The sequence below is a fragment of the Pygocentrus nattereri genome, chromosome 12 (genome assembly GCF_015220715.1).
Source record: "Pygocentrus nattereri isolate fPygNat1 chromosome 12, fPygNat1.pri, whole genome shotgun sequence".
Lineage (NCBI taxonomy): Eukaryota > Metazoa > Chordata > Actinopteri > Characiformes > Serrasalmidae > Pygocentrus > Pygocentrus nattereri.
Window position 1 is genome coordinate 36,604,227 of NC_051222.1, and position 288,358 is coordinate 36,892,584.

Sequence of the window (288,358 nt, forward strand, 5' to 3'; positions counted from 1 at the left end):
GAACATATTAAAAGAGCTTTTTCTTCATAGTATATTCAAATCCAATGCTATGTGTTTGCTTATATTTCTAAAGAATGATCATTCTTACTGCAACTTCACCTGAATAAAAGAATTAATGAAAAAGATTTTCTCAAACTCTTACCTCGCTTCTACTTGTCAGCTAACAATGAACAGAGTTTAGAACTGATGTCTGAGGATGTGGTTAGTACTATTAATATAACCCCAGTGCAAGACCTTCTGGGTTTGAAGACCACTCTGACCAACCCCATGATCTTACTATATAAAAAAATAAAAATGTAGGCGACAGATTTTGACCTAGGTTGCTGTTAACACATAAATGAGGCGATATTGTTCTCTGCCCTTTGGACATTCAATGTATGAAGGTCACAAACTTAGCAGTCTTACGGGTTAAAGAGTTAAAGCATCTCACTTGTTTCTGGCAGGAAGTGATCTAAAACCCACTTGGTTTCCTAGCAACTACTCATCGACTAATGTGTGGTCAAGGGGAATTTTATGCTATTTGTTATGATCACAGCCAAAGGCATTTAACAAAGTGTTCAATAGTTGGGAGCATTGAGGAGGAATCTGGAACCAAACTTTGTTAAGCTACCACAACTTCTCAACTACTTTTTCCAAAATAATCAATTCTTGCTTAATACCGAAAGTAATAAGTCAATATTTCATAATAAGTCAGTGATATTCAATGCTTTGGTATTCTGTCATTATTTTGAGAGATTTATATTTTAACCAAAGGAGTCGTGGCATTGAGATACTCAGTCAATACCATTTAAAACACAACTACAAAAAAAACCATTTGAAAAAAAACCATGAACCAACACAGTTCACTTGACCCTCAAGTTCTCTATAACACAATGCTCTTAGCATTTTCACACTAAAATATATGTAAGATTTTCAAAGTGGCTGTTGTATTGAGTGACTCATTGGTACTGGCCTGTTTAGGTTCACACACTGAGCTCAGTTTGTGTTGCAAAGGATGTTCTGGTCACACTGAAGATAAAACCACAAAGACAAATTTCAGAAGGAAACATGTCATCAGAGGACCAAGAGGTAGGCTGAAGAGCTGTGAATGTGTCATCTTTAGCATTTGTCACATCTTAGACTTCAGGTCAGCCTTTTCCTGGACCTTCTGCAATTTGCTTATCAACGTCATGTTGGCATGGCTAATGCTCCCATTTGGACCAGAACTCGTGAGAATAACACAGTGAGAATCACTTTCTTTGTCTTTACTTGCATTCAGTTCCAGTACCTGTTGGGTAAAACGCAGATGGACAAGTCTGTGATTCCATAGGTCTTAGACTACTTGTCTGGAAGAATCCAGCATGTGCAACTGTGAACCTGCCATTCAGATCATCCGGTCAGTAGCGTTGGAACTCCTCAGGAACTGTGCTCTCCCCTTTCGTCTTCACCCTGTACATAACAGACTTCCAATACAGGTCAGACCTCTAACACCATCAGAAATTTTCTCACAGCTCTTTGGTGGTCGAGTGCATTAGGGATGGGCAGGAAGGAGAATACAAAGACCTTGTGTTGTGAGAGCAACCATCTGCCATGTGACCAAGACTAAGGAGATGGTGGTGGAATTCAGGAGGAGTAGGACCATGATCACCACCATGGATCAGAATGTTGAGTTGGTAGACACCTACAAATACCTGGGTGAGCACCAGCTGGACATTACATTACATCTTTCTACTCATATTGCGATACACTCCCACTCCGTTTATACATCTATACATATTGCACAACTATCAGTACATGTTATTGTTCGATTGTTTACAGCATATAGTCACCCAGTTGTGTGTTTCTGTGTGGACATTGTAGATGGTTCACTGGATGTGGAAGTACACCACTTCATTGTCTCCTGCGTAATATTTATGCAACTTTACTTACTTATTTACTGCACATTACACTTTTTAGGGTTATTTTAGGGGTGCTTAAATAGGGGTGTAAAATATAATTGGAGTAAAAAAGCCTCAAGACTCAAAAAATGATAGTCCTTCAAGGGATTTTCAGTTAAGAAAATGGTTCTATATAGATCCATGAACACTCAAAGAACATTCTGCATGATTAAAGTGGTTGGTGTGGTGTAGTGGGTAACACCTCTGCCTTCTATGCTGTAGACTAGGGCTCAATCCCCCACCTGGGTAAGCACCCTACACTACACCAATTAGAGTCCTTGGGCAAGACTCCCAACACCACCTTCGCCTGCCTGTGTAAAATGATCAAATTGTAAGTTGCTCTGGATAAGAGCGTCAGCCAAATGCCATAAATGTAGTTAAAGGGCATGAAAAGATTCTGTACATGTTTCCAGAAAAAAGGTTCACAAAGACTCAACATGCTCTCAGTAACATGTCAAAAACATATGAGGGTTAGGATTAGGTTTGGAATTGAGGTTAAGGTTAGGGTTAGGATTACGGCCAGGGTTAGGGTTAGGTTTGGGTAAGACTAGGTAAAGTGTCAACAGTACATCTACAAGATGTTTACCTCAATGTATTCAGACGCTTCACAACTGCTACTTCACTCTTAATTGTTGATGTGTTACTGATGCTCTGTTAAGAATTTATTCATCATCAAAGGACTCCTCCAAAAGGTGTTACCCCCTTAACACATGAAAGATCTCAGCCATCCAACTCCTGGAAAAGCTTTGTTGCCACCTACAGGCTGAGGTCAGCAATTTTTAGAAATATTGAATTAGGTAATATTCATACACAGTTTTGCACATTTGACAGTAGCATGAATAACAAAACACACAGGCTTTTATTAAGAGTTGCATTGCATTAGAAAATAAAATAAATGGTACAAAGCGCAACACAAGTGGTCAGAAAGGGTGTAGAATTTTCTGAACCTGCCACTTTACATTTCAGCCACGTGACTAAATAAATATTTTTTTTTATTGAGCCACATTTTACTGATTGTAATAAGTAAATAATGTTTATATGGTTTGAAAGCAACAAGCAGATATTTGAATTCATCAATGCATCATACAATGTAAAGTATTAATTTTTTAATGAAAATAATGCCTTTCAAAAAATAAAGATAAAAGAAAGAACACATCTATAAGGAAGTAAAAAATGGCACAACATACAATAGAAGAGTACAGCAATATAACATGATCTGGCTAGGCAGTAGATCAGTAGCTAAATGAGATGGACAGGACTGAGAGTACAGGTGAGTCTATAACTGGGATATGAAGGCTCAGATGGAGGTGATGCTACTGAGGCTCAGCGGGAGTTTTTGTTCCAGAGTTTAAGCACCTCAGCACTGAAAGATCTACCACCCATCGAAGAGAGATGAAACATTGGAACCACAAGTAAACCCTGACTATAGGATCTGGGAGTTCAGTATGTAAGGATGGAGTATAGGGCATCCAGTGCTATCCTGGATAGGCTAGGAATCCTGTGAATTCCTGAAGTACAAAATCCTGAATAGGTGACATCCCTGATGGAGTAGCTCAGACAAAAATTAACAGGCAAGACCATGATGAAACTAGTATCCAGTGTGGGTTGTGGAAATGAGACACCTTGTTTGTTGTGCTAAAGTAATTTAGCCATGCAATTTTGAATATTCTGTAATCTAGCTATGGTTTTGGAGGACATTCCGGTGCAAATGACTTTACAGCAGTCAGGATGAGACAGGTAGTCATGGGCTGGAGGTTAGGGAACTGGCCCTGTGACCGGAAGGTTGCCCAATCAATCCCCAGCACCGACAGTCCATGACTGAGGCGTCCTTGAGCAAGGCACCTAACCCCCAACTGCTCCCTGGTCGCCGTGGATAGGGCTGCCCACCGCTCCGGGCAAGTGTGCTCACTGCCCCCTAGTGTGTGTGTTCACTAGTGTGTATGTGGTGTTTCACTTCACGGATGGATTAAATGCAGAGGTGGAATTTCCCCGTTGTGGGAGTAATAAGGGTCTCTTAATCTTATAAAAAGTATGGACCAATATTTCTGTATCTAGACAGAGTGCAATGTTGAAAAGGTAGAAAAAGGTCTTGAGTAATGCAGCAACAATAACATCAAGCTTCCAAACAACTGGGAAACTTTTAACCACAACACCATCTATGTTAAATGTGCTCCCTATTTTACTGGGAAATGGTGACAAACCAGTCTGATTTCAGTTCGGTCAGAGGCGAGGTTGAGGAAAAGGTCATGGCCGGTGGTTTTACTCCTGCAATCTCAGTCCAACTTTCTGTTCCAGTTGACCTAAACAGGACAAGAGGAGACAGAGAGGGAACCGCATTTACAACCATCTGCACATTTCTGCTCAACTGTGTTAATGTCATGTACTTTGTATCATAATTTTGTCGTTTTAATGTTTAAGCTAATTCTTTTTCATAGGTCAGTACTTTACTGTAGCCACTTTTACTTTTGAATCAAAAGTGTGCCAGACATGACTGATAAATTAAGATAATAGGATGTTTATTATTATTATTATTATTATTGTTGTTGTTGTTATGCATTTTAGTACATAGAAATATACATTTTCATAGTCAGGAGATCCATCCTTGTCATGATTCATGCAGGCAACCTCAGCAGAATCAGTATTAACATTCTGGAAGAAAAAGTCAGAGAGAGAGTGAAAGAGAGAGCAAACTACAGATATAACGACTATATGACAACAGAGCTCAGTACGAACATAAGAGCTAGGGTATACCAGAATTAAAGGGGAATTAAATTGAAATTAAACTGTATGCATAATTAAGTCATTATGCATTAATAGCATAATGACCAAACTCATTAAGAGTAGTTTGATGTGAAATTCTCTCTTTGAGAGAAACTGAGACATATTTTACAAAAGCTATCAAAATCATGTGGGAATGTTACAATTTTTATTTGAGTGGTTCTTGTAGATGATTAATAAACACTTAACAGAGTATCATAAACACATCAACAACATATCAGTAGATAGTAAGTAAACTGGCTATATTTGTGTGATACACTCTCTGGAACACAACGTTTCACATCAAACCACTCCGAATGATTTTGCTTACATCTCAAACATTAAATTGTGCAGCTTTAAAAAATAGAATAGAAAATAAAATAGAATTCCCTTAATATGTTACTTACAGCATACGGGTCATCAAGATCATCAGGAACCACATATGTGTCATTGGCATCTTCATCTATTTCATGAAAGGATGAGCCTTTATCCTTAAGACCTCCATATGCAACTTCACCTGAAGCATATTTGATAAGAGCTGTGTTGTTGACTTTGCAGGGCCTGGATGGAGCTCCCTGTGAAAAAGAATGAGAGGAACCATAATTCTTCTTCAGAGGTCACTATCACCATCTTATAGACCTTTAGCTGATGTGCGAGTGGCTTTAAAAAGAGCAGAGAGGGAACTGAGATAGAGAGAGGGACGATGACTGTAGCACTGCGTGTGCTACCCCGGGCTCAAGGAGGACGCTGGTGATAGGATTCAGAGTTGCAGCAACCATGACTTTCGATGTTCGGGCCACAAGTGTATCTTGCGTTTTCCATCTTAAAACAAATAACTTCAAAACCATATAAACAGATCATTACAGGATACTATTTATCCTTGAATACTATATGTGATATACTGAAAAACAACTAAAATTATATCATTTTGTCTAAATTAGACTAATGTTCCCCTTACATGGTCAGGACCCACCCATGGGCCCAAGTCATATTCACTCCTGACAATCTTTGTACAGGCTTACAGATGTCCCCATCACCCCATCAAGAGAATACTGCTATGGTAACTCCTGGTCACCCCCCTGGTGGCCATTCTAGCTAAATTACTTGCTGTTCTAGAGCACGGTCTTTCCTCCTGGAAGTTTTACATTATTGCCAATCAAAATCTCTCAGAATTCTGAATCTCTTTTGATTTTTTTAACCAATAACCTCCTCCAATCCTTTGGACTTCATTGATATTTGTGGTTGCTTTCCTTGATTTTGTGATTTTTCTTAAATGATGTAAGACTAATCAACTGAGTTTGATCTTAAGCCTGTTTTCTTGAAACTGTCTATTAATAAATCTTGCAAAAATATCCTACCCAAGTAAAACTCTCTGTTGTGACATTTTTTTTTCAGCAGATGTGACGCCCACAAAAGTGTGGTCACATTTTTGTTGGTTAATGTTTGCCTATGTTTTATATACTTTGCTATTTTCTTTATTTTTCTAAAATGTGTTGAGGATTGTGTTTTTATTTGGAAGAAAACGTGATCATATTTTTATTATTTACATAGGGACTTTTACCACTTACGTGCTGCAGATCCTTGCTTAAAAAAAAACTTACGTGTTGTACTTATTCAGCGACAGTAGGGGGCAGTGTTACGTGGCGACTGTGTTTACTTGCGCGGCTGAAGTTCTCTCATAGCTGCAGAGAACTCCGAAGCAGTGAAAGCTGACGCCTTTGTCTGATCCCTTTGTCCTGTTTTCAGGTTAGTAATGTGAAATAACCCTTCAAAAACCCCATAAAACCCACACAAAGGGTAAGGCAACCTGGTTTTATGTGATAAAGTTTGATAAAATAATCGTTACGTTGAGATGTAAGCTCCTGTTTTGAGGTTAGAACACCGAGGGTAACTGGTTGAAGCTAGCAGCAAATGTCTTGGTAAACTAGACCACACGCGTCTCCCATTAAAATTGAACATATTTCTAGTTGTTTTATTAATGGCATCTAAAAATAATCTCTCTCTGATTTGGAATAATATGGTTGTTTGTTAGCAGTTAGTTGTATTTTATACAGCATTTACAGTTTATTCAGAGTGTTCTGTGTATATATTATTCAAACTACTTTTGGATGTATCTGCAGTGTTTGAATTGAGCTTATACATATGTACATACTATGGTTGAGTACGGATGGTACAATTCATAAGAGTAGTTAAAAGAATTGCCCTTTAGCAAGTAAATGCACTGTGTTATAAATAAGTAAAAAAGTATGTAAAAGAGGAAGGAAGAAAGGAAATGTTTAAAACGGAAAATGTCATGTATTTCATGTATTATGTTGAGAACGGCATTATTTTTGTACTTATAAACAGTCTATGGAAAAGATTAAGTGAATTAAAAGGGAAAGTGACATATGCACATGATTAAAAAATGTTTCAATAAACATAGCTGCAGAGAACTCCGAAGCAGTGAAAGCTGACGCCTTTGTCTGATCCCTTTGTCCTGTTTTCAGGAAACATAACTGTTATTGTGGTGCCGTCGCACGGTACCCATAACAGATTTTTGGTGGCCCGTACGGGAATCAGCACCACACTCTCAGGCGAGGAGCTAGACCGCATTTTGCGGAGTGAGGAGACCATTAGTGAATGGGTGCTGCTGTTCAACTTGCAGTGTGGAAGAAGATATGCTGCTTCAACTATGATACCAGAACACCTGTTGACCTGCTACTGGACAAGAGATGTCGGGCTACATGCAGTTTGGCAATGGTGATTTCAACCATAACCAGGAGACTCTGTCTTCGCTGTTCTGAGCACTTGTGAGTAATGGAAGCTTGAACTGTATGCAGAAAGAGAGATCAAGACCCAAGAGTGATAAGGATTCCAGGACTGGTGACCGAGTGTGAAAGAGGGGAAAGCCATGGCGAGTAGTGAGAGGAAAAGCTTGGTGTGGACAATCAAGAAGAGTCTGCTCACGCTCACGTCTGAGGAACTTTTCCAGCTTGCAAAGGGTGTCGGTCCAGTGCCGGGGAAAGACTTGTCAATGCTTGAGGTGGGACAGGAGGAAAGCTGCTTTGAGTACATTGAGGCTTTCATGAACAGTGAAACTTTGCTAGAGTCTGAAGATGCAGGTATGGCACACTTGTTACAGTTTAATGATGTTGTTAACAACATTATTCAGAGTCATTCAAGTGTATGCAAAGTTGGTGTAGGGGGAACGTCTGAGACACGTGATGCACTGCCAGATTTTGAGCTTGATTTGAGCATTACCGGAAGTCAGGATAACAGAGATGCTGATAATATGGTGAGAAGTGCTTCTAACACTAATATCAACCACACAGCTACAACTAGCTTTGCTAATCCTGCATCGTCCACTAATTTGGTCCATCCAACCACAGTTGCTACTGTAAATGCTGCACCAGACACTGATGCTAATCTGCAGAAAATGCTTTCTAGCTATGCTGAGCTTAGTCAGAAGGTTCTACAGTACATGACTACTCCTACCCCAACACACACCTCACCCTCACTTTCCCCACCTCAGCCCACTTCACAATCCAATGTTGCCCATAGTAGTTGTTTGGCTGAACCACAGTCCCACAGGACACATGAGAGAGTAGTTCCCCTTCGTGATCTTTCATTGCTCCAGCGCAGAGAATTTAAGATTCAGGGTGGACAGATCGGTGATCAGGGCTCAGATATAAGCTACAACAACATTTGTAGGCAGATTGAGGAAGGCATTAGGGAACAGTTCAGTGATGTTGAAATAGTGAGAGGTGTACTTAGAGTTATCAGGTCTGGAAATTTCAAGGACATGTTGATGCACAAGGACGATTTAACTGTTGATGAGCTCAAAGGTTTCTTGCAATCCCACTTAGGCGGACAGAGTAATATGGAACTATTCCAAGAGCTCATGTGCACTAAGCAACATGATAGTGAAACACCACAACAGTTCTTGTACCGAGTAATAGGGCTTAAGCAGAAGATTTTGTTCTCTTCCAAATATGCTGACCCAGATGTGAAATACAGTGCGAGCACAGTCCAAGATATCTTTCTGCACACAGTATATCAGGGTCTTGGGCATAAGCATGATGATATACGTCGGGAGCTTAAACCACTGCTCTTGGATTGCAATGTGACAGATGAAGCTATCTTAAAACAAATGATGAGAATAACAAATGATGAAAATGAGAGACAGAGGCGGCTTGGACCAGTTGTGAGGCAGAGACAAGCAAACATGCATAACACACGGGTTGAAGTCGCAGCTGTACAAGAACAAAGCATAAAGAAAGAAAGTTCAGACAGAAAACCCCAAGTAGACATGCTCCAGCAGTTAACAGAAAAGGTTGAAAAGCTGATGAACATAGTGGAACTGATGCAGAAACCTCCACAAACCCAACTAGCAGAATCCTCATGCCAGCATTGCTTAAACAAAGTGGACCAAAGGAAAGGAAGATCATATAGCTGTGCCAGATGTGTTGAGCAGAACCGTTCTGATTGCACTCATTGTTTCTGGTGTGGTGAAGAGGGCCACAGAGCAATGGGATGTCTCAAAAAGCCGAAGCGTCAGGAAAACTGGAGCCGGTCTCTGCCGGGGGACAAGCAGTGACCGGGTTCCACCCTCAGTCCCAGCTGTGTTCATGCCATACTTCTGAGAGTCATATCAGGTGCCTGAGTAGTATGAAGCCTAAGCCAGTAAGTGAAAAGTTCATACCAAAGAAGGACCAGCAAAGTCAGTTATCCCCTCCACCTTCTCTGTCTTTACCCACCCATAGGGGTGAGCGGTTAGCCAAATTTGTAGGGGAAAAGGCTCTCACACAATGTAGTTTAAATGGTGTAGCAGTTAAAGCCCTACTGGATACAGGGGCTCAAGTTAGTATGATTGATAGGGGCTGGATGGAGAAGCATTTACCAGGCACTGTTGTTAGGCCACTCAGTGAAGTATTTGATGACAAGGAAGAACTGGAGGTTCATGCAGTGAATGGAGATGTTTTACCCTTTGATGGCTGGATACTCATCACTGTCAGCTTGGGGGAAGTTAGGGGCTTCTCAGAGTCAATAATTGTGCCCTTTCTCGTTAGTAGTATTCCTCTTGAGCAGCCGCTACTGGGATTTAATGTGCTAGAGGAAGTGATACATAGCCATCCAGTGAAATCAGATCCGATCCTCACTTCTCTCCTTTCTAAGGCAGTCACAATACCGACTGAGAAGGCAGAGCTGCTAGTGAGTTTTATCAAAGCAGGGAAGCAGTCTATGCAGCATGGACATTTGCGGATTGGTACATATGACACTGTTATCCCAGCAGGCCAAGTAACTTGGGTCAAGTGTCAGGTCCCAGTGAGTGTTGATCCATCAGACACCTATATTCTTTTTGAGCCCGATGCAGACAATGCACAACTCATAGAGTTAGATGTTGGTGAGGGCCTGCTGCAAATACACAATTCAAAGAGACCAAATGTTGCTATACCAGTGAAAAATAGTACAAAACATGCCATTACTCTGCCAAGAAAGACAGCCCTCGGTACTGTCCAAACGGTAACAAGAGTCATTGAGATGGATACAGTTGAGAAATCGAAGGTCAAATCACGAGTCAGCAGTGCTGCAGTGTCATCGTCAGCTGAAGCTAGTCTACCCTTGTGGCAGCCTCCTGTTGACCTCGGCCACCTTAGTGATGAACAACAGGTAAAAGCCAAGAAGATGCTGTGGGAGGAATCGGCAGCTTTTGCTAGAGATACTAATGATATCGGATGCATTCCTAGTTTGCAGATGTCGATCACCCTCAAAGACGATATTCCAGTCCAGAGAGCATATTCCTCGGTCCCTAAACCGTTGTTTAAGGAAGTAAAGGAGTATATCCAGGAGCTGTTAATGAAAGGTTGGATTGTAAAATCAAAGTCATCCTTCTCTGCTCCAGTGGTTTGTGTTCGTAAGAAAGACGGGACTCTTCGTTTATGCATTGATTATCGTCTCCTAAACCAAAAGACCATTCCTGACCGACATCCGCTGCCTAGGATACAAGACTTGACTGACACGCTGGGTGGTTATTCCTGGTTCAGTATTCTGGACCAGGGAAAAGCCTACCATCAGGGCTTCATCGCCAAAGGATCCCAACATCTTACTGCCTTCATTACTCCATGGGGACAGTATGAGTGGGTCCGTATCCCTTTTGGACTTTCAAATGCTCCTGCAGCATTCCAGCGGAGTATGGAGGAAATGCTGGGGCAGTTGAGAGATGATTGCTGCATCCCATATCTCGACGATGTTCTTTGCTATGCAAAAACATTTGATGAACATGTAGAAGCTGTCCGGAAAGTTCTGCAAGCCCTACAACGCCACGGGGTGAAGCTAAGACCCGAGAAATGTGAAATGTTTCAGCGTGAAGTCAGGTACGTGGGTCGCCTTGTGTCAGCTGAGGGAGTGAGGGTGGATCCCAAAGATCTGGAGGCAGTGCAGTTGTTAGCTAGCAAAACACCACAGACGGTGGGAGATGTTAGGAAGCTTACTGGGTTCCTAGGCTATTATCGGTCTTATATCCAGGACTTTTCAAGAATAGCAAAGCCTATCTATGAGCTTCTCCAAAACAAGCCAGACCAGGCAGTTCCAGTGCGGTGTAAGAACAAAGGCCCACAGTTGCCTTCCAGAACACTAGTAGACTGGAGAAGTGAGTACCAGCAAGCCCTTGAACAACTTACTGCTCTTTTAATGAATCCCCCTGTATTAGCGTACCCTGATTTCAACACGCCCTTTGTGTTACATACAGATGCCTCAGACCAGGGTCTGGGTGCCATTCTTTATCAGCTACAGGATGGTAAATTGAGAGTCATCGGATATGGGTCTAGGACACTAACAGCAGCCGAGCGTAACTACCATCTGCACAGTGGGAAACTAGAGTTCCTTGCCTTAAAATGGGCTGTGTGCGAAAAGTTTAGGGATTACTTGTACTACGCACCGCACTTTACAGTATACACAGACAACAATCCGTTGACGTATGTCATGAGTACTGGTAAGCTAAATGCGGTGGGTCATCGGTGGGTTGGGGAGCTCTCAGATTTCCGTTTTGAGATAAAATATCGGCCAGGGAAGTCTAACCTCGATGCTGATATGTTGTCACGAGTCCCATTAGACATTGAAAACTATGCCAAGTCCTGCACCAATGAGATTTCCAAGGATGTGGTACATGCTGTTTGGGATGGAAGCAGAGTGGCGAAGCAAAAAGATGTACCCTGGGTTGCAGCCCTCAATATTTCCTCCCAAGACGCCCCTCTCCCATCTTGTGACCATTTGTCTCTGATTAACTATGATGAGCTTGTAGGAGCACAACGAGCAGATGAGGCTATTAGTGAGGTGATAAAGCTAAAAGAAACAGACACACCACTGACTGAGGGGATGCGCAGAGCAGCCAGGGGAACAACAAAGAAGCTATTCCATGAATGGCGCAAACTTTGCCTGGAAAATGGACTTCTCTACCAGCGAGTGAATGAAAGGAAGCAGCTAGTACTCCCAGCCAAATACAGGGACTTCGTTTTAAAACAACTTCATAATGAAATGTCTCATGTTGGCACAGAAAAGGTACTGCATCTAGCAAGGGAAAGGTTCTACTGGCCCTTCATGGCAAGAGAGATCGAGGACTACATCACTAAGAGATGTCCATGTATAAAGTCAAAGAAGCCAGTGGCTCACGTCCGAGCTCCCATGGGCAGCATCACATCAAATTTTCCTCTCGAGCTAGTGTGCATTGACTATTTACATCTAGAGACCAGTAAAGGTGGTTATGAGTACATATTAATGGTGATTGACCATTTCACCAGGTTTGTGCAGACGTATCCTACAAGAAACAAGAGTGGAAAGACAGCTGCAGAGCACCTGTTTAATGATTTTATACCCCGCTTTGGGTATCCATCAAAGATACATCACGACCAAGGGCGTGAGTTTGAGAACGAATTATTTCACACTCTTCAACAGCTGTCTGGTATCCGCCATTCAAGAACATCACCCTACCATCCACAGGGCAATCCAGCCGAAAGGGTTAATCGAACAATACTCCAGATGCTAAGAACTTTAACGGACCGGGAAAAGGAGAGGTGGAAGGATCATCTCCCCCAAGTCGTACATGCCTATAATTGTACTAGGCATGAGTCGACTGGTTTTTCACCTCATTTTCTTCTTTTTGGTCGCCATCCGCGGTTGCCAGTGGACCTGGTGTTTGGGTTGGTGGAAGAAACAGAACCAGATTTACCGAAAGGGTATGCAAGAAAGTGGGCTAGACGGATGCGGGAGGCTTATCAAATTGCCAGTGAGAATAGCAAAAAGTCCAGTGCCAGAGGAAAGTTACTCTATGACACAAAAGTGAGAGGGGTGACATTACAACCTGGGGATAGAGTTCTGGTCAGGAACCTTAGTGAACGTGGAGGGCCGGGAAAACTGAGGTCATACTGGGAGAAGGCCATTTATATTGTAAAAGAACAGTTTGCAAATAACCCAGTGTATGTAGTGTATCCTGAAGCTGGAGATAAACAAAAAACAAGAACGCTCCACCGCAATCTTTTATTGTTGGTTAATGACCTGCCAGTTGAGGCTTCCCCACATCCAAAAGAACATGTCCCTAAGAGAAAAACACAGCAACAGAAAGGTCAAACCAGAACCAAGGAGCCGCCAGAACCAACAGGTTTAGAAGACAGTCTGGATACTGATTCTGATGATGGTTCAAACATTGGAGGTTATTGGCTGAGGATACCAGCGGGAGCAACAGAAAGGAAGCCTGCCGTAGTCTACAACCATCAGTCCACCAGAGCTCGGGAAAGTCCATCTATGATGCCTGTAAGACAGGATGAGATAGAAAGAGAAAAAACAGACGAACACACACCGGTTTTCGATGGGTCTGGGGAGGAGGCTGAATATGAGGATTTAGAATCTGTCCACGAGGAGCAGCAGCTAACCCCACCTTTGGCAGACACCCAACGAGAGATTAGAAGGTCAGCTCGAGATAGGAGACCTAAGCAGGTTTTCACGTACGAGTCTCTCGGTCAGCCATCAGTGCAAACCTATGCTAGGGTTAACTCAGCAAAAGCTAACACCAGCCTGTACTCACCTGCCTACACTCTACCTCATGCCACTCAGTTCCCACACTCACTGACGCATAACCCAGCACCTGCCTATGCACTACACCCATACCCTACTTGTTATCCCCCACTCACATACATGCCTTATGGGTATCCTGCACCTTTAAATCCCCTATCATACATGGCACCTTTTACACTTGCTTGCTAAAGACACTTTCAAAGAACAAGGACAGAATTTAGATTGAGAAACATTGTAATTGGTAAATGGTGGGACCCATTTATTTTTGTCTGGGAGCGTGTGACGCCCACAAAAGTGTGGTCACATTTTTGTTGGTTAATGTTTGCCTATGTTTTATATACTTTGCTATTTTCTTTATTTTTCTAAAATGTGTTGAGGATTGTGTTTTTATTTGGAAGAAAACGTGATCATATTTTTATTATTTACATAGGGACTTTTACCACTTACGTGCTGCAGATCCTTGCTTAAAAAAAAACTTACGTGTTGTACTTATTCAGCGACAGTAGGGGGCAGTGTTACGTGGCGACTGTGTTTACTTGCGCGGCTGAAGTTCTCTCATAGCTGCAGAGAACTCCGAAGCAGTGAAAGCTGACGCCTTTGTCTGATCCCTTTGTCCTGTTTTCAGGTTAGTAATGTGAAATAACCCTTCAAAAACCCCATAAAACCCACGCAAAGGGTAAGGCAACCTGGTTTTATGTGATAAAGTTTGATAAAATAATCGTTACGTTGAGATGTAAGCTCCTGTTTTGAGGTTAGAACACCGAGGGTAACTGGTTGAAGCTAGCAGCAAATGTCTTGGTAAACTAGACCACACGCGTCTCCCATTAAAATTTAACATATTTCTAGTTGTTTTATTAATGGCATCTAAAAACAATCTCTCTCTGATTTGGAATAATATGGTTGTTTCTTAGCAGTTAGTTGTATTTTATACAGCATTTACAGTTTATTCAGAGTGTTCTGTGTATATATTATTCAAACTACTTTTGGATGTATCTGCAGTGTTTGAATTGAGCTTATACATATGTACATACTATGGTTGAGTACGGATGGTACAATTCATAAGAGTAGTTAAAAGAATTGCCCTTTAGCAAGTAAATGCACTGTGTTATAAATAAGTAAAAAAGTATGTAAAAGAGGAAGGAAGAAAGGAAATGTTTAAAACGGAAAATGTCATGTATTTCATGTATTATGTTGAGAACGGCATTATTTTTGTACTTATAAACAGTCTATGGAAAAGATTAAGTGAATTAAAAGGGAAAGTGACATATGCACATGATTAAAAAATGTTTCAATAAACATAGCTGCAGAGAACTCCGAAGCAGTGAAAGCTGACGCCTTTGTCTGATCCCTTTGTCCTGTTTTCAGGAAACATAACTGTTATTGTGGTGCCGTCGCACGGTACCCGTAACACAGACAACTAAATTTATTTTATATCATATTATTTACTATTACCTATCAGAGTGTATCCTTTATTAACATTTTTTTAGTGCCATGTGCTTATGTTGGTCATACCGAGCCAGTGCAGCACACAGTTCAACGTCGGTGCAGCAGCGTAAAAATCTGGGAGCACATATGTCTACTGAAATGATGAACTAGCCCAACTTTGTGTAAATAGACCACAGTATAGAAATATGTCCATATATGCAGTCGTGACTGGCGTGTTCCTTTTTTCTGAATTCATACAAACACTTTCATTTTATAGTAAATTAGCTTCGGTTAGTTTATGTTTATGAACAGAGGCCTACAGATCAACACAGTAAAGGAAAACTTATTTGTGAACTTGTGTTTAAAGCCAGTTTTTATTAAACTTAGTTACAAGTTACAAAGTAATCTTAAACTGAAACTTTGCTTGTTTGTAAAAGTGATTTCAGAGCCACTCAGTTCTCCCTGATTGGAATTGAATTGACAACCATTTGTCACATCCACATACATGCATGCTAGTGAGCACACACACTAGGGGACAGTGAGCAGCCCTATCCACGGTGCCCAGGGAGCAATTGGGGTTTAGGTGCCTTGCTCAAGGGCACTGAAGGGCACTTTTTGCTCATGGACTGTCAGCCAAGGGGATCAAACCAGCAAACTTCTGTTCACAGGGCTGGTTCCCTAACCTCCAGCCCACGACTGTTTACCTTCAGTGTTTTGTGCTTCTGATCATTTTAATAGACGTCAGCGTCACTAATTAATGACGTTCTATTAAAAGACTGGTTTACCAAGAGAGACGCTGGAGGACTTTCACCTGAAATGAGTTCATGAAGCCAGTCTGGTTATAAAAATGATAACAGGACATCAGAGCCAGAATTACTCTTTTAGTACTTTTACTTTATACTTAAGTACATTTGAAGGTAAATACTTTAGTACTTTTACTCAAGTGGAGGTCTAAAGGGAGGAACTGCTACTTTTACTGGAGGAATATTTTACCTTGGGGGTCTCGACTGTAACTCAGGTACATGACTTGTGTACTTATTGCTTAATTAGCATTCAAGATAAAAGAAATGTAATCTGCTTATGACTTTCAGGACTTTATTTGAACTCTGATACATAACACTGATATAATTATCCTAGTATTTCTATTTGAATCATAATTATTATTATTGAAGCTCCAGCCCTGTCCTTGAGTATTGTTTTGGATGGCTTTATCTATGCATTGCTGTTTCTACAGGAACCCTCCCTCTTTTGACCAACACAATATCATTAATCAGCCAATAATGACTTGAATTGGGTGTTTTAGATGCAGGGAAATGGGTCAGAATAGAGAACCCATGCTTTAGACTGAGGGCAGTCAAACCACCTCTGAAAGCTAGTAAAGTGAGTAACAACCATTAATCATTATGCAGTACAGAAGTTATTTCACATGCTTACCTGAACTGTTCGTTTAGCCCGTCTGATCAGCAGATAGACAAAGCACACAATGATCACAGTTCCAATACAGGCTATTCCCACAGTCACAAAGACAGTCGTGTAACTCCGAACTAGAAATCAGAAACACAAACCACAGGAAACATCTCAGTGAATGGTGGCTCCAATAGAAGTAACCAGTATTTTCGCACTGCAGTATTTTTTTGCATTGCCGTGAAAAAATACTGGTTAAGCTTTCTACCACACTTCATCCTTCCTTGATGTATGTGCAAGCCTCTCAACGATGCCGATTTCTGCCAACCACAAAAACAGTTCAGAAGGAATTTGGTCATTATCCATCTCATTTGTAGTCATTTGGTCAGAGTAAAGGGACCACAGAGTGGAGGAAACCGACTCCAGAGGACAAAGCCGGTCTGAAGGTCCTGTGTGATGACTTTAAGTACAGGCTTGACAGACTGCTCAGAGCAGATTGGATCAGGTGTTGGAGGAAAAGCACTCAGATCATCAGGGTATATATACCACACCCACTACCGCCAAACTACCCTGTTAATACATTTCCACCAAAACTGTGTGAAATTGGAGAGATTATCAAAATGGTCAAATCAGCTTTCAGCACCAGGACCAAATGGGGCTCCCTTTCAAGCTGTATAAGAACTGACCCCAAGTGGTAAAGATCATGTGAAAGCTAATGAGGATTGTATGGAAGAACCAGACCATCCCATCATAATGGCAACAGGCAATTCGGGGTTTCATCCCCAAACAGAAATATTCCATCACCATCAGCCAATTTAGAAGCATTGCCTTGTTGAAAGTAAAAGGAAAGATCTCAGTGCTGGCTAGAGGAATTACCAGCTTTCTCAACATTAATGGTTAGTTGCCAAAAGGCTGGCCTACTAGGTTTCCCATGATGCTTTGAACACTCCTCAATTATCTAGAAGTAGATATAGCACGCCAAAATAGAAAGGTTGCATTGGAATTCTTTCACACACCAGCCTGTGTCATCAACATCATAGCCAAGTATTTCTGAAACCTCCATAACAAAAGCTGGAAGTTGGCAATACCATGGGATGCTCTATCTTCCCCATACTCTTTGTGGCCACCTTTGAAATAATCCTCATCAAAGCCAGGCAAATAGCCAGAGGCCTGAAATTGCAGTGACAGACATTCTGAGCTGAGAAGCTACACTCATGTGAAAAAATTAAGGCACCCCATGAATACCTTTGTCTTTTGAAACATTTAAACATATGGACATTTGATCTTCATGTTGAAAATACTGAGATATAGATGAAAAAGCTAGGTCACTAAAGAATGGTGAAAACAACTGCAAGCATTGCCAAGTCAAGTCATTCTAGAGAGTATAGTCCAAGAGCAGAGCACAAAATGCTTGAAGAAGTCTCCAACAATCCTAAAATGTCATCACAGGACCTACAGACAGCTCTTGCCACAGTTCATGTCAAAATACATGAATCTACCATCTGAAAGAGAGTTTCCCACCAAACACCTAGACAAAGATCAGTCAAAGGAATAGCTTAAAAGAAAGAAACGGAAAGTTCTGGATTGGCAAGTCAAAGCCTGTTGAACCTATTGAGATGCTGTGGGGTGATTTGAAATGGGCTGTACATGCAAGAAACCCTTCAGGCATCGCACAGCTGAAAGAATTCTGTATGAAGCTGTGGGAACCATTTTTACCCAGTCAATTTCAGAGACTGGTAGATGGTTATAGGAAATGTCTATTCGAGGTTAGTTCAGCCAAAGTGGGAAATACCCACTATTAGGGCATAGAGTGTCCTAACTTCTTCCTTAGTAGCATATACCATCTGTTTCACTTATTTGTTAAATAAATTATAACACTGTCAAATGTTCATTGTTTTGCTATGAGGTGATGCAATTGTTTCCCCTTCATCTACTTTATTTTTCCACATTTCTTAATAAAGAACTAACAATTTAATGGGGTGTCAATTTTTTTTCTCATGACTCTATAGGTGACATCACTAGCATTCTGCAGACAATTTCATGCTCAGCAAGTCTCCTTGTCAACATGGGCACAGATGAAGATCAAGCCTTCACAGTTATGGAGCCTTTCAACTAGGAAAGGAGTGAGAAATGAGAACATAGTGTTTGTGGCTGGAGGAGAGGCATCCTTCCACTTTGGAAGTGGAAGCCATCAGAAGGTTGCACCTTAGAGAGGTCCTGGGAAGAAGGAAAAGTAGTCAGGCAAAACTGGGCTGGGGAGCAACAGTGCAGTTCTGGTCCAGAGCCACAAGGGAGCAGAAGAAGACTATGGTAATGGAGGAGGCCACACAGGTGAAGAAGGAGCACTACCTTATCAAGTTAGTATCCCAGGGCCGTCAAGGTGCATGGGTATGCTGGAAGGCTGTCACAAATAGGAGCATCAACTGGGCTAACATCTGGTGGACTCACGGCTCAACCGCTTGATATAGGCAACATCTGACACCCTGTGATGTTCCCAAAATGTTTCCCAATGGTCTGGTAGTGAGGACAAGTGCCCCCTGTGCAGCAACACAGGCCTCCAGTATGTCCTTCCAGGGTGCAAGGTTGCACTTGCACAGGGGTGCTTCAGGTGGCAGAATAACCAGATGTTGAGGAAGCTGGCAGAGCTGTTGAAGTGTAGGACGGGGATTATCAACTTCTCAGGTCACTATTAATTTTTTATGCATTTTTTCAAACCATGGGGAAATGGACAGAAGCCAGAATTAGTTAAGACAACATCCCTGTTTGTTCCTGGAAAGGCATGGGACATGCATGTCAACCTAGACAAGCAGTTCCTTGACAAGGAACTTAGTGGGCAAGTCATCAGTATTCTCTGCACTGCTAGTGGGACCGTAGCAAGCCTACAACCTCAAACCTGCAGCTGACTCAGTGTCCACTGTTTGATATGTGGCAGGAAAAGAAGCCAAGCAGGAAGAACACCTTCTGTACAACATTTTGAAGCTGTTACAAATACTAGTTATTCAGCCCATTTAACTGAAATCGCACATGCTGTAATATATTGAAATACAAAAATTGACTGAGACAAAACCTGGATGTAGAAATAAAGCTGCAGATGCATTCTGTCTTCCAAGTTTATTCCAAGCTTCACAGTGATACCACCCTTTGTAATCAGCAGTGACGCTGATGATGCTGTAATTCTGTCCAGATCCTACAGGTGAGGTTCCACCTTCTTTAAACCAGGTGTAATTCTTCACAGGTGGGTTTCCATCACTGCTGCAGGTCAGAGTCACTGAACTGCCCTCCACTATTTCACCAGAGGGACTGATGGACACTGAGATGTTCTTTGTTGGATCTAGAAAACAGAGAATAACAGCAGTGTGATCTAATCATCACTACCAATAGATATAAAGGAGAATTACTACAACATACAGATTAAACAACTGGAGCAAGTAAACCTGCACTTACACCAAACATCCAGAGTTAGAGCTTCAGAGTATCTCTCTCCAAGTTCATTCATGCACTTGCACTTGTATTCTCCACTGTCCTCAGAGCTGGCACTGGGAATTGTGTAGTTCTTTTCTTTAACTACTAATAATGTTCCTATAAACCAGTGACATTCCACAGGTGGGTTTCCATCACTGCTGCAGGTCAGAGTCGCTGAACTGCCCTCCACTATTTCACCAGAGGGACTGATGGACACGGAGACCCTCTTTGGACGGTCTGCCATCACAAATGGGAAAAAAAGTGATTTTAAAAAAGAAATAAAAACAACAAACTAGCAATTAAAACTGCTAGTGGCATCCAGCTTGGGGCTCCTGAGTGGTGCAACCATCTAAGTAGCTTCTAAGCAAACACATCAGGAGTTTGGTGGCCAGCCCATCTTTCCCATCACACACTGCGATGCTAGTCAGCGCAGGTGTCTGTCAGGTGATGTAACAGAAAAGGCAGTTGACGCTTTCCTCTAAGCCCATTCAGCTCAGTTTAAAAAGATGTGGTGGTGTTTCACAGATCTCAGAGGAAGACTAGTGACTGGGGGAACTAGTGGGTGGACTTGGGAAGAAAATAAGAAGAATTGGGGGAAAAATAAATCAAATAAAATGGAAGAAATAGCATCCAACTGACATCATTGCCTAGATCCACAGCACCACTAAGGTTACACGACTTCCCTGTACAGCTAATTGAGGGATCAAGTGTAGATCTTCACAGGTGAGTTTGCACCAATGCTGCAGGTCAGATTCACTGAACTGCCCTCCACTATTTCACCAGAGGGACTGATACACAGTGAATCTTTAATAATATTAATAAAACATGTTAGAGTGAAAATGTGTATAATTTAACCTCTTAACATTCCAGGCCTTAACATACTAAGGCTTATTTTTCATTTACTTTAATGCAAACTAATGGAGCTATTCTTAGCTTATAGAAGTATGTAATAAAACCCACCTCTAGTTGGGCGTTTAAATGCTATTTTCGTGTGTTGGTCCTACTTGATTTATTGCTGTTAGTTTTGTCTCAGCACGGCTGTCTGTCTGGAGAGGTGTGAATAGTTTTTCACAGCAGGGGTTCTCACCCCTCCCCTTTCATCTCACATCGCAAAGTCACAACATTTCGCACACAGAGAGACGACAGTGTCCGAGTTAGTCTGAGAACTAACAGAGTTACGCTGACATATTCATTAAAAATAGACTCATCTATTTCCATTGTGTGCAATGGTCATTAGTGGGTGATTGCAGCTGTTTAGTGGCATGAGAAACATCGGCTCAACCAGATTGACCATCATTCATCGAGCCTGGGAGATGACCAGCAGCTGACTAGCAGCACTGGGGTTATTTGAGATGGGACATACTGCCTGTCATTAAGTGTTATGATAGTGATATAAAGCACTGGTTTATAACACCGGTCATAAAACATACTAAGTAGAGAACACCAGAACTCCACTTGAGCTGGACCTACACTACATGATTTCTTTTTCCTGATTTTAACTCTGGCTTGCCCCTTGCCACCAATTTTTTTAACAATCTGAAATGACTGATGGTGCGGATGATCTGTTAGAGAAATTAGTGAATCTTTAGCCCTCTGGTTGAACTGTGAAGTGATCAGTTTATACTTGTGCTACTAACAGGTTCCGGTCCAGTAAGTTCAGCTCTGTCTGTGTTGTGTGATATTTAAGGAGATGTGAAGGTTTGAGTTCTTATTTGTAGCCCAAACTCATTACATGTGTTATACTACCTCTTTGCCCTGTCATCTAGTGTGAGCACCCTGAAAAAAGACTAGACTGATTTATATATATATATATATATATATATATATATATATATATATATACATAAAATCAGTGCTTCAGTAAATTGATGATATTAACGAGTCTGTGGCGGCTGTGAAGGTCTCAAGAAAACATATGGACCCAAGAAATTCTTGTTCTTTTTTATTGTTTTTCTGTTTATTTGAATTATGAATATGACTTTATTCTAATGTATATTGTGATAAACTCACTGCTGAGGTCAACTGTTTAAACAATTGCTTAGATGCCCAAAACATTCACACAGTGCTGAGATATATATATATATATATATATATATATATATATATATTACTAGTCCTGATCACTAGGTGGCAGTATACACGCCACACGTTGTTTCTCTTTATTGTTGCTGTTTAGTGAAGAAGGCACAGTATTGTGTGCTTCCTTGAAGGTGAGACATGTTGACTCTGCTCTGTGATTAATTCTAACTAATCCTTTAAAAATATCTAACATCCATCAATGTTTTGGACAGATTACCATGTTGTGTTCAGTTAGTGGTAATTAGTACATATTTTCATGCTATTTTTGTGTTTTTTTTTATTGGAATATTGAACCCTAGTAACCTAAGCTCATGTGTTTTATCAGTTTTAGTGTAATGTGACCTGTTTTACATGTAGGCTTGGGAATTTAAACTGTTTAAGAAGTATATGTTTCTTTTTATTCAATGAGAGCAGTGATGCCACTGAGTGCTATGTACATTTTAAATGGAAGAAACTGTGAATGTTAGCTGAGACTTTCATTGACTGCAAGTTAGAAGTGGGAAAATCTGCCAACATTGTCAGTCTTAGTAAGGTTAGGTTTTAAAAAGTTCCCCAGTCCTGTTTGGACTTTTGGCACGTCAAGGTAAGATCGGTTAAACTCTATGATTAGATGAAGAAAGTAAGAAAGTGTCCTCATCGTTAAGGATAAAAAAAAACAAAAACTCACATCTGACTCTGAGGCTGTGAGCAGTAGAGCGGAGGTGCTGAGATCCTCTTACAGCACAGCTATAACTGCCTGCATCCTCACTGCTGACCGTCTGCAGGTGGAGCTGGTTGTTCTTGATGGTCTTTGTGGTTAAAGGACGTCCATTTTTGTACCAGATGAATGTTGGGTCAGTCAGACTGCAGGTGGTGTTACATGTCAGATCTGCTGTTTCTCCCTCGGTCACTTCTTTAGGAGCTTCTACACGGAGGCACATGGGATTGGCTGCAGTTTCTTCTACCATTTCCCCAGAAATATTTACTTGGAGTTCTGGGAACGAGAAAAAGACCTTCTCTTAAAATTTTCTGACCGCTTCAGATTAAAGGCAAATAATATTTCCGAGTAATCTTCCAAAATGTTGCCACTTAACACTGAATCAGTGCTTCAGTGTATTGTAGCAAGACATTTTTTTCTATTTTACTTAATAAATAAATCTTTCAAGCATAAATTCTCTTCATACCCACCATACTCCAAGCTCATAATAAAAATACAAATCTAGTTCCAAAAATGTTAGGACCATATATGAAATGAAATCAGAGAGCAGTGATTAGTAAAATTCTGTTTTACTTGTACTAAATTAATAACAATTGAAAAGAAAACAGTTTATTTTTATCATGGTTGTAAATTGTTGTCCAAAGTGTGGCCAAAGCACGGCCCTGTAGGCCCCCCCTCACGTTACTGTAAACTCGGTCGAGTATGTTACTCTCCCTTGTTGGAAAGCTCAAGTGCTGATGGTACTTGGGGAGGATAGTCCTCAGGTTGCAGTGGTTGAAGTCGCCAGCCATAATGAATGCGTGGCGTGATGTAAGCAGCCAGAATGTGCACAGAGCTGAACTCTCTAGGCAGATAAAAGGCTCTGCACTTCACCATCAGCAGCTCTAAGTCAGCTGAACAATGTTTTTCAACAATGTCTTTACACCACCTGTTGTTCCCATAGATGCAGACACCACCGCCTTTGTCCTTCTCCGACGCTGCCGTGCAGTCCCAGTGGTGGATGGAGTGCGTTTCCAACTGGATCGCCGAGTCTGGTGTGCTGTCCGAGAGCCAGGTTTCCGTGAGGGTAAGAGCACAGCTCTCTCTGATCTCACGCTGAGTTGTTATTCTGGTCCTCAGCTCATCCAGCTTGTTTTCAAGGGAGCGAACATTTGCTAACAGCAGACTAGGTAGCGGTGGTCATGTAGCCCTAGCCTTTAGCCTAGCATGTAGCCCACCTCTCTTGCCCCACTTCCGCTTTGGCCGTTCTGTTCGTCGGCTGCGCCGCTCACCCGAGGCCGGTGCTGCTGGGCCTTGCCGGCTGGTGCCGGTGGAGTGCGAGCGTAAGAGAAAGTTGAAGTCTGAGAGGCTAAAGGTAAGTTCATGATGAACTTTACCGATCTCCAGGAATGCCTCTTTACTGTAACTAACTGTAACATAGATGTTCTGTACATTTAAAATAAACACTAAAGTTAAAATAATTAATAAATAGTGTCGGTTGCAGGAGGAACACACAAAAACATCTGCCATGGTGGGCGACATCTTATAGCATATACAACACATTATCAATCTCAAGGAGCTTTTTACCATGCAACGAACACTTTAGGCATGCAAATGGTTCATGAATATTCATGGTTTTATATATATATATATATATATATATATATATATATATATATATATATGTATGTAAGAACCCTTGAACAACCAACTTTTTTAAGAGTATGATCTTTTCCACCTTGTACATTTTAGCTGCAAAACTGCCAGTTTGTGAAGAGGTAGTAAATTGTGGTTGGCCTTCTACACTGTAGACTAGCGTTCAATCCCCACCTCTGTAAACACTCTACACCAATAAGAGTCCTTGGGCAAGACTCCTAACACTACCTTCGTCTACCTGTGTAAAATGGTCAAAGTCGCTCTGGATAAGAGCGTCAGCCGAAAATGTAGTAAATTGATGCTGTGTGATTAATGGTGTTGAAAAAAAATTAGTTCATAAATCTATACCAGTAAAGTCTAAAAATCAACATATAGTGGCACTCTTATTGCATTGCAGCAGCTCTCTGAAACATGAGATGCTATATGGAACAGAGTGGCTTGATGCACCTGCTACATGGTGGCATTTACACTTACACTTGCACTCACATAATCACCACACAAAAAATAAAGCACTCAGACACTCAGTTCATTGTGGTGGATGATTTTAATCAATGCAATTTAAGGGCAGTTCTACTCAAACTTTACCAATTTATGAAATCAAACACAAGAGAATGTTGTTGCCCTGGTAAGAGTGGCTCAGATGTGTTACTGGAATTTTCCTCGGATATCTTTTGATATACATGTTCTGTATAAGGGGAGGACAGCTGCAGTGATGGACTGGCGTGTTTTCACCACAACGTAAGATAAGACAAGGTAATCCTTTATTAGTCCCACAGTGGGGAAATTCACAGTATTACAGCAGCAGCAGAGTAACAGAAGTAAGGCACTCAGTAATAGAAACGGGAAACAGTATAAACATTATAAATAATAAAAATTAAAGCTAAATCTCTAGACTATTTACAACAAAATAAGAATAATAATAAAATGAGTTGCATAAAGTCTGTATTGCACTTAGGAACATATTGCACAATGAAGAATGTTTGCATTCTGAATATAAGTGTATATTGTATGTTATATGTGTGTATAGTGTGTGTGTGTGTGTATTGTGTGTGTGTGTGTGTATTGCATGTGTGTGTGTGTGTGTGTGTGTGTATTGCATGTGTGTGTGTGTGTGTGGTCTACTGGGAGCCATGCTGGTTGAACAGTCTCACAGCAGCAGGAAGGAAGGACCTGCGATAGCGCTCCTTCACCCACTTGGGGTGAAGGAGCCGGTCACTGAAGGAACTGCCCAGTGCTGCCAGAGTCTCACGCATGGGGTGGGAGTCGTTCTCCCGCATGGATGCTATGTCATCCACCCCGATGCCAGGTTGGTAGGCAAACTGAAGTGGGTCCATAGATGAGCTCACCATAGGGCGAAGTTGCCTAAGGACCAGCCTCTCCACTGTCTTCATCAGGTGTGACGTCAGTGCCACCAGCCTGTAGCTGCTGAGGTCCTTCGGGTTCTGTGTTTTTGGCAATGGCACCACACAAGATGTTTCCCACAGTTGTGGTACTCTCCCCAGCTTCAGGCTTGTGTTAAAAATGTGCTCCACTATCCCGCACAGCTGATCTGCGCAGGACTTGAGGAGCCTGGCACCGATGCCATCCGGCCCTGTAGCCTTCCTCGCCTTGATCTTCCTGAGCTCATTTCTCACCTGGGCCATTGTGAAGGTCAGGCTGGAGCAGAGGGGGTGCTGAGTGTTGAAATGTGTGAACTGAGGGTTACGGCAACCAGCAGAAGAACCCATGGGGGGTGGGAGTGAGCTGAACATTTTGGGGCTGGGGTGGGTGTGAGAGAGGGGGTAGAGCAGCATGCTGGAAGTGCCAGACAGGAGGGTTTCAGCAGAGATGTCTGTGTAGTGGGAGGGGCAGGTGAGTGATCAAACCTGTTGAAAAACAGATTGAGATCGTTCACCCACTTTTGGTCCCGTACTGCTTGAGAGTCGGACTTCTTGTGGCCAGAGATTGCTTTAAGGCCTTTGCAGACTCCGCTGACATTATTCTGCTGTAGCTGTTCCTCCATCTTCCTCCTGTAGCTAGCGTTCCCCTCCCGGATCTTCCTCCTCAGCTCCTTCTGCACAGCTTTCAGCTCCTCCTTATCCCCTAATCTAAAGGCCCTCTTCTTCTCCTTCAGGAGAGCCTTTATGTCAGGGTTAATCCACGGCCTGCTGTTAGAGAAACACCATACAGTCTTGGTGGGTATATACATAGTCCGTTACGCAGTGCGTGAGGCTGTCTATGTCCTCCTCCTCATGATCACACAGCACTTCCCACACCGTTGTATTAAAACAGTCCTTCAGAGCCTCTTCAGTTTCCTCAGACCATTTCTTTACTGTGCGAGTGACTGCTGGTTCCCTCTGTACAAGAGGTGTGTACACAGGCAGGAGATGAACCAGGTTGTGATCAGATCTTCCCAGGGGAGGGAGGGGTGTTGACCTATATGCCTCCTTTGTGTTGGCATAAAACAGGTCCAGGATTTTATTGTCTCTGGTGTGGCAGGGTACATACTGGGTGAAGGTGGGTAGAGTGGAGGACGGAGAAGCGTGGTTGAAGTCACCGGAGATGAGAAGGAGGGCTTGAGGGTGCTGTGTCTGCAGTCTGCTCACAGATGAGTGCAGGATCTCACAGGCAGTCTCAGCGTTGGCGGAGGGGGGGGACATACGTAGTTACCGTGATTACATGCGAATATTCCCTGGGCAAGTACAGGGGCCTCATGCTCACAGCTAACAGCTCGATGTCCTTACAGCAGGTGTGCTCTTTGATAGTGATGTGCTTGGGGTTACACCATCTATCATTCACAAACACTGCCAGCCCACCTCTTTCCTCTTCCCGCTCTCCGTTGTCCTGTCCGTGCATAAGAGCTGAAAGCTGTCCAGTGTGACGACCGTGTCCGGGGTTAGCGCCGTTAGCCACGACTCTAAGAACAGCATAACGCTGCATTCACGATTTTCTCTCTGGTGTCGCTTCAGCGCCGCCAGCTCGTCCATCTCGTTGGGGAGAGATCTCACATTCCCCATAATGACGGAGGGGAGAACAGGGCGGTAGCGTCTCCTCTTAGCCCGACGCAGAGCTCCGGCACGACACCCGCGTCTCTTCCTCCTCAGCTCGCGGGGGATGTTGAGTCTCTCATCCGGCAGCACTGCCGTTTGGCGCAGCGCCAACAGCTGACCCCGGTTGTAAACAATGGAGCCATGGCTCCGCACGCGGTTGTAAACAAAGAAAAAAAGCAGAGAGAGGACCAGAGCAAACTCTGCTCTTGGTGTCCATAGTGCAGATAAGACAAAAAACAACTCACAGTGAACTTACGTACTAACAGAGAAAGAAAAAGTAGGAAAACACGAAAGTAAGCAGGAGCTGCTGTAACAGGCTGCCGCTCTTGCCGGCACCGGAAGTCAAGTGCAGCTGGTCAAGGTGCTGATCATTGTGAACCTGCAGAGGAAGTTCCAGAGGAGCTAGTTTTGGAGGTCGACTCTCCTCAGCCACCTGAAAAAATGAAGCCATTGTTGGGTGTTTTTGATGAGCTGTGATATGTTGACTCACCAGTTGAGATCCTCGGCTGGATGTGCTCTGAGAGATTTAAAGCGGTTTCACTTTTCCCACCGTAATCCCTTCAGTGCTTAGAGGTGTGTGCACTTTGCTGCCCTTCCTGAAATCAGTAATCATCTATTTGGTTTTGCTTACATTGTTGGAGAGACTGTTGTTGGTGCCCCCCTCTGTGAGAAGTTTCACCTCCTCTCTCTACTCCTCCATATTATTATTAATGAGATCCACTACTGTTGTGTTGTCAGCAAATTTCATGGTGTTGAAGTTGTGCTTAGTGATGCAGTCATGGGTGTACAGGGTGTAGACCATGGGTGTTAAGACACAACTTTGTGTACAGCCTCTGCTAATAGTGAGAGTGGGAAGAGTGTGGTCACCCACTGTAACAGACTGAGGCCTGCCGATGAGGAAATCCAGAATATAGCTGCAGCCTGTGTGACTATCTCTTAGGTTCTTGCGAATGGATACCAGTCTACAGTGAATAATTGTGTAAAATGCTAAACTGAAATCACTGAACCTGCATTGTTGTGTATGTTTTCTTGCTCTCACGAGGGATGCAATATGCATTACCAGGGATATTGTATCTTCGGGGGGGTCTGTTCACGTGGTAAGTAAATTGAGTTCTGGGGAAGCAATTCTTAACATGAGTCAGGACTCAGGAAAGACTGTGGTTGACTCCATGTCTCCTGGGTGAACACTGGGTAGCACAGTAGAGTCCTGATGAAGTGTTTGCACTGGTTTCCAATATCCTGTAAAGTCTCTCCTCTAGACCCAGTGCAGGCGGTGGGAGAACGACTCCCACCCCATGCGTGAGACGCTGGCAGCACTGGGCAGTTCCTTTAGTGACCGGCTCCTTCACCCCAAGTGTGTGAAGGAGCGCTATCGCAGGTCCTTCCTTCCTGCTGCTGTGAGACTGTACAACCAGCACTGCTCCCAGTAGACCACACACAATACAATACACACACACACACACACACAATATATACACACATACAATATACACTTACATTCAGAGTGCGAACATTTTTCATTGTGCAATAGGCTAAGTGCAATACAGATTTATATGCAACTCTTATTTTATTTTATTATTATCCTTATTTTGTTGTAAATAGTCTAGAGATTTAGCTTTAATTTTTATTATTTATAATGTTGATAAGGTTTATACTGTTTCCTGTTTCTACTACTGAGTGCATTACTCCTGTTACTCTGCTGCTGCTGTAATACCGTGAATTTCCCCGCTGTGGGACTAATAAAGGATTATCTTATCTTATCTTATCTCATCTCAGTTGTCGACAAGGTGTAGTTTGCTCATGTTGGACTGACAGTCATTGCAAAAATAGAAAAAATACCCAAGTCAATAACACAAAATTGCACATCAGTAGAAGAGGTGGCCCAGCTGCTGATATATCCAGTGCTTCTGGAAATGTAATGAGACTGGAGCACACATGGCAAGGGATCTGAGACCAAACTTTCCATATGGAATCTCTCCAGGTCCTTCAGATTCTGATTCTCTCCTTTTTCAGCTTACCCTACAGGTTTTCTGAGGGTTTATCTCAGGGACAAAGTAGATATTGAAGAAAAAGAAATGCAGAGGCCCACTTCTATGCAGTCAGCAAGGAAAACACATGTTTCCTGTACAACTTCCTCTTTGCCACTTGCAGTATGAAACAAACCATTAGATGGCAATGAAGTTTCAATTACAAACCCATTACACATAGTGGCAGATGACTAAGGCTGCATCCAAAGGCGCATATTACCATACTATGTCAAAAATAGTACACCACCAATAGAAGTACATCTCGTTTTGCTCATGTTTACCGGGTCGCTTCATTATTGTAGTAGAGGACACTAGAGTTATCAATTATTGTAGTGTTGCTATCCCAAACAACTGTTCTGGAAGCAGAGTCAAAATATTTCTCAAGAACCTAAGAGGGAAAAGTGGACAGCATAGTATTTTCTCCTGACCTCTGAAAAGTAATTGGTTAGGGCATTTGATCTGGCCCAACTGGAGCTCAGAGTTGCTCTGTGGTCCATCCAGTAACAATGTTGTCATTACAGTATTCACAACAGTGGTCTGACCAGAAAAAATAGGGCAGAATTAAATCTGAAGTGCCCCTCAGGTTTGATTCATGTAAAATAATCTCTTTGCTCTTGTAAGTTACATTTTTTTATCTGCCTTATTTCATTGAGTTTTCCAGTTGAATAAATATTTTTTTATTAATTTACTATGTAAAAATAGATTACAGAGAATATTCCTCAGTGTGGTATTTATTATGAAAGGCTGCATTTTTCCAATTGTGTATTAAACTGTTTCAGAAATATGAGTATATAAGAGGCGTCATACTCTGGTCCTGTTCCCAGTTTAAAGATAACTAAATGCTGCTTCAGTTAGCATTTAGAAAAACTGGACTGGATTGAGGGGAAGATTTACTAAAAGATTAAAATTGGCCAGAGGGACACAGGGAATAATCAACTAGTGTCAGGAGTCACTGCTAGACCAAGTCCCTGCCACCAGAGGGAGGCAGAAAGCTGCCTCCTAGGCAATCACTGGCATTCTCGCCACATGTGTGACCACTACTTAAAGGGGAACTGCACTTATTTCATAAAATTTCTTCAAAATTAAATGGTTAACATGTAAACAAAGTCATTCAGAGTGGTTTGAAGTATAAAGCTTACAGAGACACCTACAGAGTCAGAATTGTCTATAGTGGTGCTGACAGGAGCCAGACGCCTAAAGAGCTTAACTCCTCTTAAAACAGAAAGTGATTACACAAAATGGTTATGAATATGCTGCCTGATGGCAGAGACATTTCTTTGACAGTTTCGTCATAAAATTTTGGCCTAAAATTGTTAATCTATTTATGTTAATCAATTTATTGTAAAGGGGTACATGAAGGGGAATGTGGAGCAAAATACTTCCCCCACAACTTATTTTTTGGACAGTAAAACAAAACGACTATATTTGTGCTGTAGACATTGTCACCCCTGGTTTCTATGAAGAAACATGAGTCTGTAACTTTCTCTACAACAATTTTAGATCAAACCACTCTAAATGGCTTTGTTTACATCACAAATGGACTTATGCAAACATTCTGGAATTCCTCTTCAAGAAGAGCTCTTCCTGCACTTAGTGCTCAGTTTGTAGTCTACTGTGCTGTAAGCTGGTATCTCTCTGTGGATGGTAACTTTGGTTAAAAAAAAAAGAGAACTTTTCTCCAGTCTCACCTCTGGTATACCATTGGTTTCTTTTCAAAACAAATGTGGCGGCCAACCCATCACACTCTTAAGTCAATATCTATATTTAAATAAGATAACGGATAACTTATTTTCTTGAGATTTTAAATTAAAACCTTTTTAATGAGTTATTACTTGGTGAATTTTAATCCACAAGCCGTAAACACATCAGATGCAGTGTACTCCTGTGTGTTATAAACTTTGCTGTAAACTAAACTTTGTTCTCTGAACTAAAGAGGAAAAGGGCCTTCCTGACTGTTACCAGTGTAAACTGCCCAAAGAAAAAAAATTATCTGTGTTTTTTCAGATTTTTACTTTAATACATTTTTCATAGCCCCTCGACTCGGCGCCTGTATGTTGGGGTTTTCCCCGGTGGACGAGAGGGTAGCTTCCCTACGCCTTCGGGTTGGGGAACGGGTCCTGACTGTTGTCTGTGCTTATGCACCGAACAGCAGTTCAGAGTACCCAGCCTTCCTAGAGTCCTTGGGAGGGGTGCTTGAAAGTGCTCCTCCTGGAGACTCGATTGTCCTACTGGGGGACTTCAACGCTCACGTGGGCAACGACAGTAAGACCTGGAGGGGTGTGATTGGGAAGAATGGCCTCTCTGATCTGAACCTGAGTGGTGTTCAGTGTTTGGACTTCTGTGCAAACCACAGTTTGTCCATCACGAACACCATGTTTGAACACAAGGATGTCCATAAGTGCACATGGCACCAGGACACCCTAGGCCGCAGTTCAATGATTGACTTTGTAGTCGTGTCATCGGACTTGCGGCCATGTGTATTGAACACTTGGTTAAAGAGAGGAGCTGAGCTGTCAACTGATCACCACCTGGTGGTGAGTTGGATCAGTTGGTGGGGGAAGATGCCGGTCAGACCAGGCAAACCCAAACGTATAGTGAGGGTTTGCTGGGAACGTCTGGCAGAAGAACCTGTCAGATTGATCTTCAACTCACACCTCCATCAGAACTTTGACCAGATATTGGGGGAGGTGGGGGACATTGACTCAGAATGGGCCATGTTCCGCTCCTCCATTGTTGAAGCGGCTGACTGTAGCTGTGGTCGCAAGGTAGTTGGTGCCTGTCGGAGCGGTAATCCTCGAACCCGGTGGTGGACACCCCAGGTGAGAGATGCCGTCAAGCTGAAGAAGGAGTCCTACCGGGCATGGTTGGCCTGTGGGACACCAGAGGCAGCTAGCAGGTATCGACAGGCCAAGCGATCTGTGGCTTCAGTCATTGCCAAAGCAAAAACCCAGGTGTGGGAAGAGTTCGGTGAGGCCTTGGAAAGTGACTAAGTCAGCTCCGAAAAGATTCTGGCAAACCATCAGGCGACTCAGAAGGGGAAAGCAGTGTGCCACTAGCACTGTATATAGTGGAGATGGTGTGCTGCTGACTTCGACTGAAGACGTCATTGGGCGGTGGAAGGAATACTTTGAGGACCTTCTCAATCCCACCAACACGTTCTCCAGTGAGGAGGCAGAGTCTGGGGACACGGGAATAGGCTTGTCCATTACTGAGGCCAAAGTCGCTAAGGTAGTTAAAAAGCTCCTTGGTGGCAAGGCTCCAGGGGTGGATGAGATCCGTCCCGAGTTCCTCAAGGCACTGGATGTTGTGGGGCTGTCTTGGCTGACACGCTTCTTCAACATTGCGTGGACATCGGGGGTGGTGCCACTGGATTGGCAGACTGGGGTGGTGGTGCCTCTATTTAAAAAGGGGGACCGGAGGGTGTGTTCCAACTATAGGGGAATCACACTCCTCAGCCTCCCTCGTAAGGTCTATGCAGGGGTACTGGAGAAGAGAGTCCGGCTTATAGTCGAACCTCGGATTCAGGAGGAGCAGTGCGGGTTCCGCCCTGGTCGTGGAACACTGGACCAACTCTTTACCCTCTCCAGGATTCTGGAGGGTTCATGGGAGTTTGCCCAACCAGTCCACATGTGCTTTGTGGATTTGGAGAAGGCATTCGACTGTGTTCCCCGGGGTATTCTGTGGGAGGTACTTCGGGAGTACGGGGTACATGGCTGTTTGCTACGAGCCATTCAGGCCCTGTACAAACAAAGCTGGAGTTTGGTTCGCATAGCCGGCAGTAAGTCAGACTTGTTCCCAGTGAGAGTTGGACTCCGTCAGGGCTGCCCTTTGTCACCGTCATCATAATTTTTATGGATAGAATTTCTAGGCGCAGTCAGGGGATGGAGGGTGTCCGGTTTGGTGACCTCAGGGTAACATCGCTGCTGTTTGCAGATGATGTGGTCCTATTGGGGACATCAGGCCGTGAACTTCAGCTTTCACTGGATCGGTTTGCAGCAGAGTGTGAAGCGGCCGGGATGAGGATCAGTACCTCCAAATCCGAGGCCATGGTTCTCACGCGGGAAAGGGTGGAGAGCCCTCTCTGGGTCGGGGATGAGCTCTTGCCTCAAGTGGAGGAGTTTAAGTATCTCGGGGTCTTGTTCACGAGTGATGATACAAGGGAGCGGGAGATTGACAAGTCCACCAGGGAGGAGACCCCGGGGAAGACCCAGGACACGCTGGCGTGACTATATTGAAATATATATATTGGAATCCCTCCCAGGGAGCTAGTGGAAGTGGCTGGGGAAAGGGAGGTCTGGACCCGAACCCCAGAGAAGTGGAAAATGATGGATGGATGGATGGATGGATGGATGGATGGATGGATGGATGGATGGACATTTGAGTAAGGCAGCTGAATGTGAAAATTTCAGGATGTCTGGACCAGCAGAAATGCTTGGAATAGAACTTCTTGACATTAACTGACACTGAAAGTAAAGAAAACAGGTGTCCTTTTCTGTAAAGTTACTATTTGTTACAACTACATGTTGCCATCTAGATGACATCTTTTTCAGGGATATCCCTGCTTGTTTTAGCAAGAGAATGCCCAACCACTTTGTGGCTTCTTACTAAGAGAGTGCATGTCCTAGACTAGCTGCCTGCAGTCCAGATCTGCCCCCATTGAAACTGTGTGGCACATTATGAAGCAGAATACATGACATTTTGACAACTATGATTATTGTTGTCTTCAGTTGCCAAATGATTACTGAACACTGTTAAAAGAAAAGGTGAGATGGTAAACATGCCCCTGTCTAAATTTTTGGGATATGTTGCATATATCAAATACATAATGTGCTTACATATAGAAAAATAATTATTTTAACTGGTTGAAACATTAAATGTCTTGTCTTGAGACAAGTTGTCAATTGAGTATACAATTTTATAAAAGATTCTTCTTCAAGGGTTCTTTAATAAGAAAATGGCTTTGCATACAACCCCAATTCCAATGAAGTTGGGACGTTGTGTAAAGCATAAATAAAAGCAGAATATGATGATGTGCCAATCCCTTTCAACCGTTATTCAATTGAATACACTACAAAGACAAGATATTTAATGTTCAAACGGATAAACTTTGTTGCAAATATTCACTCATTTTGAATTTGATGCCTGCAACACGTTCAAAAGAAGTTGGGACAGGGGCAACAAAAGACTGGGAAAGTTGAGGAATGCTCAAAAAACACCTGTTTGGAACATTCCACAGGTGAACAGGTTAATTGGAAACAGGTGAGTGTCATGATTGGGTCTAAAGGGAGCATCCCTGAAAGGCTCAGTCGTTCACAAGCCAGGACAGGGCGAGGTTCACCACTTTGTGAACAACTGCATGAGCAAATAGTCCAACAGTTTAAGAACAATGTTTCTCAACGTGTAATTGTAAGGAATTTAGGGATTTCATCATCTACAGTCCATAATATCATCAAAAGATTCAGAGAATCTGGAGAAATCTCTGCGAGTAAGCGGCAAGGCAGAAAACCAACATTGAATGCCCGTGACCTTTGATCCCTCAGGCAGCACTGCATTAAAAACCCACATCATTCTGTAACGGATATTCCCACATGGGTTCAGGAACACTTCGGAAAACCACTGTCAGTGAACTCAGTTCGTCGCTCCATCTACAAGTGCAAGTTAAAACTCTGCCATGCAAAGCGAAGCCACATATCAACACCACCCAGAAACGGCGCCGGCTTCTCTGGGCCCGAGCTCATCTGAGATGGACTGACGCAGAGTGGAAAAGTGTCCTGTGGTCTGACGAGTCCACATTTCAACCTGTTTTTGGAAATCATGGATGTTGTGTCCTCCGGGCCAAAGAGGAAAAGGACTGTCCGGATTGTTTTCAGCACAAAGTTCAAAAGCCAGCATCTCTGATGGTGTGGGGGGGGGTGTTAGTGCCCATGGCAGGGGTAACTGGCACATCTGTGAAGGCCCCATTAATGCTGAAAGGTACATACAGGTTTAGGAGCAACATCTGCTGCCATCCAAGCAACGTCTTTTTCAAGGACGTCCTGCTTATTTCAGCAAGACGATGCCAAGCTACATTCTGCACGTGTTACAACAGCGTGGCTTCATAGTAAAAGAGTGCGGGTACTAGACTGGCCTGCCTGCAGTCCAGACCTGTTTCCCATTGAAAATGTGTGGCGCTCTTTGATGGTTCTATATAGCACCAAAATAGGTTCTGCTATTGTAACAAACTTGACATCATAACAATAGCAGGACCCTTTTTGGTGCTATATAGAACTATTTTCAAAAAGGTTCTACACAGACCCACATACAGTGCCTTCTCCATCAGTCTGAAGAAAAATTTCACCATGCAAAGTACCCTTTAAGCATGTAAATGGTTCGTTGAGTGTTCATGGTTCTATATAGAATCATTCTCTTTATTAAAGAACCCCTGAAGAGCTCTTTTTAAAGAGTGTAGGTCAAAAAGAATTATTTAAAGAAAGTTTTATTTCCTACTTTATTTTCTGGATTTAAGTTTATACCACATCTCAATCATTAAGCAATATTTAGGATGGGATACCATTTGTCTGTTTGAATTCTTGTAATATAATGTGTAGGAGTGTGTTCACAAAGTGGGAGGAGCATTCACTAACCTGGGGCAAGCAGAATGAGGAAAAGGAGGTGGTGAGACAGAATGGACGCCATCTTGATGGACATATCACCAGTTCATATGAAACCTAGAGACACCGCTTCAGTTGACAAAAACGATGTTTTCTGTCAGTTGAATCACAAAATCACAATTTATCATCTGATGCAAATGAAACACAAAAATGCAGCACAGAAACAGTCCAACGTGAAAGCCTCAGGCAGTCCTTAACATAATATGAAGCTTTTTTTCTCAGCAGTGCATTTGCATGGAGGAACTGTATATAATATTAAATAACAAATACACATAAATAGAGCAAAAAAATTGTTTTATTAGTATTAGTATTCTTAGGTTATAAAAGTGGGTAATACAACTTTGGGCACATCGGCGGGCCCTGACCAGTTATTGAATATTGATCCGATAAACTATTTAGGCTCTTTTAAATTCATGCACACCAATTTGGAAATGATTTAAGCCCACAAGTCAACACTTGTTGACACGAACAGTCGACACAAGTCGATAATGTATGATGAAGATAAAAGTCTGAACACTATTAATTCACACGTAACATAAGAAAATCACTTGTTCATTACATTCAGTGATATTTGTTTAGATTTATAAAGAATATCTTAATGTCATTTTAACTGATTAAATTATAAAAATGATATATAATGTGTGTGTGTGTATATTAATGTGTATATCCCAAAGAATTTCCCAGATGCTTACCTCTACTGTACTTGTCCACTGATAGTTTAGAAGTGATGTCTGAGGATATGGTTAAGGGTGGTAGCAGCGAGAAAGTCAGAACAGGCAGGAAGTGGTCAAAAAAACCCACGTGGTTACCGAGCAACTATTAATGTCAGGCCAAAAGACAGATGCTCTGTGGCATCACATTATTAGAGGCAATGCAGAACAATGAATATAAGAACTTTAATCTTGCATGAACTCGAAAGCCAGCTGTGACATGATAACCATACATCCATGTAAGTGTAATAAAAACAAACAAATGTTATGAGATCGTGTAGAAGAGATGTAGACTAAAGAAAAACCCCCGTCACTAGGCCTGCAAGGAACAGTCTATACAAATGAAAAGTCTGTTTTTCCAATGTGACCAATGTGTTTGTAGTACCTGAGCTGGTTTCCGAGGCTGCATCCCTAGGCTAAGCCCAGGCCATTAAGGGATTTCGGCAGCACTTTATTTCACAGTATGTAAAATTCAAAAGGTATATATGTGGTTTACTGGCACATACTTTGCATGTACATAGTCATTTACTTCAAAAAACTATTAGATATTTACTTACACTATGAGGGCTGTTGTGGGCTGGAGGTTAGGAAACCAACCTTGCAACCGGAAGATCTCTGGTTTGATACCCTGAGCTGACAGTACATGATTGAAACAAGCCACTTAACCCCCAACGGCTCTCCTGGTGCTGCAGATAGAGCAAGTGTGCTCACTGCCCCTAGTGTGTGTCTTCACTAGTGTGTATGTGGTGTGTCATTGCATGGATGGGTTTGATTGCAGAGGTGAAATTTCCTCATTGTGGGACTAAAAAGTGTCACTTAATCCAATCTAATATTGCCAAAAGTATTCACTCGCCCATCCAAAACATTCAATTCACGTGGTCCAATCAAGGCCAGTTGTGAAATTTCCTCAATACTAAATATTCTATAGTCAACTGTCAGTGGGATTATAACAAAGTGGAAGTGATTGGGAATGACAGCAACTCAGCCACAAAGGGCTCAGCCACGTAAAATGACAGAGCGGTCAGCGGATGCTGAGGGTCATAGTGCACAGAGGTCACCAACTTTATGCAGAGTCAATCACTACAGACCTCCAAACGTCATGTGGCCTTCAGATCAGCTCAAGAACAGCGTAGAGAGCTTCATGGAATGGGTTTCCATGGCCGAGCAGCTGCATCCAAGCCTTACATCACCAAGAGCAATGCACTTGGTGCCACTGGACTCTAGAGCAGTGGAGACGTGTTCTCAGGAGTGACCAATAATGCTTTTCTGTCTGGGAATCCGATGGACAAGTCTGGGTTTGGCAGTTTCCAAGAGAGTGGTACTTGTCTGAGTGCATTGTGCCGATTGTAAAGTTTGGTGGAGGGGGGATCATGGTGTAGGGGTGTTTTTCAGGAGTTGGGCTCTGCCCCTTAGTTCCAGTGAAAGGAACTCTTAAAGCTTCAGCACCAAGAGATTTTGGACAATTTCATGCTCCCAACTTTGTGGGAACAGTTTGGGGACGGCCCCTTCCTGTTCCAACATGACTGCACACCAGTGCACAAAGCAGGTCCATAAAGACACGGATGAGCCAGTTTCGTGTGGAAGAACTTGACTTTGAACTTGAGTCCTGACCTCAACCCGATAGAACACCTTTGGGATGAATTAGAGCGGAGACTGTGAGCCAGGCCTTCTCGTCCAACATCAGTGTCTGACCTCACAAATGTGCATCTGGAAGAATGGCCAAAAATTCCCATAAACACACTCCTAGCCCTTGTGGAAAGTCTTCCCAGAAAAGTTAAAGGTGTTATAACTTCAAAGGGTGGGCCGACATCATATTAAACCCTATGGATTAAGAATGGGATGTCACTCAAATTCAGATGCGTGTGAAGGCAGACGAGTGAATACTTTTGGTAATATAGTGTATATTTAATTTCCTGGCAAATACTTTGGACAGACTACATAACTATATAAAAGTATGAGGTTTGCACAACAATACATACATAGTAGTTTGATATCAATGTAGCAACTATCCAACTCACAAGTACCCTACTCTTCAAAGGTTTGGAGTCAGTATTTTCAATAATATAAACCAGTTTGGGCAAATAAATGTATAAAATGATATTTTATAAATATTAATCAATTATAACTTTGTGTACAAGTTTGTATAATTACACATAGTAGAAGTAGAAATGTTAGATGTGTCCAGAATGATGAATAGAACTGTACATGACTCTGAAATAACAGCCTGAGGTGAAAATAGTATCCATAATATCTGTTTCACAGACAGGTAACTTGAAACTCGTATTAATAGGTAATAACAGTATACTGTTTATGCTTGAATACAATACTTAAAACATTGAAAAACATCTAAAATGTTTCATCTTTTTAGATGAAGACTGATTACAAGCTTTTTAAAGGTAGTGTAAATAATTATGTAATAAGACAATTCCGCATTGAACTGTATGTATAGTAAAACAATGATTGAAGTATAGTGATATAATAATAACTTTAGCCTTCTAAGGGTTACGAGGTCCTGAGTCATGTTCACTCCAGTTAGTACTTGTACTGGCCACCAGAGGTCCCCATAATCAGAATTCTGCTATGGTCACTTCTGGTCTTCCCCCTGGTGGCCATTCTAGCCTAATTACCTGCCATTTAGCAGCACCCTCTTTCCTCCTGGCGGTTTCTTTGTCTGGTGTCTATCATTATGTTTGATCAATGCCTGCTGCAGTATATTTACAATCTGCAGTATATTTTAACCCTCTGTTTAGCACTGTGTGTCTTGCCTTCTTGGAATAATCAACTGAACTGAATTAATTTTTATGTCATATTTACTGGTACTTGTCAGAGGTGGGTCATTACTACTGACAATGAGTTCAATTCAAAATTCAAAGGAAAATAATCTATAAGTTTTAGGGCAACAATTTACTTGAAAGCTTTACTTTGTGAACAATTTGGGGACGGCACCTTCCTGTTCCAACATGACTGCGCACCAGTGCACAAAGCAGGTCCATAAAGACGTGGATGATACAGTTTGGTGTGGAAGAACTTGACTGGCCTGCACAGAGTCCTGACCTCAACCCCATAGAACACCTTTGGGCTGAATTAGAGCGGAGACTGTGAGCCAGGCCTTATTGTCCAACATCATTGTCTGACCTCACAAATGTGCTTCTGGAAGAACGGCCAAAAATTCCCATAAACACTCCTAACCCTTGTGGAAAGCCTTCCCAGAAGAGCTGAAGCTGTTATAGCTGCAAAGGGTGACTTCATATTAAACCCTATGAATTAAGAATGGGAGGTCACTCAAGTTCATATGCGTGTGAAGCCAGACGAGCGGATACTTTTGGCAATACAGTGTAAGTGTCTCTTCTGCTGTTTTACTCAATAAAGAGCTGTTTTCAGTATGAAAGGCTTAAATGTGACTCACAATAACCTGGTATGAGCAGAATGAGGGAAAAGAGGTAGCAAGGGAGTTGCCATCCTGACTGACATCCTACCTACTCGTGTGCCACCTAAAGATGCCATTTTAACTCAAAAATAATTTTCCAGTTTTTCTTCCACCTGCATGGCAATATCATAATTTATCATCTCATGCAAATATGAAACATAAATGTAAAGCCAAGTTTTGAGGGGAAAAAACAGTACAGAGCTGGACTTAGGCAGTCATAAAACAATGAAGCTGTTTATCTTACCAGTTATTGGAGTAAAAATGTTGTACGTAATGTTTTATTCTATAACCTTAAAACAGAAATAAACATGAATAAAGCCACATTATCGCATTGTCTCCCCCTTCTGGGGAAACATGGACTCTACCACTCTCTTCCACCCACTTACAACTGATCTTAGACTGATTTACTGCCTTTATATAATCACTGGTTTGGTTCAGTTGCTATGACGTTTCTGTGTTGTTTGATTATGTACAAAGCTGTGCTTTCTTTATATTTGTGTTCTGACCTCTCCTCTGTCTTTTTTTCGGCGAGTGGCTTCAAAACCCCTACCACCGTGAAGCCTGTCTCCCTACTACAAGCATGCCCATGCTTCAACTAGGGAGAGCTGGTGCTGTGTTGGGACTTTATGGGTGGGTGTCTCTGCTATTTAGTCCCCTTTCATGAGTTGCTCTAGTCTGAGGAGTCTAAAACGGCCTTGGTAGTAGTGCTGCTGTGAGGGCCTGCCTTAGACTGGGCAGCTCATATAGTGTGGTGGCTCAATCCTTAGAAAAGTTCTGGAGCCTCTTCTAACCTACCCTCACCACAGTGCTGAGAGAGGTGGAATCTTCTCAAACATTTTTGGAGGGTGCGTGAGGGACTACACCAATATGCCCCATCCTGATCTGGTGCCAGCCTCCCAAGCTGTTACTCTTCCAGCTGGCTCCCTGTGCAGGCTCCTTGTCCTGTTCCTGTGCTGGCTCCTTTAGCTGCTACTCTTTGTGAGGCACTGTTGTTCCAACCCCCTGTGCTGATCCAGTCCTGGCTTCCCAAACTGCTCTCTTCCTTCAGTGCTTCCCTGTGCAGCTCATGTGCCTGCTCCACAACTATTTTCTGGTGCTACCTTCCCAAGCTGCTTCACTCTATCTACACTGGCTCCAGCAATTAAAGATGTATGGATAGAAGAACATTATGTAATAGAATACAAAACAGTTGAAATTTAATTTTAATCATTTTTCTAAAATATTACTGATGTCATCTTGTCAGTTGAAAAGTAAGTACAATCCTGGTTTCAGTAACTGGTACCACCCCCTTTGGCAAAAACAACTTCATCTAGGCATTTTCTGTAACTATCTACCAGTTTCTGAGATGTACTAGAAGAAACATCTACTTTTACTACTCCATACAGAGTTCTCTCAGCTGTGCAATGTTTGAAGGTTTTTTGCATGCACAGCCCAGGCCAGACCATCAACAGGACTTCATTGGGATTCAGATCTGGGCTTTGACTAGGCCATTCTATCACCCTTTTGAACCATTCCCTGGTGGATTTACTTGTATATTTGGGATCATTATCCCATTGGAAGGTTCAGATTTTCAGCTTCAACCTTTTAACATATGGTCTCACATTCTCCTCAGATATGATTAAGTCTCTGCTATGAATGAGTTTATAGTTGATTTTGTGATTAAAAGTTGGCCGGGCTCCTGGGGCAGCAAAGCAGTCCCAAACCATATCTTCCATCATGCTTTACAGTTGGCACAAGGTTCTTCTGATCAACCACTGTCTTTGATTTTTTGCATAATATCACTTCCGGTACTGAGGCCAAACACTTTTATCTTTGACTCACCTATCAATGGCATATTATTCCAAGTCTTGGTCCCTGCCTAGATCTTGATTAGCGAACTTTAATTTTGCCCTGCTGTTATTTTTAGGTATCAAAAGCTTCTTCCCATGTAGGTCAAATTTGTCTTTTTCCAGTGGAAGATGCACTTTTGCATCAACATTGGTAAGTGCTAATTGCAATCTTGTGATGAGATTTTGAGGTTCTTTTAATATCTTACTGTCTGCTCTTGGTTAAATTTGCTGGGGTGGCCTGGCCTGGATAAGTGTACAGATTTTAAATCTTCTCTATTGGTAGATGATCTCCAAACAGTGCAGTGATTGATTTCCAATGTTTTGCCTGGGATGTTACGATCTGCCTGGGATGACCAGTCTATATCAATGGTACCCATTTTAAATGTCAACAATATGTTTGGGCTGGTACATGGGCTGTTTTCCTAGACCACTTCCCCATGCCACGCCTAGACTAATAAGGGATTCCAATCACCACATTACATTTTATGATGAGGTATATAATTTGTACATAATTAGGCTTAATCTCTGTCCAGGAACTGGCCCCAGGCTTGTCTGAAAGGTGGGGACCACAGTTCAGTCAGAACAGTAAGAGTTTTAACATGCTGACTTATTAGTTATAACATATGCTCACCGGCCACTTTATTAGGTACTATTAGGTATTATTAGGCTTGCTAGTAAAAGGCTGGACCCCCTTTTCCTTTCAGAACTGTCTTAATTCTTCGTGGCAGACTTTCAACAAGGTGTTGGAAACGTTCCTCAGAGATTTTGGTTGGCTATTTGAGTTCCTGTTGCCTTTCTATCATCTGGAACCAGTCTGCCCATTCTCCTCTGACCTCTCACATCAACAAGGCATTTTCATCCACACAACTGACCGCTCACTGGATGTTTCCTCTTTTTCAGACCGTTCTCTGTAAACCCTAGAGATGGTTGTGCGTGAAAATCCCAGTAGATCAGCAGTTTCTGAAATACTCAGACCAGCCCGTCTGGCACCAACAACCCCGCCACGTTCAAAGTCCCTTAAATTCCCTTTCTCCCCCATTCTGATGCTCATTCTGCACTTCAGCAACTTGTCTTGACCACCTCTACACGCCTAAATGCATTGTGTTGCGGCCATGTGATTGGCTGATTAGTTGTTTGTGTTAACAAGCAGTTGAACCTAACAACAAGCAATTGAATTGTACCTAATAAAGTGGCCAGTGAGTGTATATAAATGAAATAGTGAGAAAATGAGGATTAATACACATTATCTTTGGGCAGTGAGTGTTTATTTGCACAGATAAAAGTTCTAATATTAGATTAAATACAAATAATATTAATTTGGATTCCTTTATTGATCCCAGGGGGAAATTGCACAATTTATTAGTTATTTATTACTTAATACAACAGAATTTATTAGTTAATACAACAAGCAATGGTTTTATGTATGTCAAGAGGTTGGGAAGAGTTTCCAATTGCAGGTATGGGACTCAATAAAGATCTCATGAATTGACCATATTAGTCAGTGATTGACTGTGCTGTTCTTGCAATTTGAGGCCAACCATAAAGTGCTAAACTCATCCTTTTACTGATGTACTGACAAAATATTTACTGCCCTTGATAAAAAACAAAAAAAACACTCATGAACTATAAAGTAATATACAAACTCAGATAGGGTTGCCTATGGTAATAAAAACTACCCTATTTTATCCACACATTTCACTGTATTCCTAAGAGACATTACACAAAAGTAAACTTTAAAAAAACCTTACCATACGTTAGGACCATCACATCACCTCTAGCATAGGAAAAGACAAGAACAGATATTGAGGATGTGACACCTCTTATGTTCACTTCAACTTTTCCTTCCTCTTTCTGGGCACAGATAGACCCAGATCAATCTTTGCTATAAATATGTCTCGGCAGATGTCAAATGCTTTCATGAATTATCATGACAGATTTTGTTTAGCAGTGCTATGCCACCATTACCGGCAATAGTCACATGGTATAATGTTTGAGGTCATGGCAGCTTATGTGCTCTAGCATATATAACATATGTCATACCAATTACTGATAGTTTAAGTGCTACTTTTTAATCCCATAAACAGGGAAATTTCATCACTGCATTTAACCCATCCGTGAAGTGAAAAACCACATACACACTAGTGAAAACACACTAGGTGGCAGTGAGCACACTTGCCTGGAGCGGTGGGCAGCCCTATCCGCAGGGGAGCAGTTGGGGGACACATCAGTCATGTGCTGTCGGCGGATCAAACCAGCAAACTTCTGGTCACAAGGCCAGTTCCCTAACCTCCAGCCCAAGTTATATTCCTGAACGTACTCCGGTGTGACCACTTGTAACATCATATGACATCCACCATGACATGTTTGCGGCATTATTTCAATATTATGTATAAAGGTTTGAATAAGTGTTACCAAACGTTACACAAACACTAAATTGAGTTCCAACATTTGAGGGGAGTAATAGGGTGAAGTAAAAATTTAAAAAGCCTTTAAAATGTACCTGGTGACTTTTGCGGGATGTAATGACACCATAAATACAACAACCTAAACAACTAACCCAGCAACCCAGCTTGTTTAGAAAGATGAATAACACTTGAATATGACATGTCATTTGCATCTCATTAGGTGGTAGAAAATGGGTAGAGTGCAGGACTTCTAGTGTGAATGACCCTCTCCACCGGATCCCATAAACGATCGATTGAGGCAAACAGCAGGCCACATCGTTCATTGGATCTCTCGGGAATGCTCCTCAAACCCATTCTGGACAACTTGGGCCAGATGGCATGGAGCATTATCTTGCTGGAATATCCCATCATTGTCGGGGTTTATGAAGTTCATAAAGGGCTGCAAATGGTCAGAGCAGTGAAATGGTCAATTACGTGTTCAGGCGGACCAGTGGACCCAAACCATGCCATGAGGACACGCCCCACACCAGTATGGAACCACTACCAGCCTGCACAGTGCCTTGTTGATAACCAGGGTCCATGGCTTCATGGAGTCTGGGCCACACATGGTTTGAACCATACCTGAAAGAACTGGTACCATGATTCGTAGGACCACATGACATGTTGTCCATCCGCTGTGGCTGGTAGTGCCTTCCATGACATATTCCCTGTACACACTGTGTCACTGTGGATCGAGGAATACTAAATGCCTGCACAACTTCGGAAGCAGAATTTCCCATCCATCTGGAGCACACTATCATGCCATGTTCTAACTCTTGTTCACGTCACCTTTCCATGAGCTGGCCAGTCTTCAACCTCACTCACAAGATAAAACCCGACCTATCTTTGGTAAACCCATTTCCCAAGCATCAAAACAATTCGTCTGCATGAGTAAAGCTATGATTTCATAAGAGATATTGCGAAATTCCAAATTAATTTTTTTCCAGCTTTAGGGTGGAATAATCCCTACACAGTGTTCCAGGTCAGAAGGGCCTCATTAAAGAGAGAGCTGACATTGTAGCTAACATGTGGGTACCCTGTTGTACACAAGTGCCTTTAAAATATATGCATTTGTCTGAAACATAAAGAATTGCAGTCAGAATAACAAATAATTACCTGAAGAGGGCACTGTGTGCTTGATTTGATGCCTCTCAACTGTTTCATGTGTATATTTGCTGTCACTTGAGTAAAAACGGGAAGCAGCAGCTTAAGTTTTTGTGTTCATGTTCGCATATTCACACAGACGCATCCATTCACAAATCTGGGATTCTTATCTGGGGAGCAATGAGAGGCCACTTCTCTGTCGTTGTGTTGTTAATCTCAGGTATGGTCATTTTTAACAAATACAAATTAGCTGCAGCAGGATTCTTAGCACGTCTTCTTTTTTGTTAACCGAGGCAAAAGCTCACCAATAAATAGTTTACTTATGTTGGCTTTATATTGTGATTAGGGACCTGCTTTGCTGCAGAATACACTGAAGTAACTGGCTATGAAGGAAGAAGTTTAAGGATCAACTGTCATTACCCTCCAGGCAGCGAGGAACCGGGCAAGTATTTCTGCCGACTCCAGGGCTTCCCCTGTCCCGACCTCATTCGCACAACTGTCAAGAATTCCTGGGATGTACAAGGACGCTTTGCTTTGTTCGACAACACCAGCGCCCGATTTTTCACCTTAGAGATCTTCAGTCTCCATGTGAACGACTCGGGGAAGTACTGGTGTGGGGTGGACATCAGCCTGCGTCCAGATGTCATAAGTGGAGTGCAAATTACTGTCAAAGGTGGTGAGTCGCCATCAGCTACTGTGGTTCAACTTAAACAATTAAATGTTCCCAAATGTTTCCTGACTTGGGGGTGAGGTTCTAGGACCGTTCCTTAAACTTTATAAAGGGTTCTTCTCTCTTGCGTATGTCATTGAGTCAAAAGTCCTTAAATGGACTAGACACTGACAATTGTGCTTCATGTACTGCTAAATTTTTCCACAATAATTCTTAGAGTGATATTAAAAACAAAGTAATTTGGAATTCATAAGAGAAGGTAGTTTTAGTGGTGGTATTTTAAGTGCTACCCTTGGCTGTATGTCGTACACAATAAAAAAATTGCATAATCTGTATAATTCATTGCCTATACAGTACACCCTTAAAAAAGGTGCTTCATGGGTCCTTTGGTAAAGAAAATGGTTCTAGATAGAACAATGAACACTCCAAAAACCCTTTGCATGATTAAACAGGGTTTTTGTATCATGGAAGGCTGATGAAAATGTGCTTTTTGGTTCTATATAGCAACCAAAAGGGTTCTTATATTGTTTCAAGTTTGACACTCTAACAATAGAAGAGCCCTTTTGGGTACTGTATAGATCCAATTTCAGAAGTTCACAGCACATTCTCCATCAATCTGAAGAACCTTCCAGATTGCAATGCATGCGTTAATCATGGAAAGGGTTCTGAGTGTACCTGGTTCTATAATACATTTTTTTAACTCTCGAAGCAACATTTTTAATAGTGTACATTAATGTCATTCATTACACTGAATGGTTCTTTATTTGAATCAAATATCCCAATCAGTTTCTAATAACAAAACATCTAACATTTTTTTTTTATTTTGGCAAGAATTTTCTCTTTTCTTTTCGCTTCATTTTCTTTTTATTCTTAAGTTGCTAAGCTCACTTATGCCTGATCGCAGGACTGAGTGCCATTGCTGAGTCTCTCTTTCTTATAATCTTAGTCCACATAGACATACTTCGATATACAGTACTGTGGGAAAGTCTTAGGCACTCGACACATTTTCAAAATCTATTTGTTTGTGTAGTTTGTGTTTGTTTGCTGCGAAGTGTCAATATTTCAATAAACAAAATGTATAGAATATAAATAAATAATGATATTATCGTGTGTGTGTGTGTATATATAAATATGTAAATATATATATATATATATATATATATATATATATATATATATATATATATATATGATACATAGTGATTTTCTGGATGTTTATGTGTTTGTTTACCCATTTCCAAGCCTCTCCTCGAGGAAGCCCAGTATTATATGTAGTTATAAAGCAGCTCCTAGTTCGACCAATCAGTGCTCAGTAAACTGAGCTCATGATGTAATTGATGATATTAACAAGTCTCTGTGGCGGCTGTGAAGGTGTCAAGGAAAAATATGGACCCAAGAAATTCTTATACCCAAGAATTATGAATATGACTTTATTCTATTGTATATTGTGATAAACTCACTGCTGAGGTCAAGTGGATAAAAATTTGCTTAGATGCCTAAAACTCTCACACAGTACTGTACTGACTGACAATTTTGGTGGTCATGGTTGTGTAAAGTCAAAACACCACATTGAGTTGGGTCTTTGTGAAGGGCCACATTAGTGCTCTGAGGGCTCAGCACAGGGTCTGAATGGCTGTAAAGTGCTGAGTAGGTGTCTTTTCAGCTCAAGCAGTGATGGTCCAGGGTCGTCCCCCCTGATTGTCTCAGCCTGAGATTGTAACAATTCCAAAATGGCATTGAGGAGAAATCTGAAACCAATGGTTAAAAACAACATAGCGGCTCCATTGGAGTCCGTCTAGTCAAGGGTTGGCAACCCCGATGTCGAAGAGAAGAGCCATTTGGTCCTTTCAGCAAAAAGTCAAACCCACTTTGGGAGCCACAACATTTTATGTCCATTTTATTGAAGTAATGTTTTACCATCTTGGTTGTCTGGATATGTTAGCTAATATCCAAGTTTAGACTAAAAATATAACACAAAACACAGACTTACTTTGCTCTGCTTTTAGCTTTAGCTCAGCTATAGCTGCTTTTCTCACATCTCCAGCAGGAAACTTTCCTTAAAAGCAGAACAGTCTCTCAATGTTCAGTTTTCTAAGTCAGCTTTTCATTCACCAGCTCTTGTTCTAATTTCCCTTTCCATCTTAAATGGTGCCTGAGGCACCGGAATGCAACTGCTAGATGATTCAAACAAGAAGCTGGCAAACGAGAAGCGACTTCGGCTTCATGGCTTTTTAGTGTTTGACAGTTTCTCGTTGCAGATTAAATGTATCAGAAAACCAGCTTGAGTGATTATAAACACAAATAAATCCAGTTGTCTTCAAACTATTGATCTTTCTCTTTGTCTATTAATTAGGTACTAGCTAGACAATCTTGTTATCCGCTTTGCGGATAACTTTGATCCTAAATTTCCTTCGGGATCAATAAAGTATCTATCTATCTATCTATCTATCTATCTATCTATGGTGTCCAGCAGTCTTTGGGCCCGTGTTTAAGACCATTCATTGTTAAAACTGTGTTGAACAATCAACAGAGCTTTATTTTATTATTACCTAAAAATTGAATTCTGCTGCGGAGCGGAAAAGAGCCGCATGCGGTTCTGCAGCTGCTTGTTGTTGACCCCTGGTCTAGGTATTGATGATACCTTGTGAAACTGTAGTATGGTAGCACTGTGGAAGTAGTGCCAGCAGAAATAGGGGAAGTAGGATTTAACCCATTTCATTGTACAACTAATTGACACAATTGAACCACGTAAATCCAAAACACTATTTATTCTTAGTACACAGTGCTGCTATAAAACATGACGTGGCTAAAGTTCAGACAAAGGTAGCTGTAGCTGTGTGGAATTAGGGCATGAAGTTACAGGAGAAGCTCAGCTTGGAGTTTTGAGATGATGTGTCTCACACATTATCCTGCTCATATTTAACTGAATGTTAATACTTGTGTCACTGTTTTATGTTATAGTGAAAAAAAACAGGACTAGTGAATTCACAATACAGAATACAGTGGAAATCAGCAGTCCTGCCATAACAGTGGACCAGACAGTGGACAATGGACCAGACAACAGACCGCAACGTATGGTTTACAAACATGCACGCACGGACACACACACACACACACACACACACTTCTATTACTATCTGAATTTTTTTTTCACACTGTAGAATGATGTTTAATCCCAAAGCTGGGGTCATACGCTGGATACAGAGGACGCATATAAACACACACACACACACACACACACACATATATATATATATATATATATATATATATATGTATGTGTGTGTGTGTTTATGAAATAATAACAGAGCTGCCTTAAATTTTGATTTAATTGAACTTCATGAATAATGTTAAGACACTTTGTTAGGTTATTTAAAGTTCAGTGAACTCAAAATGTTAAGACAGACTGGTTACTATTTTTAAAATTGTATTTAGAACAATTTTTTTATAGTATGCATGTACAATACTGTACTTAATGCCACTATACTCATACATAAGCATATTCTTTTAATTTTTTTTGCATTTTTTTCAGTCTGTTTAAATGTTTTCTTGTCATTGTAGGGATATTCTAGTAAAATGGATGTGGTCAGTCCCAGCCAAATCTGTTGTTTTCTCAGCAGTAGGTCAGCTGTGCATGTGAAAGTCTCTGTTCTCTGTTCTTTTTTTTTATTTTTTTTTACAGAATCTCACTTCAGGTTCTTGGCGGTGATTATCATGACATGTGTGGGAATGCTATTCTTTGTGTGCGTGTTCAGTTTGGTTCATGTACTCAAACGGATCAACAGCTGCAACCTGTCAGGTGGGCAAATGAAAACCCACACAGTACACAGCACTGAGTTCAGTTAAGTGTAAGAATCGAATTGTGAGCTGACACCAAAGTTATACATCCTGCTCTGGTGAGCAGTAACAAGATTCGAACAGCAGAGGGCAAAATCACTCCTCTTACACATAATTAAGAACTTACTTTATTTTTTTTTTCTACCTTACAGTTTCTGCCTCCTACAATCTCAGAGACAATCAGAAATCAGACCCAGAACATACAGAGGTGAGTCTGATGTGAAATTATAAGCTAAACGATTAAAATAATAATGAACATAACAGAGCAGATTGGACATGGCAATCATGCCAAACAGTGAGAGGTCATATACACCATAAGAAAATTTGTTAACCATTTGTTAAAATTCAATTTATATCATTAAAATGCCCTTGTAAAGCCTTTATTTAAGACCTAGCAAGCCAGTAGTTGGTGGTTCCTCATTATTATACCAGTAAGAAGTGGTGAATTAAGCTTTTTCAGAGGCATTTTACTGATATACATCATAATATTTTTCACAACAGGTGTCTGATTGTAATCTGTCCTGACAATAGCATAGGATATTACCAATGACATGCTTATGGCAGTACCTCTCTTAACAATAGGGTGGGACCCTCAAGGGTCCATCTCAGTAACTTTGGTCAGGGAACATCACTGAACCATGATCCACTGAAATGATCTGTTCTAAGCTGTACTGACTCCACACACCCCGCCTCGCCTCCAGGCTTTTATTCTACTGCTCTGTTTTAAAACATTCGGTTATGAAAAGGAACAAATACCAACTTTTTACCTGGAGGAACTGATTTAAGCTCCACGATCAGACCTGAAAACCACTGTTGTATTTTTGAGGGAACATTTACACTGTTTGTACCTTAATTAATGGTGTACAATTTAGATTACACTCTCCCCATATACTATTATCATTTAGCCTAAAAAATATATTTATATTATATTATATTAAATATAAATATATATTTAACCAGTTGGTCACCGGTTTGTTTGTTTGTTTGTTTTTTTGGATGGTCCCCTATAGATGCTCTACAGATACTTAAAATTTTTTAAACTTTCAGGTGGCACTCAGTTGATTAACAACAACATTTAGGCAAGGCTTAGGTTCAGAGGTAGGTTTAGATTTTGCCTTAAGGTTAGGTTTAAAGTTGGGGAGAGGTTTTGTAGAATCTTTCACCTGTTCAGTTGCATTTAGTAGATATTTATTTGGATGTTACTCATTCAAATGTGGATGTGGACCATTCAAATACCTTAAAGTTACCTTAGCTGACCTTTGGCCTTTTTCATTTTCAAGTGCTGATTGAAAGTGTGAAATTCTCACTTCCTTTTCAGGATGACTATGTGAGAATGAAACCTGGTGTGGGTCGGGTTCACTCACCTGCAGCCGAGGATAAAAATTCACCTTCATCAGAACCTTACTCGAGCCTACCCACGCCTCAAACAGGTGCAACGGTGGCCAACATGAGCCGCCCTGAGATAGACCCATACTATTTAGATCCATTCCCTGTAATAAATACGGATCTAGTTTCAGAATACATAGATCCAAATGCACACAGACTCGGCAGTGTGTATGAAAACCTCAAGGCCGATTCTATCCAAGAGCCAGTCTATCAGACCGTAGACCTCACATAAGGCTAATGTAAAAGCAGTTGCTGGTAATGTTGTTTTGGTGGTATTTTATTTTATGGTACAGTAAGGACCTGATATGTAATAAGTAAAGCTGTAGCAGGGCCATTGGCTCAGTATGTAAAGGTCCAGGGCTCAGTCCAGTTCATTGTAGGGTTGTTTTGGGGTCTCCTGATTCAGGTAAGAATGTGAGGATCTACACATCAACAAACTTGCAGGAATTCAGCATTCGGCATTCGTTATTGTTGTGTTAAAAAGAAAGCCGTAAAAAAGAGGGGAAAAAGGTGAAAGTGTAAAAAGTGTCCTAATGCTATTCTTAAAGTCCTTTGACAATATAAAGACCTCTTTCCCCACATCCACCATCACTTCCCCATGTCTCCTCTCAAAAGTCCTGCTAACAGAGAAACAATGTATCTTTACTTTTGTTACTTTACTGGGAAGTTATAACGCTCCATAAACAATCAGTACAACTGCTCGTAAAACCAAACTAGAATATTTATAGCCATGTTTATGATGCCTTATGAAGGCATTATAGTGTGTTCATGAGTTTTCTAGACATGGTGTTATGTGGCAGCAGGGAGGCGGACCCAAGTGCAGAGAGGAAAACCCGGGCGAAAGGGTCTTAAATGAATTTATTGAGGTGACGGAATGTAAATTTGGCATTGTAAATGTAAATTTGCACATTGGGGTTGAGGTGGCTAGAGCCAAGGTCAAGAGGACTTATCACTGCGCCACCGGGAAGCGCAGACAAAACACCTCAATGAATAATAAAATAATAAAAAATAAAAAAAAGTGGGGAAAAGCAAACAAAGGGGACGCTGAAAGCAGCATGCTCTAACAAAGGCAGAGTATAAATAAAACACTTCCTCTGTGATTATGAGAGGAAGATCAATTTGATCTTTCACCGGTTTGTCTAAATACCTACCTGGGCTAAATACTGTATCGGTCACCCTGTTTGCCACAGTCTTAAGTAGAAGAGTCCATGGGTGTGCCAGGTTGGGCTTAATCAGCCCAAAGGCTTCTCGGAATTGGAGTTCCCTGAAATTATGGCAGCTCACCACCATCGCCCTCTGTTGATAGCCAGTGGTACTGGCTGGGCCCTTATACATGGTATTCATTGAAAGTGTTGCCATCACTGTGTCAAACAAAAACAGCACACTAAATATTGTGAGGGTTTTGATGAGCACTGTTTATCCCATCCAAACCAGACAATGGCCAACAAAATATTTGATTTCAGGTTGATTTATTTATTTACTTATTTCATTTTTTTGGATGTACAACATCAGGAAAAAATGCTTATTTCCAGACATTTCATTCACTCATCATGTTCTCTCTTGCTCTCTGTCTCTCTCTCTCTCTCTCTCTCTCTCTCTTTTTTTTTTCTCTCTTTCTCTGACATTATAGTCTGCGTTTGGAATATCTCTTGTTCATGGAATGGGTGAATGTGAATTTCTGTACTGGAATAAAGTTATTCACTCCATATTAGTCTGTACTTCTCTGTCGTCATACATGTATATGTCTACTGAAATGTTTAATCATGAAAAGCAGAAATATACCTAGAATTTCTCACATTAATTCCTTGTACTTACATATTAGCATTGAAAATTTCCCCATTGTAGGACCAATAAAGGATTATCTTATACTGAACTGGCATAGTCCTTCATATTTACCAGTAAAGTAAATTATGAAAGGCACTGCTGTACATATCTGGTAGTTTCCTAATCCAAATTCCTAGGTAAACTTAAAATAATATTAATAATAATAACATTGACCTGACATGGTTCAAATGTTCATCAGTTTTTACATAGACTCAATTCTTGCAAAAAAACGAGGGAAATGAAGCTGAAAGAAAAAATGTGTTGACGTTATATATTTTATTCCTGTGGAACTGATGTATAAATTTGAATTGAGTAAATTTAGTGCACTTTTACATGTAATGCAAAGTATTTCATACTACCTTTCATACACAGAGGCAATTCAAAGTACTTTATCCAAACAGAAAAATCAAAGCATATAGATAATAATACATCTTAGATCATCCTGAGATCAAACACTTCAGAAAGGCTTTCACAAGGATAGTTCTAAAGACAAGATGTGCATAAGAAGTAAGAGCTTCTTACCACATGAAGCATTTCTTTTTAGGTTGAACTGATGAGCATTTGTTTTTTTTTTTACAGTGTACTAATCTCTACGCTGTTGGTCAAATCTTTGGGTACTCATGCTGGCAAAATCCTCCAAAGATGATAAAGCTTGGGTGAACATTTAGATGAGTTATTTCCAGCACCAAAGGCTACACCTCTCACCTGATGAATAGAAGCCATAACTGAATAAAATATTTTTGTAAAAGCAACCTCTAAGCTGGTGACCAATCCTTGGGATAGCCATGCTAGCCAACTTTTAAAACCTCCAAACACATAATAAGGCTTATGAGAACATTAGGAGAACAAATTTAACCAATACTTAGTCAATTAATGGTTTTTGTGCAAACTTTAACCATCACAATATTACCAGAAAATGACCAGAAAAATACAAATTCAAAATAAAAGACATCTTGAAAACCACAGATGTAGTTTTAAGAAGATTCTGACTTTCACCAATGTTGGGATTTGTTCTTATGTAAGTACAGAATCTGAACTGTTTATGTACTCTGTCCACTCCACACCAGTAAATCCCAGAGTCGGACTTCTTCAGGTAAAAGATGGTCCCCATGAAGACTCCAGAACCTTCATCAAATAACGAATACCTCCCGTCTATATTTGGTTCACTGCGTCTTGCACTTTTAATGAGACTGTCACTCTCAGTCACGCAGGACGCCTTGCAGAAGTACAACCCCAATTCCAATGAAGTTGGGACGTTATATAAAACATAAAAACAGAATACGGGAAACACTGGAACACTCAAGACCACAAAGGTGTGAACAATTCTACACATCAAATCTGATGTAGACTTTTTCCTAGGACTTTTTTCATTTAAGAACAAACTTAGGCAGCAATTTCTATATTCACCAGAATGGAGCCCATTAATACTGTATCAGAAAATGACTTGTAAGCTCTGTATATTTACCCACTAAATATTTATTTATGCTACCTTCAAATAAAGTGCTACTAAATGTCTGGTAACACTTTATTTGAAGGCTACCTACATAAGGGCTTCATGACGCATTCATAAGCACTGAATAATGTGTTTATGAAGCACTATTTGAACGTTTATTAAGTGCTTATGTCGGTTCTCGCAAACTGATATAAGATGTTTTATGAAATAAATGACATTGTACTGACATAATAAGAATAAACATTGAACATATTTACAGCACTAAACACATTTAAAACACTATACATAACTATATATGTCAGCATTCTTAAGACGACATTGTATTAATATCAGGTTAAATATGCCTGGAAACCCCCCCTCTTCCCTCCATGGCATGGATAAGATGATTGATGCAATTATGTATAGGGTTTAAATATGTTTAGTGCTGTAAATATGTTCAATGTTTATTCTTATTATATCAGTACGATGTCATTTATTTCATAAAACATCTTATGTCAGGTTGCGAGAACCGACATAAGCACTTAATAAACGTTCAAATAGTGCTTCATAAACACATTATTCAGTGCTTATGAATGTGTTATGAAGCCCTTATGTAGGTAGCCTTCAAATAAAGTGCTACTAAATGTCTTTTTAAAACATATTGAACTTTCAGCTGTAGTTTCTTTTTGTAAATGGTGTATGTTCACTCATGCATATCTGGCAAAATAAAGTTATGTTATCCTAAGGTTTTGTCTTTTTTCTTGAATGTGAAGAATGCTTGAATACCTGACACCATAACTTAGTCAGAATGAGAATTTCAAGATTAGGCAAAATGAAAGAAAGTCACAGCTTTTGTTGTAAAAGTAGTGAAATTGCAGGCCATGTGATTCTGAGTCATTCTAGAAGCGAAGAGGAAATGAAACTACATAATTGCATAACACGTATGAGAGCGGGAGCCGGCTTTTGTCATTTTGTATTTGTGTGTATATAAACGTCTCTGAAAGGAGTGAGAGGAAGTGTGAGAAAAAGTGAAAGATGAAGCAGGTGTGGGAGAAGACAGCAAACCCAACAAGGCGAGAAACCATCTGAAACCAGCTGAGAAAGCTAGAAAAGCATTTTATAGAGCAGAGCATGGACACAGAGAGGGTGCAGTAACAACCAGCAAGAAACATGACCACTCCTCTAGCTAGCCTCATCTTCAGCCTTGCAGGTATGACTGAACATATTGCATGTGCAGAGTCTTATGCCGGTATTTTTCCCTACTTTTTGCACCACATTCAACTTACTCCGACCTCTTCTGTCAGTTGTAGATAGCATTAGTGCTGACACGTTGACCCTGGAGGGTCATGTTGGAGGAGATGTTCAGATCAGATGTTCCCACATCAGCGCCGATGACAATGTCAAGTACTTCTGCATGGCGTCCTGCATGACTGAGAGTGACATTCTTGTTAAAAGTGCAAGACGTGGTGAACCAAATATAGACGGGAGGTATTCGCTATTTGACGAAGGTTCTGGAGTCTTCATGGTGACCATCTTTAACCTGAAGAAGTCCGACTCTGGGACTTACTGGTGTGGAGTGGACAGAGTACATAAGCAGTCCCTACATGAGGTGATTCTAACCATACTGGAAGGTAAAGACATGCAGGGATTTGGTTTAAAGCAGTGATTCAGGATGTGCTGCACTCCTTATAGACTTTTAGTCTATTTCTTTTGCTGTTCTACGTCTATAAATGGTCAACATCTGTAGTTAAGCTGATTCAGACTGTAAAACAATTGAGAGAAGAAGTTCAAATGTATACAGAAATTTACTGTGCAATTATGTTTAATGTCTCGTTTTTAGGGCATATTAATGGTTCCAAGTTCATATACAGTAAGAGCTACAAAAGCACCGCCAAGATTTCACAATTTCATAATAATAATAATAATAATAATAATAACAATAATAGATGTCTATAACTTTTTTTTACATGCCGTGATAATAGATAAACATCCTGATCCCAGTGTCATAACATCTCATATTAACTCAGTGTGGTCATAAAATGGGGCTTAACTTTATTTTTTATTTTTTTTTGTTGTGGTTAAGGAGAGAAAATTCCAGAAAGTGACTCCGGCATCCTCCACCTAACAAAGTCTCCAGTGGGACCAGACAGTTCATATTCAACTGAAGAGCCAAATGGCATCATGTTTTGTATCAAATGAACACAAAGTAGAGCTCACTGTCAGGTTATGTGACTCACAGCTTACACTGAAAATTTGACTTTTTGCTTGAAAGCGCAAAAATTTGGAAGGGCACTGCAAATGACCGATCCAGCGCGGACAATAAACAAGCCTGACTGCTCTCATTCATGCATACACCTCTTCCAGATGTTGTAGAATTAATGTCACATGTAGGGCATTATTGTTGCATGTCTACAGACAGTGTAAATGCAAAAGTAAATAATACATATTTAATTGAAAAAGCATGCTGTTGCCACCATTGCTCTTTTTAAGGTGAGGTCAAGAATTTAAGTGAGTTAAGAGAAAGCTCAAAAAATATTACCAGAAATGATCAAATTCATTACATTTCAGTTTTATTCATTTATTAATTGAAAGCATCCAAACATGTGCCAGTGGAAACCCTTTTTTGGGGCCGGGGGGGTTTGGGGGGGGGCAACGAGTGTGAAGTTTTGTGTATACAATTCTTAACAAACTTTAACTTTAACTTTTTTCTTTCTGACAAACATTGAGTTTTGGCCCAGGTCACAACTCCATATCCACTTCCACTTAGCAAGCAACTAATGCTGTTGTTTGTCAAGGGTGCCTGCAGGGGGCAGTGTGGGGTGTAAAAAAATGACACCCCATCAAAAACAGAGCAGGCAATATCAGGTGTCCACCACCAGTCCTGTAAAGACCACAGCGCTGCACACTGTGTCTGATATACTGCATAGGAAAAACATGAGTTTGTAGCAGTGGAGCTACACCTCAAACAGTGGTGCGACCAATTCATTCCATTGGTTCTGAAAATAAATTCACGCTCGACTATAACCATGACTGACTGACTGACAACCAGGATGTGGATTGACTTAACTTAAACAACCTTTCAGCACTACACATAGCATGTCATGGTTATTATAACATGTCCCCATAAACTTACTGAGGTCATTTTTTAAGCTGGTGGTGCTTGCACAATGCAGGGGCTCAGTGTTGCTCTAGATTTTGCTGCTTAGTGGTTATTATCCTATATGCTTTAGCCTATTTACTCCAAATTCCCAGGTGAGCATATCGTAGCGCCAACAGGCTTTATTAGACATTGGATTTCACTCTAAAGACAGTTTACTGAGTGACATACAGCTTCGCTGAGAAATCTCCAGGACACCTTGGACTGCTGAGGTGGCTCATCCAGCTGTGTGAAGCTGGCACCAGTATTGAGAAAGGGAACAAACGTGGTGAAAGCAGAGGCGACGTTAGGCTGAGCTCAGGCCCAATTCACATCCACTACCAGATCTCAGCCTTTTTCTCTTGTTAATGTTTGGTTGATGGTGAACAAAATGGGTGAGCTGCAAGTCTGGATAACGGCGTGAAGACAGGTACTATTCAAAATAGGGGCACAGTCTCTCTGTGCCTTTTTATACACTTAGAAGGCTGGCATGGCTGGCAGTTGGTCAGTTCAGAGACGAACAAGACGTCTAAGAATAATACACAGATGAGCTGAAGCGTGAAACAAACCACAGCTGAACAAGACGTGGCTGCCAAGATATGTGCCTGCAGGTCAAGACGTTCTGTCCTGACACACAGACCCATGATGATTGAGCTTGGTGTGCTTGTAGAACAGCTTTGCACAAAAAAGATTCTCCCTTTTGGAAAATCCACGGAATTTCCTTTTACCTGGCAGTGAGGTGCTCACACATGAGTGGACAGGATGGCTGAGGACTTTGGGAAGTGTAAGGTTGGGGGTCTGTCCATTTATGTAAGTATATCATAATATACAAACTCGCTAGCCCGGCCAACCTGGAGCATACATCCGTCTAGATGCCGATGCTGAGTTAGCTGTGGAAGAACTGGATACAGCAATCAGCAAACAAAAAACTGAACATCTGGACTGAGTTTTATTATTGCAGGGCACTTCAATCATACCAATATATGAGATTATACTGGCAAACATTTACCAGAATGTCTCCTGCCCCACCAGAGGAAACATCACCCTGGACCATATTTACATGTAGGTCGCAGAAGCTTATGAAGCTGCCCCCTTCACTTCTCATTGTTCCTGCTCCTCAAGTCCTCATGTGCTACTCATCATAACGGGTGAGAACATCAAGGACAGAGAATATTTGGCCAGAGGAGCCATCTCCTCTCTCCAACTTTAATTTCAGAACACTGATTGGAGTACGTTCACCTCACAGGCCACTCTGGACTCTCACATGGACTTGCATCCCTACACGTATTGACAATGTCACGTCTGCTGAACGTGTCAAAATCTTTTCTAATCGAAAGCCCTGGACGAAGGCACGCGATGCTGGGTTCAGTTCAAAAAGAAAATGAAACCTTGCTCAATCACATCTCTGAAGAACATCAAGTCTTCATTTGATAAGGTAGCAGTAAGGAGTATTCAAAATTACGCTTAGCACTGGACACTGCTTGGGAAATGTCCCTCCCCTAGCTGAACTGTAGATTTTGATTGGTTCTGCTGCTGAATCCCTTAAAACGTATAGGTCAGTGGTCTGTGCTGGTTAGAGACAGCAGGGTTTTCAAAGTGGTGGATCAAGTGTGCGCTCACCCCTGTGCTTCTGGAGGCTGTGGCTTAATGTACAGACCTGTTCATGAGTTTAATGTGAAGGGAAGGACATTAAACTCTGTGGTGGTCCTGATTTGATTTGAATTCTCCTGACAAATAAACAGTAGTGGACGAAGTACACAAATCATGTACTCGAGTTAAAGTAGAGACGCCCAAGGTAAAATATTCCTCCAGTAAAAGTAGAAGTTCCTCCCTTTAGACCTCCACTTGAGTAAAAGTACTAAAGTATTTCCCTTCAAATGTACTTAAGTATAAAGTAAAAGTACTAAAAGAGGAATTCTGGCTCTGATGTCCTGTTATCATTTTTATAACCAGACTGGCTTCATGAACTCATTTCAGGTGAAAGTCCTCCAGCGTCTCTCTTGGTAAACCAGTCTTTTAATAGAACGTCATTAATTAGTGACGCTGACGTCTATTAAAATGATCAGAAGCACAAAACACTGAAGGTAAACAGTTTCCATCAGGGAGAACCGAGTGGCTCTGAAATCACTTTTTACACACAAGCAAAGTTTCAGTTTCAGATTTATTTACAACTTAGTTCCAAGTTTCAGTTGAATAAAAACTGGCTTTAAACTCAGGATCACAGATGAGCTCCTTTACTATGTTGATCTGTAGGCGTCTGTTCATAAACATAAACCAGCCCAAACTCATTTACTATAAAATGAAATGGTGTTTGTAGAAATTCAGAAAAAAGCCGCGTCAGTCTCGACTGCATATGTGGACATATTTCTATATTGAGCTCTATTTACACAAAGTTAGGTTAGTTCATCATTTATGTTGAACAGACTCTCCCAAAGTTTTACGCTGCTGCGCTGACGTTGAACCGTGTGCTGCACTGGGTCGGTATGACCAACAGGTCAAAACCAGCTCTAAACAAAGTGACCGCTGGGCCCTGATTGGTGCTCTGGCTTTGCGCTTCTTTCGTTTTGACATGTGACGTTTTTATACACACAGAAACCAAAAGGAACGACAGATTTCTCAGAATGTAGGAGGAAAAAGTCGGATATTAGACTCTGAAATGTAGTGGAGTGAAAGGAAAAAGTCCAGAATGGAGAAACTTCAGTACAGATACACCAAAAATACTAAAGTAAAGTACAGATACAGAAAAAAACTACTTAAGTACAGTAAGTAATTACATTTACTCAGTTACTGTCCACCACTGCAAATAAACAGAGTCATAAACATCAGTTTGTATAAGTGTCTCTGTAAGAAAGCGAGAGGGGGAAGTGTGAGTCTGTCTGCCTGTGTAAGAGAGAACCAATGAACCGGATATGGAGAAATACAACGAGCACAACTGGGGAAGCAGCAGCCTGAAATAATCTGAAACACGCAAACAATTCATAGAGCACAGACAAACTCAGAGAGGCTGCAGAAATCTGACCAACCGGTAAGAAATATGACCACTCTGCTCACCGGTATCATCTGTAGCCTTACAGGTAGGACTGGACAAATGTCCATCTTCAGCATTTCAGACCATTTCATCTCACATTTACTTTACTCAGATACTCTTAACTTCCTTTACCTATCTCAGACCTCCTATGTCAGTTTTAGGTAGCGTTATGGGAGACGTGTTTACCCTGGACGGTTATGTTGGAGGGCAGATTCAGGTCAGATGTCCTCATCAATTTGCCCACGACAATATCAAGTATTTCTGCAATGCAGAATGTAAGCATAAAAAAGATGTTATCATTAAAAGTGCAACAAACCACAATACAGTCACCAGGGGGAGGTATTCATTATTTGATGAAGGCTCAGGAGTCTTCTTTGTGACCATCTCTAACCTGAAGAAATCAGACTCTGGGACTTACTGGTGTGGAGTGGAAAGAGTAATTAAAGACACATTTCATAAGGTGATCCTAAAGGTCCTGGACGGTAAGATGTTTAATATCTCAGTTCAAGAATGTGTGGAATTTTTTGGACCATTGTAATTTTCTCTCTTCAGTCCATCTTAATATGATTGCAAAGGAAAGACATGTATACATGTACGTTTTAATGTACAAGTCCTATCTGGAATAAATGAATGAATACCTTGCTGAATGCAAAAACATACATTTTTGGTGTAGTTAAAATCTACAGATGCATGGATATAAAAAATAATAATAATAATAATAATTTGCAAAAGTGCCACTGTCTGTTCTTGCGTAAGTCTGTGTTTAGCATGCTTGTTTGGCTTGAGTAATGCAGTATTAAGCCAGTCCCTCTTGGGACATTCTTGTGATGTAACACTGTTGTCTCAACCCGTCAAACCGTTGCCTTTGATTGGCTTGTTCCTTTTATATGATCCACACTGTACAATCTACAGTTTTACACCACTAGAAGTTACAATTATTATTACTTTATTTAGGAACAGATTTCAACCATATCAAGGCACATCAAACCTGAAACAGATACTCTTGCAAGAGCTGATATTGCAGTTGCCTCAAAAATGTTGGAGCCTGGTTGCTAATCGTACAAAATGTATCTTTTTATTATTATTTATCTTCTGACGGAGTCTTTTGTCTTTTACTTCTTGTATGTCTCATCTCCAGCACCCACTTCTCGCACAACACCAAGACTCACAGACTGGAGCACATCTCAGGCAATAGGTGAGTAGAAATCTATATAAACCAGAAAAATCTGAAAAACAAACAATTTCAGGTGTTTGTTGTTGTTGTTAGCAAACTTGCCTTTCTGTGCATGAACATGTACAGTGGTTGGTTAGTGTAGTGGTTAACACCTTTGCCGTCTACGCTGTAGACTGGGGTTCAATCCCCTGCCTAGGTAAGCACCCTACACTATACCAATAAGAGTCCTTGGGCAAGACTCCTAACACTGCCTTCGCCTATCTGTGTAAAATGATCCAATTGTAAGTAGCTCTGGATAACAGCGTCAGCCAAATGCCATAAATGTAAACACAGTTTTATAATTAATTAACGTCCTTGAAGCGCATTCAGCTGTTCAATAAAACAGCAGCATAAAAACATGCCGACTACGTCAGAATATTTGAATGAAAGTTTCTTTTTTAGATGAAACATACACTCACCGGCCACTTTATTAGGTACATCTTGCTAGTAAAGGTTGGACCCCCTTTCACCTTCAGAACTGCTTTAATTCTTCATGGCACACTTTCAACAAGGTGTTGGAAACGTTCCTCAGAGATTCTGGTTGGTTATTTGAGTTCCTGTTGCCTTTCTATCATCTGGAACCAGTCTGCCCATTCTCCTCTGACCTCTCACATCCACAAGGCATTTTCGTCCACACAACTGACCGTTCACTGGATATTTCCTCTTTTTCGGACCGTTCTCTGTAAACCCTAGAGATGGTTGTGTGTGAAAATCCCAGTAGATCAGCAGTTTCTGAAATACTCAGACCAGCCCGTCTGGCACCAACAACCACGCCACGTTCAAAGCCCCTTAAATCCCCTTTCTTCTCCCTTCTGATGCTCGGCCTGCACTTCAGCAAGTTGTCTTGACCACCTCTACATGCCTAAATGCAGTGAGTTGCGGCCGTGTGATTGGCTGATTAGCTATTTGTGTTAACAAGCAACTGAACAATAAAGTGGCTGATGAATGTATTTGGATCCATTTGCTAGTCAGCTTTGTCCATGTAGACTGTGTGCCCAAAAGTTTGTAGAAGTCTTCTCACCTAACATTTCCTCCAAAATCAAGCATGTTTCTAGATAGACTGTGCCCCTATTTTGAGTAGTAACATTTTTTTACCCTTCTGGGAAAACATTACACTGGATGTTGGAACATGGCTTGAGGATTTGAGTAAGCATTACTGAGGTAAGGATGGTCAGTTCCAACTTATCCCTAAGGTACTGGATGGAGCTCCATCACTCCACAGTTCTACTCCACAGCCCAATGCTGGAGAGCTTTATACCTCTATATGTTTATCTTTGGCACTGGGCATAGTGACCTCAGGCTGTATAAGGTTTATTTGCTGTATACCTGTTTCAGAAATGGATGTACCTTAAAGTAGCTCAATTCAGTAATTAGAAGGAGGGTCTTGAAACTTTTGGACATGTGTATTTAGTGAGAAAACAGGCTGTAAATCAATCCAATTCTAGTGATAGATAGATAGATAGATAGATAGATAGATAGATAGATAGATAGATAGATAGATAGATAGATAGATAGATAGATAGATAGATAGATAATCTAGTCATTCTTTATGATGTATCTGATCTTTTGTTTCCATGGTGTGTTTTTTTAGAGCCGAGGGTAATGGCAGATTCAGAAACATCCACCACAACCACAGCCATACCTGTAATAACTACAACCACAGCAAATACATCTGATAAGAGTCAGTAAAAGAAATTTAACTTTTTATGTGTTCTTTTTTCTCTCTGAGTGGGCATCACCTGTATTTACTCTGAACTACAGTATATGTAGACATTCTATTTGCTTGTTCCTTGTAAAACAACAAATGTGACACTATATATTTGATTCCATTGACAATTTTACCAAATTACTGTAACCTTTTAACAAATAATCTTTATCCATCACTGGCTGTGATTCCAGTTGAAAACGTTCTTATTATAGACTAAGTCTGAGGTGTTTATATTCTCACTCTACGCAACAGTCTGATGGAAAATCTCTGTTTACATGCTCACTGCAAGTAAACAGATTCAAAATTACATTCATGCATAGTGAATCTACTTAGTGTAGGCGTTACCATGACAACCAGCATCACATGAGTCCAGTCAGAGTGAGATGAGCAGCAGTGAGCAGTGCTTGTGTTTTTAGCTGCTTTAAAATGACGTCAGACTCAGGAAAACGTCCTTCACACGTCCTCATTAAAGAAGGCCGAGAGGAAGACGTCGTGTTCTGAGACGCATAAGCTGGACGTCCGTCCCACCGCCGTCTTTTAAAGATCAGAGCATGAACTTCGTCTCCTCTGCAGACCAGTTTCTGCTCCGCCGTGTTGAACGGTATAAACTCTCACTGTGACGCGACGCAAATGCAGAACGGGCTTAAACTTTCCGATAGGGAATTTAATCGGATTCAGGCGTTTACACAGATATTATTCTTCTATTTAATAGATTATTTACAGGATTACCCACCTCATTCAATCAGACAGAAACTGTATTCTGAATGGCCTCAATCAGACTAGGCTACTCCGATTGAGGTGTATTAGTCGACTTGTTAAGGGACTGCATGTAAATGTGGCTATTCTTGATATTGTTAATACCTTAATTTTGAAGAACTTTTGACATATTGGGTGAAAAATATCTTAATAACAATCCATCTTTTTTGTTTTTGTTAGAAATACAAAAGAATTCCAATTTTATCTGCTCTTTGTTTTCCAGAAGAGCTTATTCATATAGGTGCTGGTCTGGCCGCTCTGGTGCTGCTTTTAGTCATTTTCCTTTTCATACTGATACAACAAAGTAAACAAAGGAAAGCTACAGTACAACCGACTGAGAAGGTAAGATTTTCAATCTCCTTTTCTGCATGAGCAGATTGGGTTGCAAAGAGGGAAGGAAAAAAGAGACAACGATGACTTCTTACTTTTTTTATGTCTGGCTTGTGATTCAGGCTCAGCACACTGAGAATGTTGTTAAATACTCCTCAGCAAACACGTCCTCCTCAGTCAATCAGAGGACAAGTCAGAGCATTCAGGACACTCCTGTGGCCAGCAGGGGGTCTCACTCAGATCCCAGCTCTACTGTATATGCCAACTTTACACCTTCTCATGACTCTCTTAGTTATGCAACTGTCAGATTTGCCAATCAATCTGATGACCTCAATTACTCCAACGTCATCTTTGTCAAAGAAAGTGATGCCAATACCAGCCACTCAAAGAAGTCTGAAGTGGACACAGCCAGATCTTCATCACCACTCTACGCAACTGTTAAGCCCACAAACACTTCACACTCCGATCAAGATACAAATGCAGTCGTATATTCTACTGTACACAAGGTAGAGTAAAAGTAGAGCTTATCTGCAATACTCATGTAAACCATGGAAAGACTTACTGTCTTCCAGCCATTGAGTAAAACACCAGCATGTACGTACTTGTGTTTGAAAATGCCTGACTTCGAACGCACATTTGAAGTGACTGATTTAGCACAAATGGGCTAAAGTCTTGGTTCCTCTCTTTCACACCTGTTTGAAGAGTCTGCTGTTATTTAAGGATTAATCACAAAAGTCAAGGTTTTGGGCCTCATTCACAAGTATATAAGTTTTTTTCATAAATGTGTTCTTGAGGAAGTCGTCTTGATGACGTCTTCTTAAACTGCAGAGTTGTGAGTGTGTGTAGATTCTGTTCGTACCTAAGAACAAATCCCAAATAAGAAAACATGGATGAATGTCAGAATCTTTGTGAAAACTATGTGTGTGTTTTAAGAGAAAAACGTCTTCTTAAGAACAGTTTTGAATGAGGCCCATTGTCGGGTTTAGGGGAGTTAATAAAACGGACACATTGAGAAATGAAGATGGAGGAGATGACCATATTCTCAGAAGCATTATTAAATGTATGGCAGAGTTCATTTGAGTATGAAATAAGCTTATATTGGTGGGGAAGTTGAGCCTATAATAATGGCGAGATAAGGTCAAATTCAATCTCAACCACAATTCTTTTGGAGCTCTTGTTGTCAGGTGTAATACCTGTCCTCACCACCAGAGGTGAGCCTCACCTGAATACTTATGTTCTCCCTGATCCCTCACCTGCAGCTCACTTCACCTGCCTATTTAAGGACCTTCAGTGCATTGACTCAGTGTGAAGTATTGCCAGTTTACCTGCATACCGAGCCTCATCTCCTCATTGTTTATGGTTTTGGATTGCCTTGACCCTTTTCTGTACTCTTTGACTGCTTCTGGATCTCCCTTTTGCTGGTTTTGAACTTTTCTAGTGTTTTGACTTTCGGACTGTTTTTGACTCCGACTCTGGTTTTTGTGTTTTGGGTTAAACGGGATTATGGGTTCTAATCATGACTCACACAGTCAGAATTACTTGCACTTCTGTTGCTTCTGTACAACAGTACTGAGTGAATGTGTTTTATTCTTGTATAAAATTGATGAAGCTCTGAAAATAAAGCTTGAAAAGTGAGAACTTCTTAGGTTTTTTTAAGATTCATTGCCAGCTTATGGCATTAAATGCCTTTGTGGTCTCAGCCCCGGTAACATTTTTAGGAAAATATGAACAATGAGGTGAAAAACAAAGTGACCTAAATGCAACGTATTGTAAATTTATTTAATTAATGTAATTATTGAAAAAAGCTCTATCCAGTGATGCCCACAAGTGAAACTCAACTTTGTTGAAGTGTTAGTTCTGTACACACACACACTTACACTCATACACACACACACACACACACACATATATATATATATATATATATATATATATATATATATATATATAGCAGTGAGGTGTTTTAAATTCTGGGAACTCCAATTCCCATAATCCCTCAGGCTGATTAGGCCCAACTTGACACACCTGTGGACTCCTCCACTTAAGGCTGGTGGCAAACAGCGCCCTTTGTCACCTCTTTGTAAGGGGTAACTAGTACAGTGTTTAGCCCAGGTGGATATTTAAACAAAAAGGAAAACAAAAGAGGGTTGGGGGAAAAGATACAAAAGACAGAAACTTCCCCAAAACTCCTTAAAACCCAAACACAAGGCTTCAACAAGAAACGCTTCCAACCCACACAAAAGATGTTTGCTCTTCAAAGAGCAAACAGGTGAAACATAAAGTTGACCTTCCTCTTATAATCGCAGAGGAAATAACTTATTTTTGTTTGCTTTCTGATTATCTTTTATTTCACTTTTCTGTCCCAGCCTTTGTCTGAGCACGCTGATTTCAGGGCCCACTTTGTTTGCTTTTTTCCTCCTCTTTTTATTTACCATTTTCACCTGTGCTTCCCAGTGGCATAGCAGTCATTCCTCAGACTGCCAATCATTACATTGCCTGGCTCTGAGCCGCCTCAACCCCGACGTGCACAAATCACAATCCCTCACCTCAACAAATGAATTTAACACCCTTTTCTCACAGGTTTTGCCCCCTGCACTTGGGTCTGCCTCCCTGCTGTCCTGTAACCGGGAGGCCCTGTCTCACAATCTCCGTCCTGTTCTATCCCAAAGGTGTTTGTTTCATGGGGTTGAGGTCAGGATTCTGTGCAGGCCAGTGAAGTTCTTCCACACCAAACTTACCCACAGTCACAGAAAAGGGCCTCCCCCAAACTAAGGGGCATAGACTGACCCCTGAAAATGACCCTATAGAATTATTCCTCCTCCACCAAACTTTACAGTGGGCACAATGCAGTCAGGTAGATAATGTTTTACTGTTATTCACCAAAACCAGTCTCATCCATCAGACTGACAGATGGCATTTACATGTATGGCATTGGGCAGACACTCTTATCCAGAGTGGCTTATTTTGATCATTTTTCAAGGTAGTTTAAAGACATGTTAGGAATCTTGCCCAATGACCTTTATTGGTTATAGTGTTGGGTGTTTACCCACAAAGGAACTGAACCTCAGTCTACAGTGTAGAAAGAAGAGGTGTTACCCACTACACCATACCAATCACTGATCACTCCACAGAATACGTTTCCATGGCAGGACCTTCCACCACTCCCCTCGACACTTGGCATTATGCTTGGTGATGTAAGGCTTGCATGCAGCTGTTCAGCCATGGAAACCCTGCCATGAAGCTCCCGGTGCCAGAGGAGGTTCGAACTCTGTAGTTACATTACATTACATTACATTTACATTTAGCAGACGCTTTTATCCAAAGCGACTTACAAATAATGTGGTACATAGAACAAACATAGTCAGGCCTTAAAGGAGGCCAAGGGGTAATAGCAGGGTAGAGAAGGAAAGGAGGGCAAGAAGGAGATGAGGTTGGTAGTGGCTAGATTTGCAAGAGGCGATTAGAGCAAGTGCTCCCTGAAGATCTCTGTCTTCAGGAGTTTCTTAAACATAGCGAGGGACGCCGCTGCTCTGACAGTGGAAGGTAGCTTGTTCCACCATTGGGGAATCAAGTATGAGAACAGTCTCGAGTGCTTTGTGTGAATGTTTGGCAAAGCTAAGTTATTGATCAGCAGAGTGTTGGAGACTTTAATGCTCTCTGCTCCTCAGAATTCAGCGACGTAGAACTCTAACTTTACATGGTCTGATGCCTTGTGGCTGAGTTACTGTGGTTCCTATAAGCTTTCACTTTTCAATACCACTCACAGTTGATCATGGAACATCTAGGAGGAAAGAAATATTGCAAACTGACTTGTTGCAGCAGTAGCATCCTATTACAGCACCATGTTCAAACTCAGTGAGCTCTTTAGACACGTTCTCTCACTAATGTGTGTAAAGGCAGACTGCATGCCTGGGTGCTTGATTTTATACACTTGTGGCAATTGGGCAGAATGAAACACCTGAATTCAATGATTAAGAGTGTCCCAATAGTTTTGACCATTATATATTTTTTGTGTTGACGTCATCTTCTTTGATGCATCCTGCAAATAACATTTTCTCATCAATGCCGTGTTTAAAACTAGTTCTACATCTCTAACGTAACTTCAAGTGTATTCACAAAATGCTGTATTGCCTCAGCTCTCAACACTGACCTCACTCAGCACATGATTGTGGCTATTTTGTCTCAAGCCTGCAGGTGGCAGTGTGGAGACTTTGTTAGATATACTTTTTCTGCCAAACCGACCCAACCAATCAGCTTTGTCAATCATTTATTTCTGTTTTTCAGTACATGTCATGACATCTAATGCTTGAAAAACATTGACCTGCATTAAATTGAGTTGGACTGAATTATAGAGCCACAGAGGGAGCTAAATGTTGATGCTCACATTGCTGCTATGGCCATTTCATTGTTGTGTGTACTGTCCGTTTTACTTATTAAACATATCAAGAAGCAAAAGACACTCATTGATATTGTCTTCTCTGGTCATTCTAACTGTTAAAAGTTACTAAAAAAGGCTGTTGGGGGCGAGAACAACCCTGAGGTCAAAATGGCTCAAAAACCACATCCTGCCCTCTCTTATGCACTCATACACGTTTGTATTCCAGTCTTTGTGGGGTATTTCCCTGCTTTTCTGTTTGCATGTAACCAAACCTTCACCTTAACCTTAACAAGTGAATTATCAGGTCTAGCTCCTGTTCTTTTATGATCAATGCATCGGGTTGCAGGGCTATTCTTATGTAAAGCAGCCAAATGACCCCACGACCAGCAAATGCTCACATTTCCATCACCCTGGGGGGATCCGGTCCCTGCAGTGAGATAAATACACTCATACACAAACACAGACACATCACACATACACAGATTTTCATGGTCAACGGCAGAGCTGAGCTCTCTCACACACACACACACACACACACACACACACACACACACACACACACACACACACACACATATGCGGAAGAGATGCATCATCTATATGTGAGTTTAAGAGCTTCATAAACACATCATGAGTTCTAAGAGGAAGAAAATATGGGCATTGCAGTCGACGGCGCTGAAAGAAGGAACCGGAGAGAACATCATAAAATAACCACTTTTACGGGATTTTAATTCTGAATATAAACTTGAGGAAGATCTCAAGAGTTTATTTTGGATTTCCAGAAGTTTCCCAAAGATGATGTCCTTCAGCATATCGTTTACTCTACTCGCTGGTAAGTTTTTGGAAAAAAGACTTTAAGACAAATAAATAATCATGTTTATAATGTTTATACAAGTGCAATAAGGTACAGCATAGAGAATTCTTCAGTGAGTGAAGGAAAAAAACATCGTTCTCTCCTTTTGTGGCAGTTGTGAGTGGCATGCTACATGTCGAGATCACAGAGACAGGAACAGAGGGAAACATCGCGGTCATCACATGTCCTTATAGTAAAGGATATGAATCTTACACCAAGTATTTCTGTAAGGGAGGCTATACAGACTGTGAGAATATTTTAAAATCTAATGGGAAGGACTCCTGGACATCTAAAGACAGAATCATTATGAATGACGACACAGAGCAGAAAAAGCTGGTAGTGACCATCCGTGACCTCAGAATGGAGGATGCAGGAGATTACGGCTGTGGAATCGAGACAACAGGACGAGACCCTTTTACTTTAGTCCATCTGAAAGTGATTAAGGGTACGTGCTGTTTGAGTTTCTCAGCTTATGGCTTCTATTCCGTGTTCACTGTGGACGTCATGAAGGGTTGAGCTGTCTGATTTCTCTCCATCAGCTCCTCAGCCACCGAAAAGAACTCAATCAAAGCCCACCCAGTCTTCACCACCACCTCCCACCAAAAACAACGAAAGCCATGCTCCCACCGTCTCCACCAATAAAACAGGTAAGATATTATCCTGCATTTTGAAAGACAGGCTGTTTTAGCTTATAGATGGAACCCTCACACTGAGGGTCATTTGTTTAGCTCCTTGACAAGCATCAGCAACGTAAGCGGCATAATTTACTCCGTAATTTGATCTATCACAGCTAGAATTACAAGCATAAAGTATTTTTGAGACTGATATTACGCTTTTTTACATTTATTTTCAAAAAAATTGACGCTGAAAGGTACTCAGGTATGTCAGTTGACATTTAAATACTAAGATGTTTTTGAATCTCTTATTAATTTGTCAATTCTTAGATCACATTCAGCGCCTCTTATGAAAAATTGAATATGTACAGGCCATCAAAGTTTTCAGCACAGATATTTATTTTAGAAATTCTTAGACTGCACTTTGAGGGAAAATGTACTAAACCGTCATTGGGAAGGAACCTGTGTCTTCAGGATCTTTACTTGGAGGGAACAGAACTGTATTATAATCCACTATCCTAAGGCTTGTCATGTGATTTTTCTGTTGTGGCACCAAATTTTTGGCTTCGCTGCTCCATGCAAACATAACTAGAGGTGAAAGGTGGCTAAAATTACCTTCTTACTTTGGAAGACAAAAATGTTCCTCAACAAACATGAACAAACAGGCTGAGATCCTTATACAGTTTCCACTGAACTCCTGTCCCACTTAAACTGGTAGAAAGATGATTAGTGTTTTCCTGACGCTTATATTTATCTCTCACCCTCTCCCTGTTCTGGAGGGTCTCTCAGAGCATTTAAAAGCACAGCAGCCCACCGGCTCTTCACATCAGGGTGGGTGAAGGATCCCATGGTGTTGCATAAAGAGGAGATAAACTCTGGTCATAGGAGGGAAACGACATCAGCTAATTAACACTGATGCGATCATTGCAGGCCTTCAGATCATTTCAGCTGAGAGATAACCAGTCATCCCCCTCACGGAGCTGCAGACCGCTGGGATTACTTTACTCTGTTTCTGATTTAAATGAGGTTTAAATGGAGAAACGTAAGCGTTAAATTTCAGACTGAACGTCGTGGGGCGGAAAACGACGTCGCGTCTCTACAGATGTGATTCTGTAAGTTTGCTGGTGCACTTAGTTCAGAGTTCAGCTCCAGTCCTGAAACCTTTGCCCTGCATAACTGTGGTTCACTGGTTAAAACACATTATTCGCTGAACGAGGTGTGAACAGCAGAGAGAAACGGAGCGGTGGCTCCAGTCCTGGAGTCTGAAACACTGAATTAAAGGTCTGAGTCTCTCGGCTTCCGTCACATCTTGCAGGTGAATCAGTCACAGAGCACAGCTAACTAAAGGCGTCTTCAGTTGAAGACGTCCTCAACACGTCGGTGCCTAAACGGTGTGATGTCCTGCAAAACACGAAAGTAGATCCTTTTTTAAAATTGTAATGACAATTCTTCTGAAATATGTTTAACAGAGATTTTCCGTTTCTGCATTTCATGATAACTTTTCAGTATTTTCGCGCATGCATTGCATGGTGGGTAATGTACCTGTGAGTCTGCTGCCTACAGCTGCACCAGAGAGTGGTCAAATTTATTTGTAGCGCTTTTTACAACTCATGTGGTCACAAAGCAGCTTCACAGAATTCCAGAAAAGACAACATTTTAACAAGAATGTAAAACCCCGGTGAGAGCTGAGGAAGAAACCTTGGGTGGAACCGAGGCTCACCAGGGGGACCCATCCTCCTCTGGTCAGACTACCTACAGAGTTATTATACTACTCATATTAATAGCAGGAGTATTAGTAGTAGGAATAGCTAGAAGTCCATGAAAACTTCAGTGTAGGGTGGGCAGCTAGTCCAAAGCAGGTGGTGGCAGCTGGGGCGTGGGCAGCTGGTCTGAAGTGGGCAGCAGGAGAGCTGGACCGTCAGTCGTCCATCAGTGTCCGGCTGGACATGTGGGCGGTTGTATACTTGGAAAAAAGGCAGGGAGAGGGAATTAGTTTTATTCTTTCTGTTTCTATGTAAAACAGGGAATGTGAACATTTCCAGAGTGTGGCTAACGACTCCGGCAGATCCGACTATGACAGCTTAACTAACAGGAGAGAATTTATTATTAGAGCAGAATATTCTAGAACAGATGGCAGACTTACAGGTCAAATGCTAAAAAGACATTTTATTGCAGTGATGGTGATTTTACATCATGTAGGCTGATCTGTTTATTATTGCACCACTGAGGGCAGGGTTACCCAGAATTCTTTGAGGTTCAAAGTTCTCTTAATTACCTCTTCTTTTCTCAATTTTCAGCAGTTCTCTTTGTAGATCTTAATATTTCTTTTATTTTGTACATAACCGTTTTATCTTTATCATATATTGTAGGACTGGGTGCATTTAATGTCGTTTTTTTTTTGTTGTTGTTGTTCTTCACCATGACTGTGTTTGGTATTCAGATTTATCAGTACAGCTTGTCTTAGTGTGATAAAAGTAAGTAGATGGTGAGTTTAAGCTTAGCGGTTTCTAGTGGGGTGGCGTGGTGGCGTGGTGGTTGTCGCCGTCGCCGTCGCCGTCGCCGTCGCCGTCGCCGTCGCCATCGCCGTTGCTGTCGCCTCACAGCGAGGAGGGCCTGGGTTTGATTCCCCGGCCGGGTGACCGGGGTCCTCTGTGTGGAGTTTGCATGTTCTCCCCGTGTCTGCGTTGGTTTCCTCCCACAGTCCAAAGACATGCAGTCAGGCCAATTGGACATGCTACTTTGCCCCTGGGTTCGAGTGTCTGTCTGTCTGTCTGCCCTGCGATGGACTGGCGACCTGTCCAGGGTGTATCCTGCCTTCCGCCCGAAGGCTGCTGGGATAGGCTCCAGCACCCCCCTGCGACCCTGACGGAGAAGCGGCTTAGAAAATGGATGGATGGATGGATGGATGGATGGATGGATGGGTTTCTAGTGGGGCTTTGTTCTATAGTCAGGAAATCACACCCAAAAGTCACTGACTTATTGCTATATTATCAAAAGTGCCAATAGCACTCAATTGTGAGTTGTCAATAATGGTATCAGTCAACAGATTTATTGGTGGAGAGATTCTTCCCTTTTGAAGGAAACTTTCTTTTTACAATTAAACACTGTAAAATTATGGATTTCCATAGATGAAGTGAACAAAGTGTCCTGTATTTGCACAGAACATGTACTGTACACATGATTCATTCATCAAGGTAGAAACAATGTAAGTGCACCCTCAAAGGTACAGCAGTGGTTTTAAGGTCCAACTGTGTAGTAGCATGTATGTAGCACCCCTTTCCCTAGCGCTAACCGTGTTTAAAATCTAGAGGAGGGGTTCGAAGTGTTGGCAAGCGTGGTTTTGTACTATGTGAAACAAAAGATTCAACCTACAGTAAAAAAAAAAGAAATAGACCAGACACAAGGAGTGAAATAAGAGTAGTGTTATTGATCACTGAGGTATTGTTTGATCAGAACAAGAAAACAAGTTAAATAAATAAATAAATAAAAACCTTAAAGTTTGAGCTATAGGCAAACCTTGTGTTCTTAGAAAATGACATTTCCATTACCAAAGTGCTTAACCAACCAAAATACAGTACACAGGCCTTCATAAACAAAGAGCCTGCACAGGGAAACTCTCCTCATTTAATACTCCCTCCATACGATGGAGAGAAGGATCAAAAAGCAGTAGCTGCTGTAAGAAACTAACTATTGCTTTCACAAATGTAAGATAATCAACAGCCCAAACAACATTCATACAGAACTATGCAAACCTTCAGCATTTTTAAAGGTGAAAGTGGCCCCACACACACACACACACACACACACACACACACACACACACACACACTCTCACACTCACACATACAAAGCAGGAAACCCGTTGCAGGCCTGAACGATGCTTGGGTGCGGTGTGGCTGGATGGTAAGCCCCTTCTAGTTAGGCAAACCACGGTTCTACTCCCAGTTCGGCAGTTCAAATGAAGGAGTGAGGAAACAGGGGTGGTGGGAGGTAGCAGCTGCAGAGGAATCTTCATCAGAGGACCCACACAGCTCCTCGGCTGCTGCGGAGTCTGTCTGACCTTGTTCTTGGGAGCTTCCCGGTCCTGGCGTGATGCTACGGGGCAGTCCACCTTCTGAGCACCGCCAATTGCAAGCGCACAATGCTAAAGCACTATTAATTAGCACTGACCAGCAGGCTACAGCAGAAACTAAACGCTAAAACATTTACTTTAATTACACACCATTTGCCACTGGGCTACACTTACATGAGTTTTCCTAGTGGAAAAGTTGGTGTTTGTACCTTTTCATGACCGAATGCTTTAAAACAGAGCAGTAGAATAAAAGCCTGGAGGCGAGGCGAGGCGGGGTGTGTGGAGTCAGTCCAGCTTAGAACAGATCATTTCAGTGGAGTATGGTTCAGTTATGTTCCGTGACTGAAGGTACTGGGATGGACCCCTGAAGGTACCACCGCAGTGATAAGAAGGGGTACAGCCCCAGTGATGGTGTCATACCTTTTTTTTTTTTTCTGAGTGTAATTTAACAGAATTTTCCATTAAATTGGGAAATTTTATGGTATTTTTTTTCTTTAACAGAATTCTGTTTTTTTCAAAACGCGAGGTTATGAAATGGTTGGTTAGTGTAGTAGTTAACACCTCTGCCCTCTATGCTGTATGGTTGGTTAGTGTAGTGGGTAACACCTCTGCCCTCTATGCTGTTGACTGGGGTTCAATCCCCACCTGGGCAGCACCCTACACTATACCCATATGAGTCCTTGGGCAAGACTCCTAACACCACCTTTGCCTACCTGTGTAAAATGACCAAACTGTAAGCCTCTCTTGATAAGAGCGCCAGCCAAATGCCGTAAATGAAATGGTACACGTATCTTTACCCTAACGTACACAGTTGGACCTTAAAACTACTGTTATCCTTTTTCTTGTGTTTTGTTCCTGTACCTTTTTTTTGTCTGGGGACTGAAAGTGTGTATATAAAATGTGTAGTTTGTGTAGCAGTTTGGTGTTTGTCAGACTGTGTGTGTGTGTGTGTGTGTGTGTGTGTGTGTGTGTGTGTGTGTGTGTGTGTGTGTGTGTGTGTGTGTTTTATGAGCCGGGAACTCCACTTCAGCAGTGACTAATGGAACAGGAAGACCACAGGACAGAGGAAACACCACTCGGCCTGCCACCAACTATCGAGACTCAGGTCAGCGAAACCACATTTCTCACTGTCCTTTCTCTCTTATCACAAGGGGTGGGGGTGAGAGGTGCTGTTAGCTGTTGGGGTGTTGGCTTTAACAGCTCTCAAACCTAAAACATGTCAGCGTCCCTCTTGTTTGTGCTATTAACCACTTTGAATATCAAATGGACTTCTTGGTCATTAGATTTTTACATTGAACACTGGGTTTGTTAACACTGGTAAACACCACCCCAATATAGTTCTGATCATATAGTTGTTCCAGTGACCCAAAACGATGAATTGAAAAATACAACCTTTCCATATTAAAACTGTATCAGTATAAAATGTCTTTAAATGATAACTGCTGCTCTGAAGGCTTTTTCAATAGAAACTAAAGTGAAACCTCCCAATGGCAGCATGCATATAAAACTGTTCTTGACCTGGTGTGAGTGGAGGGTGACTTAGCTCACCCAAGCAGTTTTCTCAACCACAAGGGGGGGGGGGGGGTGGGGGGGGGGTGTTAAAATAACACATTCTGTCTCTAACCAGACACGTTGATGTGTTCAGTCTGACACAACACGTTTTAGGCTACTTTCAAGACAATGCTGAAATACTTGTGTCTAGAAACAGAACGCATTTGGTTACTTTTTAACATGGAACGTTTAAAAGCTGAAAACAAGTATTGAAACAGGTAAGAAGTCAGTGTGTTGCCATTTAACATCACTTGTTATAGTGCAGTTCCACAATGAAGCGCTGCTCAAGCAGCCAGCACAAAGACCTCTTAACTGTGGTGTAGCATTGCTCAAGTGCCCGGATCAGACGGCCTTGTAGCTGTGGTGTAGTGTTGTTCAAATGCCCAGCGAAGTCACCCACTTAGCTGCAGTGAAGTAAGTGTAGTTGCTAAAGCAGCCAGCCTGAGAAGCCTATAGCTGCAGTGCACGGTCACTCACCGACCAGCCCAGCCGGCCTCATAGTTGGGGTGTAGCATCCCTCAAGCAGCTCAAACACTTAGAGGCCCAATCCCAGTACTCCTACCTCCTGTTCTCTTGTTTTGAATGTCTCCTTGTCAATTGGAACTGAGTTTCAAGGGCTAGTGGTCAAAATCTTCCCTATGAAAAGAGACATTACTACTAGCAGTGCTCTGTAGGCGACCCTACCAGTCTGCAGTGACAGCAGAGATGGGGAGAGTTCATTAACCTCACTGCTGGGCTCACAAATGTCGTAGCAGCTCTGATGCCTGAGGCACCAGAATGTGACGGCCGCACCATTTAAGGTTGAACAGGAAATGTAGCCAGCTAAGTAGAGTGACATCCGCGTACTACTAGTGACTTGTTATGCTTGTTATGAAAAAAGGACCATAATACATTGAAACGGCATTAAACCAACCATCCATCCGTTTTCTAAGCCACTTCTCCATCAGGGTCGTGGGGGGGTGCTGGAGCCTATTCCAGCAGTCATTGGGCAGAAAGCAGGATACACCCTGGACAGGTCGCCAGTCCATCGCAGGGCAGGCAGACAGACACAGACAGTCACTCACACCTTGGGGTAATTTAGCACATCCAATTGGCCTGACTGCATGTCTTTGGACTGTGGGAGAAAACTGCAGAACCCGGAGGAAACCCATGCAGAAACAGGGAGAACTCCACACAGAGAGGGCCCTGGTCACCCGGCTGGTGAATCAAACCCAGACCCTCCTCACTGTGAGGCGACAGTGCTTCCCACCACGCCACCGTGCTTCAGTTCTCATGTTTGTGGGTTTGGTCGTTTGTTCAGCCACCTTGCTGTATTTTTCCTTTTTTCTCATAACACTTATTACAAGCAAATCTATTGTTATTGACCAGACAGATAGTTTCAAATAATGTTCTTAGGCACAATGCTTGCACAGCACTGCATATACAGGGCATCCGGAAAGTATTCACAGCGCTTCACTTTGTCCACATTTTGTTATGGTACAGCCTTATTTCAAAATGGATTAAATTCATTTTTTTACAAATTTATTAAAAATAAAAAAAAAATTAAAATTACATGTATATACGTATTCACAGCCTTTGCCATGATGCTCAAACTTGCAAAATGGTGCCTCCTGTTTCCACTGATCATCCTTCAGCTGTTTTGACAACTTGACAGGAGTCCACCTGTGGTAAATCCAGTTGATTGGACATGATGTAGAAAGGCACACACCTGTCTGTATATGGTTCTGTAGTTGAAAGTACATGTCAGAGCACAAACCAAGCCATGATGTCCAAGGAATTGTCTGTAGACAGGATTGTATCGAGGCACAGATCTGGGGAAGGATACAGAAACATTTCTGCAGCATTGAAGGTCCCAGTGAGCACAGTGGCCTCATCATCAAGAAATGGAAGAAGTTTGGAACCAGGACTCTTCCTAGAGCTAAAACCATCCCTACAGTGAAGCATGGTGGTGGCAGCATCATGCTGCGGGGCTGTTTTTCAGCAGCAGGAAATGGGAGACAATAAGGACAATGACCCTAACCACACAGCCAAGATGACAAAGGACAACTTCTGGACAACTCTGTGAATGTTCTTGAGTGGCCCAGCCAGAGCCCAGACCTGACCCCGATTGAACATCTCTGGAGAGATCTGAAAATGGCTGTGCACCAATGCTCCTCATCCAACCTGATGGAGCTTGAGAGGTTCTGCAATGAAGAATGAGAGAAACTGCCCAGAAATAGCTGCCAAGCTTGTAGCATCATGCTCAAAAAGACCTGAGGCTGTAATTGCTGCCAAAGGTGCTTCAACAAAGTATTGAGCAAAGGCTGTGAAAACTTATGTACATGTGATTTTTATTTTATTTATTTTTTTTTTGAATGTTCTGCAAATATATTTTAAAACAGACATTTATCACTTTGTCATTATGGGGTATTGTGTGTAAAAATAAATTTAATCCATTTTGGAATAAGTAACAAAATGTGGAAAAAGTGAAGCGCTCTGAATTCTTTCTGGATACAGTGTATATGCACAGAATTCTTTCCAGATTGTATTGTACTGTATTACATGCACAGAGTGAGATGAGCAGCAGTGAGCAGTGCTTCTGTTTTTGATGACTTTAAAATTCAGTCTTCACTGGCTTCCCATCTCTGCCAGGATTGAATACAAGGTTTCCCTCCTCACCCACCAGTGCATTTATGGCAAAGCTCCTACATATCTGAAAGAACTCCTCACCCCACTGACCTCATCACGATCCCTTTGTTCTATGAACACAAATCGCCGAGAACCCCCAGAACTCCACACCATGGGGGATCGGGCCTTCTGTTCTGCTGGTCCTCGCTTATGGAATGCTCTCCCTGACCATCTGAGGGCACCACAGTCGAGTGATCGTTTTAAAAAAGGACTTAAAACCTTTCTCTTCAGTAGAACTTACAACCTGTAATCTTCCTGTGGAGTGTAAAGATGTTTTATAGTAGTTCTTTGATTTCATTGAAATGCTTCTACTGTATAGCACTTTGAGATTTGCTTAAAATGTAAAGTGCATTACAAATAAAATGTATTATTATTATTATTATTATTATTATTATTAAAATGACGTCAGACTCAGGAAAACATCCTTCACCTCTCCTTATTAAAGAAGGCTTAGAGGAAGATGTCGTGTTCTGAGACACATAAGCTGGACGTCCGTCCCACCGTCATCTTTTAAAGATCAGAGCATGAACTTGGTCTCCTCTGCAGACCAGTTTCTGCTCCGCCGTGTTGAACAGTATAAACTTTCACTACGACACGACACACATGCAGAACGGACTGAAACTTTCCGATAGGGAATGTAATCGGATACAGACGTTTACATGGATATTATTCTTCTATTTAACGGATTATTTACAGGGTTACTTACCTCGTTCAATCGGACAGAAACCGTATTTATAATGGCCTCAATTGGACTACACTATTCCGACTGAGGCATAAACATGGATGTATTCTATTTTGATTGAGCGATTTAGTTGGATTATTTGCAGATTATCATACTGTAAACATAGCTACTCATTAAAGGTTAACCTTTCAACTATATCAAATATGCAAATGTATAATGGTAACAATTATTTGCATAAATAAACATTATTGGGCTCTAAGCAACTGTCATTGAAGATGATTTGGAAAGATCTTCTGATTTTGTTTGTTTGTTTGTTTGTTTGTTTGTTTGTTTTTAAAAAAATAGACACTCTCCTCAGTGTTGGAGGAGTATTAGGTGGAGTTCTGCTGGCGCTGGCAATTATATGTGGGCTTTTCTTTGCCTTAAGATGCGGTGCAGGGAAGGAAACGGCAGGTATGTAACAAATGTTTACCTTAAAATACCTAATTAATTAATTGATTGATTGATTGACTGACTAGTTATAAAAATCAATCTGTATGACTTCCATTGTGGAGTTTCCCTAAAGCCTGTTTTCTTCTCTTCGTTTCAGCTACAAGTCAACCAAACTCGGAGGTGAACATGGAGGTTTGTACAGATTTTTTTTATTCACTTATTTACTAATTTGAAAAAAAAATACATGGTTTTCAAAATTGTGTGTTGCAATTTTTTGCAACATTTGAACCTTTTCAGGGTGCCCGGGTGTATGAGGAGATACAAACCACTGATACCGCCCAAGCTAATGGCTCTGTCTCAACCCATCAGGGCACAGTGTCGTACTCAGCAAGTGACCAATGTTCTAACCCTCATCCAGCATGTATCACCGTGTACTCTGCAATAACAAATCAGGGCCTCAATTCACACTCTGATCACACCTGTCCCAGCCAACACACACACTATGCTGTGACCCCCGTTAAGGAACTGCACATTGAAACCCCCCAAAGCTCAAAAGAACCAAATTATTGCAAAGTATATTTTGCAAATAACAAAAGTATGGATGAAAGTCCAACATACTCCCTCATCACTGCCCCCAAAATCTCAACGGACAGTGTTTCACATTACTCGGCTATTCAGTTTCCACAAACTCTCAGTTCAGACCATGAACTCCAGAACATGGTCTCAAAACAAGGAATAGACCATGTCTATGATAATACTAATATCTGCTAGGACTTCTAATAGTATATTAGTGTTACCCGATTAAACGTTTGTTTGTTTGGTGTTTGTTTTTTTGTTTTTATGCAGGACGGGGTCCTACATTAAACTCTGACATTTTATGTTTGTAAAATATGGACTCCCTATGGGGACGTGGCTTAAAAAAAAAAAAAAAGCACCAGATACTATTGGGTGAACACTAGTAACTTTCTATTGAGCACCAGATTCTGTGGTGAGCACCTGATATTATCTAGTGAGCACCAGATACTATCAAGTCAGCACTAGATATTTTCAAAAAATATTACCACATCTTTATCTGATGCTCACCACATAATATCTAATGTGCACCTGATAGCTTTGGGTGCCAACCACATAGTATCTAGTGCTGACCTGATAGTACCAGGTGCTCACCACACAGTATCTAGTGTTGTGTGTTGTAGTATTGTGTGCCAACCACATAATATCCAGTGCTCACCTGATCGTATTAGCTGCTCGCCACACAGTATCTGGTGTTCACCTGATAGTACTGTGTGCTCACCACATAGTATCTGGTGCTCACTTGTGACTAGTTGTTTCCTATAGTATTTAAATGAATGTATAAGGCAATCTGTTCAGCTCTTGAAGTCCTGGGAAAGCTTGCTTGGCTATATGTGTGTGTGTATATATATATATATTGTGTAAATGGACGATTTTCCTTTTGGCTGTGTTTGGCTTGCTCTCTGTTTCTGACCAAAACTTAATAGTGACGTAAGAGTATTACTGTAATACTTATTGAGTTTAAATACAAACAAGTGATTCTATTAAATAAAAATTCACTAAAATGACAAACATGTATTTTGTTTTATGATAAAACATCTAGATATCGGTGTTTTGAGTGCAACCATAAAGAGTTATAATGTATTGTAATCTCATCACAATGACTTTAATGTGGTTATGATAAAGAGCCTGATTAAAGGCTCATAAATAATACATCATTTTACACCTATCAGTGAAGTTCTTGGCCACGTTTGGAACAAATACCTTCAAGAAACGCAGCCATAAAAAGTCAGATAAAAAGAGATATACATTGATGATTTTAGTTGCTTATCTTTGCTTGAATGTTTGGTATATTTGGTGGTTAAACATTTATGACTGGTCTTTGTCCTGCCTTTATATGGAATGGATAAACACACAGTATCTACAGCTGCTGCATTATAAACATTTTTTTTATGTGTTCAATGTTTTGTTAGTCATTTTACTCATTTAGATTGAAGTTGGTTCATCATTACCATCATGTGAGCATAACCATCAAAGTAATGTAAATGTGTAGAGTCTAATAATGCAGAGGCTAAAGCTAATATCTGTTAAAGTTGTAAATAGTAGTGTCTGATGCAATAATAGGAACAAGCAAAGCTCTAATGTGGGTTTGCGGCTTGTGTGGGTAAAAATGTAGGTCCTCGTTGGCTGAAATGGAAACTCAGAGCTGTAGGTAACCTGTAAACTTCACAGGGCAGTGGGTTAAGGGAGACTGTATACAGAGACTTCCCCAAATTAGCCCATTACTAACAACTGTGAACACACAGCCTGCACAGCACTCTTAAAAATGATGGTTCTTCAAGGGTTTTTAGTAAAGAAAATGGTTCTATAAAGAACCACAAATGCTCAAAGAACCCTTGAATGATTAAATGACTCTTTGACTCATGAAAGGGTTCTTCAGAATGTACTGTAGATGGTTCTATAAAGAACATCTTTGAAAGGTTTTATGTGGCACCCAAAAACAGTTCTTCTGTTGATATAATGTTAAGCTTGTTACAATAGACACAACTTTTTGGTGCTGTACAGAACCCTTTTTCAAAGGAGGTTTTATATAGAACCATCTACAGCACATTCTCCATCCGTCTGAAGAACACGAGGTAAGGGCTTGAGGTTGTGGTAAGGGCTCTGTGTGGAGTTCTTCCACGCCAAACTCATCAAACCATGTCTTTATGGAGCTTGCTTTGTTCACAGAGGCTCAGTCATGCCTCCTGAACTGGAAAGGGTCTTCCCCAAACTGCTAATTGCCTGAAATGTCTTTGTATGTTGTAGAATTAACATTACACTTAATTGAAATCTTAAAAAAGAGACCCAGCCCATTATTCCTCCTCCACCAAACTGTTAACTATGTTTAGCTTTCTAGTAGTTTAGTTTAGATATTCTCTCTTGGCAGTAAACCTAACATAAACATTCGAATGACATTAAAACAAACAGCACTGATTTGTTTATGTCATTGTATTTTTTAAACAATCTTACTCTTAAAGAAGCACAGTATTATTTGTAGTTACCATTTAAGTTCTGGATACAACCGTTTGGTCAGTTTATAAGCAGTGATTGTTTACTGCTCTCTCTGAGTGGAAGGGTCCAAATTGATTGTGGGTGCCTCTTTGCATATCAACCAGCAAGATAATTAATGGTCACTAAAATATTACAGGCGTCATGCATACTTGAGAGGATGTCGACTATGTTGACTGCATTCCCTCTTTATATTCTTTGACAGAAACCTTTTATTGGTAAGCCTCTCAGCCTTCTGCCATAGTGAGATTTAGGAATGGGCTTCCAGTTTTGGTTAGGATAAAGGTTATACTTCTGTCTTCTTAAGCATGTGTGCCACCCTCGCCCACGCTGTCGCTGACCCAACCACACATTACTGCTTTCCACACACACCATTCCTCACTTCCCATCTGCTTATACTCATGACATCTGTCCGTCACTCTGAACTATATGTTCTTGGTAAAAGACAGTTCTGCTCTTCACTCTATTATTGTTACTTTCATTACGTTTCATCAACACCTTTTTGGAGGAACTACAACAAATACGGCAACCCAGAACTTTGACTTGAAGTTGTCTAGAACGTTCTGTCCAACTTCCAGGAATCAGCATGAACACCACAGTGGTGAGACTGACAGCTCTTGCAGGTGAGTCCTTTTATCTGTTTTCTTCTCGACTGTTTGTTGCCATCGGTCAGTCTTATCCAGAGCGACTTACAATTTGATCAATTTACACAGGTAGGCGAAGGTGGTGTGGGGAGTCTTGCCCGAGGACTCTTATTGGTATAGTATAGGGTGCTCACTCAGGAGGGGACTGAACCCCAGTCTAAGGCAGAGGTGTTACCCACTACACCAGCCACCAACGTTATGAAGTTTATAGTGTAACAATGCATTTTTGAAGGATAATTACCCTCACCAGTATACTGCCTCTCTTGAGGGTACACTGCTAGAAATAAAGGTTCTGTCCAGATACGTCTTACTTTCATCAAGGTACAAACAGTGTAAATGTTCCCTCCAAAGGACAACAGTTTTTTTTTAAAAGGTCCAATTGTGAACCTTTACATTTTTCCAGTTGAAAAGTACATGCTTGTACCTTTTTCATAACTGAATGTTTTAAAAAGGAACAATAAAATTAAAAGCCTGGAATCAAAATGGTGTGTGGAGTCTTGGAAAATATAATTTCAATGGATTATGGTAGAATTATGCTCATTGACTAAAGACACTGAGATGTACCTTTGAGGTACCTCCGCAGTGACAAGAGGGGCACAGACCCAATAATAGTTTTGTACCTTGACCTAAGTAAGTAAGGAAGAAAGTAGTGCTGTTTTGTTGTGCTTGTTATGTACAGGTGTTTATCTTCTAGCTGAAGAACAAGGAGTTCTGCCACCCCACCTGCCCATTTACCCTTCAAAGAACCAGCTAAAATTGCAATATGAAATGATGACTCTATTACTACTATTCTCTCTTCCCCTTTCTTTCAGTTTTACACTGCGCGTCTGCAAGAGTCAGAGTGAAAGCACCACTAGGAGGAAATGCTTCTTTTTTCCGTTGTCCATATGACAGAGGAAGTGAGTGGTACCCAAAATACTTTAGCAAAGGCAGAGAAAACGTTGAGATTATTACATTACATTACATTACATTACATTTAGCAGACGCTTTTATCCAAAGCGACTTACAAATAATGAGGTACATAGAACAAACATAGTCAGGCCTTAAAGGAGGCCAAAGGGTAATAGCAGGGTAGAGAAGGGAAGGAGGGCAAGAAGGAGATAAGGTTGGTAGTGGTTAGATTGCAAGAGGCGATTAGAGCAAGTGCTCCCTGAAGAGCTCTGTCTTCAGGAGTTTCTTGAAAATAGCGAGGGACGCCGCTGCTCTGACAGCGGAAGGTAGCTTGTTCCACCATTGGGGAATCAAGTATGAGAACAGTCTCGATTGCTTTGTGTGAATGTTTGGCAAAGCTAAGCGACGTTCATTGGAGGATCGCAGCGGCCGGGCGGTGCTGTAAGCCTTTAGGAGTGAGTGCAGGTAGGAAGGAGCCTGCTCTGTTAACACCTTGTAGGCAATCATAAGAGTTTTAAATTTGATACGAGCAGCTACGGTAACCAGTGGAGCTCAATGAGCAGCGGGGTGACATGCGCCCGTTTTGGTAGGTTAAAGACCAGACGTGCTGCAGCGTTCTGAACCATCTTCAGTGGTTTTACAACACAGGCCGGGAGGCCCGTTAGTATGGCATGGAGATGGTCAAGGTGAAGTCCACAACATGGTCCATGGAAGGTAGATTCAGTCTAGAGGACGACAGAGAAAAGAGGGAGTTCACCGTGACCATCAGGAACCTCAGTATAGATGATGCTGGTCTGTAGTGGTGTGGAGTGGATGACTGGGGGCCAGACACGCTCACCGAGGTCGACCTGGATGTAGTGCCACATATTCTGTCCAGCATAGAATCCTCAAATACCCGGAATGGTGAGGGACTGGAATATATGACAGTTCCTCACACCAAAGCTGGTGAATGCAGTGTTTTAATACATTACATTCATTGTGGGTTCGGAAGGAATTTAGTTAGCCTCAAATCTTTGACAGCCAAAAGACACTTTTCTGCTTTCTATTAATTTTATTTGATCTTTATTTAATCTTTCCACTGCAATTTCACTGCTGAACTGTACTAGTATATACTGGTGTAGACCCTCAGTCCAAGACCAGCATAGACACCCATGGGCCTGATAGGTAGAGGTCAAGTTGGACCAGAACATTCTAGAAAAGCATGTTCTAAAGGTACTGAGATGTACCCTTGAGGGTACCACCCTAGTGACAAGACTGGCCACTGACAATTTAGTGAGTTTTTATTTTTGAGTGCATGTTTTCAAGGCGGCGGCACGGTGGCGTGGTGGGTAGCGCTGTCGCCTCACAGCAAGGAGGTCCTGGGTTCGATTCCCTGGCCGGGTGACCGGGGTCCTCTCTGTGTGGAGTTTGCATGTTCTGCGTGGGTTTCCTCCGGTTTCCTCCCACAGGCCAATTGGACCTGCTAACTTGCCCCTGGGTGTGAGTGACTGTCTGTCTGACGTGTGATGGACTGGCAACCTGTCCAGGGTGTATCCTGCCTTTGCCCGAAGACTGCTGGGATAGGCTCCAGCACCCCCCAAACCCCCCCACCTGCGACCCTGATGGAGAAGCGGCTTAGAGTATGGAAGGATGGATGTTTTCAAGGCAAAATTTGAGCCATACCCAATTCACTAAGCATATAGTCTATCACTGCGAGTGTTACTTGGAAAAATTAGGGGTCAGTCATTTTCAGGCACTGACAGAGGATGTCGTATGTGGCCTGTAAAGTCTTTGGGGTCTGAATATGTGATTTCCTCTTTCTCCCACAAGCTGCTTCCTATGAAACAACTTTGTCACCATCATGGCAACAGAACTCTGCAATAGGTGACTAGTACAACCACTGTCCCTCTACACATTTTGCTCTGTCTCACAGTTCTTTATAGTCCCAGTTTGGCAGTATCTCTTCAGGTGAACCACTGGGGCCATGAACACAAAAGTCAAGTTTCCCTGCAGTTTGATTTCTGTCATATTCATGTGGTGAATGTGTGCATGAGGACCTTTCTGAGTCATTTGCCCCCGCAGTGCCTGTGTGCACTTTTTGTCTGTGCTACTTTAAACAGCGCTTGCATGTTGTTGTCTGTATGTGTGAATGTGTCAGACGTTGAGTCTGTCTGCACGATAACCAGCAGGAGGATGAAAGGTCACCAAAGGTTCACAGCTGTATGTGTATATGCAATGACCGTTTTTGCTCTCCTTCTGAATCAGATTTAGGGTAAAGTTTTGAGAAACTGTATGACAAAGCAGTAGATCCTCACAATCACAGTAAAGTCCATAACCATTTACCATGCAACTTAGTAGGCTGGCATATCAGCACATAGGAGGGTCCTGAAGCATGAGCATGTGCACCTGGTGCTCACTTCCTCTCCTTACCCAACCTTTTACCGACAGTCTGAACTGTATGTTCTTGGAGACAGAAAGAATAGCACTGCAGCTGACTTGGTTACACCTAAGGTTTGTGCCTACCTTTGCTGCTATTAGTCTGTATTTCTTTTCTTCAAGAACGGATTAAAATAATATGGCAAATCAATAACAGTAATAATAATAAAAATAACAATTGGTTTGTTTCGAAGTTGTACGCATGTTTTATTTATTTATAAGGAACAGGATGAACATCACAGCCGTGGTTTTGCCTCTTCTTGCGGGTGAGTTCTTTCTGTTCTCTTTCATCTTTCAGAATTCAGAACTGCTTGTTTGCCGTCAAATACATTTTAACCCCTTAAATGGCCAGAACCCACCAGTGGGCCCAAAGGTTTATTGTGTTTTACTGCAGACTTATGTTCTTGAAGAATAGCTCAGCCAAATTGCCCTGAAGTCTCTGCAATTATTGGATTATAAGCGTTAGTATGTAATAAGCCTGGGATTTTAGGGGGTGAACTATCTCTTCTATGACATGTTTATTCTAGGGGAACCCCTTACATTGTAACTTCAAGGGTTTTTTACCTTTTGGTTGAAGAAGGATTTTATACCCATTCCCTCCAACCTATCATTCACAAATTACCAGCTATCATTACACTTTTTTTAATCATCATCATCATCTCTCTCTCTGTTTTTCAGTTTTACACTGTGTGTCCGCAGGAGTCAGAGTGAAAGCACCACTAGGAGGAAATGCTTCTATCCACTGTCCGTATGACAGAGGAAGTGAGGGGTACCCAAAATACTTCAGCAAAGGCAAAAAAAAGGTTGAGATGGAGAAGGTGAAGTCCACAACATGGTCCATGGAAGGTAGATTCAGTCTAGAGGACAACAGAGAAAAGAGGGAGTTCATCGTGACCATCAGGAACCTCAGTGTAGACGATGCTGGTCTGTACTGGTGTGGAGTGGACGACTGGGGGCGAGACACGCTCACCGAGGTCAACCTGGATGTAGTGTCACATAGTGAGTCCAGCACAGAATCCTCAGGTGAGGAACCGAAATGTTTGATTTTGACCTTTTGCCTTTTCACATCCAACTCTGTAGCTTTTCTCACCCTCCAGTGACAACAATGTCAACATTGGCATAAAATGTCAGACTAGGATTTTTCTTCTTTTGTCAACTGAAAAAGACAAAATACGTAATTTCAACATAGTGTATATACAAAACACATGACACCTTTACATTCTTGTCTTTTCAGTTTGCTGCTGGCAATAATTATTGATGCAGTTTGTTTAATTCACATACAAATTCAATGCAGTAAGGAGAGCGAAGGAAAATGTAGGGTGGAGATACTGTGTAGTTAAATAGGTTACAGTAGAATATCCTTCGAATTATCTTAAGAAGATGATTCTTAAGATTCACTCTCATCACGTTTTGATTACTGAGCTGTGAGCATGAATTACAATTCCCTCCTGTGTTATTTGTATCTCTTTCTTGGTGGCTGTCATATAGCACCACTTTGACGCATGTAAATAAGGCTACTTTCACATAACGAGGCTGAAGTGTCACAAGCCCAGTTTTTTACCCTAATGTGACTCAGATCTGATATTTTCAGGGCTGCGTGGATACATATGTGATCTTTTCAAATCCAACCTGAACTATTGGTGGCCATAAGACCTTAATGTGACGCTGGAATTCATGTGCTTTTTTTCCATTACGCGTGCATCGTCATTCAGCGCTACCATGGCAGCAGCTCCGAACAGATAGTTAAATCAGGTAAAGCCTGTGAACGGTGGAAAAGCAGCTCATCTCACCTTTTTCTCCTTCGTCTGGCTCTAATAATGAAGCTGAGAGCTGATTTAAGCAGAGTTAATGATCTTCTCAGCGAAGCTCATTCTGCTCATCAGTTTGTGCTGATGATGCAATGATTCAGTAACGTGACGTTACTGAGTAGGAGGAGCTCATGAGGGTCAGTTCAGGCCGGTTCATCACATTAATGACAGATTTGAGTTACTTACCTAAGCGAGTGTGAGCCGCTGTGTCAGAGAGATCGGATTTGAGATAAAAATCGGATTTAAGCAACAAGCTTGTGATGTAAACATAGTTTAAGGGTGTTTTTCTGAGGGTTAACATTGTAACACTGGTCTCCAAACAGGTGCAGGAGTACCAAAGAAATCAGGCATAAAAGTGCGAAAAAGCTCCTCTACCATCCCCACAGTCTGCACCACGGATAATTTACATAGAACTTATCATTACTTTTACAAATGAAATATATTGGTTTATGTGTGCCTTACAAGGTAATTAATACCAGTTCAGTTCACAATAACTGAAGTAGCAGTTGCTAGACGTCTTCTGAACTAATATAAACAAATATTAGTAGTGGTTGGTTAGTGTAGTGGTTAACATCTCTGCCTTCTACACTGTAGACTGGGGTTCAATCCACCACCAGGGCAAACACCCTACACTATACCAATAAGAGTCCTTGGGCAAGACTCCTAACACCACCTTGGCCTCCCTGTATAAAGTTGCTTTAGATAAGAACATCAGATGAATGTAAAATATTAGTATTTCTTTTTTTTAATAAGACCATTCATACAGGAGCGTATAAATCGCATAGCAGTGTGTTTTTGTTACTCTAATAAACCTGATAAGCTCTTACTGATACAAACTGCTCTCTGACTAAATCTTGCACAAACTCAGAAAAACGATCCCAGTGCATCCAACAATAAAGGAAGCCTCGTGCACCTTTTAGATTGGTGAAGGATTGATCTAAATCAACTCAGTGGACACAAGGCTGGTCCCCTGGCTCTGAGAGGGGAGGATTTAACATAGGAAACATGACAGCAAAGTGAGAGCCAAGCTAATATTGCCACTCTGGCTAATGTAAACATTTACACTACTGTGCATTGCATGACTTACAGCAATCTTTGTGTGACTCTCTTTAACTTCTCTCCTCACCACATCTCCATTAGCATCAATGTCAACAGGACAAACCAAGCTACCACAGAACATCGAGGTGTCTCTCACAAGTAAGTTAATCTATATGTCCCCAAACACAACCTGCCTTTTCCCCCAAACCACAGTTTGTCACGTTGTTACACAGTTTGACATTGTAATCATCATCATCATCACTTATTTATATAGAGCCTTTCCCATGCTCAAGGACGCTTTATAATCACTACATAACATAATCACTGCTTAACACAGAACACACACACTCCACGGTTCCCCCAGCCAGCAGAGGGAATCGCACTGACCACAGTATAGAGTCACTTAGCCAGCCTGGAAAGAGTCCTTAGTCGTGGGGGGAAGTTTCACGCAGCAACTTACAGTGCATCACACAGGAGGCTGGCCTGGGAATAGCAATAGCGAAGGGGTAGCATTTTCCTGCAGCTGAACCTCACCAGCCCAGGCAGCGTCATAGCTGCCATGCAGCGCTATCCAAGCGGCCAGCTCGACAGGCCTCGTAGCTGTGGCATATCACAGCACAGCACATCGTAAGCACACTCACTTTCTTGTTGATAAGTCTGCCTTAAGTCTTCTTTTGGCTGTATCATTGACAAAGTTTGGGTGAAATTCATGTAATTATCTCATCAGCCAATGGTGTGTCATCAGTGCAGTACATAAAATCATGCAGATACAGGCCAGTAGTTTTGGGTAATGTTCACATCAACCATCAGAATGGGGAAGAAATGTGATTTCTATAACCGCTGTTCTCCTGAGATTTTCACACGCAACAGTCACTAGAGTTACTCAGAATGGTCCAAAAAAAAAAAAAAAAAACATCAATTGAACCGCAGTTCTGTGATTGGAAATTGAGAGGTCAGCAGAAAATGGCCTAACTGGTTTGAGCTGACAGGAAAGCTACGGTAACTCAGAAAAGCACTTTGTACAGTTTGGTCAGCAGAAAAGCATCTCAGAATGGACATGTGAAACCTTGAGATGAATGGTGAATGGTCTATAACAGCAGAAGACCACATTGGGTTCCACTGCTATCAGCCACGAACAGAAAACTGGTCAGAATTAGGCACCAACAGCATGAATCCATGAACCCAACCTGTCTTGTGTCAATGGTCCAGGCTAATGGAGGTGGTGTAATGGTGTGGAGAATGTTTTCTTGGCACACTTTAGGTCTGTTAATTCCAGTCAATCATCACTTGAATGCCACAGTCCATCCATTCCAGTGCGTCCATTCATGCCCACGATTTGACCATCCTTTCATGGTTGCTTCCAGCATGATGATGCACAATGTCACAAAGTAGACGTCGTCTTCAACTCATTTCATGAACATGACAATGAGTTCAGTGGCCCTCCCAGTGACCAAACCTGAATCCAACAGAACACTTTTGGGATGTGGTAGAACAAGAGGATTGTAGCAGGAAAAATCTGCCGGAATTGCCTGATGAAGCTCTGTCAACATGGACCAGAATCTCAAAGGAATGCTTCCGGCATCTTGTAGTATCCATGCCATGGAAAACTGAGGCTCTTTTGAGAGTAAAGGGAGGCCCTACCCAATATTAGTATAGTTTTCCTAATAAAGTGAATGGTGATGGTACATTAAATACCAAAAACAAAAGTGTTTAAATACTTATTTTCCCACACTTTACATGTAAATGCAATTTAAACCCACACTTATTTTAGACAAATGCTCTAAGGGGCGCATCCACAGGTTGCTGACTGTACAGTGAGCAATGGGATAGAGTGACCCATGTCCACACTGTGTTGACTCATCTGACGTGCAGCACACCAAACACACTCATTTCTAAGTTTAGATCACTCCAGGGGACCCTGTTTTGTTTGCCGTCCCTTCTTATATTTGATTTGTTTGTTAAATTGTTCTTTCAGATCAATCTGCTTATCTCGGAGGATCCCTGGCTGTAGTTGTGTTGTTGTGTGGAATCATAAGTGCCATCTTTGTTATGCTTAAGAGGAAAAATGCAAAAAGAGCAAAAGGTATTTTATAAATACACACACAGTCACACTTACACATTAGCTGTATTGTTGTTTTGCAATTAAAAGCTGAAATACTCATTTCTATAGACCCTACGCTACCAGGGATAAGCAGTGAATCCAACAGGGTGAGTGGACAATGCCTTCTTTAACAGTTCGTGCAATGTATGTGTTTGTGAATCAGGGCTTCTGTTATTCAGTGAATACTGATATAAGGCCAGCTTTTAAATAAATATAATCCTGGGTTGATGCCACTTTCTGCGATTCTGGGGAAGACAGCCCTCCTGTACTACCTTTCTAAATGTTTTATTTTATTGTTTACAAGGTTAAACACACCTGACCTAATATTTAATAGAGACATTAGCTGTTGTGATAAAGCAAAGACAAGTGGATTGCAATTCTCTCAGGTTTATAGTTGGAGCTGCAGTGCTTATCTATTCAAACACTGCACTACTGGTAACCCCGTGTTATCATATGATGTTGTGGTCACATTGTGGTCATATGGTTACTGACATTACCACGTGACTTACTTCCCTATTCACAGTCTGCGCCATCTCCAGGCTAGATTACTAACGGCATCCACCAGATTCATTCTTTCTTTTCTCCAATTTTCGATCAAAGCATTTTCTGATGATGCGGATCAGATACCAATAACCAGCCTCTTCTATGAAATAGCAGCAAGTTTTCGATTCAATACAGTTCAATGCAGTACAGCGATATTGTCATTATACTGGTACGGTATAACAAAAAGCTTTTGCATTGTTTTCTTGGTGGAACATGTATGGTGAACACAACAGTGTAAAGACACACTCAGGACAGACACCATTATTAGGTGATAACAAGGAATTATAAGTAGACACAATGTGCTAAATGGACGTGGTACACATTCACTCGATTCACTCGAAAGAGGCCCCAAATATTCTGTGATAACTCTCCATAAGTATATGGAGCTCTGAAAAGCCAGGATGCCCCGGCGTCAGAGTGATGTGATAGGTGTCGTGATGTTTAACCTCCGTTTGCAACTTCTGGGTGCAGACCCCCCACACCAACCCCCACCCCCCGTAAACCTGCACGGGCCTGGTAGACAAACAGACATCACTTCCATCATCACATGTAATACAATCAATAGCAATAGGAGTTACAACAGAATATTCAGGTTTTATTCAGGTATTATGCAACTCGTAACTTATTAGATGAGTCTATGCCAACCCGTGCATTACAGTCGACACATGCATGAATTGAATATTTCACAGTGTTATAAGAGTCTATGAATTATTGTTATAGCAGACAGTGCAGTCCCAACTGTTTGAATCCCATCTTACCCTGATGGAGTCCAATGACATTAATACTCATAATAGCTACTGATTTCTGGTTGCTTTTCAGGAGAGTTTCTTCTATGAGAACATTTTCCCAACAAATGCCAGCTCTTCAGCCGCCAACCCCAGGCCGCCTTCAGTCCTGTATGATATTCCAGACCCCAGTCAACCCCTTCCCATTCATCAACCTCACTCAATCCGGAGACCCTCTGCAAAAGGCCAAGTTGCACATCGTGAGTCTGGGGTGTATTACCTACTTAGCCCACCGCAAACCCCTCCAGATGATGCAACACTTCTTACTTCAGCAGAAACAGCTTCCCTTCATTACACCCCTGCCAACTTTGTGCCAAGATCACATGCAGTTATTTACAGTTCTGCCTTCAGCGGGACGTCACGTGACATCTACACCACCGTCCTGCAGCGCAAAGACAGTGATAGGATGACATCAGTGAGCAAGAGTGAGACAGCTTCCGATGAAACTAGGCCTCTGTGACTCTGGTTTCGGTGACCTTGTCTTTAAGTTCAAGAAAAGGCGGGTTTGTGAAGAAACTATTCAAACTTGCACCGACGACAGTATTGGTCACAAAATATGCCTGAAACTGAAATCACAAACAGCAAAACCATGGGTTTCTTGGGCTCTAAGTGGAAATGGAGGCTAACCCCAGGAGGAAAAGGGCTGGCTGTTGTATAACCCAGTACGTTTCAGAGGTTATCCACATTTACCAACTGAACCAACCTTTACAGTTTCACACAGGCTTCTGTCACTCCACTCTTAGGGGAACAGAAACTTCAGACAGTAGTTGTAGGCCTGCAGTAGGTCTGAAACGTAGCTTCTCAAAATGGAAACATTTGAAGAAGAAGGCAAAAACCTTCTTTACCTTTAATAAGTCAGTGTAAAGAGATTTAATTAGAAATAGTTTTGTAGCATTTTTATTATTCATTACAATGTGAAGAGAATTGGTGTGGCCTTCACCCGTCCCCTGGGACCGAAAGAACTCTGAGCCCAGATTAAACCCTGCAAAGATAATCAGGGGGGATGAAATAAGCAAGGGTGTAGGGAACGATGCCCAAGTCCTGGGCACTGCCTCCAATCTCTGGTTTGTCCACCAGCACTGGTGCTTTTCAGTGTGGTGTGTTGAGACTCAAATTTTAAGCTGTTGTTTAGTTTTTGGTTTGTATCACAGCTTTAATTATTTATGTCTGTGGTTTCTTTACTATGTTTGAATGTGTACATGCCTACTAGTTTCCTGGGCTCTCAGATTCCTTCATCCTCCCTCACTTCATTAAGTGCCAAAGCCAGCCAGTCCACAGCCCATATGTGGAATCTAAACTGCTAAAACAGCTTGTTTTGAACTCACTGTTTTTGTGATGTTGTGAAAACCCACATTTTTACCTACATCCATCTGTGCAGCCCCAGCAGTTTACCACTGCACATAATTTATGCTGAAATTATAAGGAGCGTTTCAGTCCAGACTCGGTGGCCAGTCAGAGCAGAGGACATTTACATATCGCTGTTGTTGGAAGAAAACCTTGTATCTCCTAAATTGGAACTTTACAGGAGAAAGAAAAAACTTACTGTAGTTTTAATGCAAGTCAATGGAACCAGACATCTTTCAAAGTCATTTTGGACTATTTTCTTTTGCTCCATTCATCATGAAATTTACACACAATGTAAAGGGCAACAGGTCCTTTGAAAATATGTAAAAAACTGAAAAATGAAAATGGAGATACAAGGTTTTCTTCTGACAGCAGTGATATATAAGTTTTAAAGGCAAAGTGACAAAAACAACCTGTTTAAATTCTAAAGCCTAAAAAGAAGTTGGAAAATGTTTTTGTATTACATGAAACCACACAAACCTTATAAATGAACATTAAAACAAAAAAGAAGCTTTCATTTCAGTTTTGCTTGCATTGAAAATTTAAACATAACTAGCATTTTCCCAGAACAATCAATGAGCTTGATATCAATGTTTTATTTTTGCCAAAAAAGAAACTAATTTCAAATTATATTTGGTTAAATTATTTGTAGTGTAAAGCAAACAAATAAAAACAACACAAAATGCAATACCACCATGGCCCATGGGGGGGGGGCACAGACTGAAACTGATCCTTCACAGAATAGCCTTGCAAATCTTATTTGTTTGATGTTCAATGGGTCCAAAGCTCAAACATCCCGAGCGCATATCAATGTGTTTTAGTTTATGTTAATTTGACTTCAGGTGGTGATTCTGAATTTTAGAGAAGCACAGTGAATCTCTTCACCATTGCTTCTTGTCACAATGCAAAGTCTAAGACTATAATACACTGTTCAACTGCTTGTTAACACAAATAGCTAATCAGCCAATCACACGGCCACAGCTCACTGCATTTAGGCATGTAGAGGTGGTCAAGACAACTTGCTGAAGTGCAGACCGAGCATCAGAACGGGGTAGAAAGGGGATTTAAGGGGCTTTGAACGTGGCGTGGTTGTTGGTGCCAGACGGGCTGGTCTGAGTATTTCAGAAACTGCTGATCTGCTGGGATTTTCACACACAACCATCTCTAGGGTTTACAGAGAACGGTCCGAAAAAGAGGAAATATCCAGTGAGCGGTCAGTTGTGTGGACGAAAATGCCTTGTTGATGTGAGAGGTCAGAGGAGAATGGGCAGACTGGTTCCAGATGATAGAAAGACAGCAGGAACTCAAATAACCAACCAGAATCTCTGAGGAACGTTTCCAACACCTTGTTGAAAGTCTGCCACTAGGAATTAAGACAGCTTTGAAGACAAAAGGGTGTCCAACCTTTTACTAGGTGTACCTAATAAAGTGGCTGGTGAGTGTAGTAGTAATTTATTATATAATATTTTAGGCTATATATACAAACCACATTTCTGGAAAACAAGAAGAATCTGTGATTGTAACCTTAATTTAACCTTTGTTTAACTGACAAAAGTGCAAAGAAAAGACACAATGTTGGGACAGAGGCATGTTTACCACTGTGTTATATCACCTTTCCCTTTAATTATACTTTTTAATCATTTGGGAAGTTAGAATAGTAGTTTTTGCAGTTTTGCAATTGGAAATTTTGCCCGTCTTTGCTCAATAAAAGACTTCACAGTCTGTGGCCATTGTTGTCTGATTCTCCTCTACATGATGCCTCATACATTTTCAATAGGAAACCGAACTGGACTCCAGGAAGGCCAGTCATGCACACACTCTGTGTCTACAAAGCCTTACTGTTTTAGCGTATACATGAGGCCTGGCATTGTCTTACTGAAATAACCATGAGGCTATAAACCACTGCTGAACAGATTAAGGGACCCTTAATAGTCCCACAATGGGAAAATAGAGAAGACACTAGGGGGCAGTGAGCACGCTTGCCCGGAGCGGTGGGCAGCTCCTATCCACAGCACCCAGGGAGCAGTTGGAGGTCAGGTATCTTGCTCAAGGGCACCTCAGTCACATACTGTTGCCTCAGGACATCGAACCGGCAACCTTTCGGTTGCAAGGCTGGTTCCCTAACCTCCAGCCCATGACTGCCCGAATATGAATATATGTGACCTTCGAGGACTCAGATGGAATTGCATGACTGCATCATGCAAGTGCTAAATATTATATATAGCCCATGTGTAATGCAACTTGGAACTTTATTATGTGTAAGCCCCAAGACTTACGACTGCTAGAGTCCAATACACCTCTAGCTCAATGCTCTAGACAAGATTAAGTTCAGGTTGTGGCCTACTATGCCATCCCCAGTTAGAAGGATGGGGGAGTCCTAATTACTGACCAAGAAAGTTTCCCCACACCGATACGGTAAACTAATATACAAATCGTTTATTATACATACTAAACAAAAATAAAATACAATACTTATTTAAAACCTCAGTTAAAACTGCCAAGGCTTCTCTTAAAATACAAATAGTGATCAATAATGCTGGAAGATTAACCCAGTAATATTTAAATAGGTTTCAGGATTAAGGCAGGGCCTTTGGGGACATAAAAATAAAAGGGGTTACAGACACTGTGGTCGCCTATTAGTCAGCCCAGGGCAACACCAATTTACACCACAAATCACACCTCGATGAAGCACCACAAACCCCGAAAAATGAATACATGAAACTGCTCCACACTCGTCACTCCAAATAATAATGCCAGGACTCTTATAGCACACCCCAGTAGCATAGCCCAATTATTAATAAACCCCCGAACCCAGGCTCTGGCCCTCTGGTTTCCACTGAATACTGCTAGTGGTTTTCATACACAATAACCATGTCTTCCAGTAATACTAAAACAACAAAAAATAGTACTAAAAGAAAATGAAACCAGTTTAGGAGAATAAGGAAAACAGTGATTATTACTACTGCCAATTAGCATTTGCCCAACAAGTCAGAACATACTAATAAACCCATGTGTTAGGCAAAGCCTATTTATCAGTGCTAGTTATATCATTGTTCTGAAGAGTCTCAGCTGCTCTGGAAACGTATCTTCAAGCCTCAAGTGCTCAAACAACTGACTGCAACATCCACAACTGTCGCCTTGACTTGAATCAACTTGCTGATCACTTTTGCCAGAAAGTCCATTGTTATTTCAGAAAAACAACGCCAGGCCTAATTCTGTACGTCCTACAACAGTGTGTTTGCTTGATTGGCCTCCCTACAATCCAGCTCTGTCTCCTTTTGAAAATGTATGAGGCCTCACGAAGAAGAGAACCAGACGATGACAATGACTGACTAATGAGCAGTACTGACTATTGGCTCAGCCCTTCTTTCTGGGTCTGTGTTTCACTACAGATTGTTTCATGTATTGTACAGCTGCACGCTCAGGTCATTTTGGACATGGAGATAAAAAGACTTCCAATTCTGTCCTCTATTGTGATCATTTCACAGTATTAAATGGTTCAGAAAAATAAAAACACTTCATTTTAAAGTCTGTAGTGTACTCCTTTATGAGCCTACTTAAAACCCTGAGACATTGCAACACATTTCGCTTCAGCTGTAACAGCTTCCGTGCACTATGCCACCGTCAGCTGTGTGCAAATTTCACAAGGTCAGTGACACTTCTGCCTGCAGCAGGAGGCCACGTGACGTCGACGTCACCACCCAGCAGCACAAAGACAGCGATAGGTCGGCGAAAGCTCACCAGGTGGCAACAGTGAGCTGCAGTGAGACAGCTTCCGATGAAACTAGGCCAACATGACACAGTGGTTCCAGTGATCAGTAATAAGATTATCTTTAAGCACAAGATAATGATGGTTTATGGAAACATTTTAAAAGTTGCACTGCCGACAGTAATTTTAACAGAACATACCCAAAACTAAAATCACTATAAACACTATAAATAGGTTTTTGAATCTGATTCATTCTTCTGATGCTCTGATTCATATGTAGAGTGGTTAACCCCAGGCGGAAAGACCTTTCTATCAAATAACCCAGGAGGTTTCAGGGGTTGTCCGCATTTACCAAACAATCTAGTTTTTACAGTCCATGTTTATATCTGCAAGGCTTTTTTGTGTCACCACTGAGTTGGTACAGCAAGAAATACTGAATCTCAGTTTTTGATTTAAAAAAACGAATAGACATCAATAAAGATTAGAATTAAGATTAGAAATGAGCAGATCAGAGGGACAGTGAAGGTGGAGCAGTTTGGAGATAAAGCCAGAGAGGCCAGGTTGAGATGGTTTGGACATGTGTTGAGGAGGAATAGTGGATATATTGGGCAAAGAATGTTGGAGATGGAGCTGCCGGGCAGAAGGAGAAGAGGTAGATCTCCGAGAAGGTTTATGGATGTAGTGAAGGTGGACATGGAGATGGTTGGTGTGAAAGTAGAGGAGGCAGTGGATAGGGCAAGATGGAATGCAGATGATCCGCTGTGGCGACCCCTAAAGGGAGCAGCCGAAAGAAGAAGAAGAATAGACATCAATAAATGTTCAATTGGCCAGATTTAAATAGTGAGATGTGGTGTTCATGGGTGGTTTGTGAGGAGCTTCACTATATGTTAATGAGATCAGCTGATGCCATGTGCCAGTCCGCTCTACAAAAATGATGGACGTGGAGTTTGAGCTTGGCATGCTGAGAGTTGACCCAGCTTAATGGGAAAAGGTTAATGGTGTAATAGCTTTCTAAAGATGAGATAGTGTTGAGATATTATGATAGTATGCTAGTTAAAGAAGGGATCACATGCAATAAGCGTCCTAATTCAATGCACAGGTAAATTAACTAATCACGGCTAGTTAGAATAAAGCATAAATATATACATTATGCAATAAACTCTACAGACTTTGAGAGTTCTTTAGCCATGATCAGGACATTTTCACAGTTCCTCGAAGGATGAAAGTCCTCGTCCAGAGTTGCTCGGAATGTCCAATTTGCTGGAAGTGGATCCAAGAAAAGTTTTGTCTGCAGTTTCAAACGAAGGACTTGATCACTTCACTTTTACCCGGCCTCTGACCGCTTTTTGCCAGCTTGAATGAGAGCATTCTTGACCGTGATCAGCTGCTGAGGCTACTATTACTTGACTGAACTTAGTGGGTGAACTATACTCTTGAAATGATGGTTCTTCAAGGGTTCTTTGGTAAAGAAAATGGCTCTGTATGGAACGACGAACATTCAAAGAACAGCATATAAAAGGGGTTTTTTTGCATTGTGAAATGGTTCTTCAGAATGCTGTAGATGGTTCTGTATGTACCGTTTTTGAAAAGGGTTCTATATAGGGGCAAAAAAGGTTCTTCTATTGTTACGATGTCAAGCTAGTAACAATAGAAGAACCCTTTTCAAAAAGGTTCTATATAGAGCCATCTACAGCACATAATCCATCAATCTGAAGAACACTTTCATGATGCAAAGAACCATTTAATCATGCTAAGGGTTCTTTGAGTGTTCTTGGCACTGTATAGAAGCATTTTCTTTGCTAAAGAACCTTTGAAGAACAATCTATTTCAAGTGTGTAGTTCAAGAGAGGCCTTCCTTTTTCTTTATTTCTCATTGCCCAAGTGCAGCAAACAATAGAGACAGGCCAAACGGAGGAAAGGTTCTCTCTGAGAGGTCCACTCTGAGAGGGACAAGAGGGAAATAAGAACTGTGGGGCGTTCCTTTAACACCTTGGGACACTGAACAGGCCCATTTCACATGGAAGCTTGATTTAACTATTTCCAGAAGCACTAATATCAACTAGTCAGCATGGTGCCTACAAGTCCACTTCATTTATGGTCTTGCAAACTCTTAAATAAAGATAATTCGTTTTGGAATCCATTTCAAGGTCATTTGTAAGCAATTATTAACTGTAATGCATTGATAATTGATAACCACAAAGATGGCTTTAGGTCTTTCTGAGCAATGTAATATGACCATTCTCTAGCATTTGCTACCATGGCTGGTCATTATGAATTTGGATCATTATCACCTGTTCATATCCCTTGATTAGCCTATACTACGTGGCCAAAAGTATGTGGACGCCCCTCCTGATGATTGAGATCAGTGTTTCAGATACACTCTGATGTGTGTAAAATAAAGCACACAGCCATGCAATCTCCTCAGACAAACACTGGCAGTAGAAGGGGTCATAATGAAGAGCTCAGTGACTTTAAACATGGCACTGTCCTAGAATGCCTGTCAACTGTGAGTGCTTTAACTTTGAAATGGAAGCATCTAGAAGCAACACTAGCTCAACCACAAAGTGCTAGACCAAAGTGCTGAAGCAAGCAGCATGTAAAAATGGCCTGTCCTAAGTTGCATCATTCAGTACAGAGTTCCAAACGGCCTCCGGAAGTAACATCTGCACAAAAACTGCGTCAAAAGTTTATGAAATGGGTTTGCAGGGCTGAGCAGCCTGATATCAGTATACGTAATGTCAGGCGTCAGCTGGAGTGGTGTAAAGCATGTTGCAACTGGACACTGGATCAGTAGTGACACGTTCTCTGGAGTGATGAATCACACTTCACTATCTGGACAAATCTGGGCTGGGCCAAAGCCATAGGAACACTACTTACCAGAATGCAGAGTAAAGGTAGAGCTTGGTGGAGGAGAGATAATGGACTGGGGCTGTTTTTCAGATTTTGGGCCCCTTATGTCCAGTGAAGGGTGATGTTAATGCTACAGCATACAAAGTCATTTTGGTAAATTATATGGTTTCAACTTGGCAGCAGTTTGGGGAAGAACCTTTCCTGTTTCATTATGACTGAGCCCATGTGCACAAAGCAAGGTCGATGAAGACATACATGAGCGAGTTTGGTGTGGAGGAACTCCAGTGGCCTGCACAGAGCCCTGACCTCAACCCCACTGAACACAAGATGAACTGGAAGGTCAGGCTCTTTTGCCCAACATCAGTGCCTGACCTCACAAATGCTCTTTTGAGTGAACGGGACACACTCCAAAATCTTGTGGGAAGCTTAAAAAAAAAAGAGTGCAGGCTGTTAGAGCCAAAATAAAGGGTCAACTCCATATTAACGCCCATAGTTTTGGAATGGGACATCCAACACCTCATGTAGTAGGTGTGATCTTCCTATAGGCCATATAGTGTATCACAAAGATATTTCAAGAATGCATGCAACTTAAAGTTTAAGATTAATTAGCATTGAACTTTTTAGTCAACAAACAGTTCATAATAAATTTACAGAGGTTGTTATTAATACATCATATAAACACAGTTATACCACATTTCTAAGCTTGCTTACACATTAAATGGCCTTATTTAAAAGGGTGTTATTAACTGCTTGTGAAAAATTTAGTGATCCTTAAGAAGCAGACCTTAGCAGAAAATAGGTCACTATTGATTTTGGGGAAGTTGTACAGTTTAAGTGACTGCCATAGCAACAGTGTCACTATAGCAACATAATACAGATAATATATTTACACATAATATAAAATAATCAACCTAATACAGCAGGACCCATTCTGTATCACTTCTATCAAGGATTCAACGTTGAGTTGGCTCAGTTTGGGGGTCTGAGAGTCACAACCACCAGCAGGTCACCTGACTTGTTATGGTTAATTCAACTTCTGCATTCATATGATGTACGAATTACGAACATTTGTTCAAACCACTGGAACATACAGCAACCCAAAGAGTAAGATAGCATACTGAAAGAGTGGTGTGCACAGGAAGAGTGGTCTGCTCGGAGAAACATGAAATGTGATAAAAATAAAGGAAGTGGTTAATAGCTAGATACCAGTGGCGATTGCTCTAAGGCTGCAAGGGAAGCTCAGCTTCCCCTAAAATGTCAATAAATAAGTGATCAAATATACTGTTGTGTGTACATGACATTGAGTAAATATGCGCTACAACGCGCTCAACTTTCGTTCAGAACCAGCTTCTTATCACTGGTAACGATGCGGCTTTCCTCTCACTCATTCCCGCAGCTTCACAGTGCTTTAAACAGTGTGGACGCTGAGCGTCTACAGAGTTCAATAGCGAAGCAAAGAGTCCAGCGAAACGAGACGAGCCATTGGATAAATGCTGGGCTTTGTCCCGCCCATCGGACGCTCAGCGTCTCTGGAGGTCTATGGGGCAGTGGGCTGGCCTCAGCTGGCCCGGACGCTCAGCTTCTGCATGATGATTGGATGATCTGTCTGAGGCTGAATCCCTTTTTGATTGACAGCGAAATCAGCGAATCAGCGATCTTTTGGTGTAAACATCCGTGGGAGGATTTCATTTTAATTTTTTTCATTTTCATTCTGTTCTGAGTTGAACCGGAGACTTTACTAATCCTCTTAGCGGCGTTTTCTTTGTTAAAAATGACAAATCGAACTTCTATTTTTGTTTTTTTTGTAGCTGCTTGTGTTTGGAGACTGACTTCTATCACTCTTTCTGACTTTTGTCATTCTTCCTGACTTCTATCACTCTTTCTGACTTCTATCACTCTTTCTGTCCAGTGGGTGCTGCTGAGCCCCTCCACCGTCACAAAGCACTCACAGGCGGGCACACTTCACACTAGCCTCGCGCCAGTCCCAGCTAGCGAGTTAGCGAGGTAGCGAGCTGCACATAATGGCAGACAGTTTGAATGTTGTGGACCGGATTTTGGCGAAGCCGTTTGAAATTCTTCCTTACGAAGAAGAACTTAGGGTTAAACAGCAGGGCAGATCAACTCCTCAGATTAATTTGGTGCAAAAGTTGGTCCTTTCAGCTGTCCTGTTATGACAAAGTGAGCTGGCTGACTGGAAGTGCTGTAACAAATAAAATGTACTGTTGGCCATGCCTCTTGATGAAACCATCTCAGTGATGTGTTGTCTGGTCAAAAGTGGGTTTTGGGGATCTGTCCAACTTTGACAGGGCATACAAAAGGCATGAAAAAAGCAATGAACATGTGAGTGCATGTGCAAGGTTAAGTTGCCTGGGCAGAGTCAGGGTTGAGCATGCAATCAATGAAGGCGCTCGCATTCAAGTGGCAAAACATAATGAAGCAGTTAAACAAAACAGAGCTTTCTTAAACCGCCTTATTGATGTGAATTCCTTGCATGACCGTCAGGAGCTGTCATTTAGGGGGCATGATGAGAGTGTTGATTCATCCAACAAGGGGAATTACAGGGAGTTTAATGAAACATTGGCTAAATATGACTCTGTCCTGGCCACACAATTCCAGTCACTGCTAGATACTACTAGATGTTTTGCCTAAGGTCACGAGTGTATATATACTGACATTCAAAGCAGTGTACCTGCTGTGTAGAGCTGTGGCCTCCAACCCTAGTCCAGAGAGCATCCAATAAGCTGCACCACCCCTTATTTAACTCTAATCAATAAGGTTGATTGGCTGCAGCAAGTGTGGTTGGAACTGGTCTCTGCAGGAAGGTGGATCTCCAGGACTAGATTAGAGACCACTGGGGTACAGCATAATGAATCACTTCATAGTATCATTAACTGTCACCATCATTTCCACAACCATGCCACTGCTTACATTTGTAGGCCTCTTTGCTTCACCAACAGCATTTGGCTTGTTTACTTTCGCTTGATTTTTGCTTGCTTGTGCCTGGATACTCTGTTTGGTCTTTTGACTTTTGCATTCTTTGAACTCTGAGATCAGCCTGACCCATTTGAAACTCCTTAGCCTCTTGTGTATTTGTAACTTAGCTCCACTTCGGGCTATACACTAAATTTCTGCTTCACAAAAACCTAACAAATGGGGTTTAACTCATTTAATGAATATAGTTAATGAATAACTTTGTTAATCCAGGTTTAGGTACATAGGCCAATCTTGTAAAACATAAGGAGTTGAGGAATAAAAGTACTTTATTGTGTAGAAAGTAAAGCATTAATAACCGTAAAAGGCACCACTAATGTGATTTGCCTAGTCTGCTAGAAAGATCCTGTTGGAGGTGAACCCACGGACCTCACAAAACAGTCACCAGATGGGTCCACCTCCATCATCCCTAATGGGTTTAGAAGGCCTGATTGGTCCAAGAGCTGTTTATGATCCAAAATCTTGAACTTTTCCTTCCCAGTTAAAGGAGCAATATGGGAGATGATGCAACATTTACAGTTCATACTCAACAATTTAAACAAACAGGAAGCAACATCTCACCAGAAAGTTGTGGTGTCCAACTCCATCATAAGAAACAAGGAAATGCATAATACCTTATCTTCTCCCTTCACTCCTCCTTAACCTTACCAGTCTAGAATAAATGTTGCAAGTTCAGCATCACACTTTATTCCCCAAGAGCTCCAGCCTCCAGAGGTGGAAAGCAATGCCAATGTTAACTCATGTTTTGCTTCTGTTTATGTCACTTCTTTTCTTTCCCTCCAGCCGTAGTTTCTTGCTGGGAAATGGCAGCAGTTGCATTAAAGGTTACTTGCCAAGAGCTTCAGCTATTGTTGCATTTACTGTTACTGTATTCTTACATGTTAAATGGAAAGTTGTATTTTAAAACTTAACAAGTTTATTAAAACTTTCATACACAACACTTCAATTCAGCTTTTCATTGGCTTCCTAGGCTACAGGGACTTTTAAAGGGAAATTGCCATATATGGATATTAAGGGGCGTATCGTCATGTAAATGAGCCAGCTGAGTAAACAAGCAGAGCTGTGTAGGATTTTGATCTGATCACTGATTTTGATCACTGATCTTTGCGTATAGATGTGCAGATGCATGCGTGATGAATGGCAGTTTTCTATGTTCTACACGTGCTTTGATAAATGTTCCAAGTCATAATAATAAAGTTCTGTCATTCCTTCTGCATTATTCTGAGTTTGTGACACCGGTCAGTCAGCTGGATATCGGCACGCTAGTGATGCTGTCTTCAGTTAATAGATAGAGACACAGTGTGAAAGAGAGAGAAAGAGGAAATGCAAGTGGTTTGAAGCGCCCTGTTCTGAGGAGTGACGAAAGCAGAAATAGGAAGCGATAAGTACAGATCGTGAAACTGTTTTCTCAGAGTTACGTACCCAGAGTTCAGCATGTGGACACTTTTACTTCTCATGTCCAGTTTATTTCCAGGTGAGTTGCACATTTACTGCTCACTAAGACACTTTCAGCCCCTTATCAGCTGATACTGCGGCCGTTTCAGCGCCATATGTTGGTGGGTGAGACTGACTCAAGGCTTGGCTCTTGCAGTGCTGGGCTCACCAGAGTCTGGTGAGGGCTGGGGCTGGGGCTGGGGCTGGGGAGCTGGAGGGGGCTTCTAAAAAGCATTTTGTGAGATTGGATCATGCTTTCACCATGTGGTGGTTAAATGAGTGCTGATTAAAGGAGGTTAGAGAACTCTGAGAACTTGGCCTGGAGTTTTGTGTTCTGTCCGGAGCTGAAAGGCCAGACCGCTCCTGCCTTCTTCTGACTGTGGTAGGACTTACACTGGACCAGGAAAAGGCAGGACGTGTGATGGTGGTTTGGATTGCAGAAACCTCATTAAGGGAAATGGGAAGTAGAGATGAATGTACAGGGCAGAAAATTGGAGAGAGACAGTGGTTCAGTCACGGTACTTCCCCAAAAATTCAGCTATTACATAACTCAATTTTGGGGGGGGGGGGGGGGGGGGGGATTTTCATACAGTCAGATTTCAGATGTTTGTATATGTAAATGCCATTATAGGCGTAGTGTGGTAACACAGGGAACAGTGTGATATTCTTTATGCGGGTCTATCATTAACTATTAACTATACAAGGGGAAATTATATTTGCTTCTCAGAAGAATGTATTATTATTATTATTATTATTATTATTATTATTATTATTATTATTATTATTGGTATTACACATTATCTTCATATTTTCCATCTGTTTTGCATCCAGCTTGTTACAGGAGTTGAAACTTCACTTTAAATTCCAAAACAATCTCAATAGCCCTAAAAATACATGATTTTAACATCATAAACCAAGGATTGAAAAACATCTAAAGGAGCTAAAAGCTGAAAAAACTCCACTTTTCTGTCTGATCAGGTTATAAAGGGGATTTGTTCAACCTATGGCAGCCACAATGAAGCTTCTTCTTTGCCTGCTGTTTACTCTAATTCTTATTCTAAAACTGTAAATGGTGCAGTAATGACATTAACTTGGTGCTTTGTGTAACCACCGTGGCAGAAACACTACAAAGCTTTATCTCTCAACGTGCACCATCCTGACATATTAGAGCCTTCCTGCATTGTTTCTAGACTGTGTTTACATGTAGTTGTGAAATACTGTGTATTTCAGTCTCATGTGCTGTGAAATTCAAGCTAATATTACTTCCTGTTTTGAAGCTGGTTGTTACGCTGTGACAGAAACCCAGACGCTAGCAGACGAGAGGTTAGACAGTTTATTCGTCTAACTAGCAGCCAAGGCAACAAAACACAACAGAGTAGTCCAAGTTCAGTCCAAAAGTCCAAACAACCAGCAAAAGTACCAAAGAGGGAACGGCAACAGACGCAGCCAACAACACGAATCCAGATGGTCAAAATCGAGGTTAAACGAGAGATCAGGGAGAATCCGCTCAGTACGTTTCAGAGAGAAAACAATACGTCACACTGACTGTCTGACCCGGGATTTAGTACTCTGTGCTCTAATGAGACACAGGTGACATCAGTTAAACGTCTGGGGATTGTGAGCGCAGTCCGGAGTCATAGGATCTCCCAGGGTTGGAGTTCAACTGATGAGTTGAATGGTGCTGATGCTGAAATGTAATCTGAATGCGGGAGGTAGAATGGCTGGGGCAGAGAGAAAGCAGTGCTCTGCAATCAGGCACCACTTTTAAGCCATTTGATATATTTAAGGATGAAATCAAACTGTCTGACCTGCAGGAATGGTGTACAGATTTGAGCTCATTTAGAAGGGCCCCAGTAATGCTAACACACAGGGAGCAGGAGCTCAGTGCACACCAGTGCTCTCAAGGTTGTTGCAGTTAAGATCAGCTGACTTTCATTGTTTATAAGCTTTGCAGGGATGTGGACGTCACACTCATAATACTTTACTTATAGATGTTTAAGGTTGCTTTCTACATGTTCTCTTTTACAGCTGGAGTCAGCGCTGTAACTACTGTAACTGGACACAGAGGACAGTCAGTCCAGATAAGATGCTCCTATGATTCTGGATATGAGACCAACACGAAGTATCTCTGCAGAGGAGAATGTTCTGTTCTGCCTTGGGAAACTAAAGACATTCCCATTCAGTCTGGATCTGCTGAAGATCAGAGATTCTCTCTGGATGACGACACAGCAGCCAGAGTCTTCACCATCAACATCACTGACCTGAGACCAGAGGATGAAGGAACATACTGGTGTGCGGTAAAGAGGCCTAAAACACTTCCTGACCTTTACACAGAGATCCTATTACTGGTTAAAATTGGTGAGTCACAGTCTCTAAAATATCTGTTCATATCAAAAATAAATGTGTAATATGTGTCAATGGCACATTCTAAATGTATTTACTGTATATACTATTCACCTAAAACCTCTGCTGCATTGTGTGGGTCACTATTTAAAGATCGATCAGATGGTGATGTACATTATCAGAGACATTCAGATACATGTTTTTATTTCCTTACTTGGTAAAGTTAATCAAAACCTTTTATCACAGAACGTATCAAGTGAAGATCAAGTTAGAAATATCCACGCTTCATTATTAACCCCTTCATTAAAAATGGTTTAATAAACTTTTAATTTACGTGAATATGTTCAAATAACATATACTGCCAGTTTGACTGGACATATACTGACATGGGTAGGCCTGCTTGTGCTTACAGCATTGCTGGTTGGATCAAAGGCATATATGGATTTTTAACATTTAAATGTTTGCCAACATATTAATACATAGGCCAGTATGTTCAAACAGAGGCCCATATATGTGGTTTAAGTGTGTGCAAAGGTGTTCGTTTGTAATGTTTACATATAAACCACATAGATAACTATAATATAATTATTATCATTTGCATATAGGATATAAGACAGGTATTCTTCCTGTGTCTATGTCACACAAAAATAATAATAATTACACTATAAGTATTTCTTTTGTGCAGATGATCCAACCAATGTTTCCAGCACCACATTTTCTTCTCCATTATCTCCGACAGCATCCTCAAATTTGCTGTCTTCTGCCAAAACGGGTATGTGCTCACTCTGCGATTTTACCTTGGCCCTCTGTATCATTACTGTGTATCGTTACTGTTATGGAGCTACTTTTCTTTAGCAGTCTATCTGTTAGAACATACCAAAACTCTGACTTTTCTGTGACTTCTAGCATCACTTTTAAGGTTCACAGTGTTGTAATTATGCAACATTAACAGAGCGACACTCACACTTTAAACCCTCTGTCTACTCACGTTCATGATTAGATGCATCATCAACAGTTTTTGTGATGGTTTTACTGTCCACTGACAGAGAAACATTTCTGGTGGCCTGTTCTGTTGAGAGGTTTTTGAGATAGTTGCTCTTTTTGTGTCTGTTTGATTTTGAGTTGGGCGGGGACTCAATTTCAGCGTCAGCAGTACGTAGGCCAATTACAACTGACTGCAACTATGACCGTGCCCGGCTCGCAGCGGGAGCTTGTGTGCTCTGCGTTTCAGGAGTTTGGTCCAGCAGTTGGCGAGCGCTAGAGATTATGGATATAACGTTAGCGCTGGATGTTCAGATATCAGGACGACGAGTTCGTGATCTACCTCTCGTTATGTGGCCTGAGTTCTCCAACATTACTAAAATGACCATCAGCTTGTTCTCCATGTCGAACTTAGCAAGCTAAACCACATCGACTGGCAGTGTTACTCACCACTGTTGCTACCGCTGGGTGGTTTACGTTGCCTGGAAGACGCCGCTGTCAGTCATTTTACATTCTGACAAACCCACGCAGTTCAGAGCAGCAGCTCAGTCTTGCATTAAATTTACAATTGCTCTTTATTTCCTGAATTGGGAAAATATAGAACAGAAAATAATGTGGCCTGGGTAAAAGTTAGGTCACTTTTTTTTTTTTTGCATTTTTCCATTATCAATTTCAATAAACAGTAAATTGTGCACAAAAATGTGCAGTAAAATGCCATCTTTAACCTCTCTGTTCTCTGTAGAGGATGCTTTTCACTACTTTCCTATTTTCACTTAGAAAACCAATAAAACAAGCCATCTGACTTGGGGGTGCAGGCGGGGCTTAAAACATTTGCACACTGAACAAAAACGTAGGATTATATTATCAATGCAAGTTTACTGTGATTATAGATAGACAACAAAAATACTAACAGTAACAAAAACCACATCGTTGATTTGTTGTCTTACCATGAAATAGTCTCCCATCAATCAGCTACTAAGTTAGCCAGTCTTGCCATTCGAACGTCACATCAACACAGTCCTTCAGCTTTCACGCCCTGTTCGTTCACTTTAATTGCAAGGTTGTTTCCCAGTAATGTTAAAAAAACTGTATTTATAAAGAGGCACTGTGGTTTGGTGAGTATGAAGTGGTTCCCTTTTCTACATAGTTAGCCTTCCTATTAACTAGCTGGTGTAATACAGAGTTAAACTCCTTGCTGAAATCTTCAAACTCATGGCCTTTAGTGTCAAAGTAAAGTTCTTTCCCAAACGGTTAACTTTTAAAAACTTTTATTTCTAAAATAAATGATAACACTTTTACATTATGGGTCACGTTCATTTCTAAAAATATACTATATAAGTGATAATATATTGATTAACTGCTTATTAAGCAGTAGTTACTGATGAATTACTTAGTAATTAGTAATTAAGTACACTGTTGAGTGATCGTTTTGTTTGTCCTGAGTTCAGAGCTTAATTACTCATTAAAAGTGAACAAATTACTGCTTATTAAATTGAAAATGAACTGATAAACATCTTTACTCTGGTATAAAAGTAACATGAGAACCTGCAAGTACTTTTGGGTTAGTCCTGTTATCGGTGAATGAATCTACTCGTTTTATATAATAAATACATGTAGTTTCCTTCCCAGTAAAGTGATTATTCTCATTAGTAATTAACTATGATTAAGACTTGACTAGTTAAGTCCAGACTTACTTTCTCTCTACTTGTTTTTATGTCATCTTGCATGGAAAACGTACAGACTATCAATTACCTTTTAGCCTGTTAAGTCTGTCATACTGCTCATCTCATCCAATGGCAGGTTGTTTAAGGATCCAGGGTTGGGTTTGCATGGCAGCGCCTCAAAACAACCTTCCAAATGTAAGATAATAAGATAATAATATGGCAGATATTGTCCATATATGCATATTTTATCCATATGATTATAAGCCAGCTCTCTACATATACTTTAAAGAAGCAGCCTGGGTTTTAGGCCTAACCAGTATGTCCACTTCCCTCTGGGATTCACAGTGAAGTGTTTATAGGCTGCCCTGGATCATGAACTTGTACTATAGTTAGTACATTAGTACTGACCATCATCATTTTACTTGGAGGGACACAAAAAACAGTAATTAATGGTTAATTAACATGAAATAAGTAGTAATTAATGATGAGAATGTAAAGACAGTTGTGAGGACAGTGGAGAAGCTGAATATGTGAAAGAGAAGGAAAGTGTCCAGTAAAGCCCAGGGGAGGAAAACCTAATGACAGATCAGCGGATTTATTAACAGACAACTAACAGAATTGACTCATAAGGTGTTGTTGGTTCTCATGTTGCTTATTTACATGAATAAACACTCATCAGTACATTATCACTGTAACAAGCAGCAGCTAGTGCATAGTTAATGAATAATAAAGCTGTGGACCAATGACAAACCATACTAGCTGTCAACAGGGTACTCAATAGGTAATTACTAAGTACTTAACCAGTAACTAATGCTTAATAAGCATGTAATTTAATAAATTATGGGTAGTTTATGACTTATTAGCATATAATGATCAATTAAACTGTGCTCTAATGTTAATTGTTACCAAATAAATCAATAAATAGTTCAGGCGCTTATAGACATCATTGATTCCTGCCTACAACCACTTATGACCCATCCACGATCCTGAAGACCAAATTTAGGATCTTGTGCCTTTATTTTTAAGACTTCTCTCTTGCAGTCTGATATAATCGAGTGTTAGCTGTTAGATATTGAATCGCTCCCCACATCAGGGTGATAACTATGTCAGCTTTGAGGGTAATAAGGCTGCAGACCTTTGTGCGAGCGCTGTTCCTGCCTCAAACCAGGAGTGCATTTAACTCATAACAGGGATTCATGCTTAAAGTGATGTGTACCAGTTTACACAAAGTCCATAGACCTTCAGAAATTGAAATGAAAACATCTCATGGGCTTTTTGCACAGGCCAGGCACCAGAACTCAGAAGGCCGCTCTGTTATATGGAGAGTGGGACCTGAATGGTCGATAAAGTGAATTCTCTGAAAGAAGAAAGGTTTTAGTTTGTCTCTATTTCTGTCCCATAGGTAGTCCTGATGTTACTGCTCCACACTCACCCACGCATCTTACCTCCACTGACAGTCCCCCATGGACTACACCATGTAGGTGCTCTGTTGTTTGTGTTCTTCTCACATATTTGCAGTGTTACTTATTTTGAATCTAGACTGAACGGACTAAACAACGAAAGCTCCCTCATCCTGCATCACTTACAGCACCTCCCCAGCTGATTTTATCTTAGTGTATACAGCCACTTTATTTGAAACTCCTTCCTCCTGCCTCTGTTCATGCATGGTTGGTTCACCATCTTCCAGTCCAAGGGAGCTCATTCCTGATCCTGAAGATCTACCACCCAGGTCAGATCCAAAACACTTGGCTGTAATATCCAGATGCCTCTGAAGATATTCTTTCCCTAGATCAGATATGCTAGATTAGATTTGGAGCTCAACCCAGTAGGGTGATAGACCTGCACGCCCAGGAAGGGAAAACCCCACTCAAGTCCTTCATCTATTGCCACTCTTGGCTGGATATTTTTGAGCGGTGGTCCTCAGCCTAGCAGTGATATTGACACGGGTGAAACCCTCAGCAGTGCTGCTGTGTCTAATACACTCGTACCAGCACCACAACAGCACCACACAATACAATGTCAGTGTCACTGCTGGGCTTCAAATGGACCACCATTTGAATAAAGACAGGGCCCCTGGACAACGGGAGTCCTGTCTTGAGAAACTGACCAATGATAATTGAGGCAGCAGCTAATAAACAGTGCAGTCAGGTAACGTACACCTGTGCAGTGGGTAGGTGGACCTGATAAGTGGAGTGTTTCTGTTAAAGTGGACAGTGAGTGTCCATGTGGTGTTATTCCTTCATCTAAGTGAGTGGAAGTTTGTTTGTGGCGATGGCCATCAGGGCTTCTGTTGCCATGGCCATTTAATGTTATGGCCACGTTGCTATGCACTGTGGTTTGGTGAGTATGAAGTGGTTCCCTTTTCTACATAGTTAGCCTTCCTATTAACTAGCTGGTGTAATACAGAGTTAAACTCCTTGCTGAAATCTTCAAACTCATGGCCTTTAGTGTCAAAGTAAAGTTCTTTCCCAAACGGTTAACTTTTAAAAACTTTTATTTCTAAAATAAATGATAACACTTTTACATTATGGGTCATGTTCATTTCTAAAAATATACTATGTAAGTGATAATATATTGATTAACTGCTTATTAAGCAGTAGTTACTGATGAATTACTTAGTAATTAGTAAATAAGTACACTGTTGAGTGATCGTTTTGTTTGTCCTGAGTTCAGAGCTAAATTACTCATTAAAAGTGAACAAATTACTGCTTATTAAATTGAAAATGAACTGATAAACATCTTTACTCTGGTATAAAAGTAACATGAGAACCTGCAAGTACTTTTGGGTTAGTCCTGTTATCGGTGAATGAATCTACTCGTTTTATATAATAAATACATGTAGTTTCATTCCCAGTAAAGTGATTATTCTCATTAGTAATTAACTATGATTAAGACTTGACTAGTTAAGTCCAGACTTACTTTCTCTCTACTTGTTTTTATGTCATCTTTCATGGAAAACGTACAGACTATCAATTACCTTTTAGCCTGTTAAGTCTGTCATACTGCTCATCTCATCCAATGGCAGGTTGTTTAAGGATCCAGGGTTGGGTTTGCATGGCAGCGCCTCAAAACAACCTTCCAAATGTAAGATAATAAGATAATAATATGGCAGATATTGTCCATATATGCATATTTTATCCATATGATTATAAGCCAGCTCTCTACATATACTTTAAAGAAGCAGCCTGGGTTTTAGGCCTAACCAGTATGTCCACTTCCCTCTGGGATTCACAGTGAAGTGTTTATAGGCTGCCCTGGATCATGAACTTGTACTATAGTTAGTACATTAGTACTGACCATCATCATTTTACTTGGATGGACACAAAAAACAGTAATTAATGGTTAATTAACATGAAATAAGTAGTAATTAATGATGAGAATGTAAAGACAGTTGTGAGGACAGTGGAGAAGCTGAATATGTGAAAGAGAAGGAAAGTGTCCAGTAAAGCCCAGGGGAGGAAAACCTAATGACAGATCAGCGGATTTATTAACAGACAACTAACAGAATTGACTCATAAGGTGTTGTTGGTTCTCATGTTGCTTATTTACATGAATAAACACTCATCAGTACATTATCACTGTAACAAGCAGCAGCTAGTGCATAGTTAATGAATAATAAAGCTGTGGACCAATGACAAACCATACTAGCTGTCAACAGGGTACTCAATAGGTAATTACTAAGTACTTAACCAGTAACTAATGCTTAATAAGCATGTAATTTAATAAATTATGGGTAGTTTATGACTTATTAGCATATAATGATCAATTAAACTGTGCTCTAATGTTAATTGTTACCAAATAAATCAATAAATAGTTCAGGCGCTTCTAGACATCATTGATTCCTGCCTACAACCACTTATGACCCATCCACGATCCTGAAGACCAAATTTAGGATCTTGTGCCTTTATTTTTACGACTTCTCTCTTGCAGTCTGATATAATCGAGTGTTAGCTGTTAGATATTGAATCGCTCCCCACATCAGGGTGATAACTATGTCAGCTTTGAGGGTAATAAGGCTGCAGACCTTTGTGCGAGCGCTGTTCCTGCCTCAAACCAGGAGTGCATTTAACTCATAACAGGGATTCATGCTTAAAGTGATGTGTACCAGTTTACACAAAGTCCATAGACCTTCAGAAATTGAAATGAAAACATCTCATGGGCTTTTTGCACAGGCCAGGCACCAGAACTCAGAAGGCCGCTCTTTTATATGGAGAGTGGGACCTGAATGGTCGATAAAGTGAATTCTCTGAAAGAAGAAAGGTTTTAGTTTGTCTCTATTTCTGTCCCATAGGTAGTCCTGATGTTACTGCTCCACACTCACCCACGCATCCTCCCTCCACTGATAGTCCCCCATGGACTACAACATGTAGGTGCTCTGTTGTTTGTGTTCTTCTCACATAGGATCTCAGGATCTTGTGCCTTTGTTTTTACGACTTCTTTCTTGCAGTTTTGGTTTTGGAACCAAATTCTTCCCAGACTGTCCCAAACTTAGCAGACCTAAATTCAGTCTATATGTTGGTGCTCTTCAAAATAAAGGTTCTTAAATGGTTCTTCATGTATGTATGGCTCTAGCCAAAGCCTTTAAACGCTAGAGTCATTATATTATGAGATTATTTTTTTCATTTTTGTCATTTAACACAGCTGGGACAAACATTAGCCAAATCCAGCTACTTTACAGTCCTGTTAGATACTCCAGATATAGGACATTTCACTGGGTATTAAAACACCTTCTAGTACAATTCAAGGTACATCTTGTCAAATTTTACATGTACATTTTACGTGTACAGTATGGGGCAAAAGTCAGAGACCACCCTACATGAAAAAGCAAAAAAAAAGTATATTTACCAGAAGATTCTCAAAAACAAATACATCTTGACTATATTACAGCTTACATTACTTTAAATTTTCCTAAGAAATTCCCAGGGATATTTTTTTTCCATTCCTGCAAAGTTCAGTCTTAGAAACTGGTTCATTTTCTGAAGTTATCAAACCCATTCAGTGGTGCTGAGGTCTGGACTCTGGGGTGGTCAGTCCATCGTTCAGCTTCTTTGTTTGATGTGTCCGTCTCCTTTTCTCAGTGAGGTTCTTCTTTCTCAGCTGAGTGGTCTTCTCACAGTGGAAGGATGGACAGAAACACCTGTGGATGTTTTCAGATCTGAAGCAGCTTGATTTCCTCCTCTCTTTCAGTGCTGTTTATCTGATGGGGGCAGTTTTGTTGGTCTACCAGGTCTTCCAGGTGGTTGTTAGGCATTACATTTTCTCTACATCCTTTAATAATTTGCTGAACTCCAGATTAAGAAGCTCCTGTTTTTCGCTTATTTTATCATAGGTGTATCTCATTTTACATCTGATCTCTTCAGAAATCTCTCTTAAAAATGACAAACTTGTATTTAGTGGTGAAATTAAGCAAATGAGTGGTGTCCTCTGACTTTTGCACACTACTATAAGGCCTCACAGACTCACCTAAACTAAACTCAAGGTAAAATGACCAAACAGGCGAATGCTGATGGTAGAAATTTGGGCTTTTGGCAATGAATTGGTCTGCTTCGTAAAAGTGCCTTATCCATCACAAAATGATTAATATAAACATTACAAATACAGAATTTATATTACAAAAATGACTGTTTTTATCATTAATACTCCAATCTCTGTATCCTTAGACCATATCTTTTCCATCTGTGGTGCTTTGGTAATCATGATGATCATTCTACTGGTGGCTGTGATGATACTACACAAGCACAAGAGGAATACAAAGAACTCAAAAGGTAGCAAGTACAAACAATACATACATTCACCCACTGTACTGTCAATTTGACTGAAATACAATTTCTCTGGATGTTTTGAAGCCCCAGCCGAGACGATCCCTCTTCACATGACGCCAGTCAATGCCGGAGAGGTAGGCAAACATTAAAAATAACTGACTGTAATCTTCAAACTTATAATAAAGGTTATAAAGAGTCCATATGCAGTTAGAGTGATGGACGTTTTTCTTCAGGATGACAGAATCTATCAAGAGATTGACGAGAAACAGCCAAATCCTGCTGTGGCGCCCACAGTTACCACAATCTACTCTACAGCAGACGGACCTACTGATGTACCGATCTATTCCACTATCGATGAGCCCACTAACTCAACCTCAACCATATACTGTACAACATCCCTGCCTCAGTGAAGCCCGAGCAACCCAACAAACTCCCCTGCTGACCGCTCAAACAACCCAACCAACCCCACTGCTGACCTCACTGTTTACTCCATGGCAGCTCTCTCTCAGTAAAGCTGAGACCACCTACCAATCTGAACCAGCACTTGCTCCTGGTAGGAACCTGAGCAGAATCTGTCTTAAAGTAAATATGATCTTCAGGCTTATTTAGTAGATGCAGTATCTGTATTTAAAACCATAGCAGCTCATATTTTCATTTGAACGCTTACTTTATTCTTTACAGTTTAGAAAATGTTTCATGTTTTGAGTACCATTCAAATGATGCCTTCACAAAGTTATTATGGTCAGTTTTATATTATTTATTCAGTAATTATTATTATTAGTAGTAGTACTATTATTAGTATTATTATTAATGTTATTATTATTGGTGCTGCTTTGTGTAAATATTTCACTCACACACCTTAGATATTTATTTCAGACATAAGTATTATGTTGTGATCTGTTTAATCTCAAGGCATTCATTGAATAATAAACTACATACATACAAAAACGAACATTTACAGGGCTTTATATTGGTTGGCGGTTGTCCCAAACCTTAACCCCTACATTTAGACTTCACTGCACATTTCATACATTTTTCAACGTTGCTTCTGTTTTGTTTTCTTTTTAAGTTGAAATTTTTAAATTTGAGTAAATTTTCAATTTAAAAAAATGCCCCTGTAACTACTGAAACACAGAGCTTTAGTCCGTAGGTGGAGCCTTGTTTTCACTACACCTCTGTATTTTAGAATGGCCACTCATGGCCACATGGTGAGCAGTTAGATCCCATTGATCTAAAGAACAGACGTTCTAAAGTCTGAAAATCAGCGTGGAACATTTAAAAAACTGTAGTTTTCCTTCAACTGAGAACTTTTCGTGTTATAATAAAAATGTTATGACTTTATGTGTGTACAACTATTCAAAGGGTCACAACCCCTGATCTATTCATTAGTGATCTATTCATTGACTCAGTGACATGAATAATCACTTATTATTTAGAATTTTAGGACTTGAATTCAGTCTTTAACTATAGTTTATTAATAATTTTGTGATTGACATATACATCATATTTTAGTCGCAGTATTATTGTTTGACTCAATGATGCTATGTCTTTCAATTTTAAAGCTGCAATATGTTTTTGTTTTTGTTGTTGTTGTTAAAATTGAGGGAAGAATATTGTCATCCAGCAAGTTTTGTCTATTGATATTCTTTAAACATTTCACCAGATTCATCTGAGGGGATCTGAAGTACAACTTCACAAAATGTTCCTCCTCAAATCGCATGTAATTACACATTTCATCCAGAGAGGTCTCCAAATCCCCAAAACTCCTAGCGTAGCTTTAACAGAGAAAATAAGTAAATAAATATATAACGTAGTACAGAATGCATATTTAATATAATGCGCTGATAAAGATCTGTTACTGATTGCATGATAATGCATTGGTAACACTTTATTTGAAGAGTACCTACATATGGACTACATAACGGATGCATAAGCACTGAACAGCACATATATAAAGCCATATTTGAGAAACTGCCAGATGACATAAGATGTTCAATGAAGTTAATAACGTTGCTTTGACATAAAGGACCTTAAACCAAAGTGATGGACATTTGTTCTATTCATAAAACTATAATGAAGCATAACTTTCATAGTTTTACACAAGTTAAGGTATAAAACCCTTTTGTCAATACAGTGTCATTTACTTATTACTGGCATAAGCTGTTCATAAAGCCTCAAATGTTGATTTATGAATATGTTATTAAATGCTGATGCATATGTTATGATGTCTTTATGTAAGTAGTCTTTAAATAAAGTGTGATAAATAAAGTACATACATTTATGTAAAACATTTACAGTGGTTTATTTATATATTTATCAATAAGTAAATTATTAAAAATTCAAAAGACAACACGTATTAAAGCGTAAGTAACAATATGATTGTTAACATCATAAACTATTAGATAATGATTAAGATGCTATTTATAGAGGCCTGTTGTCATAGTGTTACTGCTCCTCATTCACTTTAGGTGAACATTAGGACTTTTATCAATAAGCTTGACCTTCTGAATGTATCGGTAATCCAGCTCCGCTCATACTGACTGACGCTGATAGAGGCTGTGGTATTGTGTTGTTGGGTCACTCACGGAGAAACATAACCAGGTCCTCACTGCTACACTGAACACACACCACAGGACATGATGAGAGCCTTGGCCTGTCTGTCTGATGTCTGGCTGTTGACCGAGCTTACTGTGTTCTTCATAAATATCCTTGACCATTAGCTTCGCCGCTCAAGTCCGATTCAGAATGTTGGCAGCTTTACGTGGCTATAAATGTTCATTTTTCAGCTGAAATTTATCCACAAAATCTGTTTAAAGGAAGAAAAAACATAAAATCTAGAAAACTTTTACACAGGCCACGTTTTATTTGTACATAAATGCAAATAAATAAATAAATGTGTTTTAAATGTGTTCTCTGTAGAGGATATGTTAGTGTATAGTCACTTACGTTTGACTAGGGTCACGCAACCTTTGCAAATCCATTTAAACGTTTTTCTTAAATAATATATCAGTAAATTATAACAAAAGTAAAAAAAACAACCACAAAATTGCTTAAGGCTTTGTAAAGTTGTTAATCCAAACATTTTATTTGACTATTTTTGATGCTTGACTAATATTACTCAGTTTAACGACTACGCACACTTAAAAGTGATGATTCTTTATTCGTTCTTTAGTAAAGGTAGTGAAATTGTTATACATATAGAATCATGGATGCTCAAAGAACCTTGATTAACCTTCACATGCTTAAAGGGTTCTTTGCATCATGAAAGAGTTCTGCAGATGTACCTGAATATAAACTTTTAGAATAGGGTTCTTTACAGCACAAATAAGAGTTCTGATTCTGTTACGATGTCAAGCCTGGAGGAATAGACCTTTCAGGTGCTACAGACCTTTTCAAAAAGGTCCTATACAAAATCATGTACACCACATTCTCCATCAATCTGACGAAGCACTTCAAGATGCTATGGACATTTTAATCATGCAAAAGGCTCTTTGAGTGTTCATGGTTCCGTTTTGTTTACTAAAGAACCCTGGAAGAACCTTCTCTTTGACCTGTGCAGCACATACATTTGTCAATAAACTGAATGTGTAGTTTGATAACATGGATGTAACTGTATTCATGACTCATGAGATTTTTATTTTTATTTATGTGTTTGTTTTTGTTCAGAACTGAATACACCGTGTTGATCAGCCTTGGTAATAATGCCATCTAGTGGAATGTTTGTGTTTGTGTTACAGTGAAAATTAAAATATGTTTCTAAATATGTTATAAAATTTGTTTCTTCTGTACACACATGGCATGTGGTTTCTTTTTTTTTCATATTGGGACTTATAATCAGGATCTGATTAATATTCTGTCACTGGTCACTATACAATAAACTACTGGTTTTGTTGTTAGTATATTGAGATCACTGGGAAGGTTTCAGTGAGTTTCCACAGCAGTTCTGCCTCTATTGAGTCTGTATGAGTGAGTTTGGAGAGCAGATCTGTGTCGTTACGAGTTTTGATCATGTTTAGACTGAGGACACCAGGCCGAGTGGTCATTCCTACTGCAGTACAGTTCAGCTGTCTTTCCATGTGCTGCACTCTAGATGGCACTAGTGAGTCCTTTTTCAGACCAGTTCACAAATGACATCACAGCACTGCTGTCCATGCATTAGAACTACACATATAACACATATATTTACAAGTGAGTTGAGGGCCTCATCAGAGAACTTTCAAGAAACGGAAACCAAACAGAGAAGATCAAGATAAAACACTATGAAGTGGTGAACAAGCCTGGTGAACTCTGTAGTTTGTCACACAATCAGACCAAATAAAGCCAGTCAAAGTGAGCACTCAGTAAATTTACCGATGCTTTGACAAAAGTCACTTCAAAGTTTACTGTAATTGACCGTCTGTTGTTGTTGCTGTTAAATTTCATGCTACAGCAGGCAGAGAAGAAAATGTTCACGGGAAATGGGCGGGTTTATCGTTCCAGGCAGTTGAACCAAAAGCAGAAGAACAGATTAAGACAAACACAACTAATACACCTGACCTAGAGGTAATATGGATAAAGCTGGAATGACTTTGAAGATCCTCCTCATCTTCACCCTCTTCCTGATTTCAGGTAATGAGAGACTCTTCTAAATAATCAGCACTATCAGCAGCGTCAAATGAAGCCTTTACTCAGATGGACATTTGTCCTCTTTTAGTAGGTGGAGGAGAATCAGAGAGAGTGACAGGATATTCAGGAGGAGGAGTCCTCATCAAGTGTAGATATGAGAGAAGATACACATTAAACCCAAAATACCTCTGTACGGGTCCATGGCCCTGCATGACGAAGCCCATTTGGACAGACGCTAAAAATGAGTGGATAAACAGTGGAAGATTCTCACTGTTTGACGACACCAGAGCTGCACAGTTCTGGGTGATGATCAGGGAGCTCACTGTAGAGGATTCTGGAACGTACCAGTGTGGAGTTCATAAATATTTGGTCATTGATGTCTACACACCAGTGGAACTGAAGGTAGAGGAAGGTGAGTCTCTTCCAACACTAAATCTTTTCTTTACCTTCAAGCATCATTATCAGCTGTAATGGGAGCGAACGAAAAAAATCCCATTAAGAAAACAAAGAACAGGAATTTCAAGTGTTTCTCAGATTTGCTCTACTCTGAGTATCTCTACAGACCTTCTCATCTCCGACTTGATGAATCCCGTTTAACCCCAGCTGTGTAAATGTGTTTGTATAGGTGCTCATATGTGATGTTCATTGTATGGTTATTTGATTGTTTCTGAGGCACTTGACATTTCTCAAATGTTCTTTCTACAAGACCCATGATGTTAGCAGGTCTAGACTCATGTTTCTCCATTTCTCCCAGATTTCAAAGCTTATTAGAATCTACTTTGTGTTCTTTAAGTACATATTAAAAATGATTTAGTCTACCTACAGAGTATGAACTTCATATAGTAAGAATATGCAAATGTTTCAACTCGGTCTACTTTTTTTCTGAAAAAAAGAGAAAAGGAGTGGCCTGCAGAGAAGTGACAGAATATACAGAGGGAGGAGTCACAAACAAGTGCAGATATGAGGGCTAAAAAAAATACAAATGTGCCTGTAAAGTCAGAACAAATCAGTAGTGTTTTGTAAATGCTGTGAAGGTGATTTTAAACGTTTTCATCTGATTGTTTATGATTGACAGATCCAGACTATAAGAAGAGCATCAGTGTGACTGGCCATGTAGGACGACGCATCAACATCAGCTGCAAATACTCACAAGCCCACAGCAGTTACTCCAAGTTCCTCTGTAGAATGATGGACAATGGTGGCTGTTATAAAACATCTGTTGATGAGAGCAGAAGATGGATAAATGAGGGAAACCTCTCTCTGCATGATGACAGAGCAAAGAAGATCTTCACTGTGGTCATCAACCGTCTGACTGAGAGAGACTCTGGTGAATACTGGTGTGGAGCTGAATCAGACTGGACATCTGGTCTATATCAAAAGGTCTATATCACACTGATCAACCTCAGAGTTACTGGTGAGTAGATATACATTAATCTGTTTACATTCAGAATTTTTTCTCTATACTTTTCTCTAAAGACAAGAGGTGTACAGTGTTATTATAAGACTATCACTGAATCTCTGAGTGTGAAGTCTGGAAAAGATGAGTAATGAAAGCAAAATGTGAAAGGTTATAGTCTGTAATAATGTTTATATATATATATATATATATATATATATATATATATATATATATAAGTTTCATGCCAATATAAGTCGAATCAAATCAAGTCAAATTTATTTGTATTGCTTTTTACAACTGATGTGGTCACAAAGCAGCTTCACAGAATTCCAGTAAAGACAGAGTTTTATCAAGAATGTAAAAACCCCCAGGTGAGCAAGCCAGGGGCGACAGTGGCAAGGAGAACCCCCTCAGGGCTGAGGAAGAAACCTTGGGAGGAACCAGCCTCACCAGGGGGGGACCCGTCCTCCTCTGGTCAAACTACCTACAGAGTTATTATCCTACTAATATTAATAGCAGTAGTGTTAGTAGTAGGAATAGCTGGGAGTCTATGAGAACATCAGTGTAGGGTGGGCAGCTAGTCCAAGGCAGGTGGCGGTAGCTGGGGCGTGGGCAGCTGGTCTGAAGTGGGTAGTAGGAGGGCTCAACAGTCAGTCGTCCTACAGTGTCTGGCCGGACATGTGGGCGGTCGAGGGAGAGGGAATTAGTTTTATTCTGTCTGTTTGTACATAAAACAGGGAATGTGGAACGTCTCAGTTTACTATAATTCCCTGTGTCCATGGACCCCTGGATCTGCTGCCTTTATCTAAGGGGGAACAATTAACTACCAAAAGCTAAACATGAGAACATCTGTAAAGCATTTTCTTTGTCCTTCATCTATTTTAACAGAACCACCAGCAACATCATCCTCACCATCACCTTCAAGCTCAACTCTACACATCACAGAAACAACCTCCTCTACAGCATCTACAGCTACAATGAGTCCCTCGTTTAAGACTTCAACAGGTATAATATTCATACTGTATATATCCTGGTAAACTATAGTCTGTCAGTAATAATGACATCTACACAGATCATTTAAACAAATTGACATGCACTTCCTCCAGGTCCAGATGTTCTACCACAGTCATCAACACACATCAGTTCACCAACCACAAAACCAACCACATCCTCAACATCCAAACCCTCACCATCTCCACTGTCTGCTACAGGTACTATACACACAAAGATCTCATATAATGTTAGTTTCGTCACTTCTGAATGGTCAGATTATTGTTTATCATTGGTTATTTATGATCCTCCAGAATTTCCAGTTTCATCTGTGGTCACATGTGTGTCTGTTATTCTGGCACTTCTTCTGATTGGACTCTTATTCTTCATACTGTTTCTACGAAATGGAATCAAGACCCAAGGTACCATCACACACAGAAACATGCCCACACACAAACTGGTGATTTACTTCTGTGTACGTTTTCATGAGCTACTAATTTCACCATAGAAAACAATATAGCATCATAGGAAACAATGGTCAGTAAAGACAGCTCCAGTCCTGTGGTGTTGAGCTGATTTATGACCGATTCTATTCAATGACTGGACATATTATTGGATTCCCCCAAACACTCTACATAGGGGGTTTACAGGTGTACAGTTTCTATAGTCTTTTCTATATTTCTGCATAAATTTAATCTTCACACCTAACAGTAAATAATCTGAACAAATGAGACAAAAATATTAGACTTGGTCATTTATTTATGGAGCAAAATGATCCAGTATTATGTGTCTGTGAGTGGCAAAAATATGTGATCCTTTGTTTTCAGTATCTGCTGTGACCCTCTTATTACTGCAACTAAACGTTTCTAGTAACTGTTGATTAGTCCTGCAAATCGGCCTGGTGGAGTTTTAGTCCTCCATACAGAAGAGCTTCAACTTGTTGGTGGGTTTCCTCCCATGAACTGCTGCTTCAGGTCCTTCCACACCATTTCTATAGAATTAAGATCTGGATTTGACTCGGCCGTTTTCAAAACATCGACTTTATTATTCTTTAGCCATTCTTTGGCAGAACGACTTGTATGCTGAGGGTTGTTGTCTTGCAGTCTGAACCTCATTCTCTTGAGTTTCAGCTCATGGTCAGATGTCCTGACGTTCCCCGATTTGCTGGTGTAATCAGAGTTCATTGTTTCAACAATGGCAAACCATCCTGGCCCAGATACAGCAAAACAGGCCAAAACTATGATACTACCATTCCAGGTTTTATACTGGAATGCAGTGTTTTTCTTTCTCCAAACATAATGCTTCTTATTTAAAGCAGAAAGATCTATGTTGGTCTTATCCGTCCACATACTTCCATGTGGAACATTCTTCCAATAGCCTTCTGGCTTGTCCAGGTGATCTCTAGCAAACTGCAGATGGGCAGCAAAGTTCTTTTTGGAGGACAATGGGTTTCTCCTTGCAACCCTGCCATGCACACTATTGCTGTTCAGTGTTCTATTGATGGTGGAGTCATGAACATTAACATTAGCCACTGTGAGGCCTTCAGTTGCTTACTTGTTAACCTAGGTTCCTTTGTGAACCTCATCTTGCTCTTGGTGTGATCTTCGTTGGTCATCCACTCCTGAGGAGTGTAACATCCATTTTCTAAGCTGCTTCTCCATCAGGGTCATGGGGGGGTGCTGGTGCATATCCCAGCGGTCATCGGGTGGAAGGCAGGATACACCCTGGACAGGTCGCCAGTCCATCGGAGGGCAGACAGACAGTCACTCACACACACACACACCTAGGGGCAATGTAGCATGTCAAATTGGCATGACTGCATGTCTTTGGACTGTGGGAGGAAGCCGGAGAACCCTGGAGGAAACCCATGCAGACATGGGGAGAACATGCAAAAGGACTGTAACAGTGGTCTTGAATTTCTTCCACCTGTACACAATCTGAGTGTGCATTGGTGGAGTCCAAACTCTTTTGAGATGATTCTCTAATCTTTTCCAGCTTATTGAGCATCCACAGCTCTTCTTCTGAGGTCCTCAGAAATCTCCTTTGTGACATGACACACTTTCACAAATGTGAAAGACTGTGATAGATCCCTGTTCTTTATATAAAACAGGGTGGTCACTTACAATCTGCTAATCCTAAAGGTTCACAAACTTTTGCCACTTACAGGTCTGTAGTATTGGATTATTTTCTTCAATAAATAAATGACCAATGTAACATTTTTGTCTCATTTGTTTTCAAATGTGTGTGAAAATCTTAAAATTTCAAGTAAATTTATGCTTTTCAAGCTTAAATTATGCAGAAATATAGAAAACTCTAAAAGTCTCACAAACTTTCAAGCACCACTGTATATGTTTAGATATGAGTGCAGCATCAGTCATTAAACACATGCATTACAGTCCAATAAAAGTTCAGTAGGCCTCTGGGGGACTAACCGTGGTGGACAGATGCTGCCCTCTGCTGGCTATAAATGAATGTGAATGAATATGAATGACTGTGAACACATTCTGAGATCAATCTCACATCCTATTTATTATAAGTTGATATCACAGAGTATATTTAATATTATAGATAATATAATATCACAGATTTAATATTAAACAGTGTTTTTTGAATTCTTAATTTATGGATCTTTTTCTCCTCAGGTCCAGCCTCAACCCAAAGCCAATCACACAACGGCTTTTCAAACAACCGCAAGGTGAGTCAAGATTCTATTACAAAGCAGGTTCTCATTGAACCAGATATCCACTAATGACATGTTTAGTGATAAATCATCAATAAATGAAATATTAATCCTACTGATGACTAAACTTTAGTTTAACTGCACAAAAAAGGAGTAAAATAGTTCAGGTCACTTTATGATTGGCTGTCATTTTTTATTGTTGTTATTTTTATCTCGTTCCTTAGAATTCCCTGGCTGTCTATGAGGACATTCAAGACATTTGTTCTTCAGACACTGGAGTTTTCACAATCTACTCTACTGCTCGACTACCCACAAACCCCTCAGAACCTTCTCAAACTGTGTATGATAACGTCCGGTTACCCTCAAGCTGTGATTTCTCCAAACCCTTTTATTCTCAGGTCATCTACTCCACAGCTCAGTTACCCACAATTCCCTCTGATTCCTCAGCAAGTGTCACTCATCCTTCAGCTGGAAAATCTGCTGAAGGTCCAACATACGCAACCGTGAATTTCAGCAAGTATGCATGTAGTTCTACTGATGCTGTTCCCATGGCAACCATCAACAAGGAGAGCGACTCATGTGACTACGCCACAGTCAAACTTTAGCAGGTTTTTCATGTTAAACTCATATTCTCCTTCATTTCCACCACAGTGAGAGGGTGTGTTTACTTTTGTTTACTTCTGGAAGTGTGAGAATGTGTTGATTTATTCTGGTTAATAGGATGCATGAAGTGTTTCAAATGGCACGTTTATCACTGAGAAATGAGCCTTTAACTTTGTTTGGCGTGATGGTTAGTAAAGGGTTAAGTTCTTTTGTTTGGGTTTATTTATGTATGTGATGTAAACGTACACAACTGTAGTTTTATTTTTACTCATTTGTAAACATATTTGTGAAGAAAACTGTCTCATATGTTCATTTATTTATCATTTAAAGCTTGCACATTTATACAGATTTGAAATAATTACTAATTATTATGAAACTCATAAGTCATTTATATACTTTGGAGTTTAAATGGTTAGTAAACAGGATTGATATTTAACTTGTTCAATGCTTTGTTTTGGCCACATTTTCATACATCAGTTCAAATCCACTTACAGTTATGAAATATAAAACATTGTACATTTCACTGAGCTTTAATACATTCCTCTCCTGTGGCTTTATTCCAAAATCCCTAATAACACTTCAAAGCAGATTAAGAAACATGCATTGTGTGCAGTCTTTACAGTACTTTAAAGACTGTGCTGGGATCGAGGGCTCCAGAATAACCGAGGATGTCTTTCGAGTCAAGTCAATCCAAAGTTTATTGATATAGCAGTTTTTACAGATGTTGTTACAAAACAGCTTTACAGAAAAAAAAATCTGGATCTGAGCCCCCAAGAACAAGCCCCCAGACGAGTAACAGCCAAATCCTGCTGTTACTACAATCTACTCTACAGCAGACGGACCTACTGATGAACCGATCTATTCCACTATCGATGAGCCCACTAACTCAACCTCAACCATATACTGTACAACATCCCTGCCTCAGCAAAGCCTGAGCAATCCAATCAACCCTGCTGTTGACCTCTCAAACAACCAAACCAACCCTGCTGTTGACCTCTCAAACAACCCAACCAGCCCTGCTGCTGACCTCTCAAACAACCCAACCAACTCCGCTCCTGACCTCTCAAACAACCCAACCAACTCCGCTGCTGACCTCTCAAACAACCCAACCAACCCTGCTGCTGACCTCTCAAACAACCTAACCAACCCTGCTGTTGACCTCTCAAACAACCCAACCAACCCTGCTGCTGAATTCTAAAACAACCCAACCAACCCTGCTGCTGACCTCTCAAACAACCCAACCAACTCCGCTAATGACCTCTCAAACAACCCAACCAACCCTACTGCCGACCTCTCAAAGAACCCAACCAACTCCACTGCTGACCTCTCAAACAACCCAACCAACCTGTAACGGTGAGGAGTGATGTGTCATTTATATACTGCACACAGTTCCTTTGGAGGTTAAATGGTTAATAAACAGGATTGATATTTAACTTGTTCAGTGCTTTGTTTTGGCTACATTTCCATACATCAGTTCAAATCTACAGTTATGAAATACACTCACTGGCTGCTCACCAGCTAAAATATAGGGTTTACATGATTTGCATATCATTACATTCTCTTTTTATTTACATTTTGCACAGCATCCCAACTTTTGAAAACAGGGCTGCATTTAATAATGAATGACTCTTAATACCTTATTAGTTCATTATTAGTCAGTTGTAAAAGAAGAGCTAAGGTGTCTTATAAACTAATGTTATTATAAATTAATTGATTAAGCTCTTTATTTGTATTTGTAGTACATATAAAATACAGCAAGCATCGCTCATCACTCTAGATGGCAGGAGAGACATTCTGACACAGACCAGTACATACTCAGACTCATACACTCACCGGCCACTTTATTAGGTACTAGTAAAAGGTTGGACCCCCTTTTGCCTTCAGAACTGTCTTAATTCTTCATGGCAGACTTTCAACAAGGTCTCCTCAGAGATTCTGGTAGGTTATTTGAGTTCCTGTTGTCTTTCTATCATCTGGAACCAGTCTGCCCATTCTCCTCTGACCTCTCACATCAACAAGGCATTTTCGTCCACACAACTGACCGCTCACTGGATATTTCCTCTTTTTTGGACCGTTCTCTGTAAACCATAGAGATGGTTATGCGTGAAAATCCCAGTAGATCAGCAGTTTCTGAAATACTCAGACCAGCCCGTCTGGCACCAACAACCACGCCACGTTCAAAGTCCCTTAAATCCCCTTTCTTCCCCGTTCTGATGCTTGGTCTGCACTTCAGCAAGTTGTCTTGACCACCTCTACATGCCTAAATGCAATGAGTTGCTGCCATGTGATTGGCTGATTAGCTAATAAAGTGGCTGGTGAGTTTAGAAAACATATTGCTGAGCTTCTTTACAGTAGGTAATATATTTCTCTCCTGTGGATTTATTCAAAAATCCCTAATAACACTTCAAAGCAGATTAAGAAACATGCACTGTGTAGAGTCCTTACAGTACTTTAAAGACTGTGCTGGGATCGAGGGCTCCAGAATAGGTGAGGATGACTTTCAAGTCAAGTCAAGTCAATTCAAAGTTTATTGATATAGCAATTTTTACAGATGTTGCTACAAAGCAGCTTTACAGAAAAAGAAACTATATCTGGATCTGAGCCCCCGTGAGCAAGCACCCTATTTAGATCCGTGTGCTTTTTAACACAGCAAATAAAAATCAGAATCTACGGTTCTCAATACTCCCTCTCTCCATGTGGTGAGCATATCTAGGAACAAACACCAGAACACAACCATCTTGTATACAACCTCCCAGTGAGCACCCGAGTACAGCATTAGCTTAGCAACACTAACACTACCGCCACACTCCTCACATTGTCAAATGAGGAGAGGACAGACAGGGTCAACAAACAACGAAACCAGGCTCTACACCTGGAAATGCATAGAAGTTGTCAGTGGTCATGAAGGGTTTTGCGATTTGGAGAGCTCTTATGAGCTAAACATTCAGTGATGGCAAACTTAGTTCATGGTTCATAGAGACCAGATGACTAATAAACTAATTTGACGGATAGTCAAACATTGTTAGCTGATGTTGCTTTAACATGCAAATGATATACAAGCACACAGATCCAATGTCACAATGGCATTTTATTATTGAGTCAACAGGAATTTACAAACAATGTGAACCTACATTGATACAAACAGTTGACTAAAATCAGTTTTGTGACTGGCTAAGGATCCCAGTTGGTTTTGCCTCCTGGTTGCATGCACATCCAATACTGTTTGTAAACAGGAAATCCATCAATTACTAAAAACTTTGAATATGGGGTTTCCCCTGTGTTCATTACTTCCTGCATCAAAATCAAAATACTTACAGAGTTGAAGTAAAATTTCAAAATACCAAAAGACTTATTGCTATTGTAGGTCTTCTCTGTAAAAAGCCGTTACTGAGATTACTGGGAAGGTTTCAGTGAGTTTCCACAGCAGTTCTGCCTCCATTGAGTCTGTATGAGTGAGTTTGGAGAGCAGATCTGTGTCGTTACGAGTTTTGATCATGTTTAGACTGAGGACACCAGGCCGAGTGGTCATTCCTACTGCAGTACAGTTCAGCTGTCTTTCTATGTGCTGCACTCTAGATGGCACTAGTGAGTCCTTTTTCAGACCAGCTCATAAATGACATCACAGCACTGCTGTCCTGCATTAGAAATACACATATAACACATATATTTAGACGTGAGTTGAGGGCCTCATCAGAGAACTTTCAAGAAATGGAAGTCAAATAATGAAGAATGAGTTACAACAGCACAAAGCAGGAATGGATTCTGGCAAACTCTGTAGTTTGTCACACAATCACTGGACAAACAAAGCAAAACAAAGTGATCAACAAGACTATTTGGCAGGCACTATTTCACAGTTCAGTGCAATTGACTGTCTCATGTTGCTTTTACGCCTCACTCTTAATGCAGGCGGAGAGGAAGCTGTTCATGCTTTTTTGATTGGGTGCTAAAAGGAAATGGGCGGGTTTAGTGTGCTGGGTAGTTGAACCACAACAGAAGAATAGATTCAGACACAGTTCAGACAGAGAAACATATCTAATATGAATTGATGTGGAGCCAGAGTTAATATGGATGAAGCTGGAATGACTGAGAAGATCCTCCTCACCTTCACCCTCTACCTGATTTCAGGTAAGGAGATGCTCTTCTAAATAATCAGCACTATCAGCAGCGTCAAATGAAGCCTTTAGTCAGATGGACATGTGTCCTCTTTTAGTAGGCGGAGGAGAATCAGAGAGAGTGATGGGATATTCAGGAGGAGGAGTCCTCATCAAGTGTAGTTATGAGAGAAGATACACATCAAACCCAAAATACCTCTGTAAGGGTCCATGGTCAAACTGTGGTGACCAGATCAAGACAGGAAATAAAAATGAGTGGATAAACAGTGGAAGATTCTCACTGTTTGACGACACCAGAGCTGCACAGTTCTGGGTTGTCATCAGGGAGCTCACTGTAGAGGATTCTGGAACGTACCAGTGTGCAGTTGATATAAGTTGGCAGAAAGACGTCTACACACCAGTGCAACTGAATGTAGAGGAAGGTGCGTATCTCCCACCACAGCATTTGTTTATTACCTTAAACTTCCTGTATTATTATTATCAGCATCATCAGCTACAGAAAGGATGAGTGTACAACTTCCCACAAAGGACAAAGAACAGAAACTAATTTCCATACAGCTCTTTAGGACAATGCCTGCTTATTTTAATTGTGGTCTCACAAAGTCTCTTTTCAGAGACTCCTTTCTAGACCTTCTCATCTCTGATTGGGCAAATTTTCTTTAACCCCAGCTGTGGAAATGCACCGATATACCTGGTGGTGATGGCATGATTGACAGATTTTATGTATAGTATTTAGCATTTGTCAAATGTACTTTTTTGCCATGTTAGCAGATGTCTATCCTAATGTTTCCAAATTCTTCCATATTTCAAAGATTAATAGCATCCAATTTTCACTTCTCAAGTACATTTAAAAGTTCTTTTTATTATTTTCAAAGTTATTTATCCCCGTCTGCGTGGACATCTACACATGCTTTAACTCTACCTCCTTTTCCTCTCAAAATACATTGAGAAGAAGAGTGTGGCCTCCAGAGAATATGCATAAGAAGGAGTCATAATGAAGTTCAGACGAGAGCTGGTAAAAATTTAAATGCAAATATGCCTGTGAAGCCAGAACAAATCGGCGATAGTGTAAACTGTGAAGGTGAGTGTAAGAGTTTTAATCTGATTGTTTATGACTGACAGATCTGTCCTACAAGAAGAACATCAGTGTGACTGGCCATGTAGGGGGAAGTGTGAACATCAGCTGCAAATACCCACAATCCCACAGCAGTGACCCCAAGTTTCTCTGTAGGAGAGTGGGCACTGCTGACTGTAGTTATGAAACATCAGTTAAAGAGAGCAGAAGATGGAGAAATGAGGGGAAACTGTATCTACATGATGATGGAAAGCAGGTCTTCACTGTGGTCATCAACCGTCTGACTGAGGGAGACTCTGGTGAATACTGGTGTGGAGCTGAATCAGACTGGACATCTGACCATGGATACAAGGTTTTTATCACCCAGATCAACCTCAGAGTTACTGGTGGGTAGATATGAATTAAATTCATCTGTTCACATTCAGACAGTTTCTTACACATAAGACAACTGTAATATAATAAATAAATAATTATTTTAAATGTGAAAGATGTTATAATTTTTAATGCATACGTTTTTAAATGAATACAGGCAGCCTAATGCTAATATAACATGTCATCTAAAAAGCCTTACCTTTCATTTCCATCAACAGAACCAACAACACCACCATCATCCTCAACATCACGATCAAGGTCAACTCCACAGAGCACAAAAAGAGCATCCTCTACAGCATCTACAACTACAATGAGATCCTCATTCAAGTCTTCAACAGGTATAATATCCATACTGTAAATGTCCTGGTAAACTGTGGTCAATAAGCAATAATGGCATCAGACACACAGATAATATGGACAAACTGACGTTTCCTTCCTTCAGCTGCAGATATTCTACCACAGAAAGGTTCACAGACCACTAAAACAACAGTATCCTCAACGTTTGAACCCACGTTATCTCAATTTTCTGCGATAGGTATTAACACTTCACATCCAGTACACACATTCACATACGGTCATTTTGGTCACTTTAGAATGGTCAGATTATTGTTTGTGATCGTTTTTTATGGCTCTGTTTCTCCACCTCCAGCATTCCCAGTTTCCTCTGTGGTCACTGGTGTGCCTGTGATTCTGCTGCTGCTTTTGATTGGACTCTTATTCTTCATAGTGACTCTTAGAAAGAGAAACAAGACTCGAGGTACCACCACACACAGAAACATACAGATACATAAAATAGTAACTGAGATGATTGGGTACAGAAGTAATAAGTTAAGTGATACTTTTTTAATCCCACAAACGGGGAAATTCCACCTCCGCATTTAACCCATCCATGAAGTGAAACACCACATACACACTAGTGAGCACACACCCTATCCACGGCACCCGGGGAGCAGTTGGAGGTTAGGTGTCTTGCTCAAGGACACCTCAGTCATAGATTGTCGGTGCTGGGGATCGAAACGGCAACCTTCCGGTCACAGGGCCAGATCCCTAACCTCCAGCCCACGACTGCCCCCAATAAGTAATTAGAGTAGAAAGTAGAAGTAATAATTAACAATTAACAACAGTTATTACCCCAACATTTTGAGTAATTACCCCAACACTAGAGCTATTTATACGAACGTTAATGCTATTACACTGAGCCTTTGCAACTCTCTGTTTGTGGGGATTTGTATTGATTTTGTGCTTTTTTTTGTGTTTCATGTCTGCATTTCAGTAACTTTACCAGATTTTCTCTCCCATAACGAAGTAAATATATGACCTGGTTACCATGATGTGATTGTTGCTCAATTTCCTTGTTCCTACCAGTCTATCAATATTGTTGTCATCGAGTAACAATAAAGAGTAGTCCATTATAACCACGAGGGCGCTGCACTGAATTGTTGAAAGTAACCTCTAAAATCGCAAATATTTCGGAATAGGTTGTTCAACATCAATATGTGTCATGAGGCGGCGGGCTACTCTTAAATAGTGCAAAGACCACCCAGGTGGGTGAGCCCAGCATTGATCAGTAAATACGTTCAGTAGACAAAAAAAATAGGCCTCAGTGGAGTAACAGTAGCTGCCCTCTGCTGGCTACAAAAGAAAATGCATCAAAACAAATCAGTAATCAATGCTGTGTGATATGAATTACTTGGAAAATGAATTTGTGACTTATTTTTCAAGCAATTGATATCATACAGTATACAATATATTTGATATAAAGCATACTTTTTTTGTACGAATGATGTGAAATAATGGATTTTTGTTCTTCTGATCCAGCCTCAAACCAAAGCCAATTGCTCAAAGGCTCCCCAAATGACCAGAAGGTGAGTCAAGATTCTATTTCAAAGCAGTTACTCATTGGAACAGACACACTAATGAGTTTTTTTTTAACAATTAATTGTTAATAACACAAAATAATGGAAAACTGAATGTCAGTCTAACTGCTCAAAATAGTTCAGTTCACTTGAAATACATTTAACCAGCTGTAATCGCTTTATTGTTGTTATTCTTATCTCTGTCCGTAGGTTCCTCTTCCTGTCTATGAGGAGATTAAAGACAATAGACACCTTGCTGCTTCAGATACTGGAGTTTTCACAGTCTACTCTACTGCCCAACTACCCACAAACCCCTCATATCCTCCTCAAACTGATTACGATAATATCCATTTACCCCCAAACCCCTCAGAACTGTCCAAAACTGTTTATGATAATGTCAGGTTACGTGAAAGCTGTGATTTCTCACAGACTGTTTATTCCACTGCTCAGTCACCATCAAACTCTCCTGACCAGAACATCTACTCCACAGCTCAGTTACCCACAATTGTCTCTGATTCCTCATCAAGTGCCAGTCAGCACTGAGCTGGAAACTACACTGAAGGTCCCACTTACTCAACAGTGAATCCCAGCAAGAAAACCGATCAGTTCTACTGATGCTGTTACCATGGCAACCTTCAACAAGAGAACGACATATGTGACTATGATACTGTTAAACATGTGAACTTGTATTCTCATCCATTCACACCAAAATATGACAGTTTGTTTCCTTTCAAACAAAAAGACTTTTACTTCCAGATGTGTGTAAATAAGTTATGATTTGTTGTGGTTTATATGATACCTGACGTTTATAGATGAGAAAAGAACCTTCAGCTTTGTTTGGCGTGATGACTAGTAATATTTTTCTAAGAGGCCTGCTGTTTAAACATGCATTTTGTTTCTTTGTATGTACGTGATAAACTATTTCTGAAGAAAAGTTTCCCATGTGTTCATTGTTTTCCCATTTAAAGGTTGCACATCTATCCAGATTTGCAATAATTACTACAATATATAAATAAAATGAAAGTTTATACTGACAACAGTCCCTTGGATTTCCAGTAGTTAATAATGTAAAGTGATGTTTAACCCATTTTGTGTGTTATTTTCATGCGTCAGTCCACAGGCCATGGTAGTTAAAATATATAAAACATTTATCTTGCATTGAGTTTCTGTAAAGTATGTAAAAAGAGTATCTTTTGAAAGGCAAGTATTATAGTCGTTGATTCAAATATACTTAGTAACACTTAGAAACAGAAAAGGAATTAGGTAATGTGCAAAATTAGATTTGGTCTACCAGACTCCGTCGCTGACCAATTGGATTCAGTTTACCAGACGCCTCCACTCAACAATCGGATTCAGTTTACCAGACGCCTCCACTCAACAATCGGATTCAGTTTACCAGACGCCTCCACTCATCAATCGGATTCAGTTTACCAGACGCCTCCACTCAACAATCGGATTCAGTCTACCAGACGCCTCCACTCACCAATCGGATTCAGTCTACCAGACGCCTCCACTCAACAATCGGATTCAGTCTACCAGACGCCTCCACTCAACAATCGGATTCAGTCTACCAGACTCCACTCACCAAGCCTATGTGTGTTATAAAGTAATACACATATATAAAATAAAGCCAAATAACTCCATATAACAGAATTTATTATTAGTTCATTTAAAAGTAAAGTTTAACAGGCATCTATAACCCTATTTCTGTTATAAATTGTTGTCCCTCTTTCATCACATTTGAGAACACAGTCAACATTGCTCAGTCCTGCAGTTACATGCATTGTGCTCTAGATGGCAGCAGAGGCCTTTTGACACAGACCAGCACAGGTTTCAATGACATGAACACGAATATTAAACAGTGGAGTCATACATATTCATTCATTAACAGCAAATATAGAGAAGCCAGAGGAAAATGCTATCGATCAAATGCTGGTCTTTGGCGGCTCAAACGACTTAGGTGATATTCCTAAAATTATTCAGGGCAAATAGCAAATAATAATAACAAATTACATTTATATAGCGCCTTTCACAAACCCAAGGTCGCTTCACATAGCATGGGCAGGACAAAAAAAACAAACAAACAAACAAAAAACACTATACAGAGGAGGAGATAGAAAAATGTGCATTAAACAGAAAAGTCTTTAAGTCAGATTTAAAAGAAGGAAGAGAAGAGCAGTTCCTGAGGGATTGAGGAAGAGAATTCCAGAGTTTGGGGTTCATGGATTTGAGGGACCTCCCTCCCAAAGTGGAAAGTCTGGTGCGTGGAACAGCAAGTAAGTTACTGCAAGAAGACCTGAGAGAGTGAGAGGGAGTGTAAGAGGTCAGCAGTTCTCTGAGGTAGGGGGGAGCAAGATTATGCAAAGCTTTGAAAGTGAGAAGTAAGATTTTAAACTTTATACTTGACGGGACCGGTAGCCAGGGTGTGTGTGTACTGAGATGTAACTGAATATCATCAGCATAACAATGGAAGTTTAGGCCATGGCTACGAATAATCTGTTCAAGAGGTGAAATGTAAATTAAGAAACGTAGAGGTCCAAGAACTGAGCCCTGTGGGACACCACATCAAACAGGAGAGGAGGAGGACTTATGTGGGCCTAATGTAATAAACTGGTGTAAGATATGACCTAAACCACTGTAAGGCTGTGTCAGTGATGCCAATAGAGAAAAGACGAGAAATGAGTACATCATGATTGACAGTATCAAATGCTGCACTTAAGTCAAGGAGAAGGAGAATACTGAGAGGACCACTATCAGCAGGCTGGAGAAGATCGTTAACAACTCGCAGAAGAGCTGTCTCAGTGCTATGGTGAGTACGGAAACCAGAAACCAGCAAAACAGAAGAATGGAGATACAGGAGAGATAAAGGAGGGATGAGATTTCAGCTGCAGAAGAGGGTGCGTGTTATCATCTGGCGTGACTTTAGTGAGATTTCTGCTAATGCATATGATATTATTGGGCTCCTTTCTCAGTAGAAACATCTGCTTGAGTGCCTCCTGCTGCTCAGAAGACTCCATTACATTCCATCTGAGCTCACTGTAGAATAAACTCCAGAGACACAGAGGTTCTCTTTTTTTTTATTTTGATTTCCGCCAGGACACTTGCAATTAAAGTCAATCTAATCAATAGCCTCATGCACAACATCAGCTAAATACTAATGATTTAAAACATGAAGCTACACAGAAGCTGCTTCAACACAACCCAAAGCCTTGGTTTTCTTTAGTGCGTTGAATTCCACTGGAAGCATTTCAAAGCATGCTAGCTGCAAGTTTCCTTGTCCATGTTATGTACATCATCTTGCTGAGAGGTTCTCAGCTCTCTGTTTCTCAGGGTCAAAAAGGAGAAGTGGGCATGTCATCAGTCTCTGGTTAAGACACAGCTGAAGACACAGCACAGCCGCAGAGTCAGACAGACAGAGTCAGGGTGTATGTTTAAGGAACTCTCATATCTGAGTTGAGCCTGAGCTCAGTATGAAGATCCTCCTCATCTTCACCCTCTTCCTGATTTCAGGTAAGGAGATGCTCTTCTAAATAATCAGCACTATCAGCAGAGTCAAATGAAGCCTTTACTCAGATGGACATTTGTCCTCTTTTAACAGGATTAGGAGAATCAGAGAGAGTGATGGGATATTCAGGAGGATGAGTCCTCATCAAGTGTAGATATGAGAGAAGATACACATCAAATCAGAAATACCTCTGTAAGGGTCCATGGTCAAACTGTGGTGACCAGATCAAGACCAGAGTTAAAAATGAGTTGATAAACAGTGGAAGATTCTCACTGTTTGACAACACCAGAGCTTCACAGTTCTGGGTGGTGATCAGGGAGCTCACTGTAGAGTTTTACGCTGCTGCGCTGACGAAGTGACCGCTGGGCCCTGATTGGTGCTCTGGCTTTGCGCTTCTTTCGTTTTGACATGTTACGTTTTTATACACACAGAAACCAAAAGGAACGACAGATTTCTCAAAATGTAGGAGGAAAAAGTCGGATATTAGACTCTGAAATGTAGTGGAGTGAAAGGAAAAAGACGCCCAGAATGGAGAAACTTCAGTACAGATACACCAAAAAATACTAAAGTACAGAAACTAATTACATTTACTCAGTTACACAGTTACTCAGTTACTGTCCACAACTGCATTTAATATATCATTTAACATTCAAAACTGATTCCTACTTAATATCTGATTAACGTTTTGAAGTTCTTTCCACTCAGGTCCAGCCTCTGCCCAAAGCCATTCCCTCAGAGGCATTTCAAATGACCACAGGGTAAGTAAAGGTTAGATTCACACTGGAACAGGGGTCCACAAATGACACATGTAATAAGCATGCAAAGTTCAATTTTTTAAAACTTTCTACAGTCCCCTTCGCAAAACCATGCAGCTTGGTACAACAACTACCCAAAATGCTTTACAGCCAGTTTTCTTATTACGAGAATGTTTTATTAACTAGAGCAGAGTCTCCCCAGGAATGCAAACAGCTTTTGGTATTAAGGTAGATCTACTCTGTCATGCTGTAGCAATGAAGGGCTGAGGTGGTTAGCAGGATCCATCAGCAGGCTTTATTTTGAAAGGAACAACGGTACAAAACGCAATCCAAAAGCAGAGTCAGGGCAGATCAGAGGATCAGAGGCAAGGCAAAGAAATCAAAATCAAAAAATCAAAGTCAAGAGGAAGGTGGCGCAGGGCGAGTTATGGAGTAGACGTGGGTTACTAGGCTCCTCAGAACTTTCAGTTTAAAATACTGTTTTTAGGCACTTTTGGATTAAACAAACGGGAAGTTATTTGCTTTAAACTGTGGCACCCAAACGAAGGAAAATGACTAGTAAAGTGATAAAAACCCGAAACACAGCTATGCCGGTGCCGAGGCCTAGCGCCGCTAGCTCATCCTCGGACCGGCGTGATGACCCGGCTCCCGCCGACGTGACGGCGGCGATAGAAACTGGCGCCTTCAGAGCTGAGCTGCTCGCGTCGTTGCGCGAAGACTTTGGAGGTATAGTCAAGTCAGAAATAAGAAGTGTTTTGGAGAAAGAAATGGCGGGGTTCAGAACAGACATTAATATAGTCAGAACTGAACTCCAATCCTATCAGGCCATGGTCGCCGCAGACCTAAACGCGCTAAAGAATACAACTGGGGAGATGGAGAAAAGCCTGTCAGCATGCACAGATGATATTGTCACTCTACAGCGGGAAGTATCCTATCTTAAGACTCAGTCGAAATTTCTAGAAAACAAATGTGAAGACCTAGAAGCAAGGTCTAGAAGGAACAATATCAGAATTGTAGGAGTGCTGGAGAGCCAGGCTAGCTCCACTATAGCTGTCTCGGCGCTGCTGCAGACGGCGCTCAGCCTTACGGAGGCACCGATGCTGGACAGATCTCATCGTTCCCTGGCACCGGTGCCGAAACAGGGCGAACAACCTCGCGCTATTGTGGCCCGTTTACACTACTTTCGAGACTGTGCTAACATCCTTCGCCTGGCCAGGGAAAAACAACGGATCAAGTTAGACGGGGTTACCATCTCAATCTACCCGGATTACACTACGCGAATGGCAAAGGCTCGGGCGGGCTACAATGCACTGAGACAACAGTTACGCGGTGTTGAGGGGGTTCGGTACGGTATTTTATACCCAGCCCGTATCCGGTTAACACATGACAACCGGGAGCGAATCTTCTCTACACCGGAAGAGGCCCAGTCATACGTCAGGGAGAATATTTTGGCTGATAGATCACCTTCTCGGGTTTGATGACTGAGTAGTTGATAAAGCCGAGTGCTGGCAATGGCTCGAGCCGAGACACTGCATTGGACACCGCTTGTGTGAGTAACTGTTTTCGACCAAGTGGTGGCTGGAAATACAACTGTGTATATCACATATATGATTGGTATCTCCCGTGCTGTTATCTCTTACTTGTGTAATTTCCATGCTTCTCTTCGGTTCTGTCACTATCGCCCAATCATTTAAGTGTATGCTCCTTGTTCTTCAGGCGCTAATATGCGGGTGTTTATGGTTGAATAGCATAAATACTGTCCGTGTGTCTGCCACAAAACACTGTTAACCTGTTCTACAATAGTTTGTACGATTATGTGCCTCATGTGTCTGATTTAATATGTTCTGATAGCCTTTGTGAACGTTCTAAGAGTAGCCCACCTAGATACTTTATGTGTGGGTTTAGCCTCAAGTTAGGTGAGGCTGGGGCGACCTGGGAGTTTAATACAGGTCAGCTGAGGGTCCCAAAGCAACCTTTTTTAATTTTTTTCTGTTATTTTCTGTTCAAGGATTCAAGGATTCAAGGAGATTTTATTGTCATTCGCATCACATGGTACATGAGGTGGAACGAAATTAAGATCTCATCGTCCAGTTTACACCCAAGAGCTGTTATTAAAATAGATAATAAATAGAAGTACACAAGAGAGGGAGAGTAGGAAGTTAGCAGCAATATGAAGTCCAGAGTGCAAGTTGCTATAGCAGCATGATATTGACTTAGAGCAGTGGATAAAGTGTCTAGATAAAGTGTCTCAGTGCGGTTTAAAGTGACAGTGCCTGTAACAGTACTTGTTCTTGTAAGTGTCAGTTGGAATTTAGGAGCCTTACAGCTTCTGGTATGAAGCTGTTTCTGAGTCTGGTTGTTTTGCACTTGATGCTCCGCAGCCTCCTGCCTGAGGGGAGCGGGACAAAAAGTGCATGTGCTGGGTGGGTGGGATCCTTCCTGATGCAGGTAGCCCTTTTCCTGCATCTGGAGGTGTAAATGTCTGTGGTGCTGGGGAGGCTGACTCCAGCAATCCTCTGTGCAGCCTTCACCACCCTCTGCAGTGCTTTCCTATCTGCAGCAGAGCAGCTTCCATGCCACACGTTGATGCTGGAGCACACAACGCTCTCCACCACACATCTGTAGAAGGAGGTGAGGACTGCCCTCCTGAGTCCAGCTCGTCTCAGCCTCCTGAGGAAGTAGAGCCGCTGATGTGCCTTCCTGACCAGAGTGGAAGTGTTGTTGCTCCAGGTGAGGTTGCTGCTCAGGTGCACACCCAAGTACCTGTAGCTGTCGACCACTTCCACCTCAGAACCTCCAATGTGCAGAGGGAGGTGGTCATGATGGCCCCTTCTGAAGTCCACAATCATCTCCTTCGTCTTCTTTACATTGATGCAGAGGTTGTTTTCTCTACACCAACCCTCCAGGTGTTCCACCTCCTGCCTGTAGTTGGACTCATCTCTGTTTGTGATGCATCCAACCACTGCTGTGTCGTCCGCAAACTTCACAATATGACAGCCTGGATGGATAGGTGAGCAGTCATATGTAAGCAGTGTAAACAGGAGGGGGCTCAACACACAGCCCTGAGGGGAGCCAGTGCTGAGGGTTATGGTGGGGGAGGAGATGTTGTGGATCCTCACAGACTGTGGCCTGTTGGTCAGGAAGTCTAGGACCCAGTTGCACATGGAAGAGCTCAGTCCAAGTGAGGAGAGTTTTGTTATCAGGGTCTGAGGAATCATGGTGTTGAAAGCAGATGTGAAGTCCACAAAGAGCATACGAACATAGGAATCCTTCTGCTCCAGGTGGGTGAGGGCAGTGTGGACCACAGAGGAGATGGCATCCTCTGTGGATCGATTCCTCCTGTACGCATACTGGTGTGGATCCACAGTGACGTTGATGGTGGCTTTGATGTGGGTCTGAACCAGTCTTTCAAAGCACTTTGTTACTATCGGCGTGAGGGCCACTGGCCGGTAGTCATTTAGACCCGTCACTGCAGAGCTCTTGGGGACCGGGATGATGGTGGCAGTCTTCATGCAAGAGGGGACTGCTGCCTGGATGAGGGAGGCGTTAAAGATGTCCGCCAGGACGTCCGAGAGCTGGTCGGCGCAGTCTCTTAGCACCCTTCCGGGAATGTTGTCCGGGCCAGCAGCTTTCCGGGGGTTGATCCTCCTCAGCGTCCTCCTTACTTCTGCTGGTGTCACGCTGAGGGGCTCCTCTCCTGGTGAGTGTGTGAGTTTGGTGCTGGGGGGGGTGTCAGGATTCTCAAAGCGGGCGTAGAACTTGTTGAGAGCCTCAGACAGGGATGGGTCTTTGGAGCTTAGTGCAACGTTGGATTTGTAGTCCGTGATGCACTTGATGCCCCTCCACATACTCTGTGGATCCTGGGAGGAAAAGTGTCCCTGGATTTTCAGAGCATATGCTGCTTTTGCCCTCTTGACTCCAACAGTCAGCTCTCTTCTAGCCCTCCTGAGTTCACCTGAGTCCCCAGACCTGAAGGCAGCATCCCTGGCTTTCAGCAGAGAACGCAAATCTGCGTTCAGCCAGGGCTTCTGGTTCGGGTAGCAAGTCACAGTCTTGGTGGTAGTGACATCCTCCGTGCACTTGCTGATGTACCCGAGAACAGCAGATGTGTACTCCTCCAGGTCCAGCTCCCCCTCACACTCAGCAGCCTCCCTGAAGACCTGCCAGTCTGTGCAGCCGAAGCAGTCCTGCAGCACAGCGTCGCCGTCACTGGGCCACACAGTGATGGTCTTCTGTGTGGGTTTGGAGCGACGCAGTGGGGGGTGGTATGCAGGGGCCAGCATGATTGAGATGTGGTCGGAGAGCCCGAGGTGGGGGCGGGGGAAGGCTCTGTACGCATCCCTCACGTTGGTGTAAACACGGTCCAGCGTTTTATTACCTCGCGTTGGGATGTTGACGTGTTGGTAAAACCTCGGCAGGGTGTTCTTCAGTTCTACGTGGTTAAAATCCCCCGCTACCACGTAGAACGCCTCCAGATGCTTGTTCTGAAGCGAGCTGATGTTGTCATAAGCTCCTTCAGCGCGTTGTTAGCATTAGCATCCGGTGCTATGTAAACAGCAATCAAAAACACCGCCGAATACACACAAGGCAGATAGTGAGGCCGACACTTCACAGTCAGCTCTTCTGTCGCCTCGGAGCAGTGGCTGTTTACCAACACGCAGTTTGTGCACCAACCTTTGTTTATGTAGACGCACAAGCCGCCCCCCCGGGCTTTTCTGGATAGCCGGTTGCGGTCCGCTCGGAAGAGCTGCCGGCCGGCGAGCTGGAAGGCTGAGTCCGGCATGGTGTGGTTCAGCCAGGTTTCCGTGAGACAAATCACAGCGCAGTTCCTCATCTCCTCAGAAACATTCATCCTCAGCCGCAGCAGGTCCAGCTTGTTATCCAGAGAGCGGACGTTAGACAGGAAAAGCGACGGAATTGGGGGTCGGTGAGCATTAGCCTTTAGCCTAGCTAGCACGCCCGCGCGTTTCCCCCTCTTCTGCCGTCTACTGCACCGCCTCCTCCTGCTCTTTGTCTGCGGCGCTCTGCTCCCCCACGCCGGCACTCGTAGGAGCTTCAGCCTGCCCAGCGTAGCTCTGATATTATTGTCTCTTTTTGCTGTTTTTCTGGCCAAACCGTCCTTAATCCTCAAAAGTTCGGTTCTGCTATAACTCACACGCGTGGGGCGTGTGAAGTTGGGCTCAGAACCGACGTAAAAACAGCTCAAAACAGGGTGTACGCTTGGAGCGTGAGAAGCCGCTGCGCTACTGCGCGCCGCCATCTTGGATTCATTGTTAATTATTCTTCCGTCTGCACACTTTTTTTGAATGCACTTAGTGCTCTACCTCATATTATCCAACTTGACTATACAACTATATCCATTTATAATACTTTAAGACTATGGCTAATAGTTTAGGTTCAATTAGATTCATCAGCTGGAACATTAAAGGGATTCAGCATCCCATTAAGCGCAGCAGGGTTTTCACACATTTAAAGTCACTGAGTCCAGATATTATATTCCTACAGGAGACTCATCTTCGGACCGGCGAACACGTTAAGCTAAAGAAAGGCTGGATTGAGCAAATATTTCACTCTAACTATGGAGACAGGTCGAGGGGAACTGCAATATTAATAAAGAAGGGGGTTCCATTTGTACCCACCAACGTAATTCCGGATAACAACGGCAGATTTATTATTGTATCAGGCAAACTATTTGGCAATCTTGTGGTGTTAGCCAATGTCTATGGTCCCAACTGGGACAACCCTGAGTTTTTTTCTCGTTTTGTGGAGAAACTCCCTGACCTCAACCTACATCTGCTAATACTAGGGGGAGATTTCAATTATGTACTACAGCCAAGATTGGACAGATCCAGCCCTAGCCCAGGCAGATCTGTCTCTAAATCAGCTGCTACGATACTGTTGCTCATGCAATTCTATAAGTTGTTTGACCCTTGGAGACACGCCAACCCTTCTGCTATGCAGTTTTCCTTCTTTTCGCCAGTCCACCACTCATATTCAAGAATCGACTATTATTTGATTGACCATAGGGCTATATCTTGGGTGTCTAACTGTCAGTATCACAGCATAGTGATTTCGGACCACTCCCCAGTTCAGATTGATGTGAAGTTTCCAGGTAGCCTCTTCGTTCAGCGATCTTGGCAACTCGATCCTTTATTGCTGACATATAGTTCATTTAAAAAATTCATAGCTGACCAAATTGACTTCTTCTTAGAGACCAATAGTACCTCTGATGTATCAAATACAACTATATGGGAATCGCTTAAAGCTTATCTGAGAGGACAGATCATTTCATATGCTGCTCACAAGAAAAAAGAACGCATCAAGCGTTCCACAGAATTAATTCAACAAATAGCAGACATTGACAAAAGGTTAGCAGTTAATTCTACACCCGAATTATTTAAAGAATGCGCATTGTTGCAAACAGAATTAAACACACTTTCAATTAGACAGACTGAACGTACATTATTAAAAACAAAACAGAAATATTATGAACATGGTGAAAGAGCAGGAAAGCTATTATGCCATCAACTTAAACAAACAGCATGCAGAGCAATCCCCGAAATTCGTATTTCACCCAACTCCATTTCCACACATCCCCAAATTATTAATGATCAATTTAGGTCGTATTATACTAAACTTTATGCATCACAGGCCTCAAACACAACAGACACTCAAACGTTTCTTGATGCCTTAGAAATTCCAAGGATTAATACAGAAGATCGAAATATATTAGATGCGCCCATAACAGAAGAAGAAATCTTACAAGCGATAAGCTCTATGCAGAGTGGAAAGGCACCCGGCCCTGACGGCTTCCCCTTAGAATTCTACAGAGCATTTTCTTCCAAATTGACAGCCGTTCTCTCCAGATTGTTTAAAGAAATAATAGCAATAAAGAATTTACCCCCTACAATGACTCAAGCAACAATCACAGTCATATTGAAGAAAGGCAAGGACCCATTAGACTGCAGCTCATACCGCCCCATTAGTCTCCTATGTTGTGATTACAAAATCCTTACAAAGATACTCTCACGCCGACTTGAAATCATAATACCCAAGATTGTTAACCCTGACCAAACAGGCTTTATTCCGGGAAGGCAATCATTCTATAATATGCGACGATTGCTCAATGTACTTCATTCTCCCCAGATATCCCATCAACCGGAAGTCATACTTTCTCTAGACGCAGAGAAAGCCTTCGACCGGGTCGAATGGAATTATTTGTTCACAGTGTTAGACAAATTTGGTTTCGGCAGTTTTCACTACATGGATCAAAATTCTGTACTGCTCCCCGACAGCCTGTGTTCGCACAAACTCTATAAGATCAGAATACTTCCCACTTAAAAGAGGGACTCGTCAGGGATGTGGCCTCTCCCCATTTCTATTCGACCTTGCAATTGAGCCACTGGCTATAGCATTAAGGAACCAACCAGACATAGTAGGTGTCAATAGGAACCAAACAATACATAAAGTATCACTGTACGCCGATGATCTTTTATTGTTTTTATCTGATCCTCTACATTCTATTCCCAAACTCATAGAAATGCTCCAGCAATTTGGAAGACTGTCAGGCTACAAACTAAATTTCTCTAAAAGCTTACTTTTCCCCATGAACCAGCAAGCAAGATCCATTGACTATAGTAAATTCCCCTTTAAATTAGAACGCTACTCTTTTACCTATTTGGGTGTTAATGTTACACAACTGTATGAAGATCTCTATGACCGCAATTTTAAGGCACTTTTAGAGCGTACTAAACAAGACTTACAAGGTTGGTCACGGCTTCCGATCTCTTTGGCAGGCCGAATAAATATAGTTAAAATGACAGTTCTGCCACGATTCTTATACTTATTTCAAATGATCCCAATTCTGTTAACTAAATCCTGGTTCAACACTATAAATAGTTACATCACCACATTTATCTGGAGCAACTCTCACCCACGCATTAAAAGGAACTACTTGGAGGTGCCCAGAGGCAGGGGGGGACTGGGCTTACCTAATTTTCTGTTCTATTACTGGGCTGCCAATATCTTTAAGTTGAATTACTGGATGTCAGTTCATAAATATAACCAAGGCCCGATGTGGGCGACCATGGAAATTGCATCAAATCCACATCTTTCCCCTATCTCTCTCTTAAGCTGTGCCTTGCCTACTGGCCTAAGCTCTCACAATTTGGGCCCGACCATTAAGAATTCTCTTAAAATATGGTTCCAATTTAGAAAGCACTTTCACTTTAACCAAGCTACTGTCTTCCTCCCGCTAATAGATAATCACCTGTTCCCTCCGTCCCAAACAGACACAGCTTTTAAATTATGGCACAGGAATGGACTTATATTCTTTGGTGACTGCTATTTAGAGGGCACATTTGCCTCCTTTGATACGTTGCAGACAAACCACAACATCCCCAAGAACCACTTTTTCAGATATCTCCAGGCGCGTAGTTTTGCAAAAAAACACCTCCCTTTCCCTTCCACACCACCTAAAAATGTAATCGACCACATCTTGGAATCAGATCCACAGGGTAAGGGAGCTATATCAAAAATATATAGACTAATTCAAGAAATCAGCCACCCTAATAGCGAGACCACGAAACAAGCTTGGGAGGAGGACTTAGGAACAGTGCTCTCTGAGGAGACCTGGCAACATAGCTTGAATCGTATACATACCACCTCTCTCTGCATTAGACATGGACTCATCCAATTTAAAATTACCCATAGATTACATTATTCAAATGCAAAACTAGCCAAAATCTTCCCCGGAATCAATCCGGGATGTCCAAGATGCCATCACAGTCCAGCCACACTAGGTCATATGTTCTGGTCATGCAATTTATTAACAGATTTTTGGGAGAAGATCTTTGAAGCAGTCTCCTATATATGTGGGGGGACAGTGGATCCTAATCCCACAATGGCGATTTTTGGGGTGTCCCCCCTAGAAGAACAACTTACTGCTCTCCAGTCTAACGCTATAGCCTTCACAACATTAATGGCCCGGAGGCTGATTCTCCGAGGGTGGAAATCAGTGAAACCCCCTTCCTTCAAACAATGGGTCACGCAAGTACTGGCTATGAATCCACTAGAGAAGATGAGATATAATCATACTGGCAACCGGGCTAAATTTATTAAAACCTGGACCCCGTTTATGGAATTTGTAGAAAGCATTTCACTAACCTGATACACCCTACAGTAATTTTCCTACTTAAACAGTTACGGCGAAAAATTCTAGTGTCGCTTGTTTAACAATTTGGTGTAGTCTATGGTCATAGACAATACAGAGCAGGTAAAATGGGCATTTATCGTGTGCAGACCTTTTTTTTTTTTTTTTAACCATAATAATTACTATTTTGTATGTATATAACTACGTGGATATATGCTTGTGACAATTACTTATGGATGTGGGAGATTCATATTATATTTGTTTGTATGTGTGCACTTTTTATACACCTCTTTACAATGTGTTATGTGTTGCTTTGGGGGGGTGGGGCGGGATCAAAAGGGTTTGTTTTTTCTTGTTCTGTCTTTCAAAGAAATTCTATAAATAAAGTTAAAAAAAAAAAAAAAATCAAAGTCAAAAATATAAAACCAAAAATCCAAAAGTCAGAGAAAAACGGCTCAGGACTGCAGTGATTTGCTAACAACACTTCACAAAGAGTGACAAGTCGGTGTGAGAGTATTTATAGGGGAGTTGATGAATAGAGATTGAGAACTGGTGTGTGAGAGTGACGGTTAGAATTGGGGTGACAGGGACCTCTTGTGGGCAGTTTGGGAGTTGCACATGAGATAGGTAGCACCAGAAGCCAAATGGTCCCTTCGACTGGGTCCGGCCACTTGGCCTGGGCGCAGGGTGACCTGAATGAGAGCGATGGAAGTCAGAGATCAGGCAGGGGTCCAGAATATCACACATATTCATTCAGCTCCATTCTTTAGAGCCTTCAAAATCTCAACATAATCATATTTTTTCATGACCCCTGCAACCAAATAAGGGTCCCTGCGCCTGAAGCAGCCCCACAGCATGATGCTACCACCACCATGTTTTACCGTGGGAACTGTAATTTAAGGGTAGAAGGCCTCTCCCATTTACGTGGGGGCTAATTTTGACCACCTCAAGTTTACATACATTTGTTATACAGCAATCTTTATTTAAGTTTTTAATAAAATATAAATGCACTTAATGGGGACCTTTACATGATGAATGTTTTAGTCTGTAAAGTGTTATGAATAATGATAAAGAGTTCCCACCTTAACTATATATGTTTATTGCATAGGAACAAATGGCAAAGAAACTAACAATACCAGTACAATATTGAGCAAAAATATCAGAGAGACTGTAAATGCTCTTATCCACAACACCGAATGTCCTCTGTTCCCGATAAGTTATACTTATTAGTCCCACAGCGGGGAAATTCCACCTCCGCATTTACCCCATCTGTGAAGAGAAAGACCACATACACTCTAGTGAGCACACTTGCCCGGAGCAGTGCGCAGCCCTATCCACGGCACCCGGGGAGCAGTTGGGGGTTAGGTGTCTTGCTCAAGGACACCTCAGTCATGGACTGTTGGCACTGGGGATCAAACCAGCAACCTTCCCGTCACAGGGCCAGTTCCCTAACCTCCAGCCCACGACTGCCCACATACACATATGAATAAGCATTTATAAATGTGCTGGACCCACAAAAGATTCATCATTCCTTCGTGAACAAAATTACTATAGAAATTACCCCTTTTTTTTATAGATTTCAGTTCAGACTGAAATCAAATGTGTATATAAAAGCCTATTTATATACAATTCTCTCAGTATTTTGTCTCTACAGTGGCACAGTAAGTAGCACAGCAAGAAGGTCCTGGGTTTCATTCCCCGGCTGGGTGACCAGGGCTTCTTCCTAGTGTCAGGCCAGGTGGAAATGCTAAATTGGCTCTAGCTGAGTCTGTGTGTCTGCCCTGCAATTGACTGGTGATCTGTCCATGGTGTTTTCCCAATGAGCACTAGGGTTCCTCCAGCACTCTCGCCACCCAGGAAGATAAGAGGTGTCGATGATGAATGAATGATATGCAGTTTATTTTCAGGTTTGATTTTGAAAATGAGTGTGGCAGTCCTGTATTAATACAAGCAAGCATTTGGGAAATGTTTTGTTAAAAGCTAAGACTGAACGAGAAGAGCATGAACTTTTTAGAGATGATGGTCACTGAATGCATCCTGTATTCATGCATGGAAGAACTGCTAACAGTTTGATCCAACCAGAGCGTTGTTAAACTAACTGTGTGAAGAGTTTTGATGAAGAGAAGTCAGTGCTAAACATGCTTGTTGATAATCATAAAAAAACTGAAACTGCCCCAAAAAGAGTAAAATTGAGTTTGCTTCAAATAAACTTAAACCACCCTATTTTGTAATGTTCATGCTTTCATCCCTGCTCTTTAAGGTTTCTATTCTCTTTAGGGTGCCTCTGCTTTGCTTCTTCCTTCTCTCCTGCCCTCTCGCTTTACTCTGTCCCTTTTCCTTTTACTCGTTTTCTCTCTCTGACTCACTTTTCTGCTTTATTTTCTTTCTCATTCACTCTTCTAGTTTACTTTCTCACACTCCTTTACTCTTTCTTTCTCACTCACTCTTCTACTTTACTTTCTCACACTCACCTCAGGATGAGTGCAGGATAAGTTGTCATACCGGGTCGGGTTTTCGGTTTCTAGCTGCTATCCAACATTCCATTCCACATCAAGTTTCAGCAACTGAAGGATTGATTAATACTGATTAAGGATTATGGCTCACGCTGCTACGTCATCTACTTGCTCCGAGTGTATCAAACTGTCTCAGAGGGTCGCAGAACTTCAGGAAAGAATCCATACCTTACACTCTATAAGGGAGGATGAAGAATTTCTGGACTCGGTTCTTGCTACGCAAACAGCTGATAAAACCGTCCCAGCAACTGGCAAAGAAAGAGACGTCTCTCTGCATTGTCACTGGGATATGCTGGGGGCTAAGCCTAAGCTCATCTTGGCCTCAACCCCCAATCCAGCGAACAACAACAGTGATAAGGGCTGGATTCTTGTTCGGGGGAAGGAACGCGGCAGCAATCAGCACAACGGCTGTGCCAAGCAGCCATCTTCAGGACAGAACATTCTTTTAGATAACAGATATGAAGCTCTCGCCTCAACTCGAGTAGAAGAAATTGAGCAGTCTCACCTCAATATACTGCCACCCTCTCCAGGACATCAAGGACATCAAGCACAACACAATCTTCATCAGAGAAACAACTCGAGTCTCGCTTCTAAACAACAGCATGGAAATAACTCCGGTCACATGCGTATCAACCACCAGACTGCCAACCGTGCTAGCCGGCAGCATGCTAACAAGCATGCTAAGGGTATTAGCTATCAGAATGGCAACACATGTGCCAACCACCTGGCTTCGAGCCATGCTAGGCAGCTTGCTAAGAGTGTTAGCCATCAGTGCGGCCACACACGTCCCAATCACCAGCTTGCAAACCATGCCGGACAGCTAACTAATGTGCATGCTAATAGGGCTAGCCAACGGGATGCTAACCGTGTTAGCCAACGGGATGCTAACCGTGTTGGCCAACGGGATGCTAACCGTGTTAGCCAACGGGATGCTAACCGTGTTAGCCAACGGGATGCTAACCGTGTTAGCCAACGGGATGCTAACCATGTTATCCATCAGGATGCTAACCATGTTAGCTGCCGAGGCATTAACGGTGAAAGGAGACGAGGAGCTCCTCCACAGCCCAAAACTCTGCTGATTGGGGACTCGGTAGTCAGAGATGTGTGGAGCAAAAGCATTAAGGCCTTTTGCTTTCCTCGTGTTACTGTCTGTGAAGTGATACCCATGATTCCACGTATACTGCATGATCATCCAGCTATGGAACGACTGATAGTGCATGTTGGCTCTAGCGATGTTTACAAACAACAGTCGGAGACACTGAAACAAGATTTTAACCATCTATTCGATATTCTGGAGTTTTCACAGTCTGAAGTGTTCATTTCTGGACCGATACCAACTGCACGTCGGGGTAGTGGTCACTTTACCAGACTGCTGTCCCTAAACAGCTGGCTCGCTACAACCTGTGCACATCGGAAGGTAAACTTCATTGACAATTTCAACATCTTTTGGAGACGTCCTGAGCTTTTTAAACCTGATCAGCTTCACCCTAACAAGGCTGGGACTCAAATGCTAGTGGATAATCTACTGTATGGCATCACTCACATGCGGAACCTGCACCCAACCGCCAGCAGTAATGTCAGTCACAGGAGTTCACCATCTCCTGTCAGAGAATCTCTGCAACACTACAGTCTGCAGTCTTGTAGGAACTCACCTACTTCTCCTGCACACTCAGTGAATTCGCACGTCTGACACTCTGGAGTCCATGCTCCTAGTCAGTGCTACATTCCAGTTCTTGTAAATAGCCGGTTGCATGGCTCTCAGATTCGGAATAAAAATGTAGCCAGAAGAAAACGTAGTAGTACAAGACATTGTAACAAACAAAATCTGATCCCGGTGAAATGCACAAGTAATGTAAGCTTTGTTGACCAACCACATCAAGTCCTGAAAGTCTCCTTACTAAATGTCTGCTCACTCACAAACAAGTCTTTTATCATAGCTAAATTAATTGAAGATTACTGTCTGGACTTCCTTTTTCTAACAGAGACTTGGCTTGATGGTAACGGAGCAATAGTACTAAATGAAGCTTCTCCTTCCAATTTTAACTATTTTAATGTCTCTAGAGTAAATAAGAGAGGTGGTGGTGTTGCTTGTTTTTACCATAAAGCATTCTGCTGTAAGCAGATCTCACTAGGGGAACAATCTACGTTTGAATATCTAGCAGTACAACTGAACAGTACTTACCCAGTTCTATTGATTGTTATATACCATCCTCCCAGACTACATACAGACTTTCTTGAAGATTTTGCAGAAATGCTTTCTAGGATTTTAATTGATTTTGATTATGTTTTAATTACTGGGGATTTTAATATTCACATGGATATACCCACAAATCCAGTCACTTCAGAATTCATGAGGATGCTTAACTCTTTTGGTCTCACACAACATGTATCAGGTCCAACTCATAGGCACGGCCACACCTTAGATTTGATCATCTCTAAACGCATAGATGTTAATAATACTGAAATTACTGATGTTGCAATCTCTGATCATTTTGGTGTATTTTTCAATATGTCATTATCTATTAGAACACTCTGTGAAAAGCGCACAATAACCAAGCGTTATCTCAGTGCTGGCAGTGCCGTGGCCTTCACAGACATGATACAGTCCCTCCCTCCCCTCTCAGAAAATGGGAATGAGTTAGTTGAAACATTCATACACAGAGTTAGGAGCTGTATTGATGTTGTGGCACCAAAAGTAACTAAAACTATTTCTGGAAGAATTAAGATGCCCTGGAGAAACACTACATCTATTATAAAACTCAGGCAAGACTGCAGGCAGGCTGAGAGACGTTGGCGAAGGTCAAAATTGGTAGTACATTTTGATATCTATAAAACAACATTACAGACTTACAACAGTGAAGTGAAATCAGCACAGAAAAACTATTACTCTACCTTAATCGACTCAACCAGTAATAACTCAGCTGCCCTGTTCAGAAGTATAGATCGGCTAGTAAACCCCACCTCCCATGTCTTCCCTGAATCCGTTTCAGTTGAAAAATGTGATGAGTTTGCAATATTTTTTAGGGACAAGATTACTAATTTAAGGCAGAATATAGCAACAAGCACTAATAGACTACCAGCCCTGATATCAGTTAGTCATCCTAACTGTAATATGTCTTACTTCAAGGAAGTTGACATGGTAACACTATTTGACGTGATTTCATCACTTAAATCCTCTACATGTGAACTGGACCCTCTACCAACATGCTTTTTCAAGCAGGTTCTGAGCTCATTATCTAATGAAGTTCTAATGATTGTTAATCAGTCTTTGCAACTGGGAGAATTCCCTAATATTCTTAAAACTGCAGTGGTTAAACCACTACTAAAGAACAGAAATCTTGATCCCACATTTCTCAATAATTATCGACCTATATCTAACCTTCCTTTTCTTAGCAAAATCATTGAAAAAGTTGTGTCAACCCAGTTGAATGATTATGTTAAAGTAAACCAAATAAATGACACTTTTCAGTCCGGTTTCAGAGCTCTCCATAGCACTGAAACAGCACTAGTTAGGGTAGTAAATGACCTGAGATTGAATAAAGATGCAGGCAAAATCTCAGTCCTTTTTCTCCTAGATTTAAGCGCTGCTTTTGACACTGTTGATCATGAAATCCTTATTGATCGACTACAGAGCTGGGTAGGCCTTAGTGGCTTAGTCTTAGACTGGTTTAGATCGTATCTAACTGGGCGCGATTACTATGTTGCATTAGGTACCTCTTCCTCCACACGTCAAAAAATAACTTGTGGCGTCCCCCAAGGATCAATTCTTGGGCCTTTACTGTTCAACCTATATATGCTTCCATTACCGCATATCATTAACAAACATGGTATTAGTTATCATCAATATGCAGATGACACTCAACTTTACATTTCTTTAGAACCTAAAGCCCTAAAATCAATTAGCTCACTGTTTGAGTGCATAGGTGATATACAGACATGGATGTCAGACAATTTTCTGCAATTAAATAAAGAGAAGACAGAGGTTCTTGTTATTGGCAGTGATTCACAAAAGAATGATGTTCAGACTTATTTAAATCAAATGAATCTGAAGGCCAAACAATGTGTTAAGAACTTGGGCGTCACTTTTGATAATGAGCTCAGCTTTAAATCACACATCATGACTACATGCAAGACAGCTTATTTTCACCTTAGAAACATCGCTAAGGTCCGAGATATGCTCTCTCCTGCTGATAGTGAAAAACTTGTCCATGCATTTATCACATCAAGGATAGATTATTGCAACGCTGTTTTATCTGCTCTCCCAAAGAGCTCTATCTCTCACCTACAGCGAGTTCAGAATGCTGCTGCAAGGGTCTTGACCCGGAGAAGAAAGAGAGATCATATTACACCTGCACTCCACTCACTGCACTGGTTACCTGTCAGTTTTAGAATAGATTTTAAGGTTCTGGTGATGGTTTTTAAATGTCTTCATGGTCTTGCTCCTCTTTACCTCAGTGAAATGATGGTGAGATATGTTCCTGTCAGGTCTCTCAGGTCTTCAAACAGTAATCTACTGGTGATTCCTAAAACCCGGTTAAAGATTGGCGAGGGTGCTTTTAGCCACTACGGCCCAAAGCTTTGGAACTCTCTTCCTGAGGAGCTAAGAGGCATTACATCCCTGTACAGCTTCAAGAGTAATCTTAAAACCTTCCTGTTTAGATCTGCTTTTAGTTAAGAAACTTTTGTTCTATCTCTTTCATTTTATCTTTTTCAGTTTATTTCATTATTTTATTTTGTTTCCTTCTATCTTTATTTATTTTAATGTGTTTTGCTTATCTTTGTTTTCTTTTTATTTATTCTGTAAAGCACTTTGAGTTGCATGTATGTATGAAAGGTGCTATACAAATAAAGATTATTATTATTATTATTATTATATTGCCGTCTATGAGGAGGTTCAGGACATTAGACGATGCTGGAGTGTCCACAGTCTACTCTACAGCTCACCTACCTACAAACCCTTCAGAACCTTCTCAGACTGTTTATGATAATGACCAGCTGCTCTCAAGCTGTGATTTCCCAAACCCTGTATATTCTACTGTACATTTACCATCAAACTCCTCTGATTAGGTCATCCACTCCACAGCTTAGCTACCCACAGTTCTCTCTGATAGCTTAGTAAGTCTCACTTCGGCTGGACAATCTGCTGAAGGTCCAACATACTCAATTGTGAATTTCAGCCAGAATGCAGATAGTCCTACTGATGCTGTTTCCATGGCAACCATCAACAAGGAGATCAACTCATGTGACTATGATACCGTTAAACAAGTTTTTCTTGTTCTTCCACCAAAACGAGATAGTACACCTCCTTTCATGCCAAGAAATGTTTACTTTTAGATCTGTGTTAAATGTGTTCTGATTTAGTGTCATCATTTTCGTCCATGCTTCATATTTGATGTTTTTTAGATGAGAAATGAAGCTTCAACTTTGTTTGGCGATATGATTAATAGGCAAGCTCATATTTCGAATCAATGTACGCAGTTCTGTTTTATTTGTATGTGATGCAAGCAGGTAATTTTATTTTTATGCAATTCACTGAAGTATCTCTGAAAGAAGCTGTTTGGTGTGTTCATTTATTTCTCATTTAAGGATTGGTGGGTTCTTTGACGAATGGATAGATAGATACTTTATTGATCCTGAAGGAAATTTAGGAGCCAGTAGCAGACACATAACACAGTACAGTAATAGAAATAACAGTGTAAACAGTATAACAGGAAGAATAAATGTGAAAGATCCTCTCTACAGGAGTGTATACAAATAGACAAACGCAACAATCTGTAATAAGATCTGTAACCTGAGATGAAAGACGCGGTGCAGTAACACCTGTACAGGGAGGTACGGGTAACGGCATATAATGACCACTGTGAGTGAATAAATATGTGCAGATATTGGTACCGAAATAAAGTTTCTAGTGTCCAGATGTGCAAGATGCGCAATGAGGTATGCAGAAGGTGCGACATGTGCAGCAACATCTCCATACGTGCATATGTGAGTGTTCATGGTTCTATATAGAGCCATTGTCTTTACTAAAGAACCTTTGAACATCCAACTTTTTTAATGGTTAATCATGCTATTGAACAGTTGTTGATGTGTCATTATGTAATTATTGTTCTGAACCATAAATTATATGGAAATGATTGACTTTCTCCTTTGCCTTCCTTCTGTGTCTTTACAAAGCTCTACTGAAAGAAGGTCTTTCTATTCCTTTCTGTAGAGATTAAAGGGCAGATTTCTGACTTATAATGTACACTTTCCAACTGCTTGACTATAAATAATAAATAAGCCTATTTGTCCTCTAGATGGCAGTGCAGTGTTAAAAATGAAGGCACCAACAAGGGTTAGAAGAAAAAAATTTACCTTTAAATGATAGTTCTTCAAAGAACCATGGTGTAAATAAAGTGTCCAATACGAAAAGCATTCTTTATATGTTGAAACCCTCCACATTTAATTTCCTAGAAAGTCAGATATTGACCCCTTGGAGCCCAGAGCAAAGAGTCCACAACTAGCACCGGGATTCCCCACTGGAGCAGTTCTGGGAATGCCAGCATGACCAGGGAAAGAGGAGATCTCCTCCACGTCTTCCACAGGAAGAGAGAGACTCATTTAGGTATTCTAATTCTCAACTGTGGAGCTCAGTTCACCTTTTATTAGACAGTGAAGCTCAGAGCTCACTTTTAATAAACATCTAAAAACGTATCTCTTCAGCTCAGCATTTAGTCGAAGCTCTGCATCTCTTGGTATTCGTCTTTATTCAATGTGACATTGTTTACTTTAGTGGAGAAAATGTCCTTCAAAGCATTTCAGTTGCAGCTTTGCTCATACAAATCCACGTGACATCTTTCTGAGAACCTTTCACCTCTTTCTTTTGCACTGTGAGGAAAGGAAGTGGACATGACATCAGTTTATGTTTAAGATGTAGCTGAAGATGCAGCCCAGTCACAGTCAGGGTGTACATTTCAGGGCCTCTGATGTCTGTCTGAACTCAACATGAAGACCCTCCTCATCTTCACCCTCTTCCTGATTTCAGGTAAGGAGATGCTCTTCTAAATAATCAGCACTATCAGCAGCATCAAATGAAGCCTTTACTCAGATGCACATTTGTCCTCTTTTAGTAGGTGGAGGAGAATCAGAGAGAGTGATGGGATATTCAGGAGGAGGAGTCCTCGTCAATTGTAGATATGAGAGAAGATACACATCAAACCAGAAATATCTCTGTAAGGGTTCATGGTTAAACTGTGCTGACCATATCAGGACAAGAGATAAAAATGCGTGGGCAAATAGAGGAAGATTCTCACTGTTTGACGACACCAGAGCTGTACAGTTCTGGGTGGTGATCAGGGAGCTCACTGTAGAGGATTCTGGAACGTACCAGTGTGGAGTTGATAGAATTTTGGACTTTGACATCCTTACACCAGTAGAACTGAAGGTAGAGGAAGGTGAGTCTGTCTCTTACCACTGCACCTGTGCATTATTATAAATTCAGCATCAGTAGAATCAATTACAGTGATACGGAATGTGCAAGCTCTCATAAAGACCAAACATCAGTCATTTTTACACATAGCACTAAAAGAAGACACCTACTCATTTTAACAGAGTCGTTGCACACTTGCTCTCTCCAGAGACTCCTTTCCAGATCTTCTCATCTCTGATTGGTTGAATCCTCTTTAACCCCAGCTGTGGAAATGTGTTCACATACAGTGATGATGGCGTGATTATGAGATTGTTTTTATTGTCCTTGCCATTCGTCAAATGTACGTTGTGAGACCTTCACTGTGATTGTAGTAGATCTTCTTTCTAATTTAAAGTTATTTTGTCTATTTTCAACTCTGAATATGGACCTCCTCTGCATTCAGGTCTTAAGTTGTAGTGAGACTATAAACAAACCTCCTGACTCGGCATTTTACTATAAATATGATGTGAAAATACTTTCAGAAGAAGAGTGTGACAGAATGTGCAGAATCAGTAGAATTCTGTGTAAACTGTGAAGGTGAATTTAATGGTTTTTATCTGATTGTTTATGATTGACAGATCTGTCCTACGAGAAGAGCATCAGTGTGTCTGGCCCTGTAGGTGGAAATGTGAACATCAACTGCAAATACCCACAATCCCACAGTAGAGACCCCAAGTTCCTCTGTAGGAGAGTAGACACAGTTAGTTGTACTCATCACTCAGTTAAAGAGAGCAGAAGATGGATAAATGAGGGGAAACTCTCTCTACAAGATGATGGAAAGCAGATCTTCACTGTGAGCTTCAACAGTCTGACTGAGGGAGACTCTGGTGAATACTGGTGTGGAGCTGAATCAGACTGGACATCTGACCATGGGTACAAGGTCTATATCACACAGGTCAACCTCACAGTTACTGGTGAGTAGTTGTGAAAAAAAGTCCAGCGCTGTTTCCAAAAATTGTAATGCTATATAAATAAAAACGCAATGCAATGATGTGCAAGTCATTTCAAATCTAGATTTAATTGAAAATAGCACAAATTCAAAATATCAAATGTAGAAACTGAAAAAATGTTTTGGTTCCCTTTTAAAAATCTATGTCCATTTTGAGCTTGATGTCAGCAACATGTTTCAAAAACGCTGAGACAGAAGAGTGTTCACCACTAAGCTGCATCACCTCTTCTTTTAACAACACTCTATAAGCCTTTAGGAACTGAGGAGGCCAATTGCTGTAGTTTTGAATGTGAAATGTTTTCCTGTTCTTGTTTATATAGAATTTCAGCTTCTCAACAGTTCGATGTCTTCTTTGTCAAATGTTTTGTTTCATAAACTGCCACATGTTATCAGTGGGTAACAGGTCTGGACTGTAGGCAGGTCAGTGTTCCGGTTTGAGTGTACGCTGTGCGCGTTTGGCTGCTGCTACTCGCCGGTGTTTTGTTTTTCTTTGGTTGCTTTTTCTTTCCTTTGCGATACTTTTTGGTGCATATACTCTCCAGTGTCGGTGGACTCGTCTCTCTATGTTCAACAAGGTTTGGGAATTTAGTGTCGTCTCATCAACACGTTATCTATCTGGTGCTCTACAATGTGGGCGAGCCAGTTGTTTGCCTGGTTCGCGATTGTTTGGATTGTCCTGTCGCTCTTCTGCGACAGGTCTGTTCCAATACACCGCTGCTGAACTTCTCCGGCTGCGTTATCTCCGGCATGAGCCTCCGCCAGCAGTGCTGCATTTTCACCCGGAGATACATTCATCGTGGGTCTCGCCGGATTTTCCGTGTTGAAAATAGCTCTACTGAAATTCCATCGTTCTGGTCCACCACCCGTCGCCCTCGCAGGAATACCGGCCGGCGTGTTAACCACAGCGTGCTTGGTAGCTTAGCCAGATCAGCTAATGCTACGACCAAACACCACTACACTACCGTCAACCTCGGTCTTCTCAACATCCGCTCACTCACGAACAAGGGACATCTCATTCAAGATGTCCTCACTGAGCGCAAGTTTGACTTTCTCTGTCCAACTGAAACCTGGCAACAACCTAACGACTTCTCACAGCTCCCCGACTCCGCTCCTCCTGGGTTTGTTTACGTTTGTCAACCCCGTGGAGTAGGTCGCGGAGGAGGTCTCGCGATACTTCACCGCGAGAATTGGATTGCTCTCAGTTCTCTGGAATGTTTAGCATGTGAAGTGCCTGGACCCTCTCCTACCATCATCGCTACAGTTTACCGTCCTCCTAAGCCACATAATGACTTCCTAACTGATTTTGCCTCTCTACTCACTCATTTATCTACTCTCTCACCTAATGTAATATTGCTGGGGGATTTCAATATCCAATATCCTTCTCATCCTGCCTGGAGAATTTTGCATTTAATCAATTCATCGATTTTCCTACCCACATAAAAGGACATACACTGGACTTAATCTGTTGTTCCGGTCTCACTCTGTCAAATTGTGCAGCTGATGAAGTTCATGTTACTGATCATTTCCCCCTCTCATTTAACATTACACTATGTCTCTCCATAACCAAGCCATCACGTCTCATCTCATTTAGGAACATCAAAGACATTGATAAGGATGTCCTCACCTCCAGCCTGAACAATATTCTGAACCTGGACAGCTCATCTTCGCTTGATGAACTTGTTGACCACTATAACAATAGTTTAACCTATATTCTCAACTCTCTTGCTCCTGTGAAAACTCGCTCTGTTTCCTTCACTCATTCTGCCCCCTGGTATACCCCTAAACTACGGCTAATGAAAGCTAAAGCTTGTCAGCTCGAGCGACTCTATAGAAAATCTGGTCTTACCATCCACAAAGAAATGCACAAAACACACATATTGCAGTATAAGGATGTAATTGTTCAAACTAAACCCTCCTATTACTCTAGTGAATTAACTTTAGTGAAGGGACCACCAAAACACTGTTCTATCTAGTCAACAAACTCTTCCAACCCAAATCCTTCCTACCTTCCCACTTTTACTCAACTGATACTTGTAATGCTTTAATGTCGTTTTTTAGTGAGAAAATTTATAAAATCCACCAGAACATCTGTCCCGATCCAGAGCCTCTCTCCTTCTCTCTACCTCTTTCACATAGTCAGTCTCTCTCCTGTTTTCAGCTTCCAGATCTGTCATTTCAGCATCTGTCATTTCTGATCTCATTAGCAAATCAAAACCTTCTACATGTCAGCTTGATCCTTTCCCTACAGTCTTAGTTAAATATGGTCTTTCCTCTCTGCTCCCCCTCATAACTGCCATTATTCATTCCTCATTCACTAGTGAAATTGTTCCTACGCCCTTCAAAACGGCTGCTATCACTCCTATTCTGAAAAAACCTGGCTCAGACCCCAACAACTTTAATAACCTTCGCCTGATTTCTAACCTCCCTTTCATTTCCAAAATACTTGAAAAAGTTATTGCTACTCAAATTCATTCCTACCTATCCCAAAATTGTCTCTATGAACAATTCCAGTCTGGTTTTCGCCGACTCCATAGCACAGAAACGGCTCTTCTTAAGATCACTAATGACCTTCTCATGGCAGCTGATTCTGGTTTATTTTCCATCCTCATTCTTCTAGATCTGAGCGCAGCCTTCGACACTATTTCTCATACTATCCTCCTTAACAGACTATCTTCCATTGGCATTAATCATATCGCACTCGACTGGTTTCATTCCTATCTCTCAGGCCGCACTCAGTTCATTCAACTCAAATCTTTCAGGTCTCAGTCTTCCCCTGTTTCTTCTGGTGTACCCCAGGGCTCTGTCCTGGGGCCCCTACTTTTCATCATTTACCTTCTGCCCCTTGGCAATATTTTTCGCTCTTTCAACATCCATTTCCACTGCTACGCAGATGACACCCAGCTCTATCTATCTAGTAAACTAAGTACTTTGTTCCCGCCCTCTTCCCTTTCCAACTGTTTATCTGAAATAAAATCCTGGTTCACCTCTAATTTCCTAAAACTTAACAGTGATAAAACTGAAATTTTGCTTTGTGGTTCCAAATCCACATTATCGAAAGTGGATATTTTCTCTATCCAAATTGACAGTACATTAATCTCCCGCTCACCTCAGGTTAAGAGCTTGGGTGTCATCTTAGATAACTGTTTATCTTTCCGCTCGCACATTAGTAATGTAACCCGGTCTGCGTATTTCCATCTGTGTAACATCAATCGTCTACGCCCTTCCCTCACCCTCCATACTGCATCTATTCTAGTTCATAGTCTTGTTACATCCCGCATTGACTACTGTAATTCTCTTCTCTTTGGCCTTCCTCATAAATCCCTCCATAAGCTTCAGCTGGTTCAGAATGCAGCTGCCCGTATTATCACTAAAACTCCTTCATTCCATCACATTACACCTGTCCTTCAACAGCTCCACTGGCTCCCTGTTAAATATAGGATCGAATATAAAATTCTCCGCCACACATTTAAGGCCATACATAATCTTGCCCCCCCTTATCTGTCCAATCTTCTCCAAATTGCAACTTCTACCAGCTCGCTCAGATCCTCCTCTTCCATTCATCTCTCTGTACCTTCTGCTCGTCTGACTACCATGGGGTGCAGAGCTTTCAGCCGCTCTGCTCCCAAACTCTGGAACTCCCTCCCACCTGACATCCATAACATTGACTCTTTTCCTCTTTTCAAATCCAGTCTTAAAACTCACCTGTTCAAATTAGCCTACTCTCTCTGTTGATGTTTTATATATATATATATATATATATATATATATATATATGTATAACCCTACATTTTGTACAGTGTCCTTGAGTGTCGAGAAAGGCGCTTTTAAATTAAATTTTTTATTATTATTATTACAGTGTAGCACCCGGACTGTTTTACTACAGAGCCATGCTGCTGCAATGCATGCAGCATGTGGTTTGACAATGTTGTTGAAATAATCAAGGCCTTCCCTGAAAAGGACATCATCTGGATGGCAGCATATGTTGCCAAAACATTTATATATCATTCCACATTAATGGTGCCTTCACATATGTGTAACCCCCCCTCTAACAAGGTGTTGGAAATGTTCCTCAGAGATTCTGGTTGGTTATTTGAGTTTCTGTTGTCTTTCTATCATCTGGAACCAGTCTGCCCGTTCTCCTCTGACCTCTCACATCAACAAGGCATTTTCGTCCACACAACTGACCGCTCACTGGATATGTCCTCTTTTTCGGACCGTTCTCTGTAAACCCTAGAGATGGTTGTGCTTGAAAATCCCAGTAGATCAGCAGTTTCTGAAATACTCAGACCAGCCCGTCTGGCACCAACAACCACGCCACGTTCAAAGTCCCTTAAATCCCCTTTCTGATGCTCGGTCTGCACAGCAAGTTGTCTTGACCACCTCTACGTGCCTAAATGCATTGAGTTGCAGCCATGTGATTGGCTGATTAGTTGATAAGCAACTGAACAGGTGTACCTAATAAAGTGGCTGGTGAGTGCGTCTTTTTAGACATTTGGTAGAGTTTTAATTTGCATTTATGGATGCAGCAATTAACTCTGTTCACAATGATTTCTGGAAGTGTTTCTGAGCCCATTCAGTGATTTTCAGTACAGAATCATGTGTGCTTTTAATGCAGTGCCACCTGAGGGCCCAAAGATCATGGGCATCCTTGTCCCTTGCATACTGAGATTTCTCCAGGTTCTGTGAATCTTTGAATAATATTATGCCTCACAGATAGTGAAAGATGTTTGCTATTTTACACTGTGAAACATTATTCTTCAATTGTTGCAATACTTGCCTGCATTTGTCTTTCACTTGATGGGGATCTCCTCCCCATCTTTACCTCTGAAAGACTCGCCCCTTTCTGGAATGCTCTTTTATACCCATTGTTTCTGACCTGTTGCCTATTAACCTAGTTAGTTGTGAGATGTTCCACTAGGTATTTTACCAGCATAACTTCACCTGTCTTTTGCTGGCCCATCGAAACTGTTTTTGAAATGTGTTTTTGGCATCAAATTCAAAATTCAATGGTTTCAACATATTCATACTGTAAATCCATCCATCCATCCATCCATCCATCCATCCATCCATCCATCCATCCATCCATCCATCCATTTTCCAAGCCGCTTCTCCGTCAGGGTTGCGGGGGGGTGCTGGAGCCTATCCCAGCAGTCATCGGGCGGAAGGCAGGATATACCCTGGACAGGTCGCCAGTCCATACTGTAAATATCCAGGTATATTGTAGTCAACTGGCAAAAATGACATCAACATGGCAGTTTAGATGCAGCAGCTCGGTGCTCTCCCCATTGTGCTTCCTCTTCTTTATCTTCTTTTTCTTTGTAGGCTTTCTTGCATTTAAATTTAACAGATATGCATTATTGTCTTATACCCATCAAGAACTCTTGAATATGGGAGAATTGTGTAGATGGACACAAGAATTGACAACATTACCTCTGGAGCTTGCTAGCATACAATCACAGTTAGATAGCACACAAAGAACAGTCGGTTTTCCATGGATTCCGGTACCAACGAAAACCACCAAGTCAACAAAAGCCTCAATAACTTTCATCTGGTCACACTCACTCCTGTTGCCATGAAGTGCTTTGAGAGAATGGTCCTACCTGCTCTTGATCCTCCCCAGTACACATACTGCCCCAGACAATCCACAGAAGATTCCCTTCACACCACCTTATCCCACCTTGAGGTACCCCAACACACATGCTTGAATTCTGTTTATTGAATACAGTGCAACATTCAAAAATCCCCCAAAAACTGTCTTTCAAGCTTCAGAACCTGAGCCTCACTCGATGCCTCTTCATATTGGCATATTGGACTTCCTGAACAATCGCCCTCAGTCAGTCAGGCTGGAGACATACCTTTCCTCCCCACTGATACTGAACATTGGTGCTCCTCAGGGCTGTGTATTGAGCCTACTTCTGTACTCTTTCTTCACCTATGACTGGGTTCCTGTCGACAACTCTTCAGGAGCTCTACAATTCCCAATGCCTCTGTAGAACCACCACCATCTGCAGTCACCCAGCACACCACTGCTACTAGCTCTGTACTTTACTGCCCTCTAAACATCAATACAGGTGCATCAGTACCCATACTCCCAGTCTGAGTAACAGTTTCATGCCCAGAGCAATAATCCTCCTCAACCAGACATCAGGACCTTCACTCCTACACATAACAATAAACTCCACTGGCCAATGGCAGCTCTGAGCACTTTCTCACTAACTGCATTTCAACTAATAATTAATATTGCACATTGTTCACTGCTATATTAAGTGTATTATAGCAAATATGTACAGTGTAGCATAGAACAGTGTTATATTATTATATTACAGTATGTAATATTGCATACTGTGGTATGGTATAGTATAATTTTAGATAGAATGTCAAGCTACTACGCTACCTGACTGACGGCACCAGCTACTGACTATTGTAATATAGTCACTGTTTACTGATTGCACACGTCACTTTATACTGCAACATTTCGGCTGTGAACATGGTCACTTTTGTACTGCAATATTCCAGCCATGGTGCTTGAACTATTCTCCTAACCCCCACTCTTGCACATACTCATGCTACAGGCTTGGTTTCCTTCAGCTGCAAATAGTCTACCACATTCAGGTTAACCTACCACAGGTCAGGTTACTAAAACTTAACACTAACCACATCCTGAACATCTCAAACCACATCAACTTCATTGTCTGCTACAGGTGATCACCACAACACATTTTCAAGAAAATGTTTGCCAAGACTCTTTATATCTTAGCAGTTTACTCACTTCTGAATGATCTGATTTTTTTGTATCTGATTCTCTAATTCAGGTTCTCCACCTACACAATTTCCAGTTATCTATGTGGTCATCGGTGTATCTGTGGTTTTGGTACTGCTTATGATTGGACTCCTATTCTTCATAGTAACTCTTCAAAAGAGAGGCAAGATTCAAGGTACCATTACACATAGAAATATGCTCATACACTTATATATATATATATATAAACAAGTCATTGAACATTTTCTTTAGAGACCGAAAATGTTCACTAGGCCCCAGTGGGCTAACAGTAATGAGTAGATGCTGCCCTCTACTGGCTATAGATGAGCATGCATTAAAGCAAATACAGTAAAAACAGACTCAGATCAATTCTCCGTCTTCTTTATCTTCCAGGTAGTTGATACTATATATAATTAAATATTCAAAATCAGTTACTCATTTATAACTGAATTAAGGTTTTAAAATTGGTTCTCCTCAGATTCAGCCTCAAACCAAAGCCAACCCCTCAGAGATTCTGCAAATCACATGGTGAGTCAATATTGTATTTCAGAGCAGGTTCTCATTGAAACAATCATCCAACATGTTTAATAATGAATCATCAATAACTGAAAGGCTGACCTATCTGACTTATACAGAAAAAAACACCCTGAGCACCCATTGAACTGCTTCAAAAGGAAAAAAAAACAGTGGCGTTCACATCAAATACATTACCTATTCTAATTTTTCTTATTATTGTTTGTATTTTATCTCTGCTCTTAGGTTTCTTTTGCTGTCTATGAGGAGATTAAAGACAGTAGACACCTTTCTGCCACAGTCTACTCTATGGCTCAACTACCTTCAAACCCCTCAGAAGCTTTTCAAACTGTTTATGATATTGTTCAGTTACCCTCAAACCCCTCAGAACCTTCTGAAACTGTTGATGATAATGCTCAGGTAGCCTCAAACCCCTCAGAACCTTCTAAAATGTTTGATGATAATGCTCAGGTAGCCTCAAACCCCTCAGAACCTTCTAAAATGTTTGATGATAATGTTCAGTTAGCCTCAAACCCCTCAGAACCTTCTAAAATGTTTGATGATAATGCTCAGGTAGCCTCAAACCCCTCAGGACCTTCTGAAACTGTTGATGGTAATGTTCAGTTACCCTCAATCCCCTCAGAACCTTCTAAAATGTTTGATGATAATGCTCAGTTAGCCTCAAACCCCTCAGGACCTCCTGAAACTGTTGATGATAATGTTCAGTTACCCTCAAACCCCTCAGAACCTTTTGAAACTGTTGATGTCCAATTACCCTCAAGTACCCTGTGATTTCTCAAATCCTGTTTATTCTCCTGCTCAGCCACCATCCTCATCCAACTCTGCTGATCAAGTCATCTACTCCACAAGTCAGTTACCCACAGTTCTCTCTGATTCTTCAGCAAGTGTTACTTAGTACTCAAATGGAAAATCTGCTGAAGGTCCAGCATACGCAACAGTGAATTTCAGTAATAACATAGATAGTTATATTGATGCTGTTACAATGGAAACCATCAACAAGGAAAATAACTCATCCAAACTATTTCATATTACACTTTATTCTCATCTATTTCCACCAGAATGAGATGGTATGTTTGTTTTCACACAAAGAAATGTTTACTTCTGGTATGAATGTGGTACATATGAATGATTCTAATTTCATGCTTACAGATGAGAAATGAACTTTAAGCTTTGTTTGCTATGAATATTAATTCAGTGTGCATGTAGTCCAGCTTAAATAGTCCAGTTTAACTTTTTAAATGTTTTAAATCAGTAGTAGTGTGCAGTAGTGTGTAGAATCAGTAAAATCTGAGGTTTTTACTGAATGTCAACTGTAGTTCAGCTGAGCCCGTGCATTTGTATTGTTCTTTGCACATTTTTAAAATAATATCCTCTTAAACTCTACATGTATTATTCAAAAGAAGAGTACATTTGGGCAGTTGGGTGGCACTGCATTAGAAGCAGACACAATTCTGTGGTGGAAAACATTGCATGGTCTCAAGAACACCTTGGAAAACCACTGTCTGTGACCAGAGTTTGCCGCTGAACCCATAAATGCAAGTAAAATCTCTACCATGCACAGAAAAAAAAACATATATAAAAGGATCCAGAAACACTGCCACCTTCTCTGGGCCCAAGCTCATTTAAGGATAAAAATGTCCTGTGGTCTGTCAAATAAAAAATTTAAATTCTTTTTGGAAATCATGGGCTAAAGACATCAACTTGTTATTTTATTTATGCAAAAACCAAAACAATAAATGCTCAGTTTTAACATGTGATATAATGTTGTTGTACTTCTTTTAATAAAATATAGGGTTTATATGATTAGCATATCACTACATTCTCTTTTTATTTACATTTTGCACAGCATCCCAACTTTCTTGGAAACAGGGCTGCATTTAATAATGAATGACTCTTAATACCTTATTAGTTCATTATTAGTCAGTTGTAAGAGAAGAGCTACTGAAGAGGTGTCTTATAAACTAATGTTATTATAAATTAATTGATTAAGCTCTTTATTTGTAATTGTAGTACATATAAAATACAGCAAGCATCGCTGACTGCTGCTATTACACACTTTGTGCTCTAGATGGCAGTAGAGACATTCTGACACAGACCAGTACAGACTCGGACACATACACTCACTGGCCACTTTATTAGGTACAGTAAAAGCTAGTAAAAGCTTGGACCCCCTTTTGCCTTTAGAACTGCTTTAATTCTTCGTGGCACACTTTCAACAAGGTGTTGGAAACGTTCCTCAGAGATTTTGGTTGGTTATTTGAGTTACTGTTGTCTTTCTATCATCTGGAACCAGTCTGCCCGTTCTCCTCTGACCTCTCACATCAACAAGGCATTTTCGTCCACACAACTGACCGCTCACTGGATATGTCCTCTTTTTCGGACCATTCTCTGTAAACCCTAGAGATGGTTGTGCGTGAAAATCCCAGTAGATCAGCAGTTTCTGAAATACTCAGACCAGCCCGTCTGGCACCAACAACCACGCCACGTTCAAAGTCCCTTAAATCCCCTTTCTTCCCCATTCTGATGCTCGGTCTGCACTTCAGCAAATTGTCTTGACCACCTCTACATGTCTAAATGCATTGAGTTGCGGCCGTGTGATTGGCTGATTAGCTATTTGTGTTAACAAGCAATTGAGCAGGTGTACCTGTGGCCTGTGAGTGTATTCATTCACTAACAGCAAATTTGGAGAAACCAGAACATTCTATGGATCACATGCTGCTCATTGAAGGTTCAGAAGACGTAAAGGTTATTCTGCTAAAAATCCCAGCGATAAATAACATTAGACAAAATAAGAAATATGAAAGATGTGTTATCATCTCAGCAGAATGTGTGACTTTATTAAGTTCTGTACTAAAACTCTTTTTCTGAGGAGAAACATTTGAACGGCAGGAAAGACATACGCTAAGGTCTCGTTTGTCTTTCTATCTGATGTCATTCTTTTCTAGAAGAACCTGTTGAGAGATTAAAGAGATCTCTTTTTTACTTTGCTTTCTGATGGGGACTTGATGTAGTTATGTAGTAAATGAAGTTTGGGGGGAGGAACGTACCTGAAACCCATCCTTCTTCCAATCTAATGGCTTATAAATTCACATCCTCGCCATTGGTTCCTGTGACGAAGGGTGTGTAATTCCCTCCCTAACCCCATTTTTTTCCCTGTTCCTCTGTCTTACATCAGTCCTACTACACATATGAGTGGGGTGAGGCGAGGGGTGGGGGGGTGGGGGGTCTGGTCTTCCAGCTACAAACAGAAGCTGCCCATATCTCCAGCCAGTTGTCAGAGTTCTCCCCCTCCCTCAGTCAGTCTTCCCTCATAGTACCATCATGTCTGAGCTGGACAGATTCATGCACAACAGCTGAGTTAAAAGTGGTGTACTCACTGCAACAGACTAAGGGCTGATGAGTGAATACAGATTTGCATTGATTTGTTTAGCTGTAAAATGACTAAAGACCTGCTTACTGCCTTCACACCATTGTTCTTGCAAATATGATCTTAAAATGCTCTCAGAGTTGAGCTATAATATAATAAACATATTTACATGAAAGAGTTACTGATTCGTAGGTCTTCACTGTAAAAGGCCCTTACTGAGATCACTGGGAAGGTTTCAGTGGTTTCCACAGAAGTTCTGCCTCCATTGAGTCTGTATGAGTGAGTTTGGAGAGCAGATCTGTGTCGTTACGAGTTTTGATCATGTTTAGACTGAGGACACCAGGCCGAGTGGTCATTCCTACTGCAGTACAGTTCAGCTGTCTTTCTATGTGCTGCACTCTAGATGGCACTAGTGAGTCCTTTTTCAGACCAGCTCACAAATGACATCACAGCACTGCTGTCCTGCATTAGAACTACACATATAACACATATATTTAGACGTGAGTTGAGGGCCTCATCAGAGAACTTTCAAGAAACGGAAAACAAACAGAAGATCAAGATAAAACACTATGAAGAGGTGAAGAAGCCTGGTGAACTCTGTAGTTTGTCACACAATCAGACCAAATAAAGCCAGTCAAAGTGAGCACTCAGTAAATTTACCAACAGAAATGGTTTGACAAACAAACTTTCAAAGTTTTTTTGCATTTCATTGTTGCAGCAGGCAGAGAAGAAAATGTTCACAGTTTCTCCCATCGGGTGCCAAAAGGGAAATGGGCGGGTTTATCATTCTGCTTAGTTGAACCACAGACAGGATATACTAAGACTAAGATACAGAATAGCCAGTTAGCACATCTAATACACTTGACCTAGAGGTAATATGGATAAAGCTGGAATGACTTTGAAGATCCTCCTCATCTTCACCCTCTTCCTGATTTCAGGTAAGGAGATGCTCTTCTAAATAATCAGCACTATCAGCAGCGTCAAATGAAGCCTTTACTCAGATGGACATTTGTCCTCTTTTAGTAGGTGGAGGAGAATCAGAGAGAATGACAGGATATTCAGGAGGAGGAGTCCTCATCAAGTGTAAATATGAGACACAATACACATCAAACCCAAAATACCTCTGTGAGGGTTCATGGCCCTGCATGACGACGCCTATTTGGAAAGACGCTAAAAATGAGTGGATAAACAGTGGAAGATTCTCACTGTTTGACGACAACAGAGCTGCACAATTCTGGGTGATGATCAGGGAGCTCACTGTAAAGGATTCTGGAATGTACCAGTGTGCAGTTGAGAGAAAAGAGCAACAAGACGTCTACACACCAGTGGAACTGAAGGTAGAGGAAGGTGAGTCTCTGGGAATTGTGTTCTATTTGGCTGAATAAGAAGACAAAAGACATTATCTCTCTCTTCACAGACTCCTTGCCAGTCCATCTCATCTCTGATTGGATAAGTCCTGTTTAATACCAGCTGTGGAAATGTATTTGTGTATTTTCTCATATGTAATAATGACTGTAGGTTTATTAGATTCTACATACTTGGTATTTGTCAAAAGTACTTTTTGTGATGTTGGCAGATCCAGCCTCATGTTTCCCCAATTCTCCCAGATTTCAAAACTTCTTACCATCCAGTTTTCATTATTCAAGTACATATTAAAATGACTTTGTGTATCCCGAGAAACTCTGAATACAGACTTCTCCTGCATTCATTTAGTAGAAATATACAGATCCTTCATGCCTCAACCTCCAAAAAGTACTTACAGAAGAAGGGTGTGGCCTGCAGAGAAGTGGCAGAATATGCAGAGGGAGGAGTCGTAATCAAATGAAGATATGAGGGATAATAAACACACATATGTCTGTAAAATAAGAAAGAAATCAGTGATATGTTGTCTACACTGTGTAGGGGAGTTTTAACACTTTCATCTGATTGTTTATGATTGACAGATCAAGACTACACGACGAGCGTCAGTGTGACTGGCCATGTAGGAGGAAGTGTCAACATCAGCTGCAAATACCTACAATCCCACAGCAGGGACCCCAAGTTCCTCTGTAGAATGATGGGCAATGGTGGCTGTAATTATAAAACATCAGTTAAAGAGAGCAGAAGATGGAGAAATGAGGGAAAACTCTCTCTACATGATGACAGAGCAAGGCAGATCTTCACTGTGAGCTTCAACCGTCTGACTGAGGGAGATTCTGGTGAATACTGGTGTGGAGCTGAATCAGACTGGACATCTGACCATGGATACAAGGTCTATATCACACAGATCAACCTCAGAGTTACTAGTGAGTAGATATGAATGAAATTCATCTGTTTACATTCAGAGTCTTCTATATATTTTATCATTTTAAAGTATAACCCCAATTCCAATGAAGTTGGGAAGTTGTGTAAAACAGAAATAATAACAGAATATGATGATTTGCAAATCCTTTTCAATCTATATTCAATTGAATACACTACACAGACAAGATATTTAATGTTCAAACGGATAAACTTTATTGTTTTTTTTGCAAATATTCACTCATTTTCAATTTGATGCCTGCAACATGTTCCAAAGAAGTTGGGACAGGTGCGTGTTTCCCACTGTGTTACATCACCTTTCCTTTTAACAACACTCAATAAGCGTTTGGGAACTGAGGACACTGATTGTTGAAGCTTTGTAGGTGGAATTCTTTCCCATTCTTGCTTGATGTACAGCTTCAGCTGCTCAGCAGTCCGGGGTCTCTGCTGTTGTATTTTGCGCTTCATAATGCGCCACACATTTTCAATGGGAGACGGTCTGGACTGCAGGCAGGTCAGTCTAGTATCCACACTCTTTTACTACGAAGCCACGCTGTTGTAACATGTGTAGAATGTGGCTTGGCATTGTCTTGCTGAAATAAGCAGGACATCCCTGAAAAACGTCGCTTGGATGGCAGCAGATGTTGCTCCAAAACCTGTATGTACCTTTCAGCATTAATGGGGCCTTCACAGATGTGCAAGTTACCCCAGCCATGGGCACTAACACACCCCCACACCATCAGAGATGCTGGCTTTTGAACTTTGCGCTGATAACAATCCGGACAGTCCTTTTTCTCTTTGCCCCGGAGGACACGACGTCCATGATTTCCAAAAAACAGGCGTTTTTTTTTTTTTTAGCATTCCTCAACTTTCCCTGTCATTTGTTGCCCCTTTCCCAACTTCTTTGGAACGTGTTGCAGGCATCAAATTCAAAATAAGTGAATATTTGCAAAAAACAACAAAGTTTATTTGTTTGAACATTAAATATCTCGTCTTTGTAGTGTATTCAATTGAATATAGGTTCAACAGGATTTTCAAATCATTGTATTCTGTTTTTATTTATGTTTTACACAACGTACCGACTTCATTGGAATTGGGGTTGTAAGATCTTTACAGTCTTATAAGATCCTATCATTGAATTTCATTGAGTCTGCAGTTTGGAAAAAGTCTGTCTAACAAAAGCAGATTGAGATCAAAGTCTGTTATTTTGTTTATATCCTCAAATATACACAAAACAACTACATCAAAATGCACAAATAACTATTTTAAATGTAGTTTGTTTTTATAACTTACTCATCACTTACTTACTTTATAACTAACTTACTTACTTGGGTGGTTGGTTAGTGTAGTGGTTAACACCTCTGCCTTGTAGACTGGGGTTCAATCCCCACCACGGCAAACACCCTACACTATACCAATAAGAGTCCTTGGACAAGACTCCTAACACCGCCTTGGCCTACCTGTGTAAAACGATCAAATTGTAAGTCGCTCTGGATAAGAGCGTCAGCCAAATGCCGTAAATGTAAATGTACTGATTAAGAAATAAGGACAGTTTTATGATGATGTGCAATGACAACTGAAGAGACTTTTTTCCATCATCTCCATGAACAAAATGACTGGTTGCCCTTGATTAAGGCACCTAACCCCCAACTGCTCCCCGGGCACTGCAGATAGAGCTGCCCACCGCTCTGGGCAAGTGTACTCACTGCCCAGTTCAACTCCAAAGAGCACAGAAACAAACTCATCTACATCTACAACCGCAAGAGTCCCTCATTTAAGACTTCAACAGATATAATATTCAGACTGTATATGTCCTGGTAATCTGGGGTCAGTCAGCAATAATGACATCTACACAAACACCTAAACAAACTGACATTTTCCCTTCAGGTCCAGATGTTCTACCACAGTCATCAACACCTATCAGTTCATCAACCACACAACCAACCACATCCTCAACTCCTGAAACCACATCATCTCCACTGTCCACTACAGGTATTAACATTTTGTACTTTTCTTTTTGTTGGGTACTTGATGTAATTAACTGAAACTTGGGGTAAGGAAAATATCTGGAACCCCTCCTAACGCCCTATAAATTCACAGCTTGTATTAAATAATGATGAGTGACTGTTAATACCTGATTAGTTCGTTATCAGTCAATTGTGATTTAAGAGCTAATACATGCCTTATTAACTATTGTTATTACAAGGGATTCTCATCACATTTGTAAGACAAAGAGAACAAGATTGCTCAGTGCTGTTGTTACACACATTGTGCTGTAGATGGCAGTAGAGGCCTTCTGACACAGATTAGCACAGAATCAGTGACATGAACATGAATATTCAACTGGAGTCATGCATATTCATTAATGTCAGCAGCAGACAGTTCTACTAATCAAATGCTCAACACATGTACAACACTAAACAGTGACCTATATACTGACACAGACTAAGGGATGGTCAATGAATATGGATTCCCCTGCATTAATTTGATAAGTGTAATATGACTAGAGACGTGCCTCCTGCCTTAAAATCATATCGTCTTAAAGAGGCTCTGAGATAAAATATTAAAATGCTTCCATGAAGGAGTTTTTGCTTTTGTAGGTCTTCACTGTAAAAGGCCGTTACTGAGATCACTGGGAAGGTTTCAGTGAGTTTCCACAGCAGTTCTGCCTCCATTGAGTCTGTATGAGTGAGTTTGGAGAGCAGATCTATGTCGTTACGAGTTTTGATCATGTTTAGACTGAGGACACCAGGCCGAGTGGTCATTCCTACTGCAGTACAGTTCAGCTGTCTTTCTATGTGCTGCACTCTAGATGGCACTAGTGAGTCCTTTTTCAGTCCAGCTCACAAATGACATCACAGCACTGCTGTCCTGCATTGGAAATACACATATAACACATATATTTAGACGTGAGTTGAGGGCGTCATCAGAGAACAGAGAAGAAACGGAAACCAAACAAAGATAAAACACTATAAAGTGGTGAAGAAGCCTGGTGAACTCTGTAGTTTGTCACACAATCAGACCAAATAAAGCCAGTCAAAGTGAGCACTCAGTAAATTTACCAACAGAAATGGTTTGACAAACAAACTTTCAACGTTTTTTTGCATTTCATTGTTGCAGCAGGCAGAGAAGAAAATCTTCACGCTTTCTCCCATCGGGTGCTAAAAGGGAAATGGGCGGGTTTATCGTTCTGCTTAGTTGAACCACAGGCAAGATATACTAAGACTAAGATACAGAATAGACAGTTAAGCACATCTAATACACTTGACCTAGAGGTAATATGGATAAAGCTGGAATGACTTTGAAGATCCTCCTCATCTTCACCCTCTTCCTGATTTCAGGCAAGGAGATGCTCTTCTAAATAATCAGCACTATCAGCAGCGTCAAATGAAGCCTTTACTCAGATGGACATTTGTCCTCTTTTAGTAGGTGGAGGAGAATCAGGGAGAGTGATGGGATATTCAGGAGGAGGAGTCCTCATCAAGTGTAAATATGAGACACAATACACATCAAACCCAAAATACCTCTGTAAGGGTTCATGGCCAGGGCTCACATGTACTGATCAAATCAAGACAGGAATTCAAAATGAGTGGATAAACAGTGGAAGATTCTCACTGTTTGACGACACCAGTGCTGCACAGTTCTGGGTGGTGATCAGGGAGCTCACTGTAGAGGATTCTGGAACGTACCAGTGTGGAGTTGATAGAAATTTGGACTTTGACATCTACACACCAGTGGAACTGAAGGTAGAGGAAGGTGAGTCTCTCCCACCACTGCACCTGTTTATTATCCTAAACGTCCTGTATCATTAGCATCAGCTGCAGTGAGGATGACTGCACATGAGACAAAGTGGGAATTATGTTCTATTTGGCTGAATAAGAAGACAAAAGACATTATCTCTCTCTTCACAGACTCCTTGCCAGTCCATCTCATCTCTGACTGGATAAGTCCTGTTTAATACCAGCTGTGGAAATGCATTTGTGTATTTTCTCATATGTAATAATGACTGTAGGTTTATTAGATTCTACATACTTGGTATTTGTCAAAAGTACTTTTTGTGATGTTGGCAGATCCAGCCTCATGTTTCCCCAATTCTCCCAGATTTCAAAACTTCTTACCATCCAGTTTTCATTAGTCAAGTACATTTTAAAATGACTTTGTGTGTCCCTAGAAACTCTGAATACAGACTTCTCCTGTATTCATTTAGTAGAAATATACAGATCCTTCATGCCTCAACCTCCAAAAAGTACTTACAGAAGAAGGGTGTGGCCTGCAGAGAAGTGGCAGAATATGCAGAGGGAGGAGTCGTAGTCAAATGAAGATATGAGGGATAATAAACACACATCTGTCTGTAAAATAAGAAAGAAATCAGTGATATGTTGTCTACACTGTGTAGGTGAGTTTTAACACTTTCATCTGATTGTCTTTGATTGACCGATCAAGACTACGCAAAGAGCGTCAGTGTGACTGGCCATGTAGGAGGAAGTGTCAACATCAGCTGCAAATACCCACAATCCCAACGCAGTCACCCCAGGTTCCTCTGTAGAATGATGGGCAATGGTGACTGTAATTATGAAACATCAGTTAAAGAGAGCAGAAGATGGAGAAATGAGGGGAAACTCTCTCTACATGATGACAGAGCAAAGCAGATCTTCACTGTAAGCTTCAACCATCTGACTGAGGGAGATTCTGGTGAATACTGGTGTGGAGCTGAATCAGACTGGACATCTGACCATGGATACAAGGTTTTTATCAACCAGATCAACCTCACAGTTACTGGTGAGTAGATATGAATTAAACTAATCTGTTTACATTCAGAGACTTTCTTCTATATATTTTATCATTTTAAGGTAAGATCTTTACAGTCTTATAAGATTCTATCATTGAATTTCATTGAGTCTGCAGTCTGGAAAAAGTCTGTCTAACAAAAGCAGATTGAGATCAAAGTGTTATTTTGTTTATATCCTGAAATATACACAAAACAACTACATCAAAATGCATAAATAACTATTTTACTTACTCATTAAGAAATAAGGACAGTTTTATGATGATATGTAATGACACCTGAAGAGACTTTTTCCCATCATCTCCATGAACAAAACGACTGGCAACATCATCAACATCACCATCAAGTTCAACTCCAAAGAGCACAGAAACAAACTCATCTACATCTACAACTGCAAGAGTCCCTCATTTAAGACTTCAGTAGATATAATATTCAGACTGTATATGTCCTGGTAAACTGGGGTCAGTCAGCAATAATGACATCTACACAAACACCTAAACAAACTGACATTTTCCCTTCAGGTCCAGATGTTCTACCACAGTCATCAACACACATCAGTTCATCAACCACACACCTAACCACATCCTCACCTCCTGAAACCACATCATCTCCACTGTCCACTACAGGTATTAACATTTTGTACTTTTCTTTTTGTTGGGTACTTGATGTAATTAACTGAAACTTGGGGTAAGGAAAATATCTGGAACCCCTCCTAACGCCCTATAAATTCACAGCTTCACCTTTGGTTCCTGTGACGAAGGGTCGCAATCCCCACCACCACCCTAACTCCTCCCTGTTCCTTGGTCCTACATCAGTCCTACTACAGTTTTGAGGGTCTGGCCTTTCAGCTACAGGCAGAAACTGCCCAGCACTCCAGCCCAAATTCTTAGACTTCTCCCCCTTCCTCAGTCAGTCTTCCCTCATACTCCTCTTGCCTGAGCTCACAAACAAGAAATGTAAATCAAATGGACAGATTCATGCACAGCAGTTAAGTTAAAAGTAATGTACACACTCCAACAGACTAAGGGCTGCTGAGTGAATACGGATTTCCCCTGCATTCATTTCTTTAGTTGTAATATGACTAAAGACCTGCTTACTGTCTTAATATCATTTTCCTCACAGATATGATCTTAAAGTACTCAGAATTGAGCCAAAATACTAAAGAACTTATATAAAAGACATTTCTTTTGTAGGTCTTCACTGTAAAAGGCCGTTACTGAGATCACTGGGAAGGATTCAGTGAGTTTCCATAGCAGTTCTGCCTCTATTGAGTCTGTATGAGTGAGTTTGGAGAGCAGATCTGTGTCGTTACGAGTTTTGATCATGTTTAGACTGAGGACACCAGGCCGAGTGGTCATTCCTACTGCAGTACAGTTCAGCTGTCTTTCTATGTGCTGCACTCTAGATGGCACTAGTGAGTCCTTTTTCAGACCAGCTCACAAATGACATCACACAGATCAACCTCAGAGTTACTGGCTGGTAGATATACATTAAACTAATCTGTTTACATTCAGAGACTTTCTTCTATATATTTTATCATTTTAAGGTGAGATCTTTACAGTCTTATAAGATTCTATCATTGAATTTCATTGAGTCTGCAGTTTGGAAAAAGTCTGTCTAACAAAAGCAGATTGAGATCAAAGTCTGTTATTTTGTTTACATTCAGGCCCGTAGCCAGCATTGTGATGGGGGGGGGATCTTTTTCCCCCAAAAGTGGACTTCATTTGGCTCTCTACTCCAATGCCCCCTGAATACACGAGCACACTTCAAACCTTTTAATTTAGACATATTTTATTCATTATAAGTTTGTTGTGAGTCTGTTGTTGCTGTCCTTATTTGTTCGTCTGTTGCTCCCCACTGTTAACATAAATTTGATATAAATGTAAGTGTTACTCAAACTTCCTACATCTGTGATGTGACTTCATTGTCTGTCTCTGTTGCTCACCTCAGTTGTCTGTTGCTATGTTCCATTGTCTCTGTTGCTGCCCTCCATTGTCTGTCTCTGATGTCGCTGTACTTTATTGCCTGTCTCTCTACTGTTGACATAAATAGATAAGAATTACTTCATGAGGTACACTATCGGTATGGTCATTAAAACTTAAACATCAATTTATATCGTTATTAATTGAAGTGTTCCGTCTTATTCAAATCTTCCTACAACTGTGCTGGGACTTCATTGTCTCTCTCTGTTGCTCACCTAGGTCTGTTGTTGCTCTCCCTCCTCTGTATCTCTGTTGCTGTCTGTCTCTGTTGCTTTTCTTCATTGTCTGTCTATTTTTCCTCTCCATCTTTTGTATCTCGCCTTCTTTTTCTTTATTTTTTAATTGGGTCTTGCCTTCACTGTCTGTCTGTTTTTCCTCTCCTTTAGGGTCATTTTACGGGAAATCGGACACTTTGGAACTCAACCGACACAGATTTTAATCAATCTTTGTGTGCCTTTTTAGTGGCAATGTAGAACCCCAGAACTGCATTTGCATGAATCTGCCACTAATATAAAGGGAGAAATGGACTAAGAATGTTTTAAGTAAGAGGGTAGGGCACTACACATTCAACCTTGATTATGTCCATTTAAATTACAAACCGATGGTTTTGATGCTTTTTGAAAGCTCTTTTCTGGCTCTACACAGAACACAAACAACACTGAACTCAACAGTTAGGCCCTTTTTAGTGGCAAGGTAGAACTCCAAAACTGCATTTGCATGAATCTGGCACTAATATTTCAGAGGTTGTTCATGACATTGCAGGCTATGTGTGGAAAAGATACTGACCATTTTAAAACAGTTCCGTTTTCGCTCCTTGTCTTCTTTTTTTACCCATTTTCTCAAGTAACTTAATCCCCTGATTCTTATTCTTTCCACTAGCTAACAACAGAAATGGGGGAATTACCGCCACCTACTGGATTGGTGTAAAACAGTCTGAACAAAATGTGTGAGGGGGCGGCGGGGGGGTGGGGGGGCGAGGGTCGAACGAACACTTCGATCCCCCCTGGCTACGGGCCTGTACATCCTCAAATATACACAAAACAACTACATCAAAATGCATAAATAACTATTTTAAATGTAGTTTGTTTTTATAACTTACTCAGAACTTACTTACTTTATAACTAACTTACTTACTTGGGTGGTTGGTTAGTGTAGTGGTTAACACCTCTGCCTTGTAGACTGGGGTTCAATCCCCACCAGGGCAAACACCCTACACTAAACCAATAAGAGTCCTTGGACAAGACTCCTAACACCGCCTTGGCCTACCTGTGTAAAACGATCAAATTGTAAGTCGCTCTGGATAAAAGCATCTACAATTGCAAGAGTCCCTCATTTAAGACTTCAACAGATATAATATTGATACTGTATATATCCTGGTAAACTGGGGTCAGTCAGCAATAATGACATCTACACAAACACCTAAACAAACTGACATTTTGCCTTCAGGTCCAGATGTTCTACCACAATCATCAACACCCATCAGTTCATCAACCACACAACCAACCACATCCTCAACTCCTGAAACCACATCATCTCCAATGTCCACTACAGGTATTAACACTCAATGTAGAAACAAAGAACCTCTGTCTTTATATTGTTTGTTGGACCAAATGATCAGATTGATGTTTGTATCTGATTCTCTACTTTAGGTTCTCCACCTCCAGCATTTCCAGTTTCCTCTGTGGTCACTGGTGTGTCTGTGGCTGTGCTGCTGCTCCTGATTGGACTCTTATTCTCCGTTGTGACTCTTAGAAAGAGAAACAAGACTCGAGGTACCACCACACACAAACATATACACACATTGGGTACTTAGACTTACACACACTGTTACTTGACCTACTAACTTCATCATAGGAAACAATGTTTAGTGAAGACAATTTCAGTCCTGTGGTTTTGAGCTGATTTATTACAAATTCCATTCAGTCACTGGACAAATTACTGGATTCTCCCAAACACTTTTCAGATCTGTGTGTTCAGAAGTGAGAGCAGCATGAATTAAACACATTCATTAGAGAAAAAAAGAAGAAATTCACTAGGCCTCAGTGGACTAACAGTGATGGACACATGCTGCCCTCTGCTGGCTATAAATGAACACGTGTCCAAACAGATAGAAGAAGGGCAGACTACATTATATATCATTTACTACTGAGCACAATGTCTTTGCCAATTCTTCATGTAGAGCTGAGCTTTTGGATTTTTTCATCCTCCTCAGGTCCAGCATCAATCCAAAGCCAATCACACAGAGGCTCCTCAGACAACCACACAGTGAGTCATGATTGTTATTTCAATGCAGGATCTCATTGTAAAAGATACACTAACGACATGTTTAATAACGAGCTGTCAAAAACTGGGAGACTGACCTCTAACTGCTCTATAAGGGCTACAATAGCTCAGACTACTTCAATTGAATTTGAGTAGTTTCTATTGTCTTTTTAAATCTCTGCTTCTCAGGTTTCCCGTGATGTCTATGTCTATGAGGAGGTTAAAGACATTCCTGTCTCAGATGCTGGAGCTTCCACAGTCTACTCTACTGCTGAACTACCGACAAACCCCTCAGAACCTTCTCAGACTCTTTATGATAATGTCCAGTTATCCACAAACCCCTCAGAACCTTCTCAGACTGTTCCAACATACACAACCGTGAATTTCAGCAAGAATGCAGATAGTTCTACTGATGCTGTTCCCATGGCAACCATCAACAAGGAGAACGACTCATGTGACTACGCCACAGTCAAATGTTAGTGGAAGTAGTTTTCATGCTACGCTTGTATTCTCACCCATTTACTAGTCTTTTATTTCTTGAAGTCTGTAAATGTGTTATTTGTCATTGTGGTTAACCGCTTAAATGTCCAGGGTCCACCGACAGGCCCAAAGAGTCGATCAGCTAGTTTACATTGAAGATCCTGTAGTTATTATATAATAAGCTTTAGTATGTAATAAGCCTTGGATTTTAAGTTGATCATATGATGCATGAAGTGTTTTGCAATTGGTGAAACACGCGGGTGTTTTGTGTGATTTGTTGTTTTATATGTATATGGTAGAAGAATGCACAGCTACAGGTTATTTTAGCTCATTTAGTAAAACTAAATGTCCAAAAGTTTGTGGACACTGCTTCTTATTAGTGACTTTGGTTGCTCACAGCTTGTATAACCCCCATAGAAAAGCACTAACCAATAGAACGGGAGGCTCTGGAGCAGCCGCACATGAGCCTAAGGTCACCATGCCCAACGAATCCCAGCATTGAGCTGAGGAGCAGAGCTGTGTTCCCTGGAGTGATGTCGCTCCATCCCACACCTTTGGGATGAGTTGGAGTGATCAAGCGCTGGTCATCAAACATCAATACCTGATCTCACCAGTGCTCCCACTGCTAAATGCAATCAAATCCTCACAGCAATATTACAATATTTAGCGTAAAGCCTTCCCCAAATAGTAGAGACACGTACTGCAGCAGAGGGGAACAAACTCCATTTTAACAGTCTTTTATCTGAAAGAAACATTGGAGGAGTATGTGTCCACAAACTTTTGGCCATATAGTGTATTTCTGAAGAATTACTCAGTAACTGCTATGAAACAAATATGTAAGCTGTATAGTTAAAAGACTGAATCATAACATGCGTAAAAGCTTATTAATGTAAACTGATATGTAACCTGTGCTGTCTCTTCATATGGCGACACTGAAGGTATGCAATATAAGACATATTGTACGTTCCATTGAGCTCCTCTAGAATTGGTAATAAATTAGACTAAGTGATCCTTATTAGTCCCATAATGGGGAAATTTTACCCCCCCATTTAGCCCATTAGTGAATTGAAACACGACATACGCACTAGTAAACACACACACTAGGGGGCAGTGAGCACACCTGCCCAGAGTGGTGGGCAGCCCTATCCACAGCACCCGGGGGTTAGGTGTCTTACTCAAGGACACCTCAGTCACGTACTGTGGGCTCTGGGAATCGAACCCGGTGACCTTCTGGTCACAGGGCCAGTTCCCCAACCTCCAGCCCACGACTGCCGCAAGCTAATTGTGTAACATTACTCAGAAGGGTAATTAAATATTTTAAACACATTTCAAAGCAGCGTAGACAAAGGAGTTTTTACGTAGCAGTATAAAGGCGGTGCTTTCATTGTCTGCTTCAGAAGAATTATGGGTGTCTTTCCAGATTACAGGTCATTGTATTCACAGCTTTCTCAACCAGTTTTATGAAATGTACACACTTCGGAGTTCGCTCACTCTAGGGTCATTCTGTTCACAGAACAAAATAACAAACTGAGAAAACAGTATTACTGGAAATGACTATAAAAAGTCATATAAACTGTAAGCAATGCTTCCAAAGTGAAGTAGGCCAAAGGAAAATAAACAACATTGCAGCACACGAGCCCTGAGAGAGAGCGTAGAGAGACAGCAGGGAGCACCTTAACCCTACTTTGCCTCTCTGTGCTGAACTAAGTTTGTATCTTATTAGATAATAGCAGTGTTCATTCATACTGTCCTTCTCATCCTGTGCTGTAGATGGCAGCAGAGGCCTTTTGACCCAGACCAGTACAGGATCAATGACATGAACATGAATATTCAACAGTGGAGTCAAACATATTCATTTGGAGTCAGCAAAGCAAAATTATGCTCCTCAAATGCTGCTCTTTGAAAGCATTAGATGAAAGCAGGAAGGGCATAGAGGAGAGAAGAAGGAAGGGTGAGAGTTCAGTTGCAGTTTGAGTCGTATTTTCTGGAAATCTGAGCACAATGTGTAACTTTATTGAGATCTCCACTTAAACTGGAGATGCATGTGAGATTACTGAGGTGTTTTTCACAGGAGAAACATCTGAGCAGCAGGAGAGACTTGAACAAAAGCCTTTCCATCAGGGGGTGTCTTCACAAACCCTCTCCAAGTAGCACTGCTGATCTAGGGTCAGATTTCTCCCTTATTTACAGATACTTTTAGATTAAGATTAAGATCAAGAGACCCTTATTAGTCCCACAACGGGGAAATTTCACCTCCACATTTTAACCCATCCGTGCAGTGAAACACCACATACACACTAGGGGGCAGTGAGCACACTTGCCCAGAGCAGTGGGCAGCTCTATCTGCAGTGCCCGGGGAGCAGTTGGGGGTTAGGTGCCTTAATCAAGGCACCGCAGTCACATCTTGTCTGCTCAGGGGATTGAACCGATCGCAAAGCTGGTTCCCCAAACCTCCAGCCCACGACTGCCCCCCTTTACTGACAGGACCAGATCCTAGATCACCACTTCTGCTCTGAGAAGCTTTGAGAACACATGCACTGGTCTCACTGTTGTCCAGGAGAAGGTACGGAGATGGTAAGGAGACCTCTTTACTTTTGAGAAACTTTTGTGCAGTGAAATAGACACTCATACACTACAGTACAGTTAAACAGAGGAGTGCAACAGCCTTAATGAGGATCAACACAATTCAAAGCCACTGTTCACTATTTTACTGCAGTGAATTTGATTGTAAGCATTTTAATCACCATTTTGCTCACACTTACTGCACACATCATCATGCTGAAATATCTTCAGCCGTCACGGTATCAAAAAGGAAGGGAGCATGTCATTAGTTTCCGTCTGAGGTGTTGCTGGAGATACAGCACAGTCACAGAGACAGAGAGAGTGGAAGTGGACGTCTCAGGGCATCTGGCCAATGATATCTGTCTGAGCTGGTTAGTCTGTGATCCTGAACTCAGAATGAAGATCCTCCTCATCTTCACCCTCTTCCTGATTTCAGGTAAGGAGATGCTCTTCTAAATAATCAGCACTATCAGCAGCGTCAAATGAAGCCTTTACTCAGATGGACGTTTGTCCTCTTTTAGTAGGTGGAGGAGAATCAGAGAGAGTGATGGGATATTCAGGAGGAGGAGCCCTCATCAAGTGTAGATATGATACACAGTACACATCAAACCAGAAATTTCTCTGTAAGGAGTCATGGCCAGGGCTCACATGTACTGATCAAATCAAGGCCGGAGTTAAAAATGAGTGGATAAACAGTGGAAGATTCTCACTGTTTGAAAATTCTGTACACATTTTATCAAATACCACAATGTTTTGTGTTTCTCGATACAACCAACATCCAGATTAAATACCTGGAATCGGAAAATGAGCATTTGTCATTGAATTTCAACTGCAGTTTAGATTTATGCAGGGTTTGAGAGGGAGGTGGGGAGATTCAGTCTACCCATTTCCTCCACTGACCAATCACATTCAGTCTACCCATTTCCTCCACTGACCAATCACATTCAGTCTACCCATTTCCTCCACTGACCAATCACATTCAGTATACCCGATTCCTCCACTGACCAATCAGATTCAGTCTAGCAAATTCTTCCACTCATCCATAGGTTCCAGTCTTTTAGAGTCTGAACCCCAGCACAGTTTATCTGTCTGGAGAGTGAAGAATCAAGCCTACTAGGTTCACTATCAGAGTGCAGTTTGAATAGTTGCTTATAACTATTTATCAGGTTGAAGGCACCTTTAAACAGGACTGTAAATATTACATGCAGCACAACTAAAGTTGGTGTTTTACACTGACAAAAAACTTTACTGTTGAAACTTTTAATCTTTTACTTAAACCCTCCAACATCACATAACCACACTGTAAACATAATGGTAGACATCATATGCTGTCATTAGTTTTCATGACTCATTATTTTCAGTGATATTGCAGCATCATGTTTCCATAATCAAAAAATGTCATGGTAAACCAAAAAGTACTGTGTGATGTAAAATGTTATTACAGAAAAAACTATGATATCTGTCATAAAAATAGCTGGAAACATGGATATATGGATATATGGCACATTACATCACTCAGATGATGAATAATGACAGCATTAAACATGTTCTGTCAAACCTACACGTTTACATGGATTAATTATGTACTATATTATGCATGTTTTGTCAATATTTATGGGCAAATAAGTGAATATGAACTGGTATTTCCAGATTAGAAGAATGGTGAGAATACGACGTTCACAGCCTTCTCTTAGGCTTTATTCTCTTGTGGATAGAATCAATACAGTTCTCACTCATTTACACTTCCCACCTTTATCCTCTAGATGGCAGGACGGTCTTAAAAATAAAGGGGTCAACAAGGGTTCTTTGGTGCAATGGCATAGAAAAATAAGAACCATTAAATGATGCTTCTTCAAACAATCATTTGTGTTAATTAAGTGTCCAAGTGACAAAAAAAAACATTCTTTTTATATTTTCAATCTCCACCTGGTCTGCGGTCAGACGTTCTCACACATAGTCACGTAAATATGTGGAGGTTTTTCTAGCAGAGTATCACCATGAACTTCAATAATCCATTAAATCCCCTTTCTGTACTCCCCTCGGTAAGAATACCACAGTGATGTGGGAAGTAGGGGCAGTGAGGGAGCTGGAACCCCAGATTTCAGGATGGAGTGTGTTCTTCAAATGTATTAAAATAAATAAATAATTAAATAAAGACAAATGCAAGTTAACAATTTACCATCCAAAGAGCAAACCATATACAAACAGGAAGAGATGCTGCCGCCTTCTCTGGGCTAAAACTCTTCTGAGATGGTCTCATGCATATTGTGTGCTGTGCAATAAAGACCACCTGGCTCGTTATCAGCTCACAGTTCAAAAGCCATGTGTGATGGTAGAGAGGTGCATTAGTGTACATGGCATGGCTGACGTGCACGTCTGTGAGGGCACCATTAATGCTGAATGATATATACAAGTACATAACATACTTGTTGTCTTACAACAGCATTGCTCTGTAGTGAAAGAGTCTGGGCTAAAGTGGACAGCCTGCAGTCCAGACCTATCTCCACTCAAAACAAACAAACCAAATATAACAAAACAAAATATATGACAAAGGAGACCCCAAACTGTTGAGCAGCTGAAATCCTACATCAAGAATTGTTGAATTGTTTGATTTTCAAAACTACAGCAGTGTCTCCTCAGTTCCCAAACGCTTACAGAGTGTTGTTGGGGCAGTTGTGGGCTGGAGGTTAGGGAACTGGCCCTGTGACCGGTTCGATCCCCAGCGCCGACAGTCCATGACTGAGGTGTCCTTGAGCAAGACACCTAACCCCAATTGCTCCCCGGCGCCGTGGATAGGGCTGCCCACTTAAATGATCTTAAAATAGTTTCAGAATTGAGCCAAAATACTAAAGTACTTATATAAAAGACATTTCTTTTGTAGGGCTTCACTGTAAAAGGCCGTTACTGAGATCACTGGGAAGGTTTCAGTGAGTTTCCTCAGCAGTTCTGCCTCCATTGAGTCTGTATGAGTGAGTTTGGAGAGCAGATCTGTGTCGTTACGAGTTTTGATCATGTTTATACTGAGGACACCAGGCCGAGTGGTCATTCCTACTGCAGTACAGTTCAGCTGTCTTTCTATGTGCTGCACTCTAGATGGCACTAGTGAGTCCTTTTTCAGACCACCTCACAAATGACATCACAGCACTGCTGTCCTGCATGTGAACTACACATATAACACATATATTTAGACGTGAGTTGAGGGCCTCATCAGAGAACTTTCAAAAAACAGAAACCAAACAGAGAAGATCAAGACAAAACACTATGAAGTGGTGAAGAAGCCTGGTGAACTCTGTAGTTTGTCACACAATCAGACCAAATAATGCCAGTCAAAGTGAGCACTCAGTAAATTTACCAACAGAAATGGTTTGACAAACAAACTTTCAAAGTTTTTTTGCATTTCATTGGTGCAGCAGGCAGAGAAGAAAATGTTCACACGGGTGCTAAAAGGGAAATGGGCGGGTTTATCGTTCTGCTTAGTTGAACCACAGGCAAGATATACTAAGACTAAGATACAGAATAGACAGTTAAGCACATCTAATACACTTGACCTAGAGGTAATATGGATAAAGCTGGAATGACTTTGAAGATCCTCCTCATCTTCACCCTCTTCCTGATTTCAGGCAAGGAGATGCTCTTCTAAATAATCAGCACTATCAGCAGCGTCAAATGAAGCCTTTACTCAGATGGACATTTGTCCTCTTTTAGTAGGTGGAGGAGAATCAGAGAGAGTGATGGGATATTCAGGAGGAGGAGTCCTCATCAAGTGTAGATATGAGACACAATACACATCAAACCAGAAATATCTCTGTAAGGGTTCATGGCCAAACTGTACTGACAAGATCAGGACAGATGCTAAAAATAAGTGGATAAACAGTGGAAGATTCTCACTGTTTGACGACACCAGTGCTGCACAGTTCTGGGTGATGATCAGGGAGCTCAATGTAGAGGATTCTGGAACGTACCAGTGCACAGTTGATAGAAAAGAGCAACAAGACGTCTTCACACCAGTGGAACTCAAGGTAGAGGAAGGTGAGTCTCTCCCACCACTGCACCTGTTTATTATCCTAAACGTCCTGTATCATTAGCATCAGCTGCAGTGAGGATGACTGCACATGAGACAAAGTGGGAATTATGTTCTATTTGGCTGAATAAGAAGACAAAAGACATTATCTCTCTCTTCACAGACTCCTTGCCAGTCCATCTCATCTCTGATGGGATAAGTCCTGTTTAATACCAGCTGTGGAAATGCATTTGTGTATTTTCTCATATGTAATAATGACTGTAGGTTTATTAGATTCTACATACTTGGTATTTGTCAAAAGTACTTTTTGTGATGTTGGAAGATCCAGCCTCATGTTTCCCCAATTCTCCCAGATTTCAAAACTTCTTACCATCCAGTTTTCATTAATCAAGTACATATTAAAATGACTTTGTGTATCCCTAGAAACTGTGAATACAGACTTCTCCTGCATTCATTTAGTAGAAATATACAGATCCTTCATGCCTCAACCTCCAAAAAGTACTTACAGAAGAAGGGTGTGGCCTGCAGAGAAGTGGCAGAATATGCAGAGGGAGGAGTCGTAATCAAATGAAGATATGAGGGATAATAAACACACATATGTCTGTAAAATAAGAAAGAAATCAGTGATATGTTGTCTACACTGTGTAGGTGAGTTTGAACACGTTCATCTGATTGTTTATGACTGACAGATCAAGACTACGCGAAGAGCATCAGTGTGACTGGCCATGTAGGAGGAAGTGTCAACATCAGCTGCAAATACTCACAATCCCACCGCAGTGACCCCAAGTTCCTCTGTAGAATGATGGGCAATGGTGGCTGTAATTATAAAACATCAGTTAAAGAGAGTAGAAGATGGAGAAATGAGGGGAAACTCTCTCTACATGATGACAGAGCAAAGCAGATCTTCACTGTGAGCTTCAACCGTCTGACTGAGGGAGACTCTGGTGAATACTGGTGTGGAGCTGAATCAGACTGGACATCTGACCATGGATACAAGGCCTATATCACCCAGATCAACCTCAGAGTTACTGGTGAGTAGATATACATTAAACTAATCTGTTTACATTCAGAGACTTTCTTCTATATATTTTATCATTTTAAGGTAAGATCTTTACAGTCTTATAAGATTCTATCATTGAATTTCATTGAGTCTGCAGTTTGGAAAAAGTCTGTCTAACAAAAGCAGATTGAGATCAAAGTCTGTTATTTTGTTTATATCCTGAAATATACACAAAACAACTACATCAAAATGCATAAATTAATTTTCTTACTCATTAAGATATAAGAACAGTTTTATGATGATATGTAATGACACCTGAAGAGACTTTTTCCCATCATCTCCATTAACAAAACGACTGGCAACATCATCAACATCAACATCAAGTTCAACTCCAAAGATCACAGAAACAAACTCATCTACATCTACAACTGCAAGAGTCCCTCATTTAAGACTTCAGCTGATATAATATTCAGACTGTATATATCCTGGTAAACTGGGGTCAGTCAGCAATAATGACATCTACACAAACACCTAAACAAACTGACATTTTCCCTTCAGGTCCAGATGTTCTACCACAGTCATCAACACCCATCAGTTCATCAACCACACAACCAACCACATCCTCACCTCCTGAAACCACATCATCTCCACTGTCCACTACAGGTATTAACATTTTGTACTTTTCTTTTTGATGGGTACTTGATGTAACTAACTGAAGCTTGGGGTGAGGAAAATATCTGGAACCCCTCCTAACGCCCTATAAATTCACAGCTTCACCTTTGGTTCCTGTGACGAAGGGTCGCAATCCCCAACACCACCCTAACTCCTCCCTGTTCCTTGGTCCTGCATCAGTCCTACTACAGCTTTGAGGGTCTGGCCTTTCAGCTACAGGCAGAAACTGCCCAGCACTCCAGCCCAAATTCTTAGACTTCTCCCCCTTCCTCAGTCAGTCTTCCCTCATACTCCTCTTGCCTGAGCTCACAAACAAGAAATGTAAATCAAATGTACAGATTCATGCACAGCAGTTAAGTTAAAAGTAATGTACACACTGCAACAGACTAAGGGCTGCTGAGTGAATACGGATTTCCCCTGCATTCATTTCTTTAGTTGTAATATGACTAAAGACCTGCTTACTGTCTTAACATCATTTTCCTCACAGATATGATCTTAAAGTACTCAGAATTGAGCCAAAATACTAAAGAACTTATATAAAAGACATTTCTTTTGTAGGTCTTCACTGTAAAAGGCTGTTACTGAGATTACTGGGAAGGTTTCAGTGAGTTTCCACAGCAGTTCTGCCTCCATTGAGTCTGTATGAGTGAGTTTGGAGAGCAGATCTGTGTCGTTACGAGTTTTGATCATGTTTAGACTGAGGGCACCAGGCCGAGTGGTCATTCCTACTGCAGTACAGTTCAGCTGTCTTTCTATGTGCTGCACTCTAGATGGCACTAGTGAGTCCTTTTTCAGACCAGCTCACAAATGACATCACACAGATCAACCTCAGAGTTACTGGTGAGTAGATATACATTAAACTAATCTGTTTACATTCAGAGACTTTCTTCTATATATTTTATCATTTTAAGGTAAGATCTTTACAGTCTTATAAGATTCTATCATTGAATTTCATTGAGTCTGCAGTCTGGAAAAAGTCTGTCTAACAAAAGCAGATTGAGATCAAAGTCTGTTATTTTGTTTATATCCTGAAATATACACAAAACAACTACATCAAAATGCATGAATAACTATTTTACTTACTCATTAAGAAATAAGAACAGTTTTATGATGATATGTAATGACACCTGAAGAGACTTTTTCCCATCATCTCCATTAACAAAACGCCTGGCAACATCATCATCATCACCATCAAGTTCAACTCCAAAGAGCACAGAAACAAACTCATCTACATCTACAACTGCAAGAGTCCCTCATTTAAGACTTCAGTAGATATAATATTCAGACTGTATATATCCTGGTAAACTGGGGTCAGTCAGCAATAATGACATCTACACAAACACCTAAACAAACTGACATTTTCCCTTCAGGTCCAGATGTTCTACCACAATCATCAACACACATCAGTTCATCAACCACACAACCAACCACATCCTCAACTCCTAAAACCACATCATCTCCACTGTCCACTACAGGTATTAACACTCAATGTAGAAACAAAGAACCTCTGCCTTTATATTGTTTGTTGGACCAAATGATCAGATTGATGTTTGTATCTGATTCTCTACTTTAGGTTCTCCACCTCCAGCATTTCCAGTTTCCTCTGTGGTCACTGGTGTGTCTGTGGCTGTGCTGCTGCTCCTGATTGGACTCTTATTCTTTATCGTGACTCTTAGAAAGAGAAACAAGACTCAAGGTACCATCACACACAAACATACACGCACATTGGGTACTTAGACATACACACACTGTTACTTGACCTACTGACTTCATCATAGGAAACAATGTTTAGTGAAGACAATTTCAGTCCTGTGGTTTTGGGCTGATTTATTACAAATTCCATTCAGTCACTGGACAAATTACTGGATTCTCCCAAACACTTTTCAGATCTGTGTGTTCAGAAGTGAGAGCAGCATGAATTAAACACATTCATTAGAGAAAAAAAGAAGAAATTCACTAGGCCTCAGTGGACTAACAGTGATGGACACATGCTGCCCTCTGCTGGCTATAAATGAACACGTGTCCAAACAGATAGAAGAAGGGCAGACTACATTATATATCATTTACTACTGAGCACAATGTCTTTGCCAGTTCTTAATGTAGAGCTGAGCTTTTGGATTTTTTCATCCTCCTCAGGTCCAGCATCAATCCAAAGCCAATCACACAGAGGCTCCTCAGACGACCACACAGTGAGTCATGATTGTTATTTCAATGCAGGATCTCATTGTAAAAGATACACTAACGACATATTTAATAACGAGCTGTCAAAAACTGGGAGACTGACCTCTAACGGCTCTATAAGGGCTACAATAGTTGAGATTACTTCAATTGAATTTGAGTAGTTTCTATTGTCTTTTTAAATCTCTGCTTCTCAGGTTTCCCGTGATGTCTATGTCTATGAGGAGGTTAAAGACATTCCTGTCTCAGATGCTGGAGCTTCCGCAGTCTACTCTACTGCTGAACTACCGACAAACCCCTCAGAACCTTCTCAGACTCGTTATGATAATGTCCAGTTATCCACAAACCCCTCAGAACCTTCTCAGACTCTTTATGGTAATATCCAGTAATCCACAAACCCCTCAGAACCTTCTCAGACTGTTCCAACGTACACAACCGTGAATTTCAGCAAGAATGCAGATAGTACTTCTGATGCTGTTCCCACGGCAACCATCAACAAGGAGAACGACTCATGTGACTACGCCACAGTCGAATGTTAGTGGAAGTAGTTTTCATGCTACGCTTGTATTCTCACCCATTTTCTAGTCTTTTATTTCTTGAAGTCTGTAAATGTGTTATTTGTCATTGGGGTTAACCGCTTAAATGTCCAGGGTCCACCGACAGGCCCAAAGAGTCGATCAGCTAGTTTACATTGAAGATCCTGTAGTTATTATATAATAAGCTTTAGTATGTAATAAGCCTTGGATTTTAAGTTGATAATATGATGCATGAAGTGTTTTGCAGTTGGTGAAACACGCGGGTGTTTTGTGTGATTTGTTGTTTTATATGTATATGGTAGAAGATGCACAGCTACAGGTTATTTTAGCTCATTTAGTAAAACTAAATGTCCAAAAGTTTGTGGACACTGCTTCTTTTTAGTGACTTTGGTTGCTCACAGCTTGTATAACCCCCATAGAAAAGCACTGACCAATAGAACGGGACGCTCTGGAGCAGCCGCACATGAGCCTAAGGTCACCATGCCCAACGAATCCCAGCATTGAGCTGAGGAGCAGCGCTGTGTTCCCTGGAGTGATGTCGCTCCATCCCACACCTTTGGGATGAGTTGGAGTGATCGAGAGCTGGTCATCAAACATCAATACCTGATCTCACCAGTGCTCCCACTGCTAAATGCAATCAAATCCTCACAGCAATATTAGAATATTTAGTGTAAAGCCTTCCCCAAATAGTAGAGACACGTACTGCAGCAGAGGGGAAGAAACTCCATTTTAACAGTCTTTTTTCTGAAAGAAACATTGGAGGAGTATGTGTCCACAAACTTTTGGCCATATAGTGTATTTCTGAAGAATTACTCAGTAACTGCTATGAAACAAATATGTAAGCTGTATAGTTAAAAGACTGAATCATAACATGCGTAAAGCTTATTAATGTAAACTGATATGTAACCTGTGCTGTCTCTTCATATGGCTACACTGAAGTTATGGAATATAGCACATATTGTACGTTCCATTGAGCTTCTCTAGAATTGGTAATAAATTAGACTAAGTGATCCTTATTAGTCCACTAATGTAGTGAAAGAGTCTGGGCTAAAGTGGACGGCCTGCAGTCCAGACCTATCTCCACTCAAAACGAACAAACATATAACAAAACCAAATATATGACAAAGGAGACCTCCAGTCGTGGGCTGGAGGTTAGGGAACTGGCCCTGTGACCGGTTTGATGCCCAGGGCCAACAGTCCATGACTGAGGTGTCCTTGAGCGAGACACCTAACCCCCAATTGCTCCCCGGGCGCCGTGGATAAGGCTGCCCACCGCTCTGGACAAGTGTGCTCACTGCCCCCTAGTGTGTGTTCACTAGTGTGTATGTGGTGTTTCACTTCATGGATGTGTTAAATGAGGAGGTGGAATTTCCCCGTTTATGGGATTAAAAAAGTATCACTTAACTTAAAAGAAGACGTGATGAAACACAGCGGTGAACACGCCCCCGTCCCAACTTTTTTGATACGTGCTCCTGCCGTCAAATTCAAAATGGGCATATAAGTCTAGAAAATATAAGATTTGAAGTTTCCATATTTGATATATTGTCTTTGTACTACTTTCAGTTACACACAGTGTTTTTATTTATGTCACACAACATCCCAACTTTTTTTAAAAGGGGTTGTATTAAATAATGATGAGTGACTGTTAATACCTGATTAGTTCGTTATCAGTCAATTGTGATTTAAGAGCTAATACATGCCTTATTAACTATTGTTATTACAAGGGATTCTCATCACATTTGTAAGACAAAGAGAACAAGATTGCTCAGTGCTGTTGTTACACACATTGTGCTGTAGATGGCAGTAGAGGCCTTCTGACACAGATTAGCACAGAATCACTGACATGAACATGAATATTCAACAGTGGAGTCATGCATATTCATTAATGTCAGCTAATTTGGAGAAAGCAGCAGACAGTTCTACTAATCAAATGCTCAACACATGGACAACACTAAACAGTGACCTATATACTGACACAGACTAAGGGATGGTCAATGAATATGGATTCCCCTGCATTCATTTGATAAGTGTAATATGACTAGAGACTTGCCTCCTGCCTTAAAATCATATCGTCTTAAAGAGGCTCTGAGATAAATATTAAAATGCTTCCATGAAGGAGTTTTTGCTTTTGTAGGTCTTCACTGTAAAAGGCCGTTACTGAGATCACTGGGAAGGTTTCAGTGAGTTTCCACAGCAGTTCTGCCTCCATTGAGTCTGTATGAGTGAGTTTGGAGAGCAGATCTGTGTCGTGACGAGTTTTGATCATGTTTAGACTGAGGACACCAGGCCGAGTGGTCATTCCTACTGCAGTACAGTTCAGCTGTCTTTCCATGTGCTGCACTCTAGATGGCACTAGTGAGTCCTTTTTCAGACCAGCTCACAAATGACATCACAGCACTGCTGTCCTGCATTAGAACTACACATATAACACATATATTTACACGTGAGTTGAGGGCCTCATCAGAGAACTTTCAAGAAACAGAAACCAAACAGAGAAGATCAAGATAAAACACTATGAAGTGGTGAAGAAGCTTGGTGAACTCTGTAGTTTGTCACACAATCAGACCAAATAAAGCCAGTCAAAGTGAGCACTTAGTAAATTTACCAACAGAAATGGTTTGACAAACAAACTTTCAACGTTTTTTTGCATTTCATTGGTGCTGCAGGCAGAGAAGAAAATGTTCACGCTTTCTCCCATCGGGTGCTAAAAGGGAAATGGGCGGGTTTATCGTTCTGCTTAGTTGAACCACAGGCAAGATATACTGAGACTAAGATACAGAATAGACAGATAAGCACATCTAATACACTTGACCTAGAGGTAATATGGATAAAGCTGGAATGACTTTGAAGATCCTCCTCATCTTCACCCTCTTCCTGATTTCAGGTAAGGAGATGCTCTTCTAAATAATCAGCACTATCAGCAGCGTCAAATGAAGCCTTTACTCAGATGGACGTTTGTCCTCTTTTAGTAGGTGGAGGAGAATCAGAGAGAGTGATGGGATATTCAGGAGGAGGAGTCCTCATCAAGTGTAGATATGAGACACGATACACATCAAACCGGAAATATCTCTGTAAGGGTTCAGGGCCAAACTGTCCTGACAAGATCAGGACAGACGATAAAAATAAGTGGATAAACAGAGGAAGATTCTCACTGTTTGACGACACCAGTGCTGCACAGTTCTGGGTGATGATCAGGGAGCTCACTGTAGAGGATTCTGGAACGTACCAGTGTGCAGTTGATATAAGTTTCTACTTTGACGTCCTCACACCAGTGGAACTGAAGGTAGAGGAAGGTGAGTCTCTCCCACCACTGCACCTGTTTATTATCCTAAACGTCCTGTATCATTAGCATCAGCTGCAGTGAGGATGACTGCACATGAGACAAAGTGGGAATTATGTTCTATTTGGCTGAATAAGAAGACAAAAGACATTATCTCTCTCTTCACAGACTCCTAGCCAGTCCATCTCATCTCTGATTGGATAAGTCCTGTTTAATACCAGCTGTGGAAATGCATTTGTGTATTTTCTCATATGTAATAATGACTGTAGGTTTATTAGATTCTACATACTTGGTATTTGTCAAAAGTACTTTTTGTGATGTTGGCAGATCCAGCCTCATGTCTCCCCAATTCTCCCAGATTTCAAAACTTCTTACCATCCAGTTTTCATTACTCAATTACATATTAAAATGACTTTGTGTATCCCTAGAAACTCTGAATACAGACTTCTCCTGCATTCCTTTAGTAGAAATATCCAGATCCTTCATGCCTCAACCTCCAAAAAGTACTTACAGAAGAAGGGTGTGGCCTGCAGAGAAGTGGCAGAATATGCAGAGGGAGGAGTCGTAATCAAATGAAGATATGAGGGATAATAAACACACATCTGTCTGTAAAATAAGAAAGAAATCAGTGATATGTTGTCTACACTGTGTAGGTGAGTTTTAACACTTTCATCTGATTGTTTATGACTGACAGATCAAGACTACGCAAAGAGCGTCAGTGTGACTGGCCATGTAGGAGGAAGTGTCAACATCAGCTGCAAATACCCACAATCCCACCGCAGTGACCCCAAGTTCCTCTTTAGGAGAGTGGGCACTGCTGACTGTACTTATAAAACATCAGTTAAAGAGAGCAGAAGATGGATAAATGAGGGAAAACTCTCTCTACATGATGACAGAGCAAAGCAGATCTTCACTGTGAGCTTCAACCGTCTGACTGAGGGAGACTCTGGTGAATACTGGTGTGGAGCTGAATCAAACTGGACATCTGACCATGGATACAAGGCCTTTATCACACAGATCAACCTCAGAGTTACTAGTGAGTAGATATACATTAAACTAATCTGTTTACATTCAGAGACTTTCTTCTATATATTTTATCATTTTAAGGTAAGATCTTTACAGTCTTATAAGATTCTATCATTGAATTTCATTGAGTCTGCAGTCTGGAAAAAGTCTGTCTAACAAAAGCAGATTGAGATCAAAGTCTGTTATTTTGTTTATATCCTGAAATATACACAAAACAACTACATCAAAATGCATGAATAACTATTTTACTTACTCATTAAGAAATAAGAACAGTTTTATGATGATATGTAATGACACCTGAAGAGACTTTTTCCCATCATCTCCATTAACAAAACGCCTGGCAACATCATCATCATCACCATCAAGTTCAACTCCAAAGAGCACAGAAACAAACTCATCTACATCTACAACTGCAAGAGTCCCTCATTTAAGACTTCAGTAGATATAATATTCAGACTGTATATATCCTGGTAAACTGGGGTCAGTCAGCAATAATGACATCTACACAAACACCTAAACAAACTGACATTTTCCCTTCAGGTCCAGATGTTCTACCACAATCATCAACACACATCAGTTCATCAACCACACAACCAACCACATCCTCAACTCCTGAAACCGCATCATCGCCACTGTCTGCTACAGGTATTAACACTCAATGTAGAAACAAAGAACCTCTGCCTTTATATTGTTCATTTGACCAAATGATCAGTTTGATGTTTGTATCTGATTCTCTACTTTAGGTTCTCCACCTCCAGCATTTCCAGTTTCCTCTGTGGTCACTGGCGTGTCTGTGGCTGTGCTGCTGCTCCTGATTGGACTCTTATTCTTCGTTGTGACTCTTAGAAAGAGAAACAAGACTCAAGGTACCACCACACACAAACATATATAAACACATTGGGTACTTAGACATACACACACTGTTACTTGACCTACTAACTTCATCATAGGAAACAATGTTTAGTGAAGACAATTTCAGTCCTGTGGTTTTGGGCTGATTTATTACAAATTCCATTCAGTCACTGGACAAATTACTGGATTCTCCCAAACACTTTTCAGATCTGTGTGTTCAGAAGTGAGAGCAGCATGAATTAAACACATTCATTAGAGAAAAAAAGAAGAAATTCACTAGGCCTCAGTGGACTAACAGTGATGGACACATGCTGCCCTCTGCTGGCTATAAATGAACACGTGTCCAAACAGATAGAAGAAGGGCAGACTACATTATATATCATTTACTACTGAGCACAATGTCTTTGCCAATTCTTAATGTAGAGCTGAGCTTTTGGATTTTTTCATCCTCCTCAGGTCCAGCATCAATCCAAAGCCAATCACACAGAGGCTCCTCAGACAACCACACAGTGAGTCATGATTGTTATTTCAATGCAGGATCTCATTGTAAAAGATACACTAACGACATATTTAATAACTAGCTGTCAAAAACTGGGAGACTGACCTCTAACTGCTCTATAAGGGCTACAATAGCTGAGATTACTTCAATTGAATTTGAGTAGTTTCTATTGTCTTTTTAAATCTCTGCTTCTCAGGTTTCCCGTGATGTCTATGTCTATGAGGAGGTTAAAGACATTCCTGTCTCAGATGCTGGAGCTTCCACAGTCTACTCTACTGCTGAACTACCGACAAACCCCTCAGAACCTTCTCAGACTCTTTATGGTAATGTCCAGTTATCCACAAACCCCTCAGAACCTTCTCAGACTGTTTCAACGTACACAACCGTGAATTTCAGCAAGAATGCAGATAGTTCTACTGATGCTGTTCCCACGGCAACCATCAACAAGGAGAACGACTCATGTGACTACGCCACAGTCAAATGTTAGTGGAAGTAGTTTTCATGCTACGCTTGTATTCTCACCCATTTTCTAGTCTTTTATTTCTTGAAGTCTGTAAATGTGTTATTTGTCATTGTGGTTAACCGCTTAAAGGTCCAGGGTCCACCGACAGGCCCAAAGAGTCGATCAGCTAGTTTACATTGAAGATCCTGTAGTTATTATATAATAAGCTTTAGTATGTAATAAGCCTTGGATTTGAAGTTGATCATATGATGCATGAAGTGTTTTGCAATTGGTGAAACACGCGGGTGTTTTGTGTGATTTGTTGTTTTATATGTATATGGTAGAAGATGCACAGCTACAGTTTATTTTTGCTCATTTAGTCAAACTAAATGTCCAAAAGTTTGTGGACACTCCTTCTTATTAGTGACTTTGGTTGCTCACAGCTTGTATAACCCCCATAGAAAAGCACTAACCAATAGAACGGGAGGCTCTGGAGCAGCCGCACATGAGCCTAAGGTCACCATGCCCAACGAATCCCAGCATTGAGCTGAGGAGCAGAGCTGTGTTCCCTGGAGTGATGTCGCTCCATCCCACACCTTTGGGATGAGTTGGAGTGATCAAGCGCTGGTCATCAAACATCAATACCTGATCTCACCAGTGCTCCCACTGCTAAATGCAATCAAATCCTCACAGCAATATTACAATATTTAGCGTAAAGCCTTCCCCAAATAGTAGAGACACGTACTGCAGCAGAGGGGAAGAAACTCCATTTTAACAGTCTTTTTTCTGAAGGAAACATTGGAGGAGTATGTGTCCACAAACTTTTGGCCATATAGTGTATTTCTGAAGAATTACTCAGTAACTGCTATGAAACAAATATGTAAGCTGTATAGTTAAAAGACTGAATCATAACATGCGTAAAAGCTTATTCATGTAAACTGATATGTAACCTGTGCTGTCTCTTCATATGGCGACACTGAAGGTATGCAATATAACACATATTGTACGTTCCATTGAGCTTCTCTAGAATTGGTAATAAATTAGACTAAGTGATCCTTATTAGTCCCATAATGGGGAAATTTTACCCCCACATTTACCCCATTAGTGAATTGAAACACGACATACGCACTAGTAAAAACACACTAGGGGGCAGTGAGCACACCTGCCCAGAGTGGTGGGCAGCCCTATCCACAGCACCCGGGGGTTAGGTGTCTTACTCAAGGACACCTCAGTCACGTACTGTGGGCTCTGGGAATCGAACCCGGTGACCTTCTGGTCACAGGGCCAGTTCCCCAACCTCCAGCCCACGACTGCCCCAAGCTAATTGTGTCACATTACTCAGAAGGGTAATTAAATATTTAAACACATTTCAAAGCAGCGTAGACAAAGGAGTTTTTACATAGCAGTATAAAGGTGGTGCTTTCATTGTCTGCTTCAGAAGAATTATGGGTGTCTTTCCAGATTACAGGTCATTGTATTCACAGCTTTCTCAACCAGTTTTATGAAATGTATACACTTCGGAGTTCACTCACTCTAGGGTCATTCTGTTCACAGAACAAAATAACAAATTGAGGAAACAGTATTATTGGTAATGACTATAAAAAGTCATATAAACTGTAAGCAATGCTTCCAAAGTGAAGTAGGCCAAAGGAAAATAAATAACACTGCAGCACATGAGCCCTGAGAGAGAGCATAGAGAGACAGCAGGGAGCGCCTTAACCCTACTTTGCCTCTCTGTGCTGAGCTAAGTTTGTGTCTTATTAGATAATAGCAGTGTTCATTCATACTATCCTTCTCATCCTGTGCTCTAGATGGCAGTAGAGGCCTTCTGTCACAGACTCAATAACAAGCATATATCCAAAAAAGGAGTGTAATTCAGATATTAGTGGAATATCTGCTGCATGAATCTGAATCTTCCATTCAGATTCAGTCAATCAGATTCTTATTACATAGAGAACACATCAAAGACCGCTGAGTCCTACTGCTACACACATTGTGCTGTAGATGGGAGCAGAGGCCTTTTGACCCAGACCAGTACAGGAGCAATGACATGAACATGAATATTCAATAGTGGAGTCAAACATATTCATTTGGAGTCAGCAAAGCAAAATTATGCTCCTCAAATGCTGCTCTTTGAAAGCATTAGACGAAAGGAGGAAGGGGATAGAGGAGAGATGAAGGAAGGGTGAGAGTTCAGTTGCAGTTTGAGTCGTATTTTCTGGAAATCTGAGCACAATGTGTAACTTTATTGAGATCTCCACTTAAACTGGAGATGCATGTGAGATTACTGAGGTGTTTTTCACAGGAGAAATATCTGAGCAGCAGGAGAGACTTGAACAAAAGCCTTTCCATCAGGGGGCGTCTTCACAAACCCTCTCAAAGTAGCACTGCTGATCTAGGGTCAGATTTCTCCCTTATTTACAGATACTTTTAGATTAAGATTAAGATCAAGAGACCCTTAATTGTCCCACAACGGGGAAATTTCACCTCTGCATTTTAACCCATTCGTGCAGTTAAACACCACATACACACTAGGGGGCAGTGAGTACACTTGCCCAGAGCGGTCGGCAGCTCTATCTGCAGCGCCCGGGGAGCAGTTGGGGGTTAGGTGCCTTAATCAAGGCACCTCAGTCACATCTTGTCTGCTCAGGGGATTGAACCGATCGCAAAGCTGGTTCCCCAAACCTCCAGCCCACGACTGCCCCCCTTTACTGACAGGACCAGATCCTAGATCACCACTTCTACTCTGAGAAGCTTTGAGAACACATGCACTGGTCTCACTGTTGTCCAGGAGAAGGTACGGAGATGGTAAGGAGACCTCTTTACTTTTGAGAAACTTTCGTGCAGTGAAATAGACACTCATACACTACAGTACAGTTAAACAGAGGAGTGCAACAGCCTTAATGAGGATCAATACAATTCAAAGCCACTATTCACTATTTTACTGCAGTGAATTTGATTGTAAGCATTTTAATCAGCATTTTGCTCACACTTACTGCACACATCATCATGCTGAAATATCTTCAGCCGTCACAGTGTCAAAAAGGAAGGGAGCATGTCATTAGTTTCCGTCTGAGGTGTGGCTGGAGATACAGCACAGACACAGAGACAGACAGAGTGGAAGTGCACGTCTCAGGGCATCTGGCCAATGATATCTGTCTGAGCTGGTTAGTCTGTGATCCTGAACTCAGAATGAAGGTCCTCTTCATCTTCACCCTCTTCCTGATTTCAGGTAAGGAGATGCTCTTCTACATAATCAGCACTATCAGCAGCGTCAAATGAAGCCTTTAGTCAGATGGACGTTTGTCCTCTTTTAGTACGTGGAGGAGAATCAGAGAGAGTGACGGGATATTCAGGAGGACGAGTCCTCAAGTGTAGATGTAGCTGCTAGTTCCCCTCCAGTCCGCTGGGTGGCGCTTTGCCCCAGCCGGTAGTGTTGGGTCGCACTGGGAGCACAGCCTTAGTGCTCTGTTATGCCATGTGAAGGTAGGATGTACGATTAAGCATCCAGTTAAAATAATTGTTTTATTAAGCCATCCGTGTTCAGACTGCGCATGAAAATATTTTTAAACGTATTTTAGTCCAGTAGTAAAGATTATTTTGTTGCTTCGGAGAGTTTATATATTATTTTTATCGTTTTATGTTAAAAGTGTAGCTATGGCGGCAGTCACATGTACAGGCATGGATTTAATGCGCTGAGCTCTGTTATGTATGTTCTGAGGCTAAAATACAGTTGTATTAGTTTTATTTCCAGTAATTCATGTTTTGTACAGTATTTCAGTGTTTTATGAGCAGCAAGTGACAATAAGCAGTCAGTAACTGTCCAGCTAATTTGTGTGGTAAAACTGAGTGCTCTGTTATGCCGTGTGAAGGTGACCAAGAGCTGCAGTGCTGTGCTGTGTGATGGAGAGAACTACGTGCTTGCTAAGAGTCAACCTGGTTCTGTTGAGTTAAGCGCTGTGAGAGAGACCCTGTCACTGAATAAACTGCTGCTGAGCCGCGATCAAAACGAACATCGCTGGTGTCCAGTCTCCCTCTTTCCCCAAACAAAAAAAATCAACGCAGAGGAAAAGGTACCATCAGAGGTGGACTGAGTGAGTGGATGGTAAATCACACGACACCCGGTTTACATCTTCGGTGCCGTGACTACCCCGGCTCAACAGTCAGCAGTCACAGATTTGCTTTTTATATCCTTTGGACTGATATTACTGTTTATTGGTTTTTAGAAAAAAAAACTCAGTTGATGACAAATGTGTTGAAATTGTGATGAGCTTGCAGGTGTTGAGTGTAAAAAGACTGTGGTAAGAATTACATTTATATTCAGCTGTGTGTTAAAATAAAGTGTTGGTGATTTAGCTGATGAGTTGGTAGCTAAACATTTCTTCTAGAAATTTGTTGTTATATTAGCAAGCACTTTAATTTGTATTTATTTATTTATTCATCTATTTTTTTCTGCACAGTCGAGTCACACAATAGCTCTTTGCTGCATACATTTAACCCTATTGTCCCTGTCATGTCCAGAGTACAAATGGCTAGTGGTGACACCCCTCACAGACCAACCTCAGTGAGACAGCATCTCCGAAACTCCATGGCTCTCTGTCAGACATGAAAGAGCCCAGCCACACTCAGGTAGCCCCAAGCAGGACATTGCAGTGTGCATTGTGTAGGATGTAGTCCCCCAGTCATTAGAGGGTTCACCCACAGCTAACCAGCCTAGCCAGCCGAACACATTGTCACATACCAGTCCTGACCCAGTAGCCAGCTCAGCTAATCAAAGTTTATATAACACACATGTACCTGTTACGGCGACACTGCTTCATTACAGTCCACAAGCCCAAGCTAGCCATTATAGCCATCGACATGGGTTCACCCCTGCTGAGTATCCAGTGCCCCTAGCTGCCCAACAGACCTACTACAGTCCTCCAGCCAACCCCCATGTCAGTTATCAGGTACCAGCCCCTAGTCAGCAGCAAGCCTACTTCACAACCCCACAATATCACAACCAGCCTCACTCTCTACATAGCTCCCCTGCTAATCATTTACCTACCTCAGATGCATGTGCAGTACCTGGCTTGAGTGTCCCGTTGCAAAATCCTGATAGGTCTACCCAAGCATGTGGATTCACCCAGACACACCAAATTAAAAATGTCCAGGTGTTCAGTGGAAGTGTGGAGTGTAAGCTTTTTTTGGATGACTGGATAAGAGACATGCAATATCTGTTGAATGCTGGAAGCCTAACGCCTGACCTTGGCTTTGCTACAGTGGTTCGACATTTAAGTGGAGAGGCCAGGAAGCTGGTTCTGAACTTGCCGATCAAAGAGCAAAGTGTTTCCGGTGTGGCAAAGCAGGGCATGTGGCTAGAGTATGTAGAGCTGTTCTGACCAGTGATGATCAGCTTCAGGGAGGAAGTCAAGTTGGTCAGCAGTTAAACGCTTAGAGCCTGTGGTCGTAGGGGCAACTGCGGGCGTGGGTCAAGAGTCCCCCAAAGACATAGGACATTCATATGCTACTCCACTGATTGGCCCAACAAATGAAGGCAATGTGACAGTAAATGGACTGAAATGCAGAGCCCTTATTGATTCGGGATCACAAGTGACTACAATTACTGATGAGTTATGGCGCAGACACCCTGAACTGAACTCCCAGACACTTCATCCTACAGATATTCCCATAGAGGGTGCTGGGGGCCAACAAGTGCCTCACTTGGGCATTCTGCACATCAATCTTTCATTTATGGAGAAGTCCCATCAGGGAGTACCAGTCTTTGTCGTCCCAGTCTGCAGCTACCGAGCCTCCGTCCCATTACTGATAGGCACAAATGTAATACGTGCTTCACAACACCTGAAATCTGAATTTGGTGTACAGTACCTGTCTGCTGTGCAGCAGTCTCATCCTGAATGGTATTCTGCCCTGGTGAAAATGGAAGGTGCTGAAGATGGAACTGGTAAGGTGGGGCCTGTGAAGTATGTTGGACAGCGAGCAAAGGTAATTCCTGCTGGGCAAGAGGTTAGTGTAATTGGAAGAGTCTTTGGAGGCCCTAGATGGAAGGAATACACTGGGCTTGTTGAGGGGTTAGCTTCCCAGAAACTCCCGGATGGTCTAGCTGTTGCTCGGGTCCTAGCAAATGTGAAAAGAAGCCGTGTTCCCTTTCGGATAATGAATCTGTCTGAGCGACCGATGAGGATAAGGCCAAGAACCCCCATTTCTGAAGTCTTCCTTGTAAAGCTAGTGTCTGAAAGGGGGGAGGAGGTGGGCACAGAGAGAATTAAGCTGCCACTTCATAGCCTCAACTCCCAGGCCCACACTCTCCAAGCAAGTCCTGCTCAAGACCAGGCCCACAAAGAGCCTGACCAGGATATTGTGTCCTTGTTAGATCTCAGCAATGCCTGTTTTGAGACAGAGAATAAATATCTGCAGATGATGGACGTAGTAAAGCAGAACAGCGATGTGTTTTCTAAACATCATTTGGACTATGGGCACACTACAGTTGTTAAGCATGAGATTCCATTGGTGGACCCCAGGCCTTTCCTGGTTACTGGCAGGTGGAGGTGGCAGAGGCCAATAAGCACAAGACAGCATTCAGCACGCCAATGGGTCTTTTTGAGGCAAATCGGATGCCGTTCGGGTTACAGAATGCCCCATCAACGTTCCAAAGGTTAATGACCTGCTGCTTTGGTGACCTCAACTTTGAAAGTTTGCTCATCTATCTAGATGACATCATCGTTTTCTCCAAAACCTTTGAGGAGCACTTAGAAAGGCTGCAGATGGCCTTTAACAGACAGAGGACGTATGGCCTAAAATTGAACCCTCAAAAGTGCCACATGTTAAGACAAGAAGTGCGCTACTTGGGCCATGTGGTGTCCAGCGAAGGCATTAAAACTGACCCAGACAAGATCGGCAAAGTAGCGGAGTGGAAAGTGGCAGAAAACTGGCAAGAGCTGTTGCAGTTCCTGGGCTTTGCGGGGTATTACCGCAGATTCATTGTAGGCTATGCATCAATTGCTGCACCACTGTATCGGCTGACCTCAGGTGACACAAGAAAGAAAAAAAGAGGCTGGAAAGGTCTCCCAGCAACTGGGCTGCCATTTGTTTGGACAGAGGAGTGTGGAAGTGCCTTCCAGTCCTTAAAGGCTAAACTTACTACAGCTCCAGTGCTTGGCTATGCAGATTATAGTCTGCCCTTTGTGCTCCAGACAGATGCGTCTTTAGCAGGGTTGGGTGCAGTGTTGGCTCAAGTTCAGAATGGCCAAGAAAAAGTGATCGCATATGCTAGTCGCAGTTTGAGTCCTGCCGAAACGCGGTACCCCGCTCACAAACTGGAATTTTTAGCCTTAAAATGGGCAGTGACAGAAAAGTTTTATGATCATCTGTATGGGCACAAGTTCTCAGTCCTGACTGATAACAATCCGCTGAAGTATGTGATGACCTCGGCTAAGCTTGACGCAACAGGCCAGCGCTGGGTAGCACAGCTTTCGATGTTTGACTTTGACATTCAGTACAGACAGGGAGGGTGTAACCAATGCAGATGGCCTATCACGAATGCCAGCCAGTGAGGTCGCAGAGGCCCTGCACACATACCCACAATTAGTGGCCACGTCACCGCAGAGACAAAAGGTGATGATAATGCTGAAGTAGCCACTGACGTCACGCCGAGAGAGTCCATTCCAAACGAGACTGAGTGCTGCAGACCAGTTCCGTAGTGCTGGCAGTGATGCCCTACCAAGTATGACAAAACAAGAGATAAGAGCAGCCCAGAGAACTCATGATGCAATCGGGCCTGTCTTGTACTATAAGTCGCAATACACCAAGCCCAAATGTTCCTTGAGGATCCAGAGTAATGTGCATGAGAGGATTCTTAGAAAGGAGTGGAAGAGACTGGTGGTGAAGGATGATATCTTGTTCCGGCAGGTGAGAGACAAACAGAGGGGATCTTTCTGCCAGTTAGTGCTGCCAGAGAGGTTCTTCTGCAAGTTTGGGTTCCCAGCTAAACTCCAAGCAGACCAAGGGCGAAATTTCGAGAGCACGGTGGTCAAAGAGTTGTGCAGGCTGACAGGTACCCTAAAGACGCACACCTCTCCCTATCACCCCCAGGGCAATGGGACGACAGAGAGGTTCAACCGTACCCTGATGAACCTGTTGGGTACACTGCCACCTCAGTCTAAGACACACTGGCATGAGTACATTGATGCACTGACCCATGCTTATAATTGCACGCGTCATGACTCCACAGGCTACACACCTTACTACCTAATGTTTGCCCATTGACCTTGTGTTTGGATTGGCGCCAACTACTGACTATTGTGAACATTCAGAGTATGCCAAAACCCCTCATGACAGCCTATATATGCTTGTGAACAGGCCAACCTTGCCTCTAGACACTCCAGAGAAACCCAAAAGAAGAACTATGATGCGAAGGCAAACGTCAGACAATTCACACAAGGTGATCGAGTACTGATCAAGGTCTGTCTCACTGAAACCAGGCAGAAGCTAGGGGATAAGTGGGAACCAAAGCCCTACTTGGTCATAAAGAAACAGCCCGGGATACCAGTGTATGTCGTTCGGGCAGAAGGAGGCTCTGTAGAACGAGTGGTTCATCAGAATCTAATGACACAGTGCATGTTCTTTCCCTTGCAGCCTGAGCAGGTTCAGGAGAACACGGATGAGGAGCAAGTTTTGAGCGACAGTGAAGATTCGGAAGCAAGTGGCAGTGATGTGGAAAATCATGAGATGAGCGGTGGTCTTGAAGAGCAGAGGGATGGTGTTGTGGAAAATGACAAGGAGTTGGCGGATGGCATGGGAGCTAACTTAAATGACCAGGATTGTTTTGGCCTGGAACAGAGTCTGAATGATGACTCCACAACAAGAGAGCTGGAGGAAACTATGACCCAAGCTGTTCAGAGCTCGCAAGGAGCCAAAGAGTGCACCGATGGCAGAGGTGCTCCCCGCCGTAATCCTCCAAGGAGGAGACAAGCCCCAAGTAGACTGTCGTATCAGCTGCATGTCCCCGGAGTAGAGACGGCGGAGGACAAGATAGAGAGGACGGAAAATATGGCAGCTGGCAAGAATGTAGAATGGCAGAAGCACTACATTGTGTGCATGACACACAGGCACACAAACATTCACTTAAGAGACCCAGTTTATGTTCTAGCTTTTGGGGTCAGTGTTATTTAGATGGGACGCCATCACCCTTAGTGGGGGTGGGTGTAGCCGGTAGTTCCCCTCCAGTCCGTTGGGTGGCGCTTTGCCCCAGCCGGTAGTGTTGGGTCGCACTGGGAGCACAGCCTTAGTGCTCTGTTATGCCATGTGAAGGTAGGATGTACGATTAAGCATCCAGTTAAAATAATTGTTTTATTAAGCCATCCGTGTTCAGACTGCGCATGAAAATATTTTTAAACGTGTTTTAGTCCAGTAGTAAAGATTATTTTGTTGCTTCAGAGAGTTACTATATTATTTTTATCATTTTATGTTAAAAGTGTAGCTATGGCGGCAGTCACATGTACAGGCATGGATTTAATGCGCTGAGCTCTGTTATGTATGTTCTGAGGCTAAAATACAGTTGTATTAGTTTTATTTCCAGTAATTCATGTTTTGTACAGTATTTCAGTGTTTTATGAGCAGCAAGTGACAATAAGCAGTCAGTAACTGTCCAGCTAATTTGTGTGGTAAAACTGAGTGCTCTGTTATGCCGTGTGAAGGTGACCAAGAGCTGCAGTGCTGTGCTGTGTGATGGAGAGAACTACGTGCTTGCTAAGAGTCAACCTGGTTCTGTTGAGTTAAGCGCTGTGAGAGAGACCCTGTCACTGAATAAACTGCTGCTGAGCCGCGATCAAAACGAACATTGCTGGTGTCCGGTCTCCCTCTTTCCCCAAACAAAAAAAATCACAATGCAGAGGAAAAGGTCATTTCTGGAAATTCAAAAAAAACATTCAAAAGTGACCAAAACATCAGCCAGAAAGCAGAAAGGTACTGAGAAGTGGTCTGTGGTCCCCACCTGCAGAACCACTCCTTTATTGAGTGTGTCTTGCTAATTGCCAATAATTTCCACCTGTTGTCTGTTCCATTTGCACAACAGCTGTGAAATTGATTGTCAATCAGTGTTGCTTCCTAAGTGGACAGTTTGATTTCACAGAAGTTTGATTTACTTGGAGTTATATTGTGTTGTTTAAGTGTTCCCTTTATTTTTTTGAGCAGTGTACATTGTAAAAATAAACAGCTTCTTTTTACAATTGGTAACAAGCATTCTGCCAGAATCCATCACTGACCAATCAGAGTCAGTCTACCCAATTCCTCCACTAACCAATCAGATTCAGTCTACCAGATTCTTCCACTCATCCGTAAGTTCCAGTCTTTTAGAGTCTGAACCCCAGCACAGTTTATCTGTCTGGAGAGTGAAGAATCAAGCCTACTAGGTTCACTATCAGAGTGCAGTTTGAATAGTTGCTTATAACTATTTATCAGGTTGAAGGCACCTTTAAACAGGACTGTAAATATTACATGCAGCACAACTAAAGTTGGTGTTTTACCCTGACAAAAAACTTTACTGTTGAAACTTTTAATCTTTTACTTAAACCCTCCAACATCACATAACCACACTGTAAACATAATGGTAGACATCATATGCTGTCATTAGTTTTCATGACTCATTATTTTCAGTGATATTGCAGTACCAAGTTTCCATAATCAAAAAATGTCATGGTAAACCAAAAAGTACTGTGTGATGTAAAATGTTATGACAGCAAAAACTATGATATCTGTCATAAAAATAGCTGGAAATATGGATATATGGCACATTACATTACTCAGATGATGAATAATGACAGCATGAAAGCATGTTCTGTCAAACCTACACTTTTACATGGTATAATTATGTACTATATTATGCATGTTTTGTCAATATTTATGGACAAATAAGTGAGATTAGATGAGAAGAATGATGAGAATACGACGTTCACAGCCTTCTCTTAGGCTTTATACACTTGTGGATAGAATCAATACAGTTCTCACTCATTTACACTTCCTACCTTTACCCTCTAGATGGCAGGACGGTCTTAAAAATAAAGGGGTCAACAAGGGTTCTTTGGTGCAATGGCATAGAAAAAAAGAACCATTAAATGATGCTTCTTCAAACGATCATTTGTGTTAATTAAGTGTCCGAGTGAGAAAAAAAACATTCTTTTTATATTTTCAATGTCCACATGGTCTGCGGTCAGACGTTCTCACACATAGTCACATAAACATGTGGAGGTTTTTCTACCAGAGTATCACCATGAACTTCAATAATCCATTAAACCCCCTTTCTGTACTCCCCTCGGTAAGAATACCACAGTGATGTGGGAAGTAGGGGCAGTGAGGGAGCTGGAACCCCAGATTTCAGGATGGAGTGTGTTCTTCAAATGTATTAAAAATAAATAAATAATTAAATAAAGACAAATGCAAGTTAACAATTTTCCATCCAAAGAGCAAACCATATACAAACAGGAAGAGATGCTGCCACCTTCTCTGGGCTAAAACTCTACTGAGATGGACTCATGCATATTGTGTGCTGTGCAATGAAGACCACCTGGCTCATTATCAGCTCACAGTTCAAAAGCAATGTGTAATGGTAGAGAGGTACATTATTGTACATGGCATGGCTGACGTGCATGTCTGTGAGGGCACCATTAATGCTGAATGATATATACAAATACATAACATACTTGTTGTCTTACAACAGCATTGCTCTGTAGTGAAATAGTCTGGGCTAAAGTGGACGGCCTGCAGTCCAGACCTATCTCCACTCAAAACAAACAAACACATGACAAAACCAAATATATGACAAAGGAGACCCCAAACTGCTGAGCAGCTGGAATCCTACATCAAGAATTGTTGAATTATTTGATTTTCAAAACTACAGCAGTGTCTCCTCAGTTCCCAAACGCTTACAGAGTGTTGTTGGGGCAGTCGTGGGCTGGAGGTTAGGGAACTGGCCCTATGACCGGTTCGATCCCCAGTGCTTACAGTCCATGACTGAGGTGTCCTTGACACCTAACCCCCAATTGCTCCCCGGGTGCTGTGGATAGGGCTGCCCACTTAAATGATCTTAAAATACTTTCAGAATTGAGCCAAAATACTAAAGTACTTATATAAAAGACATTTCTTTTGTAGGTCTTCACTGTAAAAGGCCATTACTGAGATCACTGGGAAGGTTTCAGTGAGTTTCCACAGCAGTTCTGCCTCCATTGAGTCTGTATGAGTGAGTTTGGAGAGCAGATCTGTGTCGTTACGAGTTTTGATCATGTTTAGACAGGACACCAGGCCGAGTGGTCATTCCTACTGCAGTACAGTTCAGCTGTCTTTCTATGTGCTGCACTCTAGATGGCACTAGTGAGTCCTTTTTCAGACCAACTCACAAATGACATCACAGCACTGCTGTCCTGCATTAGATCTAAACATATAACACATGTATTTACACGTGAGTTGAGGGCCTCATCAGAGAACTTTCAAGAAACGGAAACCAAACAGAGAAGATCAAGATAAAACACTATGAAGTGGTGAAGAAGCCTGGTGAACTCTGTAGTTTCACACACAATCAGAACAAATAAAGCCAGTCAAAGTGAGCACTTAGTAAATTTACCAACAGAAATGGTTTGACAAACAAACATTTAACGTTTTTTTTGCATTTCATTGGTGCAGCAGGCAGAGAAGAAAATGTTCACACTTTCTCCCATCGGGTGCTAAAAGGGAAATGGGAGGGTTTATCATTCTGCTTAGTTGAACCACAGGCAGGATATACTAAGACTAAGATACAGAATAGAAAGATAAGCACATCTAATACACTTGACCTAGAGGTAATATGGATAAAGCTGGAATGACTTTGAAGATCCTCCTCATCTTCACCCTCTTCCTGATTTCAGGTAAGGAGATGCTCTTCTAAATAATCAGCACTATCAGCAGCGTCAAATGAAGCCTTTACTCAGATGGACATTTGTCCTCTTTTAGTAGGTGGAGCAGAATCAGAGAGAGTGACAGGATATTCAGTAGGAGGAGTCCTCATCAAGTGTAGATATGAGACACAATACACATCAAACCAGAAATATCTCTGTAAGGGTTCATGGTTAAACTCTGCTGACCAGATCAAGACAGAAGTTAAAAATGAGTGGATAAACAGTGGAAGATTCTCACTGGTGACAGCAGTGCTGCACAGTTCTGGGTGATGATCAGGGAGCTCACTGTAGAGGATTCTGGAACGTACCACTGTGGAGTTGATATAAAAGAGCAAAAAGACGTCTTCACACCAGTGGAACTGAAGATAGAGGAAGGTGAGTCTCTCCCAGCACTGCACCTGTTTATTATCCTAAATAATAAAATTATCCTAAAAAAGTATCACTTAACTTGAAAGAAGACGTGATGAAACACAGCGGTGAACACGCCCCCGTCCCAACTTTTTTGATACGTGCTCCTGCCGTCAAATTCAAAATGGGCATATAAGTCTAGAAAATATAAGATTTGAAGTTTCCATATTTGATATGTTGTCTTTGTACTACTTTCAGTTACACACAGTGTTTTATTTATGTCACACAACATCCCAACTTTTTTTAAAAGGGGTTGTATTAAATAATGATGAGTGACTGTTAATACCTGATTAGTTCGTTATCAGTCAATTGTGATTTAAGAGCTAATACATGCCTTATTAACTATTGTTATTACAAGGGATTCTCATCACATTTGTAAGACAAAGAGAACAAGATTGCTCAGTGCTGTTGTTACACACATTGTGCTGTAGATGGCAGTAGAGGCCTTCTGACACAGATTAGCACAGAATCAGTGACATGAACATGAATATTCAACAGTGGAGTCATGCATATTCATTAATGTCAGCTAATTTGGAGAAAGCAGCAGACAGTTCTACTAATCAAATGCTCAACACATGTACAACACTAAACAGTGACCTATATACTGACACAGACTAAGGGATGGTCAATGAATATGGATTCCCCTGCATTCATTTGATAAGTGTAATATGACTAGAGACTTGCCTCCTGCCTTAAAATCATATCGTCTTAAAGAGGCTCTGAGATAAAATATTTTTTGCATTTCATTGGTGCAGCAGGCAGAGAAGAAAATGTTCACACGGGTGCGAAAAGGGAAATGGGCGTGTTTATAGTTCTGCTTAGTTGAACCACAGGCAGGCTATACTAAGACTAAGATACAGAATAGACAGTTAAGCACATCTAATACACTTGACCGAGAGGTAATATGGATAAAGCTGGAATGACTTTGAAGGTCCTCTTCATCTTCACCCTCTTCCTGATTTCAGGTAAGGAGATGCTCTTCTAAATAATCAGCACTATCAGCAGCGTCAAATGAAGCCTTTACTCAGATGGACATTTGTCCTCTTTTAGTAGGTGGAGGAGAATCAGGAAGAGTGATGGGATATTCAGGAGGAGGAGTCCTCATCAAGTGTAAATATGAGACACAATACACATCAAACCCAAAATACCTCTGTAAGGATTCATGGCCAGGGCTCACATGTACTGATCAAATCAAGACAGGAGTTAAAAATAAGTGGATAAACAGAGGAAGATTCTCACTGTTTGATGACACCAGAGCTGCACAGTTCTGGGTGATGATCAGGGAGCTCACTGTAGAGGATTCTGGAACGTACAAGTGTGCAGTTGATAGAAATTTTGTCATTGATATCTACACACCAGTGGAACTGAAGGTAGAGGAAGGTGAGTCTCTCCCAGCACTGCACCTGTTTATTATCCTAAACGTCCTGTATCATTAGCATCAGCTGCAGTGAGGATGACTGCACATGAGACAAAGTGGGAATTATGTTCTATTTGGCTGAATAAGAAGACAAAATACATTATCTCTCTCTTCACAGACTCCTTGCCAGTCCATCTCATCTCTGATTGGATAAGTCCTGTTTAATACCAGCTGTGGAAATGCATTTGTGTATTTTCTCATATGTAATAATGACTATAGGTTTATTAGATTCTACATACTTGGTATTTGTCAAAAGTACTTTTTGTGATGTTGGCAGATCCAGCCTCATGTTTCCCCAATTCTCCCAGATTTCAAAACTTCTTACCATCCAGTTTTCATTACTCAAGTACATATTAAAATGACTTTGTGTATCCCTAGAAACTCTGAATACAGACTTCTCCTGCATTCCTTTAGTAGAAATATACAGATCCTTCTTGCCTCAACCTCCAAAAAGTACTTACAGAAGAAGGGTGTGGCCTGCAGAGAAGTGGCAGAATATGCAGAGAGAGGAGTCGTAATCAAATGAAGATATGAGGGATAATAAACACACATCTGTCTGTAAAATAAGAAAGAAATCAGTGATATGTGATATGTTGTCTACACTGTGTAGGTGAGTTTTAACACTTTCATCTGATTGTTTATGATTGACAGATCAAGACTACGAGAAGAGCGTCAGTGTGACTGGCCATGTAGGAGGAGGGGTCAACATCAGATGCAAATACCCACAATCCCACAGCAGTGACCCCAAGTTCCTCTGTAGGAGAGTGGGTTCTGCTGACTGTACTTATAAATCATCAGTTAAAGAGAGCAGAAGATGGATAAATGAGGGAAAACTCTCTCTACATGATAACAGAGCAAAGCAGATCTTCACTGTGAGCTTCAACAGTCTGACTGAGGGAGACTCTGGTGAATACTGGTGTGGAGCTGAATCAGACTGGACATCTGACCATGGATACAAGGCCTATATCACCCAGATCAACCTCAGAGTTACTAGTGAGTTTACATTCAGAGTCTTCTATATATTTTATCATTTTAAAGTACAACTCCAATTCCAATGAAGTTGGGATGTTGTGTAAAACATAAATAAAAACAGAATACGATGATTTGCAAATCCTTTTCAATCTATATTCAACTGAATACACTACAAAGATGAGATATTTAATGTTCAAATGGATAAACTTTATTGTTTTTTTGCAAATATTCACTCATTTTGAATTTGATGCCTGCAACATGTTCCAAAGAAGTTGGGACAGGGGCGTGTTTACCACTGTGTTACATCACCTTTCCTTTTAACAACACTCAATAAGCGTTTGGGAACTGAGGACACTAATTGCTGAAGCTTTGTAGGTGGAATTCTTTCCCATTCCTGCTTGATGTACAGCTTCAGCTGCTCAGCAGTCCGGGGGCTCCGCTGTCGTATTTTGCTCTTCATAATGCGCCACACATTTTCAATGGGAGACGGTCTGGACTGCAGGCAGGCCAGTCTAGTACCCGCACTCTTTTACTACGAAGCCACGCTGTTGTAACACGTGCAGAATGTGGCTTGGCATTGTCTTGCTGAAATAAGCAGGACGTCCCTGAAAAAGACGCTGCTTGGATGGCAGCAGATGTTGCTCCAAAACCTGGATGTACCTTTCAGCATTAATGGGGCCTTCACAGATGTGCAGGTTACCCCTGCCATGGGCACTAACACACCCCACCATCAGAGATGCTGGCTTTTGAACTTTGCGCTGAAAACAATCCGAACAGTCCTTTTCCTCTTTGGCCCGGAGGAAACGACATCCATGATTTCCAAAAACAGTGTGAAATGTGGACTCGTCAGACGACAGGACACTTTTCCACTCTGCGTCAGTCCATCTCAGATGAGCTCGGGCCCAGAGAAGCCGGCGGCGTTTCTGGGTGGTGTTGATATGTGGCTTCGCTTTGCATGGCAGAGTTTTAACCTGCACTTGTAGACGGAGCGACGAACTGAGTTCACTGACCGTGGTTTTCCGAAGTGTTCCTGAGCCCATGTGGGAATATCCGTTACAGAATGATGTGGGTTTTTAATGCAGTGCCGTCTGATGGATCGAAGGTCACGGGCATTCAATGTTGGTTTTCTGCCTTGGCGCTTACTTGCAGAGATTTCTCCAGATTCTCTGAATCTTTTGATGATATTATGGACTGTAGATGATGAAATCCCTAAATTCCTGCAGTTGCACGTTGAGAAACGTTGTTCTTAAACTGTTGGACTATTTGCTCACGCAGTTGTTCACTAAGTGGTGAACCTCGCCCCATCCTTGCTTGTGAACGACTGAGCCTTTCAAGGATGCTCCCTTTATACCCAATCATGACACTCACCTGTTTCCAATTAACCTGCTCACCTGTGGAATGTTCCAAACAGGTGTTTTTTTTTAGCATTCCTCAACTTTCCCTGTCTTTTGTTGCCCCTGTCCCAACTTCTTTGGAACGTGTTGCAGGCATCAAATTCAAAATGAGTGAATATTTGCAAAAAACAACAAAGTTTATCCGTTTGAACATGAAATATCTCATCTTTGTAGTGTATTCAACTGAATAACAGATTTTCAAATCATTGTATTCTGTTTTTATTTATGTTTTACACAACGTACCGACTTCATTTGAATTGGGGTTGTAAGATCTTTACAGTCTTATAAGATTCTATCATTGAATTTCTTTGAGTCTGCAGTCTGGAAAAAGTCTGTCTAACAAAAGCAGATTGAGATCAAAGTCTGTTATTTTGTTTATATCCTCAAATATACACAAAACAACTACATCAAAATGCATAAATAACTATTTTAAATGTACTTTGTTTTTATAACTTACTTACTCATCACGTACTTAGTTTATAACTAACTTACTTACTTGGGTGGTTGGTAAGTGTAGTGGTTAACACCTCTGCCTTGTAGACTGGGGTTCAATCCCCACCAGGGCAAACACCCTACACTATACCAATAAGAGTCCTTGGGCAAGACTCCTAACACCGCCTTGGCCTACCTCTGTAATATGATCAAATTGTAAGTCGCTCTGGATAAGAGTGTCAGCCAAATGCCATAAATGTAAATGTACTCATTAAGAAATAAGGACAGTTTTATGATGATATGTAATGACACCAGAAGAGACTTTTTTCCATCATCTCCATGAACAAAATGACTGGTTGCCCTTCATTAAGGCACCTAACCCCCAACTGCTCCCCGGGCACTGCAGATAGAGCTGCCCACCGCGCTGGGCAAGTGTACTGACTGCCCAGGTCAACTCCAAAGAGCACAGAAACAAACTCATCTACATCTACAACTGCAAGAGTCCCTCATTTAAGACTTCAACAGATATAATATTCAGACTGTATATGTCCTGGTAAACTGGGGTCAGTCAGCAATAATGACATCTACACAAACGCCTAAACAAACTGACATTTTCCCTTCAGGTCCAGATGTTCTACCACAGTCATCAACACACATCAGTTCATCAACCACACAACCAACCACATCCTCAACTCCTGAAACCGCATCATCTCCACTGTCTGCTACAGGTATTAACACTCAATGTAGAAACAAAGAACCTCTGCCTTTATATTGTTCGTTTGACCAAATGATCAGTTTGATGTTTGTATCTGATTCTCTACTTTAGGTTCTCCACCTCCAGCATTTCCAGTTTCCTCTGTGGTCACTGGTGTGTCTGTGGTTGTGCTGCTGCTCCTGATTGGACTCTTATTCTTCGTTGTGACTCTTAGAAAGAGAAACAAAACTCGAGGTACCACCACACACAAACATATACACACATTGGGTACTTAGACCTACACACACTGTTACTTGACCTACTAACTTCATCATAGGAAACAATGTTTAGTGAAGACAATTTCAGTCCTGTGGTTTTGGGCTGATTTATTACAAATTCCATTCAGTCACTGGACAAATTACTGGTTTCTCCCAAACACTTTTCAGATCTGTGTGTTCAGAAGTGAGAGCAGCATGAATTAAACACATTCATTAGAGAAAAAAAGAAGAAATTCACTAGGCCTCAGTGGACTAACAGTGATGGACACATGCTGCCCTCTGCTGGCTATAAATGAACACGTGTCCAAACAGATAGAAGAAGGGCAGACTACATTATATATCATTTACTACTGAGCACAATGTCTTTGCCAATTCTTAATGTAGAGCTGAGCTTTTGGATTTTTTCATCCTCCTCAGGTCCAGCATCAATCCAAAGCCAATCACACAGAGGCTCCTCAGACAACCACCCAGTGAGTCATGATTGTTATTTCAATGCAGGATCTCATTGTAAAAGATACACAAACGACATATTTAATAACAAGCTGTCAAAAACTGGGAGACTGAGCTCTAACTGCTCTATAAGGGCTACAATAGCTGAGATTACTTCAATTGAATTTGAGTAGTTTCTATTGTCTTTTTAAATCTCTGCTTCTCAGGTTTCCTGTGATGTCTATGTCTATGAGGAGGTTAAAGACATTCCTGGCTCAGATGCTGGAGTTTCCACAGTCTACTCTGCTGTTGAACTACTGACAAACCCCTCAGAACCTTCTCAGACTCTTTATGGTAATGTCCAGTTATCCACAAACCCCTCAGAACCTTCTCAGACTCTTTATGGTAATATCCAGTAATCCACAAACCCCTCAGAACCTTCTCAGACTGTTCCAACGTACGCAACCGTGAATTTCAGCAAGAATGCAGATAGTTCTACTGATGCTGTTCCCACGGCAACCATCAACAAGGAGAACGACTCATGTGACTACGCCACATTCGAATGTTAGTGGAAGTAGTTTTCATGCTACGCTTGTATTCTCACCCATTTTCTAGTCTTTTATTTCTTGAAGTCTGTAAATGTGTTATTTGTCATTGGGGTTAACCGCTTAAATGTCCAGGGTCCACCGACAGGCCCAAAGAGTCGATCAGCTAGTTTACATTGAAGATCCTGTAGTTATTATATAATAAGCTTTAGTATGTAATAAGCCTTGGATTTGAAGTTGATCATACGATGCATGAAGTGTTTTGCAATTGGTGAAACACGCGGGTGTTTTGTGTGATTTGTTGTTTTATATGTATATGATAGAAGAATGCACAGCTACAGTTTATTTTTGCTTATTTAGTAAAACTAAATGTCCAAAAGTTTGTGGACACTCCTTCTTATTAGTAACTTTGGTAGCTCTCACTGCTGATGCAGGAGTTCAAATGCACACACAGCTTGTGTAATACACATAGAAAAACACTGACCAATAGAACGGGACGCTCTAGAGCAGCCGCACATAGGCCTAAGGTCACCATGCCCAACAAATCCCAGCATTGAGCTGAGGAGCAGAGCTGTGTTCCCTGGAGTGATGTCGCTCCATCCCACACCTTTGGGATGAGTTGGAGTGATCGAGAGCTGGTCATCAAACACTAATACCTGATCTCACCAGAGCTCCCACTGCTAAATGCAATCAAATCCTCACAGCAATATTACAATATTTAGTGTAAAGCCTTCCCCAAATAGTAGAGACACATACTGTAGCAGAGGGGAAGAAACTCCATTTTAACAGTCTTGTTTTTGAAAGAAACATTGGAGGAGTATGTGTCCACAAACTTTTGGCCATATAGTGTATTTCTGAAGAATTACTCAGTATCTGCTATGAAACAAATATGTAAGCTGTATAGTTAAAAGACTGAATCATAACATGCGTAAAGCTTATTAATGTAAACTGATATGTAACCTGTGCTGTCTCTTCATATGGCGACACTGAAGTTATGAAATATAACACATATTGTACGTTCCATTGAGCTTCTCTAGCATTGGTAATAAATTAGACTAAGTGATCCTTATTAGTCCCATAATGGGGAAATTTTACCCCCACATTTACCCCATTAGTGAATTGAAACACGACATACGCACTAGTAAACACACACACTAGGGGGCAGTGAGCACACCTGCCCAGAGTGGTGGGCAGCCCTATCCACAGCACCCGGGGGTTAGGTGTCTTACTCAAGGACACCTCAGTCACGTACTGTGGGCTCTGGGGATCGAACCCGGTGACCTTCTGGTCACAGGGCCAGTTCCCCAACCTCCAGCCCACGACTGCCCCAAGCTAATTGTGTAACATTACTCAGAAGGGTAATTTAATATTTTAACACATTTCAAAGCAGCGTAGACAAAGGAGTTTTTACATAGCAGTATAAAGGCGGTGCTTTCATTGTCTGCTTCAGAATAATTATGGATGTCTTTCCAGATTACAGGTCATTGTATTCACAGCTTTCTCAACCAGTTTTATGAAATGTACACACTTCGGATTTCGCTCACTCTAGGGTCATTCTGTTCACAGAACAAAATAACAAACTGAGTAAACAGTATTACTGGTAATGACTATAAAAAGTCATATAAACTGTAAGCAATGCTTCCAAAGTGAAGTAGGCCAAAGGAAAATAAATAACATTGCAGCACATGAGCCCTGAGAGAGAGCATAGAGAGACAGCAGGGAGCACCTTAACCCTACTTTGCCTCTCTGTGCTGAACTAAGTTTGTATCTTATTAGATATTAGCAGTGTTCATTCATACTGTCCTTCTCATCCTGTGCTCTAGATGGCAGTAGAGGCCTTCTGTCACAGACTCAATAACAAGCATATATCCAAAAAAGGAGTGTAATTCAGATATTAGTGGAATATCTGCTGCATGAATCTGAATCTTCCATTCAGATTCAGTCAATCAGATTCTTATTACATAGAGAACACATCAAAGACCGCTGAGTCCTACTGTTACACACATTGTGCTGTAGATGGCAGCAGAGGCCTTTTGACCCAGACCAGTACAGGATCAATGACATGAACATGAATATTCAACAGTGGAGTCAAACATATTCATTTGGAGTCAGCAAAGCAAAATTATGCTCCCCAAATGCTGCTCTTTGAAAGCATTAGATGAAAGGAGGAAGGGGATAGAGGAGAGATGAAGGAAGGGTGAGAGTTCAGTTGCAGTTTGAGTCGTATTTTCTGGAAATCTGAGCACAATGTGTAACTTTATTGAGATCTCCACTTAAACTGGAGATGCATGTGAGATTACTGAGGTGTTTTTCACAGGAGAAACATCTGAGCAGCAGGAGAGACTTGAACAAAAGCCTTTCCATCAGGGGGCGTCTTCACAAACCCTCTCAAAGTAGCACTGCTGATCTAGGGTCAGATTTCTCCCTTATTTACAGATACTTTAAGATTAAGATTAAGATCAAGAGACCCTTATTAGTCCCACAACGGGGAAATTTCACCTCTGCATTGTAACCCATCCGTGCAGTGAAACACCACATACACACTAGGGGGCAGTGAGCACACTTGCCCAGAGTGGTGGCAGCTCTATCTGCAGTGCCCGGGGAGCAGTTGGGGGTTAGGTGCCTTAATCAAGGCACCTCAGTCACATCTTGTCTGCTCATGGGATTGAACCGATCGCAAAGCTGGTTCCCCAAACCTCCAGCCCACGACTGCCCCCCTTTACTGACAGGACCAGATCCTAGATCACCACTTCTACTCTGAGAAGCTTTGAGAACACATGCACTGGTCTCACTGTTGTCCAGGAGAAGGTACAGAGATGGTAAGGAGACCTCTTTACTTTTGAGAAACTTTTGTGCAGTGAAATAGACACTCATACACTACAGTACAGTTAAACAGAGGAGTGCAACAGCCTTAATGAGGATCAACACAATTCAAAGCCACTATTCACTATTTTACTGCAGTGAATTTGATTGTAAGCATTTTAATCACCATTTTGCTCACACTTACTGCACACATCATCATGCTGAAATATCTTCAGCCGTCACAGTGTCAAAAAGGAAGGGAGCTTGTCATTAGTTTCCGTCTGAGGTGTTGCTGGAGATACAGCACAGTCACAGAGACAGAGAGAGTGGAAGTGGACGTCTCAGGGCATCTGGCCAATGATATCTGTCTGAGCTGGTTAGTCTGTGATCCTGAACTCAGAATGAAGACCCTCCTCATCTTCACCCTCTTCCCTATTTCAGGTAAGAAGATGCTCTTCTAAATAATCAGCACTATCAGCAGCATCAAATGAAGCCTTTATTCAGATGGACGTTTGTCCTCTTTTAGCAGGTGGAGACTGACGGGATAATCAGGAGGAGTTGTTTTGTGTTTCTCGATACAACCAACATCCAGATTAAATATCTGGAATCAGAAAATGAGCGTTTGTTATTGAATTTCAACTGCAGTTTAGCTTTATGCAGGGTTTGAGTTGAGAGGGAGGTGGGGAGATTCAGTCTACCCATTTCCTCCACTGACCAATCACATTCACTCTCCCCGATTCCTCCACTGACCAATCACATTCAGTCTACCCATTTCCTCCACTGACCAATCACATTCAGTCTACCCGATTGCTCCACTGACCAATCACATTCAGTCTACCCGATTCCTCCACTGACCAATCAGATTCAGTCTACCGGATTCCTCCACAGACCAATCACATTCAGTCTACCCGATTCCTCCACTGACCAATCACATTCAGTCTACCCGATTCCTCCACTGACCAATCAGATTCAGTCTACCAGATTCTTCCACTGACCCATCAGATTCAGTCTACCAGATTCTTCCACTGACCCATCAGATTCAATCTACCCGATTCCTCCACTGACCAATCCGATTCAGTCTACCCGATTCTTCCACTGACCAATCACATTCAGTCTACCCGATTCTTCCACTGACCAATCACATTCAGTCTACCCGATTCCTCCACTGACCAATCAGATACAGTCTACCCGATTCCTCCACTGACCAATCAGATTCAGTCTACCAGATTCTTCCACTGACCAATCAGATTCAATCTACCCGATTCCTCCACTGACCAATCAGATTCAGTCTACCTGATTCCTCCACTGACCAATCAGATTCAGTCTACCAGATTCTTCCACTCATCCATAAGTTCCCGTCCTTTAGAGTCTGAACCCCAGCACAGTTTATCTGTCTGGAGAGTGAAGAATCAAGCCTACTAGGTTCACTATCAGAGTGCAGTTTGAATAGTTGCTTATAAATATTTATCAGGTTGAAGGCACCTTTAAACAGGACTGTAAATATTACATGCAGCACAACTAAAGTTGGTGTTTTACACTGACAAAAAACTTTACTGTTGAAACTTTTAATCTTTTACTTAAACCCTCCAACATCACATAACCACACTGTAAACATAATGGTAGACATCATATGCTGTCATTAGTTTTCATGACTCATTTTTTTCAGTGATATTGCAGTACCAAGTTTCCATAATCAAAAAATGTCATGGTAAACCAAAAAGTACTGTGTGATATAAAATGTTATGACAGCAAAAACTATGATATCTGTCATAAAAATAGCTGGAAATATGGATATATGGCACATTACATTACTCAGATGATGAATAATGACAGCATGAAAGCATGTTCTGTCAAACCTACACTTTTACATGGATTAATTATGTACTATACTATGCATGTTTTGTCAATATTTATGGGCAAATAAGTGAATATGAACTGGTATTTCCAGATTAGAAGAATGATGAGAATACGACGTTCACAGCCTTCTCTTAGGCTTTATTCTCTTGTGGATAGAATCAATACAGTTCTCACTCATTTACACTTCCCACCTTTATCCTCTAGATGGCAGGACGGTCTTAAAAATAAAGGTGTCAACAAGGGTTCTTTGGTGCAATGGCATAGAAAAAAAGAACCATTAAAGGATGCTTCTTCAAATGATCATTTGTGTCAATTAAGTGTCCGAGTGAGAAAAAAAAATATTCTTTTTATATTTTCAATCTCCACCTGGTCTGCGGTCAGACGTTCTCACACATAGTCACATAAATATGTGGAGGTTTTTCTACCATGAACTTCAATAATCCATTAAATCCCCTTTCTGTACTCCCCTCGGTAAGAAGACCACAGTGATGTGGGAAGTAGGGGCAGTGAGGGAGCTGGAACCCCAGATTTCAGGATGGAGTGTGTTCTTCAAATGTATTAAAATAAATAAATAATTAAATAAAGACAAATGCAAGTTAACAATTTTCCATCCAAAGAGCAAACCATATACAAACAGGAAGAGATGCTGCCACCTTCTCTGGGCTAAAACTCTACTGAGATGGACTCATGCATATTGTGTGCTGTGCAATGAAGACCACCTGGCTCGTTATCAGCTCACAGTTCAAAAGCCATGTGTGATGGTAGAGAGGTGCATTAGTGTACATGGCATGGCTGACGTGTACGTCTGTGAGGGCACCATTAATGCTGAATGATATATACAAGTACATAACATACTTGTTGTCTTACAACAGCTTTGCTCTGTAGTGAAAGAGTCTGGGCTAAAGTGGACGGCCTGCAATCCAGACCTATCTCCACTCAAAACAAACAAACCAAATATAACAAAACCAAATATATGACAAAGGAGACCCCAAACTGCTGAGCAGCTGAAATCCTACTTCAAGAATTGTTGAATTATTTGATTTTCAAAACTACAGCAGTGTCTCCTCAGTTCCCAAACGCTTACAGAGTGTTGTTGGGGCAGTTGTGGGCTGGAGGTTAGGGAACTGGCCCTGTGACCGGTTCGATCCCCAGCGCCGACAGTCCATGACTGAGGTGTCCTTGAGCAAGACAACTAACCCCAATTGCTCCCCGGCACCGTGGATAGGGCTGCCCACTTAAATGATCTTAAAATAGTTTCAGAATTGAGCCAAAATACTAAAGTACTTATATAAAAGACATTTCTTTTGTAGGGCTTCACTGTAAAAGGCCGTTACTGAGATCACTGGGAAGGTTTCAGTAAGTTTCCACAGCAGTTCTGCCTCCATTGAGTCTGTATGAGTGAGTTTGGAGAGCAGATCTGTGTCGTTACGAGTTTTGATCATGTTTATAGTGAGGACACCAGGCCGAGTGGTCATTCCTACTGCAGTACAGTTCAGCTGTCTTTCTATGTGCTGCACTCTAGATGGCACTAGTGAGTCCTTTTTCAGACCAGCTCAAAAATGACATCGCAGCACTGCTGTCCTGCATTAGAACTACACACAACTATATTTACACGTGAGTTGAGGGCCTCATCAGAGAACTTTCAAAAAACCAAACAGAGAAGATCAAGATAAAACACTATGAAGTGGTGAAGAAGCCTGGTGAACTCTGTAGTTTGTCACACAATCAGACCAAATAAACCCAGTCAAAGTGAGCACTCAGTAAATTTACCAACAGAAATGGTTTGACAAACAAACTTTCAAAGTGTTTTTGCATTTCATTGGTGCAGCAGGCAGAGAAGAAAATGTTCACACGGGTGCTAAAAGGGAAATGGGCGGGTTTATCATTCTGCTTAGTTTAACCACAGGCAGGCTATACTAAGACTAAGATACAGACTAGACAGATAAGCACATCTAATACACTTGACCTAGAGGTAATATGGATGAAACTGCTGGAATGACTTTGAAGATCCTCCTCATCTTCACCCTCTTCCTGATTTCAGGTAAGGAGATGCTCTTCTATATAATCAGCACTATCAGCAGCGTCAAATGAAGCCTTTACTCAGATGGACATTTGTCCTCTTTTAGTAGGTGGAGGAGAATCAGAGAGAGTGATAGGATATTCAGGAGGAGGAGTCCTCATCAAGTGTAGATATGAGAAACAATACACATCAAACCCAAAATACCTCTGTAAGGGTCCATGGCCAGGGCTTAAATGTACTGATCAAATCAAGACCGGAGTTAAAAATGAGTGGATAAACAGTGGAAGATTCTCACTGTTTGACAACACCAGTGCTGCACAGTTCTATGCGATGATCAGGGAGCTCACTGTAGAGCATTCTGGAAAGTACTACTGTGCAGTTGAGAGAAAAGAGCAACAAGACGTCTACACACCAGTGGAACTGAAGGTAGAGGAAGGTGAGTCTCTCCCAGCACTGCACCTGTTTATTATCCTAAACATCCTGTATCATTAGCATCAGCTGCAGTGAGGATGACTGCACATGAGACAAAGTGGGAATCATGTTCTATTTGGCTGAATAAGAAGACAAAAGACATTATCTCTCTCTTCACAGATTCCTTGCCAGTCCATCTCATCTCTGACTGGATAAGTCCTGTTTAATACCAGCTGTAGAAATGCATTTGTGTATTTTCTCATATGTAATAATGACTGTAGGTTTATTAGATTCTACATACTTGGTATTTGTCAAAAGTACTTTGTGATGTTGGCAGATCCAGCCTCATGTTTCCCCAATTCTCCCAGATTTCAAAACTTCTTACCATCCAGTTTTCATTACTCAAGTACATATTAAAATGACTTTGTGTATCCCTAGAAACTCTGAAAACAGACTTCTCCTGCATTCATTTAGTAGAAATATACAGATCCTTCTTGCCTCAACCTCCAAAAAGTACTTACAGAAGAAGGGTGTGGCCTGCAGAGAAGTGTCAGAATATGCAGAGGGAGGAGTCGTAATCAAATGAAGATATGAGGGATAATAAACACACATATGTCTGTAAAATAAGAAAGAAATCAGTGATATGTTGTCTACACTGTGTAGGGGAGTTTTAACACTTTCATCTGATTGTTTATGACTGACAGATCAAGACAACGAGAAGAGCATCAGTGTGACTGGCCATGTAGGAGGAAGTGTCAACATCAGCTGCAAATACCCACAATCCCACCGCAGTGACCCCAGGTTCCTCTGTAGGAGAGTGGGCTCTGCTGGCTGTAATTATAAAACATCAGTTAATGAGAGCAGAAGATGGAGAAATGAGGGAAAACTCTCTCTACATGATCACAGAGCAAAGCAGATCTTCACCGTGATCATCAACCATCTGACTGAGGGAGACTCTGGTGAATACTGGTGTGGAGCTGAATCAGACTGGACATCTGACCATGGATACAAGGTGTATATTACCCAGATCAACCTCAGAGTTACTGGTGAGTAGATATGAATTAAAATGATCTGTTTACATTCAGACACTTTCTTCTATATATTTTATCATTTTAAGGTAAGATCTTTACAGTCTTATAAGATTCTATCATTGAATTTCATTGAGTCTGCAGCCTGGAAAAGTCTGTCTAACAAAAGCAGATTGAGATCAAAGTCTGTTATTTTGTTTATATCCTGAAATATACACAAAACAACTACATCAAAATGCATAAATAACTATTTTACTTACTCATTAAGAAATGAGGACAGTTTTATGATGATATGTAATGACACCTGAAGAGACTTTTCCCCACCATCTCCATTAACAAAACGACTGGCAACATCATCAACATCACCATCAAGTTCAACTCCAAAGAGCACAGAAACAAACTCATCTACATCTACAACTACAAGAGTTCCTCATTTAAGACTTCAGTAGATATAATATTCAGACTGTATATATCCTGGTAAACTGGGGTCAGTCAGCAATAATGACATCTACACAAACGCCTAAACAAACTGACATTTTCCCTTCAGATCCAGATGTTCTACCACAGTCATCAACACCCATCAGTTCATCAACCACACAACCAACCACATCCTCACCTCCTGAAACCAGATCATCTCCACTGTCCACTACAGGCATTAACATTTTGTACTTTTCTTTTTGATGGGTACTTGATGTAATTAACTGAAACTTGGGGTGAGGAAAATATCTGGAACCCCTCCTAATGCCCTATAAATTCACAGCTTCACCTTTGGTGTCTGTGACGAAGGGTCGCAATCCCCAACACCACCCTAACTCCTCCCTGTTCCTTGGTCCTACATCAGTCCTACTACAGCTTTGAGGGTCTGGCCTTTCAGCTACAGGCAGAAACTGCCCAGCACTCCAGCCAAAATTCTTAGACTTCTCCCCCTTCCTCAGTCAGTCTTCCCTCATACTCCTCTTGCCTGAGCTCACAAACAAGAAATGTAAATCAAATGGACAGATTCATGCACAGCAGTTGAGTTAAAAGTAATGTACACACTGCAACAGACTAAGGGCTGCTGAGTGAATACGGATTTCCCCTGCATTCATTTCTTTAGTTGTAACATGACTAAAGACCTGTTTACTGTCTTAACATCATTTTCCTCACAGATATGATCTTAAAATACTCAGAATTGAACCAAAATACTAAAGTACTTATATAAAAGACATTTCTTTTGTAGGTCTTCACTGTAAAAGGCCATTACTGAGATCACTGGGAAGGTTTCAGTGAGTTTCCACAGCAGTTCTGCCTCCATTGAGTCTGTATGAGTGAGTTTGGAGAGCAGATCTGTGTCGTTACGAGTTTTGATCATGTTTAGACTGAGGACACCAGGCCGAGTGGTCATTCCTACTGCAGTACAGTTAAGCTGTCTTTCTATGTGCTGCACTCTAGATGGCACTAGTGAGTAATCTGTTTACATTCAGAGACTTTCTTCTATATATTTTATCATTTTACGGTAAGATCTTTACAGTCTTATAAGATTCTATCATTGAATTTCATTGAGTCTGCAGTCTGGAAAAAGTCTGTCTAACAAAAGCAGATTGAGATCAAAGTCTGTTATTTTGTTTATATCCTCAAATATACACAAAACCACTATATCAAAATGCATAAATAACTATTTTAAATGTAGTTTGTTTTTATACCTTACTCAGAACTTACTTACTTTATAACTAACTTACTTACTTGGGAGGTTGGCTAGTGTAGTGGGTAACACCTCTGCCTTGTAGACTGGGGTTCAATCCCCACCAGGGCAAACACCCTACACTATACCAATAAGAGTCCTTGGGCAAGACTCCTAACACCGCCTTGGCCTACCTGTGTAAAATGATCAAATTGTAAGTCGCTCTGGATAAGAGTGTCAGCCAAATGCCGTAAATGTAAATGTACTCATTAAGAAATAAGGACAGTTTTATGATGATATGTAAAGACACCTGAAGAGATTTTTTCCATCATCTCCATGAACAAAATGACTGGTTGCCCTTGATTAAGGCACCTAACCCCCAACTGCTCCCCGGGCACTGCAGATAGAGCTGCCCACTGCTCTGGGCAAGTGTACTCACTGCCCAGTTCAACTCCAAAGAGCACAGAAACAAACTCATCTACATCTACAACTGCAAAAGTCCCTCATCAAGACTTAAACAGATATAATATTCAGACTGTATATATCCTGGTAAACTGGGGTCAGTCAGCAATAATGACATCTACACAAACACCTAAACAAACTGACATTTTCCCTTCAGGTCCAGATGTTCTACCACAATCATCAACACACATCAGTTCATCAACCACACAACCAACCACATCCTCAACTCCTGAAACCACATCATCTCCAATGTCCACTACAGGTATTGATACTCAATGTAGAAACAAAGAACCTCTGCCTTTATATTGTTCGTTTGACTAAATGATCAGATTGATGTTTGTATCTGATTCTCTACTTTAGGTTCTCCACCTCCAGCATTTCCAGTTTCCTCTGTGGTCACTGGTGTGGCTGTGGTTGTGCTGCTGCTCCTGATTGGACTCTTATTCTTCGTTGTGACTCTTAGAAAGAGAAACAAGACTCAAGGTACCACCACACACAAACATATACACACATTGGGTACTTAGACATACACACACTGTTACTTGACCTACTAACTTCATCATAGGAAACAATGTTTAGTGAAGACAATTTCAGTCCTGTGGTTTTGGGCTGATTTATTACAAATTCCATTCAGTCACTGGACAAATTACTGGTTTCTCCCAAACACTTTTCAGATCTGTGTGTTCAGAAGTGAGAGAAGCATGAATTAAACACATTCATTAGAGAAAAAAAAGAGAAAATTCACTAGGCCTCAGTGGACTAACAGTGATGGACACATGCTGCCCTCTGCTGGCTATAAATGAACACGTGTCCAAACAGATAGAAGAAGGGCAGACTACATTATATATCATTTACTACTGAGCACAATGACTTTGCCAGTTCTTAATGTAGAGCTGAGCTTTTGGATTTTTTCATCCTCCTCAGGTCCAGCATTAATCCAAAGCCAATCACACAGAGGCTCCTCAGACAACCACACAGTGAGTCATGATTGTTATTTCAATCCAGGATCTCATTGTAAAAGATACACTAACGACATAATTAATAACGAGCTGTCAAAAACTGGGAGACTGACCTCTAACTGCTCTATAAGGGCTACAATAGCTGAGATTACTTCAATTGAATTTGAGTAGTTTCTATTGTCTTTTTAAATCTCTGCTTCTCAGGTTTCCCGTGATGTCTATGTCTATGAGGAGGTTAAAGACATTCCTGTCTCAGATGCTGGAGCTTCCACAGTCTACTCTACTGCTGAACTACCGACAAACCCCTCAGAACCTTCTCAGACTCTTTATGATAATGTCCAGTTATCCACAAACCCCTCAGAACCTTCTCAGACTCTTTATGGTAATGTCCAGTTATCCACAAACCCCTCAGAACCTTCTCAGACTGTTTCAACGTATGCAAGCGTGAATTTCAGCAAGAATGCAGATAGTTCTACTGATGCTGTTCCCACGGCAACCATCAACAAGGAGAACGACTCATGTGACTACGCCACAGTCAAATGTTAGTGGAAGTAGTTTTCATGCTACGCTTGTATTCTCACCCATTTACTAGTCTTTTATTTCTTGAAGTCTGTAAATGTGTTATTTGTCATTGGGGTTAACCGCTTAAATGTCCAGGGTCCACCGACAGGCCCAAAGAGTCGATCAGCTAGTTTACATTGAAGATCCTGTAGTTATTATATAATAAGCTTTAGTATGCAATAAGCCTTGGATTTTAAGTTGATCATATGATGCATGAAGTGTATTGCAATTGGTGAAACACGCGGGTGTTTTGTGTGATTTGTTGTTTTATATGTATATGATAGAAGATGCACAGCTACAGGTTATTTTTGCTCATTTAGTAAAACTAAATGTCCAAAAGTTTGTGGACACTCCTTCTTATTAGTGACTTTGGTTGCTCACAGCTTGTATAACCCCCATAGAAAAGCACTGACCAATAGAACGGGACGCTCTGGAGCAGCCGCACATGAGCCTAAGGTCACCATGCCCAACGAATCCCAGCAGTGAGCTGAGGAGCAGAGCTGTGTTCCCTGGAGTGATGTCGCTCCATCCCACACCTTTGGGATGAGTTGGAGTGACCGAGAGCTGGTCATCAAACATCAATACCTGATCTCACCAGTGCTCCCACTGCTAAATGCAATCAAATCCTCACAGCAATATTACAATATTTAGTGTAAAGCCTTCCCCAAATAGTTGAGACACGTACTGCAGCAGAGGGGAAGAAACTCCATTTTAACAGTCTTTTTTCTGAAAGAAACATTGGAGGAGTATGTGTCCACAAACTTTTGGTCATATAGTGTATTTCTGAAGAATTACTCAGTAACTGCTATGAAACAAATATGTAAGCTGTATGGTTAAAAGACTGAATCATAACATGCGTAAAGCTTATTAATGTAAACTGATATGTAACCTGTGCTGTCTCTTCATATGGCTACACTGAAGTTATGAAATATAACACATATTGTACGTTCCATTGAGCTTCTCTAGAATTGGTAATAAATTAGACTAAGTGATCCTTATTAGTCCACTAATGTAGTGAAAGAGTCTGGGCTAAAGTGGACGGCCTGCAGTCCAGACCTATCTCCACTCAAACAAACCAACATATAACAAAACCAAATATATGACAAAGGAGACCTCCAGTAGTGGGCTGGAGGTTAGGGAACTGGCCCTGTGACCAGTTTGATGCCTAGGGCCGACAGTCCATGACTGAGGTGTCCTTGAGCAAGACACCTAAACCCCAATTGCTCCCCGGGCACTGTGGATAAGGCTGCCCACCGCTCTGGGCAAGTGTGCTCACTGCCCCCTAGTGTGTGTGTATTCACTAGTGTGTATGTGGTGTTTCACTTCATGGTTGGGTTAAATGTGGAGGTGGAATTTCCCCGTTTGTGGGATTAAAAAATGTATCACTTAACTTAAAAGAAGACGTGATGAAACACAGCGGTGAACACGCCCCCGTCCCAACTTTTTTGATACGTGCTCCTGCCGTCAAATTCAAAATGGGCATATAAGTCTAGAAAATATAAGATTTGAAGTTTCCATATTTGATATGTTGTCTTTGTACTACTTTCAGTTACACACAGTGTTTTTATTTATGTCACACAACATCCCAACTTTTTTAAAAGGGGTTGTATTAAATAATGATGAGTGACTTTTAATACCTGATTAGTTTGTTATCAGTCAATTGTGATTTAAGAGCTAATACATGCCTTATTAACTATTGTTATTACAAGGGATTCTCATCACATTTGTAAGACAAAGAGAACAAGATTGCTCAGTGCTGTTGTTACACACATTGTGCTGTAGATGGCAGTAGAGGCCTTCTGACACAGATTAGCACAGAATCAATGACATGAACATGAATATTCAACAGTGGAGTCATGCATATTCATTAATGTCAGCTAATTTGGAGAAAGCAGCAGACAGTTCTACTAATCAAATGCTCAACACATGTACAACACTAAACAGTGACCTATATACTGACACAGACTAAGGGATGGTCAATGAATATGGATTCCCCTGCATTCATTTGATAAGTGTAATATGACTAGAGACGTGCCTCCTGCCTTAAAATCATATCGTCTTAAAGAGGCTCTGAGATCAAATATTAAAATGCTTCCATGAAGGAGTTTTTGCTTTTGTAGGTCTTCACTGTAAAAGGCCATGACTGAGATCACTGGGAAGGTTTCAGTGAGTTTCCACAGCAGTTCTGCCTCCATTGAGTCTGTATGAGTGAGTTTGGAGAGCAGATCTGTGTCGTTACTAGTTTTGATCATGTTTAGACTGAGGACACCAGGCCGAGTGGTCATTCCTACTGCAGTACAGTTCAGCTGTCTTTCTACGTGCTGCACTCTAGAAGGCACTAGTGAGTCCTTTTTCAGACCAGCTCACAAATGACATCACAGCACTGCTGTCCTGCATTAGAACTACACACAACTATATTTAGACGTGAGTTGAGGGCCTCATCAGAGAACTTTCAAGAAACGGAAACCAAACAGAGAAGATCAAGATAAAACACTATGAAGTGGTGAAGAAGCCTGGTGAACTCTGTCTTTTGTCACACAATCAGACCAAATAAAGCCAGTCAAAGTGAGCACTCAGTAAATTTACCAACAGAAATGGTTTGACAAACAAACTTTCAAAGTTTTTTTGCATTTCATTGTTGCAGCAGGCAGAGAAGAAAATCTTCACGCTTTCTCCCATCGGGTGCTAAAAGGGAAATGGGCGGGTTTATCGTTCTGCTTAGTTGAACCACAGACAGGATATATTAAGAGTAAGATACAGAATAGACAGATAAGCACATCTAATACACGTGACCTAGAGGTAATATGGATAAAGCTGGAATGACTTTGAAGATCTTCCTCATCTTCACCCTCTTCCTGATTTCAGGTAAGGAGATGCTCTTCTATATAATCAGCACTATCAGCAGAGTCAAATGAAGCCTTTACTCAGATGGACGTTTGTCCTCTTTTAGTAGGTGGAGGAGAATCAGAGAGAGTGATGGGATATTCAGGAGGAGGAGTCCTCATCAAGTGTAGATATGAGACACAATACACATCAAACCAGAAATACCTCTGTAAGGGTTCATGGCCAGGGCTCACATGTACTGATCAAATCAAGACCGGAGTTAAAAATGAGTGGATAAACAGAGGAAGATTCTCACTGTTTGACGACACCAGAGCAGCACAGTTCTGGGTGGTGATCAGGGAGCTCACTGTAGAGGATTCTGGAACGTACCACTGTGCAGTTGATAGAACTTTGGACTTTGACATCCTCACACCAGTGGAACTGAAGGTAGAGGAAGGTGAGTCTCTCCCAGCACTGCACCTGTTTATTATCCTAAATGTCCTGTATCATTAGCATCAGCTGCAGTGAGGATGACTGCACATGAGACAAAGTGGGAATTATGTTCTATTTGGCTGAATAAGAAGACAAAAGACATTATCTCTCTCTTCACAGACTCCTTGCCAGTCCATCTCATCTCTGATTGGATAAGTCCTGTTTAATACCAGCTGTGGAAATGCATTTGTGTATTTTCTCATATGTAATAATGACTGTAGGTTTATTAGATTCTACATACTTGGTATTTGTCAAAAGTACTTTTTGTGATGTTGGCAGATCCAGCCTCATGTTTCCCCAATTCTCCCAAGAAACTTCTTACCTAGAAACTCTGAATACAGACTTCTCCTGCATTCATTTAGTAGAAATATTCAGATCCTTCATGCCTCAACCTCCAAAAAGTACTTACAGAAGATCGGTGTGGCCTGCAGAGAAGTGGCAGAATATGCAGAGGGAGGAGTCGTAATCAAATGAAGATATGAGGGATAATAAACACACATCTGTCTGTAAAATAAGAAAGAAATCAGTGATATGTTGTCTACACTGTGTAGGTGAGTTTGAACACGTTCATCTGATTGTTTATGACTGACAGATCAAGACTACGAGAAGAGCGTCAGTGTGACTGGCCATGTAGGAGGAAGTGTCAACATCAGCTGCAAATACCCACAATCCCACAGCAGTGACGCCAAGTTCCTCTGTAGAATGATGGACCATGGTGACTCTAGTTATAAAACATCAGTTAAAGAGAGCGGAAGATGGATAAATGAGGGAAAACTCTCTCTACATGATGACAGAGCAAAGCAGATCTTCACAGTGATCATCAACAGTCTGACTGAGGGAGACTCTGGTGAATACTGGTGTGGAGCTGAATCAGACTGGACATCTGACCATGGATACAAGGCCTATATCACCCAGATCAACCTCAGAGTTACTGGTGAGTAGATATGAATGAAATTCATCTGTTTACATTTAGAGTCTTCTATATATTTTATCATTTTAAAGTACAACCCCAATTCCAATGAAGTTGGGACGTTGTGTAAAACATAAATAAAAACAGAATACGATGATTTGCAAATCCTTTTCAATCTATATTGAATACACTACAAAGACGAGATATTTAATGTTCAAATGGATAAACTTTGTTGTTTTTTACAAATATTCACTCATTTTGAATTTGATGCCTGCAACATGTTCCAAAGAAGTTGGGACAGGGGCGTGTTTACCACTGTGTTACACCACCTTTCCTTTTAACAACACTCAATAAGCGTTTGGGAACTGAGGACAGTAATTGTTGAAGCTTTGTAGGTGGAATTCTTTCCCATTCTTGCTTGATGTACAGCTTCAGTTGCTCAACAGTCCGGGGGCTCCGCTGTCGGATTTTGCGCTTCATAGTATGCCACACATTTTCAATGGGAGACAGGTCTGGCAGGCAGGCCAGTCTAGTACCCGCACTCTTTTACTACAAAGACACGCTGTTGTAACACGTGTAGAATGTGGCTTGGCATTGTCTTGCTGAAATAAGCAGGACGTCCCTGAAAAAGACGCTGCTTGGATGGCAGCAGATGTTGCTCCAAAACCTGGATGTACCTTTCAGCATTAATGGGGCCTTCACAGATGTGCAGGTTACCCCTGCCATTGGCACTAACACCCCCCCACACCATCAGAGATGCTGGCTTTTGAACTTTGCGCTGAAAACAATCCGAACAGTCCTTTTCCTCTTTGGCCCGGAGGAAACGACATCCATGATTTCCAAAAACAGTTTGAAATGTGGACTCGTCAGACCACAGGACACTTTTCCACTCTGCGTCAGTCCATCTCAGATGAGCTCGGGCCCAGAGAAGCCGGCGGCGTTTCTGGGTGGTGTTGATATGTGGCTTCACTTTGCATGGCAGAGTTTTAACTTGCACTTGTAGATGGAGCGACGAACTGAGTTCACTGACAGTGGTTTTCTGAAGTGTTCCTGAGCCCATGTGGGAATATCCGTTACAGAACACTGTAAAACCTAACTGCATTTCTTACTAATATAATTAAGTTAACATAACTTAAATAACACAGAAATTTATCATCACTCATGCTGATAAAGTCAAACTAACTCAAAACGATTTGTTGCAATAAAAACTTGATTGTTTTGAGTTAGATCATCATCTTGGTATAATTTGAGTTAATATGAATTTATTAAAATATGTAATCTTTACTATTTTCTATTAACTACTGTTAACTAAGTTTACAATTTCTAAAGTTGTGGAAAGAAATTTTTCCCCCATTTTACTTCATTTTCCACTTTATCTTATGTCAAATACAATCCAAATTCAGATCTGTGTTCTGTAAGGATACATTTTAGCGAGAGACTACTGTTAATAGACTGTGCCAGTAAAATATTTCTAAGTCCATTTGGGCACGTATGCGTGCAAACTGTTCGGAATCAAATCGAAACTCGCCTCTCACGTAACGTCTTGAATACACTGCCAGCCCTACTAATTACATGGAACGTTGCTGAAACTCCAAAGCCTTCACCCTGAAAGCACTTGTGAACACCTGAGGATCATCTCCAGCAAAAGAGATCATCACTGGGACTTCGAAGGTGAGAGAAACAGCCTATTTGTTTGTCATATATTTTTGGATCTCGGAATTATTAAAGTATTAGACTAAACCAAGCAAATACGCCGGTTATTTTGTTACAAGCTTATGGCAAATAACAAGCTAACGTTTTATGTGACAGCCTAGCATGCTAGCCAGCTAGCTTACTGAAGGGAGTATTCAGTGTTAGCAACGGACATTTGAACACGGACAAGCGTTGAGGTCAGCCGTTCATATTCGCCCTGCTGCTGCATTTTGGATGTAAAATTGCTTTTTATGTTAACTATTGTTTTGACTATGTCTGTTGGCTGAATTAGACATTTGTTGGCTATCAGTCATTTTATCTAACTACACGAACTTGGAAAACTTGAAAGTAACGCCACAAAAATAATGCAGCAGCTGAGCCTAGCCAGCTAACCCGCTGAGTAGCTAGCACTACCTAGCATCACTCGTCCATTTTATGCTTAATCAGTACAGAACTTGATAAACTTTGCCGTGAGTGTACCAGACACGTTGTACTGAAGTAACATTGATTAATGCTAGTTGAGTTGTTAAGAAGCAAACCAATGGACAGCACATTTATTAAATGTTACTGATTATAAACGACTAACTTAACGAGTGCTTGTTTTGTGGGTGAGTAGGCTCAGCAAGTGGTAGATATCCAAGTTTTGCCACATTGTGTTGGTAAATCGTGATGTAAACTTTTTCCCGAATCAATCTGTCGAATTTAGATATGCACCTTGTCCTGTTGTGAACTTACTCTTGACAAAATTATTTGCATTGTTCTTTTGATGTTAGGTGTTGGCCGAGGTGGGATACATAATGTGGAAATGCAAGTTGTGTGTATTCTCTAGCTCCATCAAAGTACAGTTATTAAGACATTACAGACTCCAGCATGGACAGTATTCAACAGTTTCACCCTTGCCATGCTTGTATCACCACTGCATGTGCACATTTAGCACTTTCAATTCGCTCAAGATACACATGTCTAGAGTGCATCCTGTGAAAAGGAAAGAAGACAGAACTAGTGTCAGTGTAGTCGACAGTTTAGCTTTTCATTGTCCTCTGTGTGATTTTAAGCAGCCATTTGAGGAGAAGGATATGTTTCTTCATTTAAGAGGTCATTTAAGACAGAAGCAAACAGTGCCATGTCCTTTTAGGCACTGCACATTTAAAACAAATGTCTACTCCACGTTTAATTCTCACAAGTGTAGGGAACATCATAATGCTTCAGAATTTGATGTATCCATTGTTGTGCAAAGTGAGACAGATATTTCTCATGACCGGGAAATTGAACAAGATCCTTTAGATGTGTCGGATGAAGATGAAACCATACCAGAGACAGGTACCAGCACTGGTGAATTAGCAGAACAATTGCAGTATAATCTAGCAGCATTCTTTTTGAAGTTGCAGACAATTCTGCATGTATCAGAAAGAGCAACGCAGGAAATTATTGAGCACATTGATCAGTTATTTTCACTTTCAGAACCTATTGTCAAAGAAGCTGTTATCAAAATACTGAATAAGCATAACTGCTCTTTTACGGACACAGTTGTAAATGAAGTTGTCCAGGCAGTTTCAGAGAGTAATATTTTGCACAAATCCATTACATGTGAAGCTCCTCTGTCAACAGCTAAGAGGAGAAAATCATATTATGAAGAAAAGTTTCCATATGTTAAGCCTGTCGAGTACCTCATTGAGTCTTCCCAGCATGCTTATATGTATGTGCCCATTCTCTCATCTCTGCAGGTTTTGCTAAATAAAGCTGACGTTTCTGAGGCCATCCAAGAAACCAACACACAGCAGCCTGGTGAGTATTCTTCATATCGTGATGGCTCTTACTATCATGAAAATCCACTTCTTTCAGGTGAGGGAATGAAGATATCTGTAATTCTCTATGTGGATGAATTTGAAATTGCTAACCCTCTTGGAACTTCAAAGAAAATACACAAAATATATGCTGTTTACTGGATTTTAGCTAACCTGCCAGCAAAATACCGCTCAGCATTACACTCAATGCAACTTGCTCTTTTGTGTAATTCTAATGATGTACGACAGTTTGGATATGCAAAAGTGTTTGCACCTCTCTTGAATGACCTTAAGACCTTGGAAGTGGAAGGTGTCTACATTGAGACAGTTGGAGACTGTCTTAGAGGAACAGTGTTCTCTGTTGTCGCTGATAACCTTGCTGCCCATGGGCTAGCTGGCTTGAAAGAGAGTTTTAGGTGTTCATGCTGCTGCCGGTTTTGCCTTGCTACCAGGAATGACATGCAGACATCAGATGCTGGAAGTTGTGAGATGAGGACAAAAGAGCAACATGATCACCTTATTCAAAGAATAAAGGACAGTCACAATCAAGAAGATTATGGTGTTAAAGATACTTGTGTTCTCTCTGACCATCTGTCTTTTTTTCATCCCATCACAGGATTTCCACCCGACATCCTACATGATCTGTTAGAAGGTGTTATTCCAGTGGAGCTTGCTCTCTGTTTAAAAGGTATGATAATGAAAAAATATTTCTCTCTGGAGGATTTGAATAGGGCAATAATGACCTTTTCCTACCAGCATAATGACAAAGTTGACCACCCCCACCCGATTCCGCAAAACTTTGGCACTCGAGGAACAATAGGTGGGAATGGGCATGAGAACCACACTTTGCTTAGACTGCTTCCACTTCTCATAGGCTCAAAAGTTCCAGAAGGGGATACATTTTGGGAGATTTTAATGGAGTTAAAGGATATAGTAGATCTTGCTGTGTCTCATACGTTCACAGATGAAAGTATACAGTACATGGCTTGTAAGATTTCTGATCACAGGCAGCTGCTTCAGGATGCATTCCCCAACCTACAGTTGCGGCCTAAACACCATTATCTTGAGCACTACCCTGAGCTCATAAAGCGCTTTGGTCCTCTGGTGCATCTGTGGACAATGAGGTTTGAAGGGAAGCACAAAGTTTTTAAGAAAATAATCCGTGGCACGCACAATTTCAAAAATGTATTAAAAACTTTGGCAGAGAGACACCAAAAAATGCTGTCTTTCTACTTGACATCACCAAGATTTTTTAAGCCACCAGTGCAGACATCTAAAATGGAATCTGTCTTTGTTGAATCTTTGCCCACAGATGTACATGCATTTGTATCAAGCTTCACAAAAAGTAGTAGTGTGTATGGCACAAAACAGGTAACCATTGATGGCACACCTTTTGTGGTTGGCATGTTTGTGTGCACAGGTGTCCATGGTGCCCTGCCTGTGTTCAAAGAGATCAAAAACATATTACTTTTTGCCAATGAAATATTTTTCTTACTCAGAGATTTTGAGGTTTGGTATATTGAGCATTTGCGATCATATGAGCTCACAGTTCATGAAGGAAAGGGCCATACAGTGAAATCTGTATGTGAGCTGAAGGACCGAATTCCATTGTTTGCTTATAAAGTGTCAAGCAAAATAATGCTTACAACTAAACATTTCATTCCAGTTTCTGAGTAAAAGAGCAGCACCAGATCCAGCAGCTATCTCATTCTTCTTGATTGCCTACAGAGTGTAATAGGTGGGGTCTGTGGTGACATGGTGTAACAAATGTTTCAGTGAATATTTCGGGTACCTTCACAACTATTAACCAATATTTGCATTGGTTTGTGTTTGTTACAGGCTTGCTGAATGCAATTGAAATGGCAACGCAGCTAAAACTAAGGGTCATCCTTGATGATGAAAATGCTGAAAAGCTTATTTTGCCTTCTCGTCCTGAAACTGTTAATGACCTTATATTTGAGGTGAAAAACAAGCTGGAATTGACCTATGACATTCGGCTGCAGTTTCAAGACCCTGATTTTGATAATGCCCTCTGCAATCTAGTGAATATGGAGGACCTGCCATCTAAGGCAACCATAAAGATAGTCAGACTAGTAGAGTATGATCTCAGTTCAACCAGTACCGATGAAACAGTGATGCTCTCAGATAATACAGATTCACCAGACCGTCTCAGTAGATGGCCAGAGGTCTTCGTTGTTCCGACGTTCTCATACGAGGTGGAGTATACTTTAAAAGAGGGCAACTGTACATTTGAGAAGGAAGGGAAATCTCTGATATTGACCAGGGACCAAAAACATAATATTCTAGAGGGGATGGCTGCTGAAATATATAAACTCAAAGCATATCCAAGTGGTGAACAGATACGCAAAGCGTCAGAGGCGCTTGTGACTAAACACCCTTGCCTGAGAGAGAGAGGTTCCAAAACAGGATATGATGGCTGGAAGAACAGCCTTTGCTTCAAGATGGGCAACTACCGAACGAAACTAAGCAGAGCTGGTGTAAAAGATGTGGCGGTCAATGCAGGAAAGCGCAGCAAGAGCAATCCAGAAGCATCAGCATCCCGGTCAAGTATAAAAAGACCCAGAAGAGGTGAAGTCAATTTCCTCCCTAATTACCCTTCTGGTGAGAATAAGGACACATTGGAGACACTGAGGCTAGCAATGGTGGAAGAGTTCAAGAAAACGACAGCAGAAAGAAACATGATTCTCATCCATCAACACATGCAACGCACCTTTGCGCTTCGGCGTGAAGAGATTGTGAATTCTACTAGTCCCATTGCGGATTTGAAAGAAAGATGGCCTGCCCTCTTTGGTGAAGCCCAAGTAAGTAGAAATATGAGGAGCATTCAACAAAAACAAAGTAGAAATATTGTATCCAGCCAATGTAATAGCTGTGACAGTACCTTGATTGCCACACAGATTTAAGAACATTATTTTTATACTTACAAGAAATGGCCTTACTGTTGTCATAAAAGGTCACAGCGCCACTATGACCCATGTTTGATGAAGTAGTTCATAATGTGCTTTTGCTTTTGATACAGCTTTATAGTGAATTCCACAGGATCACCAATCAGACCTGCCATTTTCCTTCTTCGCTGGACTCGATAAATATACACAACAGCTTCTTCAACTCTACAAAAAAAAGAGAACAGGAATATTCGGAGAGAAGATGGCAAATCTTCTGAGGGCATATGCTGAGCAGGTAAGATTGATGTACAATGTATTAAATATTGGCGTAAGCTTTAGTATATGTGTAAACATACTCACATTTGTGCATCAGGATAAGAATGACATAAGCGCAGCAAGAGTAGCAGCTTTGGCTGGCCTACCACTCTACTTGAAAGAAGACTCATCAGCAGTCTTCAAGAACTGCAAGGTACATTTATATATTCTCTTACTTTTATTCATCTTGTTGGTGCAGATATGCAACTGTTCTCCATAAAAAAAGTGTGGCTATCATTGTTTGCTATGTTGAGAATGTGGTTTTTTTTGGGGGGGGGGGGTTTAATACCCCTGCATGGTTTATGTTTTGTACAGGACTTGATGCCAGTATTTTTCCTTTCATGAACCCATCATATCTAATGGTGTTTTCTTCTTTCAGGAGGAGGAGTTTGAAGAATTCCTCAAGGGGCCAGTGGCACTGGTGGCTGTGGTAGATGAAGACAATGTGCCTTCAGTAATCCCGTTTCAGCCACTCAGTGTATCGGTTATCCTTGAGGATCAGGTGGTAATGTCCCACAGATCTTGGGCAGATGCACTGGTAAATTTGTTTGGCTTACTGTTTGCTCTACATTTGAGCTATCCAGAGAAGTTGGCAGGCTTCTTTGAGTTCGTCCAGATTGTCATCTTAAATCTTGATGATGGAAGAAGGCAACTCAAACCGAAGTTGCAGGCATTGAGGAATGAGCTAGATTGATTTTCTCAGACTGAATATGTTCTGACAGGTCAATGGTGCTTGAATGTAATCATTGGGCTTTAATGCATAAGCCCAATAGTGAAAAATAATTAACCTGCCAAAGGTTTTACTACCAAAAACAATATACATGTTCCAGAGAACCAGGCCATTAGTGGGTTTTTTTCCCCCAGTATCATTGTTCGTGCTGAAATTAATTAATCAAAATTAATTGATCAAAGAGGCAGGTAATTATTGTATGCTAAGTTATTGTGTTCTATTGTTAGTGCATCTAGATTTAACTAGGTTCACAAGGTTAATAAATATGACTATTACTATAAGCAGATCAGTGAAGTGTACTCGTTTGGCAAAGAACTGGTGGTGAAAAGTGTTGAAGTACAATTTGTTTGGGTAAAAAAATTCAGCAATAACCATTGATGGAAATGTGTACTGAGACTGTGTACATAACACACATTTTGCTGAGAACTAGTGTTTTTATTTTTATGTTTCTTTGTAACTTGTTCAGGTCATGATTCTACCAACAATTGGTTGTGTTCAGTGTTGTTGAAATTGAGGCTGACATGTAAATATTTTGGTAATGACTCTTCCATTTATAGCTGTTCTCAAACACAGTCAAGGCTGTGCATGTAAGGCACATTTAGCTGATAATAGTGTTTTTTGTTGACAGAATGATACTTTAACCACAGGAACAGACTGTGACAGTGATATTCTTTAAGGTGTGTGTACCTTATAGCAATGTTTTAATTCCACATTCCTCTTTCTTGATTTTATTTAAAACAGTAATGTTTATGCTTTTAAAGATTGCTTATTTAACTGTGTTGCTCTCTTTTCCAACTATTTTATTTATTTTAGGTTTTTTTTTTTTGGTGGTGTTTTGTTTTGAACAACTTTAGTTTTTGTGTCAGCTGTGGGAGGATATTCATTGCTGTTTAAGTTATCAGACAAAATAAATGTTTACATGTAAATGTTTTGGTAGTGATTCTTGCATTTATAGCTGTTCTTAAAAAATGTTTTTGATTTGAGTTAATGCAACTTAAATTATTTAAGGCAATCGGTTTCCTTAAATGAAATGAGTTGCTACTGTTTGATAGGAAGTTCGTACAACTGTAGCCTAGTTTTTTAACCTTAATAGTTGAAAATGAGTTAGTTCAACTTGATTTTATGGAGTTGTGTAAAAACAATGAATTTAAGTTAGTGTAGTGCAAGTCTGTTAAGTCAGACATACTTAATTTGAATGAGGTAGTACAACTGTTAAACGAGTCCAGAATACTTAAATAAAGTGACATTAAAACTGTGAACAGAGTTAGTACAAGTCACTTAATTTACTCAATTCTATATTACAATGATTATGTCCGTTGTTCCCACTCATGTTAGAAATTATTTTAGGCTCAGATAGTTTGAGTTATTAAACTTAAATGGTTTAAGGCAATCAGTTTCCTCAAACCATTTGAGTTTACTTAACTCATCAGGTTTTACAGTGAATGATGTGGGTTTTTAATGCAGTGCTGTCTGAGGGATCGAAGGTCACGGGCATTCAATGTTGGTTTTCTGCCTTGCCGCTTACTTGCAGAGATTTCTCCAGATTCTCTGAATCTTTTGATGATATTATGGACTGTAGATGATGAAATCCCTAAATTCCTTTCAATTGCACGTTGAAAAACATTATTCTTAACAATGTTGTTCACAAAGTGGTGAACCTCGCCCCATCCTTGCTTGTGAACGACTGAGCCTTTCAAGGATGCTCCCTTTATACCCAATCATGACACTCACCTTTTTCCAATTAACCTGTTCACCTGTGGAATGTTCCAAACAGGTGTTTTTTGAGCATTCCTCAACTTTCCCTGTCTTTTGTTGCCCCTGTCCCAACTTCTTTGGAACGTGTTGCAGGCATCAAATTCAAAATGAGTGAATATTTGCAAAAAACAACAAAGTTTATCCGTTTGAACATGAAATATCTCGTCTTTGTAGTGTATTCAACTGAATATCGGTTGAACAGGATTTGCAAATCATCGTATTCTGTTTTTATTTATGTTTTACACAACATACCGACTTCATTTGAATTGGGGTTGTAAGATCATTACAGTCTTATAAGATTCTATCATTGAATTTCATTGAGTCTGCAGTCTGGAAAAAGTCTGTCTAAAAAAAAAAAAGATTGAGATCAAAGTCTGTTATTTTGTTTATATCCTCAAATATACACAAAAGAACTACATGAAAATGCATAAATAACCATTTTAAATGTAGTTTGTTTTTATAACTTACTCATAACTTACTTAATAACTAACTTACTTGGGTGGTTGGTTAGTGTAGTGGTTAACACCTCTGCCTTGTAGACTGGGGTTCAATCCCCACCAGGGCAAACACCCTACACTATACCAATAAGAGTCCTTGGGCAAGACTCCTAACACGGCCTTGGCCTCCCTGTGTAAAATGATCAAATTTTAAGTCGGTCTGGATAAGAGTGTCAGCCAAATGCCGTAGATGTAAATGTACTCATTAAGAAATAAGGACAGTTTTATGAGGATGTGTAATGACACCTGAAGAGACTTTTTTCCATCATCTCCATGAACAAAATGACTGGTTGCCCTTGATTAAGGCACCTAACCCCCAACTGCTCCCCTGGGCACTGCAGATAGAGCTGCCCACCGCTCTGGGCAAGTGTACTGACTGCCCAGGTCAACTCCAAAGAGCACTGTGGTGAATTTGACCTTATTAATTCTATAGTCGTAACATTATTTTCTATCATATTGGTTATTAGATTGTGTAGATTCTGGTTTGAGTTTATATTTATTTATGGTGGAGCTGATTCAGGAGGCAGCTGCACAGGATGGGCCCCCCCTGAATGTAAACAATGCTATATATCAGACTAGGGCTACTCTGGACAATAACGTATGTTTATACCAAATTTGGCTAAAGAAGATCCATACATCGAAATTGAGGACAGAAACCAGATGGCCACACCGGTATAAAACCTGGAGTTGTAAACGGACGTGTCAGAGAAACAATTGGCTTTTCTCTCCAAGCTCTTTCGCGAAGGCTTGTCTGTGACTTCGACCTCTCAATGCTAATAAACATCTTTATATGCAAGAGACGAGTGTCACCGAAGAGTTTGTTCCTACACCTTTACAGCATCGCAACTAAAGAAACCACAAGAATTTGGCGTCACGAACAGGATGAAGAGTGAAGTGACAAGAATTTGGCGTCACGAACTTCGGACGTGCTGTGGCCATCAGGTGCAGACGACCGCTTCAGCGCATCTACCTTCGCTCGTATTGCCGGCAGAAAAGGGTGAGTTTTTCTCACGTGTGAGCGCTGGTCCATTCGGTGAGGCTGTGTTGTTCTGCTGTGCTGTTTGGTCGCACCGTTAAAGGGCTTTGTGTGGGTGTGCCATGCTGTCTTGGTTGTGGGTTTGCCTCTTCGTTCTAAATTTTGTTTTGTTGCGTTGTAATACGCCGCAACAGGGGGGAGTATGGTAGAATAAAGGGAAAAAAGAGTAGAAAAGAGTAAATAGAGTTAAGAAGAAGTTAATACCCTAGGAGTAACACTAGAAGTGGGATTGATTGACATTATGCAAGCGTAACGCAGATTAGGGCCCTTTTTATCTCGTTAACAGTAAGTCATGTGTTTTCATTCGCCACAGTGTGAAACTTGGGCCTTGAGGAATAAGTGTAATAGTCTAAATTTGGGGGAGAACACCCTGGGCCTAGGGAATTCGGTAGTTAAAGGCAATAGAGAAAAGTGAAGGAACAAAGAGAAGAAGTAAAGTGAAGTGTAAAAAGGAAAAAGTGTAAAGAGAAATAAGGAAAGGAAAAGAGTAAAGGAAAAGGGGCCACAAATGGGGAAAGAAAGCCCTCTTGTAAGAGGCTGCAATAGGCAGGCCGATAAAAACCTTGATTATTATTAGTTGATGTCAAGGTCAGTTTTATAATGAGTTTATAAGACTGGAGGTTAAAGTTGCAAATCCGGCGTAGAAAGAAGCCCCTCGCCTGTAGTTGGCCACTCGGGATGGATGCTGTCTTGTCGTTAGGATAACTTTGTCTCAAAGGTAGCATAAATTTAGAGTTTTTAAAGGATAAGGAAAATAAAGGAATGCGGCCATAACGTATGCGTCTAGGGTATGAATGAATGGGAAATGATCAGTCCCTGTGTGAGAGAATTTTTATGTGGAATTTGTGTGTGTTTTGTTGAAATAGTCTGTGTGTGTTGTGAAAAAAAAAAAAAACTAGTCATTCTTTCTCTCTCTCTCTCTCTCTATCTCTCTCTCTCTGTCTGCGAAAAAAGGGGGGCCAGTTAACCTGTGTGTGTCTGTGTGTGAGCTGAGCGCCCCTCCTCCTTAGCTTCTTTCTCAGTGTGTGCGAAGCAGCTTCTGTGTCTGTGCAGCTGTGTGTGTGTGTTGGTTGTGTCTGTGCAGCTATGTGTGTGTGTTGGTTGTGTCTGTGCAGCTATGTGTGTGTGTTGGTTGTGTCTGCGCAGCTGTGTGTGTGCGTTGGTTGGATATGCGTGTGTGGTTAAGTTTTCTGAGTGTGTCAGTTTCTAAGATGCAGATCTGCTGTGTGGATGAAGAGTGAATGTATGAAAGCTGTGTATTAATGAAGAAAAGGAATTCTGCTTGTATTGTTGAAACTTTATGAGCCTCCAAGGGGACAGTTTAGAATTAGTTAATGTGTACTTTATGAATATGAATAAATCTATGAGCCTTTGTAGGGGACTTAGAAATACATTTATGAGCCTCTTATAAGGAGGACATAGTGAGATTAAAGTTTATAAGCCCCACAAAGGACGAATTAGGAGTTTTCATGAGCCCTAAGGAGGACTTTTATTGTTTAAGGTAAATGAGGAGAGTATTTGTTAATAAATTAGGAATAAAAACCATGAGCTTTCAAGGGGGATTTGATAGAAAATGAGCCTTTTTGAAAGGACACGTAAGTTAAGTGATCCCTATAAGCCCCTGAGAAAGACTATTTAAAATAGGGTATATATGTTTGTTTGCTGGTTAGTAGGAGAGTATTTGCTAATATAGGTGAGAATAGTATTGGACTGGTGCTGGGTCGGTCTGTTGTCTGTGTTCGTGCCTGGTCGTCTCTTCATGAGCTTTTTCTATTCTGGGGTGCTGTGCTGTGTGGCTTTTGTGCCTCTCTCGACCTGATTAGGGTGACTCTGAAACTGCAGAAATCCTAAGACAGTCTCAAGACTGAGTGAGTCCGACTCCGGTCAGCGCGCGGCCGGACCGGTTCTCAATATACTCAGGATTTGAGTACGGTCTCCATGGGAATGGTCCCAGGGGGTTCCACTGCTGGGGTTACTGTACTTGGGCTGGTCATTTTTGAGTATGCTCTGAGGGTGACCACTGAAAAGTGGCCCCTGAGAGTTCAGATTTGATTTTGCTCGGGTCTCTAATTACTGGCTTGGTGCTATTCTGCAGTCACTCTCTGTCATGCTGTCAGGGGGGCAAGCGGGCTTCACGGTGGGGTGCCCTGGGTGGAGGTTCTGGAGAGTATGTTCGGGTGTGGATGCAGGAGTGGACAGACCTTTGTACGAGCTCCAAATGTTTAAAATATACCTTAGGGTACATAGGAGATTTGAGAATTATTAGGGTTGCGCGAAAAGTTTTGTTCTTGAGAGTTTGGAAAAGAAGGGCAATGTGGAAGTGATGTGCATGAGAAAACTGTGGGTCCATGAGGTGTGCTAGGCTCCTGTTTTATGAGTGGTGTGGAATTGTTTAACTGTGGAGTTGTGGAAGTGATGTGCATGAATTGGGGGGCTTTGTGCTGATGAGAGTGAAGTGGTTGGCTCCGTTCTGTGAAATGTACTGAAGTTTTTGCTTGTTCTCTGCCTTATATGGGGGGAGGAGCCACGAGAAGAGGAGGCAGTCGGAGAGTGTGTGACGTGGAGACTTGCGGATGGAATTCTGACCCCAACCCTTGATTTCCACACAGGAAAAAAAAAAAAGAGGCCAGTTTTTTGTTTCATCCACAAACTCTTTGTTTGAATGCATGCTCGGATAATGGACGAGAGTTTGTGGATAAGACAATGAAACTGATTTTGCAAAAACTAGGAATCAAGCAGCGGTTTGGTGCAGTCTATCATCCACAAAGTCAGGGAATTTGTGAAAGAATGAATGGAGTTCTGAAAAACCGTATTATTAAGATCTGTCAGCATACGGGATTGAATTGGGTAGCGGCGCTTCCGTTGGCGCTAATGGTATGCCGATCAAGTGAGTTGCGTGATTTGCATATGACACCTCATGAGTTGCTTACAGGAAGGCGGATGCCAATGTCTTGTTTACGTACAAGTGGGAAAGGTCCGAGCTTATCTCTTTTAGAAGATGAGATGCGAGCATATGTTACATATATGGATACCTTGCATAAAAAAATATCTGCGTATGTTTCTGATAGGCAAAAGAAAGAGGAGGTGCAGGAGAGACTTGATGAGCAAAAGAGGGACACAATACAACCAGGGGACAAGGTGTTCGTGAAGGTGTTTAGAAGGAAGTGGTATAATGAACGACGTGAAGGACCGTTTGAAGTTGTTCGCAGTACAGGAACCGCAGTCCAGGTTAAAGGGTCTCCAACGTGGTATCATTTCTCACATTGTGTTAAAGCACCAAGTGATGAGTTGCCATGTTCGCAGAGTCATGATGAGGGTTCAAAACAGTCAGAAGGGAATGCAGAACAATGTGAAGAAATCGAAATGCATAGAGATTTCTAGAGTCAAATTTCAGAAGGTGAGATTGTCCATGGGGTGGAAGATGTTGATGATGTTGTGTACATTTCTGATGATGCCAGAAGTGACTCTGCAGTTAATGGACAGGAAAAAAGGTTTGGTGACATTGACTTCCAATATGTCCCAGAACCAGCAGAACCTATTTCAGTGGAGTGTGAAGCGTCAAAGGCCACAAAGGGCAGTAACTCAGCTGCAGGATCATCAGGGGGTTCAGTTAGAAGGAGGAGTCCAAGGCCAGTTCGGAAAAGAGTTAGACCCAAACGGTACGAGAATTGAGGGAGAAAGGATTTTAGATAATATAACTCTGCTAGATGAGTCATATTTAACTACAGAAGCTTCTCAGATAATTTTGACAACACCAGATCCTTTAAAGATGGTAGTTAGAGCTAAAATAGGAAGAGGGGTTCATCTTCCCTGTCGATGTGAGAGATTTAATGTTGGAGGTAATAATCCTCCTCAGTGGAGAAATAGTCGTGGTGAAGATGTGCTGTTAGAGGGACCTGAAGTTGATGCAGTTCCTCATGATAAGAGGAAGTATCTTTTATATAATGCCATGAGGTGGTTCAAAGTTAAGAATGATTGTTCACTTTTTGTGCGTAATGTCACATGGGAAGATCAGGGAGAATATACATGTACTTATTTCAAGCAACATTTTAAGTTTGTGCCATCTAGTAAGGGGTGGAGAGAAGGCCACATAACTCGTAAGGTGGTAGTTGTGTTAAAAGATGTGAGTCCTACTGGAGTACTTACAGCAACTACTCCGAGGGTGAATAATACACAGATGAGGGTTACTACTTTAGCTCAGGAAATAACTAAGAGTGTTAATACATCAATACAGACTACTACTTTAGCTATGTCTCTGAAGGGGTTGAATGTTACTACAGCAATGGTGACAGCCTCTACTATTGTCACTGCAGGAAACATTACAAGTGAAGATAGGACAAGGCTAATTTTGGCTAATGAAACAGAGACAACATCTTTGTTGCCTATGAACTCTGTAAATGTGACACAGACATTTGATATGACATCATTAAAATTTAAAGAGGGGGTAAATGTAACTCAGAAGTCTATGCTAAAGATAGAGTCTAGTGTGAAGACTAGTAATGAGACTTTTGAAATTAGAGAACCAATGGTGGATGATGAGTTTTTTTATTCTGATTGGATATCAGAAGGTATGATTGACCGTTATCGTGCATTACAGAAGAGAGAAGCTAAGTGGAAAGCATATGGATTTGATTCCTCAGCAATGAAAATAGCAGACCCATTTGCGGGGAGAAATTTATGGTTTCAGCAGTTGACTCATTCTGTGAGATCAGTGGGTAAAGTGGATGGTCCATGTATAGTGAAGGTTCCAGCACCAGGTTCATGGTCTTTAATTTTAGAAGCGGTGCCGGAACCATTAGCTATCAAATGTCAATATTATGTAGTATCGTGGATGTTATACCATCAACACTCGCCACAAAATAGATGGATGGCTATATCATCGAATTTGTTTAGACCCCAGTTAGAATGTGCTTGGTTAAGTAACTTGCCATACATAAATTTACTTGATCAGCATGAGGATGTGATGACGGCGATTCCTGAGGCAATAGAGGTGAAACCAGTGCAGGCTGACAAGTGTTTTTGCTCAAATAACACTCGTGGAGGTCCAGGGGTGTTTATGGGAATATCAGAGTGTAAGACTTATATGATGACTTTGGGTGATCGTACAAAGTATCCTTGGGAAAACTTATATGAAGTGGTTTTTCATTTACCAAAGCGAAAGTCAAGTGTAACTTTAATGGTAAGGAATCAAATTTCACCAGGAAATGTAACTATTGGGAATTTTAAGGACATTTGGTGGGTTTGTGGTGATAAAGCTTATATATTTTTGCCATATGGATGGACAGGTTGTTGTTATATGGCAACGTTAAAGCTACCGTATGAAGTTTTTACTGTAGGGATAGGACAAGATCCTCGTGAGAACTCATCTAGTGGTCATTTGGGAAATAGGAGGAAAAGAGAGATGGCAAAATTTCATGACTTGGAAGCCTATCATTGGAGAATAAGTCTTGGAGAGAAGTGGGGAATTGGAATATTTCCATGGTATGGTGTGACGTTTTTGGCTGATCATATTGATAATATTACTTACACATTACAAGGTTTTGCAAATGAGACAATAAAAGGTTTTGAATATTTGTCCAATACTCAAAAGAGTCATAGATTGACATTGTTGAAACATGATATGGTGCTTGATTACATTTTAGCTAAACAAGGAGGTCTTTGTGTAGCTTTGAATTTGACAGGAGACGACTGTTATACTTTAATTCCTGATAGCACTGATAACATAACTAATGTTATAGAAGCATTGAAACATATAAGAGATGCATTTGGTCCTTCTGAGGGAGCTGGATGGTCAGCTAATGCTTGGTTGCTAGAGAAGTTGGGTCCGTTGGGGTCAGCTATAGTTCAGGTTCTGATAGCAGTGGTTATATCATTGTGTGCAATGTTTTGTTTTTGTACGCTGATATTGACCTGTGCGAAAGCTATGTTATTGAAATGGGTAGGAGTTGTGATGCCAGGGGAAAATGGTCAGTTGTCAGTCTTACAGATGACTGATATAGAAGAGGAAGAAGTGCTAACATCTAAATTGATGGATAAATATCCAATTTGAGTATTGAGCTTATTATAATCTTGACATTTATTCTTGTCTTTTGTCATTATGTAATGGGATACTTAATTTCCATTTATTTGATTTATAACTAATGTATTAATCAATATATTACTGTATGTCAGTGGTTTTGCAAAAAGATACTGGCTGGTGCTTTCTTTCTTTCCTCTAGTATGAGAGAAAAAAGGGGGGAAAGGCCACTGGGAATGCTGAAGGAACTTGTCCCAACAGAGAGAATAAAGTGGACTGGAGGATGTTCCTATTCACGACATCATTGACACTACGATGCTGTGATGGACTGTCCAGAGTCAAGGAGGAGCTTCAGTGTGACATATTTTTATGTTTATGTATACCTTTACAAGTATTTGTTTGTGTTCCATTATGTTATAATTGGTGTTATTCCGTTTATTGTACCTGTTTGAAGAATGATGTTTCTGTTATGGGGTAAGTACTTTGGGACCTCAGATGTTTTTTTCTTTTTTCGATGGCTAGGGATATGGCTGCTAGGCAGGGACAGGTCTGCTGGAAAGTCCGATGGGTTGACCAGCTGGAAGGTGGACATTTTTGATTTTATTTTCTGAGGTTTCAAATGTATTTGCCAAAGTGATTTGTTATCATCCTTTTAAGATTGACATGGAGTACAATAGGTGGTTGCTCAGGGCAGGAGGACCGCGAGAGACTTTTTCCTGTCTAGATTGTTTGATGGACATTTAAGAAAGAAAACTGCCTGACAGGTTTTTCGTTCTCGCACTCCATGTATTTAAAGTATGTTAGTAAGAGCCTTTCCTTGGTTTTTTGAGACGTAAATGTCCCAAAAAAGGGGGGAACTGTGGTGAATTTGACCTTATTAATTCTATAGTCGTAACATTATTTTCTATCATTGGTTATTAGATTGTGTAGATTCTGGTTTGAGTTTATATTTATTTATGGTGGAGCTGATTCAGGAGGCAGCTGCACAGGATGGGCCCCCCCTGAATGTAAACAATGCTATATATCAGACTGGGGCTACTCTGGACAATAACGTATGTTTATACCAAATTTGGCTAAAGAAGATCCATACATCGAAATTGAGGACAGAAACCAGATGGCCACACCGGTATAAAACCTGGAGTTGTAAACGGACGTGTCAGAGAAACAATTGGCTTTTCTCTCCAAGCTCTTTCGCGAAGGCTTGTCTGTGACTTCGACCTCTCAATGCTAATAAACATCTTTATATGCAAGAGACGAGTGTCACCGAAGAGTTTGTTCCTACACCTTTACAGCATCGCAACTAAAGAAACCACAGCACAGAAACAAACTCATCTACATCTACAACTGCAAGAGTCCCTCATTTAAGACTTCAGTAGATATAATATTCAGACTGTATATATCCTGGTAAACTGGGGTCAGTCAGCAATAATGACATCTACACAAACACCTAAACAAACTGACATTTTCCCTTCAGGTCCAGATGTTCTACCACAGTCATCAACACACATCAGTTCATCAACCACACAAACAACCACATCGTCAACTCCTGAAACCACATCATCTCCACTGTCTGCTACAGGTATTAACACTCAATGTAGAAACAAAGAACCTCTGCCTTGATATTGTTCGTTTGACCAAATGATCAGATTGATGTTTGTATCTGATTCTCTACTTTAGGTTCTCCACCTCCAGCATTTCCAGTTTCCTCTGTGGTCATTGGTGTGTCTGTGGCTGTGCTGCTGCTCCTGATTGGACTCTTATTCTTCATCGTGGCTCTTAGAAAGAGAAACAAAACTCGAGGTACCATCACATACAAACATACACACACATTGGGTACTTAGACATACACACACTGTTACTTGACCTACTAACTTCATCACAGGAAACAATGTTTAGTGAAGACAATTTCAGTCCTGTGGTTTTGGGCTGATTTATTACAAATTCCATTCAGTCACTGGACAAATTACTGGATTCTCCCAAACACTTTTCAGATCTGTGTGTTCAGAAGTGACAGCAGCATGAATTAAACACATTCATTAGAGAAAAAAAGAAGAAATTCACTAGGCCTCAGTGGACTAACAGTGATGGACAGATGCTGCCCTCTGCTGGCTATAAATGAACACGTGTCCAAACAGATAGAAGAAGGGCAGACTACATTATATATCATTTACTACTGAGCACAATGTCTTTGCCAGTTCTTAATGTAGAGCTGAGCTTTTGGATTTTTTCATCCTCCTCAGGTCCAGCATCAATCCAAAGCCAATCACACAGAGGCTCCTCAGACAACCACACAGTGAGTCATGATTGTTATTTCAATGCAGGATCTCATTGTAAAAGATACACTAACGACATATTTAATAACGAGCTGTCAAACACTGGGAGACTGACCTCTAACTGCTCTATAAGGGCTACAATAGTTGAGATTACTTCAATTGAATTTGAGTAGTTTCTATTGTCTTTTTAAATCTCTGCTTCTCAGGTTTCCCGTGATGTCTATGTCTATGAGGAGGTTAAAGACATTCCTGTCTCAGATGCTGGAGCTTCCACAGTCTACTCTACTGTTGAACTACCGACAAACCTCTCAGAACCTTCTCAGACTCTTTATGATAATGTCCAGTTATCCACAAACCCCTCAGAACCTTCTCAGACTGTTCCAACGTACGCAACCATGAATTTCAGCAAGAATGCAGATAGTTCTCCTGATGCTGTTCCCACGGCAACCATCAACAAGGAGAACGACTCATGTGACTACGCCACAGTCGAATGTTAGTGGAAGTAGTTTTCATGCTACGCTTGTATTCTCACCCATTTACTAGTCTTTTATTTCTTGAAGTCTGTAAATGTGTTATTTGTCATTGGGGTTAACCGCTTAAATGTCCAGGGTCCACCGACAGGCCCAAAGAGTCGATCAGCTAGTTTACATTGAAGATCCTGTAGTTATTATATAATAAGCTTTCGTATGTAATAAGCCTTGGATTTGAAGTTGATCATATGATGCATGAAGTGTTTTGCAATTGGTGAAACACGCGGGTGTTTTGTGTGATTTGTTGTTTTATATGTATATGATAGAAGATGCACAGCTACAGGTTATTTTTGCTTATTTAGTAAAACTAAATGTCCAAAAGTTTGTGGACAGTCCTTCTTATTAGTGACTTTGGTAGCTCTCACTGCTGATGCAGGAGTTCAAATGCACACACAGCTTGTATAACCCCCATAGAAAAGCGCTGACCAATAGAATGGAGCAGCCGCACATGAGCCTAAGGTCACCATGCCCAACGAATCCCAGCATTGAGCTGAGGAGCAGAGCTCTGTTCCCTGGAGTGATGTCGCTCCATCCCACACCTTTGGGATGAGTTGGAGTGATCGAGAGCTGGTCATCAAACATCAATACCTGATCTCACCAGTGCTCCCACTGCTAAATGCAATCAAATCCTCACAGCAATATTACAATATTTAGTGTAAAGCCTTCCCCAAATAGTAGAGACACGTACTGCAGCAGAGGGGAAGAAACTCCATTTTAACAGTCTTTTTTCTGAAAGAAACATTGGAGGAGTATGTGTCCACAAACTTTTGGCCATATTGTGTATTTCTGAAGAATTACTCAGTAACTGCTATGAAACAAATATGTAAGCTGTATGGTTAAAAGACTGAATCATAACATGCGTAAAAGCTTATTAATGTAAACTGATATGTAACATGTGCTGTCTCTTCATATGGCTACACTGAAGTTATGAAATATAACACATATTGTACGTTCCATTGAGCTTCTCTAGAATTGGTAATAAATTAGACTAAGTGATCCTTATTAGTCCACTAATGTAGTGAAAGAGTCTGGGCTAAAGTGGACGGCCTGCAGTCCAGACCTATCTCCACTCAAAATGAACAAACATATAACAAACTAAATATATGACATAGGAGACCCCAAACTGCTGAGCAGCTGAAATCCTACATCAAGAATTGTTGAAATATTTGATTTTCAAAACTACAGCAGTGTCTCCTCAGTTCCCAAACGCTTACAGAGTGTTGTGGGCAGTCGTGGGCTGGAGGTTAGGGAACCGGCCCTGTGACCGGTTCGATGCCCAGGGCCGACAGTCCATGACTGAGGTGTCCTTGAGCAAGACACCTAACCCCCAATTGCTCCCCGGGCGCCGTGGATAGGGCTGCCCACCGCTCTGGGCAAGTGTGCTCACTGCCTCTAGTGTGTGTTTTCACTAGTGTGTGTGGTGTTTCACTTCACGGATGGGTTAAATGTGGAGGTGGAATTTCCCCGTTTGTGGGATTAAAAAAGTATCACTTAACTTAAAAGAAGACGTGATGAAACACAGCGGTGAACACGCCCCCGTCCCAACTTTTTTGATACGTGCTCCTGCCGTCAAATTCAAAATGGGCATATGAGTCTAGAAAATATAAGATTTCAAGTTTCCATATTTGATATGTTGTCTTTGTACTACTTTCAGTTACACACAGTGTTTTTATTTATGTCACACAACATCCCAACTTTTTTTAAAAGGGGTTGTATTAAATAATGATGAGTGACTGTTAATACCTGATTAGTTTGTTATCAGTCAATTGTGATTTAAGAGCTAATACATGCCTTATTAACTATTGTTATTACAAGGGATTCTCATCACATTTGTAAGACAAAGAGAACAAGATTGCTCAGTGCTGTTGTTACACACATTGTGCTGTAGATGGTAGTAGAGGCCTTCTGACACAGATTAGCACAGAATCAATGACATGAACATGAATATTCAACAGTGGAGTCATGCATATTCATTAATGTCAGCTAATTTGGAGAAAGCAGCAGACAGTTCTACTAATCAAATGCTCAACACATGGACAACACTAAACAGTGACCTATATACTGACACAGACTAAGGGATGGTCAATGAATATGGATTCCCCTGCATTCATTTGATAAGTGTAATATGACTAGAGACGTACCTCCTGCCTTAAAATCATATCATCTTGAAGAGGCTCTGAGATAAAATATTAAAATGCTTCCATGAAGGAGTTTTTGCTTTTGTAGGTCTTCACTGTAAAAGGCCGTTACTGAGATCACTGGGAAGGTTTTAGTGAGTTTCCACAGCAGTTCTGCCTCCATTGAGTCTGTATGAGTGAGTTTGGAGAGCAGATCTATGTCGTTACGAGTTTTGATCATGTTTAGACTGAGGACACCAGGCCGAGTGGTCATTCCTACTGCAGTACAGTTCAGCTGTCTTTCTATGTGCTGCACTCTAGATGGCACTAGTGAGTCCTTTTTCAGACCAACTCACAAATGACATCACAGCACTGCTGTCCTGCATTAGAACTACACATATAACACATATATTTACACGTGAGTTGAGGGCCTCATCAGAGAACTTTCAAGAAACGGAAACCAAACAGAGAAGATCAAGATAAAACACTATGAAGTGGTGAAGAAGCCTGGTGAACTCTGTAGTTTGTCACACAATCAGACCAAATAAAGCCAGTCAAAGTGAGCACTCAGTAAATTTACCAACAGAAATGGTTTGACAAACAAACTTTCAAAGTTTTTTTGCATTTCATTGGTGCAGCAGGCAGAGAAGAAAATCTTCACGCTTTCTCCCATCGGGTGCTAAAAGGGAAATGGGCGGGTTTATCGTTCTGCTTAGTTGAACCACAGGCAAGATATACTGAGACTAAGATACAGAATAGACAGATAAGCACATCTAATACACTTGACCTAGAGGTAATATGGATAAAGCTGGAATGACTTTGAAGATCCTCCTCATCTTCACCCTCTTCCTGATTTCAGGTAAGGAGATGCTCTTCTAAATAATCAGCACTATCAGCAGAGTCAAATGAAGCCTTTACTCAGATGGACATTTGTCCTCTTTTAGTAGGTGGAGGAGAATCAGAGAGAGTGACGGGATATTCAGGAGGAGGAGTCCTCATCAAGTGTAGATATGAGACACGATACACATCAAACCGGAAATATCTCTGTAAGGGTTCAGGGCCAAACTGTCCTGACAAGATCAGGACAGACGATAAAAATAAGTGGATAAACAGTGGAAGATTCTCACTGTTTGACGACACCAGTGCTGCACAGTTCTGGGTGGTGATCAGGGAGCTCACTGTAGAGGATTCTGGAACGTACCACTGTGCAGTTGATATAAGTTTCTACTTTGACGTCCTCACACCAGTGGAACTGAAGGTAGAGGAAGGTAAGTCTCTCCCAGCACTGCACCTGTTTATTATCCTAAACGTCCTGTATCATTAGCATCAGCTGCAGTGAGGATGACTGCACATGAGACAAAGTGGGAATTATGTTCTATTTGGCTGAATAAGAAGACAAAAGACATTATCTCTCTCTTCACAGACTCCTTGCCAGTCCATCTCATCTCTGATTGGATAAGTCCTGTTTAATACCAGCTGTGGAAATGCATTTGTGTATTTTCTCATATGTAATAATGACTGTAGGTTTATTAGATTCTACATACTTGGTATTTGTCAAAAGTACTTTTTGTGATGTTGGCAGATCCAGCCTCATGTTTCCCCAATTCTCCCAGATTTCAAAACTTCTTACCATCCAGTTTTCATTACTCAATTACATATTAAAATGACTTTGTGTATCCCTAGAAACTCTGAATACAGACTTCTCCTGCATTCATTTAGTAGAAATATCCAGATCCTTCATGCCTCAACCTCCAAAAAGTACTTACAGAAGAAGGGTGTGGCCTGCAGAGAAGTGGCAGAATATGCAGAGGGAGGAGTCGTAATCAAATGAAGATATGAGGGATAATAAACACACATATGTCTGTAAAATAAGAAAGAAATCAGTGATATGTTGTCTACACTGTGTAGGTGAGTTTGAACACTTTCATCTGATTGTTTATGATTGACAGATCAAGACTACACGACGAGCGTCAGTGTGACTGGCCATGTAGGAGGAAGTGTCAACATCAGCTGCAAATACCCACAATCCCACCGCAGTGACCCCAAGTTCCTCTGTAGGAGAGTGGGCACTGCTGACTGTACTTATAAAACATCAGTTAAAGAGAGCAGAAGATGGATAAATGAGGGAAAACTCTCTCTACATGATGACAGAGCAAAGCAGATCTTCACTGTGAGCTTCAACCGTCTGACTGAGGGAGACTCTGGTGAATACTGGTGTGGAGCTGAATCAAACTGGACATCTGACCATGGATACAAGGCCTTTATCACACAGATCAACCTCAGAGTTACTAGTGAGTAGATATACATTAAACTAATCTGTTTACATTCAGAGACTTTCTTCTATATATTTTATCATTTTAAGGTAAGATCTTTACAGTCTTATAAGATTCTATCATTGAATTTCATTGAGTTTGCAGTTTGGAAAAAGTCTGTCTAACAAAAGCAGATTGAGATCAAAGTCTGTTATTTTGTTTATATCCTGAAATATACACAAAACAACTACATCCAAATGCATAAATAACTATTTTAAATGTAGTTTGTTTTTATAACTTACTCAGAACTTACTTACTTTATAACTAACTTACTTACTTGGGTGGTTGGCTAGTGTAGTGGGTAACACCTCTGCCTTGTAGACTGGGGTTCAATCCCCACCAGGGCAAACACCCTACACTAAACCAATAAGAGTCCTTGGGCAAGACTCCTAACACCGCCTTGGCCTACCTGTGTAAAATGATCAAACTGTAAGTCGGTCTGGATAAGAGCGTCAGCCAAATGCCGTAACTATAAATGTACTCATTAAGAAATAAGGACAGTTTTATGATGATATGTAAAGACACCTGAAGAGATTTTTTCCCATCATCTCCATTAACAAAACGACTGGCAACATCATCAACATCACCATCAAGTTCAACTCCAAAGAGCACAGAAACAAACTCATCTACATCTACAACTGCAAGAGTCCCTCATTTAAGACTTCAGCTGATATAATATTCAGACTGTATATATCCTGGTAAACTGGGGTCAGTCAGCCATGATGACATCTACACAAACACCTAAACAAACTGACATTTTCCCTTCAGGTCCAGATGTTCTACCACAGTCATCAACACCCATCAGTTCATCAACCACACAACCAACCACATCCTCACCTCCTGAAACCAGATCATCTCCACTGTCCACTACAGGCATTAACATTTTGTACTTTTCTTTTTGATGGGTACTTGATGTAATTAACTGAAACTTGGGGTGAGGAAAATATCTGGAACCCCTCCTAATGCCCTATAAATTCACAGCTTCACCTTTGGTTCCTGTGACGAAGGGTCGCAATCCCCACCACCACCCTAACTCCTCCCTGTTCCTTGGTCCTGCATCAGTCCTACTACAGCTTTGAGGGTCTGGCCTTTCAGCTACAGGCAGAAACTGCCCAGCACTCCAGCCCAAATTCTTAGACTTCTCCCCCTTCCTCAGTCAGTCTTCCCTCATACTCCTCTTGCCTGAGCTCACAAACAAGAAATGTAAATCAAATGGACCGATTCATGCACAGCAGTTGAGTTAAAAGTAATGTACACACTGCAACAGACTAAGGGCTGCTGAGTGAATACGGATTTCCCCTGCATTCATTTCTTTAGTTGTAATATGACTAAAGACCTGCTTACTGTCTTAACATCATTTTCCTCACAGATATGATCTTAAAGTACTCAGAATTGAGCCAAAATACTAAAGAACTTATATAAAAGACATTTCTTTTGTAGGTCTTCACTGTAAAAGGCTGTTACTGAGATTACTGGGAAGGTTTCAGTGAGTTTCCACAGCAGTTCTGCCTCCATTGAGTCTGTATGAGTGAGTTTGGAGAGCAGATCTGTGTCGTTACGAGTTTTGATCATGTTTAGACTGAGGGCACCAGGCCGAGTGGTCATTCCTACTGCAGTACAGTTCAGCTGTCTTTCTATGTGCTGCACTCTAGATGGCACTAGTGAGTCCTTTTTCAGACCAGCTCACAAATGACATCACACAGATCAACCTCAGAGTTACTGGTGAGTAGATATACATTAAACTAATCTGTTTACATTCAGAGACTTTCTTCTATATATTTTATCATTTTAAGGTAAGATCTTTACAGTCTTATAAGATTCTATCATTGAATTTCATTGAGTCTGCAGTCTGGAAAAAGTCTGTCTAACAAAAGCAGATTGAGATCAAAGTCTGTTATTTTGTTTATATCCTGAAATATACACAAAACAACTACATCAAAATGCATGAATAACTATTTTACTTACTCATTAAGAAATAAGAACAGTTTTATGATGATATGTAATGACACCTGAAGAGACTTTTTCCCATCATCTCCATTAACAAAACGCCTGGCAACATCATCATCATCACCATCAAGTTCAACTCCAAAGAGCACAGAAACAAACTTATCTACATCTACAACTGCAAGAGTCCCTCATTTAAGACTTCAACAGATATAATATTCAGACTGTATATATCCTGGTAAACTGGGGTCAGTCAGCAATAATGACATCTACACAAACACCTAAACAAACTGACATTTTCCCTTCAGGTCCAGATGTTCTACCACAATCATCAACACACATCAGTTCATCATCCACACAACCAACCACATCCTCAACTCCTGAAACCGCATCATCGTCACTGTCTGCTACAGGTATTAACACTCAATGTAGAAACAAAGAACCTCTGCCTTTATATTGTTCGTTTGACCAAATGATCAGTTTGATGTTTGTATCTGATTCTCTACTTTAGGTTCTCCACCTCCAGCATTTCCAGTTTCCTCTGTGGTCACTGGTGTGTCTGTGGCTGTGCTGCTGCTCCTGATTGGACTCTTATTCTTCGTTGTGACTCTTAGAAAGAGAAACAAGACTCGAGGTACCATCACACACAAACATACACGCAGATTGGATACTTAGACATACACACACTGTTACTTGACCTACTAATTTCATCATAGGAAACAATGTTTAGTGAAGACAATTTCAGTCGTGTGGTTTTGGGCTGATTTATTACAAATTCCATTCAGTCACTGGACAAATTACTGGATTCTCCCAAACACTTTTCAGATCTGTGTGTTCAGAAGTGAGAGCAGCATGAATTAAACACATTCATTAGAGAAAAAAAGAAGAAATTCACTAGGCCTCAGTGGACTAACAGTGATGGACACATGCTGCCCTCTGCTGGCTATAAATGAACACGTGTCCAAACAGATAGAAGAAGGGCAGACTACATTATATATCATTTACTACTGAGCACAATGTCTTTGCCAATTCTTAATGTAGAGCTGAGCTTTTGGATTTTTTCATCCTCCTCAGGTCCAGCATCAATCCAAAGCCAATCACACAGAGGCTCCTCAGACAACCACACAGTGAGTCATGATTGTTATTTCAATGCAGGATCTCATTGTAAAAGATACACTAACGACATATTTAATAACAAGCTGTCAAAAACTGGGAGACTGACCTCTAACTGCTCTATAAGGGCTACAATAGTTGAGATTACTTCAATTGAATTTGAGTAGTTTCTATTGTCTTTTTAAATCTCTGCTTCTCAGGTTTCCCGTGATGTCTGTGTCTATGAGGAGGTTAAAGACATTCCTGTCTCAGATGCTGGAGCTTCCACAGTCTACTCTACTGCTGAACTACCGACAAACCCCTCAGAACCTTCTCAGACTCTTTATGATAATGTCCAGTTATCCACAAACCCCTCAGAACCTTCTCAGACTGTTCCAACGTACACAACCGTGAATTTCAGCAAGAATGCAGATAGTTCTACTGATGCTGTTCCCACGGCAACCATCAACAAGGAGAACGACTCATGTGACTACGCCACAGTCGAATGTTAGTGGAAGTAGTTTTCATGCTACGCTTGTATTCTCACCCATTTACTAGTCTTTTATTTCTTGAAGTCTGTAAATGTGTTATTTGTCATTGGGGTTAACCGCTTAAATATCCAGGGTCCACCGACAGGCCCAAAGAGTCGATCAGCTAGTTTACATTGAAGATCCTGTAGTTATTATATAATAAGCTTTAGTATGTAATAAACCTTGGATTTTAAGTTGATAATATGATGCATGCAGTGTTTTGCAATTGGTGAAACACGCGGGTGTTTTGTGTGATTTGTTGTTTTATATGTATATGATAGAAGATGCACAGCTACAGGTTATTTTAGCTCATTTAGTAAAACTAAATGTCCAAAAGTTTGTGGACACTCCTTCTTATTAGTGACTTTGGTTGCTCACAGCTTGTATAATCCCCATAGAAAAGCACTGACCAATAGAACAGGAGGCTCTGGACCAGCCGCACATGAGCCTAAGGTCACCATGCCCAACGAATCCCAGCATTGAGCTGAGGAGCAGAGCTGTGTTCCCTGGAGTGATGTCGCTCCATCCCACACCTTTGGGAGGAGTTGGAGTGATCGAGAGCTGGTCATCAAACATCAATACCTGATCTCACCAGTGCTCCCACTGCTAAATGCAATCAAATCCTCACAGCAATATTACAATATTTAGTGTAAAGCCTTCCCCAAATAGTAGAGACACGTACTGCAGCAGAGGGGAAGAAACTCCATTTTAACAGTCTTTTTTCTGAAAGAAACATTGGAGGAGTATGTGTCCACAAACTTTTGAGTAATTGGTAATAAATTAGACTAAGTGATCCTTATTAGTCCACTAATGTAGTGAAAGAGTCTGGGCTAAAGTCAAAACGAACAAACATATAACAAAACCAAATATATGACAAAGGAGACCCCAAACTGCTGAGCAGCTGAAATCCTACATCAAGAATTGTTGAAATATTTGATTTTCAAAACTCCAGCAGTGTCTCCTCAGTTCCCAAACACTTGCAGAGTGTTGTGGGGGCAGTTGTGGGCTGGAGGTTAGGGAACTGGCGCTATGATGGGTTCGATGCCCAGCGCCGACAGTCCATGACTGAGGTGTCCTTGAGCAAGACACCTAACCCCCAATTGCTCCCCGGGCGCCGTGAAAAGGACTGCCCACCGCTCCAGGCAAGTGTGCTCACTGCCCCCTAGTGTGTGTTCACTAGTGTGTATGTGGTGTTTCACTTCATGGTTGGGTTAAATGTGGAGGTGGAATTTCCCCGTTTGTGGGATTAAAAAATGTATCACTTAACTTAAAAGAAGACGTGATGAAACACAGCGGTGAACACGCCCCCGTCCCAACTTTTTTGATACGTGCTCCTGCCGTCAAATTCAAAATGGGCATATAAGTCTAGAAAATATAAGATTTGAAGTTTCCATATTTGATATGTTGTCTTTGTACTACTTTCAGTTACACACAGTGTTTTTATTTATGTCACACAACATCCCAACTTTTTTTAAAATGGGTTGTATTAAATAATGATGAGTGACTGTTAATACCTGATTAGTTCGTTATCAGTCAATTGTGATTTAAGAGCTAATACATGCCTTATTAACTATTGTTATTACAAGGGATTCTCATCACATTTGTAAGACAAAGAGAACAAGATTGCTCAGTGCTGTTGTTACACACATTGTGCTGTAGATGGCAGTAGAAGCCTTCTGACACAGATTAACACAGAATCAGTGACATGAACATGAATATTCAACTGGAGTCATGCATATTCATTAATGTCAGCTAATTTGGAGAAAGCAGCAGACAGTTCTACTAATCAAATGCTCAACACATGTACAACACTAAACAGTGACCTATATACTGACACAGACTAAGGGATGGTCAATGAATATGGATTCCCCTGCATTCATTTGATAAGTGTAATATGACTAGAGACGTGCCTCCTGCCTTAAAATCATATCGTCTTAAAGAGGCTCTGAGATCAAATATTAAAATGCTTCCATGAAGGAGTTTTTGCTTTTGTAGGTCTTCACTGTAAAAGGCCGTTACTGAGATCACTGGGAAGGTTTCAGTGAGTTTCCACAGCAGTTCTGCCTCCATTGAGTCTGTATGAGTGAGTTTGGAGAGCAGATCTGTGTCGTTACGAGTTTTGATCATGTTTAGACTGAGGGCACCAGGCCGAGTGGTCATTCCTACTGCAGTACAGTTCAGCTGTCTTTCTATGTGCTGCACTCTAGATGGCACTAGTGAGTCCTTTTTCAGACCAGCTCATAAATGACATCACAGCACTGCTGTTCTGCATTAGAACTACACATATTACACATATATTTACAAGTGAGTTGAGGGCCTCATCAGAGAACTTTCAAGAAATGGAAACAAAACAAAGAAGATCAAGATAAAGCACTATGAAGTGGTGAAGAAGCCTGGTGAACTCTGTAGTTTGTCACACAATCAGACCAAATAAAGCCAGTCAAAGTGAGCACTCAGTAAATTTACCAACAGAAATGGTTTGACAAACAAACTTTCAAAGTTTTTTTTGCATTTCATTGGTGCAGCAGGCAGAGAAGAAAATGTTCACACGGGTGCGAAAAGGGAAATGGGCGTGTTTATAGTTCTGCTTAGTTGAACCACAAGCAGGCTATACTAAGACTAAGATACAGAATAGACAGTTAAGCACATCTAATACACTTGACCTAGAGGTAATATGGATAAAGCTGGAATGCCTTTGAAGATCCTGCTCATCTTCACCCTCTTCCTGATTTCAGGTAAGGAGATGCTCTTCTAAATAATCAGCACTATCAGCAGCGTCAAATGAAGCCTTTACTCAGATGGACATTTGTCCTCTTTTAGTAGGTGGAGGAGAATCAGGGAGAGTGACGGGATATTCAGGAGGAGGAGTCCTCATCAAGTGTAAATATGAGACAAAATACACATCAAACCCAAAATACCTCTGTAAGGATTCATGGCCAGGGCTCACATGTACTGATCAAATCAAGACAGGAGTTAAAAATAAGTGGATAAACAGTGGAAGATTCTCAATGTTTGACGACACCAGAGCTGCACAGTTCTGGGTGGTGATCAGGGAGCTCACTGTAGAGGATTCTGGAACGTACCAGTGTGGAGTTGATATAAATTTGGACTTTGACATCTACACACCAGTGGAACTGAAGGTAGAGGAAGGTGAGTCTCTCCCAGCACTGCACCTGTTTATTATCCTAAACGTCCTGTATCATTAGCATCAGCTGCAGTGAGGATGCAACCTCCAAAATGTACTTACAGAAGAAGGGTGTGGCCTGCAGAGAAGTGGCAGAATATGCAGAGGGAGGAGTCGTAATCAAATGAAGATATGAGGGATAATAAACACACATCTGTCTGTAAAATAAGAAAGAAATCAGTGATATGTTGTCTACACTGTGTAGGTGTGTTTTAACACTTTCATCTGATTGTTTATGATTGACAGATCAAGACTATAAGAAGAGCATCAGTGTGACTCGCCATGTAGGAGGAAGTGTCAACATCAGCTGCAAATACCCACAATCCCACAGCAGTGACCCCAAGTTCCTCTGTAGGAGAGTGGGCACTGCTGACTGTACTTATAAAACATCAGTTAAAGAGAGCAGAAGATGGATTAATGAGGGGAAACTCTCTCTACATGATCACAGAGCAAAGCAGATCTTCACTGTGAGCTTCAACAGTCTGACTGAGGGAGACTCTGGTGAATACTGGTGTGGAGCTGAATCAGACTGGACATCTGACCATGGATACAAGGCCTATATCACCCAGATCAACCTCAGAGTTACTAGTGAGTTTACATTCAGAGTCTTTTATATATTTTATCATTTTAAAGTACAACTCCAATTCCAATGAAGTTGGGATGTTGTGTAAAACATAAATAAAAACAGAATATGATGATTTGCAAATCCTTTTCAACCTCTATTCAACTGAATACACTACAAAGACGAGATATTTAATGTTCAAATGGATAAACTTTATTGTTTTTTTGCAAATATTCACTCATTTTGAATTTGATGCCTGCAACATGTTCCAAAGAAGTTGGGACAGGGGCGTGTTTACCACTGTGTTACATCACCATTCCTTTTAACAACACTCAATAAGCGTTTGGGAACTGAGGACACTAATTGCTGAAGCTTTGTAGGTGGAATTCTTTCCCATTCTTGCTTGATGTACAGCTTCAGCTGCTCAGCAGTCCGGGGTCTCCGCTGTCGTATTTTGCTCTTCATAATGCGCCACACATTTTCAATGGGAGACGGTCTGGACTGCAGGCAGGCCAGTCTAGTACCCGCACTCTTTTACTACAAAGCCACGCTGTTGTAACACATGTAGAATGTGGCTTGGCATTGTCTTGCTGAAATAAGCAGGACGTCCCTGAAAAACGTCGCTTGGATGGCAGGAGATGTTGCTCCAAAACCTGTATGTAACTTTCAGTATTAATGGTGCCTTCACAGATGTGCAAGTTACCCATGCCATGGGCACTAACACACCCCCACACCATCAGAGATGCCGGCTTTTGAACTTTGCACTGATAACAATCCGGACAGTCCTTTTCCTCTTTGGCCCGGAGGACACAACGTCCATGATTTCCAAAAAACAGGCGTTTTTTTTTTTTTTTTAGCATTCCTCAACTTTCCCTGTCTTTTGTTGCCCCTGTCCCAACTTCTTTGGAACGTGTTTCAGGCATCAAATTCAAAATGAGTGAATATTTGCAAAAAACAAATAAGTTTATTTGTTTGAACATTAAATATCTCGTCTTTGTAGTGTATTCAATTGAATATAGGTTGAACAGGATTTTCAAATCATCATATTCTGTTTTTATTTATGTTTTACACAACATCCCAACTTTATTGGAATTGGGGTTGTAAGATCTTTACAGTCTTATAAGATTCTATCATTAAATTTCATTAAGTCTGCAGTTTGGAAAAAGTCTGTCTAACAAAAGCAGATTGAGATCAAAGTCTGTTATTTTGTTTACATCCTCAAATATACACAAAACAACTACATCAAAATGCATAAATAACTATTTTAAATGTAGTTTGTTTTTATAACTTACTCATAACTTACTTACTTTATAACTAACTTACTTACTTGGGTGGTTGGTTAGTGTAGTGGTTAACACCTCTGCCTTGTAGACTGGGGTTCAATCCCCACCAGGGCAAACACCCTACACTATACCAATAAGAGTCCTTGGGCAAGACTCCTAACACCGCCTTCGCCTGCCTGTGTAAAATGATCAAATTGTAAGTTGCTCTGGATAAGAGCGTCAGCAAAATGCCATAAATGTAAATGTACTCATTAAGAAATAAGGACAGTTTTATGATGATGTGTAATGACACCTGAAGAGACTTTTTTTTCATCATCTCCATGAACAAAATGACTGGTTGCCCTTGATTAAGGCACCTAACCCCCAACTGCTCCCCGGGCACTGCAGATAGAGCTGCCCACCGCTCTGGGCAAGTGTACTCACTGCCCAGTTCAACTCCAAAGAGCACAAAAACAAACTCATCTACATCTACAACTGCAAGAGTCCCTCATTTAAGACTTAAACAGATATAATATTCAGACTGTATATATCCTGGTAAACTGGGGTCAGTCAGCAATAATGACATCTACACAAACACCTAAACAAACTGACATTTTGCCTTCAGGTCCAGATGTTCTACCACAGTCATCAACACCCATCAGTTCATCAACCACACAACCAACCACATCCTCAACTCCTGAAACCACATCATCTCCACTGTCTGCTACAGGTATTAACACTCAATGTAGAAACAAAGAACCTCTGCCTTTATATTGCTCGTTTGACCAAATGATCAGATTGATGTTTGTATCTGATTCTCTACTTTAGGTTCTCCATCTCCAGCATTTCCAGTTTCCTCTGTGGTCATTGGTGTGGCTGTGGCTGTGCTGCTGCTCCTGATTGGACTCTTATACTTCGTTGTGACTCTTAGAAAGAGAAACAAGACTCGAGGTACCACCACACACAAATATATACACACATTGGGTACTTAGACATACACACACTGTTACTTGACCTACTAACTTCATCATAGGAAACAATGTTTAGTGAAGACAATTTCAGTCCTGTGGTTTTGGGCTGATTTATTACAAATTCCATTCAGTCACTGGACAAATTACTGGATTCTCCCAAACACTTTTCAGATCTGTGTGTTCAGAAGTGAGAGCAGCATGAATTAAACACATTCATTAGAGAAAAAAAGAAGAAATTCACTAGGCCTCAGTGGACTAACAGTGATGGACACATGCTGCCCTCTGCTGGCTATAAATGAACACGTGCCCAAACAGATAGAAGAAGGGCAGACTGCATTATATATCATTTACTACTGAGCACAATGTCTTTGCCAATTCTTAATGTAGAGGTGAGCTTTTGGATTTTTTCATCCTCCTCAGGTCCAGCATCAATCCAAAGCCAATCACACAGAGGCTCCTCAGACAACCACACAGTGAGTCATGATTGTTATTTCAATGCAGGATCTCATTGTAAAAGATACACTAACGACATATTTAATAACGAGCTGTCAAAAACTGGGACATTGACCTCTAACTGCTACAATAGTTGAGATTACTTCAATTGAATTTGAGTAGTTTCTATTGTCTTTTTAAATCTTTGCTTCTCAGGATAAGGAGGTTAAAGACATTCCTGTCTCAGCTGCTGGAGTTTCCACAGTCTACTCTGCTGTTGAACTACTGACAAACCCCTTGGAACCTTCTCAGACTGTTTATGGTAATGTCCAGTTATCCACAAACCCCTCAGAACCTTCTCAGACTCTTTATGGTAATGTACAGTAATCCACAAACCCCTCAGAACCTTCTCAGACTGTTGATGATGATGTCCAGTTAACCTCCAGCTGTGACTTCTCAAATCTTCTTTATTCTCCTGCTCAGTTACCACCAAACTCTCCTGATCAGGCCAACTCCACAGCTCAGTTACCCACAATTGTCTCTGATTTCTCCATGAGTGTCACTCAGCATTCAGGTGGAACATCTGCTGAACATCTGTCCAACATACGCAGCCGTGAATTTCATCCGGAATGCAGATAGTTCTGCTGATGCTGGTACCAGAGCAACCAAAGAGGAGATTCAGTCTACCCATTTCCTCCACTGACCAATCACATTCAGTCTACCCGATTCTTCCACTGACCAATCACATTCAGTCTACCCGATTCCTCCACTGACCAATCACATTCAGTCTACCCGATTCCTCCACTGACCAATCAGATTCAGTCTACCAGATTCCTCCACTGACCAATCAGATTCAGTCTACCAGATTCTTCCACTCATCCATAAGTTCCATTCTTTTAGTTATTTTTTTTTTTTTGCCTGTCTTGTCTGGCAGATTTGCAATCAGAATTATGGTCAGACTGCGTTACTGTGCCAAACAGATTTACTTTTCCAAAATGAGCACTATAGATTATAGGCTCATCTTGTCAGTGTTTCTTTCTTTCTTTCTTTCTTTTTTAATTATTTGATTTCATTTTGTTTATACATTTGATATTTTAATGAAAATGTGTTAGCATCATGCCAGACTTGACAGGCCAGGGGAATCTGTAAAGAAGGGAGAGGAGAGATAAGCGGGGGGTGGGGGGTGGGGGGGTAAAAAAAGGGAAATAACAAAAGGGCAGAAAAAAAGAAAAACACAGCGCAAATGCCACGGCGATGGTTCACCAACTGCTGCTCCTGAGAAAAGAGAAGAAAGTGTACCTGAGACATACAGCACTTGGAAATACTGCACAAATGACTGTGATGTATGTGTATGTGTGTGTGTGTGTGTGTGTTTGTGAGTGCAGTACAGTATAAATTTGTCACAAGATGCACTCAATATCGAGGGCAGAAAGCTGCGACAACATCCCCCCAGAGGCCAGAGGAAGGCAGAGAAAGACCAGGGAATCCCGCCCGCCGCGCCCCCCCCAGGAGCAGTGGAGACCCTGGGCCGTATCTCCCAGTGACCCCTGCATGCCCACCCCAGCGGAAGGGAGAGGGGGACTCCGGACAGCACCCCCCCCAGCCATGGAGCGCAGGTCCAGGGGAACCAGAGGAACCAGAGCCGCCCCCAGTATGCCCCTCCCCATCACGAGGCAGCAGCAAAGACCCAGCGCCTCATACGCCCGAGAGCCACCCACCACCCAGCAGGGCCCCATTCCCGCCGAGGGGCCCTGAGCCGCCCCGGAGCCCAACCACCCAGGGGAGCGGGCCAACCGTCACGCCGGAGTACCAGGCCAGGCCCTGAAGCTCCAAGGCGTCCCCCCCATCTGGGGGGGAAGTAGCAACCACAGGGGAGCAGCCGGGAGAGGACCGGGGACAACAATCCCCCGACCCAGAACCAGCTGTCCTCACATACACTCAACCTCATATATACACCTACATACCTTCACTCCCTTATATTCCTCCACCCCTATATATACACCTACGCACACATACCTCCACACCTATATACATTCCTACATACATACATACACCCACATATATACATACACATCACCCCAATATGTACAAACACACACCCATATATACACCCCCCCATCCCCCTAGATGAGGTGGGGGCGAATGGAAAGGCCAGCCAGTAACAGTTTGTATATGGATGCATACATGGGACGAACGTGCACACGTGCGGGAGGGTGCACACACGGGAGGAACATGCACGACTGCACACGAGTCCGAGGGCGCACGTCAGGGAAGAATGCGCGCGGGCGCACAGACGCCCACACCCACCCAACCATACAATGCCACATGACCGGCACCGCCGTACAGGCCACCCTCCACGGCGGGGGCGGCGGGGGCCCGGGCAGCAACCCCAGGACGCCAGGAATGCCCCCGGCCCAGCCCCTGTTCCGGCGTTCAACACCCCGCCCCGGTAGGGAGCAGGAAACGGGTGAGGGATGACCTTCCCACCCTGTGATGGTGCAGTGTATGCCCATCACTGAAATTAATAGGAATATTGTATGTACCTACCTTGATGTCCTGTGTAGAAGGGGATGAGGGCAAATGGGAGGTAAAGTGGACCGAGGCTTCTTGTCCCTGTTGGGCGGATCCACCTTCAGGGAAGGAAAGGGGCCTCAGTGTCCTAAAGTGAAAAACCTGCAAAGGAATGAATTAGTTAACTAAGGAATACTTACCGGTAATATGTATATATTAGTCACGACTAGTCAGTAGATGTGTATATATGGGTGTGTATATATGTTTGTGTGTGAATGTAGATTAGAGCCCTGGGACATCGTCCCTTAAAGCAAATTATTAGTTTAGTCGGGGCGGGGCTTCGACAATAAGAACGCTCGATGTTCTTTCAACAGGGGTTTTTCTCAGCTACCTGTGGGAGGAGAGGTTTAATCCCGGTACGAGGCTGTTAGCTGCTTGTAACAGTTTGGGAATAACCTGTGGTGAGGATTAGCCTTGCGGCGAAATCTCAAGTTTATCTTTTGTTTTATTTCTGTTTAATTCAGTTTTTCTTTTGTTTTGAGTCTAATAAAATAAGTACGTGTGCACTTGGACTTGGAGTCTCGCCTCCTCGTATCCACACCCACGCCCATAGCGCCAATTTGGCCGTGCGTAAATCCCGGTGCCTCTTCTTTTGGAGGTTGCACCGTTACAAATGGTGGCAGCAGTGTAAGAAGTACGGAGCAGCGTGCAAGGCTTGCGGACGCCCAGCGCCTGACGCATCGGGTGCCCCTGCAGTTAGACCAGCACAGCGATAGGGTACTGTGGGAAAAAGGGGGTGATGGCGCCCAAGAAGCAGGTGCCGATGACAGAGACGGAGCAACAAAGCGACTTACCTTCTACCTCCGACGGGACGTCCGGCCCGAGGTCTGCGAGCGTCGAGGAACTGTGCAAAATGCTCAGCGGCTTCATGCAAGAGCAGCGACAGAAGGACGAGCTGCAACGTAAAGAGGCCGACAGGCAAGAACAGCGGTGGCGCGCTATGCAGCACCAGTTTGGCTTGCTGCAGCAGCAAGTTAGCACGACGCGGTGGCAGGAAAGGTCGGAACGCGGAGCCGAGGGTGAAGTAGCCGGTGAGAATGTTGCAGCGACGGAGAGAGCGAGCTCAACGCGGATTCTCCGGATGGCGTCAGCGGCCGAGGAAACGGCATATGCGCAACTCGGGCCGCCCGTCACAGCCTGGCCGACACCTAGACTCCCCATGTTAAAAGACTCGGACAATGTTGAGCATTTTTTGACTGTGTTTGAAAGGCTGGCAACGGCCGCTGGATGGCCTGAGCAGCTGTGGGCCATACATTTAGTACCATTGCTGGATGGGAAGGCACGTTCAGCTTATGTTGCCATGGAGCCGAGAGACGCGTTGGACTATGCGTGTGTTAAAAACGCTATCCTTCAGAAATTTGAGATCAGTCCTGAGACATATCGCCTGCGATTTCGTAATGATGTAGTGGGCGAAGATGAATCACCACGAGAACTCTACGTCCGTATCAAAGGTCTCTATGAAAAATGGATGCTGCCGAATACCAAGACCAAAGAACAAATAGGAGAAACCATCATTTTGGAACAGTTTTTGAAAGTTGTCAACCCCGACCTAAGGAGCTGGATACTGGAAAGGGGTCCGTCGTCCGCGGCCGAAGCAGCCAAAATGGCGGAGGCCTACGTCACGGCAAGGCGCGCGGAGGGACCGTTCCAGCTCGGCGGAGGCAACAGCGAAGGCAGGCGTTTCAAAGAGACCGGTGAGTCAAAGTGGGCGGTTCGAAGTGGTTTTAAGCCTAAACTTTCCAAGCCCTTTAGTAGGGGACACCAGAGTTTTAAAACGGCTGAAAGTACTGCTGGGAGCTTAGACAAACCAGGCACATCGCGCATTTTTAAATGCTTTAACTGTAACGAACCCGGTCACAAAGCTAGTGTGTGTCCTAGGCTCGCTAGAGGCACCAGTCAGCTAGGTATTAGCCCCGGAATTAGCGATAATGTGTCTTTGGTTGAGAAGCCTACAGAAATGACAGTCAATGTTAAGATAGCAGGGAAAAAGCTGAAAGCGTTGGTAGACACGGGAGCCAGCCAGACACTCGTTCTAAACAACTGCTTGCCGGATGACATGTTAAAATTAGCGGGTAGACTGAAAGTAAAGTGCGTGCACGGGGATGAGGTAGTCTATCCTACAGCAGAGGTAAACATGGAAATACAAGGGCAAACTTACCTGCTAACGGTTGGGGTAATGCAGAATTCTCCGTATAAGGTTATACTGGGTCGCGACGTGCCAGTGCTGATAGATTTGCTGACGGACAGGCAGAATGAATCAGAAGTTTTAGTCGCAACCAGACAAAGAGCTAAAAGTGCTGAGGAGGGTAACAGAAGGACCCTGAGTGAGTTGCCATTTAGCGATGTGGTTAAAGCTAAAAAGTCTAAGCGAGAGCGGAGACAAGCTAAGGTGCGCGGCACCAAAATTACGGAGCCTGTAGCGGTAGCAGACCTCGGCTCTGGCCTGACGAACCCTAGCCTTGCGGAGCTGCAGAAGAACGATACAACCTTACAGTCATTATTTCTCAAAGCAGTGCAGGGTACACTCGACAGAGGGAGTTTGTTTGTCATCAGAGATCAGATTTTGTATAGGCAGAAAGGGGAGCAGGAGCAGCTAGTAGTGCCGAAAGATCTTAGAGCAGAGGTTTTAAAAATGGGACATTCTGAACAGTGGGCGGGCCATATGGGGAAAGCCAAAACGTTAAGCCGCATTTTGGCGAGGTTTTATTGGCCTGGGCTTCACTTAGATGTCGTAAGTTATTGCCGCTCGTGCCCACAATGTCAGTTAACGGCCCCATCGAATAAATCAGACAGAGCCCCTTTAATTAATCTGCCAATAGTAGATGAACCTTTTACGCGAATAGCGATGGACATTGTAGGCCCCTTGCCCCGTAGCCGTTCGGGTAATAGGTATATCCTCACTTTGTGTGATTACGCAACCCGGTATCCAGAAGCGTTTGCTTTACGTAACGTAAAGACCAGGCAGGTGGTTAACGCTCTTATCCAGCTGATCTCACGGGTAGGAATACCCCGAGAAATTCTAACTGATCAGGGCACTAACTTCACATCAAAGCAGCTTAAAGATGTTTTTAGCTTGTTGGGCATTAAGGGCTTGAAAACCACTCCGTACCATCCGCAAACTGACGGTCTCGTGGAACGATTTAACAAGACGTTGAAGGTGATGTTGAGGCGTTTTGTGAACGAGACTGGATCTGATTGGGACACGTGGTTGCCGTATGTCCTGTTCGCCTACCGGGAGGTGCCCCAGGCATCAGTTGGATTTTCTCCGTTCCAGTTACTTTACGGGAGGGAAGTACGGGGCCCATTGGATGTCCTGAAAGAGACTTGGGAAGGACAGAGCCCCGGTTTACAACTGAACGTCCTTTCCCATGTGCTCAAGATGAGAGAGAGGCTTGCACAAGCAACACAGATAGCACATGAGAACCTTGAGCAAGCGCAACGTCAGCAGAAGAGCTGGTATGACAAGTCAGCGAGGAAACGGGCACTGACACCAGGTGATAAGGCGCTGGTGTTGCTACCGACGTCTGACACAAGTCTTCTGGCAAAATGGCATGGGCCCTACGAAGTGCTAAGAAGGGTGAATGAGACCACCTATGAACTGTTACGTCCTGAATGTAAGAAAACCGAGCAGTCTTTTCACATAAACATGTTGCGGCAGTGGCAAGAACGAGATAAAGACACCACGGAACACCTGTGGGTGCAAGCAGTTGGAGAGGAGGAGGAATGTGAGGAGCAGTACTTTCCATCCAATACCACCCAATCAGAGGTTTTACAACTGGGACACCTTACACCAGCGCAGGTGGAGGCGCTCAAGGGCGTAATACCAGCAGGTCTGTTTAGCCGAGAGCCAGGTCGGACTACAATGATTGAGCATTCCATCCGTCTGCTGAAAGACGAGCCGATCAGACAAACGAGTTTCCGAGTGCCAGCTAGGCTGATTCCAGACTTCAAGGTTGAAGTGGAACAAATGCTTTCTGCAGGAATCATAGAGCCATCAACAAGTCAATGGTGTAGTCCTGTGGTGTTGGTTCCAAAAAAGAACGGTGAACTGCGCTTTTGTGTGGATTTTTCAAGGTTGAACGCGGTGTCTGTCTTCGACCCATACCCCATGCCAAGGACCGACGAAATCATCGAGAGGTTGGGAAAAGCTGTATTTTTATCCACTCTTGACTTGTGTAAGGGTTACTGGCAAGTGCCACTCAGCCCGGAGGCAAAGGAATTGACCGCGTTCAGGGCGCCGAATGGTTTATTCCATTTTACGGCCATGCCGTTCGGTCTCCATGGAGCGGCAGCGACATTCCAACGGCTGATGGACAGAGTGCTGCATGAGACGGAACAGTACGCGGCCGCTTATCTGGATGATGTGGTGGTCTTCAGTGAAACCTGGGAGGACCACCTACAGCACATGGAAGAAGTGCTAAAGCGGATTCGCGGGGCTGGCTTGACAGTGAACTCTTCAAAATGTCACTTGGCCAAGGGATCTGTCTCCTACCTGGGATATGTTTTGGGGGGAGGAGTTATCCGGCCGCAAGTGGATAAGGTAGAGGCCATTAGGAATAGTCCGATACCTACTACAAAAAAACGGGTGAGGTCGTTTTTAGGATTGGCTGGTTGGTATCGTCGTTTTATTCCTAACTTTTCAAGCCGTGCGGCCCCATTGACTGAATTGACCCGTAATGACAAGCCGCAAAGAGTCAAATGGACTGAGGAGTGCGATAAGGCTTTTAAGGACCTTAAAGACTCTTTGTGTTCTGACCCGATTTTAGTAAGCCCTGATTTTAGCCAACCCTTTACTGTGCAGACTGATGCGTCGGGAAATGGACTGGGGGCGGTTTTGCTCCAAGGCGAGGAAAAAGACCGTAAACCCATTCTATATATTAGCAGGAAGCTTTTTCCGAGGGAGCGTAACTATTCCACAGTAGAGAAGGAGGCTCTGGCAGTCAAGTGGGCTTTAGACTCTTTGAAGTATTATTTGATGGGTCATGATTTTGTGTTAGAGACTGATCATCGGGCGCTGCAGTGGATGCGGCAGATGCGGAACTCTAATGCCAGGATCACTCGCTGGTATTTGTCCTTGCAACCCTTTCGGTTTCAGGTTCGCTACCGCAAGGGACAGGACAATGTGACAGCGGACTACCTCTCACGTCACGAGGACAGTGACTGACGTAAGGGGGGGGGGTGTGTGATGGTGCAGTGTATGCCCATCACTGAAATTAATAGGAATATTGTATGTACCTACCTTGATGTCCTGTGTAGAAGGGGATGAGGGCAAATGGGAGGTAAAGTGGACCGAGGCTTCTTGTCCCTGTTGGGCGGATCCACCTTCAGGGAAGGAAAGGGGCCTCAGTGTCCTAAAGTGAAAAACCTGCAAAGGAATGAATTAGTTAACTAAGGAATACTTACCGGTAATATGTATATATTAGTCACGACTAGTCAGTAGATGTGTATATATGGGTGTGTATATATGTTTGTGTGTGAATGTAGATTAGAGCCCTGGGACATCGTCCCTTAAAGCAAATTATTAGTTTAGTCGGGGCGGGGCTTCGACAATAAGAACGCTCGATGTTCTTTCAACAGGGGTTTTTCTCAGCTACCTGTGGGAGGAGAGGTTTAATCCCGGTACGAGGCTGTTAGCTGCTTGTAACAGTTTGGGAATAACCTGTGGTGAGGATTAGCCTTGCGGCGAAATCTCAAGTTTATCTTTTGTTTTATTTCTGTTTAATTCAGTTTTTCTTTTGTTTTGAGTCTAATAAAATAAGTACGTGTGCACTTGGACTTGGAGTCTCGCCTCCTCGTATCCACACCCACGCCAATAGCGCCAATTTGGCCGTGCGTAAATCCCGGTGCCTCTTCTTTTGGAGGTTGCACCGTTACACACCCTTCCACCTCCAGTGAAGTGTTGAGTGCAGGAGTTGGTGTATATGAATGTGGGGTAGTGTGTGATACTATGGTGTAGTTAAAATTGGGGGGACAGGTGTGTGGGCAAACATGGGCTAAGCACCGGGCCACTGGTCTGCAGTGTCCATCTACACCGTCCCCTCAAAAGCCCTGAATGTCTAAAGTGCAGTAAAAACTGAGGGACAGACAGTCGTCAGGAGACGAGTGAGGCCATGACAGCGGGTCGACCTCATTGACCCCCGGCAACATGCCTGCCCCCAGGATCCTAAATGTATGAGTACTGTGTGTGTTTGTGTGTGTTTGCTTGGGTGGGGGAGTAATGTATGTATGTGTGTGTGTGTGTGTGTGTGTGTGTGTGTGTGTCTGGGGGTGGATGGAGGGGGGGGTATGTAGGTCCAGAGACAATGATCCTCTGGAAGAGGAGAGCCAGCTGACTAGCTGGCTCATGAGGCTCCGCGTTTCACTGTCCCCCCGCTCGAGGCAGGATGAGGTCGGCCCGGGGAGGTCACGGAGACACCCTACACCGCCACCCCGCCCAAGCCCCCACCTCCCCCACCGCAGAGAGCAGTCCGCCCTGCAACACCAACCACACAGCACCACATGCCCATGCGAACGCGGGTGTCCACACATCCACATGGCTGTACAGTGGGTGCATATGTTTGATTGTGCTAGGCCCATTTGGAACATCCTTTGTCCTGTATAATGTACTCTATGAAGGACTTTGTATTGTATAAGTTGTAAGTTGGGGCGTTTACTCATTTTGAAGATATTTGAACATATTTCTGTCCAAAAGCTTTGATCTTGATTGATAGAGAGATCACGTTCCCATTTGGCTATCGGGAGGGAGATTGAGTCATCAAATTTTAATAATAATTTGTACAGTTTTGATAATAATTTAGGGGTACATAAATTTAAAAATTCAGTTACCCATGTTGATATTTCCAAATTTAGTTGGTTGGGATTAAATCTCTCTTGAATGATGGATTTCAATTGTTGATATTCAAGAAATTTACTGTTGTTTATTCCATATTCTGATATGAGTTCCTGGAATGTGACAAAGTTTCCCTCTTTAATAACATGTTCTAAATTTTTTATTCCCTTTTCAGGCCATGATGTGAAATTTAGTACTTTCTTATTCTGACAAATGTCTGGATTGTTCCAAATGGGTGTTAGTTTGCATGGAATAAGTGGAGACTGAGTTAGTTTTAGAAATTCCCACCAGGCTGTCAGTGAGCTATTTATACTGAGGCTTTTAAAAGCGTCGTGGCGCTTAATATTAGAGCTAATGTAAGGTAAGTCTGAGAGTTTTGTTTTTCTACAGAATGCTTGTTCTAGGTCCAACCATGGACTGTCTAGTAAGTCAGGTTTGATCCATTTTGAAATGTATTGTAATCTATTGGCTAAGAAATAATTATAAAAATTTGGTAGTTCTAAACCACCATTGTTTTTCGGCTTTTGTAGAGTTTTCAGACTTATTCTTGATGGCTTATTTTTCCATAAGAATTGTGAGATGTTTGAATCTAAGGACTTAAACCAAGCAGCAGGGGGTTTATTTGGGATTAGTGAGAATAAATAGTTGATTTTTTGGTAAAACCATCATTTTAATGGTAGCGACTCTCCCCATGAGTGATATAGGTAAGGCGTTCCAACGTTTGAGATCATCTTCTATTGTTTTCAGTAAAGGGATATGATTTAACTGCACTAAGTCTGAAAGCCTAGCAGAGACATGTATGCCTAAATATCTAATATTACCTGATCGTAGTGGAATGGCAGTCGTGTTCTGGAAACTACAGTTTATAAGCAAAACTGTTGATTTTCCCCAGTTGATGGAATAGTCTGATATAGAAGAGAAGCTATCTATTAGTCTAATTGTATTCGGGAGAGAAGCTTGGGAGTTTTCCAGGAAAAGTAATACATCATCTGCATAAAGACTTATCTTGTGGTTTGTAGTTTCTGTGTTAATTCCTTTAATATTTGTATTTTGTCGAATTGCTGCTGCTAATGGCTCAATGAAGATAACGAAAAGTGAGGGTGATAGTGGGCAGCCCTGCCTGGTGCCCCTCTGCAGAGTGAAGCTTTGTGAAGTGATATCGTTTGTCCTAACACGTGCACTAGGAGAGCTATGTAAGGTTTTGATCCAGTTTATGAAGGATGAACCAAATCCGAATTTGTGTAGGACTGCTAATAAATATTTCCAGTTTACCCGATCAAATGCCTTTTCTGCGTCTAAAGATACAATGGTTGTTTCTAATTTGTTAATTGTGCAGTAATCTATTATGTTTACTAGTCTGCGTGTGTTATTGGCTGATTGTCTACCCTTGATAAAACCTGTCTGGTCAGGATGTACTATAAGTGGAGTGATTTCCTCTAATCTTCTGGCAAGGACTTTGCAAATAATTTTAAGATCTACGTTTATGAGTGAAATTGGGCGATAGCTAGAAGGCAGTGTAGGGTCTTTGCCTGGTTTAAGAAGTAGGCTAATGTTAGCAGAATTCATGTCTGGGGACAGTACGTTCTCATTTTGAATTTGAGTTACCATTCTAAAAAGGTTGGTTCTAGCACAGACCAGAATTCTTTGTAGAACTCTACTGGAAATCCATCTGGGCCTGGGGCTTTGTTATTTGGTAGATGCTGCAGGGCTTCATGTAATTCGGATAAAGCAAGTGGTGAATCCAGTGCAACAACTTGTTCATTTTTCAGCTTGGGGAGATTTATATTATTAAGAAATTCTTCAATAGCTGCGTTAGAAGGATTAATCTGTGATGAATATAAGGCTTTGTAAAACTCTTTAAAAGCTTTATTTATTTGTTGTGGATCATGAGTAATGTTTCCAGTTGAGACTTTAATAGAAGAGATAGTTGTTTTTTCTTTATTTAGCTTTAACTGGTTAGCAAGGAATTTTCCGGATTTATTGCTATGTTCAAAGTTCTGCCAACGCAGCCTTTGCAGTAAAAATTGTGTCTTTTTGTCTATTATTTCATTTAATTCTAGTTTGAGTTTTCTCAGCTTGCTCATTGTGTGTTCTTGTGGTGAAGCCGCATGGGCAGCTTCTAAGGATTTTATTTTTTCTTCCAATTCTAATACCTGTATTTTTTCTTTTTTTTTCTTATGTGTGCAGTAGGATATTATCTTCCCCCGCATTACTGCCTTTCCTGCTTCCCAAAGAACACATGGTGATGTTCCTGGCAGGTCGTTATTTTCTAAATATGTTGTCCATTCCTTTTTGAAATAATTAATGAAATCTTGTTCTTTAAGTAATGATGTATTTAATCTCCAGTTCCTATTTGTTGGTGTGGTTCTTTTCTGTGCCAGAGAGAGAGATACCAGTGCATGGTCACTGATAGTGATAGGATGAATCTGAGTGTCTGTGACATCCATCATAATGGAGTTGCTAACTAAGAAGTTGTCTAAACGAGAATGTGAATGGTGTACTGCTGAGAAGAAGGTGTAATCTCGGAGAGTGGGGTGATGTGAACGCCACGCATCAGAGAGCCCAAAGTCGTTCATATATTGTTTTAGAGTGTCTGCAGACTGCCAGTTCCTTTGACTCATTGCTGTACTGAGCCTGTCGATTTTTGGATGAAGCACCAGGTTGAAATCTCCTCCTATTATTAGTTTGGTGTCAGAATGATCAGAGAGTGCTGTGAAGATATTATGAAAAAAGGAGGGGTCGTCAACATTTGGCCCATATATATTAGCAATACATAAATGCATATTTAGAATCGACAAGTTAAGTATTATAAATCTACCTTCAGGATCTGTTATATTGTTACTAATGGAAAAGTTTATCCTTCTGTTAATTAGTATGGCCACCCCCCTTTGTTTTGAGTTGTAGCAGGCTGAGTACGCATGAGGGAACTGAGGAGAGGTCAGTGTGTATGTAGGTGTTTTGGACAGATGTGTTTCCTGTAGAAAGACAATATCTGCTTGCAAGTCGCTTAGCCGATTAAAAATTTTCAATCTCTTTTCCCTCGAACCAGCTCCACGTACATTCCATGTAACAAACCTCAGTGTACTCATGTTAAAACTAGCTGTTTGAGTGTTGGATGTTTACTAGAGGTGTATGTGTTGTATAAGTGTGCTGTATGCCTGTGTTGTATGTTTTGTGTGTGTATCTGCACTATATGTCTGTGTGTGTGTGTCTGTGCCTGCATGTATCGGTCGTGTATGCCTATGTGTCTGCGCTGTGTTTGTGTGTGTCTCCTGTATGTTTGTGTGAGTGTGTGCTGTGTGTGTCTGTTAGATATGCCTGTATGTATGTGTGTGTGCTGTGTGTCTCTGTGTGTGTCTGTTAGATATGCCTGTATGTATGTGTGTGTGTGTGTGTGTGTGTGTGTGTGTGTGTGTGTGTGTGTGCTGTGTGTCTCTGTGTGTGTCTGTTAGATATGCCTGTATGTATGTATGTGTGTGTGTGTGTGTGTGTGAACAAATCGCTTAAAGTGAATGAACAAATCGCTGTGTGGGTATTGAAAGAGAGAGGGGGAGGAAAAGAAGGTGATACGTAAAATGAAAGTGCACATACAACAACAACAACAAAAAAGGGAAAACAAATACATCTTAAGGAAGAAGAAAACATTTAAATTATTTAAGGCACTCTGCTTATTAAACCGGCATTAATGATTTTTTTTTAGACATGTCTTATTATACTAGTCGAAGGGTGATATGTTAAAGTATTCGGATAAAGGCGTCGGTGTTGGTACAGATCACCTGATTAGTACAGCCATGGTGTGATATTAATGTCGCGGTAGAGTTGACCGTTAACGTACAGTTTATCCACTGCAATGACGGCCCGGGAGCCTCCTTGGATGAAACGTTTACGGATGGGGAACAGGACCTTGCGTCGCTCCAGGATCTCCTTGGGGAACTGGTCGTTTAAACTAAAGTCCGTTCCTCTCAGTTCCCGGCCGCGGCTCTTTAACAGCTCTTTATGTTGGAAGTGTTCGAACTTAGCCACGATCGGTCTGGGTCTTCGCGCATCCGGCCGTTTACCCCCCAGGCGGTGAACGCGGTGGAAGCCGATGTTTTTAACGGTGTCCTCTGGAAGTTTTAGGTGAGTTTGTATGAATGACTTTACTGTACTTACCGGGTCTTCGTCTGCCTTCTCCGGGATTCCTGCAAAAATTAGGTTGTCCCTCATGCTGCGGGACTGGAGATCAAGAACCGTTTCTTTAATTTTTTTATTTTCCTCCGAGAGCCGGGTCATTCCCTCGGTGAGCGATTTCACCGACTCTCTCAGAACCGCGTTTTCTGCAGCGAGTGATTCAACCTGCTGCTGGCTGAACTCCATAGATTCCCGCAGGGCCTGAAACTCTTGGTGGAGTATTTCCACTAGAGCCAGGCGAGCGTCGAATCTGGAGAGCTTGTTATTAATGGACTCCAGAACTTCCACCGTGCTGCTGGTATGTGGGCTGGCCGCTCCTGGGGATTCTTCGGGGCGGCTCCTCTTGGTGGATGGCGTCTTATTTGACTTGCTCATGATGACTCTATCAAAGCAGTCGTCTATATAGGCGAATATATCGCAGTGCTCCAGAGTGTTGGAGTTGTTGAGAATAACTAGATAGGAAATAAAGAAAAGACAACCTGAAAAATGGTTACTTATCTTTTGTGCTTGTCTAAGATTAAGCTAGCGGAATAGAAATAAATTAGCTGAAAAATTTAGCAGTGGCCTGCCGCCATTTTCATAAAGCTCCGCCTTCAGCCGGTCTTGCAGTCTGCCGTCTACTCTGTCATTTCCTTCTGTATAACTTTAAAAATGTGAACACAAATTACTGGTTTCTCCTAAACACTTTTCAGATCTGTGTGTTCAGAAGTGAGAGCAGCATGAATTAAACACATTCATTAGAGAACAAAAAGAAGAAATTCACTAGGCCTCAGTGGACTAACAGTGATGGACACATGCTGCCCTCTGCTGGCTATAAATGAACACGTGTCCAAACAGATAGAAGAAGGGCAGACTACATTACACACTGCTCAAAAAAATAAAGGGAACACTCAAATAACACATCCTAGATCTGAATGAATGAAATATTCTCATTGAATATTTTGTTCTGTACAAAGTTGAATGTGCTGACAACAAAATCTCACAAAAATCAATTGAAATCAAATTTATTAACCAGTGGAGGCCTGGATTTGGAGTCACACACAAAATTAAAGTGGAAAAACACACGACAGGGTGATCCAACTTTGATGTAATGTCCTTAAAACAAGTCAAAATGAGGCTCAGTGTTGTGTGTGGCCTCCACGTGCCTGTATGACCTCCTTACAACGCCGGGGCATGCTCCTGATGAGCAAGCAAGCAAAATTTATTTATATAGCGCTTTTTACAACAGGTGTTGTCACAAAGCAGCTTTACAGAACAATCAGTATTACAGAGAGAAGAGAAAAGAAGAAAGAAAATCCGGGTCCGAGCCCCCATGAGCGTCGCCAGCGGCGACGGTGGCAAGGAAAAACTCCCTAAAAGAGGAAGAAACCTTGAGAGGAACCAAGACTCAGAAGGGGAACCCGTCCTCCTCTGGTCGACACCGGATAGCAAACATTATTAGTATGAAGTTTTATAGTAAAGTGGGAAAAGAAAGATCTGAGGGTGAGGACTGCACAGCGCTGTACAGCAAGAAGCTCAGTGGTGGTCAAACCGGTCCAGAAGGCTGGTGAGCAGCGGCACCAATCAAGGCAGTAGAGGCAACAGCATCAGGCGCACAGGATGGGCAGCTGATCAGCTCGGCAGAGAAAGGAGAAGAAAAAACAGAGTTAGTAGTGTAAAGAGTGGCTGACCACAGATTACAGTAAAACAGAGCAGCAGAGACTCCAGCAGGTCTAGACCTGACAGGGAAGACTAGTCACCAAATGCTTGACTGTACAAATAAGTTTTTAGCCTAGACTTAAAGACTGAGGCTGAGTCTGAGTCCCGAACATTAACAGGAAGATTATTCCAGAGCTGGGGGGCTTTGTATGAGAAAGCTCTCCCCCCGATGTAGCTTTATTTATTCTAGGTACCTGTAGTAAGCCAGCACCTTGTGATCTAAGTAGGCGTGATGGTTCATAGTAGGAGAGGAGCTCACTCAGGTACTGAGGGGCGAGCCCGTTTAGAGCTTTATAAGTCAGTAATAGAATTTTATAATCAATGCGAAATTTAACTGGTAACCAGTGCAAGGCTGATAAAACTGGACTAATATGGTCAAACTTCCTAGTTCTTGTGAGGACTCTGGCTGCAGCGTTCTGGACTAGCTGAAGCTTGTTAAGGCTTTTGCTGGGACATCCAGACAGCAGGGCATTACAATAATCTAGCCTTGAAGTGATAAATGCATGAACTAGCTTTTCTGCATCCTGTAGAGATAATGAATTTCTTAATTTAGCAATATTGCGGAGATGCAGGAAGGCTGTTCTTGTAATATTAGTTATATGTGTGTCGAAGGAGAGATCAGCGTCTATCATGACACCAAGATTTTTAACAGATAGGCTTGATGAAACTGAGAGATTGTTAAGTTTTAGTGTTGAGTTAGACAGTCTGTTTCTGGCTAATTTTGAACCAAGAAGCAGGACCTCTGTTTTATCTGAGTTAAGTAACAGAAAATTATTTGACATCCAATCTTTTATGTCTTTTATTCAGTCCTCAATCTTGCCAAGTTTAATTTTATCATCCGGTTTACTTGATATATATAACTGGGTGTCATCTGCATAACAGTGGAAATTTATGCCGTGTTTACTGATAATGGTGCCTAGTGGTAGCATATATATTGTGAATAATATAGGTCCTAAAACAGACCCTTGTGGAACACCATAAATTACTTTTGCACGAACAGATGATTCACCCTTTACATTAACAAACTGATATCGATCGGTGAGGTAGGACCTGAACCAGGAAAGAGCTGTTCCTGTTACCCCTACAAGGTTTTCTAGTCTATCTAGTAGGATAGCGTGGTCTATTGTGTCGAATGCTGCACTAAGGTCAAGGAGGACTAACAACGACACATTTCCTTGGTCCGTGAATAATAGAAGATCATTTATAATTTTTACTAATGCTGTTTCTGTACTATGATGTGGCCTAAAACCAGACTGAAATTTTGAAAAATTTTGATGAGGTGGTGGATGGTCTCCTGAGTGATCTCCTCCCAGACCTGGACTAAAGCATCTGCCAACTCCTGGACAGTCTGTGGTGCAACGTGGCGTAGGTGGATGGAGCAAGACATGATGTCCCAGATGTTCTCAATCGGATTCAGGTCTGGGGAACGGGCGGGCCGGTCCATAGCTTCAATGCCTTCATCTTGCAGGAACTGTTGACACACTCCAGCCACATGAGGTCTAGGATTGTCCTGCATTAGGAGGAACCCAGGGCCAACCGCACCAGCATATGGTCTCACAAGAGGTCTGAGGATCTCATCTCGGTACCTAATGGCTGTCAGGCTACCTCTGGTGAGCACATGGAGGGCTGTGCGGCCCTCCAAAGAAATGCCACCCCACACCATTACTGACCCACTGCCAAACCGGTCATGCTGAAGGATGTTGCAGGCAGCAGATCGCTCTCCACGGCATCTCCAGACTCTGTCACGTCTGTCACATGTGCTCAGTGTGAACCTGCTTTCATCTGTGAAGATCACAGGGCGCCAGTGGCGAATTTGCCAATCCTGGTGTTCTCTGGCAAATGCCAAGCGTCCTGCATTTGTTGCGCTGTGAGCACAACCCCCATCTGTGGACGTCGGGTCCTCATACCATCTTCATGGAGTCGGTTTCTAACCGTTTGTGCAGACACATGCACATTTGTGGCCTGCTGGAGGTCATTTTGCAGGGCTCTGGCAGTGCTCCTCCTGTTCCTCCTAATAAATGGGCTCATATTTGTGTTCAACAGGGCAAGTGTTTAGTTTTTTTGTTTTGTGTGTGCATGATGTAAGTCTGCACAACTGTAATTCAAATTTTACTCAGGAAAGAGTTTTCAAAGGAAACTGTTTGCTCTCTTAATTTAGCTGTAATTTAAAGTTTGAAAATCTGTACACATTTTAACAAATACCACAATGTTTTGTGTTTCTTGATACAACCAACATCCAGATTAAATATCTGGAATCGGAAAATGAGCGTTTGTCATTGAATTTCAACTGCAGTTTAGCTTTATGCAGGGTTTGAGTTGAGAGGGAGGTGGGGGTGGGGGGTCCTGGTCTTCCCATAAGAAAAACAAACTTTAACTTAGAATTTTCCAACAAAATTCGTGCCACGGTGATTCTTGTCTTTTCTACATTTTCATCATGTTCAACATTGGACTACAGGCCCCTGGGTAAACTGTGAACTCACTCTGCAATAATTCATCTGAAAGTCTACTACACAGAGCCATGTTGCTCCAGTTTAAACCTGAAGAATCTTAATACATAGAATCCTTGTGTGCACCAAAAATGCCCAGATCAAGCGGCCTCCTCCACGTCTCCTGGTGTAATGGCCTGTCTCCTGGTAGCGCCTCCAGCCTCTGGACACTATGCTATTGGTATATAACAAAACCAAATATATGACAAAGGAGACCCCAAACTGCTGAGCAGCTGAAATCCTACATCAAGAATTGTTGAAATATTTGATTTTCAAAACTACAGCAGTGTCTCCTCAGTTCCCAAACGCTTACAGAGTGTTGGGGCAGTTGTGGGCTGGAGGTTAAGGAACTGGCCCTGTGACCGGTTTGATGCCCAGGGCCGACAGTCCATGACTGAGGTGTCCTTGAGCAAGACACCTAACGCCCAATTGCTCCCCGGGCACCGTGGATAGGGCTGCCCACCGCTCCGGGAAAGTGTGCTTACTGCCCCCTAGGGTGTGTGTTCACTAGTGTGTATGTGGTGTTTCACTTCATGGATGGGTTAAATGTGGAGGTGGAATTTCCCCGTTTGTGGGATTAAAAAAGTATCACTTAACTTAAAAGAAGACGTGATGAAACACAGCGGTGAACACGCCCCCGTCCCAACTTTTTTGATACGTGCTCCTGCCGTCAAATTCAAAATGGGCATATGAGTCTAGAAAATATAAGATTTGAAGTTTCCATATTTGATATGTTGTCTTTGTACTACTTTCAGTTACACACAGTGTTTTTATTTATGTCACACAACATCCCAACTTTTTTTAAAAGGGGTTGTATTAAATAATGATGAGTGACTGTTAATACCTGATTAGTTCGTTATCAGTCAATTGTGATTTAAGAGCTTATACATGCCTTATTAACTATTGTTATTACAAGGGATTCTCATCACATTTGTAAGACAAAGAGAACAAGATTGCTCAGTGCTGTTGTTACACACATTGTGCTGTAGATGGCAGTAGTGGCCTTCTGACACAGATTAGCACAGAATCAATGACATGGACATGAATATTCAACAGTGGAGTCATGCATATTCATTAATGTCAGCTAATTTGGAGAAAGCAGCAGACAGTTCTACTAATCAAATGCTCAACACATGTACAACACTAAACAGTGACCTATATACTGACACAGACTAAGGGATGGTCAATGAATATGGATTCCCCTGCATTCATTTGATAAGTGTAATATGACTAGAGACTTGCCTCCTGCCTTAAAATCATATCGTCTTAAAGAGGCCCTGAGATAAAATATTAAAATGCTTCCATGAAGGAGTTTTTGCTTTTGTAGGTCTTCACTGTAAAAGGCCATTACTGAGATCACTGGGAAGGTTTCAGTGAATTTCCACAGCAGTTCTGCCTCCATTGAGTCTGTATGAGTGAGTTTGGAGAGCAGATCTGTGTCGTTACGAGTTTTGATCATGTTTAGACTGAGGACACCAGGCCGAGTGGTCATTCCTACTGCAGTACAGTTCAGCTGTCTTTCTATGTGCTGCACTCTAGATGGCACTAGTGAGTCCTTTTTCAGACCAGCTCACAAATGACATCACAGCACTGCTGTCCTGCATTAGAACTACACACAACTATATTTAGACTTGAGTTGAGGGCCTCATCAGAGAACTTTCAAGAAACGGAAACCAAACAGAGAAGATCAAGACAAAACACTATGAAGTGGTGAAGAAGCCTGGTGAACTCTGTAGTTTGTCACACAATCAGACCAAATAAAGCCAGTCAAAGTGAGCACTCAGTAAATTTACCAACAGAAATGGTTTGACAAACAAACTTTCAAAGTTTTTTTGCATTTCATTGTTGCAGCAGGCAGACAAGAAAATGTTCACGCTTTCTCCCATCGGGTGCGAAAAGGGAAATGGGCGGGTTTATCGTTCTGCGTAGTTGAACCACAGACAGGATATACTAAGACTAAGATACAGAATAGACAGATAAGCAGATCTAATACACTTGACCTAGAGGTAATATGGATAAAGCTGGAATGACCTCTAAGATCCTCCTCATCTTCACCCTCTTCCTGATTTCAGGTAAGGAGATGCTCTTCTAAATAATCAGCACTATCAGCAGCGTCAAATGAAGCCTTTACTCAGATGGACATTTGTCCTCTTTTAGGAGCTGGAGGAGAATCAGGGAGAGTGACGGGATATTCAGGAGGAGGAGTCCTCATCAAGTGTAGATATGAGACACAATACACATCAAACCCAAAATACCTCTGTGAGGGTTCATGGCCAGAGCTCACATGTAGTGAACAAATCAAGACCGGAGTTAAAAATAAGTGGATAAACAAAGGAAGATTTTCACTGTTTGACGACACCAGAGCTGCACAGTTCTGCATGGTGATCAGGGAGCTCACTGTAGAGGATTCTGGAACGTACCAGTGTGCAGTCCAAATAAATTTGTTTTTTGATGTCTACACACCAGTGGAACTGAAGGTAGAGGAAGGTGAGTCTCTCCTAGCACTGCACCTGTTTATTATCCTAAACGTCCTGTATCATTAGCATCAGCTGCAGTGAGGATGACTGCACATGAGACAAAGTGGGAATTATGTTCTATTTGGCTGAATAAGAAGACAAAAGACATTATCTCTCTCTTCACAGACTCCTTGCCAGTCCATCTCATCTCTGATTGGATAAGTCCTGTTTAATACCAGCTGTGGAAATGCATTTGTGTATTTTCTCATATGTAATAATGACTGTAGGTTTATTAGATTCTACATACTTGGTATTTGTCAAAAGTACTTTTTGTGATGTTGGCAGATCCAGCCTCATGTTTCCCCAATTCTCCCAGATTTCAAAACTTCTTACCATCCAGTTTTCATTACTCAATTACATATTAAAATGACTTTGTGTATCCCTAGAAACTCTGAATACAGACTTCTCCTGGATTCATTTAGTAGAAATATCCAGATCCTTCATGCCTCAACCTCCAAAAAGTACTTACAGAAGAAGGGCGTGGCCTGCAGAGAAGTGGCAGAATATGCAGAGGGAAGAGTCATAATCAAATGATGATATGAGGGATAATAAACACACATATGTC

At 41.4% G+C, this 288,358-nt stretch overlaps 12 protein-coding genes and 1 long non-coding RNA gene across 28 annotated transcripts; 12 read left to right on the plus strand and 1 right to left on the minus strand.

The window, feature by feature from the left end:
- Positions 1 to 3,867: 3,867 nt before the first annotated feature.
- On the minus strand, positions 3,868 to 37,429 carry LOC119264731 (B-cell receptor CD22-like). Of its 2 annotated transcripts, none has more exons than XM_037543478.1 (9): positions 36,819 to 37,429; positions 36,100 to 36,195; positions 22,756 to 23,061; positions 19,992 to 20,246; positions 19,615 to 19,878; positions 16,578 to 16,687; positions 5,081 to 5,248; positions 4,494 to 4,565; positions 3,868 to 4,216 (listed from the first exon to the last, which is right to left on the minus strand). In XM_037543478.1, exons 2-9 carry the CDS (start codon positions 36,161 to 36,163, stop codon positions 4,190 to 4,192), a joined length of 1,266 nt encoding a protein of 421 aa, XP_037399375.1. In that variant the 5' UTR covers positions 36,164 to 36,195; positions 36,819 to 37,429; the 3' UTR covers positions 3,868 to 4,189. The 2 variants fall into 2 exon arrangements, with proteins under 2 accessions (XP_037399375.1, XP_037399374.1); XM_037543477.1 differs by having other exon boundaries at positions 36,100 to 36,220.
- LOC108413963 (CMRF35-like molecule 6) lies at positions 23,746 to 53,244 on the plus strand. Of its 3 annotated transcripts, XM_017686693.2 has the most exons (7): positions 23,746 to 23,851; positions 45,780 to 45,860; positions 45,987 to 46,316; positions 49,272 to 49,382; positions 49,993 to 50,109; positions 50,300 to 50,355; positions 51,466 to 53,244. In XM_017686693.2, exons 2-7 carry the CDS (start codon positions 45,821 to 45,823, stop codon positions 51,763 to 51,765), a joined length of 954 nt encoding a protein of 317 aa, XP_017542182.2. In that variant the 5' UTR covers positions 23,746 to 23,851; positions 45,780 to 45,820; the 3' UTR covers positions 51,766 to 53,244. The 3 variants fall into 3 exon arrangements, with proteins under 3 accessions (XP_017542182.2, XP_037399400.1, XP_037399401.1); XM_037543503.1 differs by lacking the exon at positions 23,746 to 23,851 and having other exon boundaries at positions 45,767 to 45,860; positions 45,987 to 46,313; XM_037543504.1 differs by lacking the exon at positions 23,746 to 23,851 and having other exon boundaries at positions 45,767 to 45,860; positions 46,068 to 46,316.
- Positions 53,245 to 55,825: 2,581 nt separating this feature from the next.
- LOC108413966 (CMRF35-like molecule 6) lies at positions 55,826 to 57,190 on the plus strand. The gene is made up of 3 exons (XM_017686696.2): positions 55,826 to 55,999; positions 56,094 to 56,420; positions 56,873 to 57,190. Exons 1-3 carry the CDS (start codon positions 55,960 to 55,962, stop codon positions 56,986 to 56,988), a joined length of 483 nt encoding a protein of 160 aa, XP_017542185.1. The 5' UTR covers positions 55,826 to 55,959; the 3' UTR covers positions 56,989 to 57,190.
- A 3,677-nt stretch (positions 57,191 to 60,867) lies between these two features.
- Positions 60,868 to 66,598, plus strand: LOC108416816 (CMRF35-like molecule 8). 3 transcript variants are annotated; one of them, XM_037543496.1, is made up of 6 exons: positions 60,868 to 60,999; positions 61,109 to 61,435; positions 62,092 to 62,148; positions 63,758 to 63,847; positions 64,854 to 64,972; positions 65,083 to 66,598. In XM_037543496.1, exons 1-6 carry the CDS (start codon positions 60,960 to 60,962, stop codon positions 65,473 to 65,475), a joined length of 1,026 nt encoding a protein of 341 aa, XP_037399393.1. In that variant the 5' UTR covers positions 60,868 to 60,959; the 3' UTR covers positions 65,476 to 66,598. The 3 variants fall into 3 exon arrangements, with proteins under 3 accessions (XP_037399393.1, XP_037399395.1, XP_037399394.1); XM_037543498.1 differs by having other exon boundaries at positions 61,109 to 61,228; XM_037543497.1 differs by having other exon boundaries at positions 60,896 to 60,999; positions 61,095 to 61,435.
- A 3,313-nt stretch (positions 66,599 to 69,911) lies between these two features.
- Positions 69,912 to 81,793, plus strand: LOC108413967 (CMRF35-like molecule 1). Of its 2 annotated transcripts, none has more exons than XM_017686697.2 (7): positions 69,912 to 70,170; positions 70,307 to 70,636; positions 70,731 to 70,838; positions 75,890 to 75,982; positions 80,123 to 80,230; positions 80,367 to 80,401; positions 80,507 to 81,793. In XM_017686697.2, the coding sequence occupies exons 1-7, from the start codon at positions 70,134 to 70,136 to the stop codon at positions 80,978 to 80,980; spliced, it is 1,185 nt and encodes a 394-aa protein (XP_017542186.2). In that variant the 5' UTR covers positions 69,912 to 70,133; the 3' UTR covers positions 80,981 to 81,793. The 2 variants fall into 2 exon arrangements, with proteins under 2 accessions (XP_017542186.2, XP_017542187.2); XM_017686698.2 differs by having other exon boundaries at positions 75,908 to 75,982.
- Positions 81,794 to 83,632: 1,839 nt separating this feature from the next.
- Positions 83,633 to 95,078, plus strand: LOC108413969 (CMRF35-like molecule 9). Of its 4 annotated transcripts, none has more exons than XM_037543493.1 (7): positions 83,633 to 83,895; positions 84,729 to 84,815; positions 87,901 to 88,245; positions 90,171 to 90,227; positions 92,044 to 92,151; positions 92,239 to 92,276; positions 93,532 to 95,078. In XM_037543493.1, exons 1-7 carry the CDS (start codon positions 83,859 to 83,861, stop codon positions 93,955 to 93,957), a joined length of 1,098 nt encoding a protein of 365 aa, XP_037399390.1. In that variant the 5' UTR covers positions 83,633 to 83,858; the 3' UTR covers positions 93,958 to 95,078. The 4 variants fall into 4 exon arrangements, with proteins under 4 accessions (XP_037399390.1, XP_037399391.1, XP_037399389.1 ...); XM_037543492.1 differs by lacking the exons at positions 83,633 to 83,895; positions 84,729 to 84,815 and adding exons at positions 86,319 to 87,297; positions 87,445 to 87,488; XM_037543494.1 differs by lacking the exon at positions 84,729 to 84,815 and having other exon boundaries at positions 83,634 to 83,895.
- A 12,211-nt stretch (positions 95,079 to 107,289) lies between these two features.
- Positions 107,290 to 117,024, plus strand: LOC108413964 (CMRF35-like molecule 5). Its single transcript, XM_037543331.1, has 7 exons — positions 107,290 to 107,335; positions 107,854 to 108,183; positions 112,216 to 112,290; positions 115,105 to 115,179; positions 116,474 to 116,578; positions 116,660 to 116,709; positions 116,809 to 117,024. Exons 1-7 carry the CDS (start codon positions 107,290 to 107,292, stop codon positions 116,983 to 116,985), a joined length of 858 nt encoding a protein of 285 aa, XP_037399228.1. The 3' UTR covers positions 116,986 to 117,024.
- Positions 117,025 to 117,043: 19 nt separating this feature from the next.
- On the plus strand, positions 117,044 to 127,181 carry LOC108414467 (endochitinase A-like). 2 transcript variants are annotated; one of them, XM_017687335.2, is made up of 9 exons: positions 117,044 to 117,128; positions 121,055 to 121,183; positions 121,269 to 121,592; positions 122,256 to 122,594; positions 123,468 to 123,584; positions 123,686 to 123,790; positions 123,884 to 123,991; positions 126,218 to 126,264; positions 126,474 to 127,181. In XM_017687335.2, exons 2-9 carry the CDS (start codon positions 121,123 to 121,125, stop codon positions 126,852 to 126,854), a joined length of 1,482 nt encoding a protein of 493 aa, XP_017542824.2. In that variant the 5' UTR covers positions 117,044 to 117,128; positions 121,055 to 121,122; the 3' UTR covers positions 126,855 to 127,181. The 2 variants fall into 2 exon arrangements, with proteins under 2 accessions (XP_017542824.2, XP_037399359.1); XM_037543462.1 differs by having other exon boundaries at positions 117,057 to 117,128; positions 121,005 to 121,183.
- Positions 127,182 to 131,075: 3,894 nt separating this feature from the next.
- LOC119264728 (CMRF35-like molecule 8) lies at positions 131,076 to 135,304 on the plus strand. Its single transcript, XM_037543465.1, has 7 exons — positions 131,076 to 131,386; positions 132,087 to 132,425; positions 132,630 to 132,749; positions 132,854 to 132,946; positions 133,061 to 133,168; positions 134,230 to 134,276; positions 134,478 to 135,304. The coding sequence occupies exons 1-7, from the start codon at positions 131,089 to 131,091 to the stop codon at positions 134,808 to 134,810; spliced, it is 1,338 nt and encodes a 445-aa protein (XP_037399362.1). The 5' UTR covers positions 131,076 to 131,088; the 3' UTR covers positions 134,811 to 135,304.
- Positions 135,305 to 173,421: 38,117 nt separating this feature from the next.
- Positions 173,422 to 199,018, plus strand: LOC108411737 (flocculation protein FLO11-like). The gene is made up of 9 exons (XM_037543134.1): positions 173,422 to 173,520; positions 177,720 to 177,789; positions 179,743 to 179,847; positions 189,180 to 189,284; positions 190,664 to 190,768; positions 196,854 to 196,958; positions 197,057 to 197,179; positions 197,622 to 197,674; positions 197,861 to 199,018. Exons 1-9 carry the CDS (start codon positions 173,422 to 173,424, stop codon positions 198,149 to 198,151), a joined length of 1,056 nt encoding a protein of 351 aa, XP_037399031.1. The 3' UTR covers positions 198,152 to 199,018.
- Positions 199,019 to 210,908: 11,890 nt separating this feature from the next.
- On the plus strand, positions 210,909 to 218,619 carry LOC108414469 (CMRF35-like molecule 8). Of its 5 annotated transcripts, XM_017687337.2 has the most exons (8): positions 210,909 to 210,999; positions 211,085 to 211,404; positions 212,488 to 212,547; positions 213,506 to 213,847; positions 216,276 to 216,380; positions 216,479 to 216,601; positions 217,042 to 217,094; positions 217,281 to 218,619. In XM_017687337.2, exons 2-8 carry the CDS (start codon positions 211,299 to 211,301, stop codon positions 217,470 to 217,472), a joined length of 981 nt encoding a protein of 326 aa, XP_017542826.1. In that variant the 5' UTR covers positions 210,909 to 210,999; positions 211,085 to 211,298; the 3' UTR covers positions 217,473 to 218,619. The 5 variants fall into 5 exon arrangements, with proteins under 5 accessions (XP_017542826.1, XP_037399032.1, XP_037399033.1 ...); XM_037543135.1 differs by lacking the exon at positions 211,085 to 211,404 and having other exon boundaries at positions 210,913 to 210,999; XM_017687338.2 differs by lacking the exons at positions 210,909 to 210,999; positions 211,085 to 211,404 and adding an exon at positions 212,201 to 212,402.
- Positions 218,620 to 232,128: 13,509 nt separating this feature from the next.
- LOC108414468 (CMRF35-like molecule 8) lies at positions 232,129 to 253,250 on the plus strand. 2 transcript variants are annotated; one of them, XM_037543580.1, is made up of 7 exons: positions 232,129 to 232,223; positions 232,309 to 232,638; positions 233,266 to 233,607; positions 251,789 to 251,893; positions 251,992 to 252,114; positions 252,555 to 252,607; positions 252,794 to 253,250. In XM_037543580.1, exons 1-7 carry the CDS (start codon positions 232,163 to 232,165, stop codon positions 253,082 to 253,084), a joined length of 1,305 nt encoding a protein of 434 aa, XP_037399477.1. In that variant the 5' UTR covers positions 232,129 to 232,162; the 3' UTR covers positions 253,085 to 253,250. The 2 variants fall into 2 exon arrangements, 1 of the variants encoding a protein (XP_037399477.1); XR_005131205.1 differs by lacking the exons at positions 232,129 to 232,223; positions 232,309 to 232,638; positions 233,266 to 233,607; ... (1 more) ...; positions 252,555 to 252,607; positions 252,794 to 253,250 and adding an exon at positions 246,341 to 250,668 and having other exon boundaries at positions 251,789 to 251,871.
- Positions 237,028 to 237,956, plus strand: LOC119264769. Its single transcript, XR_005131207.1, has 3 exons — positions 237,028 to 237,060; positions 237,676 to 237,747; positions 237,934 to 237,956. It is a non-coding gene; the product is annotated as an uncharacterized LOC119264769 (long non-coding RNA).
- Positions 253,251 to 288,358: the final 35,108 nt, after the last annotated feature.

What these genes read in the sequence shown, in the direction of transcription:
- LOC119264731 (XM_037543478.1), bottom strand. Translation starts at nt 36,163, where the DNA reads ATGTCCATCAAGATGGCGTCCATTCTGTCTCACCACCTCCTTTTCCTC. An exon ending in CCTCATTCTGCTTGCCCCAG is followed by an intron (nt 23,062 to 36,099) that starts GTTAGTGAATGC and finishes TCTCGTTCCCAG; the next exon opens with AACTCCAAGTAAATATTTCT. An exon ending in AGCTTTATTTCTACATCCAG is followed by an intron (nt 16,688 to 19,614) that starts GTTTTGTCTCAG and finishes TCTGATTTCTAG; the next exon opens with TTCGGAGTTACACGACTGTC.
- LOC108413963 (XM_017686693.2), top strand. Translation starts at nt 45,821, where the DNA reads ATGAGAGGCCACTTCTCTGTCGTTGTGTTGTTAATCTCAG. An exon ending in CGTTGTGTTGTTAATCTCAG is followed by an intron (nt 45,861 to 45,986) that starts GTATGGTCATTT and finishes TATTGTGATTAG; the next exon opens with GGACCTGCTTTGCTGCAGAA. An exon ending in GCAAATTACTGTCAAAGGTG is followed by an intron (nt 46,317 to 49,271) that starts GTGAGTCGCCAT and finishes TTTATGTTATAG; the next exon opens with TGAAAAAAAACAGGACTAGT.
- LOC108413966 (XM_017686696.2), top strand. Translation starts at nt 55,960, where the DNA reads ATGACCACTCCTCTAGCTAGCCTCATCTTCAGCCTTGCAG. An exon ending in CCTCATCTTCAGCCTTGCAG is followed by an intron (nt 56,000 to 56,093) that starts GTATGACTGAAC and finishes CTCTTCTGTCAG; the next exon opens with TTGTAGATAGCATTAGTGCT. An exon ending in GATTCTAACCATACTGGAAG is followed by an intron (nt 56,421 to 56,872) that starts GTAAAGACATGC and finishes GTTGTGGTTAAG; the next exon opens with GAGAGAAAATTCCAGAAAGT.
- LOC108416816 (XM_037543496.1), top strand. Translation starts at nt 60,960, where the DNA reads ATGACCACTCTGCTCACCGGTATCATCTGTAGCCTTACAG. An exon ending in AGCAAATACATCTGATAAGA is followed by an intron (nt 63,848 to 64,853) that starts GTCAGTAAAAGA and finishes TTTGTTTTCCAG; the next exon opens with AAGAGCTTATTCATATAGGT. An exon ending in CAGTACAACCGACTGAGAAG is followed by an intron (nt 64,973 to 65,082) that starts GTAAGATTTTCA and finishes CTTGTGATTCAG; the next exon opens with GCTCAGCACACTGAGAATGT.
- LOC108413967 (XM_017686697.2), top strand. Translation starts at nt 70,134, where the DNA reads ATGATGTCCTTCAGCATATCGTTTACTCTACTCGCTG. An exon ending in CCATCTGAAAGTGATTAAGG is followed by an intron (nt 70,637 to 70,730) that starts GTACGTGCTGTT and finishes TCTCTCCATCAG; the next exon opens with CTCCTCAGCCACCGAAAAGA. An exon ending in TGCAGGGAAGGAAACGGCAG is followed by an intron (nt 80,231 to 80,366) that starts GTATGTAACAAA and finishes TCTTCGTTTCAG; the next exon opens with CTACAAGTCAACCAAACTCG.
- LOC108413969 (XM_037543492.1), top strand. Translation starts at nt 87,179, where the DNA reads ATGAGCATGTGCACCTGGTGCTCACTTCCTCTCCTTACCCAACCTTTT. An exon ending in CTGACTTGGTTACACCTAAG is followed by an intron (nt 87,298 to 87,444) that starts GTTTGTGCCTAC and finishes TTTATTTATAAG; the next exon opens with GAACAGGATGAACATCACAG. An exon ending in TAAGCAGTGAATCCAACAGG is followed by an intron (nt 92,277 to 93,531) that starts GTGAGTGGACAA and finishes GTTGCTTTTCAG; the next exon opens with GAGAGTTTCTTCTATGAGAA.
- LOC108413964 (XM_037543331.1), top strand. Translation starts at nt 107,290, where the DNA reads ATGGTCAAAATCGAGGTTAAACGAGAGATCAGGGAGAATCCGCTCA. An exon ending in TCCCCCATGGACTACACCAT is followed by an intron (nt 112,291 to 115,104) that starts GTAGGTGCTCTG and finishes TCTGTCCCATAG; the next exon opens with GTAGTCCTGATGTTACTGCT. An exon ending in CGCCAGTCAATGCCGGAGAG is followed by an intron (nt 116,710 to 116,808) that starts GTAGGCAAACAT and finishes GTTTTTCTTCAG; the next exon opens with GATGACAGAATCTATCAAGA.
- LOC108414467 (XM_017687335.2), top strand. Translation starts at nt 121,123, where the DNA reads ATGGATAAAGCTGGAATGACTTTGAAGATCCTCCTCATCTTCACCCTC. An exon ending in GATCAACCTCAGAGTTACTG is followed by an intron (nt 122,595 to 123,467) that starts GTGAGTAGATAT and finishes CTATTTTAACAG; the next exon opens with AACCACCAGCAACATCATCC. An exon ending in CTCGTTTAAGACTTCAACAG is followed by an intron (nt 123,585 to 123,685) that starts GTATAATATTCA and finishes CACTTCCTCCAG; the next exon opens with GTCCAGATGTTCTACCACAG.
- LOC119264728 (XM_037543465.1), top strand. Translation starts at nt 131,089, where the DNA reads ATGGGATATTCAGGAGGAGGAGTCCTCATCAAGTGTAGTTATGAGAGA. An exon ending in CTCATTCAAGTCTTCAACAG is followed by an intron (nt 132,750 to 132,853) that starts GTATAATATCCA and finishes TCCTTCCTTCAG; the next exon opens with CTGCAGATATTCTACCACAG. An exon ending in ATCTCAATTTTCTGCGATAG is followed by an intron (nt 132,947 to 133,060) that starts GTATTAACACTT and finishes CTCCACCTCCAG; the next exon opens with CATTCCCAGTTTCCTCTGTG.
- LOC108411737 (XM_037543134.1), top strand. Translation starts at nt 173,422, where the DNA reads ATGTTCTACCACAGTCATCAACACCTATCAGTTCATCAACCACACAAC. An exon ending in ATCTCCACTGTCCACTACAG is followed by an intron (nt 173,521 to 177,719) that starts GTATTAACATTT and finishes GCTGCACTCTAG; the next exon opens with ATGGCACTAGTGAGTCCTTT. An exon ending in ATCTCCACTGTCCACTACAG is followed by an intron (nt 189,285 to 190,663) that starts GTATTAACATTT and finishes TTTTCCCTTCAG; the next exon opens with GTCCAGATGTTCTACCACAA.
- LOC108414469 (XM_017687337.2), top strand. Translation starts at nt 211,299, where the DNA reads ATGATCAGGGAGCTCACTGTAGAGGATTCTGGAACGTACCACTGTGGA. An exon ending in AGGAGGAGTCCTCATCAAGT is followed by an intron (nt 212,548 to 213,505) that starts GTAAATATGAGA and finishes TATGATTGACAG; the next exon opens with ATCAAGACTACGAGAAGAGC. An exon ending in GCTCCTCAGACAACCACCCA is followed by an intron (nt 217,095 to 217,280) that starts GTGAGTCATGAT and finishes TCTGCTTCTCAG; the next exon opens with GTTTCCTGTGATGTCTATGT.
- LOC108414468 (XM_037543580.1), top strand. Translation starts at nt 232,163, where the DNA reads ATGGATAAAGCTGGAATGACTTTGAAGATCTTCCTCATCTTCACCCTC. An exon ending in GATCAACCTCAGAGTTACTG is followed by an intron (nt 233,608 to 251,788) that starts GTGAGTAGATAT and finishes TTTTCCCTTCAG; the next exon opens with GTCCAGATGTTCTACCACAG. An exon ending in AAAGAGAAACAAAACTCGAG is followed by an intron (nt 252,115 to 252,554) that starts GTACCATCACAT and finishes CATCCTCCTCAG; the next exon opens with GTCCAGCATCAATCCAAAGC.